This window comes from Teleopsis dalmanni, chromosome X (genome assembly GCF_002237135.1).
Source record: "Teleopsis dalmanni isolate 2A chromosome X, ASM223713v2, whole genome shotgun sequence".
Classification (NCBI taxonomy): domain Eukaryota; kingdom Metazoa; phylum Arthropoda; class Insecta; order Diptera; family Diopsidae; genus Teleopsis; species Teleopsis dalmanni.
The window spans coordinates 18,985,158-19,263,443 of NC_051848.1; the positions used below are offsets into that span (position 1 = coordinate 18,985,158).

Sequence of the window (278,286 nt, forward strand, 5' to 3'; positions counted from 1 at the left end):
AAATTTTATTATAAATGAAAATTATTTAATAATTATATATTTGTTCACTTAGGTGGAATCTTAAGACTTATTATAACTTTGGTTAATATTTATTTTACAAAGCATTTATTTATTGTTGTATCAAAAAATCTTTATTTTACAAGATATTGGTCATCAACTTTAACTTCGGTTAAAGATATCTTAAGACTAAATTCTAAATACAAAATCAATATCTTATATACTACTTACAAATCATAATTGGCGAAAGTGGATTAGAGGTAACAATAAAAATTTGGTAACCTGTTGACAAATGAGGATCATTACATTGTTTATGTGAAATGCTGATGCAGTTTGAGAAATGCTCAAATGCAATAGATTTTGTAATGGAAATTACTATGAATTCAAATATTGTTTTAATATTGTTTTAATATTTTAATGATTTAGAAATTTGAATTTGGAGCACTGAAATTAGGAAATTTTGTTTTGCTTATTAAGAGGAAGTTAAAGTATCGTGGGATAAAATATTATTTCGATACTTTAATTGTTCTGTAACTAGAATAGTTACAAAGAATTACGTTTTGTAATTAATGTTTGGAAAGTGTCGATTGAAGCCACAAATCAAACAAAAAACAAATTTGGTAATATGGGAAGTGTACCGTGGGATAGATAATTATTTGCGACACTTATGAGAGATGTACTGTCGAATTTTGCAATTTATTAATAACGATACAAATTTGATCACATAGACCAATTAATTGGAATACTGTGAAGTGTTGGCGGAGCCAATGACGTAACCCCCGTCCAGAGCTTCGATGCAATCCACAAGGCAGAGGTGGTCGTCTCGTGGCGCATCAGCATTAAAAGTCATCAATTTGAGAAATTTTTCCACACGCTTGGTCAAACATTTATAGCTGCTGGAGATTTTAATGCAAAGTATACTCACTGGGGCTCAACGCTAATCACACCAAGAGAACACAAATTGTTTAAAACTATGCAGGCTAACAATTTGCTTCACGCATCAACTGGAGAATCAAATTACTGGCCATCAGACTACAATAAAGTTCCACACGTGATCGATGTTTACATATTTAAAGGCATTCCTAGCTAACTCTTATCCATACATTCCAGCTCAGACGTTGCCTCAGACCACTCTCTCCTTATTATGGAGATTATACAACAAAAGTACAGACTAGAGTATTTATAGAAGCATCATAAATGAAAATTTAACAACTAACATCTAACCCAAAATCGGTAACGATGTCGAATTTGCGGTCGAGCAATTCAATACAACCATACAGAATGCCGCGTGGAACTCAAACACGCATAAACAAACAGTTACTTCAAAAACGTAGAACGCTGCCAGACAAAAGAAGTTTAAATGAAGCTAAAAAAAGCTTAAAGAAACTCTCACTGAAAACAAAAACGAGAACATTGAAACATTCCTCTCTGGATTGTCTCCCAGTGAAGCAACCGATTATTTATTATGACGTGCCATTCGCAATCTCAATGGACCAATGCCACACATTCCACCACTCAAAACGTATAATGAACAGTTGGCTAGATCCAGAATCGACAAGGCACAAACCTTCGCATAGCATCTCCAAGGTGTGTTCCAAGCACACCTGTCCAGAAATGACCAAAACGACGCTGAAACTGAGGCTCTCCTGCAAATACTGCATCAAAAGGATTTTCCAGTCACAAAAACCCCAATACAAAAATTAAATGGACAATTAAGACCAAAATTAAAGTCAAAAAGGCTCCTAGGTACGCTACCAAACATTTGTCTTGTATTCATCAACCCAGTTTTTAATGCCATTATTAGTCAAGAATACTATCAAAGTCAATGGAAAGTAGCCCAAGTTATTGTGATACCAAAACTAGGTTACATCATTAGAGTTAGTAACATCTTATAGCTTCAACTCCCTACACACTGTTCACAGCTGACCACTTAATCCATCAACGTATACCGCAATCTTTGCTAATGACACAGTGATCATAGCTAAAAGAAACGATCCAACAACTAGTAAAGTTACAAACAAATCTAGACACCATCCAAGTGTGGCTAAACAAATGGCGCATTAAAGTTTACGAATTCAAATCTGTACAAACCACATTCACTCTTCGCAATGATTACTACCCACCAGTCACACTAAATAATAACGTACTACCACAATCCGATCAGGTGAATCTGGGAGTTAATCTTAATCGGTGTCTCACATGGAAACACTACATATTTACAAAACCCAAGCCACTGGGTCTGAAAATGCGCTCCATGTACTGGCTCCTTTGTCAAAATTCAAAGCTATCACTGAGCGCTAAAGTACTCATATACAAAGCTATTTCGATCTGGGAACAATTGCAAAATCTAATATACCAATATTACAGAGATTTAAATCGAAAATATGGTACTTCGTTTATATGCGGCTTTTCCATGGTATATCCCAAATAGCACTTTACAGCGCGATCTCCACGTCCCATTAGTGTTTGAAACCATACAAACAGTCAGCAAAATTATTGAACAAGGCTATCAAATCACCCGAACTCACTAGCACACGAACTGTTATCAGATATCAATCATTCGCGTGAACTAAGAAAATTTTCTACGTCGGATTTGCCAAATAGAACCCAAAATACATCGTATTAGTTGAGTGTTTAACTTGTTTTTGAATAAATTCGTTATATAGAGATTTTTTTATATGCAAAAATTTGTTTATGTACCTGAAAAAACTTGGTTATAGAGAGGAATTCGCTATAGAGACGTTCGTTATAGAGAGATTCGCTATAGAAAGGTTCAAATATATGAAAATCGCTGTGTCTTCAACAAAACTTCGTTATAGAGAGGAATTCGTTATAGGAAGGTTCGCTATAGAGAGGTTTGACTGTATATACTTATTCATCATTAGTTGTAATTTAATCTTTAGCGGTATACTCGTATACTACTGAGTTGCCCGTAGATATCTACATATCATTTTTTTCTATATTATATCCATAAGAATTACTGAATGATCTTTTACAGGTTGTATTTTGTTGGAAATGTATAATCATAATTGAATAGTAGGCTATTCTTATTTGATTAACTGTATTTAACATTTTGTAAAAATATAGAAATAGATTAACTTTTGACTTCCGATAAGAATAAAGTTAAATTGTAAAAACACAAATTAACAGTTGGCGACGAGGATGGGATTGTAAGTGGTTTCATGAATACCGCAAGCTTCCATACCCAAGAATGATGGTTGGAATAGGGCTTCTGGGCAACGGAAACGTTCATTACCAATGGTGATGACTTGTCCATCGGGTAATTCATAGGACTTCTCCAATGATGAGCTGGAGGCAGCTGTTGCCATTTCTTGTTCGAAATCGAGTGCAACATAGCACAATTTTTCTTTAATGTCACGTACAATTTCACGTTCGGCTGTGGTTGTGAATGAATAACCACAGCCGAACGTGAAATTGTACGTGACATTAAAGAAAAATTGTGCTATGTTGCACTCGATTTCGAACAAGAAATGGCAACAGCTGCCTCCAGCTCATCATTGGAGAAGTCCTATGAATTACCCGATGGACAAGTCATCACCATTGGTAATGAACGTTTCCGTTGCCCAGAAGCCCTATTCCAACCATCATTCTTGGGTATGGAAGCTTGCGGTATTCATGAAACCACTTACAATCCCATCCTCGTCGCCAACTGTTAATTTGTGTTTTTACAATTTAACTTTATTCTTATCGGAAGTCAAAAGTTAATCTATTTCTATATTTTTACAAAATGTTAAATACAGTTAATCAAATAAGAATAGCCTACTATTCAATTATGATTATACATTTCCAACAAAATACAACCTGTAAAAGATCATTCAGTAATTCTTATGGATATAATATAGAAAAAAATGATATGTAGATATCTACGGGCAACTCAGTAGTATACGAGTATACCGCTAAAGATTAAATTACAACTAATGATGAATAAGTATATACAGTCAAACCTCTCTATAGCGAACCTTCCTATAACGAATTCCTCTCTATAACGAAGTTTTGTTGAAGACACAGCGATTTTCATATATTTGAACCTTTCTATAGCGAATCTCTCTATAACGAACGTCTCTATAGCGAATTCCTCTCTATAACCAAGTTTTTTCAGGTACATAAACAAATTTTTGCATATAAAAAAATCTCTATATAACGAATTTATTCAAAAACAAGTTAAACACTCAACTAATACGATGTATTTTGGGTTCTATTTGGCAAATCCGACGTAGAAAATTTTCTTAGTTCACGCGAATGATTGATATCTGATAACAGTTCGTGTGCTAGTGAGTTCGGGTGATTTGATAGCCTTGTTCAATAATTTTGCTGACTGTTTGTATGGTTTCAAACACTAATGGGACGTGGAGATCGCGCTGTAAAGTGCTATTTGGGATATACCATGGAAAAGCCGCATATAAACGAAGTACCATATTTTCGATTTAAATCTCTGTAATATTGGTATATTAGATTTTGCAATTGTTCCCAGATCGAAATAGCTTTGTATATGAGTACTTTAGCGCTCAGTGATAGCTTTGAATTTTGACAAAGGAGCCAGTACATGGAGCGCATTTTCAGACCCAGTGGCTTGGGTTTTGTAAATATGTAGTGTTTCCATGTGAGACACCGATTAAGATTAACTCCCAGATTCACCTGATCGGATTGTGGTAGTACGTTATTATTTAGTGTGACTGGTGGGTAGTAATCATTGCGAAGAGTGAATGTGGTTTGTACAGATTTGAATTCGTAAACTTTAATGCGCCATTTGTTTAGCCACACTTGGATGGTGTCTAGATTTGTTTGTAACTTTACTAGTTGTTGGATCGTTTCTTTTAGCTATGATCACTGTGTCATTAGCAAAGATTGCGGTATACGTTGATGGATTAAGTGGTCAGCTGTGAACAGTGTGTAGGGAGTTGAAGCTATAAGATGTTACTAACTCTAATGATGTAACCTAGTTTTGGTATCACAATAACTTGGGCTACTTTCCATTGACTTTGATAGTATTCTTGACTAATAATGGCATTAAAAACTGGGTTGATGAATACAAGACAAATGTTTGGTAGCGTACCTAGGAGCCTTTTTGACTTTAATTTTGGTCTTAATTGTCCATTTAATTTTTGTATTGGGGTTTTTGTGACTGGAAAATCCTTTTGATGCAGTATTTGCAGGAGAGCCTCAGTTTCAGCGTCGTTTTGGTCATTTCTGGACAGGTGTGCTTGGAACACACCTTGGAGATGCTATGCGAAGGTTTGTGCCTTGTCGATTCTGGATCTAGCCAACTGTTCATTATACGTTTTGAGTGGTGGAATGTGTGGCATTGGTCCATTGAGATTGCGAATGGCACGTCATAATAAATAATCGGTTGCTTCACTGGGAGACAATCCAGAGAGGAATGTTTCAATGTTCTCGTTTTTGTTTTCAGTGAGAGTTTCTTTAAGCTTTTTTTAGCTTCATTTAAACTTCTTTTGTCTGGCAGCGTTCTACGTTTTTGAAGTAACTGTTTGTTTATGCGTGTTTGAGTTCCACGCGGCATTCTGTATGATTGTATTGAATTGCTCGACCGCAAATTCGACATCGTTACCGATTTTGGGTTAGATGTTAGTTGTTAAATTTTCATTTATGATGCTTCTATAAATACTCTAGTCTGTACTTTTGTTGTATAATCTCCATAATAAGGAGAGAGTGGTCTGAGGCAACGTCTGAGCTGGAATGTATGGATAAGAGTTAGCTAGGAATGCCTTTAAATATGTAAACATCGATCACGTGTGGAACTTTATTGTAGTCTGATGGCCAGTAATTTGATTCTCCAGTTGATGCGTGAAGCAAATTGTTAGCCTGCATAGTTTTAAACAATTTGTGTTCTCTTGGTGTGATTAGCGTTGAGCCCCAGTGAGTATACTTTGCATTAAAATCTCCAGCAGCTATAAATGTTTGACCAAGCGTGTGGAAAAATTTCTCAAATTGATGACTTTTAATGCTGATGCGCCACGAGACGACCACCTCTGCCTTGTGGATTGCATCGAAGCTCTGGACGGGGGTTACGTCATTGGCTCCGCCAACACTTCACAGTATTCCAATTAATTGGTCTATGTGATCAAATTTGTATCGTTATTAATAAATTGCAAAATTCGACAGTACATCTCTCATAAGTGTCGCAAATAATTATCTATCCCACGGTACACTTCCCATATTACCAAATTTGTTTTTTGTTTGATTTGTGGCTTCAATCGACACTTTCCAAACATTAATTACAAAACGTAATTCTTTGTAACTATTCTAGTTACAGAACAATTAAAGTATCGAAATAATATTTTATCCCACGATACTTTAACTTCCTCTTAATAAGCAAAACAAAATTTCCTAATTTCAGTGCTCCAAATTCAAATTTCTAAATCATTAAAATATTAAAACAATATTAAAACAATATTTGAATTCATAGTAATTTCCATTACAAAATCTATTGCATTTGAGCATTTCTCAAACTGCATCAGCATTTCACATAAACAATGTAATGATCCTCATTTGTCAACAGGTTACCAAATTTTTATTGTTACCTCTAATCCACTTTCGCCAATTATGATTTGTAAGTAGTATATAAGATATTGATTTTCATTTCTTGTTCGAAATCGAGTGCAACATAGCACAATTTTTCTTTAATGTCACGTACAATTTCACGTTCGGCTGTGGTTGTGAATGAATAACCACGTTCAGTCAAGATTTTCATTAAGTAATCAGTTAAATCGCGACCAGCCAAATCCAAACGCAAAATGGCGTGTGGCAGGGCATAACCTTCATAGATTGGTGATATGGGTCCACACACACTGATCAGTTGCCAGTTCAATTAAGACGGTCGGTTAGAAGGAGAAGACAACCTGTTCGTTTTAATCTTGAATAAACAAAATTCAATGTCATGTTAAACATTACTTTAGTGGTTTCAAAAATTAGGTCCAAGATATTTATAAATAATAAATACAAAAAAAATATATATACATACATTATAAATTAGAAAACTATGGTTACTTAAAACAGGATCCAACTCTTTTCAAATGTTTGGATTTGTATACAATGTGATACATTAATGATCGTAATAAGACGAATCGTGACAGATTAAATTCCTTTATTCGGGGACAAACTTTTTATTGAACGTATATATTTAGATTGACTTAAGTAAGTGATAAAATTGTGCATATTTAAGTTGCTATATGCAGCACACTTTAACCGGTTAATAATAGATGTTGTAAAATAGTTTATTTACAAAAACCTTGAGAAGATATGACAAACGGTTAGTAGATAGAATTTGCCATTTTCACCTCAAGAGCAAACATAGTCCCATTAAGAGGTTGCTTAGTGTATGACGAGACGTCGAAGAATTAACACTTTATAAGCCTTATAAGCCTAAAGTCAAACAAACAAGTCGGTTGAAAAAGAATAACATTAATTTATACAACGTAGACTACATCCTGCTTCTGCAATTTGTTGTCAGAAAATTGAAAAAAGTTTTATAGTCTCACTTCCTGAAATGACAGAATGGTTTATTAGATCTAGTATATTGGTTAATTGTTTTTTTGAGTACGTCCTGTAATAAAGTTGTTCTTATAAATGAATCAGGAATTACCAGTTGCCTTTAAGGTCAAAATTTTTTAATAATTATTATTATAATTATTATTTAAAGTTATCCTATAGAATTTGTGACAAACGAAAATTTTAATATAAAGACAGACTTTATATTTCCACTTTAAAATTTGTTGAAGTGCACAGGTCCAAGGAAATTTTAAAATAATAACAGTTAAGTAATTGTCAGAAAAGGATATTTTAAAGCTTTTTGGGACGCACTGCAAAAGTATAATTTTCAAAATATAAACATATCTTCTAACATAAGGAGAAGATATGTATTTTCGTTTTAACATAGGAGCAGTTTAACATTGGAGTAAAGCACTCAACAGCTTTTTAGAGGAATGTTAAATATGCACAAAATTTTACAGAAAGATAAATTATTTACTGTTAAAATAATATTATAGATAACGCAGATAAATGAGCAGAAATGCTCAATACAGCGGTGAGCTGTTAAAACTAACGGAACTTTACACAAAAACTAAAGGAGAATAAATAATATAGAGGAATTGGGACAGTTCTTGTCTTTTATGACAAATAATATAGTGCCTTTTTAATATATAAACGTATAGTATATATGTGTAGTATATACGTAAAAATAAACATCACCATTATTACAAATTGATGAAAATTATTTAAAAATAATTCAAAATAATTAAAATTTAGTTTAAATTTACATAGAGCTAAAAGCCCAGATGTTATTCTCATCGTAATTTATTTCTAGCATATTATTAAAATATATTCTCCAATTTATATTGAACTGTTTTTGTTTTTTACATAAAATCTCTTTAATAGAGCGGCTAATTAAAGAAATCTTTCGGTTTTCCTTTTTTAATTTTACAATCATTGGCAATGGCCAACTCTTATTTAGAACTAAAGCATTTTATTTTTCCCAATTTGATGTGACAGCTTCCTAATAATAGCACATTCTGTTATGGTCGCCTTCCATATTATAGAGCTATCTCTTCCTCAGCATACTTTACCTCTTCCGCCAATTGCTGCTATTGTGTTTATTTTTCTACTTACTTGGACTCCATTTCTTGTATATTCCAGAAACTTCATTTCATTTGTTGTAGATTTAAATACCTTAAACCCTATTATTTAATATCTATTAGACTTGGGAAGACGCCTCGTTCGGTAGCACTTGACCACCTATATTCCGAAGTATATAAAAGAACGCTTCTATCATATATCAAAACGTAATTTGTTTCATATTATTTAAAGTCTGCATCCCCGTATAAAACCACTGGGTGAAATTTTAATATCCATAATATTAATAATAATATGTATAAAACAACAATTTATAATATTTATAGTAAATTTATGTAACCGTAATTTATATCGTTGTTCTAATTATGGCACAGTGCAGCAAGGGTAAACAACAAAATATAACGAAACTCTATAATTAAATAAAGCAAATAAAGTGTACGCTATTCAAAATTCTCACTGAGATAGCCCGTATCAGCCTTTTGGTAGGTTTACTTAAAGGCATTGTAAACTAGTGAACCGTGCTAGAAGATTAGGTCTCCCTTTTAATCAAATCTGTCGCAGCTGTGGGGAAGACGATGAGAGTGCCTCTTATCTACTATATTTTTGCCCAGCTCATGCACGGCAGCTACTTAATACTTTAGGAGTCCCCTTTGTTGAGGACCTTAACCTATTACAGGAGGCTTCGCCAAAGGATCTTGGTGGTTTTAAGACCTTGGTTTTTTTTATATATAGGTAACACAATGGGCCAATAGACCTAAGTGGATTCACTAGGGATCGCCGGTTTAACCTAACCTATGTGTATGGTAGTTTTGTGTGTTAACATGGTTCTAATTAATGTTCTAATTATGGTTCTAATTAGAGCAGGTGCAGTTCTAACACTTGCAATTTAAAAATTATATTCGGACTATTAAACTTGCAAATATTACAAACACCACTGATGATGAGTAATTATTATTCGAAACTGCTGGATGGTCAGCCCAAGAACTCATTTCATAAAAATAAACTACTGTAATTGAAAAACTTGCCTTCACTGTAAACGATTTCTTTATATAAAAATAAATAACATAATATAGAAATTAAAGTCTTTAATGCCTTAACTTTAATGATTTATCTCTTTAACACTTTTGTTTTAAGAAATTTCTTGACATAACAGAAAGAATCTGATAGTAATATTGTATTCAAATCAATGAAGCCATATTAGAACATATACATTATTACAGTCTATTGAAAAGTGAAAGAAAGTATTACATTTTTAATACTTATAATAATTTTGTACATATTTTACAATAAAACAATATTTATATTATTATGTCAAGAGATCATTCCAGCATATTTGAAAACTAACTGAAGAAGCGCTTTACTAATTTTTGCTTAATACTTACATTTTTATAGAATCAGAAAATAGTGAAGAGTGATAGGTCTGAGATGGGTATTGTCATTTTTTCTTCGATCACTTAAGACCTTTTTTCTTTTGAAAACGAGAATGTTTTTGAAGAGTCTGCTTACAAAATTATTGAAGCAATAGTTATACTGTTTAATATATTTTGTGGAAATCGGAATAAATAATAATCAAAAGATACCAGATCTGGAGAATATGGTGAGTGTCACATGGTTTCGGTGCAACACCACACTTTTTCGAATAATCTTATTGAACTGAAGTGAAGTTATTGAAGTGAAACGTTAAAAATTTCTTTAGTTCATAACGGTATACTTCACAATTGACCATAGTGTTGTCCGGTAGAAACTAAACAATAAACGATTTTCTTGAAATCTCACCAAACATAGCATAAATAAATTTTAATGAATATCAGCTTTCAATGTGTTTAAAAACGGTTCATCATGTTTACTCCATGATTTCGATCATTATACAATCCATTTTTTGCGTTTCAAAAATGAAAATTTTTTTTTTTATGTTTGAAAGCCAAACATGAGGAATACATACACCAAACTTTACGATCAAACCTAGGCGTTTTAGATCACGGATAGTCGAATTCGATAAACTCAATCTCTCCGTATGCGAAGTTGTTATCTGTCTGTTTGCATCAATAAATGCCTTTATTGCATCTTCATCAGCTTTAACTGGTCTTTCAGAAAGGGGTGTTTCTTCAACATCAAACTTGCTGAATCGATTTTTTGCATATATTTTGTTTGGTCGTGACTCTAAGTTTTTTAAGTCTGCACAAATAGTTTATCTTGTTTTCTTTAATCCGTTGTAGCAGAAACATACACGAATACACAGAAAGCTTTCATACACTAAAATCTTTAACCAACAACTAATGTGAGCAAGCTCTCAGATTCTTATTCGATCAACATTTCATATCATTTGATGTAGTTTCATCATATCATTTGATGTAGTTTGATAAGTTTCATCATTACTTCTAATTACTAGGAAGCACCAAGAAATAAAATCTTCCTAAATCGATTTGCAGGACAAAATGCACGAAGATATATGAATATAAATATTGTGAGCTAACCAGCGGTGGTGGGTAATTTAAGAAATCTTATATATATACAGCGGCACGGTTAAGTGTTCAAGGTAAGCAGGATTCAGGAGTTTAACAGTGACTGAATCCAGATTGCACAGGCTATAACACGTGGCTTCAATAAAAACTTGTGTCTATATTAAAACGTCGGGAATAGAAGGTGGCTCTTGAACAGTAACCTAACATCTCCGCTTTATCAGTGAGTGGGAAAGGTAGTTTGTCAGTGGTTCAGTTTTATCTGTAATTCAGTTTTATATTTGGTTCAATTTATCTCCAGTTCAGGCATCAGGGTAAAATTGAAGTGGTAGGGTCTCAATAAATAAATTTTCTTGTGAAAACCATGGACAACGCTGAGTTTATCCCAGCCTTAAACGAACTTTTTACTGTTGCATATGATACCAATGAGTCCCCTATATCTTTTTAGTGAAATCGAATTTATTATGAACTGCGTTTTTAGTTTTTAAATATAGGAAATCAACTACTGTGCGATATTATTGCTATGATTGTCTGTTTTTGCACATATAATAAAGCCACTAAGTAGTTGATAAATAGTTTGGTTAAAAATTTATCAAATATATTTTTAGATTAGTGAATAAAAAATTTAAATAGTTTACTGTTTAGTAGTAGTAATTTATATTGTCTCAAACCAAAAAATAGAAATAAATTATGTGTTTTTTGCTTTTATTACTCCATTCGGAGTCACTCTAAGTCTTCTTTGCCTATATTGCAATATTTGCAATACTTTTCCTGCGATAAAGATGAGTTCATCAGTTTACTGATTTCGATGGATCCCAGTATGTGAAGAAAACCAATTGAAGCAGACTCATCACTCATTGCTCCAAACACTTCTGTCCCATCACCTCATTGCCCCATTTGGCCTTAGAACCATCAGGAAAAGGTTACCTAACTCCACTGATGAGCGTTTTCATAGATAAGTCATAGATCTTGCTGGTCATATCCTATTGGTAGTTTAATCAAGACAACAACTCTTTATTCTTTATTAGAGTTCCCTAACTTGCATTGGGAGGGAGTTCCATAGGGAGTTCCAGACTTTATTTTATTTCTTCAAATATTAATTGCAATTGCTAGACTTGTGGAGTCGTTCTGTCTACAGTTGGCGTTGGCATTGAATATTTGCACCTGTAAGTAAAAGTTTAATTTTTATATTTTTGATGCCATTTAGGTGGCCAACTTAAAATATATATCCCATCCATTTGCTCCAAAAACAATGGTAAATCTAAATTCCTAAATGCGATCAATATTTTGGTATTGAATTTGAATTGAATTTGAAGTGAGTTCCTCTACAAACACAAGTTGCTCCATCACAAATAATGAAATAAAAATGAAACTGTGAAACTTAATAATTCATTGCAGCTTTGTATATGCAATCCAGTCAGACTTCCGTATTTGAATCTGCTTAAAGTGTGGATTTGCTTGTGATGACGAAGAAAGTAAAAATCCTTCCAGTGTTGCACTGCGAGCGAATGACAAAAATGCGCAAAGGCTGATGCAGGGTGAGGGATGTGAGTGAAAATGTAATTGTACGACAGGGGGGGGGGGTGTTGGGGGTGGCTAAATATTGAAAAAAACTAAGTAAGAAATCTTCTTTTCATTTGTGTATTTTTTTTTTGTTTTCTTTTTTAACTTTTTTTTTTGATTTGTTTTTCGTAGATACAAAGTAAACCCTAGTTTTTTTTTTATTGTTTTTTTTTTCAGTTCTTTTGCTGTTAGTTTTTATTGTTGTGGTAGTTTGTTTAAGGCATTTTCTGGTTTCTTTTGCTCAATTCATTTCCTTTTGGTTTCCATAGTTTCTATTTTCCGTTTCTGCACTCATACAATCCTTTACGGTGAGAGAAAAATGATTTAAAAAATAAAAACAAATTACATATGTAAATTTCGAATATATCCACCGACGTCGGAATACACAAACAAACACCGAAGCATATGCTAAGAAATATATTACAAAGAATATAATTTGTGACAAATCTAGAAATATGAGCATTTCCCTTACTTTCAGTTCCTTCCATTTGTGCTTGCCTCCTCCACAAATGTGCCGAAAAAGATACATGCATATCCATGTATGCAGGATATGTTGGTAGGCATGTTTGTAGCGTTTTAGTCCATTTCGTAATTGTGAGTATATGTTTGCACTTTTTCATAAGCATTAAGCTCGACTGCACATAACACCCAGTAGTGAAATAGTGACAGACCTTACTGATGGACATGGAATAATTAAATTTGTCTTCGCATTTTATTGGATAGGATGTGGAATAGGAGAATTCATATGTTTAATATGAATGCAGATATTTTTTACCTCAATCAAAATATTTAGAGATTAAAAATTGGATTGGATTAGATTGAGTTTAGAAATAAGTTACTAACTCAAAAAATTCTATCCGGTCGGTAACAGAGTTTACCCTGACATACAACTTTTCTAAAGGAATATTAACACTATGCGGACCTTCGTCAGTCTATTACATTAAATGCATTTAGTACTCCCTCAGCTTAACCGCTTCACCGAAAACAGGATTAAGCAGGGTTTTACTGCTCTTAAAACGGAACAAAAAATATTGCAATATAAGTCTATTAAAATTGCATAAGAAAAGTTGTCGTTAGAAAGCTATTCAATAAAATTATAAGATCTATTTTCACAGAATAGTGAAAATAAGAATAGAAAACTAGAAATATCATATTTCTATTTACATGGTGAATAATCATAAAAATGTAAATCTAAAATGAAAAGTAACGATGGACTTGGAAAAGACAAAATATCAGGTACGTTTACAAAACAAGCATTAGTAAGTAATACACCTTAACATAAAGTCAGCAACCGTAATGGTTAAAGATCCATAATTTTACTAACTTGTACTTAACTGTATTAGACAGAAAGAAATAAACATTTATTATATCAATCCGTGTAAAAGGAATACTAATGTGAGTCATTAGAAAAACAAACAGATTCGAAGGAATCTATTGCCTTTATTTATTAAATATTTACTAGTATTATTATCGTTGATAAAATCACCAATTGGTGTCTTTGGCTGATGGAGTTTCTGTGTTCAGTTAGCAGATTTTCTTGCTTATGTTCTCTAACATACTATTCTAAGCTCTTCTACTTTCCGATCATATATAGACATAGGTGATAAAATTCTACAAAATTTGAGAACCATTTGAAAATATACAGTAAATTTTAATTGCATTTCTTTATGTTACGTTTAGATTTCGCCATTGCAGGATATTCCACAAAACAAAAGTAACCAAATGTATAATGGAAGGTGTTTTATTTTGATATTTTTAAATGCATAAACTAAAACATATAAGCGCTTTAAAACTGCACTAATCGTTGCAGCATATCAAAAGTAAAGCTATGTACGGTTTATTTATTATGCAATGTGATTGTAATTATAGGTTATTGAGCAATTTTAATATAAATTTTTTATCTTACTTGTCGTATGATACACGAGCATAAGATATTTTCAAAATTTCTATTTCGAAATTTTGAATATACTGACTTATGACAAAGAGTATATAATATATTCGCAAAAATTTTATATCGTGTGTTCGTTGCCGTTTGGGGTATACTTATGAAAAAAATCGTCTTTAAATGTTAACAAACAGATGATAAGTATATGCTGAAACTGGATTTGTTATGGAAGTTAGTTCTATCCGTATTTACCTATAACTTTTTTAAAAATATATTCTTTGGCAAAATTAAACAGAAGGGTCGACATTTTATGCCATTTACAAGGTTTTATATCAGTTATGGACTTCTACGAAGAAACGATTCTGTATTTCAGTTTTTTTTAGGTTAGTTACCATCTTTATATAATAAATCCCTTGTAAGTTCTTATTATGAAAAACAAGAATGTGATTTCATTATTTGGTGTAGTTTTTTTAAGATTTCGTGAAAAATAAATGTTCGACTGGATATGGATGACATTGCTTTCTGAATAGCGGTTTGATATCTTTCAGTAAGATAAATGATAACAGAATTGAACTAGAAAAAATTTAATAGACAGAGGACAGTATTGTATGAACCTAGTGTGTAACATCCCAGCAGTTTATAACAGCATCGTTGCCAAAGTAATCACAATGGCATCTGGAATGTATCTGAAAAAGCGGATAGAATTTCAGAAAGAAGCAATTTAACGTAAGGTTTATTATTTTGCTTTTATATTCATATTGCTCTTTCATATAATTATTATTTATTATTTATTTTGGAACAATTTTATAAAATTTGTTATTACTTTTATTTTTCTATTACTTATTTTTTTTTTCTTTTACTTTTATTACAGACTGTTGCAGTATCGATGATGCATCGATACTTTCGCCCGCTGAGATGGCATCGATGGTTGATTCTAAAGTATTGATGCAGTATAGCTGATGTATCGATACTTTCGCCTGCTGGAATATTATGTTATGTAAATATAACATAGTGATTTTAGATTTTTCAAGAATTAAAACCTTTTACAAGTACCATCTATTATTATATCATAATTAAGTTCACCTATTGGACTAAGTGGCTAGAATAAACTAGAACTAGAATAAATACAATAGATATATATTGACACATCTATAATTCGTATTACAACAGAAATTAATATAAACAAACGTCTACCAAACCGATATGATATAATATGAATCTTAACTACTGGGTCATTTTCTTTTGGACGCATTTACACCAACAGCTGTAGGCGAATGCTTATATGTAAAAATAAGTACAATGCAAAGTGTTTTAATGCCCCATAAGTAATGCCAAATAAAAAAGGAAAACTGGGTTTTCATAAGGTTCATTTTTACATTTACGAGTTGATGTAAAAGTGAAACTACTGCAATGCAAGCTGAAGGAATAACAATTTTTGTTTACCTTCCTTGTTTTGCCCCCGCAAAATTTGTATGTACCTCTGGTTGTATGTTGTTCTGGTTGTTCTTATTTTTACTCGCAATATTAAAGTGGCAACTTTGCCATACCATGGTGCCATGGGTAATTGCATTAATCAAGTTCGCTACCATTTATGGGTTAGATGATTAAATCAAATTAAAAACACTTCTATACACGCTAACAATTTTATGAGACAATTTTTACGAAACAATTAAGAAGTGTATATATTAGGGGATCAAGATATAAATCGTTGTTGCTTTTTAATTAATAAAAGTAATCTTAAACTCTTGATTATCTGTTAATGAAAGGAATCATACCAATAGCATTGCCTTTATTGTTTTATTAAATAACACAATAACCTTTAGTCCGTAATTTGTTAGTCCATAATTTGTTGGCTAGTTCTTAACTAAGGAAGTTACATCTCCAATAATACTTATTACTTATCACTGCACAACCTACTTTATATATCTTCAATTCGTCAATTTTCATTAAGATGTTATTGCTCTTCCCAATCGTTTCTGCTACAATACATTGCAATACTAACAATTATATATCACTACTTCGCTAGTAATGAACTAAATATTGACTTGTTCCAAGTGTCAATTGCAGCCACATTATATACCTCAGTAATATTAAACTGAGTTGTTATTACTGATGTTAATTGCCACTACATTAATCATCTTAGTATTATTTTTTTTTTACTAGACCATCATATCAGAATTTGATACTGGTTTCACTTTATTACTAGCACCGCCAACTTGGATATAACTCTAAAAAATAGCATCATATACTATAAGCTAATACCACATATAACATATGTATAATTATATATAAATTTTTACTTCTAATTTAAATCGGTTTGATTTAAAAAAAAAAAAAATAGTGTGGAAGACACACACTATAAAAATATAAGGGGTATTTACGATCTCACATAACCAGCTCGTAACTGAGTTATGTCATATCCGTGCAAAACGGTGGTAACAAAATACATTTCTAGTGCATGTTCTATTATTTGCAGTTGACAGTGTTACAATGTTACTCTATTGACAAGCTAGTTATTTTAAAGTGTCCTCTCTGCTAAGTGGATAGGAGATTTGCGACTTGAAAATTCTACTTAAAGTAGTTTTTACAACTAAAGTAATATTATTAAATATTTTTAATTGTTAATTTATCTGGTGGAACTTGAGTTGGACTCTGAAAACAAAAATTCTATGTTAGTATACCTCAGCCCCAACTTCTGTCTTTTGAGTTAATCTTACAATTTTTAATCTGAACACAGCGGTATTAAAGCGAGGAATCGATACAATAATAAATGGGCGTCAAAATTCTTAAATTTTGTTGTATGTGTACAACTTAAGTCGTGATAAATTCGATTTATAATATTATTTATGTTACAACAGATTAAGATATTAAGTATTGAAGATACGAAACATATTACAAATTCTTTTATATTCTATAATTCAAGATTACAACATTTGTCTTAATAATTAAACCAAAGAACTCTAGAAGATACGATTGAGAATAAAAATTTAGGTTTTTACTACTTCCACACTAACAACGTTGCCCGTTCCGCCAATGACTTAAAGAAAGGAGAAATTCAAATTTCAGCTACAGCACATCCAATTCAAAATTTTAGTAGCATACGCGAACCTAGTCTACCAATTTTAGAGAATGTTAAATACCTTATACTTAAGTATCACATGTTAAAGTAATAGATCGGTCGCTGTCACGTCACTGGACTTTCGCAGATCAAACAAAGGCAAAAGCTAAATCCAACCCTTCAAATATAGATAATTAAATAGATCTTTTCTTCCTACACAGTCGCTTCTATAATGAAGTTTGACAGAATTTGAATACAAACTGAAATGTGGAAAACAAGTCTTGCCATGGGTTGGAAGGGTTGGTATTGATGGTAAACTGGAACAATTTTTAAATGATTTTAATAAACCCATTTACTGCATTGTTGGAGACATAAATGCCCATGTAGCAGATAATCAAGTAGTTGACGGTAATTTATTATCTGATTCCCGACTTATTGCGGTAAGAAGAGTATTAAAGGATGTGAAACTTGACACCAAGGGAAGAAAACATCCCTGTTTTCTGGAGGACATTGGTGGTGTTATAATTAACGGCAGTTGTCAAAGTGATGAATTTGGGGAATTTACATATGTGGGACCAAATGGGTCAACTGTTGTTTATTTCTGTATCTTTTTATTTCAGTTACTTAGATTCAAAAGCTCCTTACATGTTGTTTGCAAATCATACTCTGATCATATGCCGCTGGATATTGAGTTTCATTCATCAAGTTTCGAAGTAATTTCGAATGACGTACAAGTTCCAAAAAAATGCGTTGGAAAGAATCTTGTGCAGGTAGATATAGAGAACATCTAGAAATGAGAACTTGTTCTGATTATATAAGTACTAATATGCAGATTGACATTAAATTGGATGTAATTCTGGTAAAAGTTCGTGATGCGTGGAGTAACCAGATCTTAAATAAGGATTTTGAACCCAAAAATGAATGGTTTGACAACCAGATTCAAGAACTTCGGAAAAATGTTTCATTTCCTTAATTTAGTTCGAAAATACGAGCTAGAAACCCATCGTGCGTTTCACTTTATACTGAGATCTCGATATGCAAACCTTTGCCGTTATAAAAAACTTTAATGACACTTAAAAAAATATTAAAGCAATAATTACTATTAAAAACGCTTCTGACTCGTGGAATCCAGCCAAAAATTTAAAAACAGTTCCACAAAGTAGCTACAATGTGAAGACTTTCATATTTACAATGAATCCCTACTTACATGCAGTTCCAACCTCCCAGCTATCTCTTGGTGTCTTCCGCCTTTTGTCAATTCCTTCCTTGACTCTCCTTTTGAACTCCGTGAAGTCCACCTTGTGCTTTCAAACACCAATTCCAATAAAGCACCGGGCAACGACCGCATTCCTTATGAGTTCTATGAAGGATACGGCATCTGTAATTTGTGTACATTAATTTAATTATCTGTAACATTTTTATTGGCATATCTCTCTTTCGTAACAGGTTTGACACAAGTTTGATTCGATAGTATCACATATACGGTCAAAAGCTTTTTTAAAGTCAATAATTGCAGCGTACGTAGACGATCTAAATTCATTACACTGCTCGAAAATTATAGGCACTGTGTTAATGAAATCAACACATGACCGGGAAGTTCTAAAGTCAAATTGATTTTCACACAGGTTTGATTCGATAGTATCATATATACGTTTCAGAACAATAGTTGTGAAGATTTTACTTGGGTTAAGTAAAAGCATAATACCTCTGTAGTTATCGCATTAACTTAAGTCACCTTTTTGGTATTTTGACTAGTATACCCTCATTCTAGTGATTTGGAAAAAGTTCATTTTCCCACATATGGTGAAAGACGGGCAGCCACATATCCGAGGTCGTTTTTGAGAAATTCCGAACAAATGTTATCAAAACCGAATAGTTTATTGTTTTTCAGATCCTAAATTGCCGCAATAACCTCAGTTCTGGATGGCAGTGACATATCGATACTGTTGACATGTAGGCATATATCAGCAAAGCGCATTTCATCCTCATCACTAGAGTTTGTCGGATTATTCAGCAAGTAGAAGGAAGACTGTCTTGGGACACCATTGGGTTGGTGATGACTTGGCAGGCCCTCAATCTAAATGGGCTGCTGGCATTAACAAGAGATGTAGTTATGCAAACGGAAACCATTACAGCTTTAATTCAATAATGACATCTGAAAAGGACTCAAGTAATTTCGTGGTCTACTTCGGCTAATCTTTGACTTCAGTGGGGCCACTTGTTGGACGGTGCGTTGTCCCAACGTCCCACAATATAATCTCATACAGTTTTATTGTGTCGTTTATAGCTGCAGCATGTTCTGCTTTTTGGGCGAACTCGTTCTTGCTGTGTCGTCTTCGATAAGGTTTCTCGCAATAACTGAGCTTTTTTCTTTTTTCTCTGCTGGACTAAGTTCCAAGTGTCCTGTGACCATAATTTCATCACAGCATAATTCTGTGAGTCTTCGGCCGTTATCGTTTTACTTATCCAGTCCATATTTTCCCACAAATTTTTCTACACCTATGTTGTTTGTCCCAACTTTTGTGTTCATATCGCCAAGAACAATAACTATATCTCCTCTTTGGCTATGGGCATTTATTAGTTCCATTAATGTTGATCATAAAACTCGTCTTTGACGTCGTCGGATTGAATTTCAGTAGTTCATAGCAGTTTGCAACAACCATTTTACGCGCTTTTATTTGTTCCTTTAATACTATCAATCTTTCATTTATAGGTTTTCATTCAAACATGCCCTTTGATATCTTAGTTGTCTGGAAAAAATTAATTCCTCTACTTCGTTCCGAATCAGTAGGTTTAACAGAATATATGAAAACTTTTTCTCGATTTCTAATTTCTCCACTGTCGCTCCAACGGCATTATTGTATTGTCATTATATCAATTTTGCAATTATTCATTTCTCGACGTATTTACTCTAATTTCCTTGCTTCATTTAATGTCCCACATTCCAAGTTGAAAGATACATTGAGAGTTTTGATTTAGATAAATTGTTTCAGTGTCGTTCCTCTACGGAATATTTTGACTTGAATTTAGCACCTCTAAATCCGATGTGCTTTCTGCTAGTAAAGCAGGAGGATTAACCGGTTGGTTCCCTTTGGAGATTAAATTCCATGTCGGTTTGAATCAATCAGTGAATGATGAGTTCATAGATTGATGGTTGGAGGCCTGAGGGCAGACGGTCACCTAGTGGCAGTTCGGCTCCCAAAAAGCACTAGGGTTGTTTAGATCTTACCAGCATGAGTGGCCTTATCGGTAGCTACGCTACCACTGGCATTGCTCTTGGGTTCCCGACACGTACTGAGATAATAGGATAAAAAAAGGTTAATGTGACTATAAACGAGTAGAGTTTTAGAAACTATGTAAACATTGATTGATAAGTGCAGTTCAAGCTTTTATTTAAATCAGATCACTCATTTATCCTGTAATCTTTTTTACTATAATAATTTAAAAAAGAAAGTTATTTAAATCTGCTTTATATGGATCAATTTTCAGGCCAATCTATTAGATGTAATTATCGAAATTAAAAAATTCAAGTACCCGTAAAACTACTTAATATTCAAGTTAGTTCTTAAGACAGCAATTGTTCTGCTTTTTCAGATTCACTAAAAATCTAAAGAACAAGAAGAACTTGTATCTATACACTATATTTGAAGGAGTATATGTAATTGAGATCTGAATGGGATGTGATTTAAAAGAACTTTCACCCCTGTGCTCCAATGGAAGCTAAAAAAAATAAAATACAAGAGTTTCTTATCTACCAAGTATCTTCATGTTTTTGCAGTGTCATCGTGCATATAGAAATCTTACATAGACATAAACATTATGGAATTGTTTCTAATTCTTTCTGAAAAATCTTCGAAATCTCAAGATAATCCAATCATAATTTCTCCTGAATGTGTTCACCAAAACATATACATATGTACTTTAAAATTCTAGCCAACTATTGCTCTCCGAAACTTAAAACTCTCTGTGGTTTCCTGCAGCGGTGTCTATTATGACGCATATCCAGTATAACGTTCTCGTTGTTCATTCTAATAAGAAGTCAACAAGCGTGACAAAAATCTATAAAAACCTTTCACCTTACAAATTGCAATTAAGTCACATTTTTTCCTGCTACACTTTGTGCATGACAAGTGCAGTTTTGCAACTAAACATTGTGAGCGGGTGGTACGCATGTACGTGCTTTCAAATGCAACCGTGCATGCAGGTGCAGGTTTTTGATTTTTAATTGCAACACTTAACACATGCATTCAATTTTCAGTTAAGTTTGCAAAAACTTGAAAAAGGCACTAATTTAGATATACTGAATAAGATGATGGCTAAACAGTCAAGCCAGACTACAAGTACCGACACTACGCGGAATAATAAAAAAACAAATACTTTAGTTGCAATAATATTTTAAAGCTGGAAAATTCTAAAATTTTAGAAAAACTACTGGAAAGATTTAGTAGACATTAAAGGTCAAGTGATAAACGGGTTTTATGGAGTTATGTAAATTTTGGTATTTCAAGTAATATAAAAATATTGATTAAATAAAAGCCGGTTATTAAGTTAGAGCTTCCTAGGTTTTTGTACCAAATACAATATATTATTAAAACCTTTCAAATAGTTAAAAGTGATATGATCTAAAGTTCATAAGGTTAGTGCTTCTCGTATAAAAACTAGATTAGTCCAGATTAATCGAAGATTAGTTTCTTGCTTGTTGATAAATTGAATGCTCTTAAAACACAAATATCTGACCTTCTGCAAAACTACAACAAGGTATTCAACGATTAGCGCGTAGTGGCCGAGCTAGTCGGAAAACGGGGATTAAATTTTTGCTTTAGAGATTTGTCTATTTTTAAATTATAATAATTTGAAAAGAAGTACACTTCCTCTAGAAATATATATCCCATTCCCTGAATATACAGAAAATATTAACCTACACAAACTTTTCATTTTACAATTTTGAAAAATATACGCGAAATTACTTTCAGAAATATATTATCAAAATTAATAATAAATAATATTCTTTTCTTGGCTAACATTTCTTAATACTCACATCGGTTCTCCCTTGAATAAAAATAATTTTGACATAATATAATTTATGACAGCTCATTAAACCTCTTTGAGACTTCAACGTCCACAGCCTTTTCTGTCTCCATGTCTCAATATTATTATAGCTTCTGGAGTAGTCTATTCTAATTGTGTTATTCTGGTTTTGTGACTTCCTATACCTACATACATTGATAGACATTGTTAGGGATACACACTTCTGCTTAAAAAGTGAACTTGAAATATATTGTTTAATATAATTCCAAGTCCTTTTCATTATAGTATTTGTTACTTACTTAATTGAATATGAAATGTTGTTACATGATACATGATACTTGTGAAGTAAATTTGCGATTACAATTAAAAGAATGTGTTCTGGAACTTGAACTAAATAGACGTTCTACAATAATAACAGGTTGAGGATTAATGGCATCTGGTTTTAAACAAAGACTTTAAGCTTTTTATAAATTTTATTTAATTTCGTCATTCATTTAATTTTAATTCCATTTCTTATTTATTATACAAGAAGAGAAATAAGTTTTCTATAAATTATTAACTAAATGTGTAACCATTTTATCATATGTTAACTACTGAGCCGATGTTATTTCTCCACTTATACTATATTATGCTTATATACATATATTGTATAGAAGTACAATATTTGCAGCCTGAATATGTAATGTAATTTTCTGATAACATTGATATACCTCTTAAACTGACCTTACACTGTTCGTAAAAGACCGTACGCAACAGTAATCGTTTGGAAAGAATTTTGTTATAATGTAACTATCTCCGATGGTGTATTTACCGTGGCTGATATAAATATCATGTTATTATTACATTATTACATGTGTCAAATTACTCGCATTGCACTATTCCCTGATAGTTTATCAGTCTCTTCACGGTTTCTTTCATTTTATTGATCTCTAACTACCGCTGTTCCTAATATTAGAATTTTAACTTTTCGATCAGTAATTATATCTCAGACACAAACCCAGTGAAGAATTTTCATAAAATTTTTAATTTTGGAGCTATCATTTATCTTTCATTTGAATAATGTATATTTCAATTCCTTCAAAAAAAATAATAAGTGATAAGTAAAAATATATTTTAAATTAATATACAAAATTTTCTTAAGGAATTAAAACAAAAACAATAACCACGTAAATAATAATAAATTAAAATAAAATCAATATTAAACTGCAGTTTTTAATGAAAATGCAGATCACACACAGTACACATGTACCGCAAAAAATCCTTTAAACTTTCTTCCTTTCTTAATCCTTTAAAGCCCATTCTTTGGGTTATTATCTTCTTTGAAAACATTAAAGCGCTTGAAATCACAATAACTCAGCGTAGAAGGACATCCTTTATTACTGTTTATAGCATGTAATTTTATGCACATTCGAGCACAATTTATGGTGCTGATGATGTCCGCGATTATCCTTGCATTTGCTGTGACTCTAAAAAACTATAAAAAAATATAATAAATTCGTACAAGATTTCGCCAAAGCCTCAATACCCTTTACACATATCTATTTGAAAACTGTGGTTTTAAACTAATAATAGAAATATATTCTTTTGAACTAGCAGTTTCAACCAATATTATATATTTGTTTATTTGTTGTGATTAAGCAATTCATTTGTGGATATTTGTGGATCTTACCAGAGAATAACACTTTTATATATATAAAATAGAGTTATTTTTTTTTGTTTGTTAGAGAATTGTGTGTAGATACATAAAGAATAATTATATAGTAGTTATATGCATATGTAAGATTGGTTGAAACAGTGGCACCGTTGTATTATCTTCGATTAATTGATGGTTTTGTATTTTATTTAATAACTCAAAATGTTTTTTGCATAGAATATATATATATTCATGTAAGTAGCATGAGTTACAAATGATATTTCCCCTATTTTGTTATTCGTCTGTATATATAATACATCAGTCAATAAGTCGTACGACTGACACACAGATGGCGCTGTCATTGTCAAATCTATATGACTTTTATGAAGTACCAACCTTCAAAAGACCATTGTAAAATTTCATGACATTTCGATTAGTCAGGAAAAAGTGACAGCCGTTTAAGTGAAGCTACTTTTGTTATTTTCAAAACAATGGGTTCAAAACAATTTCGTGTGTTCATTTATCATTGCTTCTTGATGAAAAAAAAATACTGTACAAGCTCAGCAATGGCTTTAAAAGAGTTATCCGGACTCTGCTTCATCGAAAAGAACCATTTGTTATTGGTTTGCTGAATTTAAACGTAGTCGTCCAGACACCGATGATAGTGAACGTTCTAGTCGTCCAAAAGAGGTGGTTACTCCAGAAAACATCAAAAAATTCCAGAAATTGGCTATATCTGATCGTAGATCGTAAATTGAAATTGTATGAGCTAGCTGAGACCGTAAAGATATTAAAAGGCAGTGTGTTTACAATTATGCATAAAGATTTGACCATGAGAAAGCTCTTTTCAAAGTGGATTCCGCGTTTACTCACAGTCGATAAAAAACAACAACGTGTTGATGATTCAGAGCAGTGTTTGACCATGTTAACACGTAATAAATCATATTTTTTGCGTCGATGTGTGACAATGGATGAAACATGGATCCATCACTTCACTCCGGAATCAAAACGATTATCATCTGAGTGGACTGCAGCCGATGAACCACGTTCGAAGCGTCCAAAGGCACAACAGTCAGCTGGGAAGGTCATGGCTTCAGAATTTTGGGTTGCACATGGTATAATCTTCATTGACTATCTCGAGAAGAGAAAAATCATCAATAGTAACTACTGAATCGTTTGAAAGCAGAAATTGTGAAAAAACGACCGCATATGGCAAAGAAAAAAATTTTGTTTCATCAAGACAATGCACAATGTCACAATGCACAATAACACTTCAAATTGTTTCCTCATCCACCGTATAGTCTAGATCTGGCCCCCAGATCGCTGATCTCAAAAAATGCTTGCCGGTAAGAAATTCATCTCAAATAAAGAAGTAGTTGTTGCAACTGAAGCCTATTTTGAGGTAAAAGACAAATTCTTCCAGAAGCACGGCATCGAGAAGTTAGAGAAGCGTTGGAATAATTGTATTGCCCTTGAACTAGATTATATTGATGAGTAAAGTCGATTTTTGACACGTCTTATTGACTGATGCGTTATATATATACAATACAGATGAACGTATTTAATATCACTTGTAACTCATACTTTGGAAAATCGAATATTTATAGATCACTTGAATACTTTTAGGCGCATATCAACTTTGTTTTGAAAACTATTTTCGCAATGCTTGCAACACATTTGGATAGAAGTATAGTTGCATATATGCTTCGAATAGAATGGAGCATGTATTTCTTTGAAAAAAGAAATAAGAAGAGTTTGTTATATCGCCTTACACTTACTTAAGTTTCGATAATTCAGCAATGTGTAGATCAATGAGAAATGTCAGTGAAGAGTCAGATGTTGATAAATACTCAACAGAATAAAGTCTTACCCCTATTAAAAACTATCAATTTTTTTATATTTACTTAGTTGAAATCAATTTGGCTCAGGTTTGAAATCGTGGTCGGGCAATTGAATAAATTAATCAAGTCATAAGTTTGTCTAATTGTGGCTCACTTCAGACACAGACGAGTTTATACTTGGTAATTAAGTACTAAAAATGTTGCTATATCTGAAATTTAGTTATATTACCAGTTTTCTTCCTTTTCTAAGATGTGATAAAATTAACGTGCCTATTAACCAAATTGCTATTTAGGTTCAAGTTGCTAAAGATGATCCTTCGTAAACACGTAATAAAAGTCGCTGTGTTCAGACAATAAAAAAATGGGTTGACGAAGGCAATGGAATGTGGCGACTATATAGGCTTAAAAAATGCTTTTAATGCCCATCTGTCTGACACACAGGAGCACATTGCTGTTAAAGCAATCAATTTTGTCCACTTTGTAGTATAAATCTTTCGTATGGAATGGAAAAGATTTTTTTTTTGAATACTTATACATTTATTGTATCTTCTGCTAGACTACTGAGCCTAATAACAAGTTTTAAAATCTTATCTCTAATTACATATTATTATAATTTTTGTTTTAACTATACCTTGTATGTTATAATATGAAATAAAACAAGTAAACCTTATATCGTGGACCTCACTTAAATCAATGGGTTAAATTTCATTTGGGTGAATGTTAGGTGGTTTATTTAGAAAGCAGTTAAACTTTATCAGATTACAATGAAGAAGAGTGCGGTTTTTATTTGAAGCTATTGAATTTTATTTAATGGCTGGACGGTCAGCTTTTTTTAGGCGGGAGGTAATGGATGGAAGTACGAAATTCTTTGCTAAAGGGTTCACATGTTCTAGCAGCCTTTTATTGTATTTATTTCTTATGTTGTCAAATTTAACTTTAAATAAGTGAATTTGAAGATCTCGGTGGGTACTTTCACTCCTAATATACCATGGGGCACCAGTGCTTGTTCTCAGTATTTTTGACTGAGCTCTTTAAATAATTTTAATATTTGAAGCATTAGCATTACCAAATAGCTGGATACCATAAGTCCATATTGCTTTCATGGTAGTGTTATACAAGAGTACTTTATACTCTAGGCACAGTTAGAGGCTTAGAGGTTAGTCGCCTGTTTAGGTGAATATCTAAGCGTATTACATTATCTGCTTGTGGTATGGGAATGTTATTTAATAAAATTGTTAGAGATATACTCCAATTTAAGGTAAAAATGACGTGTCGTTATGCAGATAACTAGTGCATTATTTTCCTGAGCTTAGATTGCTACCATATTTATTTCTAAAACAAATAAATTAATTTTTCATCCTATTTATTGATAAAACCTTAATAAATTACATCCAAATTTTGTAAATATAAATATATAAGCTATAGTATATAAAATAACAACTTTGTATAATAATACCTAAACCCATTGATTAAATTTTAAAGGAATCTAATAAATGTACCTGTAAACAGACTTGTAGCCAGAAATTTGCTTCAGTGGACTTTAATATAATTTCACTAATTTAAAAAATGTTCATTTTATAAAACAGTAACGATCCATTATAAATGAATATATGCATTATATATGTATGATGTAGTCTTTCAATTCAGCTATCCGTTTGGCTATCCGTTTGACTGTAACTATCATGAACCATTGTTAATTTTTTTTTTGAAAGAAGTGCTAGCATCTGAACGATATAATTCGATATCACCTTAAGCGAAAAATGTGCAACATTTTATTCTCAGAACACTTAACCGCTCTCATATATCAATTAAATCAAATGATGGTTTTGTGCAAAAATAATTAAGTTAGTAAAGAAATGCATAAAAACATTCGTTACTTCACAAACATAATGATAAACTTAATATGCTTTGTTCCGCCTTTGTGTAGAGGGTGTAAAAAATTGCTAATAAAAAATAACTAAGAACGAAATAAGATGCAGGGAGCATAGAAGGTAGGTAATCCAGGGGTTAGAATGGAAGGAGTATAGGGGTCAATGTGGTGGTGCTAAAGTAAACTGTTTGAAATGCCAAAAGTGTTCCATGTATTGGACCATAAACACTATCAGTGGCCAATGAATTAACAAGGACGCTATTTACATACGCTAAAGCCATTAAAACAGATAAAAACACAGTGAATGATGTTAAAATAAGTTGGCTTCAAATTTTTAATGGTAACATAAGAAAAACTATTATTTTCTGTGGAAAGGTACATATTAGATACATATCAGAGAAACATAAGAATGCAACAAGTTTAATTTGGAACACTTTAAAAAAAGGTTGTCGCTATCGACAAAAAAAGTATTACATATTTGCTTTTTGAATTATTGGGCTGACCGTACAACTGTTTTAGATACTGCCAAAAATTCATTGTCAATGATCCTGGTAAACATCTATCTATTGGTTAGTTGTTCGCATATAATTTTTAGGACAACAACTGTTAGAAATTGAACTCTGTCAAATTTAAACAGTGGATTAACTAAGTTCATGCTACAGCCAATTTCTAAATAGTTACTTCCATGATCTGTGTCGTATGATAATGTCTACCAATTCAATTGCTCTGTGATTCTATTCCAATGAGATGATAAGATAAGTATAGAGATTCCCCATTTTGCTATGATATCTTCCTACGCTGAATACTGTGGGCCTTTTGTGAGTTCGAGTATTTTCAAATGATAACGAGATTTTTTGCAACTTAAAAAGTTTTATCCTAACTGTATTTTAATTTTCAGTAAGATATTGATGGTTGCCTCTGTTCCTTTATACACTTCAATACATAATCAGTGCGTAAATATATCATAATATAAAAAATCTAAATTTTACAGAAATTGTGGGCTAAAGCAAATAGTAAAAAACAATTTTTTTATATTTTTGACATATCCAAAATAAACTGTGATCCAGTTAGCGTTGACATCAAGAGTTATTTTAATTGAGAAGTAGTTTTTATTTCACTTTATATAAAATATGTACACATTTTTCAATTTACAAAATAGTCATTGCAGATAGACAACTTTTGGAATTTTTGAAAATAAAATTAAAAATGTTGTCCACTTCAAGGCAGGCTCTCAAAATTTTTCTTACTCGTACCCTTAGAGTTCAGGGCAGTAAGTTAACGAGTCAGCCCCAAACTCAACAAACAGAGAACTTTACTGCATCATCATCCGATATCAAACAAACACTTAAAGAAGTACCAGAAGTTAGCGTGAAAGGTGAAATCCGAAAGGAAGGTCAAGTGGAGGAACACTTTTCTAAAGTTGTCTTATTTAATGGTTTGCGTCCAGCAACCATAACTGGTATCTTTCTTGAAAATCAAAGACCTTCATGGCTATTTCGTGTCTGGAAAGTTGAGAGTAAGGAAAAATATAAACAAATATAAATAGTAATTCCATAATTATTTTTACAATTTTTTCGAACTGAAGAAATTTGGCGTTATCTACCTCTGAACCCTATCAATTCTGATCCTAAAAAGTAAACCAATATACGTATACAAAAACTCGGTAAGAAAATTATATTACCACAGCTTCAATACAACCACACTTTCTGAATTTTTTTTAAACCTAATTATATTCTGTTTCGTAACTCTTGCATGTTTGGTGGTGTAGTGCATTAAACGAAATGAATGGACCTATCGACGACATATTAATCAAAATTAGTGCGGCAACATTTCAAATTTGCAAAATTCAACAGTATATTTTAGTTGCAAAATTTTAATAAAAGTTATTCTTTATTTTTTTGTTTCAATTTTTATTATTATTTGAGATATGAGATAGTAACTCATTTGTAGATAAAAAATTATAACTATACTCTCATATATATTCACTAATATATTGTTTCGTTGTTGTTGTCAGTATTCGACAATTCCCGACTTAATGACATTACTAGACCTTAACTCCATTATATATTATAGTAAGTATGACATACTATATATACCATAGTCATACTTAATTTAATTAATTCTTAATATTTATTGTTTGTTAAAATTTTTTGTAACAGTAGTTTGGTCTTCACAGCACACACAAAATTACTACAATAGTTGTAAACAACAAATAAAAAATAGATCAATCACTTCATAGATTATATACCGACATTTTGAATGTAGTATCCAGATGAAGTCAGGCGAGATATAATATCCATTTTGGCTTTTCCATAGAATTATACCCGAATACCCGAATATACACCCGATTTTTACAATGCTCTCATTTTCATATATAAAGTTTAATGAACAAATAGCAAGAAAATTAGTTTGGTTACATAGCCATTCTAGATATGTTTCAGTGACCCGTTGGTTGACTTTCTTTACGTATCGGATGCTTATTTCTTTATGTATGAAATTGTTAGCAACAAACAAAACAAATCACACCTGTGTGAGTGTGACAAATAAACAATGCTATTGAATATAACTTTACTAATTACTCTTAATTTAACTTTGGTAATAATTGAGGATGTATCAACTGTTCACAACGCCACCTCAACTTCCTTTGTATCTCACATTTCTAAAATGAATATTGTAAATAGTTCAAGCCACAATATGTTACTAAATATTAGATATTCAATTCACTGTTTGGAATTTACTTTTTTATTACATATAACAGTTTATAATAGCAAACTGAAAATTCAATTCAATAGCCTCATTGAAATGAATGCCCGAAGCAAGTATAACTGTTGTACATTGTAATTATATATTTTTAGGTTGACATGTAGCAGAGGTACTACAGAAAACAAGTACATGATCAGAATGATTACAGTTTATGTCTACATTATGTTATTTTCAAATAATTTTAATGTTCATCAGAATATACTATAAAAATCAAGATCTAGTGTTATTCAAAAATTTACTAAATTGATGCGGTTATTTTTTGTTTTTTAAAAATATACTAACTTTTATTTCGAAAGTTTTTTTGTGTATCTCTACACATGTTTCGGCAAATTCGCTTTTGCCTTCATCAGGAGAATTCCTAATATTAGGAATTCCTAATATAGAGATACACAAAAAAACTTTCGAAATAAAAGTTAGTATATTTTTAAAAAACAAAAAATAACCGTATTTAAACATTTTCGAAGTAACGACTCAAAAATTAAAACAAAAAATAAATACTAAATTGATGTTTATGTTACCACCAACTATAAATGTTTGTACAAGTTGGCTAAAAAACCATTTAAATATATCAGAACTTAAGTTAAAATTGGTGTAAAAGTAGTAAGTACAGATTGAAATACTTCATGAATTGTTTATGACTTAAAAATAAGCCTCTTGAAAAAGGGGGTTCTCTGGATTCCTTATATATATAATAAAACAGTTTAGAATTCTTTAAAATAATAGATTTACCTTATTTTACCGACAGTTTATATAAAATCTGTCTGGAATATAATATTCGCCTTATGCTCTTACTAAGAGCGGTGTCTTTACCCAATGTATTGTAGATAAATACATTGTAAATACACTCAGGAAATAATAATAGTAATAGAATCTAATAAATACTTTCGATAAAAAAAATTAAATATCTCATTAAGAGCATGGACCAACTGGTCCATGTGGATTATAATTGTTGATGTACAAAAAATTGGTAACGATTAGCCTGACTTCTCAAGTCAGGTTTCCCAGAGCCCAAGTTTCACCAACCTAATTTTCTGCTTTGGCAGTAGTAAAAGTGCTTGAATTCTTCTGACACTTGTTAACTTAAAATTTGATTCTAGAAAAAATATAGCAGTCCCATAGTAGTCAATGAAATCAGTACGATGAATACCACACACGTAAGACCTCAAGCGACCATATGAACATGCTGACATTGCTAAACTGAAACGTTCGATGTAGTGGACCTCGCTACTCATCTACAGGTTGATATACACTCAACGCTACTTAACTTTATATTTTGATTCATACTCTCTACTATATCAAAATATGTTCAGCTGAATTTTTAAAATGAAATTGCGGCCGCACATTACGTTAACAATAATATTTACCGTTAAATTCTTAAACTAAAATTTACAAAAGTTTTATAAAAAACAAACCAATGTTATATTTGGAAATTCTTTGTCTATTATAAAAATTACAAGAATTTAGTTTGAATTCTTAGTATATCAGTTACGAGATTTTTTATTTTCACTTAAAGATTTTTCACTGTCCTTCATTCTACGCTTAGCTGTGCTTTTCTTTTCTTCCTTTTCAAACTTTCCTGTGCACACTTCTCGGTTAACCTTATAAGCTGCGGTCATGCGTTGCACATTTATTTTATACACTGCTTCGTGCACAACAATGCGATGTGGATAGTCTTCACCTAACACGCAACCATATTCCTTTTGTGCAGAAAGTGATGCTTTCCATGGTTCATAGATAAAATTATTTGGATATTTAGCTAATTCAGGCACATATTTTCTAATATAATTACCAGTGGGATCGGTCTTCTTACCAAAAGCTACAGGACTATATACTCTGAAATAGCTATGAAAGAAAGCTGAGGCTGAAAGCCACAGCCAATTACCAGCATTTAATGCCCAATCGTGATCTAGAAGAAGTTCTTCAAATACTCTTAGTCCAGACTGCCACGATATCCACAAATCTCCGCGTGTTAGAAAACAAGCAACAGCATGTCTTGCCAGATGATGTATCCAACCTTCTTGTCTTAGTTGACGCATTATAGCATCAATAAATGGATAGCCTGTTCGTGCATGCGTCCAAGCATCCAAATATACATCATTCATTTCCCACGGTATTTGAATACAATATTTGTTGCCAAACATACGATCGAAATCTGGTTCATCTGTAGCTGCTGTGTAGAAAAATTCGCGCCACATTAATTGACCTTTTAATGAAACTGGCGGTTTTGAGTGGTTTGGGTGTTTTTTCAAAATATCTGTTAGACGTTGATAAAATAATCGTGAGCTCAAGCAGCCAAATTTTAAATATGGACTAAGTACTGTAGTACTAGGTTCTAATGAGTTTGGTGCTGTATTTGGTTTCTCAAAATTTATTACCCATGTTTCATTACTTAAGGACTGCTCTAAACGTCTCAAACCTTCAGTTTCCCCTACAAAGCAAATTATCATTAAATATATAAAATCAACCAAAAACAGTCACTTAACTTGCCTCCCAGAAATTTATTTTCGCCTAATTCCTCTGGATGTTTAACAAGCTCTTCCATGCTTGGGTAATCATAACATTTTTCATCTTTCTGCTCCCACTTATCTTGCTGTGGTATTACTAGTTCCGTTAATGCTACCGGCGTGGGTAGTGGCATTGGTGTTTTCAGTTTCTCAACAATACTTAAAAACTTTTGATATGTTAAAGGCGCAGTACCTAAATTTTTTTTAATTACAGTTTCTGGATTGTAAATGGTATGTGAGCAATGTGTATCGACTTGTACACCTAATTGATGAGCTAATTTTACAACTTCTGCATCGCGTTTTACAGAGTAAGGTTCAATGTCAGTTTCAAAAGTTAGCAATTCAGTTTGCCATTCCTTAAAGATTCGTTCAAATACTTCATTGGGCTTACCACGCACTACATAAAGGCGTGATTTTAATGCCACTAATTGATTATGTAAATCAGCCAGTGATTGTTGTAAAAATCTCCAACGATTTGCACCCACTTTTAACCACTGGACAATACCAGGATCAAGTATAAAAATGGGCCGCACTTCATATTTGTTTACATCTGAATTTGCTTGTTCAAATACTCGAGTAAGGCCTGGATTATCATGTACACGTAAACCTTTTCGAAACCAATGAATTAAAGTTTTTCTATTTTCCATATTTTTTTAAAAAACATAAAACAACGGTTCGAACTAGTGTGTTTTCAAAAATCTAGCGGCACTTCTCAATATAAAAAATGGTAAAAACAAAAATTTTGGCAGCTGACGTTTATATAATGAGAGAGCAATAAGAAAACTGTGCATCGCAAGAACAGAGTTGCTATAACATTTTTGCAAGTTTAAATAATCAATGACCTTCAGAATAGTTATGCATAGAACTTCATATTAGCCATAATATTGTTTTTCAGAATTATAAGAAAACAGCATTAAGTCTGTTTAAAAGAAATTAGCAACACTTCTAACACTTCATATATTTTTTGTTGTGCTGTGTACATACAATACGAAATATAAAAATTGTAAACACTAAAAATTAATTAATTTAAATACAAGAAAACAAAATGAATATTAGAATGGTAAGCATTTATCTTATGCTTATGTTATGTTTTAGCAAATAGCAAATCTTGCATATGTGCAAATAATGCAAGCAAATTACATTTTGTACAAAAATAAATAATAAAGCTAAAACTAAAAAATTAAAATATGTAATGACCTAAAAGTAATGTAGAATGCATGAAATTTTGAAATTTTTCTTTTACAACAAAATTAATAATAGTTCAGAATATTTATTGCCTTAATAAATATATAGTTGTTACCAACTCCAAAAAATTTTTGTATTCATAGTTTTAAAATCACAATTTTGCATATTTTTTAAAATATTTATTTTTCACAATTTTCAAATTTGTGAAACTATTTAGTTTTGTTTGGCCTATATTCTGGCCTATATTCGCTAAGCGAGACATTAGCATCACTATAGCAATCTGTTATGTATTATGTTTTGGCAAATAGCTAATCTTGCATATGTGCACATAAATTTTATTTTGTACAAAAATAAATAAGAAATATAAATTGAAAATTAAAATGAATACAGAATTAAAAGGAATAACGAAAATGTTGGAAATTTTAAAATAAAACACGGAAATTTTTATTTTACAAAAATGAGTAATAATTGTTTGTAATTATTGGTGAGAATATTTTTTTTACTTGATTGTGAATAAAGTATAATTTTTCTAAATAATAAGTAGAAAAAATTACATATTTGTTACGAACAATGACGACACGAACCACGAACAATTAACGAAATTATTCTTTGACAGTTAACTGGAAACTTCATATGTACTTCCAAAAATTGTTCACAATAGACGAATTTTTAGTCTAGGCAACCATTCGATCTAAACTGCTTATTAGTTAAGTTTCAAAAAGGTTGGACTAAATGAACCAGCAGTGTTGTTGTTTTATATGTTATTTTTAAAATAAGCAGTTGTTCTTTTTGTATACATAGTTTTAAAATCAAATCTTTTCTTTAAATTCTTTTCTTTAAAAAAATAAGGCCTACTGTGGTAATTTATTAATTATTATGTTTTCACAAAAACAAGTCTTACAAATGTTTATTGTAAATGAGCTCATTTATATAAAAGATTTTTGTATGGTAAATCGTCCTCATTAATGGTTATTTGTTTGTTAGATTAAAAGGGTAGTGTTATTGTTTTATAAATTAAAGACTAGCCAGAGACACATTGTTTTTTGCCGCACTTCACAAATTTTATAAAAAATTGTTTCGTGTTCAGGTGTGGATTTATCTCTAACATTATGCTAAAAAAATTGGTATATGTAAAAACATTAATTATAACCCCTATGGTGAAAAGATTTTAAAAGATCAGTTTCAAAATACAAACTATGATCTAACTTTCACCTAATATGATATTATTTTATTTCAAAACTGCAACAGAAGTTACTTTAACTACAAAACCAAAACTCTATTATTATCAGAAAAGAATCATTAATTCATTTAACTTATAATTGTGATTATATTGTTTACATGTCATTAAACACAATATATATTTTTTGCGACTATTCAAGATAAGTTTTTAAATAAAACGTCTTTTCATTAAAACTATTTTAAGAATATGAGAGCATGGTGAATAAATTGTTCGCATTATAATTTAGTTGAACACATCTCTGGTTTTCATCTTTAAAGCAAAGCACACGTCAGAAAACTGTTCTCTTTAAAATTATCGCTCACTCTTAGTTTATTTTGACATATGAAGCTTGAGAATATTAATTTTTTTGTATTAACAAACATATATTAGATTTTCCAGCGCTCAATCGGTTTGTACATAATTAAAGGAGTTAGTTTAAATTCTGTTGAGAAGCATAAATTCGTTTTTGTTTATATAAAAAATATGCGTAAAAATTTGCGCTTTAGGTATTTAGATCTAGTCTTAATAATTTTAATATCAAGGTAAGTAGTAAACTGAAATTTATGAAAAAACACGGAAATGAATTCTTGTTTTGTTGTTTTTTTTTTGCAGTTTTTTCTTAATTTACGTTGTTGCATTCGAAAATGCAAAAAATGTTGATGTGTATGTAGCTGCGGCTTCAAAATCGAATACCACACGCTGGACACCTGAAATTATTTTATATTTAAGCAAAGATAGCAAAAGTAAAAATAAAAAGTATAAAGAAAAAATATTGCCAAATTACAAAAAAGTGAAAAAATCATTAAGCGCATTGGACGAAAAGGATAAAGTGCATTCTCCTGTAGAGTACGCATTTGTAAAAAAGCCTCAAAAGGACGTGGACGTCCGTGGGACCATCGCACATCGCGTTAATGAAAGGCAAATAATAAAAAATGATTTTCATGAAGTGGTGAATGTTGATTCTGTGGCTACGTTGAGTAGTGCTTCGCGAGTTATTAGTCTAAGAGATGCCATTATTGAATCAAATAATGGCCAACATGATAATGGTGTGATAAATGAAGTGCCTAAAGTTGTGGAAAGTGTTGTGATACAAAAAGAAAATTTTGCTACCAACCAACCTTATGAGAATGACTATAGTTCTAAAATTGATCATAGGTAAGTCAGCTGTTAATACAATCAGTACGTGTTTATGAAATTAATAAAATCAATATTAAGGTAGCTTTGCTGTTTAAGTCAATTGTAAACTAGCTAAATATCCTTTGATTTCTTATATTCCATTAATTGTAGTACTACACTTTGAAAACTATTGTGAAATATCTATTAGTTCAGCTTATCATTTCTGTGTAATTATACCACAGAGAATAATCCCAATAACCAAGTACAATGCTAAAAGTTCTTGAATCAACATTAATTCTGCTTATCAGAACAGAATTGTACAGGCAAAAAATTTTGAAAAGCAGATAACCTTGACGATATTAATGGTGTTAATTACTGTAAAGTACACGTCACGCCCATATTTTAGTTATTTAATACATAATTACTGTAGTAGCCGCCTACAACTACAATCCGTAAAAAATCTTATGGAATGTGATTAAGGCGCATTAATTATTTAAATCTAGCCCTACTTGTCAATCCTCATATATGTATATCTATTTGCCATAAAAACTTTTGTCAATAGTTTGTGCACATAAAATGCATATGTTTATCGATGTATATATGTATTTCAATAGTATTTGTCAACTATATAGATATTTGTAATATAAAAGCAATATTTGCAATGAACCGCTTATCAACTATCAACAATAAAGAGTATCGTTGCTTACGTATATTTTAAATAAACTTCCCATGTGCATTTGCGCAGAAGTTTTTCAATTTTATTGTGTAAATGAATTCAATTATCGATAGAAAATGCTAATTAAATAAATCACTTTTGCATTATGAATTTCAAATTTTTTTTATTTGCATAAGAAAAATATATGGTATATTATTTGTGTAATATAGTAAATTTGCCACAATTCACTTGTTCCAGATACATGGCATTATTATTACACTAGAACTTAGAATTATAAAATAATTTAAATAGAAATCTTAAAAAACTATATTTCGTAATATTTTCCTGATACCCGTATTATGTGTACTCATGACAATTAAAAATTTTACTATGAAGTCAATGCTATTCATTATGCTTATCACTTTAGTAAATACTAGAATTAACGCGCCGCTTAACAGTTCACTTCGGCTTGAATTCTTAATTAACTTCGAAATTCGTTCCTAATAAAATCAACACAAATATTTGAAATGCTTTTAGTTATCAAAAACAGTAAAAATTTAAAATAAACAAAAACTACGCAAAATGTGCGAATTTTAATAACACGAATTCTCAATGGTAAATCATATGGACTTGAGAAGTGCGCTACACTTTTAAGTGTAGCATAAGTAAATTAACACGGTTCTACAAGCTTATTTACTGCAACCGAAATTAACTTGTCTAGCATTAAGTGTGCTATGATAGCATGAGTCATCTACATTTTCAATATGTCTTGAAAAGTTTATAAAATAGATTATGTAATAATAACAAAATAATTATTAATGTTAATTTAAATAATGAGTGTAGTCACCCATATTATTCTTGTTTAAAATCAAATTTAAATGAGATCGTTGTTAAATAAATTATTATTTGAAATGTTATTCTTGTACCATTTTATTCTTCTTGAAATCAAATTTATTTCAGAAGTTTTCTGTATATTAAATCTCTCAATATAATTTGTTTTTTTTACAAGAAGAGCGCAACCGTAATAGTATTCAGTTTTACGAAATATTCGAAGAATCTGATTAATCGGATAATAAACAAAGTCTCTAGAGTTGAAAAAGAAATCGGATTTTTTGTGAATCAGATTTCATATATGTGTAAAAAATAATTTTAAGAAATAATTTTTGTTGTAATATTTATTATGATGTTAGTAATTTTTAAACACATTTTCTTTATATGTATTTCGCATATATATAATATTGTTTTATTTTCATATTGATTTAGATTTAATTTTTATATTATATAATTCTATGCCATAATTCAATGCTATCCTTAGTGCGTTTAAATAAGTTATAAACTTTTATGCGTCACTCATTAATTAACCTGTTAAATTTTGTTTTTGCATATGAAACAAAGGTTCTTAACAACTAATATGACCTCCAGTGCTTGTAGTTTGCCAATTGAAAATTTGTAAGAATTTTTTTTTTAAGTTTTAATTTTTCGCGCGCTTTGTTGTTTTTGTTTATTTATTATTAAATTTTTTTATACGCAATAAACTTATTTAGCAAAATTATTTTCTCAATTTGTTTTTGATTGGGTTCCTCATGAGCTGCCACAAAGGCACGTGTAACGCTGATAACGATAAATGTGTTTACCACAACAAATAAAAAATAAAAACAAACTCTAGTAAAAGTGGGCCAATATCGACTCAAACCACCAGCAGAGCTAAATTTCACAGTCTCTGTCTTTCCGCTGCTCTACCATGCATCAAACAAAAGCAGCCACTCATTGCTTTTGTTTAATGAAAGCTATAAAATTCTATTATCTTTCCCTTATCACTTCTACAGAGTCTTCACTTTATGTTTATTATGTGTTAATAATAAATAAACGAGAGCGACTACAGCTCATGAAAGAAAAATATTGCCATATATTGTATTAGGGTATAAGAGACTCTTAAGATCTATGGGAAACTTATTAAGCTATAACAGCTATAATAATATGTATTTATGTCTGCATATATAATATACATATATATATATATATATATAGAATGTTTAACCATCCATATTTTTGGTTCGACGTTCTTGATAAATTAATCTATTCAATAGATTAATAAGAATATTCCTATTCTTTTGGATAATATATAAAAATAGATTAGAAGGTTTTATTTAAACTACCTTGATCTTCCAACCATAACTACCATAACTAAGTAATGTTTTTCTAGTAATCGACTTTTTATTTTACCATTTCCAAGCCTTATTGATTTATCTTTAGCTTGAAAATTGTTGTTTGCATTCCTTTGAAAGATTTAAACAGGCAACAAAATTTAGATCTGATATAAGTGGTAGATTTGCATTTAGTCAAATGATGCCAAGTGTTTTTATCTTTTACCTTTTTTGTATTTGATACAAAGCTCTACGTTATGTGCTACATTCCCGTATCTTCAGCCTACAATGTGCGGTAAACAGCACCCATTGTAGGGTTAAGAACATTTTTAATCTGTTCTTGGATAGGTCAGTACAGATTTTGATTTTTTTTTGCATTATATAGGTTTATTCACTTCATTGTCCTGATTTGAGACCACTGTTTTAGTGGCGAAACAGTCATCCAAAGTATCAAACATTGTGAAATGAAAATTTAAAACGTACTATAAAAACTGTGATTCTGTTTTAGGAACATTTCGCATTGAATTCTGAAAGACTGACTAATTTGAGTTAAAACATGCAAAAAGCAGACATACAGACATCTATACGATGTGTTTATTTTATAGGATCTCCGATGTCTATTTTTTGTGACACACTATATGTATATGAAGAGCATAAAAAATGTATTTTAAAAGCAAGGCAATATAATTATTGATATATTTTCATAGTTGAGAAGAGTTTTACTATTTTTTTTTTGTTTTTGTAAATATATTTACACGTATCTAATGTTTGAAGATCAAGTTCTTTCTAAAATTTAATTTGCTTTAAACATCTCCACTTACTATAAGTACATTTATTCGCATGTATTTTTGATTTGGAGGACAAATATTATTTTTGGAGCACACCTATAGAGCTCATGAAATGTTGCGGTTTCTATTTTCTGGTAATTTAATCTGTTTTCACGTTCAATATTTTTACGTAAATATAAATATTTTAAGCAAATTTTCTTATATAAAATTTTATTCAAATTCCACTTGTATTTGCACACATTTCTTTTTTTTTTTTTGATAAAATAAATAATTCGTTAAAAAAACATTTGAAATACGTATCAATAACTTTTGGTATCAATAATTTATAAAGCGATTGATACTTACATTTAAATTGCTATAACTTGATTAATATAGTTTATATGTAGAAATATCATATGTAGTATATTTACACTCAATCTCGTGATCTCAATATACGAGGGCTGCTATATATATTTCTGGCCTAATAATGAAAATGCGAATATTTATCATCAAAAATTGTTTTATTGTTTTTCAAAGTATTCTCCAGCCTAATTTATATACTTTTGCATGCGCTCAAACCAATTGTCGAAGCACTTTTTCCACTCCGATTGAGACACCTCCAAAACATGGTTTTTGAACGCTTCAACAGCATCTTCTGGCGACGAAAATCGTTGACCACGCATCTTTTTCTTGATGTGCGGGAATAAAAAGAAGTCATTGGTGCCAAGTCAGGGCTGTACGGCGGATGACCCATCGATTCGACGTTTTGGCCGGTCAAAAAGGCGTTGGTTAGAACCGATGTGTGAGACATCGCGATGTCATGGTAAACAATTATTCGTCTTCTCTTATTCGTTTTTCGAACTTCTCCTAAGACCACATGACCAGTTTTGCCGAAGAAACAGGCGAGCATTTGCTTCGAAGTGCTTTTTCCACGAACAACTTTTGTTGGATTTGGCTCGAAATGCTCAAGGATGCCTCTATCTCACGGTATGTCACATGACGATCTTGCATTATAAGTTTACGCACGGCATTAATGTTCTCTGGCACAACGGCCGTTTTTGGACGACGTTGACGGGATTCGTCGTTGAGCGAGCGTCGGCCATGATTGAATTCATTAAACCAGTTTTTCACAGTGCTATAGGATGGTGCTTCATCGCCATACATCGTCGAAAGTTGTGAAAAATTATCTCACGAAAATGTTCACGTGTTAATATATATTTTCTTCATCTCATTATCTGCCGCCATATCCTACCTGTTATTCCTTTCGCTTTGGATCCAAAAGTTAGTTGCGATAAATTTTTTTTATAATCGTATTTATAACCTCTTGTAAAAATACTGTGATCAAAAAATAAGATGAAGTTGTTAAAAATTATTAAAGAAATATTGATGTGTTCTTCTAAATATATTTCATCACTTTTAAATTACTTCCCTCCTGGTACAATACATGCGTTCCAACGTTTTTCACCAAACCTGAAATCTATTATTAAAATGACCTTCAAGGCTTGTTCCGATTCGGTTTTTACTTTCATAATCTTATCGAAACAATGGCTTTAGAGCACTGTATTGAGATTAAGAAATTGCCAGAAATCACTCGGCTCTAAATCAGGCAAATACGATAGTTGGGAAATGATATGAGTTTTTACCGAAACGGTCTCGAAGAACGCAGTTTGAGATGGTGCATTGTCGTGCTACAAAAATCCATTTGATAGTTCTTTCTTGTTTAGGTCTCTCCTGTCCGCATCAACGTTACGTCACGCATTAACGTTCAAATAATATTCCTCGTAACCACGTTGGTTATGACGGTTACGGTATTGTTTTAACATGTACTTAAAAATTGCATAAATGCAAATATTGACATGAAATTTTAAACAGATGTCAGTGACATCTAAACCTGACAAAAAAAAAGTTGCCAGAATCGAAAACTCCACTTATTTAAATTAAAAACTTAACCTCATTTTTTGATCAGCCTAATATATCTTTAAATTATAGCACACGTTAAGAGTCATGTAACGTAGACAGGTGCCTGACCATTGGTCACGGCAATTTTAGTCTCTTTTTGGTCATGACCAAAAGGCATGTTATACAGGGAATCATATCAGCATTGTAAATTGCGAACTTTTACAATTACTTTAATAATTTTTAGTTGTGACAAATTTAAAAGGAAACTGTGAAACTGTTGTTTTATTATTATATCATTTTATAATAATTGTTAACAATACTTAACAATACTATAAAAATTCTATTATTAGCGAAACATAAGCTTAGCTGTGTTGCTTCCTGTGTTGCGTTTTTTCTCCAAAATGTATTAAAATTGTAGCAATTTGATCCTAGAAGATGCCAATTTTGACATTTCTGACTGAGTAACACTGTTTCGGTCAACGTTGAAATAATTTTAATTTTAATTTTGACGTGCCCAATACTTTCTGCATAACATGACACTAAACCTTGATATAATGGATAATTATTTTCCATTTTACCTAACTAAGTGTTAAACGAGAATTCACTTCACATTTAATAATTTAATAGACGATAATTTGTTTTACGTTTAATAATTCAATACACGGTAATTAATCTTACATTTAATAATCAGGTATACGATAACTAACTAATTTAAAATGTGATGACTTTAGCACTCGTTTAGCAACCCGCTGCCATTATACTATTCAGTCGCTGTTTTGACAGCCCCAAAGAGATTATATACATATAAATTCATTTAATTCCTGGTAGGAGCATAGTACCTCCAAAAAGGAGGTTGTCAACTAGTAAGTTTTATTTTAGTTTACACAAGTTTCTGTATAATATATAATTTTAACCACTATTTTGATTTTAGTCTTGTTGATTGTCAATATCTCTGTACGAAATCATCATTTAATTACAGTGAAAACTCAAACAAGTTTTGGTATAATACGACTATTTCAGTCGACAAAGGATTTGTTCAAAAAAAGTATTATAATGACATCTTAAAAAGTTGATCACTGTTGAAGAAAAGAGTATTACAAAGAGCTATTGAACATTTCGTCATTATCGAACAAAATAGTTCAATAATAATACCATTAGAAATTAACTTATCATTTAAAATACTTCTACATAAAATACAGCTAACGACTTACTGACTATAGTTGATAGTTTTAAAAACAATAACCGTGGTTAGCCCAAAACTGCAATTACCTGCAAATTATTGTCTATTTCACCAATTATAATTTAGTGCTTATTAAAATTTGTGCTTGTCGTTACTTGGTTCTTAACTTCTTTTTATATAAGAAGTCTATATATATATATATATATATATTATATGTAGAAAGTAACTACCTTATATTCAAAAAAGAACGAGAATTTAAAAAAAACGCAAAATTTTAATTTTTAATAATTTTCTTTATTATCGCCTTCAAAGTACTCTCCTCCTGCGGCAATACATGCATGCCAACGCTTGATCCAATTTTCCATACAAGTTTTATAGGCCGCCGAAGGTATGGCCTTTAGTTCACGCAGCGAATTCTCTTTTATGGTCTCAAAACGTGTCTATGGTCCTCGCAATGGCAATTTGAAGAGAAAAAAAGTCACACGGGGCCATATCTGGAGAGTATGGTGCTTGGTTGATGATATTGGTGGAGATTTTGGCCAACAACTGCGACACAACCAACACTGTGTGAGCCGGTGCGTTGTCGTGGTGTAAAATCCATAAGTTTTTCTTCCATAAATCTGGCCTCTTTTTGCGAATGGCCTCACGCAAACGACGCATAACGGTCAAATAATACTTCTTATTGATCGTTTGACCATTTGACCGTCCGGAAGAAATTCATAGTGCACCACACCACGCATATCGAAGAAAACAGTTAACATAACCTTGGTTTTGGACCGACTTTGGCGTTCTCTTTTCGGTTTCGGCTTACCTTCGAAGCACCATTCGGTCGATTGTTGTTTGGTGGGCATGTCAAATTCATAGAGCCATGTCTCATCACCAGTTATGATGCGTTCGATAAATGTGGGGTCACTATCTACGTTGGAAATCATCTATTTGGCCACACCATAACGACGCTTTTTTTACAAATACTTTTTTCTAATTCTAGCAATATAAATAATTAGAAAACCATGCGTTGCTCGGAAAATATCACCCGTTGAACATCACCCGACGTTCTTGCAAAAGGTATCAACATGAACCGAAGTGGCGACTGGAAATTGATCGTTCAACACGAATTATTCCGAAATTTGAATCTCACCTCATGGGATAGTATTTTGTGTGTATTGTAAAACATACTGTACAAATGATAATTTCTCCATTTTAGTTTATATATCCTTATAAAAAATATCTAATTCCATTTAGCTTAAACACTTTCCACATTTGAAATAAGTTAGTTTATGAGCACACATTGTAACGTCGAGGTGTTTTACTTTTGATCGTGATGGGTAGATACAAATGATATAGTTATGTTATGTGTACGCTATATGTTACTATTCCAAATATCTTATGTAATGCAAAACAATATCTCAAAGGGAATTTTAATAATTTTTTTTATTTAAATGTAATTATATATATTATCACAGTTTTATTATTTTAACCGTCTGGCTGTCCAAACGGCTGGGGGTTTGATGTAAATTATATTACAACTAATAACATACATAAATGCTTTGATATATTTTGAATGAGAAAGATATTAGTACAATTACTATTAACTATTAACAATTATTTAAATATTATTAAAGTAATCGATATTTTGCACTATTTGCGGTTAAAAGTGACAATGCATGCCATACTAAAAACTCACAAAATTTATATTTCTGCCATCTTACAGAGGCAAAATATTTTAGAAAATTTTATATAAAGTATTTTCCAATGACGAATTGGTGAAATCACGGTTACATGTTTAAACCTTATGCTAATGTAAGGCATTCAAAATGCAAACCAAAATAGTCAAGCAACCTATAAATATAGACAAAAAAAAAGAGAAAATCCTTTTGAACTTCAGCAAACCTGCAGTTCGTGTACTTACTGGAGTACTAACGGGACACTGTGCCATAGCGCCTATGCTCCAACGGTGGCGATTTCCAACAAGTGGATTTTGCAGAAGTTGCTAAGATAAAGAGGAGGTAGAATCCATCAACCACTTCCTGTGTCTCTGTCCAGGACTGCAGACGCGACTTCAATGCCTTAGGGATCGCTTTTTCACTGGCCTAATAGTGATAACGAAAGCAAACTTATTGGACCTTCTCAACTTCACCTGAAAACTAAATTTAAACCATTTAGGAAAGATAATGTCTTTTTAATTAATTTTTTATTTTTTGGTATCCATATACATTTATATTAGAAATTTAAAATTTATCCATGCTTACTTTGATTTGTTTAAAAAGTTTAAAATCTCTAAAATGAATCGTAAAATTACCGTTGCATAGCTTAAGTGGATTTAAATTCCGCAGTATAATTATAGGTGAGCAAATTTTTAATCTTAAGTTATGTGTTGGTTTTCCTGGTATTCCAGCGAATTCAAAAATTCAACAGGATAGCTGAACGATTCATTTTAGAGTTTAAACTTTTTAAACAAATCAAAGTAAGCATGAATAACTTTTAAAGGTCTAATATAAATGTATATGGATACCAAAAAACTGTATAATAATTAAAAAAACGGTATCCAGTGGACCAAATTGTGAATCTAAACCATCCTTGAATTGACTTGAACACACACAAAAAAGAAGAATTATATATATAAAGATATAAATAACGTACAAAAAACAATGCCACGTCTTCGTAGACGAGGAGGAAATATTGGTCGACGCATTCGGAATTCACAATTACTCCAGAACCGTCGGTTAAATAGATCGGCAGAAAACAATGAAAATGTAAGAAACCAGGATACAATCACACGTGCTAATGAAAGTCAAGAGCAACACAACGAACGCCTTCGAGCTAATGCATTGAGACAAGGACTGGCCCGTCAACGAGTCACCGACACATTCAGAACACGTGAAAAACAGCATTTGCAAGTGTGTCGCGCATTGACACGTGCATCATTTCATCGCCTTGCGTTTGAATATGAGGCGGATATCGACTATTCGTCACATTCACGAATTGTAATCGGTGCTATGAACAAACAGTGCCAACACTGTCATGCACTCAAATACAAAGGTGAATCGGCCGGTTACTGCTGCGCATCTGGAAAAGTTGTATTGCCACCATTGAATTCGCCGCTAGAACCATTGACTATGCACTATCCAGCACTATTGGCTGGAGCTACATCTCAATCTAAATTGTTTTTTCGTAAAATTCGCACATTCAATTCGTGCTTTCAAATGACATCATTTGGAACAACAAAAATCGTTCAGAATGAGATTGGTCGCAATTTTCAATCAACACTTAAGATTCAGGGCCAAGTGTATCACCAAATTGGTTCTTTAATGCTGATGCCCAATAATGATCCCGAATTTCTGCAAATCTACTTCATGGGTGATGAGAAGCAGCAAATAAACGCACGTTGCCAGTACAGCCATATCGAGCAGATGGAGGAGCAAGAAATTGTGGGTATTTTAGAACCGTTTTTAAAAAATCACAACCAGTTGGTCCAGTTGTTCACTACCGTTTCAAACAGACTGCTAAACGACAACTATACAAACCAGGAATGCTACCATATAACTTAAGATTAAAAATTGGCTCACCTATAATCATACTGCGGTGAAATTGTTTATGAAATCTGACAGACTTACCAACACCGCGTTATCAAATCTCTGAATGGTTACAAGCTCCTCGGGGAGGTATGCAGATCTGAGGTCAATTATTACTTAGTCTGATGAAGTGATAAACAATAATCTTTTTTCATTTAAAATGTAGTGCTTATAAGGATTTGAAGTAACATGAAAATATTTGTAACATAAGTAATGCATGTGGACTTTTTGTAGTTCAAAAGAAAAAATCAATTTAAAATAATTTTCGCATTAAAATGCTAAAGGTTAAGTTGAATAACAACAAATATTATAACTCAGCTGAGCTAGGAAAATTAATTGCAAGGGGAAACAACGTTCGCCGGGTCAGCTAGTATTAATATAAATTTATGTATTTACAGTGTTGTTTATATTTTTGGCAAAAACTTTGAACTACTATTAATATTTTTGATTTATTTGTAAATCATTCACAAACTGTTGAAAAGCCACCATATTTTTTACAGTCTGCTATCATCATTATTTACCACCAAATTCGATAAATTATAGGAATCGAAATTAAATTTAAATATTGTGTTCTTTGAATATTATTCTCAAGTTCTGATATAAATGTAGTTTTTTTTATAGCAACAATTTATATGCTAATAAACTCCCACAGAATTTAAACAATAAAACTTATATGTAAAACAACTTCAACAAAAAAAATTTTTCTAGTAAATCTCTCCTTGGTACAACTTGGCTTGCCATTGCTGAAGAACTAATGGAGACTAATGTTTTCTAGGTTCTTGGGTTTAAAGGTGTTAAAGATATTAAAGTTGCTAACGAACTTGTTGAGATAATGCCTGGGAATATCTGAACAAGAACCATAGATATTTTCTTTCAAAAATCTTGTACACATATAACGATCTACAGTAGTTGTAAATAAAAAATATGAGAGATGATAATAATATCTTAATACTTGTAGGTGTGCCAAACTTATCTGTCACTTGTCCGACAGGAAATTGGTTAATTAATTTATTTGTTAAATACCAGTTTATAAGAATTAATTTCCAAAAAAAAAAACAATATTTGGAAATTAGTTAATTTTGTGTTCTCTGTTCGAAGAAGGGTTTGCAAAATAATGATATTATATTGTCCACAGAAGACACATGATCGGAAGATAAGTTTGGTCGACGACTACAATTTGGACTAATGAAATTTAAATGGAATAAAGAAAACTATATATACACGTGATATGTTTCTATAAACATAAAGCATGTTCTTTAAATCCGTGTTAGTAACGCGATTTAAATATTAATCAGAAAAACCAAATCGTAATGTCGTACGGGCGGAAAATATTGAATTAATAATGTAAAACCAACTGCAGCTGTTAAATTGTTGACACTTGCGTGTTATGTAAATTCGCTAAAAATATTAAATGTAACTTTGTCTTCGAAAAATAATTAAAAATTTTAATTTATATATTTAAATATATTTTATCGTCCTCAAAGTATTATCTTCCCGATACGCTACCCTTATTGCAACGTTTTTTCCAATTCTGGATTTAGAAGCGCGCGCAGTTCCTCGGTTTTTATCTCCTCAATCGTGTCGAAGAGGTGTCCCGAGAGAGGTATTACACGAAGCTATATCAAAAAAAACGGCTATTCAAAACATTTTTGTGAGAAAGCCATTTTTTTACGCTTCGGAAATATAAATAGACACTAAAAGAAGCTAAGAAGTTGATGAGAAAGAATGCTTACAATCGATAAAAATATCTTGCAAAAGATGTTTGCTTCAATGGAGTGAATCGACTATACGAGTGAAGATATGACGAAATGCAGTAACTAAACATTGAAACATTGTTTAATTTCTTACTTCCTACTTCTTACTTATTTGATCACGGTAGATCAAATAACTATAACTAAACTAAAGCTATAACTAAACAAATTCTTCAAAAACTCAATCGATATTATGAGCATACATTCACATAACACAATAAAAAAAGAAAAATCAGAACTAAGACGATTTTAAAGGCCGTATTCGAGTGTTGTTCTCAATCTGATTCATTCGCCTCCCATATGGAGCCAAATATATTTGATGTATATCCATTCTGATACAAGTTGTATGTTAAAATATTTTGAAGGATGTTTGATATTTTCTTCTTTGATCAAAGATATATAGTCCATAGTGTTGAGTTTTATCTCTTACGTGACATACTGGGTAATTTTATCTATGATTTGACGGAAATTGTTAAATATTATTGAGTTGTTAATATTTTATGAGACAACAATTTCCTCTGTGCAATTAGTCTGTAATTACTTTCTTCACCCTTTCTAATCAAAACTAGTATGCAACTGGATAAGCTTTTAATGCCAATATGTCCAATTATCATTTTAAAATTTTTTCACTTTTTTTTTAAGAAAAGCAAATAAATTTGTGTGATTTTTCAGCCGCTGTTGTTGCAATACTTATCATTTAAAATTCAGTATTTACTTTTATTTACAAACTGTGACTGAAATGTGAAATATGGCTTTCTGCCACTTTTCCCTCATTTAATGTAAACTAAAACCGCTGCAAAATTTTGCATGTCAAAACTGCATTAACTGTCGTGTGTAAACAATTAAATTAAATCAATTTAATCCATTTAAAATGTACATTTGTCATGACATTGAGATCAAAAGTCCTTTTTTCTAATGCACAAACACAATAGTCATTCGACCAACAGTAAAACGTCCAAATCAGCAACGATTAGACCGGGCCAGGCCAGGCCGTATCAGACAAATCCAACTTCTATCCATACCTCAACATACCCAGCTAGACTAGTCAAGTCAGGAGATTTTCACATCCATCTGCAAACTGCAAACAACAAACAACAAACAACAAACTACGGCAGCTTAGCATTTCTACCTGGAGGGTAAATGTAAATGTTAATGTAAAATTTAAAAAATTTAAATCGTAAATAATTTCATTATATCAAAAAAGCCAACTTTTATGAGACAGCTTGGCAACCCACGTCGTTGCTCAAACTCAAACTCAAGCTCCCAGCGTACATGCTAACTAAGCCGTCTCAGTTTGCCTTCTCCCGTTTCGTCCCGTCTGGGCGAGTTGCGTTTAGTCTCGATTTTTCTCATACGTTAGTTCAGTATTAGCTTTGATGTAGTCTTTAGTCTAAGTCTTTTTTCAATTTTGTTTATTTTCTTGGCCATTTCATCTTTTCTTCAGCAATAAACGCTTGTATAAATTTCTACTGCAGTAGTTTTTACTTTCTAATTTGTAATAATTTTTTTCGCCAACAATTCGTCCGGTGTATCACAATATAGTCGTATTAGCAAATGCCGCAACAATATTGGCCCCCACACCAACGCATTTAAACATCCTTAAAAGACTTTTTACATACATAAAAAATGCCGCTCGCCATCATGGCTAATAAAAAATGTCAACGCCTACACCTCAAACTCCGTAAAAAAATGTAAATAAATTAAAAAATTAAAGTTATTGCAAACATGTTTAAAATCGACATTTTTGGCTCAAAGAAAAATTAAATTAACCATTTGCCAGAAAAAGAAAATTTCTTCTATGCGATGTTAGTGAGTTATGGCAGTTCAACATATCCAACGTCCTTCAGCATTTTGATAATTATGTTATTCTAAAATATTAAAATTAACAATACGCTTATAGTCCTTTAGTACTCGTATTATGAAAACAATAAGTAAATAAACTACAAGTCGATATAGGTTACCTTATATAACGAAGTAGAAAAAAGAGTATTGAGGGTTTTGCCTTAGCATTTAAACAAACTTTTAAAATATTTTAAATAATTATGAATTATATACTTTAATCTTGTTATAAACCAAGAACACTATAGATAGAACAAAAGAATATATATATTTTATCAGATGAATATAAGGTACACGGTTTCTTATATAATAAAACTATTTCTTTAATTGGGTACATCAAAAACAACAATACATACAGTTTCTTTTGATTTTGTGGAACCTTCAAAAATAACTGTAGCTGATAAAATAGCAATTTCCGTGAGAATACAAGAAAAACAAAATTTATTGAAGAACTTGTATATTTCCAGAAGAAATAGGTTTTCGGGAAGATACTTTTTTGGCAGTTTATCAGACTGTTCATCGGTGAAGACAAGAGATCTATTAAATTGTCTTAATTCGACGGAATGGATTTGGATTTGGTCTCTACTCTTCTATACTCGGGTTCTTGCGAAGAGTGTGTAGCAAAAAGACGAAAAATAACTAATTGAGGTACATGGAAGTTATTTAATGGTCTGCCACTGCAACCAACCAACCATACATTATTATTGTTATTAACTAGCACTAACAATCTGATGCCAAATTTTAGTCTATTATTGTACTCCTCTCTAGATGGCTGTACCAGAGATACATCTAAATCTCGGTCCCTACTCTATGCGCGCTCTTTTCGAATGCGTTGAGTAATAAACTCAATGCTACACTCCCCAAAGTATCGCAGCAGCCACTACTTACAAGTTAAGTAAGTCACCTACTAATAGGTGAAAAAATGCATTCTTTTTTTCAAGATATTTATAAACAGTATATTTCGAGTGAAATGTTCCAATTCTAAGAGCTGACAGTGAAAGGTTTATGACACACAGGGACAAAAACATTTTCGAGAAAGTCAAGCACTTTTGTTTGTTCTTTGATTCCTGAATTTAAAGCAATCCCTTCTCGTTTGCACTCGCGTCACATGTTAGTGATTCTAATACTTTTCTAATATATAAAATTTTGTTATTCATGTATATTTTTGACAATAACCATTGCCTGCTGGAACCCTCTAACTCTGCTTACAAGTTTACTTTATACAAGCACTTTATAGCAACGTAGGTTGCTTGTTTATATTTTTGTAATTATAATTTGTTTGTTATCAAATGTTTCCTTTAGTGTGTATTCGTTTCGCATGAATTATATATTTAATGTTCAATAAATCCAACAGCTTTTGAAATATTTTCGAAGCGGCACAATTTACAAATTATTTACATTGTAGCACCGCAATATCTTTTGTTTTACACTCTATCTATCCATAAATTCATAAATCAATACGATCCTATTAATTACTTAAGCTTTTAACGGCATTGCAGTGAAAGATAGAAACGCAAATGGAACCCCTTAAATGCTTTCAGTCGTGTCAATTAAGAAAGAAAATACAAATTGTTAAAGTAATAAAAATTGAAATTTGGGATCCTTGCAAAAAGCCGATTACCCCATCAATGTTTGCTATGTCTTCAATTTTCGTATATGAGCACCACTTTCACTCTTTTTTCTTACTTCAAAATTTGTATGATTTCAACGTAGTTAAACAATCTTTACACATAAAAAGTAAACAAAAAACAGAAAATAAATCTCAAAAACTCTTTAAATTTAACCATATATGAAGTTGATGTTGTTAGTGTTATTTGTTATTGTATTTCGCAGCATTTGTCATTATAAAATATCATAAACACATAAATCTGTCTAAGTATCCATCTGTATCTACAGGTATCTGGCAATGATGCGTGATCATCTTAGGCATTTCAAAGTGTAATCACTTAAAATGCAATTATTTGAATTGATCTCGGTTTGGTTGTGCTCAATTTGGAATTCACAAATTTACGCCTGATATAAATGTATAATCATTCACATTTTTGTTGACGATCATTGCGATCAGCGCGATCAGCGCGATCAGTGTATAAAACAATATAAAACAATAAAAAGTGATTATAAATGCATTTTGGCAATCGCATTGGTAAATTGCATTTATTATGTGCGCTGCCAGTTGTATTTGCAATCTTTTAAAGATTTAATCAACTCAACCAATAACATAGAGCCGATCTTATCAGTGCTTATATCCATGCGCCTACTTTCCTGCCTCACTTACTAAATAACAGCCTGCTTCATGGTTTAGTCATACTTACTCTTAGATAAACGGAGATTGTAGTTCATTTTAAATCACATTTGAACGATTTTCGTTTCTTTCCATTCCACTTACGTGGTACGCTGTCATGTGAGTGCTGTGCCTTATAAATTTCAGAGTAAGTTAAAAATATTGAAAAGTAAAAGTTTATGACAATTCGTTAGGAGAGTAATAATCACTGTACAAGGTGCAATCAGTTGCAAGGAATAACCAATAAATCAATATCGAAAGTATTTTAAAATCTGCTGCCAATATTACAACTGTACACACATTGATTTTACCATAATGCTTCATACACTTCTCCTGTCTCGATATTCTTAGATAAGCTTAAGTTAAGTTTTTTTTAATTCACAAAGATTACAGTATTTTGTTGTTCGTTAATTAAATCGAAAACTCCATTGCTATAATGAGAGTTACTGTTAAAGAGCCTAACGAACTACTACAAAAGCTACAATCCCTAAAACAAATATAGTATATTAGTCTGCATGCATATGGTATGTAAGCGACTTTAAGTTGATTAAACTTCTAAAGCCAATGAATTAAGTATAAGGTGACAATTGGTGACACTAACAATTCATTCGGTTTGAGTTAAGAATCTTCTTCCTTTATTATAGTCTTACACAAGTGTAAATCATAGTCTAGTAGACAAGATTATAGAACTGTATGTGTGTATGTACATATGATGTGTGATAATAATGCGCGGATTTTGTTAAGAGTGAAAACGTTGAACTAAAAATGGATTCTCAAGTCTTCTATTTAAATATTATTATAAATAATGAAACTTTCTTATACTGAAATTCTTTTTTTAACATTGTAAAATAATTAATGTAAATTAGAGTCTCAGAGCCTATTACTCGTAAAGTTGAAAGACCAATTCAAAAATCTGCACCAACAATAGGAAGTATCACTGTCACTCTATCCGTACCCTGTATTCAACTGTATCCAATTTGTTTAAATTAATCATTTTTTAATAAATGGAAAATTTTGATTGATGTTAACTGACATTTTCGATTACTTCATCTCACTGAAGTTTTTGCCAAAGAAAAAGGAAAATTGTTTTATATTGCAATGTAGAATCGTCGTAATATGTACCATTCATGCGTATTTCAGCTAATTCATGCACACTTGCCCGATTCAAGCAATTGCCCGATTTTATTCATGCAACCATTTCATCAATTCAATTCAGAAAATTCATTTTGAATATCAACAAATTTCTTTGTTACCCAAAACTGAATGAACGATTGATATTTTGTTAAAAGCCGGTTTATCTGCACATTGCCGGCGAACTTTATTTTGTTTTGTTGTCCACAACCGGCAACTGATTAAGCATTTGCCGCAGACAAAATCAGTGAAAAATGGGTGCTCTGTAGGAGTGATTAAAAATAAAAAAAAAAATCAATTTTATAACTTTGTTATGCTGCAGCTGCTTATACTGATGCTGATGTTGCTGCGGATGCTGTTGCTGTTGTTGTTGTTGTTGTTGCTATTGGTATTGGTGTTCAAGTTGCTGCAGCTAATGCTGCCCACTTGAAAACAAACCGAGCTTACAAACCGATCCACCGAGTGTGTGCTGGCGACGACTCGCCAATCTATGTGGATGGTTTGCGGGTATACGCTGTGTGTCACGCTTGCTCAGAGAATCAATGGGAATATTTAGGGTTACGTTTTAATTTAAGACCTATATGTAAAATGTTACTCGATAGTTGAGTATATTAAAATATAATAGCATTTATATTTAAATAATAAAAAAATTTCTTTCTTTAATTCAATCATATTAATCATTTTATTTTTCTCATTAAATTACAGATTTCATTTCACATAAAGGTGTACAAATAAAGATACAAATCGATCCAGTGCTATTACCTCTTATTCAGTTTTTCAGTTTTTTAATTAAGTTTTATGTTGCAGTCGGAGATCCAGTATCTCCGAACGTTTATATGTCGGTCATAAGTGCATTTTGCCTTATTTATGCGAATAGAAAAAGTTTGTTATTGTACTGCTCAGGTGTTCGTACGACTGTACAACATATATCTATTTTCTCCGCATTTAAACAATTGGTTTACCTACCTACTGAACAATATATTAGGTTTTGGAATATTAATTAAATCCAGTTTTGCTGTGCGACTGTAGAACATATATCTATCTTCCCCCCATTTAAACAATTGGTTTACCTACCTTTTACATATTATATTAGGTTTCGGAATATTAATTAAATCCAGTTTTACCTACATGTCAAATTAAACGATTAATTTTTTTTTTGTTCAAAATCTCTATAGTTGTAACTCATTCAAAACACGTTATTCAGGTAGTATCTTTTTTTCTGTGTTCTAATGTTAAAAATATTGAAACAGCTAGTTTATTTAAGCTAAGTTGATCATTAGCTGCAATTGCAAGTAAAATGAAGAAGTTTACTAATAGATATGAATTTGCAATTGAAACTTTTTAACCTGTTTTTGTTATGGGTGGAAATGAAACCCTATTCTGCATTTTTGGTTTATAAAGTGTAGTTGTTATGACTATAATCGCAATTATACTTATACTATTGGTAACCTTTCCCCAAGCAATTAAAAGAGTCAACTTGAATGCGTTACAATGCGTTGTGTGATTCAAGATTATCGCAACGTTTATTTGCTTAAACATTGCCGATTTTCATTAATAAAAATTTCACTTTCATTGCAACATGTTGCATCGCTCCTTGAAAAAAAAAAAAGCAAACAATCTTTTTCAATGCTCAATGACACTTAGAAACCTTGGGAAAAACGATATACATGTAGCAATTGGTGGGTAAGCAATGTTCAAAATTACTTAAGCAACCATCAAATCGGCAAGCTAACCGGCAAACAGATGCAGTTTTGCAGGCATTCCCTCCAAATTTGTTATGTAAATTTTTATTAAAAATCATAAGTGAGGCTGTTGAAGTTGCAGTATGACATAAGTACATTAAATTAAAAAGGTCAGGAAATGAGCCCTACATGTAATGCAATGTAATCGTTAAGGCACAATGTTATCATACCAATATGATATGAATACCGAAATGCTGTTACATATGTGATGCAATTGTTGTATCACACACACACTTTGTTAAATAATAATATGTTATCAATTCCATTATTATTTATGGTATATTTATTAGACGAGAGTCACTATTCATATTTTCAGCCCTGGCAGTAGTTATTGTTGTTAGGTATCATTTGAAGTTTCCATAGATTTACCTTAGATTTTTTGTAGAAAGAACGTTGTTTGTGTTATTTACAGTGATTTGTACATTAAGTGTTTGCGAAAAAATTAAATTAACTCATAAAAAATTTTTGTTCGATGATTTATTACGACTTTCGACGTGGACTATCAACACAAGAGTGCTTCAGTCAATTTACTTCCACATTTGGCTTCATCCGATGAAGCTCCATCCTTTGCCACTGTGAAACGTTGGTACAATGATTTTAGTTAGTGCCCACAGTTCGCTCACTGACCTCACTGAAATTCGTAAAGGTCGTCCAAAATCAGTTGTAGTGCCAGAAAAAATTGATGCTGTGCAAAAACTGATAATGCAAGATCGTCTTGCGACATACTGTGAGATTGAGGGAATCCTAGGCATTAGTTCCATCTGCATAAATAAAATATTGCCCCATCATTTAGCCGTGAGAAAGGTTTCTTCTCGTTGGATCCCCATCATTTGACGAAATCTCGAAAAAATGCTCATGTCGATTGGTGCACACAAATGCTCTAGAACTACAATTGCTGTGATTCAAAAGACGCATATAAGATTGTAGCAGGTAATGAAGCATGGATATATGCGTATGAGGCGGAACGTAAACAGCAGTCGACTGTATGGATATATTTCGTTTCAAGATGAACCAAATCCAACAAAAGTTGTTCGTGCTTGAAGCATTTCGAAACAAATGGTCGCTTGTTTGTGGCAACTACGAGTAAACCATTACAGGAACGTAAAACGGTCAATTCCAATTGGTATACAACCATTTATTTATCGGAAGTCTTCAGTGAAATACGGAAAACAATCAAACGTAGTCGAATCATTCTCTTCATTACGACAATGCGAGTGCTCATTTATCTCGTCTAACAACCGACTATTTGCACATTTAAAAATCGAATTGATGGGTCATCCGACGTTCAGTCCTGATTTGGCACCCAATGGATTTTTGTTCCTGAACGTCGAGAATAAATTGCGTGGACAACAATTTTTGTCGGCGAAAAAAACCATTGTAGAATTTTACACCAAATGGTTCGAACGCATGCAAATGTGTATTAATTATATTATATTATTATAGAGAATACTTCAAGAAACAATAAAGCAATTTTCAAGGACAAGTTAGTATTTTTTCATTATTAGGCTCAAAATATAACCCTTCGACATTGCTAGATCTGGCACATAGAGTATTAATTCTACAGATGTCAGCACTTCTCAATAACATTTTCATATGGTTTCTGATTGAAAAGTATGTAAGAGATTATTCAAGTTCATATCTTAAATTGGTTCAAAAAAAAAAACTATTAGGAAATCTGTTTGTTTAGTCTATATTTATCTTTTATACCAGTAAATCTGGTAAGTTTTATAATAAATGAAAAAAAAATTCATTGGGATAAAATGATTGCCGGTCTTATTTCACGGACTATGTCAATTTATTAATTTAAAAAATTATAAATAGAATGATAAATATCAATGGCTTGTTGTGATAATTGTTGTTTTTTCTTTATTGATTTAAAAGTAATAGAATCTTTTTATATTACATACTAAATACCTATAAAATTAATTAAGTAAAAAGATTTGGTTAATACAATAAAAATCATTTATTGTAATTGCATTATTTCACCTAATGCAATTATTTTGGCAATTTCGTTTGTGTTTTCCATTCTTTAATTCTTTTTGCAAAATCTTGTTTCAAAATCCCTGTAAAACTCGTCTGTCAGTTTGATATTTTGTTTCAAAATCCCTGTAAAATTCGTCTGTCAGTTTGATATTTTATTTTGGTCAAATTTTGTATTTGCTCTTTTTAAGCACTGCTTTAAGTGGCTGATCGACAAATACCCTTCGCCCTAAATAATTAGCGATTATTTGCAGTTTTCATACCATATTTGTCGCAAGAAACATCGCTTAAAACATCCCCATGAAACAACGCGGTATTCCTCTTTTTATTGAAGCCTACGAAACTGCAAAATTTTTGTCGAAATTGCTTTTTAATAGCAAAACATTCCCTTTTCCTTAAAGTTTACCAGATTTAAGCAAACAATAAAAGGGAAATAAATACAATTGTATTTAGGTTGTAGGCGTAGCTACCAAAATATCTGAGATTATTTCCAAATGTTTAGTAGTTTCGTGTTTTTTAAAACCTATTTCTGAATGTAATCATTATTTTCTTTATCCTTGAGTCATAAATACTTATTTCGACAGTGAGGAAATGCGATTAAGTGTACTTAATCATAGACAGTGTACTTCTATAGAAAATGGCAGAGTAAGTGATCGTAATAACTCTTTATAAGATCTGTACCAGCATATTTGAAATGCTTTCTATATTGAAATGCTTTTAAATATATTTTTTTCTTTATATAAATACTCAGTATTGTACGTAGTATTTACTCCGCTTTATCGATTTCAGTTAAACTTCAGTTAAACAGCTCGTTAAATTTTTAGAAATTCTCTCTTGAATAATAAGAAAACGATTACTTCATTTATGCACTTAGATGCACGGTTGCCACTTGAAAATTTTTTTCTGTACCAAAATTGGTTTAAAAAGGTACCATTTCTGTAAAAAAAGGTCCAAAATTTTTTTGGACCTTTTTATTTTTTTCGTTCTGTGTTTTTCATAGTGTTATAAATGAACAAAATATAAAATAGTGCAAAGTTGCATTTATAAAAAAAATTAATTGGAAATATCCACAATAAAGTTGGGTCGTCAAAAATGTACCATTTTTTGAAAGTGAGTACCAAACGAAAAAAAAAAAAGTACCAATTTTGGTACTAAAGTACCATAAGTGGCAACCGTGCTTAGATGTGCAGTACCACTGGATTTTATTACAATACGAGTACTAGCGCAAAAGTGTAAATGCGTTAAATTTGAGCATGAAAAAAAATGGTGTCTCTTAATTAATATTCTCTTAAAGTCTCTTAGTTAAAGTCTCATATTTAGAACAAAAACGGCCGTTATCAATAATGGAACAGTGATCGCCTAACTCAATCCATTTAAAATATTCGGTTTGAGGCTTATAATATTTATTATAATGCACGTTCAAGACTCGTACAATAAACTTCTTACTATGTTACTTTTTTTTTATGAATGGAAAACGAAGTTAGTTATCTATTTTAAATTATACTGTCATACCCCCCACCCTATTGTAAATAAAAAAAAAAGTTAAGTTGTTTATTATTATATTGCAGCTTGTTTACTCTAACCATTATTCTAAAGTATCTATTATAATTATTTATTCCACTATTATTACAATTTTTTATTTAAGAAGACAGTTAGAAGTTCAATATAGAAAAATAATAAAAAATAGTTTTTTTAGATATTTGTAACGCAGTGAAACAGAAGTCAGAAACCATGCAATTTAAATACATTCTGCGTTGATTAAGTTAATTGAGAATTATTAGGGATTTTTGTGGATCCAGGTAGATCAAGTCGATAAAGGAATGAAATTGCTGAACTTAACACATCATGTAGCACTCATAATATTATATTATTAAATATGTAGCCTATAATTACTAGATGTCGCACAATTAACATAGATAAAAAAGAATAAATATTATTATTAATACCGATTTCATAATTGATATGTATGTATTACAAATTTATAAACCTTAATGTATACGAGTAAATATTTGAATATTCAAATTTTCTCTAAGTCGTCTGCTATTGATAAAAAAATCTATATATTTTGGTTAAACTGTTTTCCAAAAATTGTTATTATTTTTAGTTTTATATGAACACCAGTTATAGAACATGCAGTTATAATTATTGAACTATTTCAAAATAATTGGCTAAGTATTCGTATACATAATATCTTTTAGTATAACTAGCTAGGTAATCATCCAGCTTTTTTAACTTTTTTTCTGTATATATACATAGGAACATTATTAATATTCTAAAGGAAATGAATAAATCAAATAACATTAGCCAATAAGCAGAAATAGTTGAAAGGAATCTTTAATTAATTACCATTCCAGCCTATAAAACAGTCTCCATTTGCTCGACTGTAATACACAGTAAGGGGCGTTACTTCGATACAGTCGAAGCTAATTTATATTTTATTTTTATATAACGGAAATTAAATACGTATATTATTAAATTTAGATTAACAACTATTATTAATTATATGCTGAGGTATTAACGCCTGCAAATAACTTTAAGTAGTCACATAATAATATAATTCTTTCTCTTCACGTTCTTATTAGAAGTGGAAATGCTAGCGAATACCTGCTTATTTCCAATATTTTATTCGAATTTTTTAATAAATTTATTCATTTGGAAATATTATGATCATAGTATGCATGATCAGTGAACGTTAGCATTTACTATTATTATCATATCACTTTAAGCCAAGTCGAGCCACTGTTTTAAAAAATAGCATTTATCCTTTCTTTAATATTAAGGCTGAGTTCTCAGCCCGAGTGATATCGGCGATTGCAAGACAGACGACCTAGCCAGACGGGGTGCTTCAGATAATCACTCAAATGTGATCTGTGCATATCTTTGCAAACTTTTTTGAATATTTTTCGTACTGAACTTTTTAATAAAAAATGGGAAGATTCAACGATATGTACGCATCCAATGCTTTCATTTAGATGCCCCGTAGAGATATCAGTCGTGTAGCAGGTTTGCTTAAAGGTCATATGGTAGATGATTGAATGCTAGACCAACCTAGTAGATTGAATATCCTTTTTAAATATTCCTGTCACTGTCATCTATGTTGCAGATGACGATGAAATTGCGTCACATTTGCTTTGTTGTTGCTCAGTAGATGCGCAGTGTTGCATGTATTTTAATGGCTGCATTTTTTGAAGATATTAGTTAAATCCAAGATCTCCAATGTGGTCTTTTAAAAGCATAGTTTTATTTATGCGGTAATACAATGGATCCACAATGGTCGGCATAACTTAACCTAACATTAAGGCTTTCCCCAAACTTCAATGTCATGAGCTCTTTAAAGCCCTAATAAACTCACTTTTAAATAATCTTTACGACTTCTTAATATTTCTCATTATGTGTGCGCATAGACTTTTTGGTATAATTAAATAATTAAATTAAATTGGTTATTGAGAGATGTTTGGTGCGCTACTCGCAGTAACACAAATTATATACCTACATAATTAATATTACTTTAACGATTGTTTTTATATTATATCTAATTTGTTCTTATTATATTTGCTTTTACTTTGTTTTTAATATATGTTTTTTTGTATTTCTTTATACATTTTATTTTTTATTTTGTTATGGTACCAATTTTGTATATTACACATTGTATTGCGTTAAGTATATTAGTATATTGTCGCTCTATCAAGTGCTCACCTCACATACGAACATTGTGGCAGTGTGTCGGTAGATGTCGTCATTATTGTCGCCAACAACAACCAATATGCAATGAGACTGCATTGACAAGCAACAACAACAAGGTTAAGAAATCTGCAACAACTTTGGTATAATTTGTTGCTGTTGCATTTCACAGCTCCTTCTCTGCATAAATCTGTAAGTAGTTGGCTGTGCGATTGCTGTTGTTACTAATAGAGCTGTTGTTATTGCTGTTATTGCTGTTATTGTTGTTATTGTTGTTATTGTTACTGATAGTAGTGTTGCTGTTGCTGTTGCTATTGCTATTGCTATTGTTGCTGTTGTTGCTGTTGTTGCTCTTTAAAGTGCATTTTGCACACTTGGTCCACAATCGCTTTATTTGAAAACATTCAGTTCTCATTCAGATTTCCGTCCGTACGTTGGTGCGTTCCGTAACGGGTGCACGACGTTCCGCGCGTTCCGTCCTTTAAAAACGTGTGCGACCAAAATCCTTCAAAATAAATTAAAAATTAAAATGAATTAAAAAATAAAGTTTAACAAAATATAAAAAACAAATATTAATAATTAAACAAATATGAAAAATGTTGCATTAATTTAGTTTTGAAGGATTCCAATAAACACATTTATTCTATATAAAACTACAGAGTGCTTAGCTTTAAGGATCAAGCCGATCAGCACATATTTTATGACCTTAAATGCATTATAAATGCTTTTAAAGATTTATTTATTTTTTATTGTGTAAATGGTGTAACAAGTGCCAGCAGTGCACACTTGCTCCTGTCGGAAAAAAGTTGAATGCAAAGGCAATAGAAAATCGTTTAAACAGATATTACACTATCCTTTTAATACAAAAAACAAAAAAAAAAAAAAAAATTTAATCCATTGAGATTTAAATATGCGGAAGTTATTCAAACACACCGGCGTTTTATGTTTTTATTACATTGGAAAATTAACATAAATTTTAAATTTGATTTATTATCATATTTGTTCGATTTAGGAAAAGAAACAGCATTTTTGCATTTGTATATTTGTTGCTGTTGTTCAGTAGTTGCAACAATGGCAACAGCTTGCTGTTGCTGCATTTGCCACTTGTTGCAGTGATGCAGTGATGCAATGTTGCAGTGTTGCAGTGTTGCAGTTCACATTTTGCGGTTATCTTTGTCGTTAGTTTACTGCGTGCTTATGTGTTTTTGTTGTAGTTGCAGCAACGTCTACCAATGTTCGCCGCTTGTTGCCTGTATACGAAGCTGCTATTGCTATTAGTTAGTGCTCCTCTCCGTTCCGTTTTCTCAGCTGTTGTAATGATTAACCAGCGTTCGACACTTATCTTTAACAATTTATAGCTTTTAAGACGCCTTACTACTTGCTTACCATTCCTACGAGCTCGTTTTCGTTACTATTATTTGTATATTATTTATTTTTCTTCTTTTGACACTAAAGCCTCGTCAATTTGTGTGCGGTTTGATAAGTTTGCCCAGCAGCAGTGATCCCACATTCAATTCAATTACTTTCAATTTACCTCCATTCAATTTATTTCAATTCAATTCCTCTTCAATTGCATGTAGCATTGTCAAATAGTCAAATTTTTCTTATAGTTATTCATCGTTGTTGGAAGTGGTTTTACGTGTTTTCCTTCGTTATATCAGTGACAAATTATATACATAATTTGTTAATATTTAATATTAATGCGAATGCTTTTTAAATAAATATTTTTTCTTTCTTATAAAAATATATTTTACTACTTACGGAATTTATGCTAAAAAATTTTACCGGATAATGCCCTCTTTTTCGAATGGTTTTTTTGTTACTTCAACAGATACTAAACGCCTGTATTGTTACTCGTATTCGTATAGTTGGAAAAATATTTTCTTTATTATAGGTAGTCTTTAATAGTAACTTAAATGCCGTAAAGTTATTTTTACTATGAGGGTGGATTCCATCTTTAGGAAGTAAAATTCAAAGCCCGTACAGTTTTACTTTGAGAGTGGTTTCTTTCTTTAAAAAGTAAAATCACTAAGCAAATATTAAAACGTTTGTTTTCTTCTTCAAGAAATAGAAATCCTCAACAGATACTCGAAGCCTGTACTGTTATGTATATTCTTAAAAGATTATTTATTTCTCTCTATGAAACAAAAGTTAAGAACAGACACTCGAAGATTGTTCTGTGATTTAGCATTTTTTTTTCCATTTACGAAAAACAATCTCATAATAACAAATAATAAATAATTTAGTAATCTAAATTATATATTTATTAATTAATTATATATACTTATTTTATTTTAGATAACAAAATCTCGTATAGTTATTTTTACCTGGAGAGTAGTTTTCTTCTTTAAAACTAAAAGATTTTACTTTTTATCTACATATCGCCTTAGCTAGTAAAATAAATGTATACCTCATATATTCACGTTTTATCTTAGTATCTGTACAGCAGCTATTATTAGTTGTTTTTTAGTTTATAGTTTTATAGTTTTGCACAAAGTTAGTGATTATACATCACCACAACGATCTTTATTATTTTATGTAAAGTGAATATGTGAATATCTGAACGTACACTGCGATTATTTAAGAAGAAAGGATCCAGTACATTCATACCTTTGAACTAGTATTTAATTAATTAAGCTTTAATTAGATATATGAGATTTATAGCATTCTGCGATGTCGAAAGCTGTGCCAACAATTCATAGTCGACATGTACGTGAAGATATAGAGGGAACGACGGCGATTCCTTTGTTACAATCAATAGAAGCTGCGTGTGGAGGATACATTCACTTGCGACACGCTATCATGAGCGACACCGAAACATGCGAAATTGGCAACTCATTCTACCATCATCGTACGTAGGCGGTCCACGTCATTTGCCAAAATACACATAGGATCAATTTCTCTTTCTATTATAGAACCCATCCCCACACACCTACAAATTATTCGTTATCATTTATTTAAAAAAAAAAATAATAATCACTAGAAATAATTTATACGGCAAAACAACGTTTGCCGAATTATCTACGATTACGACTATACCAGAAATTTACTACCTTTGAATTGTTTTAATGTCTAATATTTGATCTTCTACGTAAAATATCTTTATATAATATATATTGTAATACATATATTTTACTTTTAATTACAATAATATTTTAATAATTATATTGTATTAAATAACGTTCAGTAGTATGTTAGATTGGCTTAGATAATACGCTTAGTGACATATTCACTTTAGTTTACTTATTTCATGCAGAACTATTTAATATATAAAATTAATTTATTCAGATTATATGTAATAAATGTGTCACTTAATATTTGTTTACTTTCTATAACAAATGATACTATAGTTTTTCTGATCTATCAAAAACTTGGATTTGGGTGAAGAAAATGTTCAACGCTTCCTTATTCTTTTATTTAGCCACAGTTTGAACAAAATTCATAATACTCAGGTTCTGGCATACTTAATTAAATAGCATCCTATTAAGATTGCAATAGATGCAGATATGTCTCCACTACACTCATTAGTAGGGAATAATAATAATCGTTGTCACCTTACCAATTGCAATGATTTATAGCATCCTTTTTTCATATGTTACTGTTTGAAAAAAAAATGTGTTGTGATTAAAGAATTAAATGCTTATTAAATATATTATAGCTCAATGTTCAGCACAACACTAGTTAGCTATATCTCATTCCTTTGAAAATACTTGTTAATTATTAAGGCTCGTTTGTGTGAAAAATATAAATAGGTATATAAAAATGTACCGTTATTCTATCTGAAAAGGACCTATTGCTAGAAATAATTAGAAAATATTGATTACATTTTATTTTTGGTTCTTACGTTATTCTTTAATTAACAAGATATGTGCGAGTAAGTTTACTGACATAAAATGGTTGATATACATGATTTAAAGATTTAACGTATAGTTTATTTATATACATTAAACGCACTACAAATTATATTTATGTTAAGCACTTTTATAAATATTATTTTCGATGTAAACTATAACTGAATATAACTTAATATATGACCAACCTATAATTGAACTTTTTGCCGATAGACAAAATTAATTTTCATTCACAATTTCTAGTTATGAGATTCAAAGAAAAATTATTAATTATTATATATCATTAGATAGATTTTTACCACTATCATTTACCATAATTCAATATCTTTATAATCTTATCATAATTTTTGATCAAAATCCAAAAAGTATTTAGTCAGTTTATTCATTTTTGAACATCATTTTTAAACATTAAAAAAAAGCCATTTTGACAGTTTATAACATATTTCTAAATTCTAGGTTTTCCCGGTTTTCTTAATGTCATTTTATAGGAAAAGTCTGTCATCAGGACTAAACACCAACTCATTGTCTGCTCAGAGTTTGCTATATGAACGTTTTAATCCGGTTATGTGTTAGTCTCACATTATATAAAGAAATTTATTTCTATATTCTTTAGTACTATTGCAGCAACATAACCCTACAATCATAAGGACATATAAGGACATAATGCTTTCTAATAAAAAAATAATTAAATTTTAAACAAACAAATGAAATAAAAGAAAATAGAAATTATTGAACTAGAAATAGGAGCTTCAACATGAGCTTTAGGTAACCATAAATGAACTAAAAATATAGGTATCTTAACCAAAAGTTGAAAGTTGAAGTTGAAAGATTTCTAATTTCGTAACATATGTTTTGAAATTCAAATAAGGATAAACAATATTGAAATTACTATGGATCTCATATTTTTATAGAATTTTTAATACATCTATCTACACTCGTATTACATATATGAAGTGTAAAATAGTCTTTCTACGGCTATTTTAAAATAATTTAAATAATCTTTACGACTCCTTGAATAGTGTTACTTTCAATTTTTTTGTGGGGCGTATATTATTTTTAACAAAATATTTAATTAGCAGCACTGAAAGTAGCTTAAATGGAAAAGCGAAACTTTTTAGCAAATGTATCTATAGATAAAGTGAGTGTGTGTGATGTATATAAATTTAAGATATTATTTTATTTTTGTTACATTTTTATTATTTTATTTAAATATTTGGTCGTTATTTTTAAAGATATGTGAACTGTTGTGCTTTTACTACTTTTACAGCAGTTTTATGCGCCTACACAACATACACAACATACACAACATACAAGACTTACCAAAGCACTTGGTACGCATGCGCAGTGCTATTTATATACATCTAAATATATATTTGACAAGATAAAAATTTATATATGTACCTGTATCTAAATTTTCCTTTTTCTGCGGTTAACATAAATCAAAATGATCATAATGTAGACAAAATATATTTTCAGGCTTTTGTTATTAAAAATAAATTACTTTACTTTTCCTTTGTAACAGGACAAAATACAAATAATACCAGAAATAATATAGGGTGTTATGTATGGATCTGAAGAGTGTTAATTTGAAATCATTAGATTGCAGTCTAAACGATAAGCCTTATTTAATTACATTGGAATCATATTTACAACTCTATTTAGTATTAATAGGCTTTAATATATATACAAAGTCAACGGCCTGACTTGTGATACTTGTGATACTATGACATTTCTGGAAAGACCAGCGACCTCCAGACATAATAAGAATAAACGGGGTACTAGCTCCCATTTAAGGAGAGCACTGCGACCATGATTGATCGTTTGTGCTAAGATTATTAGACATATGACCATATAAATTTGAAGGTGTAAATTAAAATTTTATTTCCTATGCCTTAGATAAATCATAAAAAATATGAAAAAGAATGTTAGAATATGTGAATTACCGGAAAGATCACATTTATTTTTTTATATTATTTCATAACTTAAAGGTATGCACGTAGAGTTGAAGCACTCTGTAAGCAACCAAAATTGTTTAATTTGCACTTCTTTTTCTATGAATTATGAATGTATTTGCTTTGCGCAAATATAAATTACTTACAAAATTTATCATTCATCATTGATTTTATCTTCTTTTTTATTAAAAGCCTGTGTTATTAAATTTGATTATGTGTATTTATATATTCCCACATTGATATGATTGGCTTTCTGACATGCAGTTATGAGATTAATGACATATATTTACTTATAAATGTTCATGAAAAGTGTAATCTGTACATTTTGTGGAAAATCCACTCATGTTATTGTTGAATAACAGAGCAGTTAGCCAGTTTTTATGCTACATTAACAGATGATTAGACCTCTTTAATTAGATAAGGAAAAGTTTTAAACCAATTTTATTTTTTTTATGCATATGTATATTTGTTTGGAAAATACTTTAAGGCAATGCTTTAAGGTTCTTAAGTACATGCACCAGAAATTATCACATAACATATACATAATTGTGCTCATATGAGCTGTGTTTTTGATAACGTAATTTATTATAAATATCGTTAACTATATATTGGAAAAATAGTTTTATTATATATGTTACTATCAAAGAAGGTTTTCAGACATTCGCACTAATATAGAATTCTCTTCGTGATCTACCAATAAACTTTTACTTATTTCTTGAGAAGCAAGGCAACTGTTTACTTCAGCAAAAACAGTTTTTCCCTCCCGTTATACAGCATTTTTTGTTTGTGTTAAGAACATTAAGAAATATTATTGAAAACAGCCAGTTTAACATTCTTCCAGTGTAGATTAGTGTAACTTTTCTATAAAATGATATTCCAGATTTGTGATTTTTGTACAGTTATACACATCAATTAGCGCCATTGATTTGTAAGTTTTACCCCAGTGAAGTGGCAACGATCCTAAATATTCCATGGGATTTAATGCAAGTTCTTCATCTTTTTCTATATTAATAATTTTATTGCACTCAATGCTTAGTCCCATTATTCATCCTCATTTCCCACTATTAATCCACAATAACAAAGATAATTTCAATTTGTTTTCTATTTGCTAGGTCTTTAATAACTTGTGCAGGTCTATAATATAGTGTACATGAAACTTAGTTCACTGTTGTTTTTTTTTTTTTTTGTAATACGTATATAATAAGTCTGGTAGTTTCAGATTATTACAACTTGTTCTCATTCTATACTGCTTAAAAATAATATTCTTTACGAAAATCAACAAATATGCAGTAAATATCAATATTGTACTTATTTCTTAGTTTAAGAATGCTATTATATTATAAACATATTTTTTTAGTCACTGATTTTATTACAAAACTCATATTAGTATTAGTCTACCCAATGAAATCATTACTAATATTATTGTTGAAAGTGTGTTATGTATGGGTTATCGGCTTGTAGTAAAAGGTTTAACTACAAGCCATATTAATATAAAAAACATATTACACTTAATTAGAATATATCATTTAAGACAGGATTGTCCAGACCAGATGTGACCGAGGGCCAATACAAATCATTATACAGATTGGAAGGCCGCAGAAGCATATACATACGTTCATAGTTGTTTTGGAGAAAAGTAAAAATATAGTTATAATGTTAAATTTAGTTTTATAAATTTATTAATTTAAATTGATTTATTTAGTATATCATAAAAATAAAATAATGTAATTTTATCAAAGTACACCAAAACAAAATTTACGTAATTGAGGTAGATTAGAAATATGTCGCGGCCCGCACAAATATTAGCCGTGGGCCGTGCTTTGGACAGCCCTGATCTAAGGTATAGAATATGTTACTTTTCCAATGTCCTGAAAAACTTTTATATTCGTTAGTATATCGGAAAAATTCTGAAAATCTGAATAATATTGCAATCTTTTATTGGAGTCCTATTGTTTTCACGTTTACCATGTCCATCATTGATCTGATATAATGAAAATGTGAACAATTATTGATGATGTGCTACTGCTTAAAAGTATTAGGGAATATCCTAAGTCTTATAATAAACATATGTTTTTAAACTGTTAGACTGCCTACAGTCATTTTTTTTTTACAATTGCCTCATGAAAATATTTCTCCTCTCTAATGTATACGAATGTAAATTTTTTGGTACCCGTATATATTGTTTTTGTGCATATATTCATCTCCGTTTTTAATTCAAATGTTTATTGGTTTATGGTAGTTTTTATTTTCTTATATATACTAGAGAACAATCTGAAAATTGGAAAGTTTATATAATTTTAATTTAGCAGTAAAAAGTTAAGTAACTGACTAACTCACCTATGGGTCCATTGTGATATCACTGCTTAATACAATATGTATTTAATCTACCGATGAACAGCTCCATGGGAGAGCAGAAAGCATAATTTCCAAAGAAACTCACTTTGATTCTAACTCGAGATGCAGAACTCTGGAAAACAGAGTTCCATTGTTTCTTTTTCTTCTTTTCTAGAACTTAAGTATTTTTTTAATAATACCTTTTTTTGCTGTTGATATATTTAACCAAGTATATACATATACTATATTTATATATATTATACCTCAATTCTTAACTTATAGTAATAGTATGCGATAATAGCAATGATAGTATATCAAATAGCATGCGAAAGAGAGACTACCTAATATACCAAGATATGTATATATTATTAAAAAAGAGAATAAAGATTGAAAATTTAAAATATATGGAAGTATATTATTTAAATTCTTTAAAAAAAGTGTTCTCAAAATTCTATATATTAGAGAATTTATTATATATATATAGATAAGGTTTAAACAGTTTTTTCATTGTTCAATGTTCCAAAAAATATCTATTTTGTATTCGTTAAGTTTGTCGAACAAAAAAATTGATGAAAAACAAAATTTTATGATTTTATGGTGATTAGTTAGAATGTGTAAAACTTTAAATTAGTTTGTAATATAAATTTATGCGTGTTGATAAACTATATGAAACGTAAAGACAATATCGACTTGATTTGAGATATGTTTAAAATTTCATTAACTTACTTTGAACTTAGTACCCATAAATTATTTTATTTATCATCATTTACCCGTAATTTTGGTCACCATAAAATATTTTTCTTCAATTTAAGTGAAACAAGTTCATAGTCTTTACCTCTATTCCGGTCGCCTGACCCAATTTGAAAGTGTGCCTGCATTCGCTTTAAAAACAAATTTGAGGAGTCTTTTAAAGTTTGTGGTCTTCAGGTCTCTCCCCGCATATTAAATCATGCGTATGACACATCACGTGAAGTACATATAAATTTAACAACTTTTTTACTCGTTAATCTACAAACTTTAAGATACAAACCGCTCCAACTCTAGTCGCATCTGGTTTAGATGAACGTGCATATTTTCACTTTTGCTCATATGCAGATTTTTCATAAATATTTATTTTGTTTCTTTAGTTTTTTTAACTACGAAACGAATTTGCAAATTTTATTCGGAAAAGAAGTGGTAACAAATTCCTTAGAATTGTTAGGTGTACAAAATTCCTATGCGGGTTGTGGGCTTGGAATTTTTTGTTAAAAATTTATTATTATGGCTTTTCTGTTTCGATATTATTTTCGCCAACTCCATGCATCGAGGTTTACGCTCTGCTCTATTTACCGGAAAACCATTTTCCGAAGTGTGTTGGCGTTGCGATATTGTTTTATGATTGTTACAAATTGTGTTTTATTGTTAAACTTATTTTGCAATACAACTTCTGTTGATTAATAAATAAGCAAAGTTTAATTTAAATTTTTTTCACCATTAACGTAAATTTCTAGACAAGAAAGAAAAACTTAGAGTTATGTGTTGAACATGGTGCCATTCGTGCTCTTATGGGTCTCTAAACATTAAATAGAACTGCTAATAAAATGTGTAAAAAATTTCCATTTAAGTAAAGAGCACGGTTTGAATTTGTTCCAGGTCAATTAGACAATATGTACCATATTACATCGAACAAGTAATACATTAACTAAAAAATTTAATTTCAGATCTCTGTGAGGATAAAAACTAAAAAATGTGTAATTTAAATATGAGTTAACCTACTTGTTATGGTTTTTAAATTAAATAAGAGCTATTAGGAAAAATCACTTTTCGAAAGGCTTGCTTGCAAACTGTGCCACAAAGTGCGTCAATGAGAATAATATAATAATATGAGATAGAGCCAAACCGAATTAGAGTACCTATATACATTTTTATGTATATAAGATTGCAACAAATTTTTATTATTTGCTGTTTTAAAATTTTCTTAAATATAATAAATATATGTAATCTTTTAATTTCACATCAAGCAATTACAATTATAGGATATAAGTTATAAATGCAGGTCCATGGTATTACAACGGACCTGTATGGCCTAATAGCCACTCGTATGTGAAAATTATAAGCTGAAGTTAAACCTAAGTCCATATAAGATTTTTTTTAACTTCTATATAATCTGACGATAAAGATCACAATATTAGTATATTTACTTATAAATTCACATTTGCAAAATGATGTTGGAATTTGATTATCATACTGTCTTTAAAGATAGCGCATTGGATTTTATACATAGATCGCTGTGACCGCTCGTTGCCTGGGCAAATAATAATAACAATCCAATGTGCTTATTATTTTCATTTTTTATTCTTGTACAGATGTGCAATATCTTATAACAAAAACTTACTGCTTGGCTTTCCGCTGAACTCATCAAATTCTGATCCATAATTCAACCAACGTCATCAACCATCATTGACTCATAGATGTCGCTGCGCTAAGCATTTTTATAGTATAGACTGAAATTATATATTTCTATAACAATATAGTATTCTTGTGCTATTGAATGTATATTTTTAATAAATTACGTCTTGTTATTTACTCGTGTTTAATACTAAAATATTTCAAAACGTAATTTCAATACATGTTATTTCAAAAAATATTTTGGAGAAGTACGCCTATCTATTTCAAGTAATAATATAAGTAAAACAAAAGCAATTTAAATATAAAATATAAATATCATTATGTTAATATGCGTACGCAAAGAGTTTCTATTTCTACAAGATACGGTTAAAACTTGTAGTATTTATAAGTACTTAAAGCTGCACTTGTTGCATAATATTCAAGCAATATTAATATAATAATAACAATAAACGTATCGTGTATGTATATGTATAGATATATGCTCAGATACACTTCACTCATAAAAGCGTATATTTACGTAAGTTGCTAAGTCTTTTCTTTAACTACTGGTACTATTGCTGTTATCATTATTGTATGACAAGTGTTTTTTTTTCTTGAGATTTACTTCATTTTTTGTGGCTTTATTTGCTCTGCACTCGTTAACACAGATCAGATTTCAATAAATATTAAAAAACTCCTATTTTTGCATTATTTTTTTTTTTTTTCATATATGAAACAAAATAAAAAATGTGGTAATGTGTGGTGGAAAATATTTCCTAAAGCGACACAGTGATTCCCAAACAAGTTAAGTTCGCTGTAAAGTTGCTTAAGTAAATTATATTTAGCACATAATTATTAAAATTATATAACATATAGCAGATAATGTTAGAGATGTAGAGGACATTATTTTAAAAGTTGATGTAAATTTTTTAAATTCCTTTGACTTTCCACAGTCAAAGCTAACATGTATTGTACGATACTTAATAATATGACGTATTCATAAATTCAAGTTCAACTTTTCTAATTGAATAAAATCTTAATATTCATATACTACTTAGTATTTTCTTGTCTTGTCATAAAGTACGATGGTGAATGAAAAATTTTACAAAACGTTTTTAGAATAGTTAATAAATTAAGTTGTGTACATATATTAATGTATATAATTATCGCCTGATAATAAGAACAGATCTGTTAAGAATTTAACTTGATTGTTTATTAAACAAATCAGAAATTTTTTTTTATTTGACTGGTTTTCTTAATGTGCACCTCAACAAAACTTATTTTTAATTAAGAATTATTTGTCACATACTGACAGTTTTTAGCCACTTTAATCTAAGTATCTGATACAAGTGTATGTTAAAGATGATTTCAAATCTCTGTGTAGCTGCTGTCATTAATAACCTTTTATAACAACCTTATTGTTTTGATTTAAACATATTTTAAAGTCGGTTTTGTTTTTTCAGAATTTTAGCTTTTATTTCGATCCTTATTTTCAGTATTTTTCTATGCGTATTTCAAGCAAATTCGCTTTTGTCTTCATCAGGAGAATTCCTAATATTAAAATAATAATTAAAAAACAAGATTAAACATATTGTAAATCATGTGGTTATTATATTCCGATATATCCTTCTTTGAAAAACTATACTATTATATCTCATTTATATTATAAAATCAATCCGAAGTTTCATTGTAGAAGTAAAAGTGTTTTTAAGTTACGTATTTGGCAAATTTATTTTTTAAGTATAATTTTTTTTAGAAGAATATATGAAAAGCCTTACCGAATTTCGGTCTAACGTATCAAGTCTCCCCAGGCGCCTCTGCTGCGTGCGTTACTTCTCCTGTCTTCTACACGGTCTACCTCTACGTTTTCCAGCATCTTCATCCATTCTCACGACATGACCAAACCAGCGAAGCCGCTGGATGTTAATTCGCTGAATTATATCAACGTCGTGATAAAGCTCGCACAAATCGTGGTTCATTCGTATGCGGTAGTCGTCGCCAACTCATAGAGGACAAAGTTTCGTTTGTCGAGAGAGAGAGAGAAAGCTCTACTGAGCCCATAGAAGCACATATTAGCAATGGTGATTCTTCGTCTGATCTTCAGGTTGATATCATTGGTGTTCGTTATGGTGGTGCCAAGGTAGATGAAATCTTTGACAGATTTGAAAATATAGTCGCCAGCCACTAGCTTGGCGTTCGAGCGACGCACATTTCTACTAGTAGCCGACATATATTTCGTTTTGGTCTCATTCACCGCCAATGATGTCAATCTCGTCGGCATCAGCAAGGAGCTGCACACATTTGTAAAATATTGTTTCATTACGATGAACACCTGCCCTGGGCATGATCACTTCCATGATAAAATTGAAAAGATCACATGATAAGGAATCACCTTGTCTGAAGCCTCGCATACCTTTATGTTATTATTATTAAAATATGAAACCCCCCTATTCTGTGGATTTGATAACTTCACTATCTTGCCTATTTCTCAAGGTTGACAAGTTGGTATTTTGTGCTATAGATAAAAAGCTTTTTTTTTGTATTGATAAATTTTTAAGTTCACAAATACTCTTGTATTATTTGTACAAAATTATTATTTGTATGCATAAATAAATTATAATATATTTTAAAAAAATAGTAATAAAGACGTTTTTTCGAACAGTAGTGAATTACAACAACAAAAATTTTATTTTTTATATTTTAATTGATTGAATTTTTGGCTGGCTATACAGCTGTTACAAAATAGTAATGGCTGACCATACAAAATGGTAATGAAATTCTAAATGGCCTTTTTAATAATCTAATAATTATTTATTAAAGTATTGCTATATGCATAATAAAATATCTGTATGCATAATAAAATTCTAAATAGCGAATAACTAATTAAAAAAAAGAAAAGTAATAAGGTATGATATGAATATAATAACTAGTCTATATGTAACACTTATCACCACAGTGTGATGAAATGACCTAAACACTTAAGCACTTGGTGAAAATCTTGATTAATTGTCAATAGTTGATCAATTTGTTAAGTCCACAGAATTGGGAGGTAAGTGTCGCCTTGTTCTTTAAAAAGTCAAATATTATCGTACTGTTGGATATCGTACCGTGAAAGGGATTTAGAGCTCCTGTTTTTATTATCATGTTGTAATAATAATTTCGGTTTTTGTTTGTAATTATGCTAGCGACTTAAATATTAAACGATAAAATTCTAAAAAAGAAAAATCTCGTATTTAATGTGCTTTTAACAAAATTTAATATATGTAAATTTTTAGGTAAATCTATTACCTTTTGCTTTACTTAAAATTTGAAAGTTAAGCTTATTTTATATATTACACGCAAAAATGCATAATATTTAATTAGAAAAATTTGGTAACAAAGATGGTATTGATTTCTGTCACTCATACGCACAGTGGAGCTTGAAACGAAAACATTAATAACTTACGTTCAATTTGTCTGAAATACAATATTTAAAAAAACTTTAAATTTAATAGTGAAGAAAGTTTTCAACTACACAATTTTTTTATAATTTATAATTTATAAATTTTATTTTTATTGCAATCTTAATTGGATTATAATTAAATTTTTGGGCTGGCTATATTTATTTTTAATTTAATTAATACATTAAAATTATTACATACGATATTTTATAAGCGGAATGCTTAAAGAAAAAAATAATTCTGTACAATGAGAAAGTAGATAAAGAAAAAAACAAAGAATAAGGAATTATTTATAATAATTTATTAACAATCTTCTTAAATGCCAGTTTCTTTGTTTGCACCTGTGAGTGTTTGGGAGTCACTGAGTGCGAACAATATGTCATGGCTTCATAATTTGGCATGAAATGCGTCAGCATGAATTGTTCATATATATTTCTTTTTATATAAGTGTTTGGTATTAAGCATCTTAACGTGCTCAAAACCTATCTTAGAGAATTGTTTTCCTGATCAGACTAATATATTAAATTTCACCTTTATGCATACTTAATTGGTTAGTTTTAATTGATTTATAAAGCAATTTAAGTAAGTAACTCATTGCTTAAAATATAGTGACCATTAAAAATGATATGGGCTGCATTTATACAATAAAAATTTAAAATGAACTATAAATATAATGTAAACATTAATTAAAATAATAGACAAATATTTACAATCAATTTATTTATTACCTTTCGGGTTTTCAAATTGAATAACGCCCACATTAGTATTAATTGCATAATTCTGAAATTAATCATTTTTAAATTTAGATAACAAAAACATAAAAATATTGAAAAGAAAAGAATTCTTTCAAATATGCAAATATAAATATGTTTCAATTTTATTTATTTTATATCTATTTAAAAAATTTTCTTAATATGTTAATGATCGAAACTTACCAAATTACTACTGTAAGTACGAGTAATAAAGAGGAGTTAATAATTTATTCATGAGTTTAACCTGAAAAAAAAAAATGGTTTACGAAACAAATCTTTTAATAAACAAATATTCTAAAAATTCTTGTCTATGCATCTAATTTTGTTGATATCATGATAAGCAACATTTGTCATATTCTTATATTTTTTTAAATAAATATATTTAAAAAAAAATTTGTTCTAATAATGCTCCTTTTTTCTTCCACCTTTCGTATTCTTCGAGTAGAATCAATATTTTTTTATTGTAAAATTTCAGGTTTTAAAAAAAGTGTCACTATTTCTGTGTTACCACCACCTTTCTTCTTCATCAAATCACACCCTACTTTTTGATTTCTTGCTTCAACCGTAGTAATTGTAGACAGTGAAAATTTAAATTAATTGTTTTAGCAGATGGTAATAGATACTAATGTATTAACCTATTGCAATTATACCGAACACATAGTGTCATCTCAGCCTTGTCATCTTCTAGAACCGCATCCATAACCTTGTCTACATTTACCGTAATTAGCATTGATATTTCTAGAACGAAAGCGAAAGAACTATTGCCTGACAGTTGGTTGCAAATTTTTTATATTTCGATGCAGTATTCCTCTGTTTATCCTAAAAAATTGTAATATAGCGAAAGAAATTGTAATATAGCCACAGTCACTATAGGTCAACTGTCCAATAAAAAAAACCTTGCTATATACAGGTATCTGTTTCTAAATTATAGCACTTTAAAGTTAAAAACAGAATAATGGTAAAGAGTTTTTCTCAACCTTAACATTAGGTTTGTCTTACCGATATCTGTATTATTTATATGACATTAATTAAATAAGCGAAATACCAACTGAGAGATCATTATTATTGAAGAAATAGAAAATGTATGCGTTTTTGAATTTTGTCTCATGGGGCAAGTTTTAATCCACTTCTATCTACAACAACGTCGATAAGTGCAATGGTTTAATAACACTTATCTGAGTATCAGATAATCAGTAGTCCAAATTCCTTTAAATAAATAAATGAAAACTAATTGTAGACATTTGATCTAATCCTATACTCAACAACCAAATGAAATATTTAAAATGGCGTTCAATAAATCCATTATAGATTCCTCTTTTACTATAATATAAACATAACATTGGACTTTTATTCATAAAACATATTTATTTTGTTAGATATCTTCCTTGACACATCTTATGACAATTTGTTTTTTATTTTTATGTGATGTTTACAAAAAGCGAGATTTATTTTTATCTCCAAGTAAATTTTAAATTATTTTCATTCACATATGAAATGTCTCACAAATCTGTGCACAACACAATTTTCATTTGTATTTGTTTTTGTTTTTGTTTATTTCACATTTATTAATAATTAAAGAATAGTTATATCAATTGTATCTAAATAATAATATTTATGTTAATGAATAGCTCAAAGTGAAATAAATCTGACATTATGCTATTTCATTTACTCTAACATTAATTTTACCAACTTTATTTTAATGATTTAGATAATACCATACATATTTCAAAAGTGAATAGTAAAATAGATATATATATATATATATATATATATATATATATATATGGGGAAGTGAAATGTAATTAAATATAAAGTTCGTTACAAACTAAATTTATAATTTTTGATAATCTTTTTAGAATTAAAAAATGGTAATAATAATAAACAAGTAAGACTACTCTGTAGTGGTGTAGTGAAAAGTTTGACCAGTAAGAAACTACTGTCCTTCAGCTACCGGGGACACTTCTAACCTCAATTGTGCGTTTCATGATGAAAACATTCCCGTCACACTTGTTGGCACCGAATAACTTCTTCTTGTTCTCAAGCATTAAGAAAAAAATGCGTGACAAGCGTTTTTCTACGCCCGAACAGACAGTTGAGACATTCAAAACCCTAGTTTTGGAAATATCAACTGCATAGTGGCAAACTGCATAGTGTTTCGAAAATTGGTTTAATCGAATGCAAATATATATTGATCATAATGTAGAATATTTCGAGTAAGGCGCAAGACATAAAAAGCAGCCCTCGTATATGATTTAAATTTAATAAGTTAATGGATTTCGTGATCATAATATTTGCTGTGTTTTCGTTTCTATTTCTATTCTATATATATTTAAAATTATATTGAATTCTATGCATTGAATTAATGATATTTAATTTCAATTCAGTGGTGATTGTTACTTTGATTCTATGATTCGATGACATTTCGTTAAATTTTTAACTTATTTACACTATTTTTGCATCCGTTACCATACGGGCAGGCCTTATATGTTATTATTTATTTACATTCAAAGTGGTTTTATAGTTCCAACTATTTTCTATTGTTATCTTAATTTTTTTTTATTATGCTTAAATATTTTACGGTTGAGAATAGATTGAATTAAAATTGAATTTAAATGAAAAATAAATGAAAAATTGTAACGTTTAAAAAACTGCAATTATTTTAATAGTGCCAAAAATTGGAATAAAACAGCTGTGAAAGACTATTTTTAAATTTGTGTTGATATGTTTCTCCTATTTCACATATGCTTTTTTTTCATAGCGTTGTTTTTATCTTTAATTCAATTTGTTTTAATCAATAAGCTGTAACAGATGTCCTACACATAATACGTACAATTACCTCAATATTCATTTCAGGCTGTCGCTGGTACTGTCAATATTGTTTTACTATATTCACTGTCGCTACTTTAGTGTTGTACATTTTGTATCTATAAAATTGTTACTATTGTTTGTCGTTTGTTCTTATCATTAACTGACGTGGTAAAAATATTTCGCGTGTGAGACCTAAAATTGCTCATAAAGTAATAAAAATATATTAATATATTGACGCATACGAGGGTTGTGTCCTAATCATTTTTTAAAATAATTTAAACATATTATTTTTATAGAAAACATATCTCATTTTAGTTTAAAAATTATTTCACTTAGATAAAATTGTTATTCGCACATGCGAATTTTGAAACAAGAAATTGTTGAAAGCCTATACTACCATATGTAAAGTATATCTTGAATCTTGAACTCTGTTTCGCAGTGTGTCTTGAACTCTAATAACAATAATAATATGATTTCATTAATTAATTTGTATTTTCCAATATGCATATGTATATTGTAGTTTATATAATTTAATTAGTAAATATTGACTAATAATGCTGCGGTTACATTGCATGCGAATTTTGTCTTGCGTGTTCGTACGAACAAATCAAATGTATGTTATCATATGTAAGTGGTTACAGTTGCTGAGAACTATTCGCGCAACGTCTTGTCTTTCTCATGCGAATATTTGATTAAACAAAATATTTTGTTTAAAATTCATGCGTTCGTGTTAAATCGAAGATCTTAAGAATAGTAAAATTGAAAGGTCTGTGTTATATTTACGTTATTTTAAGTTTATAAATGGAAATAAATTTAAAAACATATACTACTTTTAGGAAATTAATTGTGATTTGTTAATTTCTTTGTTTGTGGAACTCTCCATTTTTATACCTTGAAGAATAAAAATCGTACACCCAAATACATCTTTTGTTATATAAATTTAATAAATAAATAACTTGATAACGAATTAAATCTGTTAAATATATTTCATCTCCGCTATACATTTCGCTAAAAACTTGTTCACAATTTTTATTGGTTTCGTTTTGCAAAAAGTTTCTTTTGTTTTCAAGAATAAATCGCAATAAAGCTATGCAATTCTACATTTGTGAATAAGGATCCTAATTTCGACCTGATTTTGTGCAAATTAAGATCCAATTGTCATTTTTTTTTATCGAATTGTTATATGCAATCGTATTCCAACAATTTAAATAAGAAATATCAAGAATACAATTAAGAACCTAAACGTCGTGTGAACAGGTCTTTTTTAATCGCTGCTTTAAATTTCGATCAAAGGACTCTTCCGAAGCAGTTTCTCATTATGAGTAACATTTTTATTTTAACAAACTGACTGAAATTTCAATTGATCGAGGAATAAGATCAAAGCAATTTTTGAATTTAAATAACTTATGATACGTACCGCGTATATCCATTTTGTTAATATATGTAAATATATAGTATGTTTTTTTTTAATATTATTTACCATGCAATTTTATTTCTTTTTGCACTTATTTAAATTTAAAAATTTATCTTAACAATATTTATTTTGTGTTGTATATATTTCAGACATTCGACTCTTATACGTATTATTGTTTTGTCTGTCCTTTTGTTGTTGTTAGTACCGTTTTTGTACAGTGATTTTTAATTATAGTTAAATCGTTTTCCAAAATTTATCTTCACAGGAGAATTGCAACTAATTCGCATTATTTAACGAATATTCGTCTCCATTTGGTGCTTTAGGCGGTTCAGGCGGTTCAGGCGGTTCAGGCGTTTTAGGCGCTTTAGGCGGTTTAGGGGTTTTGGTGTTATAAATTAAATTTATTTAAGTCAAATGTATCTCGTTTTTGGAACTAACAAATAAATTATCGATTGGTCAGACGATAGCGGGCGTGTGTGTTTGAATAAAGACGCGTGTATCTTCCTACTTTAAATTCTACTTAATAAAAATTTAATTATTTTTTGAACTTAATTTTACGCTTACATATGTATATGTTTATTTATTGTGCGTGTTTTTACAGAATCAAATATTTTTATAAAATTAAAAACAAAACAATTCTACAAATGTTGCTGCAGATTTTTATGAATTTCATTTACAGCGAATTCAAGAAACTCAAAAAAAACCTGACTATGTTTCTGATATTCTTTTGGATAATTTGGTTTTCCCAAATAATTGCGATTTCCACAATGTTTATGAGGTAATTTTGTATTATTTTTAAAATCTGCATATATGTTTCAGCAATGAAATTGACAACACAAAATTTTTTTGTTGCAAAAATTTCATGCCAAAATTATCATGAAATTTGTGTATTTCTATTTAATAATTGTTATAATAATTATTATTCTTACTATAAATACAAATAACAAAAATGAAATTTTAATATGTAAGTTTAATATGTAAGTTCACACTTTTTGTGACTTAATCAGTCCAACACCCCTTTTAATATCATGATTATAGTACATAGTGTGTCAAACATATGAAAATATATATTTGCAAATAATAATATGGGGTTGTCAAAAATGTCGTGACGTATTTCTTCTACGTCACTTATTAATATAAAAAAAAAACAAACATCAATTAATGATATATTGCCCGCTTTAATGTATTTCATAATACCTCACTCATCTTTCACTCAGAATCCCTCTTATTGGCGGAAAATGAATAAGGAACGTATTGATTTACAATCTTGACTAAATCACGGTAACTACAGTATTACAGACTTGACTGTTATACCACGAAAGAAAGTGAAATAAATGGAATCCTGATTGTAATAGATGTGACAACACATCTCATCCAAGATCTAAACATTTTTAACAAGTGATAAAACTTGAGTATTAAAATAATTTTTTAAGTTTTAAATGCAACTTAACCACGTTTAGGGTACACGTTGAGATGAAGTTCTAAATAGCTCATTATAGTGGAAATATACTATGTACTATGTAAATACTATGTTATATATTGTTAAAAACATTCATAAGTAAATAACTAAGTGAAGACATTCTGATTCATAAGATTAGAAGTTAAGCAGACATTCAGCAAATGTGTCTTCCCTTCTTCGTTCTCAATAGCACAAGTGTTGTATAATTGAGTAAGCTAAAAATATTATTTCAAGTTGTAAATTCAAAGTCTTATAACGAGATACTTATTAATAAAGTTTTACATTTTTAAGCTTTTACGAGGTTAACTGCATTAATATATGTTCATAAGTTATACATTTATTAAAAAAATTTATAGAGTTTTATTTTATTATATATTTCATGATTACTGTAAATATATATATATTTGTTAATCAAACTAATCTTAATTTTCCTTGACATTTTTACTTTTAGCTTGCCGGATATCACGGAAATTCCTGCAGTTACAGTGACTGAATTGCCACTGGAAGTTCTCGAGCCAACGCGTGCAAACGTAGAAGCCATAATTTTAGATACCTCAAATGATATAACACAGGCTCAGGAAAATCAAACGGCCGATACCGTTGAAAAAAAAAATTTACTGCATGCAGGTATGTTATAGCTGAAGAAAATTCTTCCAAATTCAAAATAACATAAATTTTTCAGATGAGCAAATAATAAAAATTAACGATTCTGGTGGAGGTTCAGATTCCTTGCCGCCAACAAATGAAATTCCATTAACAATCGATAAAAACATTCCAAGTGAAAATGAGTTTGAAGGCGCAGATGAAATGGGTGATATTATTAATGGTGAAGAAGAATTTGAAGATTTCGAGTTAGAAGAAACCACGAACAATGGTAGTGGATACAATATAAATTTAACATCTTCAGTAAATGTGACAGTAGAAGAAGTACCTATACCTGTATTTTCTGAATGGGCACAGAAAAAAATAGAACAAGAAGTCAACATAACAACTGATCAAAAAAAAAACAAAACAAAAAGTAGCAAAAAATTACCTCAACTTAAATTACGTTCCAAGAACTATGCTTCACCGGATTGTGGTGCTAAGATTCTTGCGGCAAATATTGAAGCAAGTCATACCGGTGCTGTTCTTAGCTCATCTAAGGATGAGTATATGTTAAGTCCTTGCGGTAGTCGAATATGGTTTGTTGTGGAATTATGCGAAGCAGTACAAGCACAAAAAATTGAAATGGCAAATTTTGAGCTATTCTCTTCATCACCAAAAAACTTTTCAGTTGCGGTATCAACTCGATTTCCAACACGAGGTTGGTCAAATGTTGGACGTTTTGCTGCGCAGGATAAACGTACGCTTCAAAGCTTTGATTTGCATCCGTATCTTTTTGGTAAATTTGTGCGAGTTGATATTCATTCACATTATTCGAATGAACACTTTTGTCCCGTCTCTCTTTTTCGTCTTTATGGTACGTCAGAATTTGAAGCATTTGAAACAGAAAATTCGCCAGGTGATGATGATTTTGATGATGATGTAATAACTGATCATGGTGGGGGAGTGTTAAATGAAATTGTAAATGATAGTGCAAATGATAGGAAAGATGAAAGAAAAATTGAGGGAAGCGGCTATGGTGATTTAAGTATATTTAAATCTGCATCTGATGCAGTAATATCAATAGTAAAAAGAGCTGCTGAAGTACTAGTAAAACCTGTAAGTAACCACTATCGATCCAGAAGGGTAAAGCGACTTTGCGAAACCGACGTACAAAAGCTATTCAGCTGTGCTGAATGTAATTCCACACTCGTTGAACGAATTAATATTGCTTTGTCCTGTGAACCGATGCAATTAAGTGGTTTGCTCAATAAACGAAAACTGCGAAATGATTTAATAAATTCGAAAGTGTGCGCCAAACAGTACGGTTTCCAAACAAGTACTCCCGCTCATAGCTGCGTACTCAATCCATATAAAGAAATTACAGAAATTGATATAAAACAAAGTTATTATTTAACATTATTGCCCACTGATTATATAGGTGCATTGTGTTTTCTTTATATGCAACAGTATATACAAACGAAATCAGAAAATTCTTCAATGGAGGGTTTGGATCATGACGATGATAACACGGACTTACCACTTAATTTAACCATAGAGAAAGAGTTACGAGAAAGAGATTTTGAATATATTGAAAAGCCGGAGAAAAATATATTAAACAATAAAGACAAATTTACAAGCAATTACGATAAGGAAGATTTACAGGAGAATTTATCAAATCAGCAACCTTCAATCAGTACTCCAAGCACTTCTACGGAAAGTGGACAATTACAAAAACCACCAAAATCAGTAAACGATGAAGAAACTACAACAGCTGCTCCGAGTGCGACCAATAATTCTGCAGAAGATGTAAATATATTTAACACACAATCCACAGAAAAAGTAACTACTGAAGAAGAAAAGGATAACACGGTACCTAGCTTTAATAACCACACAGAGGAATTAATAACCAAGGTAACAACAACTGAACCTACTTTAACAGAAACAGTAACTTCATCACCTGTACAGCAGACCACAACAAATGCTGCGCAAACTAAAGATTCAGTTCCAGTGCACACAAGTGAAATACAGCAGACTACACCAACAAATTTAAATATAGACACCGCAACAACTTCTTCTATTGGAACCAATAATAATACTGGTACAAATAAAAATGAAGAAGTTGTGAGTAATGACTGTGAGAATATCGAAAACATATTAACATCAACTGTTGCACCAAATATTCAAGGCAATGTTCATACACAAAATGGAAATAAGAACAGCGTAAACAATGCAAACAGCGCTAATCAAAAACTATCCAGTTCTGCGCAATCAGAGAGTATTTTTAGCAGACTTTCAAATCGTATTAAGGTAAAATAAACCAAACATATTAATTATAACTGCATTTATTACTAGGATTAAATAATTCTTGTGTCTTTGTGTTCCCACACAGCGGTTTAACAATTCAAATAATGAGCAAATGTAACTAATGCCGCACTTTTTCTTACCAAAGATTTCAATAGCCAGTTGACCTTTACATTTTTCATACCTTAAACAGTTTGTATGCGAAACTGTTGTTTATAATGTATTGTAACTTGAAAGAACAATATGTAATATGAAAGTAATTATAGTTATGAGATTCAATCAGTGTAATCTAACTCCTATAACCACAACCTAAATAAATATTGTTCAATATACACTAAATACATTAAAATACACTACACCTTCGTGAAAAGATCACTAACGAGATCATTAAACATTTTTTGAAGTGTTTCGGTCATAAGAAGTACACTACGATAGTTCCTTTTTAATTTTATTCACTGTCTAAAAGTACTCTACTCATTTAAATATCGCTATTTACCTGTTTAATTGTTACATACAATTAGTCTTGCTACGCAGGTTAGATTTCTTTTCCTTGACTCTTCAATCTAAATATACAACTTTTATATTACAATTTCTTCTACTTAACTGCTGAGTATTTGCTGTTTATTGCAACAACAATTTGTGGTGAAACATACGCTATTAGTTTTACATATATATGTTTACAGAAAGAAATTCAAAAAGATTTTCAATTTAGTAAATTATGTAATAAAAACTAAGGGATTATCTTAGTTTATAATTATCTGGTAAAAACTAAGCATTTAATTATCTACAAAGCGTCTCAGGCATTGTTACAAATTTATTCTGTAAGAATTAGATAGTGTTTTTAGGTATGTTGCAAATAAATCTAAAATTCAAATAACCAGACTATATGAACTACAATAGATCTTTAGAATAGAATAGAAATAAACAGGGTACCGTCTCCTAACGGAGCGGAGCACTGCGACCATAGTTGATCTTTTGCGCTGTTGTAGTCGCTAACCGTGACCTCTTCCGGATTCCAGATCAAGGCTGAATAGTCACTGAGAATGTGACTGGAAGTCTCGTCTGCTTCTAAATAGAGTCGACAATCTATCTCTTTGGACAGACCGCCAGCAATCTAAACTCTGTTCTGCTGAAGAAGGACACCTTACCGTAACTGTAAGGACAAATCAGTTCTTTAGCCTGACGGCTACCTGAAATGTCGCGCCAGTAGCGTCTTCTTTCGGTTGAAAACCATTTTTCAATGAAAGACCTAGTGTGGACCAACTTAATTCGCAATATGGTGCCGATCCACAGAGTTGAATGGCTGATCCTGCCCACGCAAGTTTGTCCGCAGACTCATTACCATTGATTCCTGTGTGACCATGCACCCAGCAAAAGATCTCTAAATCAAAATGAAAAATTCTACAACATAATATGTTTGCTCATTTTTTCAAATTTTACTGCAAATAGTATTAATTGTTAGAAAACAAGTCTGTTTGCTTGGACTAAACTCATCTTTATCCATCCATTCATCTGTTACATCAAAAACAAAATCGTTATAAAAATTGGGTAGTCATTGGGTAGTCAAACTATTACAAATAAATGGGTAAAAATTATATGGAATCTACTGTTAAGGTCATCTAGAAAATACTCTTTCCTCTTTCTAGAGCTTGCAGATACTAGCTCCAATATTCATAACTCCCAATCAATAATTTACATGTACATAAGAATATACATGTAGATTTAATGATGATGATGATGATTTGAGTTTGTGAATACCGATCTCAATCTCGACACCCATCAAAACCTGATATATATTTGATCATATATTTTTATTACATCTGATTATGGTGCGCATTCATATAGTGGATATATCTGAATTTTGAAGTACTTCAACCCATTTAGTCTACAATTACAATTCAAAAATTAATTATTTTGTTTTTTCTTTTTGCGTACTTAAAACGTCATTTTTATTATAAACTTCTCTAGAATCTTCGTTTATTACTTGACATACTTTTCATGGTTATAATGGTTATACTGTAACCAAACCCTCATGTTATTCTCCACATTTGCATTGCATTAGGCAGAGTAGACAAATATCTAATGTTATTCATTTTAAATGGGTATGCTATGCTAGTTACTTTACTTACTTACACCCCCAACACTGCCTTTGTACGTTCGTGCAAAGTTGAAGTTTACCTTCCACATTTAAGGTGAGTTTTAATAGCAAATTTGCGTGTTTTTACTCATTTCAATTCCGTCCTTCCTTCCGCGACATTGAAACAGTTTTGATTTTGCAACTAAATTTTCAGCTGTTCCATGTTTGATGTTTAACGCGAATATTTTTGCTTTTTAATAAAACTGTTTGAAAGAAATAAGGTCCTTTTGAACGGTGGATCAAAACTGTAATTATGTAGGTAAAAATAAAAAGTTGATTTTACAAAATATATATTTCAGTCGTAATATTTTAAAATTTTAACTTCCATTTTTTTATTACTAAATAACCATCTTTCCTTATCTTCAAAATGGTTTTAGAAATCGAATGATTTAAAATGAGAGCTTGAATTTCATTTTAAATAAACATTGAATTATTAGAATATTTGATTGCATACCTGTCCTTAGCATTATCTAGCTTCACAAATTTTCTAGATAAAACTATATGTTAGAGAAGTTACTATTTAGATAATAACACAGAGCTTTAAAAACAACTTATAAATCTTGTGTCTGAATTTTTAATATTTTAATGACAATATCAAAAATTAACTGCCCATTAGTAAACAAATAGTAAGATCAGCCCTATTCTCCGGCTGCATAGCATTTGGTAAAGCCTTACAAACTACATACGCATGTAGTATAATTAATATAACTTCAATTCCTTTGAATTGGCTTAGGTCGTTAAAATTGGGCCATGATTTTGTAGTTTATATTTATTACTTACTGTAAATACTATATTTACTTATTGATACTAGTAGTTAAGCGCGTTATAAGTACCGATGCACTCTAGCAAGTGTATTCCACAGAAATTCTCCTGACTTTGGCACTTCTTTTTTTCAGATGTTTTAAGCCTAATATATTTTTTCCACTGATTTAAATATTATTTTATAAATTAAATGTGCCAAATATCGGTTTAGTTCTTTACCTCTTCAATTGGTTCGGTGGTTTTTCGTACCAAATTGTGTCACTGTACATTGATTTCAGTGTTTTAGTTTCACAAAATACACCTCCGTACCACTAGACGGAAAGAGTTGGCTGACATAAACAAAACTACAAGTGTTTAGTAATTATTTCATTCGCTTTCCAAACACACATATTGTATTTCTATCCTACTACGTTTGATATAGTGCAATAATAAGCTTTTTTTGTTATAATACACAGGTCTTAGAACGTAATATGTCACTTTCAGCATTATATTTGGAAGAGCTGTCACGCGTCTATAATAAGCAAGTTGAAGAACTGCAGTTAATGGTAACACAAACTACACAGACAGTTCGCTTGCTAGAAGAACATACTCGTCGTCATCGGCAAGTGGAAGAAAAGTTTGCAGAAAAAATTGAACAATTAAGTGTCGATTTAGATAATGTAACGCTAGAACTTCATATTTATAGAATGATCACTACGTGTTTAGGTGCATTAGTGCTGGTGCTGCTTCTGGTGGGTATAATGAATCTTCGAACGGTACAAAGAAGCATCTTTAAAAATTTCATTATCGACAGCAACAAGAATAACAAAAACAATGTATCTAATGAAAGCCTAAAATTGCCTAAACGACGAAAGTCATTTGAAGTATCCACTCAAGCACAAAGCCAATGTGCCGAAAAGTTGCGTCGACCCAGTGAAGAATGTGCGCTTATCTTAAATCATTATTCAGCTAGCGCCAGTGATTCCACTGAACTTATTAACGATTTTTATAAAGGAAATAAAATAAACTTAAATGAGAATATGAATAAAAATAATTCCCGCCAACGTAAGTTCTCGGTTTGTTATGATTCCGCAAAGAGTACACACATCATAACAAATAGGTGCAGTACTGAAAAAGCACCACATCTAAATATGCTGCAGCATGTAGAAGATTTAGGTTTCATTGACACTGATATAGAATGTTATGATAAATTCGTAACTGAAGGTAAATATTTTTATTAAGTATTACGGTTTCAATTATTTTAATTTCAAAATGACATATTTTTTAGATAAGCATGTACGACAGCGCATAAATGGACAAGCAAAATCAAAGTATCAAAACTTTGTCCAATTAGATGGACCAAAATCGAAATCAAAAAAACGCGCACAACAGCTAAAACGACAAGAATCTGCACCATCCGAACTCATAACTTTTACTGAGCCATACTTAAATCGCAGTGTACCCAATAAACGGTTATTAGAAACATCTGATTATAATGAAAGCTTATTGCTTGACGATGATGGTCTAGACAACTTTATACCGAATTCAGACATGGTCTATAACGAATTTATGCCAGAAGGCCCATCAGGTTGTCAAATAATAACAAATGAAAACATAAAGACTGATCCCACTTCTAAAACTGCTGGTGCAGGAATGATAACCGCTGTTACTGGAGCAAATACTAAAAAGGCAAAACGTATTACATCACCTGCGTTCTTTAAATCAGCTTTCAGTAAAAATGGTAAAATAAAAGTCACCAAACAAAATCCACCACACGAGTCTACATCCTGGGAATGGCATCGTTTACGAAAATCCGAACAACATAAAATACCAAAGCAACACATGTCAACTTCAACTTCAAATAATAGCTTAAAGCATGAAACTCAAATCGTAGGTAACGATAAAGCTGCAAGTGTTGATTCGACCTCATTATCCGAAATCAATTTTCCAACAAATTTCACAACGAACTCTTTTCGCATCTTAGAGGAAGCTATTTTAACATCAGGTGAATGTAATGCTGTAGTAACAAATGGTAATGGCCATAGTGGCAGTAGTGGTGATAGCAATCGTAGTTCATCATCATCATCTTCGAAAAAGAAAAGTCGTAGCTTTAACAAAATATTCCGTAAAGTTTTTTAAAAAGGGCTTCTACCTTTTCAGAGAAACGAATTATGAACAATGTAGACATAATAGAATAGTAAAAGTAACGAACTTAAAAATAAGTAGAAATAGGAGAAAAGTTTGGAAAAAGAATATTTCGCATAGTGTGTGTGTGTGTGTGTGTGTGTGTGTAGTTGAAGAAATAAGTTTTTTTATATATTATATACAATATTATAATGAAATTAAGTGAAGTGAATTGTGTGTGTGAAATGAAAGTGAGAAAAATTGTGTGAGTGAAATAAATAAATTAGAATACTCACTTGGCAAATTTCACAATTCGATATTGCAAATTTTGTTTCATGGATTAATTATTTCTGTGTTTTCTTCTTTATTTTTATATTTAGACAGAAAGATAGAAGAATAATTATCAAATTAACTTCAGTTTATATTAGTTCTATATAATTAATAAAAATTAATGTTTAATTATTTTGCCAAGTTAGTATTGTAACTTATAGTTATTGTAACTTATTCACAATATTTACGTTTTCAAATTTTATTTTCGAGCCGTAAACGTTTTGAAAAAAACATTTTTTCATAAAAATGGAATGAAAGCATTTCAGATTGTGTATATGTGGAATACCGTCTCAATCATGATTTATTACTGTTTATAGCAAAAGCGTTTGTTTTTAAAATAATATAAATTAATAACAAGAAATAGCAGTGTGAACACGTGTTTCAAAAACAATACACAAGACCACTGAAAACATGAACAGTGTGAATACCAGAAAGCTGCAATGAGTACTCATCACTTGAATTATACTCGAATCATTGACTTTGTTTCATTTTTATGCATTCTGACTATCTTTTTCGTATATTCAACTTCATCTGATTCATACATACAGCTGACAGCACTTATAATAATTTATACTCTGCTCATATGATACACATGAACACCGATAATCGACACAAAAGTGATGCAAATGATTTATTTGCGTCACAGTCGCAAAAAAATTTGCTTGTTGTTGTTTACTGTGGCTATCATTTGCTACTAAAACACCGCCCAATTTTAAACACATAAAATAATCAAGAATACAAACGAAACATATGCATTTACATCGCGAACAACAAGAACACAAATCAAAATTATTAAACTAGACAAATATTTTTTGCTTAGCAAACAGCGCTCAAACAGAGTTCTTACGAATGCTACAAGTGATCGAGTCATTCATACTCATCTGAGTATATGGTATGATTCATGAGTTATCCGTATTCTTGTGAAGCTGATTCATTAGCATCGGCATTCATTAACGAACATAATTATGAATCATTTCTGTGGTGAATATGAATACATATAAATAGTGTGTGAGAAAAACATTTATACGCATTTAGATTTGGTTTTTTATGAACGCACACTGAGTGTTAAAATTATGAGTCATTACAGTTCTCTGATGAATACCGCTTTACTTACTATGATAAGGAATTTTCATTAATATTTATATATTATTTAATGTATTTAACTGTATGTAAGTAGTAAATGGTTATGAAAGAATTATGATAGTTATGATGAATCAGTTATGGTACAATTATAAAAATGTAAGTACTTAAGAAAACAATAGAATTAATCCCATTAATGAAAAGCCCAGGTAGATAACCCTCCCTAAAAGAACAGGAAAAAGAACTTAAGAACATATAAAGTAACAACGAACTGATAGAGAAGGAACATAGAGAAAGTGAATACATATTATATTAGGTCTTATCAAGTAATCTTTAAATAAAATATAGTTTTATTAAAACTAAGACTGAAATCACCATATTGTCTCTGAAAAAAGCAGATTACACACAAATTACGTGCTTTCAAGTAAAGAAGAGTGAAGTAAGTTAAGTTTTTTCATATTAATGTTTGAGGAGAAATATTTAACCTTAAAAGTTAAACCCAAATTCTCAAATGCTAAAAGCACAAAAAAATAATAGCAGCAATAAAAGTAGCATCAATTGTAAATGGACTTACTTAGTATAAACTTAAATTTGGCTCAGTGTTTCATTTTTAAAAGATTATTTAGGTTTTTCTTTTAATATATTTTCATTATAAAATAGACATAATATAATATGACTTAATAGATTTTTATTTTTGTAGATTCCACTAACCTTCTAGCGGGACTAATGCGAATCACAAAGAACTTTTTCAAGTATTTTAAATTATAAACGGAACAGGTAATTTATAACGCTTGAGAAATCTTCTACAGTGCAAATAATTTCAAGAATACATCGCTGAAATATATATATATATATATATATTTGCGTATCCGAACACTTTCAATAATATTCATAATGGGAAGTTATATTTAGTACAATAGAATCTAGTTTTAGAATGAAAAAACTATTTAGAAATTATTTTTGCGTTACTTAATTATATTTGTTATCAAAGATAAACTAGGTATGCTTCTATAATATTCCATCTTGTTGTTGTTATTATTGATTAGCTGCAGCAATTTTTCAATTCAAATATAATGCTGTAAATTTATAAATATTTTACCATACTTATTTAATGTTGACTAGGTTAAGCTTGTCAACAGTATTTCGACACTCATTATTTTTTAAAAATAATTTATTTATTTTATATATCGTGAATGAAAAGTACTACATATTCTTTCAATTATACTTTTTTTATTAGGCTCAGGAAATAGTTAGTGAGTTGTGAGTACAACTTTATTCAACTCGATAAGAAGCTGAGTGTTTCCTATTTGCACCTTATCCCTTGTGGAACTTGTCTGATGCTGGTATTCACGCAACTATTTTTATTGTTTTTCATTTAAAAGAATATTTGATTTAATTTTTATAAAAAAAAATTATCACATTTTGCATTCTTTTCTGAAGCAGCAGCATGTATCTTCTTTTCATTAACCAGTAACTTATACATGCAAGAATATATTTTAAAGATTTTATGTTGTGACTATTTTTTCTTAGAACCTCACAAACGCTTTTCCTCATTAAATGTGTAGTTGTAAATAAGTACAGCTGTTGTTGCCTTAATAACAAATATATATATATGTGTGTATGTCTATCTGTCTATATAATGTATTAAGTTAAATTCAGTTAAATACGTTGTTTTTATATGTAATTTTAAAACTTAACGTTACATCTCTAACAATTTGAGTAAACATTTAAAATACTTGTTAATCTATATTTATTTGATCTAATTAATTATCAATAAATATGTTTGATATCTCCTCTTACGGGTGACCAAGAACTACACATCATTATCAAATTGGAAACCTCTTAAATCTTAACAAGTTTCTTAGTCTAAATAAATAAAAACTTTGATAAAATACTAATTTTTTAATTAGACATACTTATATTTAAGATCATTTTTTTTAATGATGGAATTAATGAATGACAGACACTGCCAATTTTGTGAAATGTAAAGTGAAACGTCTATGCAACTCCGCTGCTGTTGTTGATGTTTTAGTAACCCTAGAATCCAGAAAGTAAGTACAGATAAGAATATCAAAACTTGCATAAATCACCTCCCGAAAAAGGGATAAGGGATGTTAAGAAAGGGAAGTGATAAGCGGTGGTTAGGTGGGATAAGGATGGAGGTAAGAATTGTTGAATATAACTTTGGTCCAGGTGGAGAAACTTTGGTATTTTCTTTTTTCCTGTGGCTCGTTTATGTAACTTTCTCACTTCGTTTTCTCGAACGATTTTCTCACTTTTGACAATTACTCACTAGAAGTGATTATGTAACTGTGGTGAATTGTTTTCTCACTTTTTTTCGTTCGAGTTTTTGTCACCTGTCAAATTGCTTGTGAGAAGTTTTGAATTTTGAATATTGAATTTAAAGTTATACAAAGTGATAGTGAGAACATTTGATTTCTTTAAATAAAATATTTATTGATATAATCATAATGAGTAATGTAAGTACTCATATATTTACACATATGTATATATAATATTAAATATATTATTATTATTAATATTGATAAGTAAATTTCATTTGTGATTTATTCATGATTTTCAAATAATATTGAATATCTTACCGCAAACACTAAGCAACCTTTTAAAATTGTTTCATTTTCGTTCCATTTTTTCAAAAAATGTTCCATGTTTAGTTTCTCTCATCACACCATAACGTTCTCGTGTGGTGAATTTTTCATGTTATATAAACAGAAAACTCGAAAGAAGTGACAAAAAGCAAGTGAGAACTTTTCGAAAGAAATCGTTCGAGTTTAACTCGAACATAAACGAGCCACTGATCGTGTTCTGCAATTGTCAACTATTTTGGCAAATTAAAGCTAAATAATCTTTGAAGTTTAATAACGTCCAAGATTAAAGGATTTGAGAGCGTAAAACATTGATTTTGCTTTTCCTTACTTCTAATTATACTACTGATTATACAAATATTTTAACCAATCACTAACCTGCAGTTTTGACTGATGTTCTGGTAGCGAATTAGTTTCGTAGCAAAATTATTATAAAACAGTACTCATACTGTGTCAATTTATTGTTAAATTTAAAAAAGAAAATTCATATAATTGTCTTTCAGAGGTACGCCAGTAGAACCAAACTCAATCAATAGATACTAGAAAACTTGAAATGCTGTAAGCTGTGGAATAAAGTCAATTGTTTATAAATGACAAAAGAAAAAATAATCCAATTAAGATCAGTAATGGAACCAAACAAAACAAAACAAGAAAAATTATTAATATTAAAGGTTACAGTTAGAAATAACAAGTACCAAGGAAAGAGACAGTAATAATCTCTTTAAGGTAAACAATAAGATTGTTAACAGTTTTTTATTTTATTAATAATATTGTTCATTAGAGAATTCAAAAAGTTTGAATTGCTATTGATAATTTTCCCCTCTAATTAGATATTAGAAAACTTGTATGTTTGAATCATTTGTGTATCTTTTAAAATATTTTAGTATCATATTTATTTATAGTTAATAATAATCTACTATCAGACTCATCTTTAGTAAATACCATACAATAAAATGTGACTATATTGAAACGCATTCGTATTTGTTATTTGTTTGAAAAACAATTTATCACATAAATTTAATATGAGTCTATGAACTAATTTATTTAGGCTATAAAAACGAAAATAAAAATAAATACAAATTTATTGATTTGATTTATTTTTATATAATCATTTAAATTGCTTGTTGTCTGTCTTGTCTTCTACTTTTATATTATCGTAGATTTAGTTAAATACTAAATAAATGAATATTAATGCTATTTGTATATAATTTTGCATACATTTTTTAAACATTTCATATTGTAAACTTGTTATTGTTTTGCATTTACTATTATATAATTTATATATGTATATTTAATGAAATCATTTGTTTATTGGTACGTTACCTTTTTCATATATTCAAACATTTGGCATATATAATAAAGACAAATATTTAACTATTTATTAATTAACTTAAAAAAAGTTTAAAAACATTTTAATTAGAACACATATTTTATATTTTTTTCCACTTTTAAATATATTTTTAATAAAATTTTAATATTATACAATATATAATTAGTGATTAAATGAAACTTAATATTAAATATTATTTATTTCTTATTTCAATGTATTTTAAACTTATTTAATTATTTAAAAAAAAAAATGAGATGAAATTGACTGCATTTCTCTAGCAAAAAATTGTTTTTTTTAATTATATATATAAAAATAATTAATATATATATATCGTATTTTTAAAATATAATATATACTATATATATATATATATATATGTTCTGAAGCGGAATAAATAAGTGTATGCTTCATTCAGTGAATTCTATATATCGATACACCAAACTTATTTGTTTTTATTCTAAGACACCTTATAAGACTAAGTGAAGTACGAATTGTAAAAATCGTTGTTATTGTTGCAAAGCAAAGTAAAAATGTTGAAATTATTTATAATTATGTATACCAGTACGTTTTGAAAATGATATTTATGATATGTATAATGTTTTAAGTGAACAAAAAAATGTATCAACTATTTTCTAGCTATTCATATTATGAACGAAATGTTAACAAATAAATTGTTATTTACGTAAAAAAATTTATTAGAATATTTAAATAGGCGCTAAAAAAGTATATTAAATAAATAAAAGAAAATATATTACACAATTTTTCATTCGTTATTATTTTTCATTCTATATATTGAACCACCAATAATCGCATCAACCAAGACATTCATTGAATCCTACTTTATTGTGAAATAAGGTGGTCAGCAACTAATTAAAAAAATTAATCTTAACTGAAAAAATGTATTACTGGCGACAAAATCTGGGTAACTGCTAAGCTAAAGAACTCGATTGAATTCTATTAAGCTATTGAGTTATTGAGTTATATTGAGTTGTAGACAAGTTCTATGACGTATATCACCATGATCTGCGTAATAATCAAAACATGATGGGCGTGTCTACGGAAAAAGCTACCTCTACTTAGTTAGAGGCAAATGTATCTTCTAACTAATGATATTAAGGGTAATATCCCTCTTTGAAGTATTGAGTGTCTGCTGCTCGGTTAGGGTCGATTATTTCACAAAAGATCTGTCATTGTCGCAGTTTTGTTGCTTCAGAAATGCTAAAGAAGTTAGTGTACAGTACAGTTACCGTATCAATGAAAATAATGGCAATATTCACCATAAAGTAGTGAATATTTTTGTCCCTACATGAATATATTTTAATTTTAGGTTACCACCGTTAGGATTAATGGTATTTGTTAGTGTGCTAAGTATCTCATTTGCAGATACCTTTGCTTTACAATCTCTTGTTAAAAAAAAAAAATACGTGGATAAAACTCATAGTGCGTATATGTGAAAATTTGTTAGGAATATTTTCCATCCGAACAATATTGCAGAATTTTGTCTGCAAGGTTTTATATAGGCAGTTTTACCATGTAATATTAATAATGTAAAAAAAAGGCAAAGATGTTCGAAAACTTTAAAATCAGTTTAAGGGTGCTGTCGGAATCGATATAAAAAGGCGGTTATTCACTATGAAAGTGCAGAGATACTTAAGTCAAGTTATTGACGTACCTATTATGTTTATATACGTTAAGTGACATTTAACACTGATTAAAAGTTTACAAGGATATTTAACACTTTTGTCTTTAATATATCATTCTGTGGAGAAATAATTTGATTCTTTCAAATGCATATTTTCATTGTATTTTAAGAGATTTACTTCATAGTAGTCCAACGTTAACTTTGTCGACTTTATTACTATTAAATTTTTTGACCACAACAGGCATGAGTTGGCCACTCATTGCTACTCCAGATCTTTTTTAATAATTAACACTTTTATATATTAGATTGCTCACCGCAACTTACAATCTATATTCTGGAAAGAATTCAAATAATTATTATTTGCTGATCTGGTCTGATCTTTGTATATTTTCAAAAAACCAAGGAGTTTCTTATATTTTTTATATAACTCTAAATTTTATTATATAGTTTATGTAATAATAAAACTTTGTTTGATTTAAATATTCGAATAAAACGTTTCGTTGTATATAATATTGAATTGTTTCTTTTATTAAGCTTGATATTGATATAATTTAAACACATATTTAGGAATATGTGTATTGAATTACAATGGATTTGTAAGTTAAAGCGGATGAAAACTAAAAAAAGCTCCAAACTGCTGAATCTTATGTGAATTTTTGTTCAAACTATGGAACTAGTACAATAATTATCAGGAACAGATTATATTAAATCATTTCATTTGCTTGTTATTATTAACTACTTCATACTTTAACATTTCTACAATTTTATTTATGTTATTAAATTTTCATTAAATTTGGTAAATCGATTTGAGACCATATTTACATCCATAACTATCGAACCACATTTTTGCATGGAATTTGAATGAAGGGGGTGCAGTTTTTGGGCAAACACAATTAGCAGGTTACTTATAGACTCAGTAACTAAGATCGCAAAAGCCGCGCTGGTGTATGGCTTTAGTTTTATTGCAGTAGGTGGAAAGCATCGAAAGCCACAGTGTGAGACTTGAACCCACTAAAACCACACTTTGGGAATGAATGGAGAAGATTTCCACAGCAATGTGGAAACTTCATTTAATTAATAAGTCCATTTAAATAAAATAATTGTTTTTTGAATGAAATTTTTCATAAAATTTAAAAATCATGCATTTTTTGTAGACTAATTTTCCGTTGTTCTTGACGGATTTCTTCTTCTTAATCAATATTTCGGTTTTTGTCGTACCAGCCCTTCAAAAATGCATCTAAAACTTGTTTTCGTGATCGCAACATACAAAGTGTTACATATAAAATGAAAACTGTAAGTAATACGAATATTTGGAGGTACATAATGTCGTGTTGGCTTAAATACTTTATCTGATAACTTATAAAATATGCGGATAAAAAATTTTTTTGCATGTTTTTAAAATTTTTTTGATTTTTAAAGTAATGGCCCGCCAACAAAAACATTAAAAAACTGTATAATGCATTCAAATATAGTTTTGGGATCCTTTGACATGTACCCATAGCTGCAATTTGATATTATAGGTACATAGCTTTTATTACGAAAACACTCTACACATATCGAGCGTATTTTTTTTAAATGTAGATGCGGTCTTTTTAAACTGAATGGTAGAGAATTTAATATATCTGAACGTGATTGTTTTTTGTGTAATCGTCATAAAATTGATGAATTGTCATCAATTTTATCAATTCGAGAGAATTTTTTTAGATAGTCTTCTTATTTTCCGAAGAAGAAGTTAAAGTCTTGTTAAACGGTAACAATATTTATAACCTGTACAAATTTATGAAAAGTGTTTTAAGTTACAGAATTACAGATTAATTATTGAAGAATTTAATTTGTTTAGCACAAGTCATAAGCGATTTTATTCAATATCTCCATGAATCTCCCTAATTCAACCTTGACGCGATGCTAATGTTTATGTTCCCAGATTCAATTCAATAGTTCCAAAAAAAATTAGTTCTCGTGAAAGTCTCAGCAACATTTTTTGTATTTGAATAATCAAGCATTTATAAAATCTATATAATCTCTCATTATTATTTATTATTTCAAATGAATAAAAATACAAGTGTCAGATTTTCTAGACATGTTATTAAAGACAAATCATGAGCATCAACAAAAATGGTGAGAAGTTCTATAGTCTACATAGATATGAAATCAGATGAACTTAGGAGATATTCACTAAACACTTAATTCCGTTATATGGGTGATAACATATTACTAACAACTGTGGACTGTAATAAGCATCTCACTCAGTACAAGTGGTACTATAATCAGCGGACAAGTCCTAAATCTGCTAGTTATATGCAATCTAAATAGGTCCCGAAACTTAAAGCGAAGGACGCTGTTATATTTATCAAATACTTTGATCAATTAATTAATTAAATTAATTATTAGATATTTATTTTTAGTTGTAGACTTTTTTCGGGTATGTGATTATAGATCTCATAGATAACAATGTGTCGTTGTCATTTTTAATAGTAATGATTGCATATAATATAAGAACCTTTTTTTATTAAGTCAAACCATGGAAAATATATACGTGTACCTATTTTGTACGTCCGTCTGTCCGTCCAAGATTTTTCATTTGTGATTCTTTACTAATAAAAGTTACTAAATAAATATTGTAAATTTTATTAAGTTAAAGTAGTCACACGACAAGGAGTCACCCTGTCTGAAATCGACGGAGCTTCTGATGGAGCTGGTAGTATTGTTCAACGTAATTTTATATAGCCGTATAAATTTTGCTAGGATACCAAATTCAGACATAGTGGCATAGAGAGTACTTATACTCGTACTGTCAAAAGCAGCTCTGAAATCGACAAATAGGTGATGTCGAATTGTTTTTCTTGGGTCTTCTCCAGGATTTGACGCACTGTGAACATCTGGTCTAGGGTGGATTTGGTAGGTCTGAAGCCACACTAATAAAGTCCAATCTGTTGGTTGACGATTGGCTTCAATCTTTCACATAGTACGTTTCACAGAACCTTATATGCGGTTTGCAGGATCACCTTTTTTGTAACTACTAGCCACCATGTTTTTAGCCGCGGCGAAATCAATCAGCTTTCTTCCATTATCAGAAGTTTTTGTACTGAACTTTCCGACAGTAGCACCACCTTTGTGGTGAACTCTCCTACAACGACTTTGATATCATCATGGGGACAGTGTTCTTATTCGTGTTCAAGCTGTTCATAAAAAGTTTCCTTGGTGTCGACATCTTTATCCTCCGTCAAGTATTTTTGTATTTACATATATTTATCCACCACAAAATTGTTTAAATTTTTTACTTGTCGTATGTTTACTGATTTAGACATTGCTGCGAAGTTATTTTCAAGCAACCAGAAGTTGTCAAAAGAACACACCTAATGTAACTAAGTTGAACGGAAGTGCAGGTCTGGAGTTAAATTCCAGTATAACAGAACTAGTTCCCTATACTATTGTAATAAATACAATTGACCAAATAATAAAATATCTATCCAAAACAGTAACAGTAGTAAATTACAAATAAGAAGCAGTACGAAATATATAAATTGCATTCCTGACATAAATAAGCTCAGAAGTCTATAATCTATCTTTCTATATGTGGTATGAGCAGTAATGTTGTGATGGTCATCTTTGAAATAATAAGTATAGAGGACTCAGACTCTGCAAAGATATTTGCAAAATCTCTGCATTTGGCAACTCTTTTAATGGAAGTTATTACAGATAGTACATTTAAAAATTTTATTAAGTTTCCAAATTTGTAAAAAATTATGATATTTTTTATATTTATTAATTGGTATAAAATAAAATAATATTTTAATATAAAATAATTTATAGTATTTAACCGAATGCAATTGGTTCTCTAAGCTTTTAAGTCTTTTACGAATATATGGAGGAGAGCGATATATATATAGTCAAATGCAGTGTAGCATGAAACCTGTTGCCGGTTCTATACTTCAGATCATAAGTTATCTGAATCGGTATATATGTTTCCTTTTGAATAATGACCTTTTGTGACATTACTTAACAAATCATAGCTCTGGCTATAAATATATACAGTGGAAACTAATTATAACGACATTGAAGACATAAACTGAAAACTTAAATTGGTCGTTATAAGCGGTAATATAAAATAAAAATTAAATCATTTATATTTACATAATATTATATTAAAGTTTATTTATTTATTTTAAAAAGTATATATGTACATATGCAGATATATTCTGCAGACAAATCATATTCACACTAGAAATATAGGTAATCCGTAATTTTTGATTGGTGATTACAAATTGAATACATTATGATAAACTTTATCTTCAACTATATATAAGCTTTTGTAAGGTATGCTTGCTTCGGCTTCGACTACAGAAGATTACTTAAACATCATATATGATCATTATCAATGCATCATTTACATGTACATTGGACATTGGACAATGATAATAAAAACAGCATTTCCAATAACTGAAGCAAAAAAATGATGGCATTTTTTGAGCAACGCTGCTTTATAGATTTCGTGTCAGATTTTTACATGTGTAATCAAAATGCATTTGACACATAATTCAGTTAATTCGATTATATATAGTATTTATAATAACTTAGTGAATACTAGACATTAGGTATGCTAACTATAATGTAGAGCATACACATGATAGTGAATATAACATACTGTTACACTATACTATATATAGTGAATTCCAGCAGAAAACAACATTGACTCAACAAAATTTTCATTATTAAACGGGTATTATCAAGTCTTCTTTTTTATGAAACGGAGTATATCAATATAGCTGTAATAAGGATATTATTTCCTCTAAAATAATCTTAAATACCCATTTTAAACTGTTTGCTTTGTTTCCTCTTTATTAATTGTGTTAAGAATATATAAATTGTATATATAGTAGAGACTTGTAAAATAAGAATTAGATTTAAGTTCAAACTCAACCAGAACATTTCTATACATCTCAAAGTTCTGGATCTCTCTTAATAGACAGTTATTCTTTGCGTTAAAGTCTTTCATATGCCAAATAAGAAAACAATCAATCTAATTTATATATTTCGATTGGGGATTTTTTTTAAAAGGAAACCATGTCTTTAAAACAAATAATCCAACATTTATTTTATGTCGATCCTACCATACCTTACTACAGTCTAATAACATTTACGATGACCATCATCATGAATTTCATTCTAATATGATACACTGATAAAAATTTTAAGAAAAATGTAATTAATAATGTAATGTAATTCAATCATCCAATAAAAATAAATCCAATATGCACTATAAAAGTACTATAAACTATATAAATCCAGCACTATATATTTTAAATGAACATATGTACCTAATGTTTTAAATGAACATATATACAATTCTTGTTTTATTTGAATTGAAATTTTTATAAGTAGGAATTATGTGTAGGTGAAATTATTGACATATTAATATAAAAATGTAATATGTGAAGTTTGTATGTTTCTTCACTTCCTACGAAACGGGTTTCAAAAAATATTCAACTCAATTACAAGAGAGTGATTTGCTTAGTAATATTGAGATTGACGATAATATTATATGTAATTAAAAATCAAAGATCAATAAAAAGTCTTGTCGCACTATGAATAATTATCGTGAATGTGTAAAAATTGTTGATTTAATTTATATAAATAAAACTAATCTTAACACTTCCTGATGCAAGGCCAAAGTAAAGGTGATAAGTTGCACCGCTGTTTTATGTATTATATTTAGTTGGGTACCAACGCTGATCTGCAAAATAAACACAGAAAAGGATGACAAACCTTTCACAGTGTAATGGGATGGAAAAAGCTATTGGTTGTTAGGTAGAAGTAAGAGGGACATAGGAAGAAAGGTTAAACTTATCTCCTTATCTTCCTATCTTAACAGGAGATCTTTCTATCTTAAGCATATATTTGCATATATATAAATTCTTTCTAAATTATTCAGATAAATAAATAAATAAAAAGGAAATAATCCTTTTTGCTTCAGGAAACAAACAAAATTATATTCCCAGTATCAACCGAAATAAAGGGTGTCAACGGAAAATCTAACTTGAAAAGTGTTCAGTAAATAAAGCAGGACGGAGTTCGTTTCAAAAAATAATGCACGAAATCGATGCATCGTAGAATGAAACTTCCTTAAAAAATAAAAAGTTATTTCAATATAAGTTATTCATTCAAAGAGACTGTTTAAGTATTATGTACATTATACCATATATAAATTTGTGGTTATTGTTTAAATATTTTCTAATAGAAGACATAGTTTTTTTTTAGATATAATAGAATCTTGCATTGCTCTTTTTAGTTTTAAACTGAATCGCATTAAATTTTATCTTTTTCAATTAAACTTATTCGTATTAAATAACTAAATCTAGTTCGTGTAATTTGCAAACATTTTTACTTGCACGAGTAAATTAAAGATAAAAAAAAGATCGAATTAAAACATTAAATATAATGTAATATCCTTTTATTGTTATATAAATTTTGATAAATGTATTTTTAGTTTACCAATTAAACTTTAATTTTTATTGCTTAAAATTATTTTAAACATTTTTTTTGTTTTATTGTTAAGTCATATATATGTATATCATATTTTTTTATTTGCAATTTATTGTATTATTTTTTATGCTAAAGTTAACAATTGCTTTTTAGAATATTAATTAATTGCATACCTAAACAAAGGGGAGTTTTTGTAAAGTAAAAGAAAAACTGAAAAAATATTTGTCACAACTCATTGGCATTTTTTGTAATATCAAAAGGATAATATTTTTTATTTAAAAATATTGTATATATAAATAATATTAATTTTAACAAAAGTTTTTATTTAACAAAAAAAAAACAAATATTTCTTTTTACATAATGTATTGTTTGACTTTGTCAAAATTAATTTTTGTTATAAAGATTTATAAATAATATAAAAAATGCTATAGTTTAAAAATTAACTAGTGCTTGGTTTTTTTTATGTTTTTCTATTTTAACGTTTATACTAATAGTTTGTATATTTAGAATACAAAATTTATAAATATTTTATTATATACAAGCACGAACTACTAATATATCAAATTATACTAAGAAATAAATAAACTGAGCAAAGTTATGCACACAACGTTAGCTAATACGAAATTTTCAAAATAATTGAAAATGTACCTTTTGTATTATACAAAACAACAAAAACAACGAAAGTAATTATATATATATATGTATATATATATCCACATATATATTTATACATTTTAGCTGAATGGACAATATGCATATATATAAAAAAAGTAAGCCTTAAAAAATTGACGTAAATGATCTGTGCTGGTTCTCTGAAGTTTATTGCGGCAGCAATTATATCAACTAAACAAAAATCGTTTTATATACATATATGAATTTCTATATATATAATTTATTCATTGTTGCTTTATGACTGTCACTTCAATGGGTGGTATAAACTTCCATACATGTTCCTGCTGTTCATGATAGCTGGTTGCACCGGTTATATCTTGTAGAAGTAATTGCGCTGCGTCTGCTTTAGCTTGTGATGAATTCATCTCAGGCACCGGACATGAACGAGACAACAGTGGGTTTGTAATACTTACTGATTTCTTTTGTTTTGGTTTGGTATAACATTGTATACTGGTTTTAAACCGTCCCGGTGTAAAGAAAATAATGGAGCACTGATGTTCAGCTTGCTCATTCTTTTGAAGCAGTGGTATTAAAACTCTGGAAATAGTTTCAAAATACAATATTATTATAAAGAATAACATTTTAATATACACATATTACTTCAAATATGTAACAACACTTTGAAGATGCTTAAATATTAATTAAATGAAAGTTTTCCTTATTACATTCACATTATTTTGTATTAAAGAAACTAACACAAATTATTATAGGTCACTCGTAATGTCTTGTTTTTTATTTTACAAGTTTTAGAAGTATAGCAGTAGATGACGTTGGAACGTAACCCATTAAAATTTACAAATTTGAAAATAGCGAGATTAAGGTGGTATAGAAAGAAAGATACACTTGGTTATTGAACGTAACTTGAAGAAGAATGGAGCCACCTCGACTGAATAAAACTATCTATGTGGCATATGTGGCAGCTGATTATGTGCTATTACAAAGAGCATCATAAAGTTGATTGATATGCAACATGCAATAGCAGCCGGTTAGACTGCATAGTGCTAAGTTTTGACAAAACTATTTCGCATAGATCTGCGGTTATTTATTAAGAATTATGCATATATCCATGCATAATTAAAACACTTACCTATTTGGTCCAGAGAGAGCTACACGGGTTTCTAAATTTTTATTTTCAATTCCATTTAAATAATCCTGATAGAACTTAATAGTTAGTACTAAATTCTTGAGAGGTTGTACCGATTGATTGTAAACAACTACTTTTAATATTGCACTCTGCCCAGCTATACAAACAATTCCAGATTGCGGTTGTACAGGTGTATCTTGGAATAAAACAGCTGTAAAATAATAAATAAACTAACTAAGGATGTGAATGATTAAATTATATTGTTTAGTACATACTCCAATGTAGTGGTGACACTGTGGTCAAATCGATCATTGCTGCAGTTAGCACAATACCGCGCAATGAAGCAATACCCTGTATATCCGTTCCACTTAGTAACCAATTTATTTTAACACGCTCGGCAATATGTTCAGAGCAGAGTTTACTTATTGAATCAGTAAAAGAGAGCATTTGAGTGCGAAAACAGAGCTCTATAAATTTTTGAAAATTATTATTAAATTTTAAAGTCAAATTAATCAATCATTTTTAAATACCTTTTTCCATATTTTCAGCATATTCAGCTTCACGCGCAGCACACACCTGCTCCAATGAGCAACGATCCACTGGTATTGGTACACGACAACTTTCTTTCGCCTCAATAAGAATATTTTTATTATTTGTATAATTGAGCGTCATTTCTTGAGCAGTTAAATTAGATACGTCTAATACTAAATAAAATTGAGAAGGGCTGAAAAAAAGATGAAGATAAAAGAAAACTATATTACAATCAACAATCAAATAAATTTTTATACATTCATACTTTCTAAAAAGCTAAAAAAAATTTTAAATAAACATACATAATCAAATTTGGAGTATATTTTAAATGATTCTATCAATAAAACGCCGGATACAAAAAACAAATCTTATCATATTTTAGTTTATCTTTTTTATACCACAATATTGCCATATTAAAGTATTTATATATATATATATATATATATATATGTATATAGTATGTTAGTATCTAGGAGACATAAATAAATGTCACTTTAACCTAAACTAAGCCGGATTGATATTTAATACAGTAATGGTAACCTTTTTTTAAACATAAATTTATTTGTGAACTAATTTACTTACACTTCTGCGGGCAGCACATCCCAATTTGTTATCTGCGCACTAGGCAAAAGTTCCAAATTAAAAGAAATTGCACATTGCCGACAATAGCCTTCTAATAAACCTTCACCTCCAGAATATTTAATTCGAAATTGCGCCTCGATGTGTTGTGCGTATTGGTTAATATTAGCACCAGATTGAGGTAAACTTAATGTTGCTAATGAATGTCCTCCACCAGTAACAGTTGTAGTACCAGATGCTGAAGAACGGAAACTTGAGTTCGTAGTATCATTTCGTCTATTGTATGTTTGCTGACTAGGTGACCCAAACCGTGCTGGTAGACTTGCATATTGCAAAGATTGAGTGCCAGTTCCACCAGCGTTACTGCTAGTAGCACCAGCACTCATAGCGGTTAAACCATAGTCATTTGTTAAAACATTTATAGTACTATTGGAATGTATAGATGCAGCTCTTTGGCTAACCGTTGGACAGATAAAATCGGCTTCTCCAAATATAAACACAGTAAAATCCATAGAACTATTTGCTTGTATAGGTAATTTTGACTAAAACAAAATATTTAATTGTAAACAATCTTATTATATTGACGAAATCATATATTTACTTGAAGTTCCTTTTCATCAATTTGAAATATTTTCTTCTGAATATCGAGTTCTACATTCGAATTGATAACAACTTCTAAATTTTCAACGGGTAAGGTACTTTCATTCGTTATGGTTATAACGCAACTAGACGATTCGCCATTGTACATAGTTAAACTGGCTGAAGTAATCACTAAGTCTGAACTTGCTAAATTACTGAACGTAGCTGTTTGTGGTAAAGAAGTAGTTACAGAAATTTTTGGCAGCGCAGGTATCACATCTATAAGATAATTGGATGGAAATTTTCGTCCGTGCATATGCTTCATACGACAATTAGACTTCACTCCCAACGTATGCGTACTATATCCTTGAATAACAAGCTGTCCTACCTCTATTGGTGTACCATGTAGTGTGACATATGTTGGTACATGTGGTTGGAGTGTAACGGTTTGAGGTAATGACTCAAAAACAATGCCATTTGTTAATAAACGCATATCACAAACAATCAATTCGAATGGAAGAGGATTACGCAACCGTACAGTGACTTCGCTAAGATTATTCTGAACCCATAAAAATGCTAAAATATTTATAAATTATTTTTATTTTTTTACTGCATATTTTGCATCTGTCTACATAAATATAACTTCTCTCTACTCACATATTTTATTTTTATCTTTTTTCTTCTCACGCCTATCAATTGAACTAAAATGAATCGGCGTGAATAAAAATGGTCCACTGTCGGCTTTGTCAACTTTGATGCGTAATGGTCGCATATGAGCAGGTAAATCTTTAACTATCAAATCTATACAAAACGGCAGATCAGTTAAATTTGCTGGTGGTATCACTTTACCACTTTCGAGCACTAAAGGTACAGGAGAACCTTCACATTGAGCACTTAAATTCTGAAAATCCATATTTATATTCAAAAATAAACAATTAATGCATATAAAACTATAAAAATAATTTCTCTTACATTTTGACGAGATTAATAAAAAATATTGGTTAGTGTTATTCTTATTTACCTGTAGTTGAACAGCCATTTCACTCTGCTCTTTTGAGGACATATTTTCCCATTGCGTCTGCAATAAAAACGTCATATGCCTTGTAGCCAAAGCAGATTGGCCTAAACGTCGTGCAGCTGTTATTAAACTCTGTAGCACTACAATTTGCAAAGCTGGCCAACCAGAGGCATTTTCAATTACTTCCAATGGATCCAATTGCAACGTATAGCCCGAAAAACTGTCTAAAATTAATCGATACGTTTGCGACCAATCTGGATTGGGATTTCCTTGCTGTACATGCTTTGAAGCAGCTAAGCGTTGAAAAAATGCCGCCTTACGATTATATCCTATTTGTTGATATAAATCGGTAATTACTTCAAACCGCTTTACGTATTCTGCTTCGCTTAAATTTAAAGTAATATACAGTATATTTTGTAAGAACATCGCAACATCGAGAGGCTTATTTTGTTCAATGCATATGCGAGCTGCCTTCAGTGCAGCTTCTGTTTCTACAATGGCTGCATTACGAAATCTACTATAATTATATATGGCTTTCCGAAAAGTTGATGGTATCTGGTCAGGTTTTAATATGTTGGCAGGCAATTCATTGCCTCGTTGTCCATAAATAGCTGCTGATAATGTTGATGTTGAAGGGGACGATGAAGATGTCGATGTACCAGATGCTGAAGAATTTGTAAGAATAGACGACACTGATGAACACGATGATGAAGCTGATGTCATATGTGGTGCTGTTGTAGTTTGTGTTTCGTACATAATTTGATCGGGAGTGGTAACTTTTTTTGTCAAATCACTTGCACGCCATTTTTCAGGTGTATTACGTAGCGGTGATGACCCTGATAAAAAAGTATTTAATAGGTAAAATTGTCATAAAAGCATTAAAATTTTGTTACAACCTTCTTGCAATGATGCATTGCGATACAAAGTCGTTTCAACATCCCGTAAATGTGAATACAATAAAACTGCAGAAGCTGCACATAAACCCTCCTCAGCTGCGCCTAACCATAAGATATCATTAATCGATCGCAATGTATCCCAAGCATTGTGATAAAGTCCAAGTGAACCTTCGACTAAACCAGCTTGCAGCGATAAATCTGCCAAATTTTTCATATTTCGTCCGGCACTACGTTTACGCATACTACGCGACTCCATGTCCATTCCAACAAAGTCTCGTTTTTCAAAAGGTACTGTCAAAAGCGTCATCCTTTCCACTTTTTCACGCGATCGCTCTAGACGTTTTGATTCTAACACCCAAAATATTGAATTGACAAATTCTGCTATATAAGACTCGAGGTCAGAACATAAATCATGTTCACGATAAAAAAAAGCTTGAGCTTTAAAATTAGAGGGCGTCGTGTATTCATCTTGTAAACGTTTCAGCCTAGGTGCGTTTAATGTATCACCAGTGTTTTCTTTTATTGTTTCTAAAGATGCAATTGGAGTGGCATTTGATAATGAACTTCCTAAACTATTTTTATCATTGCAATTTGTAATATTCGAAATTGTAGGACCAAAAAATATGGCTCTTGAATCGTATAAGGTACTGCTATAGCGCACTTTTAAAGATTCATGTTGACGACACAGTTCATTTAACTCAGTTTGAGTATCAAATTTACCAATAGTCACTAAGCCCAATAAACGTCGATGTGTTTGAAAATCACCCCAATCATTATTCTCAACTGGATGGTCATGCACGTAGCGCACCCAAATATCACGTGTTAAACCAGAAGAGTCTGTAACAGAAAAATCATCAAATTATCTTACTACGAAAAGAAAATGAAAAATGCTTACCATTAACTTTAATGTTATTCACACGACGTACTTTATCGAAAGCTTTTTGCAACGAACGTGGCTTTGATGGCCCGACGCCACGCAGCAACACCAATAAACAACTATGATGCAGAGCACTTTGTTCATAATCTGGACGTGACATACTTGGATCCCCAACACCGTGGGACGCCATCAAACTCACTGTGGCGCGCATTTACAAAAAGCTTTTCTAAATAGCTAATCAAGTACTTAAAACCATTTGTGCTGAAGATATTTTTTTTGCGATGGATTGTTTGTTGCTTGCACGTCAGACAACAAATTTGGGTTTTTAGCTTTTCTGTTGTTATCCACTGCGAAGCGGTTACTCCTCTTTTCACACAATAACAGCTTACCTAACTTTGAAGTTAGATTTTCATCAAAACAATTGCATTCTCACATCAAATTCCTATCCAATAATCACGCCTCTTTTCCTCCGACTAACTGCTTTAACTAAGCTCTTCAGTCGATCTCTTATAATTATAATCGCTATGATTTTATTTTATATTCTTTTTTAAGATTTGCTTTAGCAATACTATATTTTTTTTGTTTATATTACGTTAAATTTATTTTTTTATTATACTTATACATATTTATCCACCTATTTTGCTTAGAAAGCATGAAATTTCTAATTTTTTTAATTAGAAATTTTTTTGTGATGTTCGCATTTTATGTAAGAATATTTCAAGCAGCTGTTAGTGCGTAGATGCCAGCCATACAATTTTTAATTATATGTTATTTTCAACATTGTTAAAATTTAATATAAAATTTTATTTGGGTCGTTTAACGTATATTACGTACACTGTGTGATTAAGAGAACTAATTTAAGTTAATTTATACATTTAATCTACCCGGACCCGACATCAATTATACATTGGAGATTAAGTTTAAGTTTTCTTTATATTAGGTCTGTTCCACGAGCTACTCGCAGTTAAGCTCAAGTAAAACGCAAGTAAAGTACAAACTAAGAGCGTAACACAAATAAATTACCAAATTACGCTCTTTACACAGATTTTCATGGAACAGGTTTGTATAAGGTCTCGTGAGAACATCAGTGCCGCGCAAATAAACAATACAAAAATTTAAATTCTAACCAAAATAGCTGATTCATACATCAACACAAATTTTATTTGAAATAAAATGTACGCGTAAAGTCTATGTATCATTTTCAAATTTCGACAGGGATTTTACGCTCTCTCAGCTGCTCTCATTTACTCGAAAATTTGCTAATGAAACGCACTTGTGTATACACAGTGTAAGTCAAAGTTACTAAGAGTAAGTCGTGGAACAGACCTTTTACTTACTTCATGTTTTTAAATATACCATATATTAAAGAATTTATAATTTAATATCCAGGACATAGCATTTCAGATAAAAATAAGTCAATTAACACATTCACACATTTACACTATCATTACACACACTATAATGAGAATTATTTACCGTACAATAATCTTTCATATATATGTTCTTATTAAAATTGGCTCATTTAAGGCCAAAAATATTAAATGCAACCCTTAAAAATAAATTTCGCAAAAAAAATTTTCAAACAGTGTTATTCCGTAATAAATGTCAGAATTTTTACCTTTCTGATTTATTGTTAATGAGCTCATTTATATGAAAGCTGTCTGTATCGTAAATCATCTTCATTAGTGGTTATAATTAGCAAAACCGCCTAAATGAGACACTGTAAATATTCTATAAATGAGACAATGTGAATGCTGTGTAAATAGGCTATTACATTTATGTAAGTCTGTAAATGTGTAATTTTGAAATAATTCTCTCGAACATTTTCGGTTGCAAAGTGCAAATCATTATTTTGAAATAATATAGATATATACATGGATAATTATTAATAAAATGATATAATGTACTAGTGTACACTAGTGTACATGATATATGGTGCAGTAAAAGAGTTCTTAAAACTATTTACAGAACTTATCGTATAATTAATATATGTTTATACCCACTGTCATAATCGAAAAAGACAAAGAAAAGTAACTGAGAGGAAATTTTGAATAATTGTGCCTCTTTGTGTATTATCCTTAAAAAAATCTCTCTTATATATTCACCATACTTTAATTGTCAAATATTAAATCGGTGTGATTTATAAACTTTATTTGTGGTTTCATTAGCATGTAATCGTTGAAGAAATAGTATAAATTATTATTATTAGAAAATCCATTGTGTATATGATCATAAAAATGTATATATTCACTATACCTAAAACAATAATAATAATTCCAAATTGTTTAAATATGTTTTCAAAGCAAATAACTTCTCATTGCCAGGTTTCGCACCATTCAAACGCCATTCGCAGGTAATGGTACTTGCAAAAGTTCGTTCGTTGATAAGCGTTCGCTTTGGTGTGGATGTACCTTAATAGAGCAGTTAGTTAAATATTATTAGAATAATCCAGAAAATTTTATACCATATCTTTTGAATAACTCTCAGTGTCTTTTCTTTATCTTCTTTGATCGTAATGATAGTTTCCTCATGTTTTGGCATCACTGCTAGCACTCTTTTGACAGCACAATAACATTTGCTTTCTTGACGCTTTAAAGCGTGTTGGTTTTAAAAAGTTCGATTGATGTAAATGTTTGTTATATATAAATTCGTAAAACTATGAATTTATTACCTAAAAAGTCGGAGGAATTCGCAAAAACTGACTATTGGAATTCATTTTTCAAAAAACGTGGCGAGAAGGCGTTTGAATGGTACGAAACCTGGCAATGAGAAGTTATTTGCTTTGAAAATATATTTATACAATTTGGAATTATTATTATTTATTTAGGTACGGTGAATATATACAACTTTGTGATCATATACACAAATATGTTAAATTATCAGATAAAATACTTATGCTTGGCTGTGGTAATTCAAAGCTAAGTATGGACATGTATGACAATGGATTTTGGTAACTATTTTCTTATTTTTGTCGTTGATATGCTAAAAATACAATTGTTTTAATAATGTAGGGATATTACAAATATAGATATATCACCAATAGCTATCAAAAGAATGATTGATATTAACGCAAATAAACGTCCTGGTATGCAATTTCTTGAAATGGACGCAACGAAAATGACATTTGAAGATGAAAAATTTACAGTTGCTTTGGACAAAGGTACTTTAGACGCTTTATTTATTGATAATTCACCGGAAACAAAAGCGGTAATTGAACGTTATTTGAAAGAAATCATGCGTACAATGCGGTAAGAATATTTTTTGAAAACTATGTGTATTGCTTAGAATAACTTGTTTAATATTTACAGCAATGGAGGTCGGTATTTATGCGTTTCACTTCTGCAGGAACATATTTTAAAATATTTATTAGAATTTCTACCTACAAATTCATTCATGATCCGAATAGTATATTGTTTGGATGCTGCAAATTCAACTGCAGAAGATAATAATTTAAATTTAGTATCTATGCCTGTTTTTATAGTGGTAGCAACAAAGTTTACACTGTTGCCTTCACCAGTAAGTCTCCAACTTTTTAGTTTAATTCTGCAAATAATTATTTAATTATTTTAATATTGATTATTTATTTAGATTTTTGAGTTTAGTTTAGATAATGTAGCCATGAAACGTGTTAAAACTGCTTGTGATTTGGATGATGCTGTATCGTCACTACAAAAAGCTGCAATTATTTGTAATGGATTAGTTCGTGGAAATATTGCTGGTAAGCATCATAGCATCGTTGTATTGATTTGCAACAATATTGAGTTACTGTATTGTTTATATATTGTTTATATCTATCGCATTATAAAACGGTAATATTATATTTGTAGACTTGAAAAATTAAAAAAAGTTAATTAGCGAATAATATAAATTATTCTTTCTCGATCTATAAGTATACAATAAATCAAATATAATTATATATATTTTGTTATATGGGATTCATATATTATAAGGGATAAATATTTTTATTTTTATTCTTGATGCTGTATTTCAGGTTATAATGAAGTCTCGATGGAATTGTTTAAACCAGGCGACAACAATCCACGTTATACAGTGTATATATTAGATCAACCACCAAAGTCAACATTGAAGCGATATGCAGCATTTTTGGTGCCACAGGGAAGGTATTCATCAAAAAAACACAAGCGCTTTTTACATATTATATTATCCTCTCTTTAGTGAATAAGATTTTATTTACCAATTAAATTTTTTTTCTCTTATCTTAGAGAAAATGAATATCTGTTCTCAACTCCAGAGGGACGAAAGCATTTACAAGAAAGTTCAGAATTTCAACGTCTACTTATTATAACTCTTCATAGAGATCAGGTATACAACTCACTTGCTGAAGTTAAAGAGGAATTAATTGATAGCATAAAATCGGTAGCGCCACAGGGATTCAAGGAAATGGTAAAGACATTAATTTAAATATTTCTAATTTATGTAATTTAATGTGAAGTTATAAAATATTTTTAGCTTTATTATTATTGCTAGTATGTGTTGTAAAAATCATTTTAATTCACTCAAATACCAACTTAACTGTAATGTGATTTTAATATACGTATTTAATATTAACCTGTCAACTTCAATGAAATTAAGTAGGTCTTTACAAATATTCGTTGGAAATATTATATACATCTGGTAAAAGCGAACAGTTCTAATCCACACATATTTTATTAAACTCTAGCTTCACAAGTTGTCCATTATTAGGTCCGTACAATTACCAATTAAATGCAACTTTCTGTTGCGGTATTATTGAAACAATTACACGGTATCAGTAATAAATTGTCGCTATCATACAATAATAATAAGTATATTATAACTTTTAAAATATAAAATTAACTATTATTTAAAATATATTTTCAGATACCTATTTTATCACTTGGAAATGAGATTGGCAAACGTGAAACTTTGGTCACCGGTTTTTCACAAATATCAGGAGAATTTCGCATCGAAGAAGTTGAAGGAGAGAATGGGCAAGTTATGCGTCGCTTAATTTTCTTAAGTAATGAAATGCTAGTACAATCAGAGGCTTTAGTTAAGATAAGTAAGTATAGCGTATTTAGTCAAAAAAGATGTTAATAAAAAAAGCTCCAACAATTTATTTAGTTAAACCAAAGGGCAAGAAGGAGCGCAAGAAAATCGATATTGGCTATTTAGCTTGTCAACATCATGTCTACATGTCAACTGGCATACAAATGGCAACAAATACTTGTAACAATAAAAACAAGGGCAACGTATTAGTAATTGGTTTGGGAGGCGGTAGCCTATGTACTTTTTTGCACGAAGCTTTACCGTAATTATAACACAATTGCATTCATTCTCAGACTAAAAAGTTCCGAAACATCTTTAAATCTCGTGAAATACTACTACAATCTATAAATAGTAAGTGAAATTCGGAGTTTATTAGTGTGATACCCAAAGTAGCAGTGCGCGACTACTATATTACTATCAAGAACTCTCGTGAATAGATACCTCTGGTATAGTTTTTTTTTTTGTATTCTGGAACTATTTAGTCAAAGACTTTATGTGGTTATGCACATATTTTATCATGTTCTCTCATTTTAGTTACGTACGTGTAACTGCAGTTGAAATTGATCCAATTATGTTGGAAATTGCCGAACAATTCTTTGAACTAAAACAGGACGACCGCTTACATGTTGTAATCGATGATGGTTTAGATTTTATAAGCAAGTGTAAAGAAGAAGGTTAAAATTATATACAAAATTGAATAAACGAATTATAATTGTAAAAGAACTATGATTACTTGCAGGTATAAATTTTGATGTGGTGCTCTTTGATGTGGATAGTAAAGACAGTTCTATTGGTATGAGCTGTCCACCCAAGAGCTTTGTAAATCCAGCTGTGTTGAAAAATATAAAATATATCATTGGTCCCAAAGGGATATTTTTACTAAATCTAGCTTGTCGTAATAAAACAATGCGTGATGACGTTATAAAAGTTCTGAAAGAAATATTTCCTTATATTTGTTCATATAAAATTGAAGATGAAATTAACGAAGTCGTCTATTGCACAACAAATGAAAAATTTCAAGATTTAACAAATTGGAAACGTATGCTTGGAAATGCTGCACGCAATTTTAATACAGCAGTGAAAGATAAACATCTTACACAGCAGGATATGTTAAATATTTCAAAGTTTTTAAATAAATTATCACTATAACCTTTGGTTTTGATCGTTATAATAATATTTAAAAAAATTTTATATTTGAATGTTATGATTGAAATTTTATAATGCATTTTTGCAACTTTTGTACAAAACTAGAAAATTATCGGAGAACACTATCAGTGTGTTCATTTTTATAATTTTAGATTAAATTGAAATTTGTAAACAATATTAAAATAAATATAATATAATATATAATTAAAGCTGATAAAAAATTATAAATACTCCTTTTAGCATTTATTGTATAGGTTGGACTATATTATAATTTTTGTTTGTATTTAGATTCCTACCAGCTTCCAGACCCGAACAATGAAACGCATTTATTTATTTATTTTAAATAAAAATAAATTTAAACAGACGATAAACTACAATATATCTATATTATAATTGGCATTTCTTCCTTTTAGTAATATATTTTAGATACTTTAAATTATATTTTTATACATAACAATGAGTGCAAAACTGTTATTGTCTTGTTTCTAAATAAATATTTATATATGAATTATTGAAATTCAATACAAGTTAGTCTCTTCCTTAAAAAGTAGTTAATTTGTATTTCTGCTGTCATTAAAATCACAAAGACTTCACTGAAATCCAATATTAAAATAGTTTTGTTAGAGACATTACCAGTGAAATGTTATAATATACAAATCCATATTAAGTTTTTTTCATAATTACCAAATTTTATATTTCGTATTATATATGAAGTTAAGTTTATATGAAATGAGAATTATAATTTTATATATGTAAAATGAATGATGATAAATGATACATGCATTCAAATAAAATGAAATAATATGCTAATAGTTGATATCGCAATATACATCTTACTATCACTTTGCTGAAAATTAATACCAAAAAAAGCGTAGTACTTTTACTTTTAATACTTTTAAGTGTTATTCTCTTACTTCGTTTTTGTTATTAAAGGTTTCTTTGCCATGTTCAAGAATTATAATAAAAATTAATAATAATAAAAATTTACTAAGAAAAAGAATGGTCCTTCCCGCAACAAATTATATTAGATAGCTATAAATTATGGATTCTATAATATTAACCACTAAGTAAGTTTCCTTATTGAAAAATATTTGAACAGTTAAGAGATAATGTATGAAAACATTTTGTTATAACATAAATTTTTTTAAATGATTATACTTTATTTTTGTTTTTTTTTCTTTGTTGATGTTTTTGATATTTAAATTTAATAATAATAAGTCATTAATTTAAACAAAAAATGTATCATTTTTATTCATAAAATTTTTAAAATATTTTATAATCGCTATTTATTTTTACAATTATAAAATATACTTTAAATTATTATATATATTATTTATATTATTATATGTATTATTTATATTTGTATATATAGATATACACCCATATATACGTATACATATATCTGTATATATTATAATAATATAATGCGCGGCTTCATTTTGCTCACGTGTTCTACAATTTTTTTTAGTAATTTTTTTTGTGATTTTTTTTATATATTGTATTTTAATTTCTAAGTAAATATTTTGAGAAAATGAGCAATTTTATTTTTACTCAAAGAAAGGGTTATTTAATATTTTTATTTTTGTATGCATTTGTATATAATTATAGGTATGTATGTATTAGTGTTAATAATATATGCAAATATCATTCAATCATTCATACAATAATTAGTTTCATCTATGTATATATTCATATGCATATACATATGTATATGTTTATCATTTGCTATTTCTATTTGCAAATATTTTTTTATGTTATATATATAATTATGTATGTATCTTTAAAATTTTCTTTTGTTTTTATATATCATTAATTTATTAAATGTTTTTTTTGAGTTTAAAAAATTGAAAAAAATAAATTTAATAAACAATTTTCGAATTTTTGCTTAACACAAATTTGTTGGTTTTTTTCCAAAATATGGCAGTGGATGTTAACAAATAATTTATTCAAAAAAATATTTTATATAGTTCAGTGTATCAAAAACTAATTAAAATAAGATGCCGCCAGCAGCTTAAACTAATACCACGCGAAGTAATAGCGAAATAGAGAAGCTGAAATTAATAGAACCAGCTATTTATAATGTCAGCTTCTTAAATAAAATTTTCCAGTATAAAATGTATATTCTTTTAAATCGGTCTAAATATTATTGGTTTCTATTATACTGTTTAATAACATACACCCAATTGAAAGTTTGGAACTAGGAGTAAGATTAGAGGTTGTCACAACGAGTTACATTTTATTGCTTATATCTAATCAGAGTTTTCGGGATTATTATTAAACGAAAATATCAAAAATTGATATCCAAATTATCCTTTGTATATAATTACGTAAATGACAATATGTTGACGTAGCAAAGCAAATTGGTATCAAATCGATAACAAATACCAATTTGACTTTCCTTCTATGAACAGATTGGTTTTTAATGTAGAACAAAATCTCTATGCTTAGAATATAAATCTATAGAAGCTTGGTGAAACAAAAGTCATAGCTCTGTAAAAAAGATTATATTTAAAAGATTTGTATTTTTCTTTTCTTTCCAGATAATATAAAATTTGATAATATCCGGCAACTTTAAATTTATTCGTCTGTTCATAGATTCAAATATTAAATAATCTGTTTATGGAATTTTCATAGATTGCGAGTATAAAAATTCAAAATGAAAATAAGCCAATATTAATGAGTGTGTTATTGAGTGTATGTTTATATGATTTAAGCCATTGCTTAAAATAAAATATTAACTATCAAAATAAAGTGCAATGAGCAACGCTCAACTGTTTTAGTGTTTTTTTTTGTTAAAATAAAAATAATGTTATAAGTAAATAGTATGCTTCACTTACTGCCAATGAATATTATTAGTAAACAAATGGCAGCTTCATCTGCTGTAAGACTCAAAGCCACCTCACAATGTAGAGCCAGTAATATGGACACGCCTCCGTTCTTAATCCTTTCAATTTTACTCCTAAAAATGTTGACTACATCTCTCCCATTCTCAATTTCGACAGAAAATTTAATGTTGAATTTTATTCTAGAGACATGGCCATCAGGTGGTCCTTCCTTAGGTGAGGGCTTAACCATTTTCACTGACAGATCCAAAACAAGTAATGGTGTACGCAATGGATTTTTCTCAAAGGAATTGAATAAATTTTTCTACTTTAGGTTTCCGGATCATTGTAGTGACTTTCAGACGTAAATGATCGTCATTAGGGAAGCTATAGCTTGTTTGATGTGGATGATATATTTGGTAGGAAAATATATAATATTATACACTTCAGTCCAATTTAGATATTGGACGGTTTCTGACGTAGTTTAATATTTCTCTAATCTAGGTTCTCGGTCATAGTGATATTTTCGGTAATTGCAGACCAGACGAGCTACCCAAAAAGGTTGTTTCAGGACCTTACTCGGAACACCTAAATAATCTGAGCATATCACTAACATCATGCAAATTGTTACTGAATTCCTTCTGTACTGAAATTTTTAATAAAAGCTGGCAAAACTCAATGAATGTAGGCATCTGTATGCGATCTGGTCACGTTCCGATAAAAGAAATCAAAAATTTTCATTGAGACACCTCGTAGAGATATCAGTCCTTTGGTAGGTTTAGTTATAGGTCACTGTAAATTAGGGAACCACGCTAGAAGACTAGGTCTCCCTTTCAATCAAACCTGTCGCAGCTGTGGGCAAGACGATGAGAGTGCCTCTAATCTACTTTATTTTGCCCACCTCATGCACGGCGGCGACTTAATACTTTAGGAGCCCCGTTTCTTGGGGATCGTGAACAATTACAAGACCTGACACTAAATACCATTTTAGGCTTCGCCATAGGTTCTAAGTGTTTCCTATATATACCATAACACAATGGGCCAACAGGCCTAAGTGGATCCACTAGGGATTGCCGGGATAACCTAACCTAAGTAAATAGTGTACAAAATTACGGTTAACCTTGGTAAATAAATCATGTTTAGTCCTATTTTTATATAAGTTGCCTCGCATGACTAACACATCTGCTTGTAATTTGTGTATAACCTATTTTAGCAGACTATTGCTAATACAGACTAATGCGTTGTGATCTAATATTTAATTCACAATCCCAGCATTGTATTTTTTTTTAATTCAATATTCGATTCCATAGAAACGAAATTATTCAATATTTTTATAATGTCTTCTCAGACTATAAATGACGTTTTAAAAGCAACATTCAGGCTATATGCATGCTTTTCACTTTCCAACATAGTACTGGTTACACGTGAAAAATAATTTGCACAAAATAGATTCAAATACAGTTTTTAGAAGCTAACATAAAACTTACAATTAATATTAAACACTTTTATGCAGAGGCTTTTTTCAAACATTTTCAAACACAGCGGAATTTTTGTCCACTGCTATAATTAATATTGCTATATCATACGTGCCACGTACAAGTTGTGGGCGACAGCCCAAATCTGATGTTGTGTCATATACTAGAGTAGTTTGTTTATGTTAAAAAAAAATTATTTGAATGGAGTGGAATGAGTGAAAAAGTAATATAACATATCTATTGTAAGTGAATTATAAAAATCAAAAAGATACTAAGTTTACTTAGATAACATTTTCAATATATAACTTGATTACCTAAGTGAAAGTTGTAATGAGATTCGTGTTATAAAATTACTTATATATATTTGCCTACAGTAAGATTTATTTCTCACAACAAAAACTATTCCACACTAAACATTCCTTATGCTTTATGCTTTATGCTTTATGCTTTATGCTTCATGCTTTATGCTTCATCTGCAATTGTGCAGAGTTAATATGAAAAATTGAACAACAAAATTGATTATTAAAAACTAATTGTCCACGCTCTTAATAGTAGTACACAGTACACAATAGCATACGTTGACAAACTATATATATATATACAAATAATATATAATACATTTTTTATTAACTTATCAACGAATCAGAACATCATATGCAATGAGTTTGTTCACAATTTATTGAGTAAGTGCTGTCGGATGATTATTTATTGTTATTAAACAAACTTCTTACGTGAATGGATTAAAGAGCTTTTCACTTATGCATATATAAAATTATGAAAAAATTATTACTTAATTATTACTTGAAAAATCAAAATATTATTTACATTAAATATTTTTAATGCATTTTAAAAATGTTTAATTAATTTTATATTTTTGCGTATTTTTTTATTAAGTGTATGTTATTGTTATTGTATATTATAATATTTATAAATAATAGCATTTATTATAAATTAAAAAATTGAAAGAAAATTTATATATGGTATTGGAATATGCATATGAAATTTGAGCTCTTAATTTTAATTAATTTTTCAATTCGATATTTTAATTTTTTATATTGAATTTTTTTGACCTTATATGTATATATTATTTTATTGATATTTATATTCCTTCTTGTTTAAAGTAATAATTGTTTTAGCTAGTTTAGCAAGTGGTGTATAAGTTTTTAATTTTAAATGTTTTTAAAAACATTATTTCTTTAATTTGTATATTATAAATATATAAATAATTGATTTTTTATAACATTTTAATCTCTTAATTCATGTATATAAAATACGAAGTTACTTATATCATTTGTAAGTGAAAGACATAATGTTACTATTATTGAAAATGCAATATTTTACTATTATTAATGTAATTTATTTTTAACCACGAAAAAGAAATTTTTTTATTTTAATAAATTTGTTACAATTACATTTTATTTAGTATTTTTTTTTTATTATATATTATAATTATTAGTTAGACCATATTATTATAATATTGTACTATTTAGAATACAGCATTCTTTTTTATTATTTTTATACATTGTCGTTTTAATATTATTTTCATAATATTCTTATATATTTGAGATGTTAATTTTTTTGATTTTTTTTTATTAATTAAAAACTTCAGTTTTTTTTGTATACATCGCATTACATAATCTTTTTTATATTTAATATAAATAATTAATCCATTTTATTGACAACTATTTTTAACACATTTTTAATATTTTCATATATGAATATAAAGTAATTTTTTATTGCTCACTTTTAGAATAAACATTTGTATTAAATATTCGTACGTCGCTTTAGATTTCTTATGCATATTATTTAACATTTTTTATTATTATTATAATATAATTATATAATTATAATAATAATTCATTAGCAGGCTAATTGGTCATTTAAATCAAAATAAAAATAAAAAAACCATTATTTATTATTTATATTTAAAAACAATTTATATTTTATTAAAATATTTTTCCGATATTTCGACTATAGTCGAATATTCAGGGAAACTAACAAAATATGCAATGTTCAATTTTATAGCGGAAAATTACAAAAAAAAATCATACAATAATGTCTGCATTTGGTCAAGAATTTTATATCCGACACTATAATTGCATTTTTCTTTTTAAGTCCACTATATTTTTTACACATAATGTTGGTATTTTCCTTAAATTTTTTATATTTTCAATGCATTGTAAGACGTTATTTTTGATTAAATTTTGATTAAAAAGTTTATTATTTTAAATAAACTTTTGTTTTTTTTTGGCCACAAATAAAAAAGTAAAATAATCAATAATAATCATAAATAATTTATTATTAAAAAATAATTATTATTTTATATATATATATATATTATTATAATAACAATATAATATATAATAACATTATTTCTTTCTTTTCTATTATAATTCGAGATACTTTGTGCAAAAATAGGACAATCTCTATTGATGAATGCAATATAATAGTTTTCAAATTCTTCAAATATCTACAAAAGAATAGCTAAGAAGAAAAGAATAATTCCAAACAATATACTATTCGTCACGGTTTGAGTATCTATGGAAGATCACAATTGCATTGGATAGGAGAAGTTTTATGATATTAAGATCTCTCAATATTTTAATCGCAGAAGCCTTAATTAGGCCTAATGGTATATATTCCATAGGTTGGCAGATGATTTCAAAGCAGATCAAACGTCATAAGTATATAAACAGTGTTATTTTTCAATGTTTATAATTTTTTTTTTGTTTAAAATAAATATTGTTAAGCATCATTGTTAAGCACTTATACATTTTGTAGTTAAATTTTATCATTCATTTAATATTAATAAATGGTGAATGAAACAAATAATTTATTCGTTTTATAAAATTATTGCATTATAGTGATCTTAAATTAAAAAAGCCTTTTTTTTATTTATTGGTAATATATTTTTAAACTAAATATTTCATTATTTAGTTTATTTATACGCCTTTAAGTAAAAACTCTTAGCATATTTTTCTTTTTTAAAAATATTATAAATATTTTCATTAAAATTATATTTTGTATCATATTTAATTTATTTTACTCTATTAACTTATTTTATCTTATTGATAAATTATTAAATATATACTTTGATTCCCGTGATACTATTTAGAATCATAGAGCCCCTATTGCGTTACACCCTATTTTATTTTTTAATGTTTTATTATTATGTTTCTAAAAAATCACCCATTTGGAGTTTTTTTATTTATATATATTATTGTGTTATTACATTTTATTTAATTAATTAATACTATTTATTATTTTAATATTATATTTATTTATTAAAGTGTTTATTAATATTAAGTGTTACTATTTTTCGCATTAACGTCTACATTATTAAGTTAAATACAGTTTTCTAAATTTTTTGTTTGTTCTTATTTTTTATTTTACCTAGATTACAATATATTTATTAAAGTTTACAATTTATTTATATTATAATTACAATTAAATATAGACTAACGTTATTATAGGTTATCTAAGTTTTTGTCTTAGTACTATATCTAATATATATTTATTTTTTTTTATTGATATTATTACTTATTCTTAATATTATATGTCTTTTTTATTACTGTGTTTTTTTATTATTATTTAACACTACTATTATTATAATATATTGTTATTAAGAAACTATGAAATTGATATTATGATTTATTATTTTTAAATTTAATTAAATTTAATTTTATCATTTACACTTTTTATAATTATTCTTTTATACATGTTTATGTGAATTTGATTTTATTGTAATAGTTTTTCAAGAAAAGCATCAAACGTTCTACTCTTAATCTTAGATAATGTTGTAAACTTAGAGTTTTATTATTTTTTTGATTTTTAGTAATTTTGTTTTAATATTAAGTATATCCAAATTAAAAATTTACAATTATTTATATATTTTCTTATTTATGAAATTGAATATTTTAGAAAAATTTTTTAAATATGTATGTAAATAACAGTAATATATATGAAATATAATACTGAATATAAAAAATTAATTAATTTAACATATATATAAAAACAATGTGTCTCTTTAATTGAGTACAATATAGAACGCAAGCTAGAATGAATTTTGATCAATTATAAGAAGAAAGTAATTTAAAGATAATCCTCTAAAAAATATGTATAAATTTTATAATATATTTTTATGTAACATAGCTACCTAAAATACCTCAAAGATGAAAATATCTAAAGTAACTCACGAAAAAAATATTATAATGTATTTTTATTAATGTTGAATAAATAAAATTGAATAAATAAAATAGTGAAAATTTATTGAATAAAAATAAATTAAATAAAGAAGTGGATGGTAAAAAAAAATCAGGAAAGTATGGTAAATTATTTAGTTCCAGAATATGTAACAAAATTTAATATTTAAAGTTTGGCAATGATTTTTAAAAAGACAGCTATTTTGAACAACTCTTTTCAAGATATATCGGAGATATTGGAAAATTTTCTGTTTTTTAAACTTACCAAAGCGCTAATAGCTCACCTAAAATTGTGAAATATTAGGCCCGTTCACATAATAGCAAAAAGTTGTATAAATAGTACAATATGTTGACATACTCAAAATTCTTTAGGAAATAGACCTGGTGAAAATGAAATATTTTTCTCTAATATTGTGAATTTGTTTTTATTACATTACCAAAAATTTTATCAAAAAAACCGAGAAAAATATAACTGCATACTCTTCCCCCTTTTCGTAGATCTTATTACCACGTAGGAAGTTAGTTTATTACATTTAAATTTCGCCCATAAAAATATACAATTAAATAATTAATAAAAATTAACTTAAATTTAAGTTATGCTTAAAAATATGCAAAATTTAATATTTTAATAGACAGGAACTGTAATATAATACCAGAAAAAGGCTAAGAGGAGGAGACACTTTTTATATTAAAAGCTATGGTTTGGAAACGAAACAACGGCAGAATCTGCGGTAATATAAAAAATAATAATATTGCTCTATTTTTTTCTAATCCAAACTAAATCCTCATAATCGTATGTATATGCTATTGCGAGTCATAGTAAGTTAAGTTATGCGGGAAAATTTATTTTAAAAAAAAAAAATAAACTGGTACACATACATACATATATATAAAAATGATTATTTATATTATTTTGTTCATTGCCTTTGTACTAGGAAGTTAATTTTTTATTGGTTCCAATTGGTTTTATTGGTTATAGGTAGTCAATTATTGGTTAAGTGCGGAAAATTCAGGCTATTTTTAAACCTGATATGAAAAATCAGATTGGTGGTCAGAATGGAATAGTATTTTTACCAATATTTTCACTAAAATTCAAAATATTTTTTTAAATTTGATTTTTAAACAAATATTCTTATATACCTAACTACCTGTTAGTTATCAAATAAAAAAAATTAAGTACTCTTTATTAAAACTGTTAAGATTTTGTTTTTAAATAAATAAGCCTGTTACCAAAAAAAGCATACCATGGAAGGGCGTACTAGAAAAAAAGTAGTGAAAAACGATACAAGGAAAAGCATTACATAAAATACAACTGATGAACAACGTAATGAACAGTTAAAAACAAAAAGTGCTTAGAAAGGCACATGGAAAATGCAACACTAGAAAAAAGTGCAGTGTGTTTCTAATATAATATAAAATGATATATATAAATCTGGAAGAATCTTCTTCTTAGTTTGAAATGATAACTTGTAATTATTGCTGCTATAATATTTCTTCATTTTAATTAACCATTTTAAAGATATAGGAAAATTTATAATAATATAATAAAACCTATTAACAGATGCATTCCTCATATTCAGTAGGCACGCACGTCTAACTACTGCTGAATATATAAATATATGATAAGTTCTGATTTCAAAATGTGATTGATGGTCGCTCAACAATGGAGTTATGTTTAAAATTACGTCCTTTATAAAAAATACAGCCCTATACGCTATGTTTGTTTGCTCATATGATTGAAGCTCTTCGTGGTTCCATTTCTACGTTCTGCATGAAAATATATTACATATATATAATTCATAAAATTCATTGTATTTCATATATATATAATATGTAATTCACAATATATACAATTACTTTAGATTTTTATTTTATATACTGTTATCGCATCTATAGTGAGAGCTTAAGATAAAATTTAAATATTGATTCTAGATATTAAGATAATAACACAGTGTGAAAAGTAAAATATATAAGCACCTATCCTAACTAATAAAAACAGTTAAATATTAAAATTTTTTTTTTATATACATTATTATAAAATTATAACAACCAAAGTAAACATTTTTTTATGTCTTTAATATAAAAACTTTATTTTAAAATCATACGTTTTTAAAAAGTATTATTTAATATTAAAAATACATTTAAGCTGTTTAAGATGTGAAAACAAAAATGTAAAAGAAAATTGAATTTTAAAAATATCGCGCAAAAATTTTAAATTAAATACATATATAAGATATATATATTATATTATTCATATTAAGAACATAATTATAAATATAATTAGGCAGCTCTAAACTTGCAACTATTTGTAATATATTCTGTATATAAAATTATTTTATTTGAAAAAAAAAACAAATTTTAATTTAGTATGAGAAAATTATTTGTATATTTATAAATTTTTTATTTATAGTTTATTTGTTTGTTTATAGTTCATTTTACTTTTTTACAACTTTAATAATTCCATACAATATCATAATTTATTTGTTTTTAATTTATCTGAATTTTTTTTTCAGTTTTTTGAATAAACTATTTTTTTTTTTTTGAATTTTATTATTCTACTTATTATTTTGTCACTAATTTTACTTGTTTTCTAAATAATATATTTTATTTTATTTGTATATTTCTTTTTTAATACCTTGCTTATGTAATAATTATTGAGTTTGTTTTTAATGATTTTTGCGTTTTATTTATTTATATACATATATATATATATATATATATATATATATATATATATAATATATATATATATAAATGTTATAAATATAACTATATTTTAACATGTCTAAGCGAACGACTATATTTTTAAAATAAAAATTTAATGTTTAGTTCTTAACTTTTATCTGTTTAAATATGCATTTATAATGCATAAATAAATAATGCATAAAAATTCTGATTGCATTAATTATATATATATATTAAATTTACTTAAACATTAAACATTTTATTGACAAAACCATAAAGTGTATATATATATAAATATATGATATATGAAACTATAAGAGATTTTGTTGTATGGAGAAAAATTGATTTATGAATAAAATAATTAAATTAATTAATAATACAAAGAGCATTGAATAATATTTCATTAAAAGCATATTATATAAGTAATATTAGAGACCTCGTGCTCCGAAAAGAACATAACAAAGTAAGAAGGTAGTGTTCAAACATAAATTTGAAGGGTTCTTGAAACATTTTTTAATCAAAGAAATTATATAAATTTAACAAAAACTTAGAGCAGCGATGAAATGTACATCTATGTTTTTCAACACATCCGGCAGGCAGTATTTTTCCATAATATGTCGAAATTAGAATTCTTTATGATCTCAACGAATAATCGAATAAACCTTTTAAACTTAAGACGGTTGGATATGTCGACCAATATGTGAAACCAATTTCAAGTCAACTGTAAATTTTATTAAATGAGACTTATTTTACTTGACATACAAAAATATTTAATTGAAAGAGAAATTTAATAAGTCTTCATAATTTAGATTTAATCTGAAAGATTTGACATTGATGATGGATTGTATAAAAATGTTACCGCAACAGGCTAAAGAATATTTAAGATTTATCCTATTTTGAATTTTAATTGTTTTAATTTCAATGTTTAAAAATTGTAAACCTCAATAAGTTGAAATTTTTATTTTAAAGATCTCTTTTTATAAACGCTTTAGAAAAAAACGAAATTTCTTTAAAGCGGAAGGGACTATCACTGATTTCCAATGTAAAACGTATAGCTTCTAATAAATGGTCTAACAAACGAAAACCTCTCTCATGAAGTGTTAGAAAATCTTTGCAATGAAATATTTTATTTTTTTACATCTAATATGTTTGAAACCAATTTGAAATTTAATCCTTTCTATAAATTATTTATAAGCTCATTGTATTCGAAAATCTAGTTATAGGAACGAATTGGAAGTTCCGTTTTTTTAAATGATCTTAAATTAAATCTGAAACCACACTAAATAGTGATTTTTTTGAATGAGGAGAGATCGGTCTAGTTTTTATTTTATTTTCATGGAATTATGACTGTGATGATATAACAATAAATAACATATAAGACAAACTTTGTTATAAAATGGGATATTATTATTTTATGAAAGTCTTATAACAAATATGAAAAATTATATAAAATTCAACAATTTAATACAATACTACATGTATGTGTAAAATGTTCTCAATTATAAAGTATGTAAGATAAAATAATTAATGTACCTTTTCTCTATTATAACTACAAAAATTTTTCAGCACAAGTTTATTGAAGCCTTGCAAGGTATTGAAGCCGACCACACCACCTATCTGTCGATTTCAGAGGTGCTTTTAACAGTACGAGTAGAAGTACTCTCTGTTCCGCTCTGTTCCGAATTTGGTATCCTAGCAAAATTTATACGGCTATGTTAAATTACGTTGAGCAACACCACCAGCTCCATCAGAAGTTTCGTCGGTTTCAGACAGGGTGACTCCTTGTCGTGTGAGCACTTTAACCTGATGTTGGAAACGATAATTCGAACAGCACATTTAAACCGCACTGAAACAATATTCTACAAAAGTGTAATGCTGCTTGCGTGTGCCGATAATATTGATATTATTGACCTGAACACCCGCGCCGTCCATGCGGCATTTTCCAATTTAAAAAAACCAATAAAGCAAATGGGTCCTGTGGTAAATGAGGATAAAGAGCCTAGAGATTCAACGAAAAATCACTGTTGCCAACAGATGTTACTTTACAAATCTCTTATCATTACTGTCTTGCTGTGTGGTGTACCTTGTGAGTGATGATTATCAACAGTTATGAGAAGGCGTTAGGAGCATTCGAGAGAAAAATTTTTCGGAAGATCTATGGTCCCTTACGCGTTGGGGACGAGTATCGAATTAGATGGAACGATGAACTGTATGTGCTATACCGTGACTTTGACATAGTTAAGCGCAAAAAAATTCATCGGCTTCGCTGGTTTGGTCATGTCATGCGCATGGAAGAAAGTGCTCCGGCTAGAAAGGTGTTTGATTCGGTACCCATAGGTAGGGAACGTCTGCATCTTCAGTGCAAGGACCAAGTGGCCAACGATTTGAGGCCGCATGATACTACCAACTGGCGTCAGCAAGCAACTAATCGGACTAGCTGGCGGAGGCTACTTGACGCGACCAACGACCACTTACGTCTGTAATTGCCAACTAAGTAAATAAGTATACAGAGTAGACATCTACGAAGTCCAATTATTATTTACGTTACCTCTTATTACTAATACAATATGCAATATTGCAAGGCGGCTATTGCTTAACACATATGTGAAAACTAGTATATAAAAAAAATTTAGGATATATCAAAAAATTATTTAAATAAAAACAAAATTCTTTATAAAATAAAATAAAAGAAAATTAAGTTCATACATTATTTATGTTTATATTTAAAAAAAAATATTTGTATTAAAAAATACATATTAAAAAATTTATATCAAATAAAAATTATAATAATTTGTTGTAGTATTATAATTGTCACATTAGCAAAATCTATACAAGTTTTCTTTTTTATATGCAATTAAAAAAGGTAACTCAACTCAAATTATATATATACATATACATATATATAATAAATAAACTAAAAAAAAGTAAATCGTATTGAATTTGCTTTAAATTAAATTGTGTCGATCTCATAGTATTAACACACTAAAACAGCTTATTTTTATATAAATATATATATTAATATAGATGTATATTTATATACATATATATTCATAAGCTATTACTATTTAGTTACGGAGAGCCTTACCTTATATATACATATGCATATAAATTTGAATAGGCAGACGGGCAAAGGCTACAGTGTGATATTAATCCTTAGTTGTTATTTTTAAGCATTGTTTTTTCTTTTTCTTGAATTAATTATAGTTTTGAATATGGTATTAATAATAATATACAATTCTTATTATTTATAATCATATGTATATAAATAAAGTGTATTATATATAATTTAATTTTATTTATATAATGTAAATGTTTTTCTATGCAATTTAATGTTTAGCTTTAAGATGCATTTAAGACTTTAGCACAGTTTTCTTTTTTATATATAAAAACGGATTTTGTAAAAATAAAATTTATAAATACAGATAATTGTTCTCATTTATAAGATATATTTGCTTACAAATATATTATATATACATATATATATATATATATACTATATATCAGAGGCGAGGCGTCGAATGGTTCAGAGTGTTCACTGAACACCTTAACAAAGCTTCCTTTTTAGATTTTTTTGTATTAGGTAAATAATCTCGCTATATTGCTACTTAACATTTTTTATAATAGCTTTTCCAAACAGATTAACATAAGCACAAAACGTAGAATACAAACAAAATCACACATATGTTAGATACACCCAACATTGCTTATAATTAATAAAAGAGAAATAACATTCCTCTTGAAATATACTAAGGTTCAGAATAAAAACTGCACTGCGTCGCTTAAAAAGCATGCAAATGAAATAACATTCACATTGGGACTATGTTCAATATTGAATACACAACACAAAACATACAAAGAAATATAAAAATAAAAGAGAAAACAAAAACAAAATAATCATAACTCTTAAATTAATGCGTGCAAGCAGTTCAATAAAAAAAGTGCACTTCCAATGTTATGCAAAGTAAATACAAAAGAGAAAAGAAATGACTGAGCGAAAATCGCTTTACATTTGACGAGAGGATCATTCCACTAAACTGAACCAAAAGTTTATACAAAGCGTGCAAATACAATCAAAGTCACGGTTGCTGTTTTATATGGGGAAATGGTTCAGTATAAAAACTGAACCGGGCATTGTAAATACAAAGTAAAAGAGTAAATGAAGAGTAAATGAGAGTTTCTTACTCTTATATAGAGGGTGGAAATAAATCAAAACAAAGTCATTATTGCAATTTTATACTAGAAAATGGTAAAAGTAAAGAAAGAGATTAAAGAAAAATAAGTGAAAAATAATATTTAGAAATGGATAAATGTGTGATTAAAGATTTGATTCAATGTCTTTTTTTAAACGATCTTCTGAAAAAAAGATTTTAATTCATAAAATGAATAAACCAACTCCAGATATGAAGAATTTGATACCTGTTGTAAAAATGTCGAAATCTATGGTAAGTCGTCGTTTTCCTACAGCTACAGCTTTATGGTAAATTAAAACCAGTGGATCACAGGCTGCGAACATTTAAATAAATTGTTTTGTTGGTCTTGTACGCTATTTGCTTGTGGAAAGGACAAAACTTAAAAGTAGGGGGAATACGTTATAGTTGGAATTCTGTTTTGATTAAATTGTGAACACCTTGTCAAAAAGCTGACGCCTCGCTACTGCTATATATATATATATATAGATATATATGTATACATATTACGATAAAATTGTATATTATTTATATATATATAAAAAATATATAGATACATATACGATCAAATTGTATATTATATATATATATATATGAAATATATATATATACATATACGATTTTATATTATATATATATATGTTTATAAAATATATATGTATATACATATACGATAAAATTGTATATATATAAGGGTTTTAGTAATAAAAGGTATAGTCGTTATAATATAATTCTTTCATTAATATTATATTTTCATATCGTTTTTATTTTCTTGGTTTTATTGCATTTTGCTTTTAAACATATTTTGCAGTTTTGTTTTTTGCATTTTCATAATTTTTTAACTTATTAAAAAAGCTACGAGTATATAAACAAATTAATGTTAAATTATTTTGAGTTCAATTAAATTAAAATTAAAAAATATCTCATATTATTTATGTTAAAATTGCTTACATATTTTTTGTTTTTTATATTTGTAATGTCTCATATAAACTTTCATATTAATGTCAACATTTTGTAGTATAAATAATGAAATAAAAATTTAAAAAATGATATATTCAGAATATTTTTACTGTATATAATATTTGGATAAATCGAGTATTAAAAAATATGCACATAAACATGCAAATAGTGTATATAATTATTACATTAAAGGTTTTCATCATTAAAGACTTTATTTGCAGTTTCCTGTTCTTTGCAGACAGAATAGCTAATGAAATTTAATATAAAAAGCAACTATTACTATAATGGACACCAAAACCGAAGTGAGACCTATTTTGTAGTTATAGAAGTCGTAATCAATGTTAGATTTATTTATTACTTATGTTACTATTATATGTATTTATACCCAACGTCAGAATTGTTTGCATAAAAATGAAATTTATGGTTTAATAAGAAAGTTAAAAGTGGTATCAATGGTTACCAATTTTCGTCCCAATAAGCTGAGATAAACCTATAGTATTTGAAAACTACTATTCCGTCCTGAAGTGTTAATTCGCTTTTAAATCGTACACAACTTATTTATCTGTGGAAATGCTTTTTCAGTTATTGTCAATATCATATCCTCCATAGCTACCATTTATTACAGAAGATTTCGGTTGTTGCTTTTTGCAATTATGCAAATGCAAAAACTATGCACAAAAAGTGATGTTACCTTTGTACTAGAGTAAAGAGTACACTGTATAGTAAACTATATTCCGTTTAAGTGAATTAATAAAAATTGAAATTTTATAAATTTATAATTATGATTTAAAAGAAAATTTTTTGTGTGAAGGGTATGTCAATAAGATAATAAGTCCACTTATAAGTAATGAGAACGTTTTCAATATTTGATAAAATTACTTTAGTAAATGGAGTTGTGGACAATTTTTTTATATACTGTTGTTGAAATGTATGTGCGCTTGTATATGTAGGCATGAATGTAAGTAAATGTAAAAAAAAATATTCCTGATACTGTGGCCCACAAGTAAAATATATCACTACAACTGATACTAATGGTAGTACGTAATGTATGCATTGAAATTTATTTTCATTTATTATAAATTTAAATAAAAATAAAAATAAAAATGTGCAATTTGTATTGCCAAATTTCAATCTTAATTAATTAAATATTTTAAATTCAATTTTTGATAAATTTGAACTTGCGGTTATTCACAATATCTAATAATTTAATTTCTTTAGTAGACGACATTGAGGGTTTTAAAGACGCATTTCTAAAGAACTTATCTATCTTGTCTATAAAAACGGCTTGGGTATTTGCACAACAATTAGTAAATAAGTTTTAGAAATAAAAGAAAATATTATTGGATACGTTAACTGCCGAGACAAAAATAAATTAAACAGCAAAATTAATAACAAAATAATAAATAATTAAAAAATAATACATATCAAAACACAAGTTTGCAGAAACAAAAAAAAACATAATAATTAAAATAATTATTGCATAAAAATGTTAATAATTATTAATATCACAACAAAACATGTGAATTGTATTAGTTAAGTAAAACAAAACCAGAATTATACAGATAAGCCTGAAATTGTTTATTTAACTCTATATAGACAGTAAAATTTGTTACTAAAAGTTACTAAATATAACAACAGAAAAAAATTGAATTTCAATATGGGAATATTCAAAAAAATATATTTTAAACGTGATAATATTTTATTTAACATATTAGTATGAAAAATTCATACTAATTGAAAAATTATTTACATATTCAAATAGAATTTCAAAATTTCAAAACTAAAAACTTATTTTAAATATTGAATATATCATTTTCTAAACATTTGACATGTACTTTTTTCTGAATTGTCTGAATATGATTTTATAAATACTCTAATTTTCTTATAATATATATATTCTTTTTTAATATATGCGTTACTATTAAATTTACTATATTGAATGAATTTAATTTTTAAATTAAATATTTTTAAAATTGTTTTGTTGGTGTATTTGCGTTTGTGGTCTTACATTTTTCAGTAATGTTTCCTTTGTATTTTAGATGAATACAATTTTATTTAATGTTTCATTTCTTTTTAATGTACGTTTTGTTTATAATTATATAATAATATTAATTAATATTCTGTCGTTTTTAGTTGTTGTTGTTTTATTTAATAATATTTATTTATATATATTTGTAATTTTATTAAATATTAATAATTAATTATTATGTTTCTACCACTTGTCTATGCTGTTTTATTTTGTTTTATTTTGTTTTGTTCACACTACTATATTTCGGTATTTATACTTCATCCTATGTAACAATCTACTACGTCGTCCATTATCGTTGCTTTCGCAATGAAATTATTGAAATATAATTAATAATATTAAGAATAGAAAATATCAGTTTTAAACGAATACTTTTGCCAAGCCATCCGCACCAGCGCTGGCGATATATGGTTTTGTGGCATGGAAGGCCACATCGAATATACTTTCATCGAACTTCTTACGATGCGCTGTAATCTCCTGTACACATGTTTTATTGTCCAGATTCCATAGTCTTATCGAGCAATCATGTGAGCCCGACAATAAATATAATCCATGCGCATCAACAGCCAAAGACGTTACAGGCTCTAAATGAGCCACCATTGAATGCACCAATGTCCCTGAGGTATTATCCCAAAATCGTATGTGCCTATCTTCGTGTGCTGTTATTGTTATTGGTAGAGTCGGATGAGAAACTACTTTGTTGATGAATTTCCCCGTATTACCAGACATTTCTTGCGCTGCCTCAAGTTTTATAATTTGCTTGCCTGTTTCTGTATCGTAAATAATACAATGGGCGCTATTATATGCCACAACGATATGATCGACTTCATTGCGCACAAAATCAACTGATGAAGGTATACCTTCAGTTTCTGCAGCTGTATAAGTACGTAATAGCTGCTCCTTGGCATAGGGTGACCAAAGTTTGACAGTACCATCGGCAGAACAGGATGCTATATTACTGTGTCTAGTCGCTAGGCCCCAGACACTATCAGTGTGACCTTCAAGTGTACCTGAATGTACGCTGGGATCGTAACAGTCATAAGGATCGATGTTAGGCGATGGCAGTTGCCAGCATTCGATATTACCGTCCAAACCGCCTGAATAGCAGGTATCACCGTTAGTTGACATACCCAGACAGAGAACAGGACCAGTATGCGCACGGAAAGTATATAATGGTTCAACGTCGAGACTAGCTGATTTTTTGGCTTGCACCGTTTTCTGCAGATTCCACAGTTTTAATGTATGATCTTCGGATGCAGTGATCAGTACTGGCTCTTCAGGATGAAAAATCAATGCACGAACACCATCAAAATGTGAACGTAATGTGTACTTGGCATTCCAAGTCTTACGATAACCAGCACCGCCAGTACCACTGCCTGTCCCATCTTTTGTATTGGCATCATATGAATTTTCGGCTTCATTATTAACCGTCAGCTGAGCTAATTCGCCAAGACCCAACGAGGCATCTACTTCTTCATCACCTCCAGCTGTAACAGCAGTAATTAAATTTCTACGGGCAGCAGCTGAGGCAGCTGTATTTGTATTATTGTTGGTTTGTTCAGTATTTGATGATGAGTATCCTTAGGAATGAGGTTATAAGGTTAAGTGTATCATTGTTAACATGTGGTGTGGTGTGGTGTGGTGTGGTATGGTGTAGTATATGTACGGTAATGTCGATGTTAAATGATTTAAGTTTTTTATAAACGCCAACCGCCAAACGTCAAACGAAATTAAAGCAATCGAAAAGCAATTGTTTTATGTATAAAATCCATCCAAAATCCAAGAAACACGTAAAAATTGTTGTTTTTGCAACACATTCAGTAATTTGTAGATTTTGTAGATTTGTTTAGGACACATTGAAGAAAAAGAAAACAGAAAAAATAGTTAGTGCATATAATTTTTGTAATGAATAAATAATGAAGCTGTATATAAAATATTTCTTATAAACCAATACAAAATAAGTAATTTAATAATTAGGTATGCAATAATTTATAACGTGCACCGAAATAAATAAAATTAAAATAAATTTATTTAAATAGTACAAATATTTTAAAGATTTTCAGTGATAATACACCTATACACTAGATGGTTATACTAATGCATTTAAATAATATGTTCCAATATATATAACTTTTATAACTATAACTATATATATAAATTCAAAATACTGCAATTTTGTGAGTATAATAATAAAATTGAAGGATGTAAAAAATTTAAAATACTAATAAGTAGTGAGTAGATTTGAATGAAATATTTGCAATGTATAAGTGAAAATACGATATCAAAGATCATATTTATCTTAGGTTAATTAAGTATGTTGATAAAACTTTGAATTAAATCAAAAGTAAACATAGAGGTACAAATATGTATCTATTTATAAAATTCAGTACGCAAATGGTGTGATTTTATAATATCACAGACACATCATTACACCGTAATATTTATGTATTTATAAAGAAATGTTTTTTTATATTATTAATTGTAGATTAGTGAATTGATCATTTTTCATGCGTTTATGAATATGTGCAAATTCATACATTTTGAAAGAAATTGGATTTAAATTATAATTGTATATATAATCGTATTGTATATTGTATCTACAATGTACATATATATATATATATATATACATTTATATATATAAACATTTATAGAGAATTAATTTAAAACAATAAAATTAGTCATATATTTAGTCAAAATATTTAAAAATGTTTTAGTTATAAATAAAATTCTAATGATAACAATAATAAGCACCTTCAGTAATTAGATTTATATCATTGAGAAGCTGCTCCCCAACCTCGGCATCGAGATCTTTGGAAAAAGAAAAACACAAAAACACAAAATAATTTACCAAACGGAAATCACAACAAATAAAAATTTAAAATAAATACTTATAGTACAATACATTTTAGACAAATTTTTATAAATTCATTTCTGATAAAGGTTTGGTTATTATAGAATACATAGGCATACATTATTAATGATATGGTAATAATAAAATTATGGACTATTATCAATTAGCTAATTGAACGATAGATTTCTTACCCGGCTAATTCGTTAAACAAAGAAATAAAATTTTAAGTAGTTACTATTTCTTGATGTTCTCTGTTGAGTTGATTTACTCTTCTAGAACGTTTCCTCTTCTAGGTGTTGTGAAATTATTACTTTATTTAATTCACTGTACAGAACTAATTACTTGTTACCTATATCAGCGAAAGGTTTTCTTTTATATGAGGTTTGTTCTTACAGTATTCCTTAATTCATTGTCTACTTTATGTTACGAATGTCACGATTAATTCGTTATGTAAAATGTTGTGGACAGAATTTTATAGTTCGTTAGGTTGTACATTCGCGAAATGAGGTATTCGGACGATTACTGTTCTTATGAATCTAAATACTTGTTGTTGAGTACCACATTGAAGTATTACTAATCTAAAAAAAAATTACATTTCCTGTAGTTTGTACAGTATATTTTTATGGATTTTTTTTAGGCATATCATGTGGCATTTTAATTTATTTACGAGTATACTAAAAATATATGACTACCATGGCCAACAAGGGTTTGGACCACACAATTAATAGAAGTAAAAAAACTTGATAAGTATGTATTAAATATGTCCATATTGTTGCGTCTAAAAAAATTTTCTATTGAATATTAATATATTTAAATCAGTTGTTGGTACAAGCTGTATCAATGTAGTACTGATTTCTTTATCTAAACATCTTTAATGTTTATATCATTATAAACTAGAACGCAAAAAAACTTGAATACCGAATATAAATAATCCATTTTTGATCAACTTTTCGACTATCTTGTTGCACCTTCCCGCACATATCTCTACACCCAATTTTTATGTTCCCCTATATCATTTAAACTTATTTGTCTATTTTTCAGTTTTGTTTCCCTTTTTCCCGTCTTGCGAAAAAATGTGTATATCTTTTTAGAGGTATGAATATATTTTAACATATTGTGAATTTTGTTAAAATATTTGATTTGCTAATTGTGACTTATTAATGTACATTATGATCTTTACATCTTTATTCGTAACATTTAGTTAAGCAGATTTCCATTAAAAAATATATCAGAAAAGAATTATAAATCAAGTTAGAATATACGAAATTCTAACTACTCGATACATCTAACATATATAAGGATTTATTCATTAAAAACCATTAGAAATTGTATTTTTATAACTTTTTTATAAATACAATTTGAATTATAAAATTAACGCAATAATTATTGTAAAACTTATATTTAAACTGCACATGAAAATTAAACACAAAATTGTAAGTTCCATATTCAAATCGAAGATCCACAAAGTAAACAATGAATTTAATCTTATTCATGGCAATATATAATATTTAATATGGAATTCACATTAAATTTTTATTTGTTAGTATGGTCCAATAAAATTAACAATAACAATAACAATAACATATATGTTAGTACTTAACATATAAATATGTATGACATATATTATTACATGCATAGCACTGCATATTGTTATCAGTAATAAAGCAATTTATAATAAATTTATTTAATAAATATATCTACGAAAGTGACTAAGAGTTAAATAGCTCTACCATTTGAGATATTTTAAGTATAAAAATTACAACTTATAAAGAGTAGTAACTGATTAATTATGTGAACATAATTTGTTATAAAAACAAAATATTACACATTTTTCAGAATGATATATCAAAAATTAAATGACTATTTTATTCATATCTGTTTCCTGTTTGAAGTTTCTATATAAATTGATTTCCATAAGCTTGATAAGTCATTGAATAGAATGACAAGACTATAAGTTAATTATCAATCAAACGTTAGTTTTGACTTTATCACATCCTAAGTACGCTGTAATTAAAAACTTATTAGGAATTTCAAAAGATATTTCGTAGAATATATCTAAATGAATTCTTTCAATAATTTGATAGTGACCTTGACTTAAGTTTTATATGATGACATGTTACAAAGCGGAAAACTTTTATTTATAAGCATATACATACCATATGATTCCATAACAACTTTATCAAATCTGAACTGATCAACTCCATTATAAGAAATAATATATAAGATATATATAAATATATTAATACGAATTTTGTGGAGAATATATTGTTAAATACATTTCCAATTCAAGTACCTACATCTGACCACTTAGTTTATACGACAGTTATAACCAAATAGAAAGGACAGCAATAAGTATAGTCAAATGTTTACGTTATAATATTAATTTAAATAATCTAAATGTATAAAAGATTATACTATTAATTTTTGGTAAGCAAATTTTAATATCCTTTTACCTTAAATGGTTCTATATGATATAGAAGATATCGATAACACGTAAAAGTCGATGCTAGAACTATTCAAGGCATTTTGCTTACTTGTTGGTTTACTAGCAGATTTTAAAATAGATAACCACTTTAACAAGATTAAATGTCTTAAGTAACACCTGTTATAGTTTAAAAGAGTTCAAAAAGTGTACATATGAACTGGTACGTCCATATGTCACTTTGTCATATCCAACACTATAGATTGTGTTGCATTTACCTATGTGAACTTAGAAAGTTACATATGACCACACTTTTAAGATGAATTAAATGCTTGAAAAGTTTTCTAAATCTACATTACATGGATGATTTATCGTTTTGACAAAGAATTACGGCAGAGAGAACACATTCCCAATTTTTTATACAAATATCCATGATATATAATATAATCACTCTTAAATATTACTACGTTTTGTTTATTACTTTATATAATAATTACATTGATACTTTTAATTGGCAGAATAATGGACGACAAAATGTAAGCAATGGAAAAGATTTTTATACCATAATAGTAATGGAATATAATTTTTTCATTTACAGTAATTTTAATTAGGATCTCATTAAGTTATAAAGTATCAATCAAAATAAAGTGAAGTCTTCTTTAAATATTGTGATATCTCTTTTGATTTGAATATAAATTTTTAATATAATAATTTAAAAAATGCCTTTAACAAAAGCAAGTAACTTTAAATTTTTATAAGCCTTTAATTTCTGGTTTTTATATAAATAATTTTGGACTACAAATCCAACGAATAGTTTTAAATTAACAATTAACAGTAGTTAATTAATAAACGAGTATTTTAAGGTAATATTGAATTTCATTTCGTAAATGCACGATATTTTTCTAATGCTATTCTTTGCAACAAAAAATAAATTTAAATGTTTCTAAGATACTATATAATACGATATAAGATTAGTAGTTGAGCAAGTGAGACGCTGTTGCTAAAAATCGAGTATTCTTAAGGCAAACAAGTTAGTATGATTCAATTTATGAGGGATATTTACAATCGAGAACATACCATGAGAGAGATTTTATATGCATGTTTATTTATAAACAGTTCTTGAATACTTTATATAATAAGCAAGAATAAATAAATTAAATATTTATAAGTAAAAGCAGCGAACATTTAATTTTAGTAATAAAAGAAAAAATAGCGATAAATCGAATTTCGTACATAATGGAATTTATAATTTCAACATAACATGGAAAATATTTATATGAAAAATAAGGATATAAAAAAGTTATTGTATCAATAAGAGATTAGTATGGATATAAAGTTAGTTATAAATAGAAAAAAATATAGTTATATAAATAAATATATTTTAAATGCATACATTACATATCTATTTATTTATAAGTTTTATGGTTTACCTTCGGTAATGAGATCTTTGCTACTTTTGTTACGTTTTGCTGTTTTAATATCAGCATCATCATTATCTCCAGCAACCATTTCCAAATCATCTGATATTTCATCATCGTCCGACATTTCGGATGGTCCCAAGAACTCGAAATTCGCCATCACCGCGGCTTCAGTATCTAAGATTATGGCATCGTTTTGTTGTGATTTCTTAGCTGGTGTGCGTCGGCCTAAAAGTTATTTTATTAGTTATTTCAGTATATTGAAAACAATTTAATATTAATTTCTTTTTTTATATATTACTTACCTTCTGATTCTGAAGCTCGTTTATTGCTTTCATTACCATTAACATTCGGATTTACATTTTCTTCTTGTTCGGAATTATTATTTAGTCCTAATATAGAGCGCACCCGATTGGAACGCACATCAATTATATTATCTGAATAACCAATCTCGGCTAGATATTGTCGCAACATTTGTCTGCCTTGTCGCCATGTTGTAGTCGATACTGAACTATATGGTACTTCTGAATCGGGCGCCACTTCGCTACCCAGCGCAGTGTCATCGATTGGCGGTTTTGTTTCTGTTAAATGTGGTGGATCCGTACCATATTTTAAACGATAAAATTTTGCGCGCTCTTGTCGCAGAGCGTATTCAAGCATTTTAATGCGTCGTGTTAAATCCGATTTAAGGCTTTCCAGGCATTTTCGTTCGCCTAATAACATTGCGATACGTGCCTAAAACACACAAAAATTTAATATTTTTATTAGTTAATTTTCTAAAATCAAAGCATGTATTTAAAATATAAATTCCATATAAAGATGATATCGTTATATAGATGAATACACAAAAATAATGGGTTCCGGACGTACACCCGACCGTTCTTTGAACATTAAATTGGTCGCCCGTATAACTGCAATGTTAGGTTGAGAGAGCGAGTGTAAATACAAACTAGCATTAATAAGTGTTACTATATTCATATTATATTTTATATTTGTGTAACAATCTTCAAGACATTACAATAATACGATACAATTTCTTCAACGGAAATGAAAATCTATTGAATTAGCGACTTTAAGAGCATGACCATATATATATATTTGAGGAACATTAGTGGAATTGGAATTATATAAAAATTTTAAATTCCATTCATAAAAATGGTAAAAATTCCAATAATTGTACTATCTACTTACTAATTGTAAGTAGATATTAGGTTTTACATTGAATATACACTATTATTGAGATACACTATTATTAAAAACTTTATTGTCTTTTCTACTAACAACATGTTTTAAATTTAAACTGAATTTTGTTTTTAAATAAACATTTAAGACGAAACTTATCAACGAAATCGATGAGCGAATACATATACACTAGCCAGCTTAAGTATTTTGACAAAACCCCTAAATAACGATGCAAAAATGAAGTCCAAACCAAAGGATCTATTTTTATCTCTATGTCTGCCAAATTTTATATTGTTTACTGTTAGCATTTTCTTTGTTCTGATAAGAATGCATGCAGACAACGAATTTTTGCATGGCATAGTATACTAGTGTATATAGTGTATATCTCACTTTCTAGTGAATTGTCGCCGAAGTGCCACTCCTATATTAGCTGCCAATCTCAGATCGAATTTCAACTGATAATTACTTGGTTTTCATCATTTTCTAAATAATTTCTGAAATTTTGAAATCTCTAAATTTGTGTAGTTTGTGACAAAAGCTAACAACTGCACTTACTTAAAGGAAATCCTAGAATAAATGGTAATTAATGTTTTGTGTAAATAGTTTTGACGCGAAAAACTTGTTGGACTTACGTCCAACAACAACAACAAAAATGTGTTTTAGTGCAATATGCACAAAAATTTTCGTTGTTTAAATACTTTTGACTATGGCTGTATATGTATGGATGCAACTACTGATAAGAAGAACCTTAAGCAAACCACCTATTTTGTAATTTATTTTTTACTAAATAGCAAAGTCAAGTACATTTTAAAAATGAGCCATATCAACTGAAGTAGTGAAGCACTTTTCAACAATAAATACTAAGTATCATCTAAAATGACTCGCATAAAAGTTATATAGCTTTTAACTTGAATAAATATAAAATAATATATTTTTAAAATGAAGAATAAATAGATTGTTAAATTAGAGAGCAAAGTTTGAATTTTCATTTTTCCTTTATGCAGTAGAAAGAGTTGAAAGCAAACAGAAGAGGAATTTATTTAGCTATTTAACGCTTAATAAATTTTAAAACAATAACGTTATTGTTATTTTAATTGCTCTTAATTACAACAATTTCTGTAGCAGGCCGCCGGACACTAATGTTTTGCCAACAATTAATAAGTCAATTAACAATTAAGCAATTAGAATGGTTTGACGCTCAGCTCAGCAAGTAAGAAAATAGAGTGGCACAGCGAACAATATAGACAGAATAGTTGCTCTGGCACCAACATTAGTCAAGCCACTAGCAATCAGAACTCGGCACCCAGTTTCTAGCACTCAATTTGTTACGCTTTTTAGGTGCCCCAACAGCAACATTAAACATTTCTAAATTAATTAATTAATTATGTATGATTAATGAGGAAGCTGGAAGCAGGAACAGTAAGAAAATGAAATTGATTGAAAGGCACATTAACAACAATAAACAGTAAACAGTAAACAGTAAACAGTAAACAATTTCACGTTAGTGTAAGGAAATTGAATGGATAATTATTATTTAGACATTCAATAATAATGATTACCGATAAAAATTGAGTTCTCAATATAGCGTATTTTAATAGTAAATGGTTCTACTTTCATTCCCTCTTATAATATTTATGATGTTGAAAATGTACTTTTAAAGACGTGAACTAATTAAACACAGCCATTTTCCTACTTTTAATAGAAAACATAAGTTTTTAATAAAGAAAAGAGTTTATGAGCACAATGGGATATAAAGGTATAATTTCTCAAGTTTTAAGATATATACAATGGATGAATATTACATATCATATTTATTAAACTATAAAATCAGTGGTTTGACATTTACTCCAGTTTAAGCAAGATTAATAAAAAAAAATAGTTTAGCAAGATTAATAAAAAAAAAAATAGTTTAGACCTGAATTGATTTATAGATAATCCATAAATTAATGCTAACATTCAACGATGCAAAGTATACAATACAATACGTCTTTATTGCTTTTTTTTATTGTGAATTAACAACTTATAAAATTTTAATTAAATAACATATAACAAATATTCATGCCCGTCAATTTGGTATGGATTTCTGATATTAATACTTATGCATGTGAGTATATGCATTCCAACAACAGCAATGGAAAAACATTCAAAACAAATTCTTGCAGAGAAAAGAAGACAATTGATTGAAATTAAAATGGTGTAAAAATAAAAAATATTTTTGGTAGAAGTTTTATCAAAAAATATATTTAATGTTAAAAATAATTTTGAAAAATAAAAGCCAAAAAAAAAAAAAAAATAAAAAAATAAACTAAAATAAATAATAAAATAAAAAAGCCTAAAAATAACAAATAAAATAAACTAAAAAATAAAATAAAGAAAAACTCAAAAATAAAAAGTAATAATCGCTACTTTTTATTAAAAAAAAATCACAAAAAGCAATCATTATTTTTAATTGAAAGATTATCGATAAAAAATAATTAATATTTATAAAGAATATAATTTAAGATATCCATATTATTTAGTAAGTTTATACGTAACGATATCTGTGAAAATTAGCTGCCGAACTACGGTATGAGTTATAGTTTGCTCCACAACACATGAAAGCAGTGTATGAGCAATACGAATTTCTCTGAAATCGTGAAACGAAGATTATATCTAAGATTTTGAGTAAGCAAACACAAAATTTGAAAGAAAAAATCTACAAAATGTACGAATATTTAAATTAATATAAACTATATTGATCGCCGGACGGTGGCGCGGCAGTACACATCCAAAGCCGAATTAACAAGGCATGCACCGCCTTTTCATTACTAAATAAAGTTTGGAGCTCTTCAATACTTTTCCAGTACATCAAGCTGCGGTTATTAAACAGTAATGTTAAGAGTGTTCTGCTCTACGGCTGCAAAACCTGGCTTACCACCAACCTTAGGAGAATTCTGAAAATTTGGTGGCCCCGCACTATTAGAAATTCCGAACTATGCTCAAGATGCCGCTAACTTCCTATAGCAAACGAAATCAAAAAGCGTAAATGGCTATAGATCGGACACACTTTGAGGAAGGCACCAAATGAAATCTGCAAACAAGCATTAACATGGAATCCTCAAGAAAGCAGAAGACCTGGTAGGTCCAAGCAAACGTGGAAGCGAACACTAGAGAAAGAAATCCAAGCAAGCGGAAAAACCTTTGGAAAAATTTAAATCCTGGCAAAAAATCGTGACAGTTGAAAAAAGTTCGTTATGGCCCAATGTTTCCCTGTGAACGTACTGGATTGATTGATTGATTGATTGATCTATTCAAAAGTGTATTGTTATATGGATCTAAATCGTGATTTTTTACAGCCGCGATTTCACAAAAACTGCAGACATGCGTTAAAAGATCCCTTTGCCAGATTCTAAACATTTGGTGGCCGAGAACCATAAGTAATGGTTCTATGGGAAATTACAAATCAGCAGCCGATTGAAAAGCAGATAATGAAGCGGAAATATGGCTGGCTGGGACATACCCTGCGTAAACCATTAGAATGAAACCCACAAGGTAGAAGGAATCGTGGACGGCCAAAAAGCACATGGATAAGATCGATAAACAGGGAAACTAACAAATCATTCTGCGATCTTAGAGCATTAGCACGTAATAGGGGTGTCTAGAAAGTATATGTAAATAGACTAAGTTCATGTCATAGACCATGTCATAAATAATAATAATAACAATAATATTGATCTATTGGTAAAGATTTATTTGGTATATTTGATTTTTCACTGAATTTCATCTACTTAAGGAAAATACAAAACATATGATTGACCACAATTAGCTCAATACAAAACAATAGTAACCATGACCATGCAAGAATAACTAAACCATCATAGTTAAGTCATAGCACTCGATATTATATTGTCTTAGTTCATTATGCAAAATAGCGTTGCCACATTTTCTTTTTAATGCTAATTGAACATCACTATTTGCAAATTTTAAATAAAATATAATGTTGTTTATGCTTACTGGACACACTTTCTTTTAATTTGACATTTATTGCCTAAAACAGATACTATCATACTATCATACTACTAAATGTTGAAGTCATGAAGTCTGTTAAACCACTAAGTACATTTTTAAATAATTCACTCATATTAATTATTTAATATTGTATTAGCAACTATTTTTATATTAATATATGCATAAAGCATTTATTGTGTATTTTTAATTTTTTTTATATGGACTACATATTTTTTATTGAAGATAATTCCACAATTGAGTGCTTTAAATTAAGCTTGTATTGCTTTTGTCTTTCAAAAGAGTTCAAAGAAAGCTATGGCATTCGGAGAACAAAGTTTACCATAAGCAGTGTGTTTCTTTTTATTTCGATAGTTTTGAACGATTTTTTTTAAACCGATTTTTAACAAGCCTTGGGGATCCACAAGGCAAACAAAAACACATTTTTTGTGAACAAAATGATTTCAGGTTAAAGTGAAGATGATGCTCTATTTGAAAGCCTGTACAAGTTTGTCGTATTGAATTTAAGTAAAAGATAAATTCAAAGTTTTTATCTGAAAATACTACATATATGACAGACGTCCAAACCTTTTAATTTTAATAATAATATCATTAAACGTAATTAAATTTTTCTTTATAAATATTTACTAAAATTAAATGAAATAATAACAATAAATTTATGTTCTTTATATATATAAATAAATATATATGTTCTTTAAATTCATTTACAAGACGTTTACTTTAACTGAACTGAGGTGATTTTGTTATTACTAAACTTAACCCAATTTTTTAAACATCATACTTTCTCCGCCTTCTTGTTATTGTTTGCCACACATAGGCATTTACTGCTTGTACATTATGTTGAAACTATCTATTAACTGCGAGCTGTCTTCAAAACCCCTCTTAACGACTTGACTGGATTATTGTTTATCACTTCATCAAACTAAGCAATAATTGACCGCGAAGAGTTTGTAACCATTCTGAGATTCGATAACGCGGTGTTAGTAAGTCTGTCAGTTTTCGTAAATAATATATTATATAATATATACTAACTTGAAAAACTCGATAAAACCCGAAATCTCCGGTGTTATTCTGCCGATGAAAAGAATGGCACTTCGTTAGTGTGTCTCTGAACGGAGACCTCCAGATAACTGGTGCCATACCGTTGAAAAATAACTTTGTCCGGGTATGATGAATCTCTGCCCAGATCGACTCTTCTTTCTTCGCAACTCGTGGGTTTAAAATTATGAACCAAGAAAAAATAATTAAAAACACAAAAACAAGCTTAGCCAAGTCGAGACCTTCGGGAACTACAGGTCACAACAAGATACTTACCGCAACTTCTGACGGTAATAAGAGGGTGCCATCTAATAGTGGTACAATCTCCAGTCCTTCTGGTCTCTACTTCTAGGAGAATTTGTAAAGAACTATGTGCGGCGACTAGACTGCTCAAGGGATACAATTATATTTCGATTACATCCGAATCACTAAAGGCTAGACTAACCTGGACAAAACAGGTTCTCAATACTCCCAAGTTCATTACAGTGCTCATTAGATGAGTCAGTTTCGAAGGCAACATTTCGTGGCAATGCCACCACTGCTAAGTCCTTTAGCTACACGCTGAAAGGCTTCATCATGATGGCGGTCATTGATGAGAATGACCCTGATGGCACTATTACCCCTGGAAAGTGGAGTCAAATCGAGCTTAAGCTCCTAAATTTGTACGTTGAAGTCCTAAAGGAGTTCCCAGGCACAACTCCCAAATGTCGTGACAGTGAATGAAGGTCGTTGCTAGGGAGCAAATTCCTAGCCGACCTAGAATGCGTTCCTGGATTCCTGGAACCGACCCATCCTCAGCGGACTCTGGAATTTATTCAGTCTGGAGCTTATTGTAGCTGATATTAATACGACTACATAGAAGGTCACTAAACTAGAAGACGGAAAAGGCAAATATAGTTTGGCCAGTTTTGTGATCGACAAAGCGTCCCTGGTCTTTTTGGTGCGATCTGGTGCCGTATTAAATGATGGTTTCTTTCACATAAATATGAGGGCATATAAAAAAGATGAGGAGCAATCCTAATAATCTTCATCTAACGTAAGGGACTCAGCGACAACTTCTAAAAATACTGCTGATCCCCAATCGGAAGTAGGCAACATTAAACCTGTTTCCATGTAGTAAATCCAGTCGTTACACCATCGGAAGACTCACCTATATGCATGGACATCTCGATGTCTGCTCCCTCAATTACATCAGAGTATGGGAACACGTTATCTTTTCGACGAAGAGGAACTTTTGAAATCGGGTAATGACTCTGAAGGATAGCGCTCTAGATGTTACAGAGGTGGAGAGAGTTGGATCCACACTAAATGATGATGCGGGTAGAACAAATTAACCTTCATCATAGCAAGGCTGCATTCGCCATCCTGCAGCAACGCCTCAGCAATAACGAGGTGGATATGGTCCTGATACAAGAACCAAAAAAATATGACTTATTATATGCGGTAAATAAGGATATGCCTAGGTCCCGCATATTGAGAACAGAAAATTTAATGCTCTCTTACTTTCACATTACAGTAAATGTGATCAAACCGCAGTAAGTATTAAGGGTCCTGCGGCCAAATATGGGCAGTATTTGCAAATCTGGCACTCCACCACGATACAATACCATAAGATATCCTGATATAGCTGCTTGTTAGCTGTAAACTTGGAGTAGAGTATATAATATGCTGCGATGCCAATGCTCACCATGAGGTGTAGGGCATCTCTTATACAAACGAAAGAGATGAGTTACTTTTTGATTTTATTTTTAGTAGCAATTTTATCTGTAATAATGGCAATAGGCCAACTTTTATTATTAAAAACAGGCAAGAAGTGTTACATGTTACTTTCGTTATTGCCAAGCTTCAGGAATCGGTCAAGAAGTGGAAAGTGTCCACTCAACAATCCTTCTCGGACCACATAATTCTAGAATTTACCCTAACCCTTGATGAATCGAGCATCTACAACCAAAAAACGTTCAGAAATGTTAACAATACTAACTGGACGAAATACAAAACAGCGGTAAGTGAGGTGTTATCAAGCATTTCCTCCGATCCCCCAGGGAATACTGTTGCTCTGGACAACCGAATCCAAGATTTCACTTCAGTGCTCAATGAAGCTTTTAATTATGCCTTTCCCCTACTCGACCTAGTAGGATTAAACATATGTGTCAATGTTTAAAGTGCATAAAAATATAAATAATAGAATTAGGAAAAAATTAAAAATTAATTTATTTTTATAATACAACATAATTAAAGCACAAATACAAAAACTGAATTTAAACTTAAATAAAATTAAATCTTAAATTGGCAATATAAAAAATAATAAGAAGTTATACAATTGAGAAAATAAACAGTATTTGAGATTGCTTATAACGTAAATTATCATACACAATGCATGATAACTTCGTAGTTTTTCAACCCATGTGCTTGAATTTCGATACATGCTATGATATAATAATTGTCGTTATATTATTACTTATTGAATTTTTTGTTAAAATATATAAGGTTTATTGAAGGTCATATTTTGCACAATTTTTGAGTGATTTATGGGACCTGAAAAAGATATAAATCAAGAGTTATTGTTTTTTTTATTGTATATCTTAAACATTTTGCTATTTTTTTTATATTTTAAAAATATAAAAAACGATTATAACGATTATAATTATTATAAGTATTTGTCAGGGTTTAAAATCCAAAAAATTCTTGCGAAATCTTAAATTCACTAAAATTTCAGAAAATTGCAAATAACATACAATTATTTACAAAATACACAGTACTGCTGACTTTTATACAAATATGATGAAGTTGAACTTGAGCTTGAAAATAGAAATTTGGGTTTAACAGAAAATTCTAAAACGAATAAAATAAAATGGATTGAGAACAAAAAATCAGTTGTTTGATATTTCGATAGTTTGGTATTATTGTTTTGATATTCTCATAAGTTTCTATCTTGTTAAATGCTCCTTTGTACATAAAATACCAACAATTGTAGTTTAGAACGTACAAAATGACTCTAAAACAATGCAACTTTTTTTCAACTCATTAACCAACCAACCAACCCCTCCCGCATCGTGAAGCTGGAAAATTTAAAATTAAGTCATAACGCGTCTATGTATTGAATAATTTTTGGCTATATTCTTGAAAGAACTATAAACGCGTAAAATAGTTTTTGTAATTGTACGTGGTACTGAAAATGATCTTCTTTAAAACCTACAGATGATCTTAAATCCTTCGAATTTTGTGGTATAATGTAATGGGTCAATAGATTTAACTGTATCTCTCGGATCGCCGTTGTCATCTAATCTTACCTACTTAGCCATGAGTTTGCAATATTTTTGAATTTTTATTAATATTTCCTAAATACTTTTCTAAATTTCTTTTCTAAATATATATACATTTATACATAATTTAATTTCAAGTAAAGTAAAGTAAACTAACAGCACAATCTTTAATCAGATTTCCAAAATGAATGCATGTGTGAACTTATACTATAAATTTTGAACTTTAGATAATATTGAAAATTCTGTTATTCATTACGATTATAGCAGCGTCAAATACCTGATACACATTCGTTGAATTTCTCATTGATGAAAGTTTTATGGCTGCACTTAAAGAAAGCATATGTATAAAGAATTAAGGAGGGAACTGTAATTTATTACAACAAAATCACATTTTATGTTTTTTTTTTTATTAATGTAAATGATTTCAATGAAAATTACGATGAAAACAAAAAACAGCAAATTTTCGCTCGAAGGATGATTAGATTTTGTTTAAAGAAGAGTCCTCAGTCATATCAACATCACATAAAGTAACATTTATTACACTCAACTCAAAATATTATATTAATCTTTTGTCATCCTCGAGTAGTTTAAGTGCACTGCTAAAATAGGGAAACATTGTTCGGTTGATGAGAAAAACAATAACATTTGTTGCATTTGCTACAAATTTCACTTCAAATTAGTATGCATTTTTCCCCAATGGTACAAAATGAAATTATATTGCCGCAAATTCGCAAACATACACATAAATATAAGAATTTATGGTTGCTAATATATTCTAGTAGTAATTTAACATTTTAACTTACAGTCAACAAAATAAGGTGGATCCTTCAAACTTGCTGTTACTGGTATTATCGTTTTAAAAGCATACAGAGAGAACAAGACCGGCCACAGGCACAGGCACAGGACAGGCATAGACACAACACAAAACAGCCAGTAATGGAGTACAAAGTCAATTTGGTCCCTTAATGAAAATGTAAATATTTTTATATATTTTTGATTTAATAGAAGCATTGACGTTAGCACTTCAAAAATGTGTGTATTTGGATTGTTGTGATAGCACTTCATCAACACCAAAAGCAACACCAACACCGACCAACACTCACCACACACTACCCACGAGTCCCAGACAACAGCGCTAAGTTATGTGCCAATATGGACGATGAACAATTACTGTTGGTAGAAACAAACAACAACACCATTACGTTAAAAATTTGAATTTGTTTTGTTTAACGTTTAACACATAAATAAGCCGTATGTAGCATATACTTTTTTTAACGCTTCTTTTAAGTTTATTGCCACAACCTCACTTTTTGTGTTTATTTAACTAGGTTAGTTCTCAGCAGCCAGCAGCCAGCAGCCAACAGCCAACAGTCAGCAGCCAGTAGCTTGGCTAAAAAGTTTAATTTCGATATGCCATGAGCGCAGCATATTCCACATAAACATGACGAAAATCCTGTATCCTGTATTCTGAACTTTGTGCTACGTCACATCCAGAACTACAATACAAAAACTACAGTACAACAACATATATAAAATACAAAAAATAAATATAAATTGTAGGAGCAGCAAATATTTCTGTCCTGTTACCTTAGTTTGCAACGACTCCAAAGACATAATCTTGAGAACCGTTCAACATTTGTTTCCTGCTGTGCTGTTTTGTGTACGACAGTGTATAGAACTATAGTCGATTTGTTACTTTAGCGAGACAAGTCTCCCTAAATGTATACTTTGTTGTACAATTCGAACACAAAGAAATTGCTACTGGTAGTTGTGGCTGTTGGATAACGATTGGATGCTGGGTGGGGTTAGTAGGTGGGTTTTAGTATAGTCAGCTTTGGTTCGTATGTAGATATGTTAAACTGATTGAAATCATTGACAAAGCTGTAGCGGAACACAATGGTTATAATAATGATAAAAGGACGTTGCTGATGATGATGCATGCCTCCTTACATGCTAGAATACATTATACATCATTTACGTGTACGAGTATGTGTATTTTTACATATTTTACACCCGAAAAATGATTTTATTTATTTACCTAAATTTTTAGCTAAATATTTTATTGCTTTTTAGATAAATTCTTTAGCTTTACATGAGCGTAACGTAGCGTTTTTCTGCTGCTAAAGCATACCGATTTTCTTATTTGTACCAGTATCTTCCGATTCGAACTGTTTTTTTTTTGTTTCTTGTTAAAGAATATTTTATAATCTTTACTTTGTGCCTCCATTGTTAAGAACATTTATTTCATTTGTTTCATTATTAGTTTAGTAAGAACAATTTCAGTTTAAATTTTCAGCGAATTTAAAACAAAGATCAAAAAGAAATCTACACATAATATTAATATAATTATTTTTTTAGTTATACTCAATGAAAGAATCAATTTCATACGGAAAAAAAAATAATGAAATTGTCTTTCTTTCACACAGATATAATTATATAAATAAATATAAATATATAAGGTATAAATATAATATATAATATAAATATATAAATTTATAAGACATAAATATAAAAGCAATTTTATTAAATGTTGTAATTCTAATAAAGTTTATATACTACGAACTAAAACTACTTAGCACAACTGCAAAAGTCTATTATAAAATTTTATATATTGTATGATAATTATCATATAATTAATTATAGTGTACTTTAATTAATTATGAAGTGTATTGTACTTTACGATGACGATGACGATGACGATGAACGTAGTAAAGTATTTTAAGCAACCACTGTACTAAATGTGATGTATCATTATAGTCCAACTATAATGATTGTCAAAGCAGAGGGATTACATAAAAGAAAGGTGAACTAAATTCTTGAGGATCTGCAATATGCAGAAGATATTGCATTATTGCCTTACATTAAGTAGCAGAAACAGTCAAAGCTTAACCAGTTACTATCAGAGTCTGAAAGTTTCACCTTAAAATGAGCATAATTAACACTGAGTTTTTACATTCGAAATCATCAAACAATGGAAGTGGTGCTCTCATCATATTTAGGTAGTAACTATAGATTTGTGAAATATGCCAAAAGTCAAAATAATCAGAAAACTTTTGTAGAAACTTTGGAGATGTTTATAAGAGTATAGGTTAAATAATCATTATTAACTCAAAAACTGCATAAGATTTAATTGTTAAAAAACGCATAAAAAATATTGAAATGATAAGAAGCAATTTTTTAAATTACAGAAAAACATTCCGCAAAACAGAAATAAAAATGAATCTCAAACAAAGACTTAAAGCTTAATGCCTATGTTCGATTAAACCATTTTTTATGAAAGATAATTTTGGACTCTGAAAATGTGGGTTATAAAAAAGCTGGCAGCATTAGAATTCTATTTTATACATATAGAAGAATGTGGAAAAGATCATAAGCAGATTTTTCACGTAAAAAAAGAGTGATTTAAGAGAATCACTCCTATCATAATAGGAAGAGAAAAGCGTTTAATCAAATTATACTTAAAATCACATTTATGCAAACATTAGAATCAAACACTTCAAATGTACGAAAATTTTCAAGCTGCTTTATAAATATCAGACCACTCGAACACCTTATCTACTTAATGTATTCTTTTATTTTCTTTTCGTTTTGTAAAAATATATAGTGGTCAAAGAGAATACTATAGTCGTAAATCTGTGATTTGATTTGCTCGAGCATTTGGCATACTCGCATATCTAAATGTTGCAGTGTTAGATTACTTAGTTAAAAAAGTCAGTAATTGATTGACTAAAATTTAAATCCGTATACATATTAATCCTTGTTATCATTTAAAGGGATATGGACAATAAGTTAATTACTTCTGATTCAAGTCGTATTAATTTTTTGTAATTATAATCATAAGTAAAATTAAATTAGAGCTATAAAAAAACGGGAACGAAAATGAAGATGGAGCTGGAAAGGACACACTTTAAGAAAACCAAATAGTAATATATCTCAACAAGAAATATTAGGAAGGAACCTGTGAGATTCTAAGTGGCCCAGTGCGCCGGGCATAACTTGGAAAAACACAGCAAAGGACAAATTAAAAATTGGAATGAAACCGTTGCGTAGTTCACCTATGTTCCACCTAGGAGTTCAGACATATATACTCACGATTGTGTATAATTTTAAGAGCACAGCTATGAAACAATCAACTAATTTTTGTATGGATTAAAATGACGTTACACGTTATCTCCCGCTAATATTCTTTTCTTGCATATGTTCAATATTCTATTTTTCCTTTTAATTCGTACAATAATTAAATTAAATTTGAATAAAAGATAAATACATCCGTTCTTCTAGAATTTACTTGAAATACAATTCTTATAGTAGAAAATTGATTGTTATATATACTTTACGAACGCTTAGCAAACAATCTATGTTGCTAATCTATTAACACTTCAAAAAAAAAACATGAGTAGGTTTTTAACTGCGGTTAAGAAAGAAAAGCAAATTGTTCATAGCTGAAAGCAAACTACAATCTATCTTAACTGTATTTTTATACCCGTAATATGAGTCAACGTTTAAGATGCGTGAATTTCTTCGTAAATACTTTGTTCTACGCACGTACGCTGTTGGTAAAATTAAAAGCATCAGACGTTTTCGAAAAATCAATTTTACTCTTTTTCTGCTCGGTATTCCTATAAAATTTACTGGCAGTGTAGAGTAGGTGGTGATGCTTCATGCGTAAAGTGTATCTGCAAAACATAAATTTTTATATTTTATCTATTTAAATTTTACAACTGAAACGTTTTATATAAGTACATGCACTACTTCACAGAACGCCTTAAGTGTTTGATTTAATGGAAGAGTATCTGCAGGTGCATGTTGCAATAAGAGTTTCATCGCACTTTTACTGAATGAAATAGCATGATTTACGCTCTAAGTATGAAAAATGCAAAGTGCAGAATTTTATTGAATGCCGGAATCAGACTGTATAGCAAGCTAACGGCAAGACAACTTTTATTAAGGGAAATTAAATAATCCAAGTGTGTCAAATAAAATATTTCATTAAATAATTTTAATTTAGCAGTAATATAATAATGGATGATGTTTTCCCGAACAATACGCAATATTCAGAGCACTAATATCCTGTTACTTGATTCACAGTCAGGACATTTATTTAATTTTCTAATGCATTTAAGCTTTATATACCGTCCGTCTGTGCAAAAGGCTGGTGTAGCGCCTGAATAATAAATTTAAAATGCATTTCTGAATAGTAGAGATGCACATGGCTAGCATCAGAACTGCTTCATATAATATAAAAAAAACATGGGTGCTCACCGAAGTGAAATCAATTTAGCAGAAAAAAAAATACTAAAATGAAAAAGGCAGTCACAAAGAAAGGAATTGCACAAAAACAACAAAATTAATCAAATATAAACCTTTCTCAATACTTTTGTATCTTTGAACTTTAAATAGATTATTAGAAAATTGATTAAGTTTATGAACAAAACGAAAAATATTCTTGATAGCGTAGATGATGAGTTATAAAATTAAAATTAGTCAAATTTTTTAAACGAAGCATAAACCAAATATTTATATAAATAAATTTTACTTTATGAGCGTTACTTAATTTAGAATAATTTATTTAATTTTAGATAAAAATTCAAAATTAAAAGTTCTCTATTTGAACTCTATCTGAAAAATTAATATGATAAGTAGACTTCAGTTGATAAGTAATTAAGTTCTAACAAAAAAATTTATTGAAATCGTAGCATTCGATGTTGAAACAATTTTGAAGTAGATATTGCAAGAATACAACGAATCCAAACACATTATTTTTATGGATCACCTCTATATAATCACAATCTCGTATCTGAGTTAAAGAACACCGATAAAAAGTTTTTTTTTTTGTTTTATTTTTGGAAGTGGGAGCAAAAGGTTTGCGATGAGTGTGGAAGAGTCTGCAAATTCAAAATCAAAATCAAGTATCAGAATATTTTTAAGAAGTTTTTAGTCGTTACACTGTATTACCAATGGTAAATATTTAGCAATCTCAAAGATTTATTTATTTCAACTATAGAATTTATATTTATTTATATTTATATTTATATTTATATTTATATTTATATTTATATTTATATTTATATTTATATTTATATTTATATTTATATTTATATTTATATTTATATTTATATTTATATTTATATTTATATTTATATTTATATTTATATTTATATACCTCTTTTCAATAAAAAAAATATTTAAGGTTAATAATACTTTTAGATCTTCGATGGTAAGCGAGAACCCCAATAATAATTAGTTGCAGGCAACTGATCCATTCTGTACTCTGCCAAACGGGCAAATTAAAAATAGTTAGTTAGTTAGATATTGGCAGGCATCCCATTTTGAGGACAAACTTGTTAGCCCATACAGCATATGGAAGAATACAAAACCAAAAATACAAAATACGCTTTACTGTTTTGCCATGATATAGACCGAACAAAATAGAACATCTGATCACCTGACATTTGTGGTCGGTGACGACTTGTTTCGGGACGTAAATTTCAATTTATAAAATGAAGAGCAGATAAAAAAATATAATAGCACTCATATATTAATAGTATAAAACTGTTTAAGCTAGAAGGCCTGGAGCATCATAATAATAAATAAATTATAATAATAAATAAATAATAATAATAAATAAATAATAATAATAAATAATAATAATAATAAATAATAATTAATAATAATAATAAATAAATAATAATAAACAAATAATAATAATAAATACATAATAATAATAAATTAATAATAATACTTAATAAATAAATAATAATAATAATAATAAATAAATAATAATAATAAATAAATAATAATAATAAATAAATAATAATAATAAATAAATAATAATAATAAATAAATAATAATAATAAATAAATAATAATAATGAATAAATAATAGTTATCGACTAAAAAAATGATGACAAAAACACGGACAAAACACAAATGAGTACACCAAATTAGTTGAGTGTGCCACATGCAATTTTAATGACGTCTTTCATACTTTTGTTGTGCAATTAAGAATTAAGGATGCAGCAAGGCAAAAAACATAAATAAATAATAAAAATAATAATAAAATTTTTTCTTAGCACTTATAACAATTGTTCTATTGTATCATCGTTGATAAAAAGAAATCTTTTTTGCAAATGTCAAGTAAAAAGTTATATAAACTGCAATCGTATATAAAACAAATTTTCTTTTTTTATTTCAATTTATTTCGAAAGAAACTTTAAAGAAATTTGTTCAATTCCATTGAGGAAAATTTCAAAAGTTGTCTTAACAGGTGTCATTCAATAGAAAAATATAGAAAAGGATAGAAAATGTCTTATTGGTTTTCAATAATTTCAAGATTCAAGATTCATATTTTTATCTTTACCTTCTTTAGTTTTACCAGTGACAGTTGGTTTCGAAATGGAAGATTTTATATGATTAAGATACTTCAATTATAATAATAAACGGTTTATCTAATACACTTAGATACAAATATTAAAGTTAATCATTAATGTCGATACGTCATCCTATTTAGTACAGGCCAATTGAGATACTTAGGATACTTTGTATACTTTGGTGTGTGAATGACGATACATGCAAATGTGAAAAAGATTAATATTATTAATAATATTCGTTATTCCTAAAATAATAACGATTAGTAAATAGCGATTTCAACGATATTTACTTGTAATAATAATGAGTTTTTCATTATTTTTGTCGTGACAAGAGTGTATGTATGGTGCGTTCTATTGGAATCTATCTATGATACTAATTTGCGATATTTTTCATGTGTCATATTTTAAGTAGCTGTACAGAAACGAAGTATACTAACATAGATAGACACTTCAATTTGGTAAATGATTATGTTAAGCTCGTAGACTACAAAATTAATATCGGCTTTTCATTTCAAGAATAATTGGAGTGTTTGTAAACCTTTTTATGATTTCATAGCAAGTTATATAATATTTCAAAGGAACATAAAAAATGCAGACTCGCTGGTACTATGTTTTGATGAGAAGAAGAGAATAGAAGAGAAGGTTGGTGTCCAGATCCTCATAAAACCTAATAAGTTTACTCATAGACTAATACCGTTTCTGCATATTGCTAGGCATTTAATGATTCTTAATAATATTTACAAGTTAATTTTAATTTGGCGGTGCTAGGTGCTAGGGACTCAACCCAATAGGGTTTACTTGCAGACCCTATCAGTTGAATTGTTATATTCACCTATCGATCGGACCCTACAGGAAAATTTTATATTCAACTAAATATATTACAAAATTAAAAACTGGCATATATAATATGTATAATATGTGTATGTTTATATTCAATTAAAAACTTAAGCAGACAAATGAGTTAGATTTGGAGAACATCTTACTCATTCAAACGTTAAGTCAATACTTCAAAAGAACTTCAATAAGTGAATTTCTCACTTTTAGAATAACATTTCAATGTCTAGTATTTCGACTAGTATAAAATTAAAATGATACTAATAAGCAATTTGGTTGGAATTACATAATTATGTTAAGAGAAAAAGCATTAAATATTTAAGATACAGGCTCAAAGAAGCATACATGAAAAATAAAGTATATGCTAATTTATTTCCATAAGTTCGGCTACAGTTTTCCGCTTTAACCGTCTTCGAAGAGGATTCGCCTGGAGAAGACTAGATGGTGCAACGTTAACGTGACATTGCAGGCGCCTTTTGTATGCCATTGCAGATTTTGTTAACTCTTCAGATATTGTTGGCATACGAAGAACACGATGTAGATCGCTATTTCTTACGTAAAGTGGCGCATTTACAATGTTTCGGAGTACCTTGTTTTGCAAGCGTTGAATAGTAGCGATATGCTTTTTGATGGCGCACTCCCAGAACTGTAAGCCGTAAGTCCAGATTGGCTTTAGGGTATGTTTGTATAAGAGGAGTTTGTTGTGTATAGTTAGTTTTGAGCGTCTGCCAATGAGGTTGTATAATTTGCTTAGCTTTAGATCAAGTTCCAAGGTATTTGGCTTCATCGGCGTATGGGGTTTAGAGCGGTGTCAATGTATACTGGTTTGTAGGTAGTCTTTTTTAAACAAAAAACCACTGATTTGTTTTTATTTAACTTTATTCTCCATTTCTTGGCCCATGAATCAATGTGGTTGACGGCCTCCTGTAGTTTGACCGTTGCGGTTTCAATAGTGCTATCGATTGCCAATATTGCAGTATCATCGGCGAAAATAGGCGGTCTGCGTGCTGATCTGCTGATGGAAGATCGTGTGTGTACAGGAGGTATAATAGTGGCCCCAGAATACTTCCTTCTGGTACTTAAGCGGTTATCTTTTTTAAAACCGAAAAAGAGTTTTCATATTTGACGTTAAAATATCGGTCATCAAGGTATGAGAAAAGCAAAAAAAAAAAAAAAATTTTTGAACCAAACCTGCATGCCATACCTTGTCGAAAGCTTGTGACACATCGACGAATACAGCAGAACATAGTTTTTTCTCTTCCATCGCGTTTTCTATGGTGCTAACAACTCTATGCAGTTGGTCAATTGTTTAGAAGTAAATGAATAAGTCAAATTGCAACTTTACGAATATGTAACTTTGAATGACTAATTTACCGAATAAAAGTATTTCAATTTTGTAGGAATATGATATCCAATTGTAAATATTTGTCCATCTCCTCACTAACTTTGAAAAGAAATTGCAAAATTCGTTCTATGAATCAATTATTGAACAAATTCTAATAGGAACATAAGGGGAGAATTTTTTAGAAAGCTAGTCATTAGCATAAATGAACTGTTTTTCACTGTAAGTAACAATGAGTCACATACTCTATTTCTTCCTTCCATTGGCGTCACATTTACTTACTTGAATTTCATATTTTAATTTTTCTCTACATAATTTTTTTACATTTTCTATAAAATTTTTTAATTATATATTAAGAAGCATCGCATCGCAGCAAGTCATGGACGACAGCTGTTTTAATTTTATGCAGAAAAGTTTGTTTCACGGCAATTTCTATCGCTACACTTCCGCACATCCGGTAAACGCGTCCTCATCATTCACTCAACGTTGACCTTTTCCCTTATTTCTTTGACAGCAGGAATTTTTAACGTTTGCAGGGTAAAAAGTATTTTAAAGGTAATTTCATTCACTCCTTCCTAACAAACCAGAACAAAGCATATCTACACTAAAGAAGACAAGTGACGATAGCAACTTAATGCGTGGAGTCGATCGCAAGGCCGATTGGGTGTGAGTGATTGAATGGAAGTATGGCATAGATAGTCTATCTATGGAACTGAATTTCTGATGCCACATATAACGTATGTACGCTTTTAACAAGCGAATACAAGCGGAGAAAGGCACAGTCTAATAGACAGGTACCCAATAAAAAAGCAGCAGGTATTAGTAATGTAATGTAATGTAATGTAATGTAAGGTTAGGTACGGCAAATTGCGTTTAGCATTCATTACGTTATAATGACGTTATCAGCAGCTTTACATGACATTTAACTGTGTGGTATTCTATTATATTATTACATTGCAGCAAGATTGTAATTAGGTTTTACGTTGCTGTGCTAGTTCAATCATAGATTCTACTACTGTTTTAGTAGAAGTGAATTTGTATTAAGGTTTCTTGCAATTCCATTGATATTTCGGTAAGCTATAGCACTGAGTTTCTGTTAACAAATTTGAACAATAAATTAAATTTAACATATGCACAGGTAGAAGTTAGCACAAATTAAATCCAATTTAAACTTGCTATGAAATATCTTTTAATCAATTCGATTTAATCAGTTCGATTTGTGTTCGTTACTTATGTAAATTAAATGTAATGAACTGATTACACAAAGCACTTTCTTTTAAGTTCTTTTAAGTTTTGTTAAGTTTTGTTGTTATGTGATATGTGTTTAAGTGTTTTTAATGCATTCAATGATGTTCATACAATTAATTGTTGTCATTTAAGTCATGCAATTTATTTGAATAAAATAAATGTTAATTTTTAATATAGTTTAACAAGCACCGTTATTTGGTTCATTAAGTCTTCTTAGTTAAAATGATTACAATTTAAAAATTCTTATTTTAAATGCTATCAGTTGTTCAACCTGTCCATGATCAGTGGCCACAATACTAGACTATTACTCAAATAATGGAATTGAGGTTAATAGTACAGAAATACAAAATAAAAAAACAACCATTTTAAAATGTTTTTAAAGACCTAAATAGACATAAAGACATAAATTTGGAACCCCACTCAATATTCTTGAATCAAATACATAAGCACTGCACTGCAAGCACATCGTTATATTTTTCGCAGTCAGTCTGAGGTTGTTACTGTGTTTTCCGACAACCAAGTCAGAACTATTTGAATAGTAGCTTGAGTCACAAACTAGGTACTCAGAATAAAGTATCTATAATATAGATAGTAGGACACATAGTATAATCACATAGAAAATGGCATTCGAAACTGTTCTAGAATATATGTTTGCTCATATAATTGAGTACGTAAAAAAAATTATATAATGTTACACTGTAACAGTTAATCATATTTCAAGACAATATAAAATTCTTACCAAACATTACAAGCGTCGTATAACTGAACAATAAAAAAAATTTCATTAAACAGAATATTCACATTTATTAAGAAAATGAATCTGGATTAAAGTGAAAAATAGCATTTTAAAGAGTTATCTCAGATTATTGTTAAATTTTATCAATTTTCATAATATTATATAAAAGTTTATCCTTATTGTGGTCCTACTTTTCAGATCTGATTAAACAACTTATAAACTGAACTATCATCTAAGGCAGACTGTCAATAATAAACAGAATGTTCATATTCTCTTCCATTAAACTTTCCTTAGTGATAAGGCTAATTTTTCACTTAACGGATATGTCAACAAACGAAATTGTCACATCTGGGAAAGTAATTGTTGAATAATCATTGTTTGATTGTATTATATATTACAATACATCACAATACACGCAAACATTCATCAGTTTTTTCTGATGTGAAGAAAATTTATTAGTTAATCGATTTTATTTAAATTACGACATAATTTTGTTTTATGCAAAGGCAATTTTATGTTACTTTTAAAGACAAGTGAGAACACAGTCTCATTTAACGACATTTCAATGCCTTATAGATATAATACTAATTATTTAATTAATTTGCTAAACATTTACTGCCCATTACCTAAATTTGCAATTGGATTGCATAAATAGGAATTCAAAGAATACAAAGCGGTAAATATGGAAGAAGAAATCATGAGCTCACATTATTGGCCGAACACCTAATAATTTAAAAGGAGGACAACCAATTATTATTTTGGAATAAAAATTAAATTCAAATGTTTTCAAAAGATATCGAAGGTTTGATATCGTGATGTTTATATCTCTCACAAATCTATTAACTAGATTTTGATTATTTTAGTTATTTAGATATACCTACGCACGTATCGATCAAATATAACTGAAGATTTTTTAAAAACAGTACTAGCCTTAGTCATCTCTTTAGACAGTAAAGACAGTTCGAGGAAAGACAGTTAGTCTAGAAAGTTAATTAGCCGTATTAATTACATATATAAACCATACATAAAGTAATAGATATTGAAAATTATATGAAAATTTCTTATTTTTTTAAGAATTCGCAAAATTATTTTTTTATCACCTATCATAAATTAATATGATAGGTGGAAATAGGTGTTTAAGTGATTAATATAAAAGATATTTAGACAATTTTGCCTAATTTTAAAACCATTTTAAAACAATGTTATTTTAAATAAATTTACTTTTTCTATCATTATTATATAGATTATTTAGTTAAATAATTATTGATTGATATCGATTTCCTTATTTCTTGCCAATGCGAATGTAAGCTAAATTTTGTTAACTGCTAATTAAAAATCTGTTGACCATAGCTCCAAAAACATCAGACATCCTCAGCATATGCATCCTTAATGAATAACATTGGATAGCAACAGCAACTTTAGTCGAAGTTTGGAAGCGCACAATTAACATAAAAACCATAATGCCAATTTTACTGGCTTTTGCACTCATATCGCCAGTAATGCACCCGTGACAAGGACGTCTGATTATTTGACACTTGCGCACAACTAACTTGAAGCCTATAAAAAGTTTTACCCATAAATATTTTATATGACACAATTTTTTTTCTCAGTCATTCAGTGAAGAAGCATAAAATAATGTTTGTTAACTCTGATTTAAGCCATATTGACTTTTCATCTATTTGCAGCAGAGGGGACAGTCAAACTGGTTAAGTTGCTTTACGTGAAATTTTGGTGGATGTAACTACGAGCTACGAGCTTAGTAGCATGCAAGTGCACACGAGCGAGCATACGCCGCGCTTTTGTGCTATGGCGGCAAACTTGTACTTTTTCATTTTTATCTCAGCGCAAGGTGAAGATCACAGTCGCAAACGCGACCGCGACCGCGACCACGACCACGACCACAACCACAACCACCTCTTTGACGCAACGCAACGGCAAGTAGAGTGATGAATTTTATTAGCGTTTAGTATGGTACGTGAGCTCGTTAAAATGTTTCTCCTTATAACGTTCGTAAAACTCTGGTTATAAAACCAGCTAATGTTCGAGTTTATATCACTCTTATCGGAGCGGAGCTTCCAAGCAAACTAAAAAAGAAAAAAAGCCAAAAATTGCGCATAGAAAATATAAAATTGTAACACAATTGTAACACCTTACTAAAATAAGTTAGAGAGATATCGAAATAATAGGTCTCCGCGAAAACAAACTTAGCTTAACAGGAAATTTGAAAATATGAAAATGTATATAATGTATTTATTATAATTAATTAAAATTGATTTTTAAGTCAAATTTATTAAAAGCTGAACTACCGCAACTAAAAACAGTCAATTAATTCAGGATTAGATTTGGCACTATAAAATGCACTTACCATTTGATATTTTTTTCATTTCGTATTAAATAAAATTTGATTAAAAATATTAATAAATTAATACTCAGGCATACGCGCATATATACATTACATCATCTACAACTGCTGCAGTGAGAAAGCAAAGAGTGGAGGAGAAAGTGAAAAATGAGAAAAAAAGCAGAGCGAAAATGATATTACTATCCTTACTATTAAGAATAGTAATATCTTTTAACTGCGAGGTTTCTTTATAACCCCTCTCTACGCCTTGACTGGATTATTGTTTATCACTTTATCAGACTAAGCAATAACTGACCTCAGATCTGCAATCCTTCCCGAGGAGCCTGTAGCCATTCTGAGATGCGATTTCGATAACACGGTGTTAGTAAACCTGTCAGCTTTCGTAAATAATTTCAGGGCTCTATCGTTTGTGTATTTTTTGATCGGATCAATCTTGAGTTCCCTGAGGATGTCATTCATCCTAATGTACCATGGTACCTTGAGAAGAGCCTGGCCTTTTGCAATTTCTAGCTGGCGAATAGTAGGGTTTAAGGTCTTGCTGAAAGCTACACATTCATATAGCAGTGACGGTCGAAATATTTGGTTATATAACAGCTTCCTGTTCTTAGCATTGTTTTATGTTTTCAATGATATATTTAATTTATTTCATTATTATTTCTTAAACAATAATAATAGGCTGTATTTTAAGAAAAGGTTTTTAAATTCAGTTGCACAACAATTTATGCGAAGTAACTTTGCATTTAAACATATCAATAAACATTTATATAGGCAAATAGTTTATATAGCATTTTATCTAAATTTATACATAAAAATGCAATAAAAGTCGGCAAACTATTTATTTGCTTATGCCTTGTAAAGTCGAAATGATGAAAAACAAATATTTGCTGAAATATCACATAGAAAAAAATATTGAGAGTACAAAATGAGAGAAATTGGAAGGCAGTTTCTTATAAATTTGTTTGTTTATTTAAGGCTTATCATTCAGTTTCTCAGTTCATATGAACATAAAATATCATAAGTTTTATTTCACATTCATATGTTATAAACAAACAAATGAAATATTGTAACTTATCACAAGTATCAAACCGGAAACCGCAGATATTTAATATCTGACCACTAATAGTTGCAGCAAAATTAGAAAGCCTAATTAAAACACGAATGAAAAGCTCTAAACGTTAAATTTATTTTTATAGTAAAAATAAGTAAGTTATAATAAATAAGTCCTTTAGGGGGACGTGTTCCAATTCTCAAAGCTTCTTACCTAGTGAAAGAAAGCAGAAGAACTAGCCAATTTAAACAAATGAAAGAATGTTTCTCTTATTTGGTTTCTGGGACATCGATATGTTAAGGGAATTCAAATTTCTGGTGAAGAAACTCTTTGAAAATGGATTCTTACGCGATTGAATGTGGTATTAAAATCAAGTACTTTCATATAATGAATTGAAGATGGAAAACTCATGCGACGTGTAAAACTAGTAAAAGTTTGCAGTCTGTATTCAATCTTATTACGGATAATCACAAATAGTAGACACGTTTCTAGATTGACGACAGTTATTACCGACTTCTGACCTTTAAAGTGCAGGTAACTAAAATGAAAATCCCTGATAATATTTATTGTCACAGCCGCAACAATCTAGAAAAAATGTAATTACAGGGTGGCTAACGAGAATTGCAACAAACTTCGCACCGATCTAGCTGTCAAACCAATAATGACAGAAAGCTCACAATTCATTCATTTGACAATTCATTGTCTTTGTAAACAAGAGTACGAAGACATTTTGAGTTTTGTGTAGTAGAAAAGAAGTTGTGTGTGATGGAGTTCAAACGCGATAGTGCGATTGTTTAATATTTGGCTGAAAAAACGCAAGTGGCTATAGTTTAAGTCCTCCAACACCTAAATGTGAACAAATCATTTGTGTCTCGTACCATAACTTGATACCATGATACTGGTAACGTTGCCCGACGCCCGGGAAGTGAAACAAAGAAAACAGTAACAACACTAGAAATGTTTCGTAAAATAAAGCTGCAATCAAATGACAAAGGAACTGAACGTATCGCAAGAAAGAATGCAACACATTTTGAAAAATGAACTCGGACTAAAGCCATTGAAGTTGAACAAAGTGTATGATCTCACCGATGTACAATAAAAAAGTTAGAGTCGAAAGAGCCAAAGTAATGGTTCGTTTGGCTGAAAGAGGTGAGTTGCCGAATTTGGTTTTTTCCGATAAGTCACCATTTTAAATTGAGCAGTATGTAAACAAGCAAAATGATCGAGTTTACTAGTCAGAGAGGTCAGCTAATAATTTAAATATACAAATGGCGACTAGAAAGCAGGTGCCATCGATGGTGATGATGTGGGCCGCCGTAACGCCGATGGTCACTCTCCGTTCGTGTTCATCGACTGTGGGGTAAAAATAAACACCCAAATCTATCGGTACATTTTTTTAGAGAAAGCACTAAATCGCACACAGCAAGCGACAAGCGTCACAGTGGCCACCGTGTTCACCTGATATAATACCTTTAGATTTTTCTGCCTGTGGTATTTTAAAAAGAAAGGTTGGCAATAAAGAATACTAAAATATCGATCGTAAAATACGGCAAAGCTACTTGCTACCAGCTCGCGATAGCTTTATTGGCCGTTGATAATTCATGCTAAAGTTAGCCATATTGCACCAAAATAAATTAATTTAAAAATTTAGTTTTTTTCGTGTATTTTCATTTATCTTTCATTAAATTTAACAAAAATAAACAAAATAGAGCATTTTACTTTATTGCAATTTTCGTCAATCACCCTGTATTATACATTTTCTCTGTATATGCCTAGCTCTTTGGAAGACAATAGGCTCCTTAGATAAACCCATCTACAATAATCTCAGGAAATAGCGAAGGTAACATTAACGAACTCTAGATGTCAGCTGACTACAGAAAGCAGACCTGGCGTGGTTTGGTAATTTAACAATGAATTACATAAACTGTCAATTTACATATCTATTTAAAATAATTAGGAAAATAATGTATATTATTAATATGTAGTTTTTTTTTTATTAAAATTGAAAAAAAATCAAAAGAGAAATTTTTTGTTTTAGAAGTAAAAAATTGTAAAAAATATATAATTGAAATTCGATCTTTAGACTTCATGCTCTAGAGCAGGGCTGTCCAAATCATGACCCACCGGCCTCATGCGGCACGCGGCTAATATTTGTGCGGGTCGCGACTTATTTCTAATCTACCACAATTAGGCAAATTTTTATTTGTTCTATTTTCGTAACATCACATTATTTTATTTTTATGGTATACAATATAAATGAATTAAAATGTTTTAAATACTTTATGACACTTCACGTTAATTTACATAATTGACTAAGACTTTAGTATACATTTCTTTGTACAACATTATTTTAACATTACATTAAAAATAAAATATTTTTCGTTGGAAATAACTAATGTTAATAATGTTGATAATGATAGAATTGTAAAAGATTAATTAATGAAGGATTAATAAAACTTAATTTGTCATTATCGCCGTATTTTTATTTTTATCAAGATAAATTATGAACGTATGTATTTATTTCTGCGGCCCTCCAATCTAATTAGTAACTTCTATTGGCCCGCGATCTTATATGGCCGGAACAGCCGTGCTGCAGAGTATAGCTTGCAGTCCATTCAGCTATTGTTATCGTTCGATTATCTCGTCTTAATTTTTATACAATATTACGTCGAAAAGTTGACAACATATTATTTCTTGCTTATAATATATTATATTATAAATAAAATTTGATTAAATAAAAAATACAGATTCTTATAGAAATTTGAAAGTGGCTCATGTACGTCAATAATCACAACGTCAATGCAATTGGATATGCTACATTTCAGGGTTTTTCCAGCGATGAAGAAATAAAATCAAATATACAGGATATTTCATTGTAGGTACTTTAACTGCTGGTATATATTAAACAAGCAATTTGATTGAACCATTTTCAAGATTTTGACAGTTTTCAGTGTTTTGACTGAAGATATTTTTCGCCCTTTTTCGCTCTTTTTCGCTTCTTGGACTAAAAAACCTTCTGCTGAAGTTAAAGTATATCGAATTGAAACGCCCTGTATTCATATTTTATAATTCCATAACTATTATTATATTACAAGTGTTAAATACAAATATGCAAATATGTAGATATTATTCTACAATTATAATTCTTTTATATTAATTTTTATTATTTAAGATTTAATTCTTTTATATTTCATGATAAAAACAAATTGAATCCAATTTTAAGTATTTATTCGTGAAGTATCTGATACGAACAAATTCAATATTTACAAGTAAAAATCTCTGCACTTATGCAAAAATGTTATAATTTGCATAGAATTTAATTATATATAAAAATCATATATATAAACATATAAGAATTATAATACAATCTTTGCTTGACCAAAAATGAAAAATAAAAAATAAAAAAATATATGCAATTGTAGCATGAAAATTCAAAACACAAAAATGAATATTATTTTAACATTTAACATTTAAGTAATTAAAAAATATTTCATATATATTTATGATTGCCAAAGCCAAAATACTTTATTTTAAATAGAGTCCAATAAAACACACACAAGCAACGTACCATCCTTCCTTCCTACTACTTGTCCACCTGAGGTCTATATCCTGCCGTTGCGATATTTTCTTTGTGAATATAAAATGAAGTGTATATTCCAGATATGAAATTTGGTTTCAAAATTTTATATGCATTTCAATTAAACATCAAAAGTATAAATTAATCTACCTGCAGGTTCCTATTTGCATTCATGTTGACAATTTGATTTTTAAATGCGAAAGATATTTGGGCGCACGTTCCAAAGAGGAAAATTCTATTAAAAAGAAAAAACTCTACATTGTTTTGAAGTGCTGAAAATATTTAATATTGAATATTATTTTCATGTTTACATTATTAAAATAATTACAATATCTTAACTTCACTTTTTTAAATTTTATCTAATAAACATCGCAAACTACGAGAGAAACAGAACAGCACATTTGTGGAATGAATTATTTTGTATTATTACTTCGAAATAAATATTAATGATAATTCATCCATAAATTAATATTATTATTATATGTTAAGTAAGTAAAATTAGTCAAAATGTACCCCAGATCTCTTTTACAAGCTCCCAAACATTTGACATATTGGACACAGTATTGTTAATGTTGATTTCATTGTTAATGTTCATAACCCAAGTTTTTCATTTACTATTGTGCGGATATTCGAATATCTGCCAATAATGATCAAGCTTGTATTTAGCAAAAAGTTTTATGTCTTCTAGCGAGTGCACATAGCAGCATTATCGAGGATACGGAGCTCTCTATGTAAGTCTGATGACCTGACGTACCAAGACGCTTTTACGATCGTTCTATGAACACATAAAATAAAGATAACTTGAGGTGTTTGAGTTTCTTGAGTTTTAGGAGTCTATTCCGACTTTTCAACACAATATTCTAACAAAATAACTGTCTTTAAAGATAGTCAAACAATTCAAATTCCAGACATAACAATGTAAGTTGTCTCATAAGGAAGATCTATATCAAAATATCAAAATATTGTATAGTGTAATTAGCAAATAAGCAAGTATTATGAAATAACATATATTATTACAACAACCAGAATCTAATTAATCCTATAAAGAACTTTCACAGTCTAATAATGGAAAAAGATGCTCAGAGTAACGAAATTTACTAATATCCGTTTTTGAGTCGCGGCGCACTGTTAATCGGAATCGTACTAAACTCATTTATTGCAGAATGAGAAATGTTTTAATAATATCTATTACACTGAGATATCTGTAAGAAAAACAGATTTTTATTCATATTTTTAATTAGGTATTTAGTCGAATATTCTTATAAAAAAGCATAAATATCATATGGCATATACATAAAATTTTACAGTATCTTACAGCACAAAAGGTTATATTAATGTGAGATATTATTTTCTTAATACCTAATAATATGACTACTTAAAAAATAAATTAAACTAGATTACATTAGAAGAGAATACGTAAAATCATGGTTAAAGAAAGAAGTCAACCGTATTTAAGCGGCACTATTAAATGTGTGGTGTACTAATATTCTAATATTTAACTTCATTAAGCAGTTTTAAAACTAAAGCAAACGAAGTATGGGTTTTTAAAATGCCAAAGGCTTCCCACTATAATTACATGTTGTTGTTGGTACGATACTGCCATTACAATTTTTATTTTGGCAAATTTTATGCAAAATGTGTGCCTATATTAATATTTTTTTTTACCTCCCATTTAATGGTAGTAGCAGGTTGAATACTCGAACGTTACGGCAAGGTTGAGTTAAGGAGTTAAGAGCAGTTCGTTTCGAATCTAAAGCGATTCACATTTGAACTTTAACCACCAAAAGTCAATAATATATTACATAGCAGAAATGTGAAGAAAAAGTGCATTATTAAATGAGCCTAACAGAAGTAAGTAGCTCAATTTTTGTTCCCTTCCTTATTCGCCAATGCAAACCCATCGCGTGACTTTGGCCCTTTTAGATACAGTGGACTGACTGACTGAATATAATGGGGCCAGAGCGGGTCAATCGCTAGAGGTCGATCAGTTTGCAGTAAATTTGTACAAAATAAATTAAATAATTATTTTATTTGTAATAAATACAATATTAGAGTAATATTGTATTAATCATAACATAATATATATATATATATATATATATATATATCTACATTTTTTGTTTATTAATTTTTGAAATTTCCGCATAGCATTCGCATTCGTATTCGCATTTACTTACTTTACTTAGCAGGATTTCCGTTTATAGCAATTAAATTTGGCACAGGCTGATAATGTTGTAATGTTGTAATGTTGTAATGTTGTAAATTTGTTATTTTGGGCAATACATTTTTAATATTTATCTGCTTTGAAATCTTTCTTAAACATTTCGCAGAAGCCCTGGTAAGGGCTCAACTTAAGCTGACTTTTTACCCAAATTCATTATCTGTTCAGCGAGGTAAGAGCAGAACATATTTAACATAACATATGTATGAATAAAGGTAACAAAAACGAAACCCTGAAAATGAAACCATTGCTTTTCCTAAGGGAAGTAAAATTTAAACAATATAAAAGAGAAGGATACATACTTGAGTACACTTTTATACATTCGTACAAATAAACAGATAAACAGACAGACAGCATAAATATTTGCGTATTGTGGCAAAATACACAAAACAAAGTCAAGTGATAAAGTTCGTTCGCTTAATAAAATAGACATAAAATGATTCGGTACGTGAATGAGTTGCGTCGTTTGAGTTTTGGAATCGAGTGCCGTTCAGTGAAGACTTCCATTCATATTTTCATGAGCCCACTAAATAATGATACTTCAGCAAGCAGAAGGGGAAAAATGGCACACAGCAAGTCAGTTAAGTCAGTCAAGTCAGTCAAGTCAGCAGAAATAAGAAACTCATCAAATGGCATTTCATGTGTTATATCATTAATGGGTTTGGGTACTTTAATTATGCCGTTGATACACAAATTCCCTTTCTCACTTGGGTTTTGTTATGTATGAAGTAACATAAACAAAAACAATTCACAGAAAAATAAGAATTAAAATGTTGCAAAATAAGGGAAAACTAACACGTAAACAAAGGAAAAATGCGCATGATGATTATCGAATTACCACGCCTACTATAAATACGTATTTGGGTTTAATACAAAAAAAAAAAATACAGAAAAGCTGAACTCATTATTTTTTTATAAATATTAGCTTAAAGTGCAATTGACAACTACAACTACTACACAGACTACTACACAGGTGAAAAAACCAAAATTTGTCTTATGGAATGTCCATCCAAGGTTATTTAAAGTGACTTGATGATAATACAAATATTTCCAGTTTTTTAAAATGAAAATTTCTCAATAAACTAAATCCAATTAGTAGCCATTCAACTCTTTGGACCGGAGTCATATTGTGGATTAAGTTGGTCTACAACTAGGTTTCTGATTGATAAATGGTTTTCAGCCGAGAGAAGTTGCTACTGGCGCAACATTCCAGACAACCGTCAGGCTTAAGAGCTGATTCGTTCCTAGTATCCAAGGTATGGGAAGGTGTCCTTCTTCAGCAGAAAGAGTTGAGGTTGCTGATGGGATATTTGACGGGTCACCATGGACTGCGTTATCACCTTAACAAAATGGGTCTGTCCGAAGAGATAGAATTTCAACTCTGCTTAAAAGCAGACGAGACTTCCAGTCACATTCTCTGTGACTGCTCAGCCTTGATCTGGGCCAGGAGGAAGTCACTATGTCGAGAATTACTCTCACATTCTGACATTAGGAGGTCCTCAACGGCAGACTTTCTGGCTTACATTCGGAACGCGGAATGTCTTCTGTTCGGTTAGAGTATGTTGCAGCATAAAAGATCACTCATGGTTGCAGTGCTTCGCTCTGTTGGGAGCTTGTACTCTGTTTATTTCTATTCTAATAGCTTCGCTTTTCAGCGAACACATATGTATGATATTTTTTTTCGTTTATTTTTATTAAAAGATAAACTACAGCTCAAAAAAAAATCTATTGCGCTATCGCTGGAGAGAATCTACTAAGCTAAATTAAAGCGATTGATAAACTGAATAATATATTTTTGCTTAAGATTTTAGACCACATTCGGTTCAATGAAAGCTGTATGGAGGTAATGGACTAGTTTTCTAGCAATGTTAGGAGAGGAACAAATGAGATGTTTGCACTGCATTTCGTTGAATCTATTCGCGTGGGTTAAAAGGTCATAGTTAACATAAGCATCTCCAGTGCACAAACCAATTCTTAGATTGCCGCCTTATGTCTTTGACATTGATTCAAGCACTCGCAAACATTTTAGCTTTGATGTTTCGTAGTAGTATTAAAGACTGAGAAGTGAATAAACTTGAAAAAAGATTTTAGTTCTATTGAGCCAATGAGGTACCCTCATTCGTAAACTTTTTAGCTTTTTCGTTATGTTCGAATCCTTTATATTCAATTATCTAAACTTTATGATACTTTGTTCATAATTAACCAGAGTTCGTATTTGAGTACTCATGAGCAGTTCTTTTCGGCTCATTTTGCTCACGGCTCATGAACAGGCAAGAAACTCTTTTCATACGATGGCTCACGATTACGAACGAGTCCAATTGCAGACTTACACTCGTGAGCAAGAGTCGCCTTTAAGTTATAAATTTGCTCACGCTCGTGACCAAGAGTGCGAGCTGAGGTTCATGAGACCTAATGTGCTGCTTACAAGAAGGATGGAATATTAAAAATATATGGCATTGTTGTTGTTTTCATTAAAAAATTTGGCACGTGTCACTATTTATTTGAATTTTGCGATTTTACTTAATTAATCGTTTTATATTAATTCAAGAGTTTTAAACTATATTATATATGTTTCGGAAAACTTGCTTACAATGCGAAAAACAATGTGTTATTAAAGGCAGTTTTTGTTTTTTTTAATATTTTAAACTTTTATTTCAAACGTTATGTTTGTGTATCTCTACACGTATTATTCTTTCATTACATTATTATATATTTTCACATAGCAAGTAACGTATATAAAAATAAATAAAGCAAATAAACTAATAAATCGCTTTTTATTGAACAGTTGAGCTCGTGAGCTTTCGGCTCGTGAGACCTCATGAGCAGCTTTTCAATATAAGCAAATTGAAGGCTCACGCTGGTGAGCAGCTCTTTAATATGAGCCAATTTTGGCTCACGCTCATTAGACAATTTTGGGCTCACTTAATAATTGGCTCTTGGTCATGTATGAGTGAGCAAATACGAACCTTTTAATTAACCTGGATATAAAACTCTAATACCTTCGAACCAACTTAGCTTTAATGGCTCAAGATTGGAGAGATTTTATAACTGTATGACTATAAGAATATATAACAATGCCGACACTTTAATACTAACTTTTTAGGCATTCAGGTATAGAAATCATATCTATCTTACTTTAACAATAGTTTTAGTTTGCTAATATGAAATATGTTTATTTAGAAAGGCTTTAATGTAATTATAATCCATGGTAGAACATTAGTAAATACTAACCACTTGAAATTGCTGTTTAATAATCTAATCCAAATTCACTGACTTGTTAATTTGCTACGTCAATTAAACGCCCAACTTATTAGTAATGACTGTTAAATACTAATAGACTAAAATAATAACAGCATACAATATTACGAGACACGCCTATTTTTTAAGACACGACTGACTCATTTGAAAGATTCTGCAAGCAGAATTTTAAATTTAGATATGTCATTAAATTGAGGGTATGTTATGCAGAAAGTTCAAGCATTAATTAAGTAAATATCTGGGGGAAAATATCTGAGGTCAACAGGATACATCAAGCCCACTGATGATGAATAGTTAAAAATTCTTGAAACAGCGTTGTATGGTCAGCCAAAATTCAATAAATTAACTACATTTTTGTGTTTATTCTTTCTTTCTTTGCTATTCGAAACCCTCGAAATTATCTTGTTATAAAAAATAAAATTTCTTATAATATATTTACGAACAGAAACAAAATTTCAATTATTTAGTATTAAAAATGACGAAAAAAACTTATTACTTATTATTATTAAAATTACTTATTAGAAATTATTAATTAAAATTAAATTGATATAAAAAAACATACTAAACATGTTGCATTTACTAGTCACACCTATTTTTAGATACATATAGGTATGTAATCTTGCTTTGTAATGATAAGCTACTTTATAATGATACGTAATCTAACGATAAATCTTTTAACTTTTGTTTTTGATTTATTTTTAAAGTGTCAGATGGTCTTTTAGTTATGTACGAAAAATATTAATGTAATTGTCAATGGTAAATATATAACATATGACCATACATAAGAAAAAGATATATGTATATATATATATCATAACAAAACTTTTTGATTGTCATAACTACTATTAAAAACCTGTTACCATACTTTTTATAGTTGAACAGATTATATTGGAAGTATCATGAATAATTTGAAGCAATTCTGAAACATCTGTACAACTGTTGTCTCATAAAGACACAACAAATACGCTGGGCAGGCTATATAAACGAAATGACTGTTAACTGATATTTCAAAATTGTATGTCACGTTCGTCACGATCTAAAAATGAAAATAATCTATACCTATTGATAATCTGTGGGCTTATGCTCCACTGAAATATGAGGATAAGAAAGGGTTTATAATCTCAAGAGCAAAACAAAAGACATTTTTAAGCATAACATATACTCTTTTTGTCTTCTACACTAATAGAAACAAAAATTCTTGGGGTTCCAAAATTGTTCCCACAAAATGAAGAGTAGTTTCTAGAAATATGTATTTGCTGTAAAGCCAACCATCTATTGCTAATTACATACGTTAGTAACGTAGATCTTTTATTAAGGAAATATCAAAATAACATAACATTTGAACAAAAAAAAGTGAGTTTTTGGAATTTAGGTTCCCATTTGGAATAGAACACTGCGACTATCAGTTATTTTATACTTCAGTTAACTTAAGCAATGAATCAATTAAACTTGAACAAATAATTCGGTTTGAAAGAAAGTAATTGTACAATGATCTCATTATATTTACATCTAATAATTAAATACAAATAAATACAAAAAAAGTCCACACAACACACAATCTACACAATCATATTTAATAATTTTAAATGCAAAATTCAAAATAATAGATATTGTATTATAAAATAAATTCAGTATTTAGAAAACGTTGCAATATTTTATTTTACATTTTATATAAAATCCATAAATATATATTATTTTACATTTAATGAAAATCACAATTATGCAATTTATCCAACTATAACGACTCTATAAAAACCAAATGTCCTTTATGATGAATGTCAATTTTATTTTCAAACAATCTATTCTATAGTATGTCATATGCATTAAATATGAGCACAAATAGTACATCATTTGTATTATCTGCACTCATTTTAATTAGAGCAGAACAACTGTTGCATATCAAGAAATAAAATGTTGCTGCATGTAAATTAATTTTAAAGGAATTGCAAAAAAATAATTGCTATTCTATGGAAATTACAATCCACAAATTGTTTGTTTATATTGCAATTATCAAATAAACATGCACATAACACATTAATTACACAAACGGATCTATGAAATTCTTTACATAAAATATGCAATATCTTTATAGCTAAAACGCTTCGCTCATAGTTTATTTGTAATCTTTAGAAATGTAAAAATTGCTCAAGCAGAAAGGATGCATTTTATAGAAATTCTTTTGATCTGAATATTGCAAATTCCTCCAAAACAATTACACATTTTATTAGTTTGTTTGGGAAATGCAATAATTTGCAGTGTTTATAAATATAAAATTATTTCTTTCAAATTTTTTAGTTACTTTTTTATTAATAGGTTGGTTAGAGTGGAAAAAGTCTGATACTAGTCGCCAATTTAGATATAAATTTAAGTTAAGTTGAAAAGATATCAATTTTTTTCTACTCACAGTATCATTAACCAGATCATTCATATACTCAAGTGAATAGAAACAAGAAATAAACAGAAGAACATTAAATTGTATCTCATGATAATTAAACCTAAGTTTCAGAAGTTTATTCAGGTCTACGGCCCGAAGCCACAGGTCTATTCCAACGACGACGTATATTCACGTTCTAATGCACATACCAATTTCAGTCCAATTGAACTTTAAGTCCGTCCCATTGAAGTAGCTAAATCCACACATTCTTAATCCACTCTTGATCCCAAAAAATAACTTTCTATTTTACACTAACTTCACCCAACCATATTCTAACCTACCATATGTATACATATTTGTTATTTCTTTCATTTTATCTGGCATATGGATCTCCACAGGTTATCATAACAATTACCAATCATCAGCCGCTCACACTCTCAAGTGAACCACAACATAATCGAAATTATATTTTAAAGCACCTGCTGGTATTGCATTGAAGAAAGGCTTTAAATGCGAAATAGTATCACCAAACTGTAATGAGAAAATTAATATAGAATACTCGTACAATTGAATGTCTAATATAATTTTATAAGAATAAAAGATAAAATTTTATTCTAAAGTACCGTTGAGTGTCTCAATTCGCAGTGAATTCCCAGTGAATTCGCAGAATCATAGGTAAATAGATAGATGTGATTGACTACGATTGACAATATATAGGCAAGGCCTTAAGTGACTCTTTTCATCGTACAATCATAGAATAAGCATAAGTAGATAGATGCAGTGAAATAATTAATTAATTAATTATTAATAATTAATTAGTGATTAATACTATTGGTTATTCTATAACAACTCGACCTTATAGTTATTAATAGACCAGTAAATTCCGTCACTTTTAAATCTCAGTAATACTATAACATTTTATTGTTTATTTTTTATTTGTTTATGAAACTAATCACGGCACATTTAATCAGATTTAACACATGTAATAATCTAATAATCTAAATTATAAAGTAATAAAAAGTTTTAAAAAAGTGTATGAAAATCTCTAAAATTGTACAATATAGACCAGTCTCTCTGGACAATTAAAATATTCAATGTGCTTTGCGAAGATCGACAATATCTTCTCAAAAAATAAAATCGTCTTAGGCGAAAATACAATATATAACCAGCAGCTATCCGCAGGTCACCAATTTAGAAACCCTGATATAGGCCATACTATAATATCTCTCGTTATATATGAGACGACTATTTTATATATAACAAAACTTATCACTTAGCGAACTTTAAAATAGAAATTTACAAGAGGGCAATATTTTTTTGCAACGATTTATTATAGCTTATTACAGTATACAATGATAAAAATATTACAAAAATACATTTGTTTGAATAAAAATCAACAAAGAAAATTATGATTAGCAACCTTTTAAAGAAAAAATTTCAATACTTTCACTGTTTGCAATGAAAAAAAAAATATATATTATGAACGCAGTAAAACGTGCTCAGAAAGCTGCAATAAAACTTTTTAACAAAATGAACAAAAGTAAAAAATATTTGTGTATATAACTTGATATATTCGTACGTAATATATATTGCAAATATTTACATAATAGTAAACATCGTAAAACTGTTGAGGTTTGGGGAGTAATATTCAGCTGATTTAAGTTGAAAGCAACACAAATGAAAATACTAAAATTAGTTATCTTCATGAATTTGCTCTATTCAATATTTAAATAATGCAATAAACTGATTCTATCTATAAAAACAAAATAAGTTGAAGCCTATACAGGGAACAACAACGTACAGTAAGGATTCATTTATGATCTCGCTGCAAATCGATCGTGATAGGAATCTATAAGACCTTCTGGCCCCCACACTATTATTTGAAAAATGTAACATATATATGTTATAAGTACAATAGTACACTGTCACCAACTAAATCTGTTCTGTTAATGTCCGACTATATAATATATTTATATATAGAAAACTTGAACTTTGAATTGAATTTATTTATAAGAGGTTTTCATCCTGAAGTGTCATTTTCATCTGTACTTCTTTTTAAACTAAATGACTACTCACAACAAATGAAGTTATCCTTCTTATTTTATTTTAAAACAAACGCAAATATAGTAGTTTATCGAGTCATTCTTAAAATGAGCAAGTTGATGACCTATTACCTATTCAGAGTAACTTTTATTGGTATGTATGATTTAAAGAGCTGCGAACGAAGACATCTAAGAATAAGATGACCAATAAAAATATAGTTTGAGCTTATAATTTATTCAGGATATATTTTTAAGAGTGAAATTAGTGTTTTATAAATGTTTAAATTCTTGATAAATTCTTATTGTTAAGCAAAAACGTTCGTTAAATAAATCGAAACCAAGGAAGAGTACCAATAAAATGTAAGGCAATTAAATACACATAAAAATGTTAAAAATTTGATAAAATTATTTTATTGATATTTAGAATTCATGTTAACTAGTGTTATTTTAGAATTCTAAACTCAATAAACGCATCTTAGAAACAACCAATACTAGCATAAGAATAAAAATTCTATTTGAATTAAACTGAAATCATCTCTCCAGACTGACAACTCTAACATAGGAGAAATTTAGTTTCATTGGAAAATCACTTCTCTGAATTAATTTCAAATTTAAATTTTAGGTTGTGTAAGGCAACTCCGAGTGCCTTTTATTAAAAACAGTAATAAATAACTACAACTTCTATATACATAATATGAAATAAATAATAAGAAACCAACTCTTTTATTTGAGAAGTTCATATTTTTGCGTTACAGTAATAAACTACTCACCTGTAATTCCGCTCTATCTACATCCCACTGTGATCTTTCCAATTCAAATCTTGACCACTCATGTTGAATGAAATGCAAAATTCCTGGAATTGTATATTGTGGTGTAGTCTGTTGATTGTTTGGTCCACCGGGTCCACCGTTACCATCATCAGCTCCATTACTTCCAGTTCCAACGCCCCCAACACCTGTAGCGTTATTGGCACCACCACCTAAGCCACCAACACCAACGACACCGACACCGCTGCCAGTACCGCCTACTGGCTTATTATTAATGCCAGTGGTGGCTCCTGAATTAGTGCCCATTTGTTAAAATTTTGATATAATTACGTTGGTTGTAATAATGTTGCAGTGTATATATTAACGTGTCGTTTTTTTAGTTTCCAATTCGATTTAAAAATTTTTTGTTTTTTGTTTTGTATTTTATATAATAACGTTATATTTTCTAAATAAACTCTTATAAAAATATCAATCGACTAAATTACACAAACACGATCGAAATGGTAAACACTTAGTAAACTTAGTATTATTGCTTATGTTGTGAGGTTAAAATTGTTATTCCTGCCGTTAAAAATATTTTGATAATTATATTTATTATTTATCTAGTTGTATTCCTATAATTAAAATTATATGATTTTGTTTGTTATTTACTGTGTATGCGTGATTAAGTAAATAAAACTTTTTCTTAAGTACCTTTGTGACCACCGCAATTTTTAGTCAAGTTGCGCAAGTAATTAAAATTACGTTTATTTCTTATACAAAAAGACATTGACCGGCTTGAAAGCGCCTTGGAAATATTTTACTCCTTGTTTCGCACGTTCACTCAACTCAACAAAAAAAATTAGGCTTAGGAGTGTTCCAAATAGGACGCAAAGCAACCACACCGAACTATACAGTTTAGCACAATTTGAAAATGATTTAATTTATTTTACTGTTTCTTTTTCATTATAATTTAAATAGATAAAACCAATTTATGATTTCAATTTATTTTATATATTAGTTTACATATTTCCAATTGTCTCAGTGACCACAAAATGTGACAGTTCAGTCGTCGAAAAATTCTTTGACTCTGAAGTGTACAATTCAGTTTTTGCACGACGTGTGTAGTAAAGAAAAAAACGAATTGTGAATGAAAGCAGAATGGACAAAATAAAAAATACGCAAAAATTTAAGAGTTGCCAATTAAACATACCACAATATTCTGATCCAAAATGTCCAAAAAGGCTATAACTTCACATAAATTTATGTAACTTAAATTTTTTCAATCAACTTCCTTTCAATAAAAAATATAATTAAGATATGAATTATTTGAATTTTTTGATATTATTATAAGATATTAAAGTATTTTTAAAAATAAACAGCATCCTTGTGAAATTTCAGTTTATTTAACCTTAAGCTATGTTACTATTTGAACATAGCAAATTTAGAATTATATTATACTATTATCTATCATTAAAATGTATATTTATATTTAGATAACATATGGTTATTATCACCATCATCGTATTAGATCTTTGCAGAATCACTAAATTCACAATTTTGATTTGAAAATAAAAAAGTATTATAAAACATGTTTCCATTAACATAAGAAATCAGTAAATACAATCCTTATAAGAAGCTTTTTTTGGTAGAAACGTCTGTACTTTTAACATTAAACATTATAATATTTTATATTACTATATAACTTTCCGGATGCAAAACTCCTCACACTGTCACTGGAAGAAGTTTATTCATACGTAAATCAAAACCACTATATCACTAATAAAGATAGAAGTAATAAAACAATAATAATCTATCATCGTTGCTATTTCTGAAAATAATAAAAATTTCTTTACACTACAGATATTGTAGGAAAATTAACATATTACACACCTTATATATAAAACAATGGTAACTCTAATTAAAGTGCATGTTACAATACAAACACAAAGTATACTATACTTTTGCACTCTCACTTGAGCAAAGCAGACAGCTAAAATAAATAAAATAAACTGCACTGATGTCAGCTCTTCCCCATGTATTACAACCTGAGTTTGTGAATGAGCAAATTTGACGAATGTGTTAGGTAGTATGCATAAATATAGCATTATACAAGTGTTGCCAATTTAACAAAATTTGTTGATTTTGCAAATGGGACGGTCATAAGAAAATGGAAAACTTTAACTATTTAAATGTATACAAAAACAAACAGAATAAAAAAACACGGCCAAATGTAATTTGAAGTTCGTTGAGCTTTCAACTGCACGTTGCTTTAGTTGACGTTTATTGTTAGGCGATGTAGCTTAGTAGCTGTTGATAAATCAAAGAAATCAATTTCACTTCGTTAACATATCGTTTATTTCTTGTACGTCTTTTTTTCTTTCTTTCAACAATTTCGACAAATAAATGTACAAAAGCAAACAGCATGAAATAGGTTCTCACATTGGTTGCAATAAGTATTAGTCTATTTTTTTTATTATTATTATTGGATTAAATGCACAATTTTAACTGAATTTTTATTTACGTGCACATCTTGACATTTGAATTGCAGTTTTACACATTTCGTAATATTTCGTTTAAACTATTTGCACAACAGAGTGCAATACAACAAATATAAATTTTCAATCAAAAACTTCATTTCATTATCATGTAAATTTTGTTTCTTTTTGTATTCTTTTCTCTTTTTCACCATATTCGATTTAATTAATTTTTTTTCTTGTTCGGAAGTAAAATTCCAATTCCCTTTCTAACTTTTCCTTTATATTATCCCGTCTTATTTTTTACTCGCTCTTTTTTTAACATTTTTGTATAAGCGCTATAATTTTTATTTAAATAAATAAAAATAATTTAAGCATTTTATTTTATATACAACACTATACGTCTTTACAGTTGTTTTGTTTATTTACTTTTTAATAAAAAATAAGCATCGCTTAACCTTTCAATGTAGAAAATCTTACACTTCCATCACGAATCTTTTCGTTAAAGCGAACAATAAAAAAGCATTTTAGTCTATTTTTGCTTTAGTTTTCTATTAGCTAAACAGAGAAAAAAATATTTTCAGCATTTCGTTGTATTGCGAGGGTGTGTGTGAAATGCTGTGTGCAACTGAAAAAATGGCGTAAATTGAACGAATATACACAGGGTTAGTTTTAGTACTAATTTGAATAAAAAGTAGTAGATTTCGTAAAACATTGGTGCAGGCTTTTTTTAATTTATTTTTGCTATTTTCAGTAAACGATATTTAATATTACGTCCTTATAGATTAATAAAAAAAGTAGAAAAAAGTGGTCTACTAATTTTTCGTTTGAATAAATTTCAGTTTGTCATTTATATTAATATATTAGTATTGTGATTAGCATAAGTTATTAAAATTGTTTTAAATTTCAATATTAATTAGGTAATGTTGGGATGGCAATCTTAAAAACTTACAATCTACTGATTTTAATATCAAAATTATAGAACATACATGTATAAAATCGCAAAACTCTATGTTTTTATTCAATGAACTCTTGTTTACAAAGTTTTCTTTAACAACTTTTTAATTATATACCTAATAACATAATACATTTTTACCTATATAAAATGCACGATAACTTTATATTAAAATCTTAATATATTTAATTTTATGCCAATAGCTATATTTACAGTAATAAATATAATCATTTCTAATACTGGATTCACACTAAAGTTTTATTTGTAATTTTATCTGTAAAAAAGGTTCATTTTGCATTGAATGTATCAACAATGGACAGCTAAAATTACAAACAAAACTTCTGTAAACCCAGTATAATACTTGCTTAACACGGCTTATATGAATGTAAAAATGTGCAATTTGCAAAAGCGAGCTATTAGAATAAATTATTATTTCAAAATATCTGATCTATATAGTTTTATAATTATTAATTGCATAGTAATCATATGTATAATATTTGAATCAATTTGCACTTATTGCTACACATTTATCGAGTTAATTATAAAAGTGTAAACGTTCGAAATATTGTATATTGTTAATTCAAATTATTTACATATCATATGTATGATGTGCATTGCAGAGTACTAGGGATCCAGCCATGTATTCAGACAGACGGACATGTGAATTAAGTGTTGAAAGAGTTGCCCACTAATAAATATTAATTTGTTAATTCTCGGATATGATGATAGTTTTTTTGAGGGTATTCAGATGTAGCTCGGTAACTGTATTACTCACTGAAGTAATAAAATAACAGAAGTCTGAAATAAAAAACCCCTTTCTACATATTTCTCGGCAGTGTTGTAAAATTAAAGTGGCAAGGAAAATTTTGTTTTTGCTCTATTTGTTTCACACAAACGTATGAAAATAGGAAGAAAAGCGGTGAAAAGTAAAATTTAAATTCACATAAATATTTTTAATGCAAAGGGTTTTTAATAGTATTTTTTGTAGTTATTTTTAATATTCATCTCTATTAATATTTTTATGTATTTATATTTCACACACTTCAAACTTCAAATTTTGATGTCAATTATGTGCAACAACTTATAATCAGCTAAATAATCAGCTGATTTTTCATCGAAGATCGAACAGTTTATTAGACGTGGTGGCTCTGTAAATCGTTGACTCGGTAATGTTGGAATTTTAGCTTTATAATAAGTGTTACTAAGACTTTAAAGCTTTACTGAGTTACCGAGTACGTCTGAATACTCCAATTACGTATTGTCAAATAATATTAATGATACACAGATTAAACTGAAACTAATTTTCCAAAAATCTAGAGTTTAAAAACGTGAACTTTCATTTATTTGTTATTCAAAGACAAAAAAGGGAATTTTAATCAAGTCAAACCCAAAAATAACTAATTCATGTAGACGTTTAAATCAATTTAAAGTTTTTAATTTTTTATGCCTGCAACAATTAAATTTTAAGATAACACCATTTAACAATGCCTTTGTAAAAGAGAATACTCTACTGTTGTTGTTTTTCTGCAACAAGAAGTAAAGTTTCATCGTTGCATTAGTTTCAGCTGTCGAAATAAAAAAAATGAATAAACTAAATCTTACTTAAGCTCCCAGTTGATATGTTTGGGAGAAAGTTATTTTTTGAAAAAAAAAAAGCTTTTAAAAAGTACTGTATAAATTTTATTTATACATTTTATTGTACCAACAAGTTATAACATCTCTGGTCTTGTTATATTTCACATTTATTCTTAATGCTCTTAGTCAGGTGTGTCAGCGTATAAGAGTCAATTATAGGAATGAAAGAACGCTCCAACCAAATTTGTATTCCAAGTACTATCTGACCAGTAGATCATGCTATCCGACTAAATATACGTTCTCTGATTTTATTAAAATTACATTGCTCCACCCCAACAATAAAAAATTTGAAATATTACCAGAGCCTATTAGGTTTTTCTAAAATTTTAATTAGTAAATTTTAAATTAGTAAATTCCGTTTCGAAGCTTCTTATAAGGAGTTATAATAATAAAGAGCGTTGTTGTTAGTGTGCCGAAAATATAACTTTCCTACCTTAAGAAATTTCTCTTTGTATAGCAACAGGTTTATACGGCAACGTTTAATTGGCACAATATATATTGTTTTCATCCAATAAAAATCGTCAAGATCTAACATGAATACCGAGCTTGAGTTTCGAGGGGTTGCACATAGAACACGCGTTCTTGCGGATATATTTCTAAAATCGTAAATAAAATTTGAAGTGGCGGTTTTTTTGTACATGTGGGAATTCAATTTTTGTTATAGTTAATGATTAACAATTTTTAGGAGTTGCTATTTTAACTTTTCAGTACACGTAACCGAAAATTGCATTTGTGTAACAAAATAGTGCTTAAAACCTTTTACACCCACAGCTGTTACGTTCTTAATTTTTTACTATAACTGACTATAATTATCATATTTATAAAATAATATACATTTCACACATTATTATTATATTATTTTTTATTGTTACTAAATATATTGATATAAAATAAATTTATCGGTATGCAATTAAATATACAAAATCAATTCATATCAACAAATTATTATAGCATGACGTCACATATAAAATTACACAAATACGCGAATTTATTCAATACAAAGATGTTATTTTTAACTTAAAGTTAACAAAAGTTTTTTCATATTTTGCAAATTTTATTTACAAGTAATTCGTCGAAGCAAAAGTACAAACTAAATACTATTAAAATTGTTATATTTGTTCTTATATTTATTTAAGACAAAAACGAAGAAAGATATTTAAAAAAATCATAAATTGCTACATTAACTTCCCTACCCATATTTGTGTCATAACTAAAAATATACGATTATGGAAATTTTAAATACAGACTCTTTAAATTATAAAAGTATGAAAAATAGAAAAATAATGAAATGTTAACCAGCAAAATAATAGTAAAATATGTCAAGTTCTTCGCTTTGTCTATTGTGCATTGTTTCTAGGATATTTATAAGAATTCTTCGCACCAATCGTTGAGACAGCTGTAACAATCTTTAGCCTGCTTAGAGCTGGCATTGCATGTCTCTTTCATCCATTCCTTGAATAGCTCCTCATCCTTCTTTAATACCAAGTATTGCCCAAGAACAACGTAAGCCTGAAATTATATACATTTTAGATTTTGCAGTTTGCTACTGTAACATAAAAAAAAGCGTTTTCATTGCAGTTTTCACTTAGCGAACATCAAATTTAATGTTATAACTTCGTTGTAAATATATTTTGAGATTAATTTGTTTTGAAATCCGCAATCATACTGTACCTTGTCAAATCCTGCATCCGTAAGGCGTTTACCAAGGGTTTCACCAATGCCCGCCAATTCAGTTACAGCCTTTTCACCCATTGGTTCAGCAACAAAATTGCGATATTTCTGCGTAGTTCCTGGCATATTATTGTGCTCTTTTGTTTAAAAACTTTTACAAATAAATTGAATTTCACAAAAACGAACAGAATATCAAAACAGCACTTATGCTTTAGCACGCAAATTAACAAATAAAATGACGCACATTTACTTCAAATTATTTAGGGCTACCACCATTTCAAAATTATAATTTTATTTATAACACACATGGATGTATTTTCCACAAGCAATTATTAGAATTTCATCGATTTTAAACATTATACGGCGTTTGCATTGTGAGATTATAAGCAGATTAAAGAAATAATCGAGTTTAAAGTACTAGTTTCGTTGCTTAGTCTCAAATTTCCCATATAAAAGTTAATCTCTTCTTGGTCGAGGTTAATTTTAAATCTCCATTGAAATGGTGATTATTTTTCTGTGCAACTCTGAAAATAGCTTAATATCGTAATTTTTTTCACGATTTTAAAGACTTAGAAAAGAAATGTCAAAATTTGTTCAAAACAAACATTGAAAATTTGAAAATGCCGAAGTGAGTAAACTTTTAATAAATTTCTTTAATATTAGTTTTGTGTATAATTATAAGTAAAGTTTATTAAGTTCTTGTTATAAAACTATTTATTAAATTTATAATACAATTTTTTTGTGCAAAATTGTAATTAAATGCTTTATTTACAGAAATTTGTCAAACACACGAAACAAAACACAACAAGAGAAATGTCAAAATTAATCTCCAATGCATAGAGATTAAAAATGTAGATTAACTTAATCTGGTTTTTCTTGATCTCACAATGTAAACGTATATTATTCAACATGATATGATGTTTACAATAAAATAAGGTTATAATGAATACATATACATCTAAACTTCAATAATTATTTAAAATATGCTGCAGCATTTCACGTGATTAAAAACATCAATTTTAAGCATTGTGTAAAAAGTTAAAAGCAGTTTTAAGGGTTGATTGTCATGAGTTACATCTAAACTTCAATGTATAAATATCTAACAATGTATAAATATCCAACAATGTATAAGTTTCAATATTGGCAACAAAGTATAAATATCTATAATGGACAATAATTAATAAGTATCAATAATGTAAACATAAACATTCTGTGCCGCTGAATTCAAAGTGTCATTTGACTCACCGCGCCACAGTGAAAAGCAAACATAAACACAAATGTAATAATTGCATTCCATAACTTATCGCACTCTAAGCATAAATATAAGAATTGTATCATTTCACAATTGTATGAAATATAAACACAAGATCTAATGCTCTAAAGTTCTTTTTAGAAGATTTAGAAGTCAGTCTTGATCCAACTCACATTTGTAACACACTTAATAATTTTACCAATAAAATATAAATTTAAAAGTCTTCATTCGTGTAGTTTTATTACAAACAAGTTTTTTTTATGTTTTTTAATATATAAAAACAAAATTCATGTATTAACTTAGCACAACCTTCAAAGTACTTTTAATTTTTGTGCGCATGCATTCTTAAAAGTGATTTAGAATTGAATGACTCACTTTAATATATCATAGGTTGAATATGTAATCATACATTCATGGAAGAAGAATTTTCATATCCCATTAATGCTATAATGTTAGAACCTGATATTTCAGAACATTATATCAATTTTAATTTCTAAAAAATGATCATTTTTATATACAGCTGTTAGCTGCGTGAATAAAGTAAGTCAACACCACAGCTAAAATGGTGAATTTCAATAGCTAACAAACCAAATGTGAAAGCTTAATATCATTAAACTAAATTGGACAGTGGTTGTGGGTATATATCCTCTGACCAGGTCAAACTAAGCAGATTTTAGCAACTTTACTTTATTTTTAAATATATGAATGTCGATGTGTAGCATTAGTATATGTGCAAACGCATGGAGGTAGTATATTACTACAAATTATTAAAAAACAATATATAAATTTTGCTTAAATGCTTTACAGTTTGTCAACCTTCACTGTCGGCGAGGATATCCCAGCAAAAGAATAATGGAAAATCCGTGTCATTACACGCTTTATACGCGTTTAAGTCACTTTTGATATTACGTTATTTAGACCACATGAACTATATCAACTAATTTCAGAAAGAAATATTAAAAGAAAATTTAAACTTAAGAAAATGCGACAGTTAGCGGCATTGTGGGTAAAATGTGTGTTAGGGAATCATCACATTTACATTATACATATACGTTGTTAATGCTGGAGAATAGGAACGAATGTGTTTGAATAGTTGATAATTGTGCCTTTTTACAAAAAGATGCACAAATATCGTGTGGGGTGGGGGGTATGCGATATACAAAGAACGACATACCCGACAAAATGCAGAGACACGCTCACAATACTATGTAGACTAACACCCATGGTTGTAGGTTTCGAGCAGGTGAATTCAGTGACTAAATGGGCAGAATTGAGAATACCTCTTTAGTCCAAAATGAAAAGGTGGAGGGTATAAAGTTTTTGTTTCATAATACTGTAAGATGATTTGCGCTTGTGTACATAGCATACTTTATGTCTCTTAAGTTTCTTTGAGAACCTGAGAAATAATAACTGAAGAGATTCTGCCTTCGTTCTGCTTATATTGAAGGTGTAAGTTCATCATTTGGTCGAGTCGTCGATGAATATGAGAGTTTTTGACTTCATTTATGTGTAATTTGATTCAATGCTTTGCAGAAGGCATATGTTTTACATAAGACTTGATAAGTTCGAATGAATACTTAAACTGTTATATAGTAAAACAAGATCATCGCATAATAACGCTTTTGCAAGATTGATGAAATAATTTAACTTAAATAGCATGAATATATCAAATATAACTTAAATAAACTTGAGGAAATAATACGTTATCTTATTTTACAATTCTTTAGATTTTATATTTGCAAAATTGACAAATGGTGTCACTTGCATTCCGAAACAGAGTAGATCTTTACAAACACCCATGAATGAATTGAAATTCTTAATAACCAATTGTGTGTTGCCTCACAGATGTTGACATTCGTACGAATGTCGTAGTACTTGCTCTAAGTAATTTATGCTTCAAAGCCTTTATCTGACATTTAAAACTTGATGCTGATCTAGAATATTTCTATTCACATTTTACTATATATAAATACGGATGAATGTTAGAGATCAAACTTAGTAAATGCTTAGCTACATTTAATATGTATTAATTGGTATTTGAAGGAAACACTAATTGAAGGGAAGAAATTTGGAACTAGTCTCATGAAGTATATTGCTCGATTTCCAATCCTTTTGTGATTTCCAATTTTTTGACCGTCTGTCCGTCTTGTAACAAGTTTTGATTTTATAGACAGTTTTTTAATTCATTCTTTGTAAAAATAATTATATTTATTCCAACTCCAACGTTTTATTTATGGTGATTTAATCACAACACTTGTAGTTCATAACCCAGTTAACTGCGGGGTTCTCTAACTCAGATAAGAATGTCTCTAACACAGTGTGATTTGCGACCCCCTTTGAAACTGCGATAAAATTTTTATAAATTTAACAATTTTTCAGTTTTGCACTTGGCAGCGGGTCTTTATGTTAGAAAACATACATTTGAAGAATTTGATTGACGTTCGCAGTTGAGAGCCAGAGTTTGTTAATCATATCTGACTTAGAGTGGCTTCGGATTGAGTTATTAAGGACACAAAGCGTCAACTTATTTTAAATTAATTTTATCAATCCAATATATTTGTGTAATTAGTTTTAGAAGAAGAAATTTAGTATAAATCGAGTTGCCAAACCTTAAAGTTGGTTTTAGTTGAATTTTTATCGTTTTTGGTGTTAGGTAGTGATACTTAAAAAATTTTTTGAAGCATATTTAAAATAGAACGAATAGAACTGAGGATATCTGAAAAAATGAATTGGATATTAAAAAAATTCTGTTTACTTAATCTCTTCTATGGTAAGTTCCTATTTTCATATATTGAAATAACTTGATCTGTGATCTAAGTATAAAATATTTTATTAGAAAGTGTTAAATTAATAAATGATTAATTTCATTAATTAAATTCCAAAAAGAATAAAATACTTAAAAATTAAAAGCACCCAAACATATAAAAAAACGCAGCAAACTTAAAATATTGCGAAATAGAAGAAACTGAAAATTTGTGTTTAAGGTACAATAATTGAAAAAATTATTAAAATGATGAAATAAAACATAAATATATAAATTAACTGCAAACTAACATTAAATACAGTCAAACTTCCATAACTCGAATAAAAACATTGTTTCGTGCCAACAGGAATATGGGAAAGTGCATTCTATAAGTCGAATTTCTGTTAAAAGTATGAATTCATTTCGGTATTTGGGGAAGTCCCTTTTTCCAAAACAAGTGTTTAACAAGTGTTTTTCTTTCGTATGTTGCTTCTGGTTTTTTGTGTAAATGCATAGAATTGATATTTTTTCCGCCGAGTATGACCTCTAAATTGCAACCGCTTTAAAGTGTAACTATCGTAAATCAAAACAGAATCGTGAAGGAAGCACTAAAGCGTATAGAAGCAAACAAAAAGCAGGATATGACACTTATGGATTGCATAAATCATGTAGCAGAAGCTTGAGATATTGATGTAAGTAGTGAAACGATAGCGCACTGCTGAAGAAAAGCTGAATTTGGCCAATTTTCGACATGGAATCAACAGGACGACATTCCTTTAATTTTCTTGAATATCATTGATAAAGACCATGAATTGATTCAAAAATAAAGTAAAAATAAAGCAGATAAAATAACTTCCAATGCTACTCCTAACGATTATATTAAGCTTGACAATGAAATATTATTGAACATTATAGCTCTGAAATAGTGAATCCGATTCTTAGCGCAACGGAAAGTGATGATGAAGGTTCGGTGGATACAATTGTTGATCAGCCTTCCAAGAATAAATTAGAAGACTCATTCAAAATTCTAAATTTATATTTGGAAACGAATGATACTACAACTGATGATCACTATAAGGTTTTGAATAAATTGTAATTGGAATTTTCAGTAAAAGAAAATAAGAAAAAAAATTGAAATCCGAAACCCTGATTTCTGAATATTTTACTTTACTATAACTTCAGTGTTATATTTGATTTCAAATAAATAAATAAGCTTATGGAGACTTCTCTAACTCGAAGTCTCCATAAGTCGAAGCTTTTCTATGCAAAATGGTACTTCGAGTTATAGAAGTTTGACTGTATATATAGTTATAGTAACATATGTAGTAACTTCTTTATAATTCAAAACTTGTTTTGCAACGTAAAAAAAAAAACAAGAACTTATGTTGAATTTATATCGTATTGCTGTTACATAATTATAATATAGTTTTATATATATTATAAAATTTATATAATAGTTTTATTAATATAGTTTTATTATAGTTTTAGTAAGACCATTTCATCCGCTCATGCCTTGATATTAACGCATGAATACACTCGTGCAATGTTTTGTTAAGGGACAGTTTTCTCTTTGCCAGATTCTCACTTTATTAGAAGTTATATTTTATATATAAGATTATTGACTGGCATTTCAACGGTTGAAAGAGATAGTTTACTACGTATATACTGGCATTATCGTCAACTGTTTCTGTTTCTGAATGTGCATTACTATAATTTACATAATAAGGTTGTCATGAACTTTAAATATAAAGGACATTTATCTTGACAGAATTATGAATATAGTTATTAGCGTACTTAGAAAACTAATTAGTTGGAAGTGAAAATTATTTTTATTCGAAAATCATTCGTTTTTTCGGCATTACAAGAACTGCATTTCAGATATTGACGAAAAAATAATGATTTCAGCTTAGAATGAAATCTGCTTGTATCTGCTTCAAGTAACGTATGACATTATAAATTATATCCATAATTGGGACAAACGGAGAAAGTGATTCAGGAAACTACTAGGGCTGATGACCTGACCTAATTTTATTGTAAAGTTTAATATAATTTTTTTTGTTTTGCTATATACGACGTGTTTATATACCTCATACCTACATTTGCTTTCCTTTCATATTTTTTGCTCACCGACGAGCGACTGGACTCCAAAAATTTTTGTTAAAATCTAAAGAAGGTAATTAAATGTGAGTTTTTAATTGTGATTGTTGTTGTTGTAAAATGTAGAGCATGAAAAAATAATTAATTAGTCATCACTAACGATTAAAATGCAGTCCAAAAGGGAATTGTGTTGATGGCTGAAACCAGTTCCAGAACGACGCACAGAATCACTCAATCTTAAACTTTATTAAAGGATGTCAGCGACTACCGCGTAGAGACTTCAGCAGAAACCTCAAGCTGAGATGATACAAAAGAAATGCCCTCAAATGAAATGTGAAACGTGTTTTAAATGTTTTTTTTTATAAAATTGATGAAAATATTTACTTAACTTTTACACAAGAACAATTATAAAACAATAATAACACTATAACATCGTATGTCAGATACTACGAATCTCTTCACCTGAGGTGTGTGCGCGGCTACGAGCTTGATTCATTATCGACGGAGTTATCAGTTTGTTTTGAACTTCAGAATCGTGATGGTGTGGAATATCAAACAAATTTTGAAAAATATTCAATATATCAAAGTTTAAAATTTCTTAAATTGTTGTATTTTTTTAACATATATAAGACTTAAATTCATCACGTCACCATTATTCACATTAATAATGTCGAACTCATTGGCTTGTATTTGTAATATCATAAGTCCATGTCGCAATGAAATCGCTACCAGCTTTGTTGTAGTACAATGGTTTTTAGCTAGCTTCGCAGCCATTGCGCAAGTCGTGCGTCCAGTTTTGTTTTTCTGTGTGGTTTATATACCTATTTGTCCATAGAATTATACAGTATAATGTTTTGAATTTATTCTTTTCAGTTGGTTTACGTGCTCAAGTTGAGCTTACTGAAGAGGACTATGCGAAAACATGGATGTACATGCCTGATGGTGACGGCCACCCAGAAGTTGCGTATTTGGTGGAACCACCACCAGATGGACATAGAACTGATATACCACAATTGATAGAGTTCGAGTATTATAATAGGTAAGTCATTTGATAAAAAATGATTTATGTATATACTATATATATATATATATATATATATATATATATATATATATATATATATATACGAAGCGTATAAATATGTTCTTAAAATGGTACACGTTTCTTAACGATGCTTAATCTTCTTTAATTTTTTCACTGAGGGTTGTTAACTAATTTTTCAATTAATTAACAATCCACGGAGGTACCGTGAATTATGATTATACTCCACGGCTCTCACTCACGTTAATTCACAATAATATTGTTAGAATGTATTCGATTTTTGTTTTTCTATATTACCTCCAAAATGTTAATCAGTTTCAAAAGACAATTTCTGAAAAATAAATTACTATAAAAAAAAATGCATGCGAAATACGAAAGAGTATAAAAGATGCAGCCATAGATGCATCACAGATGTACCGCACCGCATACCGGCTTAGTTTTGCTCTTTACATTAATAACAAGATCCCTCCTATCGAAATGTTCGTCCATCTACATCTGCTTGTTATGCTATGAAAATATAAAAGTGGAATTGTCACAACTTTGGCTATTGACAAGGAGTTTCAGCTCTATACATTGATGGCATATCTTTTTTAAAACACCGAACCTATAACAGTTCGGTTTTTATTAAGCTTTAGTCAAATATATCAGATTCCGTATTACCATAACATCTGTTTTGACTAAACTTAGGTCATTGTATAGGCTATGCTGTTATATATGACTCCAATAAATTAGTTGTGCCTATACACTGAGGTGGAACGTATTTAAATGTTGTTGCGGATTAGTTCCAATTCCTCTATATTTTTCTATTTAACTTTATCCATCCCCAATGTTTTATTTCGGTATATTGTTGGTTTATACTAACAAAAATGACTTCTAGCCTATGTATAGTATTTAATGTATTCGGGAAAGTACTATCAGAATTCTTTTCAAGTCAGCTTCAACAGTACGGAGTAAAATTTTTGTTGTACTACATCGTATACTACATCGTATTCGTTTTTCTTTTAAAGATACTGGCGCGCTCTGAATATCACCGATGCCAAATTATTGTAAGGAAATAAAAGAGAACTTCTTTGCATTAATCAAGTTCGCTTTAAAGAATCTACCATTTAGATCTAATTCTTATTTTCAAATAATCTTGCGTTCGAATTTTAGTTGGAATACATTTTTTTCAGAATATAAGTTTAGTCTTTTTGTAAAAGTTAATCCACGATATCTTGTCACAATTTTTGGGAACTAATACATTATATTGTCAATTTTTATTCAAGTAGTAACTGAAAGATTCTACCATCACTACGAGTATGACTGCTTTCATATAATATATATATATATATATGCTTTCCAATAATTATATGATATGCTATATAATATTATAGTTATGTATTTACTTTTGTTATTTGTATTTAATTGTTTCATACTATAATGGCAATTTTCTATAATATTTCAGTGACAATACCAGTAAGCCGACCTCAGCTGGTTTCTGGGTAAGTGAAAATGATATTACATTTAGAAGAAGAAAACGCGACACTTGGGAAGAAATGGCAGAAAAATTTAATCCCGAATTGGATACAAAAATTTTAGTGCATGGCTGGAAATCTAGCACGCAAAGTAATTCGATACAATCTATACGTGGAGCTTATACAATGCGTGGAAAGGTTAATGTCTTTGGTAAGCTTAGAATAGAATTATACACTTTGTCATTTAAGTTCATTCTTCCATATTTGAAACAGCAATAAACTGGAGAGATCAAGCAGATAATATATACTACTTGAGGCCAGCGCGGTATACGGTTCAAGTAGGCAGAGCCGTTGCGAAATTAATTGATTTATTAGTTGAAGAGAAGGGTGCCGATTCAAAACGCATACATTTAATTGGTCACAGTTTGGGTGCGCATATAATGGGCTACGCTGGTTCTTATACTAAATATAGAGTGGGTCGCATAACAGGTAAAAAAATTATAAAAATTTTTATTTATTGTTTATGTAAAAATTGTATTATATACAACTTTATACATAAGTTAACATGTAGTACATACCAACATTTTGATAAATATAAATATGTTCAATTATATGAAAATAGGTTTAGATCCAGCACGCCCAGCATTTGAAGACTGCATTGGACCAGAGAATCATTTAGATCCAACTGATGCAGATTTTGTTGATGTTATTCATAGTTGTGCAGGCGTACTCGGTTTCAGAAAACCCATAGGCTTTGTTGATTTTTATCCAAATGGTGGTGGAGCTCCACAACCTGGTTGCTCTGAACTAAGCCAAATTTTTAGTAAGCATTTCTAAAAGTAACTTTCAATATCAAACTTTTTCCTGATATTATTTGAATTATTTAACTATAAATGAAAAAATTTTTCTTGCAGCTGGGTGCAGTCATGGACGTTCCTATGAATACTTTGCTGAGTCTGTAAATAGTGACAAAGGATTTCATGCAAACCAATGCACTGTTTTTGAGGATCTTGTTCATAAAAATTGTACCGGTGGTAAAATTTTGATGGGTGATCCGGTGCCAAAAGACGCATCAGGCATTTTTTATGTTAAAACCTCAAATAAACCTAGTTTTGCATTAGGCATGGAGTTGTAAATATTTTTTTATTATCAATTTTTAATCACTTCTCTCTTTATTAATTGTACTTTAATTTATGTATCAAAATAAAAACACGTAATAATATCACAAAATGTCTACTATTGTTGACAAAATGTGCACTATGACCTTAAAGAGCTAATGTGGTCATCGTCGATAATATAAATAATATATAAAAATGAATATAATACTAAAATATAAACAATTTTTAAACTTAATCTTATATAAATATTTAATAGCTAATTTAGTTGATAACTAATTCGTGAATATGTGCGCAAAATTCGATCTGAAACCTATCTACAAGTTACTTAAGCTGTAACATCTATTGTTTCATGCAGGATAGTAGTTGTGTTGTCATTACTGGCTCCATTGCTAATAATATCCTCTGATCTCGGTGCAACTTCATAATGTATATAGCCATCCACATCATCTAGTTCCTTTGAAGAAAATTTTGCTAAAAGTGTGCCGCGACCGGCGTAGGGTGGTACATATTTAAAAGTTGAAGCTGCTATTCCACTGACTGGAATTTCAGCAATCTACGAAGAAATAAATAATGTCACATATAAGTATTGTGAAGTATTCTACAAATTTCACCTTAAACCGTAAAGGTTTCTCAATACCAGGTCCTTCCACATAGAAAATACCTTTTTTTAGTGGTATGGGTAGAGGATTTGTTAAACGTATAATAACGTCAACAGATTTATGTGACACTATTTTTCCCTGAAAAACGAATTTTATGTCTGGCTTACGTACACGAAAATCGTCTTGCGCATAATATTCGAATTCGGTACCCTTGACACGTGCTGCGCATGATATATTAAAGGCACTCTAAATATCAAAAAAAATTAGTTGTATACTTTATATGTATATATGTTGTAGATAATTTAATGCAACAGTATTTACTTGTGACAATAGTTTATTGAAGTATTCTTCGAAAATTACTTCCATGCGTACATATTCTTCGGATTCCGGTTTAAGTTCCAGTTCGAAACCCATTGTCTTAACTTCGCCCGCATTAAGACCAGTATAAAGTACCGTATCACAATTTAACTGTCCACTAGCAAAATGTGTCTTCTCTTTGGATTTATTACTGACTTTAAGCACAACAGTGAAACTTTCTCCAATTTTTATATCATCCTTTAATTGCATATCAAATTCAACCTCATTAAAGCTATCGTTCAAATAGTAACGACTAAATGCATGTCGGGCTTGTTTAAGTGCCTTCAACATTATATTTCTTTCCTCGTCAGATTTTTCTTCATACTTATAAGTATCGGTGATATCTACACGGTCCCATTTTAACACAGATTTGGTACTTATTAAATGACCAATGGCTAAAGTATCTTTGCGCAACATTTTTATTGGCTGATAAGGTCCATTATAACGCCAATAAACTTTATCTGCATTTACCTCAGAAAACACAAAGCCGCAATCATATTGCCTTAGTATTTCACCATTTTTAACAGCCGTTACAGCTGCTGGTCCCACACGATACATATTATCGGATTGTTCCTGTGGCGTAGCATCTACAGCTTGCCAACCATCATAGCTACCATGCTCACCAATACCTAAATCCGGTCGTTTCATCCAAACTTCATTCCAGACATGATAATTCCAAATAGAATCAGAAGTTTCTGCATCCATTTTTTTGTTATTGCTATCAATAAAAATATCTACAGTCAGTGATGCCTGCGTGTCATGTGCCGCTGAGTAACAGGTTACAATTCGCGATGGTATACCAAGAGCACGAGCAATTGTTGTCAATACACCAGAAAAGTTCCAGCATTGCGCAAATTTAACTGGTTTTTGTGTTTTATAAAATTGTTGTAGAATTTCAGTAGAACCAATCCATTTTGTTGGTGCCGTACCACCAGAAAAATCTTCTGACCAATTTCCCAATAACACACCATCATCATCAACAGAATTAACAGCAGCCGATAATGCACGCGCAACACGCACAGGATCACCACGATAGGCAGCTGGTATACGACCGACTGTACCAAGTAAGGCAATTGAGCACTCTAAAATATTACGCTCAAATTGGCCCAGTTTCCATATAGATGGACGCAAGCGATTGTAAGAACCACGCCAAATTAAAGTTGTATCATGCATTACATATTCCTTTCGTTCATCATAATTTTCTAAATAAACTTGATCATCCATATTCCAAGGATTAAAAAGTATATACAGAGAAGCAGGCAGTTTACAAGTTTTTGAACCGTTACCTAAAAGTTTTGTATCAATATCAAGTCGCCATTCTGTAACAGGGCAAGTAACTGCGGGTTTTATTAGTACGGTCAATGTGTTGCCCTCATGGGCTTCTATACCAGCACCCCACTCTAATGGATCACCCAATAAATCAATGCCGTCTCTTGGCACTATGCCTATCAAAGTGCCATGTCCGGGACTAGGCTTCTTTTCATCGGCTACAGTGAATATAAAACTGATAGCATCACGGTTGGGATTAAAGGGGCGATTGAAATGAATACGCAAGCGAAAAGGATCTCCCCGACGTACAATCAAAGAGTCTTTAGCCGCATGGAAATGATCAGTGTGATGTTCATCGTTATTCTGTGCTAAATACAAGTCAATAAAAACTACACCCAAAACATCATTTAGGGTGGCATCTGAAAATAAATAATTAAAAAATTAATATGCTATGAAATATAATAAGTAAAGCAAATTTTATAAACCAATCAATAAAAAATAATAATGAAAACAACTAATAAATATAATTATAATAATAATAATAAAATAAGTAAAAAGATATTATCAGAAATGATAGATCACTTTGCTTTTAAGCTGCTCTTTAGATACTTTTTCAACAGATATAATGACATCAACAGTTAAAAATGTTTTTACCCAAAAATGTATGTTATTTGTTAATATGGGCTCCATTAAGAGAGATAATAATTGCAATGCTTCGCTAATATATCTATGTGGTTCCTGTGAACGACTTATCTATATCCGAAGCGTTAAATTCGGAAATGATTTTATTGTTGGAGTTAAATCTTTTCTTAGAAAGTTGGAAGGAAGAGCAAATAAAACTATTTTTGAAGCCTACCATAAGAACCAAATAAACATTCTTCTTGCCTTTGTGTTGTAATGCTCCAACATTTGATGTAGCGACCGCAATTGAAATGTACGTTTCTTCAACACAAACTGGAATAGCGAATAGACCAATAATTCACCGTGCCTATTCACTTACAAAATCAATGCAATATGTAATGATATCTTTGAAATAGTTTCAATTGTAAATCAGTTATTCATTATTAAATGAAGCCATTATTGACCTGGGGTCTGGGTCTTTTGAAATCAATTTTTAAATTTTAATTTGATTGGGTAGAAGTGACCCTGTCTATTCGTACTTGGTGATCTGAGAGCATGTGTTTGTGTAATATATGAATTTTGTAAGGTAATCTAGTTTTTGAAACAAAATTATAAAAATTCCGGTATGATTAATTTAATTTTAAAATTATTAATATTAAGACAATATGCCAAAAAAAATTAAAAGAAAATATAAAATTTAATAAAACTTTTTTAAATAATATTTTTCACTACAACCTTTTAACAGTCGATGTCTTAAGTGTATACCTGTTTTGCTTCTTTGAGTACTAATCGTAATATTGTTTAACAATGCTTTGCACTGTTCTCATAGATGCGTGAAAGGGGCGTAAATATCAGGTCATTTATCCCGTGAATTGTTTGAAAAGGCAAACTAACTGAAATAAAAGCAGGTGTAAATAATAGGTATGTTTCACGAGCTACTCGTAGTAACTTTGAGTAGCACTGTGTATACACAAGTGCGTTTTTCCAGCAAATTATCGAGTAAATGAGAGCATCTGAGGGAGCGTAACATCCCTGTTGAAACATCCTGAATTTATACGACTTCACTCGTATATATTGTTTCAAGTAAAATATGTGTTGATGTATGAATCAGCTATTTTGGTTAGAATTTAAATTTTTGTATTGTTTATTTGCGCGGCACTGATGTTCTCACGAGACCTTAAACAAACCTGTTCCATGAAAATCTGTGTAAAGAGCGTAATTTGGCAATTTATTTGTGTTACGCTCTCAGTTTGTACTTTACTTGTGTTTTACTCGAGTTTTACTATGAGTAGCTGGTGGAGCAGACCTTATATAACAGTAAGGTGTTCGGGTGGGTTATATTATTCATATAATATATGTCATTAGCGTTCTAAGATACCTAAGAATAAATTGAGCATGGAATAAGCATGTGATATAAGTGGCCAGTAATCGCTCAATTAATATTTTCCGCGAGAAAAAAAAGATTGTAATATACTGAACAATTCTTTCCACTACGCTAAACGTCGAGTTAGCTTAGTTGTAAAGTTTTTATATAAATTATACTAAAAAACTACACCAACTGGCGGCAAACTAATATATGTGATATTGTCTGAAATTAATTACCAGCATGAAGATGACTTCAAGAGAGTCCTTCAGAAAAAAAGTAAGAAAATTTTTTGAAAATGTATCTCTGTGCTCTATACCGTATAGGTTCTTAGAGAAATACTAAAAATTACTTATTAATTTATAACTACTTATCTTAAAAACTCTAATATTACATCAAAAATAAATTATTAATTATATTAAACTTTTATATTAAGTGTCAGTTATAAATAATAATAAAAGAAGTGTTAGGGAAGTATTTAATTTGTATTTTATTTTTACTCTTTATTCTTTATGACATCTGTCCCGCATAGTATGTCTTCAATTTAGCATAACATTGGCGTCATTTGCTCTTGATGTATTAATATTATTGAATTAAAAATTTTCCATGTATTCCAAATCGTTCTCTGGTTTTACTTGGACTATTTTGAACTGGTTTTTTTTCGAAAATATTGGCCCATATTATACCGCAAACTGCAGTTGTTCATGATCGACTAAAACCGTTTGAAACTATTTTTAAAAAAATGACGTACTAGTTAATAGTATTTTTTTCTCTTTAAATATAGAGAACAAATGTAGGAATGCAATTAATTTAAATAAATTCTAAAAATGATTGGCAATACAAAATGTAGGCATAAATTTGAAATGAGTGACGCAGCGTGCAAAACTGGCGCCCGAGGCACCATAGCTTTAAGACGTTCCCCGGAAAACATACATATATTGCTTAAATGTATGGATATGCTTTCTACTAAGAGAAATTAATTAGTTTTAGTACTGAACTTTTTGCGTAGAAAACAAATGTGATTGGAATAGAATTGAGTCATGGAAAAGACAATAAATAAGAATGCCGCTAAGAAATTTTTTCAAATTGGAGCAATATTAAAGACACCCTATAATATATATTATATAAATATTATATAAATACAATATACTATATAAATATAAAATATATTTAGAAAATCAAAGACTTTCGTTTCTCTTTGTAATTGCAATAAATCTTATAGTTTTACTATTTATTCGCAGTTATTTAGAAACGCTTTGATTGTTCATAAATCCATTTTTAATTATTAAAAACGTGAAAATTGCAATTAATTAAGCAAAAATAAAAATTTAATATTCATTCCAATCTAAGTTTCAAGTAAATTACGAAACGTTATGTATTGATTGTATTCGTAAGGTAAACAAGATAGGCTTATTGCCAAAGTGGTTCTGGTGATTATGGTAACTAAACTAATACAGACTATCTACGGAATGTAATGATTATTGTTATTATTGCACTACGTTGGCATCACTCTAGGCATTTGTTATAACAATCAGACAACTTTTGGAAACTCGTAAACTTATTAGAAGTGCTGTCTCGGGTATTGAGATTAGATTTATATTCACATTTATACCAATTTATATATTGCTATACGTATAAACTAAGTATTAAGAAAACATACATACAGTATTAATAACATACATAATATAGAGAGCTTTTATAGAGAGCTTTATAGCCCTGTAGAGACAGGGCTTCGAAATGAAACTGAACCGAACACAAAAAAAAAAAACATTTTTATCTGAATAATAACTGATATCAAGCTTTTTTTAGATTCCACCAGAATATAAAACAGGGAAAGAAAAAATTCCCAATTCAAAACCCTGAACGATGACTATTACATATGTATTTTTTGAATTGAACCAGAATGAAAACAAGAACGAAAACATTCCCAGTTCAAAGACTTCAGTAAAGGTTCTTGTTTTCCATTTAGAATTTAAATATTGAGTATTTAACAATATATAAACCAGGTATAAGGTTAGCTCAAAAAATGGTTACAGGCTCCTCATCTAAGATCAATTATTACTTAGTCTGATGTAGTGATAAACAATAATCCAGTCAAGGCGTAGAAAGGAGTTATGAAGAAACCTTGCAGTTAACACAGAGTAATAGTGCTCAAGTACACTGACTCAACTAGCCTCAACATAATAATAATATAAGTTTAATTTTAGAGTAATATTTTTTATTGGTACTTATTTTTTATTTGAAACAGATTCTTCATTATTCTTCATTACTATTAATATTCATTATTATATGTCAGTAAAATAGTGGCATAATTAATTTACAAAAATTTATTCTTTATCTTTTATTTTATGATAAAATTTATTTCAACACATATAAGCGCTTCCAATAACCTTTAAGTCCCGGGCTGTCTACATATTAATTCGCTATTGCCAACATTTTTTGACAACATAGACTAGTTATGTTTCAAATCAAAGATAATAAGTTTGGTAATATTTTCGATATGTAGGCTGCAGTTTTTTATTTTTTTATTTAAATAATGTGAGGTAATCTTTATAGCAATATATATTTTTTTTATTGCCATTTATTCAAAAATAACATTTTTATTTTATGAGTTGCTTAAAAAGCACAGAAGAAGATTATCTATGCATAACAAGATTAGAGTGCCATTTTCTACGACATATGAGAAACAGACTTGAAACCGAAATCAAGGTAAGTGGCTCACGCATCAACAGGCAAATAACTTCAGAAAAGAAATCGAAAGAAATAAGTTTTTGTAAGAACTAAAGCGCCGTTACGTTTGCGTAAATAACATGAGAAAAATCTTATAATTCCAAAGAATTTATTCATATTCACAGTTTGATGATGAACACCTATTAATCAGCAAAGGTCCATAGCCCACGGGTGAGATGCGGTTGACAGCATCAACAAAAACAACAAAAACAACAAAAACAAGACCCACTAAGTACACAAAGCATCAGAGACGCTTTGAGAAACATGGATTTTTTGCTGGGGCGAGCAGGAATACTCGTATTGACCGCTATGTCACAGAAGAGGTTAAATATTCTATAAAAAAAGTTGCTTGCATAAAGTTATTATATGTTTGAAGTGTTATTTTATTTATAAGAAACAACAGACATAATGTTTGTATTGTATTTATTTATACATTCTTTAGTATGATAAGCCATAGAAAAAACTAGTAAAACGTGTGCGCAGAAATGCTTCGAAAATATTTAAATACCAGAAAATATTGAAATGAAATGAAGTCATACACACGCAATATTTACTCGTCCATATTCACAGTATCTAACAGATTGTCTATGCTGTGCAGTATCAAAAGATAAATATTAATAATTCACATAAAATAGAATTTTAATTTTCGTGAAATGACCGGAACAAACAATGGAGTATAACAAATTTAGGAGTGTTTGGTTAAATAATGCGAAAAATTTGGACAGCTTAATAGCGAGGTGAGAAGTAGTTAGAGAGTTCCAACTTCTGGTAATGACTCATAGTTTACCCCTACTCTCTTTTTGTAGTATTGGTAATAAATATTTCATATTGGAGATACCCTAGTTTGCTAGTTTGCGATACCCATACCCATACACAAATATTAATATTTTCAATTGGAGACAACAATTACCTATTGTGATGCTAGCAAGTTGCCAGAAGAAGAGGGGAGTTAGATACATTAAACGTTGTTTTTATTATAACTCCGTGTGGTTTTTCAGATTGACCATTCCCCATTATAATTTTAATGGTTTTAAATGTATGTTGGATTGATACAATTAGAAAAGAATTCCAGTATCTATCCGGGGTAATATTTTAGATAGATGAATACTCGCACTGTAATCAAATTTTAAGCAAAGAAAGATAGAATCGAAGTTATTGGAGTGAATAAATATAACACCCAGTACAAAGAACAAGCTTTTTAATTATTGCTCATCGAGATAAATTAAATTTAAAGAATTTTAAAATTATTGGCCTTTAAATATTTTGTAGCCAAATTATTCCAAAATAATTTTAGTTGCTTGTTTTCTAATATTAAAATATTATTTGAGTTAATAAAACACAAAATGTTTAAGACTATAAAATTGTAAATATTCTTATAATATATTATTTTTTATTTTATGAAATGGTGCGTCTAAATTTTGAAAATGATAAGACTGAATAGAGAAAAGTAACATAATCAAAAAATGAACTTCATTTATACAGATCATTTATGCCACACATCCTATACGTACTGTAGATAACAAATAAATAGTCGTTCTGAAAACTATATTAGAGATGATCTAATATAAAAATAATTTAAAAATTATCGTTACTATCGTTAGATAAAATGACAGAAACATATGTTATCTTGATTAAGGAGGAATTCATTGTTTGTGGAAGTAATATAAGTAACAGAAATGATAACTAGAAGATTTAAAAAAAAATGTTTATTCGACGAATGTTAAATTGGAGTCAGTAGAAGACTAGAATATTTAACAAATATTTTTCACAAGGAATTTATTTCGATTTAATAGGTAATTGATTAATTAAATTATTTTTCAAGAATATCATGTACTTGAATAACTCGAATTTTTACAAAAGATTTAGTATATAAGAGGAGTTTATGGCATATCTAAGCGTATACAATTTTTTTAGCTATTTAAAAATCAGACAATTTCAGTGTGACACTGAATAACTCAGTTTTCATTTATTTAATTTACCAATATAACGAAATTAGTTACCATATAAGAACCATAAGCAACACACGGGTATATTGTATAGGACGATCTAACGCATCGTACAAAAATACTTAATACTTACGGCTATCTTTTACGTAGAACTGTAAAGGAAACAATTAAATAGAAATCATTAGATGGTATAATAGAGTCAATTTTGTGATAAGACAATAATTATACTATTCAATTTACATTTCGAGAGGCTGTAAATGAGTCTAAGATCACAGTATACTAAGTATCGAGTATACTAAGATCCAAGTATACAGACGAACTTATAAAAGTAATTATAACAATAAATATATTGTACATCTTTTTCGTTTATAATTACAAAATTAGAAAAAATTAATTAATAAGCAACCGACTAATAAAATAAACTGGCGCCAATAAAATATATTCCCTTTCTTGATGATAGATTTTCTAACTACAGAGAATCTTCACATATCATTCTTAAATATATAGATGGTAACTTATATAGTGATATTCAGCTAAGTCCGTAGTGTATATGCAAACATAAATAAACAATTAACAAGTGATTTATATCAGCCAAGCAGGTCTAATAGGCGTACTACATGTGATATCCTAGTTCATTTGCTTGTTTTCAATATAATAATAATTAGCTAGACAATCAGGTTTGGATGTTTGTCCGCTGTAGCTTCTGCCACACTTCTTATTACAGTATTGTATTTTAAATTTTTTCAGTGACATTAAGCCCTTTCTGTGGTATTATCAAGGGGTTTTGACCTCTTGCGTACTGCTTCAATAACAGGGAATATCATTACCGCTTGACACTATTCTACCTAGATCAAAAAATTATATGGAGTTTCGAGGATTTGTTGTTTTTAATTTGTCTTGCTTTTTATCCCGGTTTTGTTCGATTTAACACCTCGATATTAAAATTTTTTTCGAGTTGATTTGCGTGATTAGTATGCGATCGATTAAATATGTATATTAATAAACTATGCAAATTGCGAGACTATAAGGTTCCATATAGGAATATAAAGAAATAATTACAATTGAATTTCTAACAAATTTTCAAATGTAAAATACAAATAGATTGTTATATGTGTTAATAAATTCTGAGATTTCACCGTTTGAGAAATTTCTCAGTACATAAATGTATGATAAAATTTATATATAATACAATTATGTAACAAGGTTTACGAACATTTTTAACTAACAAGTACTGAAGAATAAACACAATATTTCGACTTAATCGAGAAGCGTACCATGAATGTCCAATGCTTAGAAATCATGAATCACTTGTGCTTAACGGTTGCATTAATATATAAAATCACAACGGTTAAGAAGGACATACATCTACGAAAAGTATGAATTTTCAAAAAATAATCCCAAAATATTTACTACTTAGAATGTTCAAGACGCATGGACTAAGGTGTACAAAATAGAGACAACTAAAATTGCTGACATATCGTTCTGAACGTAGATTGATATCTGATTAGATAAAAACATTCGAAGAAGGTATAAGTTTAAGTCTCAGGGTTACATTGATTATTATTATCTCATGAGTTGTTATATAGTATAAGATCTGTTTATATTATAATGATTTAAATTATTGTAAAATAAACAAAATTATTATAATTCAATATGGAATTTTTAATAAGTTACTAAAAGGAATAGTTTTTCATTATATGGAGTATAACTATTATTATAAAATTAGTTGTAGAAAGAGAACAGCTATTGCAGGATTTTTTACTTCAATAATTTCAATAATTTATTTAGAAAACAGTCATACATAAAGAATAAAAGAAATATTTTGAATTAAATTCTAAATAAAATGTGAAATCATAAATAAGATTAAAAATAAATTATTATATTATTTAATTATTAATATTTCATGAAGAGGTTTTTCTAAAAGTAGTGAACTACAACAACAAACATTCTTTTTTATATTAGTTTAATTAATTGGATTTTTGGTTGTTCATACAGCTATTTCGAGTATTGCCAAATACCCATCTATCAGTGGTCTTGGAAATAATTCTTGTATTTAATTAATCGTATGTTAAATAATTTTTTGAGACTGCAAATACTAGTAATTGAACTTGTGCCCTGCCAAATTTGAAGCTTAGAGTAAGCGTATTTTTTATTGGTATTTTATTGCTATTGGTATTTTTATATTGGTTTAAAATTAAATTGATGATACTGTTTTTAAGGCTTGTATGTAAAATAGTGAAGTTTCTGCACAGTTTCACAAAAAAAATTAATATTAATATCGACATTTTTACTGTAAAAGTAAAGAAAAGTAAAGAAAATGGAATCACTTTGAAATCCTAAATATAATAATATTGTTAATTAGACAATTAAAAGCTTCCATCGGTTCGTAGCTGCGTTTAATAAAATTATTTTTACCTAATATGACTATTTTCACGTAGAAGGGTGAAAGGGTGAAAGGGTAAAAAGGGTAATTATAAAATAGTGACTTATGAAAAAGTTTTTACGATTAAATTTGACACATATTTTTATTTGAGTATGAATATGATTATTTCGTTATAATACATAATTACTTGTTGCAGCTGGCTGTATGCTGCGATAAGGATTTACAGGACGTCTTGGACTCCACCAACGATGTACCCAATGAGGTACATAGCTTTCGTACCAAGTCGTCATGCTTATTAAACTTTTATTTGATTATTTTTTTTAAACAAAAATAATTTGAAAAAAAAAACACTTGAAACTTTATTTAAATACTCAATTAATGTGATGGTTCTACACTTATACTTATTTCAATATTTGTTATTTAACAACACAAATTTTTTTTTAAAATTCTTTTAACCGTTTTGAAAGTTCCATACGAACCCGCGCATTTACATCAACAAACTGAATGGTTCTATTCAAGCGCGCCCTCACAGCCTCACAGCCAGCGAATATCGTTTCCATCATTTTCAGCTGCTATTCGCTATTTTGTTCTTGCTTGCGCAGTGCGAGAAGGTAAGAGTATTTATTGTTTGTGTTGTTTTTGTATTGCTAAAGCTAACTAACACGTTTATAATAGATTCGCTCCTATACCAGTAACAACAACAACAACAACAACAACAACAACACTACCAACAAGAACGATTGTTAACATAATAATTATATTATATTCATATTCTACAAAAGCAACAAATCATTTATTAATATTATTAAAAATAGTTTAGTTTTTTGTTCTCTGTTTTGCTTCCATATATTTTTTATTTTTTTATGGACATCTCTGCATTAAGGGGAATTAATGCTTATGATTTAACAATTAAAATTTACATTTAAAGATGTCGTCATCGACACCCGATCAAGAAGCAGCATTGCGAGTAGTAGGCAGACAGCTGACATTTACTACGAATGAATTCTGCAGGTCTTTCATTCATGTAAATCCGCCTAAGTTCGGAATTCATGTCATTGATATGCTATGGTCGGTATAGGGAGCATGTGTGCTTAGAGCTAACTGAGCCTAATAATTTTAAAAGTCATATATATGGACATGACTTACCACTGTTTCCTGTTTTGTTAACAATAAAATGAAACTCTATATTGAAAGATTTCACAAAGGACTTTAGGTATCAACCACACCTAGCACGGTGATACATGCAAAACCAACCCAAATGTCTAAGGCAACAAAATATTGTGGGCATTCCGATTCTGCACTACTAGACTAGCATTAGATTTACTCAGTTACTACTAATTGTATTTCAAAATAGGACGATGTGACTTCCAATGGAGTTTAATTGCCTCTTACGATACATTGCCTCAGGAATATTCTAACATTAAAACTCACATATGCACATAGTTAGATTGATTTATCTCATCGAGTTGTAATAGAATACATAAATTTTATAAGATATTAAATATACCTTTTATTGCACTACCATATAAACAGTTTTGCAAACCTACATACTATTTTCACAATATATTATATTAGTGAACTGAATAAAAAGATTTTAATGGCTTAAAAGTGTTTGTTAGTAGATTGGTTTACTTATTATATTTTTTTAATATATTATCCATTAATAATTAATATATCAAACATAAATATTGATTACGTTTTTTTTATTAACATAAAAAGGCTTAAGATATTTACAATTTCTTATTATAAATTAAAATTATATTTTAATTTAGGTAATTATAATTTAGGTTACACTAACCTAAAAAACATGCAAAATATTTTATTAGCGATTAGTATATAAATTTAATATCATCTGAATTAAATCAATATCGATTCTTTAGGTTTTTTTTTTTCCAAATATAGTTAGGTAAAAATATGGTAATATATTAAAATCATTAAATAAAAACAGGAGTATATAGAGTTATATTGCAAAATAAGTTTAAACAAAAAATCAAAGATTCATTGTAAATCAAAATGGCAAATCGAAAGCTTAATAGAACCCTTAGAGAATATTGTGATGTAATATGTCATGGATTTGAACTGTTTTATATTATAATTATTATTATTAGAGGTACAATGCTGGTTGTATACTGCAGCTGTTGAGTTCTATTGTAATATTCCTAAACAAAGTCTTTTTATTTAATCTGGACAGATTAACAGTGCAATTCTGGCAACGATCTTTCAGCTCAGCATACTCAAGCGAAAGATCGTGCGAAAGATCTTTCGTATTCTGGCAACTGTCTTTTGCCAGACGGAATGCTCTTTTCGGTCTTTCTAAAGACCAAATGAAAGGTCTGCTATTGATCACATCCTTCGATTATCAGCTAAGATTTTGTTTGTGTGAAATTTTTTTTTTATTTTTAAATTAAAATATATAAATATTATAACAAAAATTAATAATTAATTAATTAATTTATTAAAATATATGAAAATAAAACAATTATTTCTAACTTCATTTTTAATAAGACGCAAACGTAAATGCATTGGTATATTATACTGTCTTTATTAAAATTTTAAAATATGTATTTTTTATATATTTATTTATAATATATCTATCCTCTAAATATATATGTTTATTACAATATATAATATATGTATCACAATATCCTTTAGTAATGTTTCTAGACATTTTTCGACTTCTAGAGAACAATGAAGTCATAATAATGTATTCGGCTCAATTCCTTATAAGCACAGAACACAAGCGGGGTCAATGAGTAGATGCAACATTCTGTATTTTACAAAATCCATAGATGTCAACATCTATTCTTTTTAGATCTATTTAGATTATGAAACTAATTAATAAAAATGTTGTTGACCTGGATAGGCATCATTTCGTCTTAATGAAAACACCGACAATAGCGTACGAAATTACAACAAATACTTTTGTTGTTGTTTTTCTTTATTTTGACTCATAAAATGACGTTAATATGCTGAGTGATTCTTTTAAATTATTAAAAAGTAAAAGTGATTTTTATATGGTTTTCTTGCGCCGCTAGTAGATGATTTGGATATATGAAAAGACTACATTGTGTGTATGGTATATGCCTATGTAGATTAAACTCTAATTTATTTCAATGCGTCAAGGGAGTAAGGGGTCAATGTGTAAAATCTAATTGAAGTATATCTATGATATAAATATTATGGGTATATACTGGAATATATTTAAATAATTTTTAATAAATTTTGAAGAAAATGTAATATTAAAATTTTAATGATTTTATAATTATTTATTTATGTATATACATTTATAATTTTCTTTTTCTTACTCCAGATTTCGAGAAAAAGAACAATTGCTGATGTGAGTAATTATAAGAATTTTTTTTGATAATTTTAAGCTTTACTTTGAGATCTCTTACAACACGACTTGCGATCACTTCCGATTTCTCTATGTGTAAGAAATTTATTTATAGATTTTTTTTCTTTGAATAGAGACTGTATGTGTCAAGAAAAACAGGGATTTTCCCAATGTAATTTTTGTGAAATTGTATTGCATATAAAATTGGATCATGAGTGATGTGGTAATCGGAATCGTGTAAAGGTCAATAGATATTATATGTATATATTTAAACAAGCTTTATAATAATATTTGCTTTTTAATATATAATTTTGTTAAAGTAGTAATATATGTTCTTAGGTTGGTTACCAGGAGTATTCCACTTTATTTAACCATTTCTAAATACTTTTATTGCAACTACAGTCAAACTTCCATAACTCGAAGTACCATTTTGCAAAGAAAAGCTTCGACTTATGGAGACGTCTCCATAAGCTTATTTATTTATTTGAAATCAAATATAACACTGAAGTTATAGTAAATTGAAATATTCAGAAATTAGGGTTTCAGATTTCAATTTTTTTTCTTATTTTCTTTTACTGAAAATTCCAATCACAATTTATTCAAAACCTTATAGTGATCATCAGTTGTAGTATCATTCGTTTCCAAATATAAATTCAGAATTTTGAATGAGTCTTCTAATTTATTCTTGGAAGGCTGATGAACAATTGTATCCACCGAACCTTCATCATCACTTTCCGTTGCGCTAAGAATCGGATCCACTATTTCAGAGCTATAGTGTTCAATAATATCGTCATTTGTAGGAAAGCTTGATGTACACATTTCATTGTGAAGCTTAATATAATCGTTAGGAGTAGCATTAGAAGTTATTTTATCTGCCTTATTTTTACTTTATTTTTGAATCAATTCATGGTCTTCATCAATGATATTCAAGAAAACTAAAGGAATGTCGTCCTGTTCGTCCAATGTCGAAAATTGGCCCTTTTCAGCTTTTTTCCGGCAGTGCGCTATCGTTTCACTACTTACATCAATATCTCAAGCTTCTGATACATGATTTATGGAATCCATAAGTGTCATATCCTGCTTTTTGTTTGCTTCTATACGCTTTAGGTCTTCCTTCACGATTCTGTTGTGATTTACGATAGTTACACTTTAAAGCGGTTGCAATTTAGAGGTCATACTCGGCGGAAAAAATATCAATTCTATGCATTTACACAAAAAACAAGAAGCAACATAAGAAAGAAAAAATTAAACACTTGTTTTGGAAAAAGAGACTTCCCCAAATACCGAAATGAATTCATACTTATAACAGGAATTCGACTTATAGAATGCATTTTCCCATATTCCTGTTGGCACGGAACAATGTTTTTATTAGAGTTATGGAGAAATTCGAGTTATGGAAGTTGACTGTATACTCATAGAAACAAAATTTGTCAGATTATATACATATGTATGTTATGTAGTTATAAGATATAGTTCATTATAAGCTTTATAGGACGCATTTCACAAATGAAAAGTTTGGTGAAAAGAAAGAGTTTCAGAAATTTTAAGAAGCAAGCAACGTATCAACAAATACGTAATCATCCAAGATCAGCAAAGAATAACTCTTGCCAATAGATTTGTGTCAATAATGTGGGTATACAGAGTTTGTTTCTATATAGAGATTTTTTAATACTTAAGATACAGTATGCAACTAGTTTAAAAGTCTGCTCTCTGAGTTCATCCATAGACCAAAATTGTGAAAGTTCGCACGGTGAATTAACAGCGTTTCATGCCAAGTACGTGACGATTTTCACTTGGAATTTTTCTTAATCGAAAATAAGCGAAAAATTCTAAAGTGAAACATTTTGACTTGCATTATTGCTTAATTGTGTTTAATTTATTTTATTAATTATTTATATTGTTTATTAAAATGTTCGTTAGTAGCAATTGTTGCATGCTTTTTCACACTCAAATTATTATTGTTCATTAATTTTTTGTTTAAAGAATGATTAATGCAAAAATCACGAGTTTTGTTTAGATTTTCGCCGTTCGACCCAACAAATTGTTCGCATATTTTAACAATTCATTTTCATTTAAACAAAATTAAGAGGAGGCAATCTTAATGTAAACATTAAATTAGATTTTTTGCATACTAATATAATTAAATAAATGATTTGTTAATTATATTAAAATACATATGAAATTATTGAAAATGGCGCAAATCGGTATGTAGCCGGAACAATTGGGCGGACTTCAGTTGATTCATTCCAATCGCTTTTCGTAAATAATGTGCTCTTTGCAAAGGGGAATATCTTGGAAGATATATGATCATAAATAAATTTACATAATGATTGACTTAAGGGCTATTATTACGCTCGCAACCAATGCAATTTGTTGCGCATATTGGTATAAAGTAATTGCTATGATGACATATTTAATCATATGTGGTATTTATGTTAATATTTTTCGGTGAGTAACAGACCATACATTGATTCATTACAATACGTATGTCTTATTACATACCACATTTTATTAAAATGTATTTAAAAATCAAAAACGGTAGACGCAAACGAATAGTGGAATAAGGGCACCAACAGCAACATAGGTTTAAAAATATAATGAAATAGTGTCGATTTATAACATTCGCGTCCCATCAAATCCCATTCGAAACCTGATGGCAAAAATTAAACGAAAGCATATTAAACAGCAAGGTTTTTAACTGAAACTGAACCGAAGACTGAAAAATGAAAAAAATCAAATTTTTAAAGGATCTGAAACCTAGTACCGTACCGAGAAATTCGGTTCCGTTCACGTGCATTCGTTTACAATTGCAAAAACCTAGTAGTAGAATTGACAAAAACCTTAAATGTTTATATCTTACTTACTTACTTATTTGACTATAACAAACCGTTACCGAGTTTCGGCCTGACACAGCATGTCTACCCAGGCGTTTCTGTGGCGTGCGCGGCTTCTCTAGTCTCGTACATCAAGTCCTGTTAGTGCTCCCTCAATTTGATTACTCCACCGGAGACACGGTCTACCTCTACGTCTTCTTCTTCATATCCGTATTTATAGAAGATATCAAAAAAAAAATCAAAAAGTTATCCTTTTAATCTATACAAGATAGAATGTCGGTTCTACTTGAAGTCAGATCAGAAGTCTAGTCATATATTTTGTGACTATCCCTTGACTAGCCTAGCAGAAAAATACTGGCCAAAATTCTGTGCTGATATTAAAAAATCGTTGGTGGTTTCTTAGTTTCTAGTACTGTGTGCTTTTTATTCGTTTCATAGTTGCAGTCCTTCTATTCTATTCTATTCGTTAGTTTTAATTCTATTTTTTCTACTTTTAAGGAAAGTAGAAAAAGACTTTTTTATTAAAAGTCGACTAACTTTTAATAAACTAATTTCTACATTAAAAATTTTAAGTATGTATGTTTTCCAAAAACTATGATGTTTAAAGCAATAAGTATACCATAGATCAGAAATCTATAAAATTTTTGCGTTTTTTGATTTCCGATTCATTTCAAGTTTTGCACGTATACGAAAAGAATCGACAAAATCTCTATTAAAATTTATGGCATGTCCCTTAGTTGATATGAATATTTTTTGTCAATGTTGAATATATTTGTTTTTTAACTGTGATTTATGTGGTAAACAAATGTTTCCGAAAACTACTGGAGTGATTAAGCGAGTAAATTCCAGTAATTCACAACGTCTTTAATGCCAGTCATTTCGTTGCAATTTCAAAACGTGTCTAAAATTCTTGTTTTTTTTTTTTTGAAATGACTAAATGAATGTAAATAAATTCATTAAATATATAAATTGAAAATAAACTCAAGTATGCACAAAAGTATTTGATTATCGATAGATGTGACTCAATATGTGTATATATTAGAGATATCTTACAGTCTCATAGATTTAACAGCTCAAAGAAGAAATAACAATGGACATACTTCAACAAACGGAATGGAAAAAAATTTTGAAGATGTAAACATATTTCGTTCGAATCAGTCAAAAAAATTGGATAATTATGGTTATGAGGATCCCGTTTGTTTTATTACACGGCGTCTAAAAAAAATTTTTTCTCGCGAAACATAAAAATAAATAATTTCAATACGATATATACCATTTGATCAAAAAAGAACGAGAAGTTAAAAAACACGCACAATTTTAATTTTTAATAATGTTCTTTATTTATTATTCAAGGTGCTTTCCTCCTGCGGCAATACATGCACGCCAACGCTTGATCCAATTTTCCATACAAATTTTATAGGCCGCCGAAGATATGACCTTTAGTTCACGCAGCGAATTCTCTTTTATGGCCTTTATGGTCTCAAAACGCGTCTATGGTCCTCGCAATTGCAATTTGAGTCGGGGGCGGGGGAAGAGGAAAAGGTCACACGGGGCCTTATCTGGAGAGTATGGTGCTTGGTTGATGATATTGGTAGAGTTTTTGAACAACAACTGCGACACAATCAACGCTGTGTGAGCCGGTGCGTTATCGTGGTGTAAAATCCATGAGTTTTCCTTCCATAAATCTGGCCTCTCTTTGCGAATGACCTCACGCAAACGACGCATAACGGTCAAATAATACTCCTTATTGACCGTTTGACCATTTGACCGTCCGAAGGAATTCATAGTGCACCACACCACGAATATCGAAGAAAACAGTTAACATAACCTTGGTTTTGGACCGACTTTGGCGTTCTCTTTTCGGTTTCAGCCCACCTTCGAAGCACCATTCGGTCGATTGTTGTTTGGTGGGCATATCAAATTCATAGACCCATGTCTCACCACCCGTAATGATGCGTTCGATGAATGTGGGGTCACTATCTATGTTGGAAATCATCTCTTTGGTTACATCACAACGACGCTTTTTTTTCGCCACACGAAAATTTTTCGACTTCTTTGTATAGACGCCAAACAAACACTAATCGTACGATATGCGTTAAACTTTGACAGAATGTGTATAATAGTGCTGCCAGCGTGAAAATAAAAAAAATTTACCGATTGGATAAGCGCTGGAATTCAAAAAAAGAACGAATAAGTTCTTTTTTGATTACAAGATACAGTCCTCCGTTTATTTATTTTTAATCTATGGACATTTACCATCCAACCAGACATTTACATTGCGTGGTTGGAACATATGTCTATAAATTAAATGATTGCAACTTTCAGTTTCTGTTTGGTTCTCTAGTAAATTTTAACAAAATTCTTTGAAGGTGTCAGTTTAAACGGAGTGAATTATATCTCTGACGTTGGACTAAACTTTCTTCTAAAATTCGCAAGTGCCTTTAAGTACTGTATTCTGATATCGCTACGAACCTACCAGGTATGTACGTGGTTTCGGTCCGTCAACACAACCTACTCATCTAACTATAAACAGCTACAAGTAACGTGGATATATACTTGGTACTCGGAACAATTTCTTGCTATGCATTAAGCCACTTCCTACAAAAGATATAGATACTTGTAGAATATGTATCATTTGTTTCTTGAAGTTCAATCTTAGCGATAATGAAGGGAAAAAATCACTTTTTCTGTAGTAGAGAACATGTTCTCTGAGTATTTGAGTGCGATACTTTTTGACAAAGAAATGCGAATTTAAATGCAAGAACTATGAGATATAAGAGATACTTTTTTCTATTTTTTTTGTGAAGTTTTGTTACTCAGTACATATATAATGGAATCGCAAAGCTCATCTCCTTATACCTTTACTTCCTTATTATTTTGGGAATACTTCCAATACTATTTCTCATTTTAATGTGGAGCTACTTTTCGCTTTCTCCAGAATATTTTATTATATTTTATATACACAGATATGTGTATATACATTTATCTATGTGTACAAATATATAATAAAATTATTATTTCATAGAGTGTGTTACAAAATTGTATTTCAGACTCATTTATGGAAATTAATTGTTGCGTATTTTCATTTGTAGACTGCAATATACAAAGCGAAATAGTAAGGTAGTTCAACTCCCATATCGGGTAAATACAAATAAATCCAGCCACTTAAAACAGTCTTCTAATAGAAGGCGTAGGTGGTATAATTCACTATATCGTATTTGGTCGGTTCAACTAATGAGCATAATTAATTACTTATTCGTTGTTTTCATCTTATAACGAAATTATTAACTAAATTGTAATCGCCAGCCGTAAGAATGGCGATTATTACCAAAATCTTTCTTTCGAATCTATATCAATACTTGTATCTATGTTTGTATTTGAATTAAATCTAATAATCAAGTTAGCCCTATAATATGCAAGTTATAATTATTATTGTTATAAGAGCTTATTGCAGAAAATATTCGGTAATCAATTGTTAAATATAACTGATGCGATTAGGTGAATAATGCCTCGTCAATGAGGTTTTGAGTTATTCTAATTAATCAACACTCTTTATATATTTATTATGTATATCTGAAACATATACTTGTGCTAATTTAAATTTGATACCGAAAAAAATAAAGTTCCATCTGCACCAAAATTTTCCTCAAAATAGTCAATGCCCGCATCTGCCAACTACCTGGAGATGGCAACCAGACGAGACCGTTAATACTACTGCTTAAAATACTGCAAACATATATCTGCAAAAACCATAAGTTTAAACCGTCAGCTTGCTGTTAGGATCAGAATGTCTAAAGTTACTATAATTATAAAGAAGGCAATTGTTTCTCTACCTACAACAATATATAAATGGTTGATTAGCTGCAATCACGGTTGCCACTTATGGTACTTTAGTACCAAAATTGGTACTTTTTTTTTCGTTTTTTCGTTTTTGGTACTCATGTTTAAAAAATGGTACATTTTTGACGACCCAACTTTATTGTGGATATTTCCAAATAATTTTTTTTATAAATCAACTTGCACTATTTTATATTTTGTTCATTTATAACACTATGAAAAACACAGAACGAAAAAATAAAGAGGTCTAAAAAAATTTTGGACCTTTTTTTACAGAAATGGTGCCTTTTTAAACCAATTTTGGTACAGGAAAAAATTTTCAAGTGGCAACCGTGGCTGCAATGGCAAATTAACAAATATTCTTCTACTTACAATAATTAACGATTATCCGCCATTTTACGACTAAATTCGTTGCAAGAAACCTAATGAAATAAAAGCTTAACCTATCTCATGTGTAAAAACACGAAAAATTAAAATACGAAAATGCAACCATGAGTGTGCAAAAATAGCAAATCGAGCGTTTGACGTTTAAAGAGGAGTATGGCGAAATACGACGCGTAGAGTGGAGGTTTTTTTGGTTGCTTTGGAGCGAATGAAATAATATATATATTAAAAACTGCTACTATCAATATAATAAATAAACAAGGTTAAAATCTTAAAAGCTTTGCAAACTGTTTTAGTTTACAATAACTTAACAAAAATCAGAAGTGGGATAAACAGCGCCTAGCCGAAACGTGTGAGTGTGTCCTTGGGAGCGCTAGCGCTTCAACACATTAACATGCGCGAAAGCGAAGTTAAGGTATAAAGAAAAACAAAACGAAACGGGAACGAAATTTGTTGTTTATAAATTAACGGCGGTAATAAAATGAGAATGGTGAAGTTGAAGGATATGCGTTTAAGCGAGCTGAAGGAGGCGTTGGAGGAAGAAGGTTTAGATACGACGGGCAACAAAGCGCAGTTAGTATTGCGTCTGACAGACCACCTGAAAGCAGACGAAATCCGCGAGCCGGTAGATGTGATCAATTCACGATTAGATAATATGGAACGAATGATTCAACAACTTGTAATGGGCATAGAAAACGTGACACGAAGTAAACCTACGGAAAACGTGAGCGAAAAAAATGAAAATCAGAAGACGGAAATTACATCTACAGTGGTTAACGATTTACCACAACATGGGTCGGTAAAAGATATCAGCGAAACGATACCCGTGTTCGATCCAACAGATAAAAATGGTCTTACGGTTGGACAATTTATCAATCGCGTCGAAAGATCTCTTAATGCATTCCAATGGAATGAAAAACAACTATTGCTAGCCGTTTATGAAAAGTTAAAAGGAGTAGCGCGGTTGTGGCTGGATTCACTACAAGAATTTGATAGCGAGTGGAGCAGTTTTTCGAATAAGTTGCGTGCAGAATTTGATGTAAAATGTGACGAAGCTGACATTATTTTTGAATTGAGTCAAGCGGTACGTAATGTTAATGAAGGCATCATTGACTATTGTTTTCGAATTGCGGCACTTGGCCGACGATACAAGATAAGTGATAGTGCCATTATAAAATATACTCGCAATGGACTAAACGACACTAAATTGCAAGCGGCGATCGCACCGCTACGGTTTAATAATTTAAAAGATTTTCGCGAAGGTGTTGAGGACTTTTTACGCAATATGCAACATGGAACGAACAAAATAGCTTTGGCAAATTCATCGTCAAATCCGATAATAAATTCGAGCGTAAGTGGAGACGCAAATGAAAACTCCGGACAGAAACAGTTTAGAACGGAACCGAAGGTTAGAGCTTGCTTCAATTGCGGTGAAGCGGGACATTTTTCGCGCGAATGTTCAAAGCCACAACGTAGACAACGGTGTAACAATTGCGGAAGAGTTCACCCAAAAGGTCAGAGTACGCACTGTGGGGAGTCAAGTGTGCGTCGAATTGAACGCACCAACGAATCGATCAGAGAAGTATACATAAATGGTAGACAATGTACAGCACTACTTGATACAGGTAGCCAGTGCAGTCTTATACGGAAAACAGTATCGAGAAATATTAATGGTCAAATTCAGTTATGTTCCATGAACATTTCGGTGTTCGGCGGTGGAAAGGTACGACTAACTGAAGGGGTTAGGGCCCAACTTGCCGTCGACAGTGTACGCCAACTAATATATTTTTATGTAGTAGACGATAAAATGTTGACAACCGATATATTGCTAGGCCATGATGTTGTGTACAAATTCAGCGCGATACGTTTACCTTAGAGAAAACGCCAAGACACTTAAGAGTAAGAATAACTACGCGGGACCCTATATCAACGAACGAAATCAATTGTGGAAGCGATAACGATGCAATTCGACGAGACTTGTGCAATCTCATTAATAGTAATAGAGACGTATTCGCCACAAGCTTGAGCGAAATAGGCAAAACGGGTTTAACGAAAATGAAAATTACATTAACAACCGATCAACCAATCGTACAAAAGCCGTATCGGGTACCAGCACCAAAACGGTCGGTGGTGGCAACAATGGTAAATGACCTTTTGGAAAACGGTATCATCCAGAAGTCAGAATCTACGTATGCCAGCCCTATTGTTTTAGTCAAGAAAAAGAATGGCGAAGATCGCTTATGCGTTGATTATCGGCGTATCAACAACAACACGATCAAAGAAATATTTCCCACCCCAAGTATCGAAGAACGGCTGCAAGAAGCGAAACAATATACTTATTTCACAACCCTTGATCTTAACTCAGGGTATTATCAAATACCAATAGCGGAAGAAAGCAGAAAATATACTGCATTTATAACGACAGACGGGTTGTATGAATTCAAACGTATGCCTTTCGGACTCAAGAATGCTCCGGCGGTATTCCTGCGTACGATGGCCAAGGTCAAAGAAATGACTCATCCTGGCGATATGGTGGATTTTATGGACGACATTGGCGTAGGCGGAAATACGGCAGACGAAATGTTTAGTAAATTACAACGAGTATTCAATGCATTACGTGAGGCGAAATTGATACTAAATATAAAAAAATGCATATTCCTAAATCGAGAGATCGAGTTTCTGGGTCATAAATTAACTTCAGACGGCATTAGCCCTGGTACAGCAAAAACTTTAGCAGTCGAAAACTTCGCAAGGCCCCGAAACCAAACGGAAGTACGACAATTTTTGGGTTTAAGCGGTTACTTTAGGAAATTTGTTCCAGGTTATGCGATCGTGAGTAAACCATTGCGACAGCTTTTGCATAAAGGCGTAAATTTTGAGTGGGGTAACGAGCAAGAGGGGTCATTCAATGAACTGAAATCGACATTAACGAGGAAGCCAGTTATGACTGCTTATCGATCGGATGCTGAGCATCAAGTACATACTGACGCAAGCTCAATTGGGTTAGCAGGCGTGCTGTTACAAAATGAGATGGGCGAATGGAAACCGGTTGTGTACTACAGCAGATCTACAACGGTAGATGAACAAAAGTTCCACAGCTACGAGCTGGAAACATTAGCCGTTGTCGAAACTCTGGAGAGATTGCGTTATTACGTATACGGTAAACCGATCACGGTGGTGACAGACTGCAGTGCATTAAAAACAACGATGCAAAAACGCGAGCTAATTCCAAGAATAGCCAGGTGGTGGTTACGTATACAAGATTTTGATATAAATATAGAACATAAAAGTGCGAAACGAATGGAACACGTGGACGCACTAAGTCGAAATCCGTTACTAAATGTTTATGAAGGTGACACAGCGGACATGCGTACGTTCAAGGTTGGATTAAACGAATACGACTGGTTGTTTGCGATGCAATTACAAGACGTAAACCTTCAGAAAATCGTGGCGGACGTGCAACGCGAAAATGGACTTGAAAGCGATGGTTATAAAATACATAACGGTCGGCTGTATCGTATGGTTGATGATAAGCTTTTATGGGTCGTGCCGAAACGGTTAAGACATCGAGTTCTTCGGGACTGTCATGATAGCGCAGGACACATGAGCGTTGAAAAGACGATAAAACGAATTAAAACCCATCTATGGTTTCCACGAATGCGAAACTTCACAAAGAATTATATTAAATCTTGTGTTGAATGTGCGTATAATAAACAGCCAGGGGGGAAAAGGGAAGGAATTTACCATTTCGATAAAATAGAACCTGTACCATTCAAGACCATACATATGGATCACTTAGGACCATTTCCTAAAAGTGTGAAACGAAATGAATATCTACTCGTTATAGTAGATGCTTTTACGAAATTTACCGTACTAAAGCCAGTTAAAAGTACCGCGACAAAGCACGTACTCAGCGCATTAAATGAAGTTATAAGTTACTGTGGAATGCCAACGAAAATAATTACTGATCGAGGGACTGCGTTCACAGCGAAAGATTTCGAGAGGTTTTGTACTCGGAACCATATTCGACATATTAAAAATGCAGTAAGAACTCCACGAGCAAATGCTCATGCCGAACGGACTAATCGAACAATATTATCCATGCTGTTACCAACAAATACGGTTGACAAACGACGGGACGAAAATATGGTAAGATTGCAATGGTGCCTAAATACGATGGAGAATGCGACAACGAAATGCACACCGTACGAGTTGCTGTATGGTTATCAACCTCGTGATATACTTCAGAACGCATTAATTCTAACTCTACATAACGACGACACTCTGACTACTGATCAATTAACGGATTTACGCAGAACGATTGCAGAACGAATTACTGATGAGCGAGCTAAAGCTAAAAGCCGATACGACAAGCGGTACTTACAGCCAACGAAATTTCAAGAGGGTGATCTAGTATTAGTCCAAAACGAGCCGTATAGCACGGGTGAGTCGAGGAAACTAGAGCCGCGTTATAAAGGGCCCTTCATTATTACTAAAGTACTCGATAAAGACCGATATGTAGTCAACGATTTACCCAACTCCAAACGAACACAGCGGCAGTACACCTCGGTGTATTCGTTCGATAAGATCAAGCGATGGTGTCAGTTGCCTTACGATGACAGTAGCAGCGAGGCTGATAACGACGATGATGACGACAATGATAACGTTGCCGAATCGACGGACAAAGCGGGGTCGCTTTGAGATGTCAGGAGGCCGACTGTAAAAACACGAAAAATTAAAATACGAAAATGCAACCATGAGTGTGCAAAAATAGCAAATCGAGCGTTTGACGTTTAAAGAGGAGTATGGCGAAATACGACGCGTAGAGTGGAGGTTTTTTTGGTTGCTTTGGAGCGAATGAAATAATATATATATTAAAAACTGCTACTATCAATATAATAAATAAACTAGGTTAAAATCTTGAAAGCTTTGCAAACTGTTTTAGTTTACAATAACTTAACACATGGTATTACCAAAGTTTAATATGTCGTTCGTTTTTACTGATGGGCAGTCTAACAAACTATCACAGTATTTTTTCTTTAAAAACTTGTTTCTTCTAGAACTTATAATTAGTCACATCCTCTGACTTTTAGCACCTCTGAATGCTTGGTTCCTTCTCTGTCTCTCGTATATTTCATAACTTCTACAATGAGTTTCTAAAAGAAACGCGCAGTTTCTCTAAGTAAGTTCCCATACACTAGTGATCAGTAAGCCTTGAAGTATTCAAACGGATACTGTTAATGAGGATCCAAGATCTAGTTTCATTATAGGTCTATTCAACGAGCTACTCGTAGCAAACTTTAAACCAAAAAAAATTTCTCTGGTTAACACATATGGCTATGTACGTCAGCGCTCATTTAAAACTTAAGAACATATTATTATTATTGTATTATTTCTATTGTATTTTCTATTGTTATTATCGTATTTTCTAATATTTTATTTTCATATAACCTTCAAGAAAGATTGTGGACATCAATTTTTAAACTTTGACCGCTTATTTATCGTTGTCTGTCGAATACAACATAAATTAAACAATAAAAAATTTTCTACTACATCCGAAATCATTGCGAATTATTATACCTATGAAAAGTAGCGCAATTAACAAACTGTTATATTAAAATCTGGTTAATACACTAGTTGAAAATTTCGCATTTCAACATATAAGCAATTTCGATTAAATTAAATGAGAATTGTAATTAGAATTTTTGTTTTAAAAAGTTTATATGAAATAGATAAAAGCACAATTTTTTCAGGTTGCTTTTATAACTAATATAATAATATGAAGGGTAACAAAAAACTAAAATAAATATAAATAAACAGAAATATATTTATTTATATTTACGGACCTATTCTGTGCACTTTATAAACTCGTCAAACATTGACACTTGTCAAAATTGACTGCTGTAAAGGTTTTGGTATTCTGTGACATAAATAAAATACTACAAATGCTGTTGACAACTTTAAAAATATGGTCTTTTTAAGCATTTTTTATTTTTTGCATGCATGACAAATATTCTTAACTAAAATATACGCTCTTTACAAGCATATTTTTTATTGTTATTTGAATGCATGAAAAATCCTTTTGGCAACTTAAAATATGTGCTCTTTACAAGCATTTTTTACGAACAGTTACGAACAGTTACGAACAGTTACGAACAATTACGAACAGTTTTCTATACAAAACACTTTACACCATAGTGTGGTGAGAAGCACTAGGTACTTGAGCTTTGATATTTGCCAAGATGTGTCCAGAATACCAAAAAGCTTTCTGCTTTATAAAAATCAAAAATTTTATTAAATCTGTCAAATCTGTCAAGTGCACAGAATAGGTCCGTTATTTATATTTGTTCATTTGATTTTAAGAAATCACTAGTTCAATGGTTTCAATTGCAAAGAATTTAGGCTCATCGAAATATCAATTAATCGAATATTGAGTTTTATATAAATTTCTTAATCGAGCTATAGGTCCCTTTTTGTTAAATAATTCAACGTTTAATTTTTTTTTATTATACTCTATATTTCGACTCTCCTTGGGAGTCATCCGCAGGGTCACGATCTAACATAAATTAATATTACTAAAACTATATCTACGTCATCAACAATAAGTTTGCAATACAAGATTTAAATATATTTTTTATAATATAATATAATATTATATTTATATTATATTCTTCTTATATAGACTTTTTATAGTCTTCATCTTGTAAAACAAGGTTGACCATTTTGTAGTTTCTAAAACTACAAAACTAAAACTAAAACACGCTTGTAATAGAGATTTTTATCAAATTTTTATTTTTTAAATCGCTTTGACTTTGCCTACATTCAAATATCTTCCACGGCACTTATTACTCTCGATGACTTTTCACCACATGCCACAATAGCTCGAGAGTATAAGGATTGTCCACATAAACGTGATCATTTCTGGAAACGCACAAAACAGTGGTAATAAATTACATGAATTTGATATACCGTCCCGTTAAAAGCACATATTTTCCACATTCATATCATCCGTTTCAAAGCAATCAAAATTAAATAATCATAAATGACGGTATGTTACACACCATCATTATTTTCAAGAAAGTGTGTGGATCTATTACGTTCCCAAAATAAATACCATATCACACATAGCATTTTTTTTGGATGCGATTATTCGCCAATCGCTTTTGGAGTTTTTCTGCACTACATTAAAAACGCATCTCCACTTAGAGAAAAATAAGTTTCAGCATTAAACAAAATTCTTGAGATACGTACCTACTATAGAATCGCTTTTTTTAAAGTATTTTTATAATTTTAAAAAGTGTAGCGGTTGCTAAACGATTTATTTTGTAAAAAAGCAAACTATAAGGTAAACATGTGTACACTATGATACTTAAGATCACAGTTCTGGTTGACCGAAACAGGACCATAACACGAATTAATCCTAACTATTTCTTTTTGATAATACTACTATTTTGTACTTGTCTTATAAATGACATCTAAGCAACACATGAACTGAAAACAAAAACTTTCTATATTATTAGTCAAATTAAAAGTTTAATATTTTGTTGAATATTTTTGAGCTAAGTTGTTTTAAGAAACTTATCGGAACTAAAATTTTTTTAACTTCTGTCACTAAATTCCAACTTTTTTCTTCATCAGTTTGAATTCAATTATGCTTTCGTATATTTCGAAGGTGATTACAAAATTTGGAATTCTAAAAAAAACTTTAAAACCCTTCAAATATGAAAGCATACACGAGGATGCAACCACAAAAATGGTAAACGCCTGGAATAGAAATATAGACAATAAGAACTCTCGGCGACACCAGGAAGGTATTAAAAAGGACTACAGCCTAGCTAAGCAAAAGGTACGTTAAAACTGTTGACAATTTATTTATGTTTTGAAATATTTTTTCCTTAAAGGAGTGCTTTAAGCATATGACCAATCAAATCGGCCAAAAGGATGGTTCTTATATATTCCAGTCAACCCACCCCAACGCATATGGTAATTCTGCTAGAGATTCGATTTTCTTCTTAATTTGCAGAAAAGAATTTATTCTCAATCTGTTAAAAATTTATTGTAGGAAACAACAAACAAACAAAGGTTGCTGGGGGCGGGTTGAGGCCATCGATACACGTGGTTAATATTTATTTATTTTTTTTAACTGCACACAATAAAATATATAATATTTATATTATTTTTCTCAATAGGAAAATGTCAGGGATAATATGAAAGCACGTAACATCGATCGTCGAATGGCATTTGGTAACGAATTTCAATCATATATGTATACATTATACTTATTTCACAAACTTAATTTTTTTTCTATCTTCTACATTAAATACATTAAATTTAGAAGAAGAAACTGCACGTATGAAAGGTGTCGATGAGGTTCGTTAAAAGTTTACATATAAATTGACCTTATATTTTTCACTAAATTCTCATTTATTAATAAACTGATTCTTCAATTAGGTACTGACAGATAGAACGTATAACTCACGTAAGAAGATTTTTAATTAATTATTTGGATATTAAAAGTTTTTTAATCAAACTCCTTATTTATTTAACTAGATCCAATAAAATTCACGGACAAAGGTTATCATCCTAAAATAGGTGCTTCGATTTGTGGTAAATATTTAAGTTTAAATGTTTCTTCATCAGATTCTTATTTATTAATTTTTTTCATTATCTTCCATTTCCAATATATAAATTATTTGAAAAGCTCCAAAGTACAATTCTGTGCAGGTAGGCCAAAAAATTTACTTTTACTTTTGTTGAGCAATTTTTTATTAAACTTTTCTCATAGCAGAGGGTCAACGTTCCATGGCGAATGCGTGGTAGTGGTAATACCCCTATACTTTCAATATGGTGATTTGATAATTTTTATTATTCTTATAATTTCATATTTTAGTGCAGGATGACGGTAGCGCACCATTGAGAATGGATGATGTAATCAAGGATGCGATGATGGTAGGTTAAAACTTTAAATTTTGTTTTACGTTTATTTACGTTTATAGATGCATCATTTTATAATAATTATAATTTTTCTATTTTCACTACTAAAAAGAATGAAGAACAATTTCTAAGAAATGAAGGTAATATCAAAATTATTTATGAGTTTGCGGAATTTGATTATATAAAAAATTTTTGAATTATATCTTTGTAGAAAAAAGTTATAACAGTCAAAAAATATCGGTTGATATCAATAAGAAAGAGCAATCTATAGGTAGAAAACGTTTTTGAATAAGTTTCATATATCCCATTTACTTTTAAATATTTTATTTCCAATCAAGCTAAAGAAGATACTGTAAAATATAAACCAAAATTTTCCATTCCATTTTTAAATTGGTAAAAATTCAGTCCTACGAGTATACGCAAAAATATAAATGAAATGAACATTAAATGTGAAATCAAATATTTGGATTCAAATCGTTTTACAATCTTAAATCTTAAAAGGAAAACATACAATCATGGGTGTTCAGGAAAAATAATCTTAAACTTATTTAAAACTTATTAAAAAATATAAATTTGAAAACAAAACATACAATCATGGGTGTTCAGGAAAAATAATCTTAAACTTATTTAAAACTTATTGAAAAGTATAAATTTGAAAACAAAACATACAATCATGGGTGTTCAGGAAAAATAATCTTAACTTATTTAAAACAAAATCTTCAATCATTTATTAAATTGTATTAATTGAATATGTATACAGAAAATATTACTCAAATCAACATTATAGAAAAATAAATTAATTATACAGCAATTTAAGATGTACTTTGGCTTTAATACTCATCACGTATATATTATATGTAGTGTAATAAAAATAAATTGTAGGGTTTGTTTGTGTTATTGGAGGCAAGAAGAACGAACTAGAGATCCTCAGCAAACCACTTGCCTAACAAACTACTTGAGTTTGAATTTATTTGTTTTATCTTTATTTTATTTTCTTTAGATTTTTTATGTATTCTAAGCACTCGCTTTAAGGCGCAAGCATTCACTCACACACTCTATACATAAGCACAATGTGAATAAAAACTGCTTGTATATGGTGGGGTCTTGTAAAATTTTATATCTTTCAAAATAATAGAAAAACTCGTATCGCAATACTGGACTGTAAGAGATAGAAAATTAGCCAGCATATTTTCAAATTTGGTTACAGACGTTTTGTTACCATTTCAAAAAAATTTATTTCCATTCATTGCTTTAAATTGGAATAGCGAAAAATGCAAACGTTTATGAAAAATTATATTCAATAGTAAAGAAAAAAGTGTATTTCACAGATGTATTCTTTAATACTGTAAATTTCACTAAAGTATTGAACTAAACGAGTTCGCGCCAAATACAATTGGTTGTTCACCTTAGCATATCAAAAGTAAGAATGACACGATTGCTAGAATTAAGAACTAGAATTAATTTCAAAAAAAACAAGTTTACACTAACATGTAAAAACAATCAGGCTCATAGATAACTCGGTTGCTGTTTTGGTCCTTCATAATAGAGAGGGAATTTGAAAATTTGACATTTTATTGGTTATAAATATAAGTATTGTAGTTTCAAAACTTACCAAGAGAATTGCGGGATGAATTCATATAATGGTCTAGTTTGGAGTTATTACCGATATCATCTAACTCAAATTGACGAAGACGTACTGTTCCGGTTATTTCGTCTCCCATATTAATTGAGCTACGATCGTGTTTTTTAACAAATGAGCAACATTTTCCACAAATGTTTCCCATTGTAACAAAACTATTATAATTATAATTTCAAAAAATATATAATTGTTCACTAACAATTCATACAATAGACCCCTGGATCACTTTTAACAAATTCTTCAATACTGTTATAATCACACTTAATTACTTTAGCTGATTTTTTATTCTTACATCTTATAGAACTAAACTACAGATTTTTGAGTAAATCTTTAGTGATGCTTAACACTACGTAATCATTTGTGAACTAATCAAAGTGGATTTGTTAAGTTAAATTGTTTACAATTAATACAGAACTTCATTATTAATTCAATCGAATATTAATAAATCAAATTGTAGTAAAGCGGTTTTGAAGAAGTGAGAAGCGCAACTGTATTCTTCAGAGACAACGCAGACACAAAGCTGAGTGTCAATCAAAACAGGCACGAAGGTGATTTGAGCTCATCGTGACTTAAATAAACTAATTAAAAAGGTTTAAACAATAAAAAAATATCATAATAAGTAACAGTTGTTTCAACAGAAAATAGGTAAATATATTTTAATTACTTAAAGTCCAATGGAATGTGTGACGAGAAACGGACTGAAATTTCAATCCCTAAAAATTTCAATGTCGTTTAAGTACAATTTAATCAAAGAAAAATTGAAATATTTTTGTAATAAATCATCGTACCCTTAACATTTAATATGAAAAGAATGTGTTAAGTTTCTTATAATGTTCGATCAAAAGTCGAATTAATTTGACAATTGATATCCAATAATTAAATGCTCAAAATTCAATACTTTGTGGTTTTGAAATTTGTATAAATTAAGTCGATTGTCAAGTGTGATTGTCGTTTTCCTTTATTTGAAATCGATAGATTTTGAAAATAGACACATTGAATGAGTCCTGAAATATTGTATAAAATAGTTTACTTTATGGATGGAAGATGAAACTCTACATTGAATTACTTAAGTTCCATTTTCACGTTAGGAAGTCTGTATGTGAGTCTGTCTTTTCACGATTGCACAGAATTTTGATATAAAAACTTAAAAAATGTGTAATGTATTATAAACATTACAAATTTATAACGCAGCACCAATCTATTCTCCTTCTGGAATATATTCAGTAAATGTACTATTTCTAGGCAGCTTTATGTCGCAGATGAAGTATGATATATTTGGAGTATTCAATAACTCTACGATGGAACAGATAATATATAATATTCATCGTTAAATAATTAATGGCGGACCATTAATAATATACATAATACACATTTTTATTTTTATTATACGACGTAACACATTTCTCATTATCATTACATTCCTCTAACATGAGGAATGTGCTACTATCCTGACAAAACTGATGAAATATCATAGGTAAAATCAAAAAAAATTATACTACATCGTAAAATAAATTTATCTTCAGTCTTCATTCAAAATTGTGAGCAGAATTTTCGAATTGGACAGAATTAATTGACCTTCAGATCGAATTTAAATAATGTTTGTTTAATACACACTTATCTGTGGCCGCTGAGTAATTACGCTGCTTATTTCTAAAACTTTATTTTTACGTTCATTTGATTAATCCATAAGTGTATATGTTAGATCAATTTAATGGTGTTTTATTGAATTTTATCAAGTTATCTTAACGCTCTTGCTCTTTAGGCATTGCATTTGGGCATAAAATTGCAAAGCCATGAGTACGCGTGACCGAGTGTTAAAAATTACGCCAGTACATTCTTCCATATTTCCAACATTGTTTAGCAACTGCATAATACTTTTTAATACTAATAATAATAATAATAATAATACTTTTATAATTATACAATATTTTAAAATATGCTCAATTTTCTATTATATTTTCAGTTATTTATTTAAAATTGTCCTTTAAGGTATTTTGCAGTAACTTCAAGATAGTATGTATTCATTTAAAATGGCTCTTGATATAATATAGTTAATTAAGCTTCGAGCTTCGATAAATATTAAGCATAATTTTAAAAGTGCTTTATAGATCTACGTGGTAATTACTAGCCTAATCGACTTCTTCTTAAGTAAGCATTTCAGCTCAATTTCGTCTAGTAATATTAGACCAGGTATACTTAGCCAGACCAGGTATACTGGCCAAACATATCGTCCAGTAAAGAAAAAGGTGTTCCCAACGCAATAAGCGAACCTTCATTGGAAATTCCAACGAATATTGCAATCATATGTCAAAAATCATATGTAAACAAATATTCAAACATAATTCAAGAATTTCATAAATTTCAAAATTGGGAATAAGAAAAAATTTCAGTGATGTATTTTGAAATTTTCACCATTTTTACCATTCCTTTTAATTCTATACTCATTTTAATATTCCATTTATATTAATTATTTATTTTAATACAAAATATTATGTGCACATACGCAAGATTTGCTATATGCCAAAACGTAACACTTGACAGATTGGAACAGTGATGCCAATATCTCGCTTAGCGAATAGAAGTCTCATGCATTTTTTCCCATATTAGCGAGCCACCGAAAAGGCCTAATATATAATCATTTGATGGTTATATATATATATATTATATTTTTAATTTTTATAAATTATTTTCTGCACAGTAGTCATACTATTTTTAAAATATGATATTCAATGTAGTAATTAAACACAATATATTTAATAAAAAAATTTCTTTAACATTAATTAAACTGTTAAAATCGTTAAGTAGTAAGAATTGAAGCATGTTAGAATAATAGTATGAAAATAGCTCTACATTTACGAACACATCAAGTTTGACATTAAAATGACAGGCGATGCCAAAAACAGATGTGACATATCTATTGTTGTAAATAATCTTTTTTTTTAATTTAAACAAATAAGACTTCTGATTTATCTTTTAATGATTTAAGTCATATTTTTAAAAATTTTCGTTATATAAAGAAAATAAACATTAACCAAGAGTTAATAAACGAATTCGCAAATGTCAGAGCAATTGGAACAACAAGCGGAAGAACGCGAAGCGTTGCAGTCCATTTACGAAGGCGATAATGCTTTTAAAGAATTGGATAAAGCCACTTACCAATACAAAGTATAACAACAAACTTATTAAACATTACAAATGTTAATTTAACTAACACTTCTTATAGTATGGTGAGGACAATGATTATAAATCTTTTTTGGTTGAAATAAAATGGGGTGAGAACTATCCGAATGAACTACCTGAAATTAATATGGATACATTTTATAACAGAACTTTGTAAGTATTTTGATTTATTTATTTGATGGCAGTAACAGTTAATGATTAATAAATAATTTATTTATGCACATATCAGAGTTTCTACCGTTAAGGAGAAAATTAAAGCTGCATTGCTTCAGGAAGGTGAGTTATGGATAGGCTGTGGTATGACATATACGCTGTTTGAATGCCTTAAAGAACGTATCGAAGAATTAACTGCTGACCAACCTGAAAGTTCTACCGCGCAAGCTGTGGATTTTGAAAGCGTTGGTGTCAGTTCAATTAAGATATCGGATAATGCGGATACTAAGAAAAAGGAACCAAAAAAAGAGCAATTAACTAAGGCGCAGAAACGTCGTCAGTGGGAACGAACTGACCATCGTGGTGATCGTCCACGAGGCTGGGATTGGGTAGATATAGTTAAGCATTTATCACAAACTGGTAACAAACAAGATGATTCAGCGACAACTCAGAATGTGGTTTTGCAGTCACTCAACAGTTAATCGCAGAATATATTTTTCAATGGTAACCTGAATTATAATTCATAAACAAAGACAACAAATGCATATTTTACATTTAATTACTCAACTTGTAAATACTGATGATATTTAATAAAAATTGCAATATATACAAATAGAAATCTGCATGACTTCGTATTTTTATATTATTTCTCATATATGTATGTATATACATAAATTTACATGTATAAATAATTTTGTTGATATGTGCAAATGCCGAAAATAATTAGTTGCATAATTGTTTATAAACAATTCAAAATCTCTATTTATTATAGCATGTGGCGCCAATTTATGGAGAGATATATATGATTTTCATATATAAAATCGTTGTCAATTTGACACCAATTCGCATGTGTACTATAAAGTACTATAAAGTTGATGCCGCTTTTAATTTGTTTGCGGCGTTAAATTTCAGTACAGCTAATTAAATACTCGAGAGCTAGAGTTTTTTAATTTGAGTAATTTTATTTAATTAAAATCAGAAAAATGGGCTAATAGAATACATGGGATGTAAAAATTGTATATATTACATAAATTCTGCTTTACTAATTTGGAAGGTATTATAAAATGATTAGTGAATGCATGAAAAAGTGTTGTAAGTGTTTGAAAACTCTGTGCAAAATTTTTGACGCCGTCACATTTTGTTAGTGGCTACGACTTTTGTCAGGTTTGTTTCATTTGTTTTCATTTGTAACAGATTTGCTTTGTTTATGTCGTACAAACACGTTTATGATTTAAAACGTGCTTTACATGCTTGTTAATTTGGTTCGTAAAACAAAATAAAACTAAATTAAGGATGGAAACTATTAATGATGACGATTTGAAAGTAGGGAATCCTAAAAGCGCAAATGAAATGGTAGGACTAAATGAAAATGTTGTCAATGGACAGCGACTTGAAACAAATACTCAAATGCAAAAAAGTCAGCAAATAAAGGCAGACAAAAACTCCAAGAATTTTGATGCTATAACTAGTACCGCTTTGAGTGCAATGAGTCAACAAATACAAACAATAGTGGAATGCAAGGAAGATAATGCTATAACTGATATGGAAACGGTGGGAAATCAGCTAACTCTAGTCGTATCAGAAAGTTGTGAAAAATCTGTTGCAATTGCTAGGACTGATTTGGAGGCACAGACTGAAGAAGACAAAGCTAAGATATTGAATACAGTTGAGATATCAGATAAAGTTTGTTATACTAAATTGCAAGAGGATCTAAATTTAAAAGGGATTGATAGTGCCGTCAATATAAAAGGAAGTAGAGAAGCAATAGTGGTGAATAAAGCGAATGAAATAATAGGGGACTTTAACGTAGAGCTTGATACGAACATGGAAGTAGATACACAAACTGTAGCAGAGAAGAATATTGAAGCGAGCATTAATGTGTTTGAAAATACTGCATTGGAGGCAGGAAAAGAAGTAACAGCTGTAGCTGATGTGAGCGTTACAGAAGAGATTATGAGTGAGAACTTGATTGTGGATAGTATTGTGGAACATGAGGTAAAACAAAATGAATGCACTTTAGCTACCATTGCTGATATTACAGATTATATAAAAACGACAGCTGTAACTGTAACTGTAGCCACTGATACAAAAATCATCCCAACAGTTCTAGCAGACAGCGTTACAGAAAGTTCTATGCAAACAAATATTGTATCAGAAAAAGCAAATTCAGTTACCGTAGATCCAACTTATAATTTAACTGCAAATAGGAGTGATATCGGTGAGTATTCTGTCTGTTTAGTTTTACCATTCCTAATAACGATTATATATTTATATAGTAAAAAATAGCCTCAGTCTGTTGGCTGATTACATATCTGATGATAGTGAGCAAGACGATATAAAAGTTGAAAATCAATGTACAGAATCAGATGGTGATTCTATTATTGAAGTACCTGTGACTTCAAATAAAACTTATCGCTCACAAGTTGTCACGGTAAATTCAGAAAGCGATAGTTCATCATCTTCTGAAACGGATGATGAAGGGGATTACTTATCTGATATACGTAAAAATATTGATAAAGCTATTCAAATTGACAGTGATGATGGTGATGTTGATGGTTCTGATAACGTTCCACCCAAACATGCAAAACCACTTAAAACAAAAGGTGAACTTTCACTGGAAGATTTACCACCAATTGAAGATTTGCATATAACAGTACCAGAAGAAGAGTGCGTTGAGTTGGGTGTCATACACTCAATTATTGATCAACTGGTTTTGGTTAGTGTTTTACCAAACTCAGTGTTACTTGACCTCGATACTGTATTATTTCTTGATAAAGGTAATAAAGTTTTGGGTCAAGTTTTTGATGTTTTGGGTCAAGTAGCAGATCCTATGTATTGCATACGCTTTAATTCCAATAAACAAATAAAAGAAAAAGGCATAAAAATTAATGACAAAGTTTATGCAGCACCGAAAACGGAATATACACAATTTGTTGTACTTGCAAACTTAATGAAAATACGTGGTTCTGATGCATCTTGGGAGCATGATTTGGAGCCACCACCAAAGTTTTTAGATTATTCAGATGATGAGGAGGAACGAGCATCGAAATATCTTTTGCGTAACAAAGATAGACCGATGGAAAGTAAAATTTTCAACAAACGCTCTCGTACTGGTGAAGAATCTCAACCAACAACTAATGAGGATGGTCTTTCAAATAATAATGTTCAAGAACGTGGCCGTTATCACGCAAATAGAAGACAAGGTAATTACGGTGCAAATAATCGACCACATCAGTCCCCTTCACCATCTCCGCAACGTTATAACTCTGGTAGTTGGCATTCAAACTATTATCCATATGCACATCCAAGTGCAGCACCAGGACAACATTATTATGCACCGCAAAACTATTATCGCTACGAGAGTAACATGCATGCGCGACTCCCACCACCATCTTCACAAGGCTACAATTATTATCCACCACCACCAATGGCTTATCAAATGACACCACCTATGGTTCAATCGATGATGTCTCCCACACATCCTCATGTGCCACAACCCACGCCACAAAATGTCTCACCAATGTCCCCACCAATGACTCAACAAGTTCTCCCAACACCATTTCAATCTTTGCAACAACCTGCAACTCAATATGTAGTAAATCCATATGCGGTTAGACCATCTGTTTTAGAAGGCAAAAAGTCGTCTAATTCTACTGACAATCAACAATAAATAAACGTAGATCTGTAAGGGAACCAAATGCGTGAGATGTTGCGGAGATATTGAAAAGTACAAATAAATATATTTTTCAACTTTATAGTTAAGTATATTTAAAAAATATATTTTTTTTTTTAAGATGTTTTTTTTTATATTTTTTTGCTTTATTTAGTAAAACACATGTTTCAAAAACAGTAAATTTTGGTTTGTTTTCTGATTATTATTTATCATTGTAATTTAATTTTTTATATTTATTTTATGTAGCAAACATTAATTTACTTCTGAAATTGACGATGTTACTGTCGCCAATATTATTACATCTTAGTGACTCACATTCAGGACATATAATTTGTATTCAGAATTGGAAATATCGTCGTCTGCTCTCTGGCTGGCTGGTGATTTGGTATTTAGAAGATTTAGTTAACTAATTAAGAAAAACTTAATTTAGGCTAGTACATTTAGGCTTTAATTTCCGGTAACCTCTAACAAATAAATAGGCCCTTGGTATAGGCAAGACATTTTGTGTACTCCGTAAAATAAAGGAATTTTGGACCCTAACAAGACTATACTAACTAGTTTTTAAAACCACATGTTTTTAGCGGTTTGTTGCCCTAGTTCTGATCATATACTTAAAATGCATTTCATAGTACCGATTGGTAAACATTGGCAATATTTAGGCAAAATTTATTTACTTAAAGACATGTTCTTATGGAGAGACTTGTTTGGAAATGGTTGTGAAGCTGACTGGGCAACAACAAAACAGTTTCGTGTGGTATATAGTCTTACTGCATACTAGACCAAACCATACAAAATATATACAATTGCCTATAACGGTTTCGGATTTTGTTAATATTAAAAACATTATAACATGCCATTAAGGAGTATATCAGATTTCGAGAAACAAATTTTAATCTCTAAAAAGTTGTGATTAAAATGATAGCAATGAATTATGGTTTATATTTCATAGAGCACAGGAGTATAAAACGAAAAGTTTACATTGATGAGCTTCAAATTTAATAAATTTGAATTATTTTACTTATTCTTATAATGCTCCCATTCTTTTAATTTTGGATAAAATACTAAGATTAATATTAGCTAAATGCTTATGAACTAAATTTAAAACTATATCATTGCGGATATAACGAACTTTAGGGAATATTTAATGATATCAACATTTGCATAGTTCCATGATCATATGTTAAGAAATTGAAAACATATTAGCTTTGGGTTCGTTAATTTGCAAATAAATAGTTTTATTATTATATAGTCAATCGATTATCTTTCAAATTATAAGACATTATTTAAGGATAATCACCCACCATTTCTAAATCATAGATGAACACGATTAGCAATTATATGTTATGAGCAGTTATGATGTTATAAGAGTGATGAATAGGACTAAATTTGTAACGTATTTTCCTGTCTATTATAAATGTATTTTCCTGTCTTTATAAGAAAATTATTCTGTGCTTCCAATCGTTAGGTCATGTGCAATCAAGCAATTTAAATTTATTAAACTCTACCTTGTGATGTCTTGTACTCATTGTTTCGGAAAATATTCATTAGGTTCAGAGCATATTAGAAGAAGTAATAGGTAGAAGTAATTCTACAATCGGATGAAGTAAAAATGTCTTAATAAAGAAGACTTTTTAATTGGTTTTTGTTCTCATAAGTTACAACAGTTATTCCTGTTTTGAGCGTTTTTTCAACGTGTAAATAACAAGAAAAACAGATATAAATAGTTGTGTTGCGTTTAAACATATAATAAAATAAACTTGTGTAATTTATAATTTAATGGGAAAGTTGCCCAATTTGTGAGATTATTCATTCATAACAAAGCCAGCTTTACGTATGAAGTACGTGTTTCCATAACTTATCTTCAACATAATAGTTTATATTACAATTTTTATTTCTGAAGTGAAAAATGCTTTTCATTTTTTGTGCGAAGTTTCCAAAAAAATATTATTAGATTTATATACCAAATTAATCTTAAAGCTTCTTTGATAAATTTTTAAATATACATACACACGTATGTATTTAAGTCGAGAGTCAGATGCGAATAATATAAATAAACTGATATTATATTTGTTTATTTATACAGAACCTTTACTAATTATCTAATTGCCATTTTATTGTTGTAAAGCTTAGATCAGCAATTTATTGATGATTAATACCAAATTGTCTTCATTCAAAACATGCAATATTAGTCATAAAATTTTTATAGGGTTTTAACACTGTTCAACAAGTATCTTGCGTATCTGTTATGAGTAAAAATAATAATATTCGAATACTTCATATACATGATATATGGTTGCATTAAATATACGTATTTTTTTTACAATATAAAAATTTTTCAATCTGCATTTTGTGTTTTCCCATAAATTCAATAGAAAAATTATTTAAGTCTGCTTTGTTATCCATCAATATAAGAAACTTAAAAGCTTGACATTGAAATTGCTATTGTTGCGTTAGTGTTTATCATATATGATATTTCGATTTGTCTAATAAAATTTGTAAATTTGCATATGACATCATCGTATTTAACAATTTTTGCAATTATTGAGTATAGTGACAAAAAAATGTTTTCAATTCTTTTTCATATTTTCCATGCGACCGAATTTTTCATAATTTCCTTGTAGACTAGTGTGGAATGTCAGAAACAGCTGAGTATGTTGCGCAAAGAGGGAGATTATGTGACGTTGCGTTAAGTTATTTCCTCCGCGTTTTTTCTTTTCTTTTATTTTTCCTTGAAACAAAATTAAATAAAACAAACAGTAAACGAAAAATAAACAAACCGATTAATAGCAACATCAGAAAATTACTAAAATTTAAAACAAATAGAATTAAAAAGTGTATTGAGAATTAATGAACAAAACAAATTCAAATAAAAATGTATTTATAAATCACTTTAATTAGAAAACAAAAAAACTTCTGCGCGTCCTTTCCCTCCTTTTGTTTTGGTTACATCGCTGGTATTTTTATCGGCAACGGAATGTCAAGCAAGATAACACATGTAACGGAATGTGGACGACCGACAGAATTCCGTAAGTTCTTACGTGACCTTAACAATGACGGAGGTTGTAGTGGTACCGGCGTTGGTGTCGAAATGAGAAATTGTGTGGCACGCAGCAACAATGATACATACCCAGTTTCGGCGGATGAATACGAAGCTGAGGTTATTATGGCTACTTGGAATCATATACAAGCGATACGTTGCCCACGTCCCTTTCAAATACAACTCTTACGTGCTGGCATAGCGGAAGTTGAGAAAGAGTGCCGTAGTGCGAAAGAATGTGATTTCACATATGCAGGTAACAAACAGCTTGAAGAACCTGTGGAGGAATTTCATTATGATTTGGTAAAGTTACAAAAATTTGTTGTTAATAATTTGGAAAAATTAATCACACGTTTAGATGTTGATGCGGAAGAGGATAATCCAAAACATTATGATGAGTATAATCTCCTGTGCAATAATGAAAAATGTCATTGCTTCACATCAGCAATAATAGAAACGACAACTATGAACAGCACAATGACGACGTTAACAAATATAACAAAACCGTTACATGTGTCGGCGATTATAAAAAATAAACCACGTAAAATGGAGGATCGTCATGTGTGTCTGGAACGTTTCAGTGAGATGTATCAGTTAAAACAATCTTATAGTTTTTATGGAGTCTTTGATGGTCATTCGGGCACTTTAGCTGCCAGTTATGCTGTGAATCAGTTGCCTTATTTGCTAGCGAAACAATTAAAGGTAACTCAGACGAACGAAATCGATATCCGAGAGGCTTTTGAGTCCAGCTTTCTGCAGACGGATCGTATGTTTGCGCGCAAACGCATTTCTAGCGGCACAACTGCGGTATGCGCACTTTTAACGCACACAAATCCTAACCATTTGTACATAGCTTGGGTAGGTGATTCAAAAGCATTGCTTGTTGGTATTAAGGCCAGTCTACAATTGGTAAAGCCACACAAACCTGATCTAATGGATGAACGTAAACGTATTGAGTGCAATGAAACCGGTGGTGCTGTGATGTTTGTGCAGGGACAATGGCGTGTTAATGGCATACTTAATGTCTCGCGTTCTATTGGCGATTTCTCGGTAAGTGCTGTTATAGCAGAACCTGATATTGTTGATGTCGAAATAACTGCCGAACATGATTTCCTTGTTTTGGCCACAGATGGTCTTTGGGACCACGTGGCTGAACAGCAAGTTATTGATGCTATATACACTGCTTTGGCTATTGCTGAACAGAAAGTCGAAGACATTCCAAAAATTTTAATCGATTTAGCGAAAAAAGGTGATTCACAGGATAATATAACTGTGGTTATTGTTTTTCTAAAAGAACGCCAAAAAATAGTGGAGTGTTATAAAAAAAATTGAATAATTTTACTTTTACTTTTCTTGAATGCTTCAACAGTTGCATTGACAATAGAGGTTGGCAATCTATGAACTCGATAAAATAAGTAAGAGATGTATAATGTAAATGATATATTCCGTACAATTCCTGAGGTTTTTTGTTGTGTGCATACGTGAAGTAAATGCCTTTCGTGGCTTATAAGTGCTTTAGTAAACTATGTAATAGCAATGTCTGTTAAAACTTTATTGAAATACCCAATTCGATATATGTAGCTTTCCTAAAATATAATCGTAGGTTTCTAATTGCAAGTACTTGCCTGCATTATCAGATTTAAACATACAACTGCTAAAAACCCAGATCAAGTGATAATCACCCATTAGCAGGCAAAGAAGCTGTTACAGACTTATTCCTTTACAGTGAGGCTTTTGAGTGTAGAAGGTCGTAGAAATGAATAAATTTCAAGTCTGAACAAGTCAAGTACCTCTCATACCATAGACGAGTAGTTATTGTTTATGTCAACTTACGGATGTTGCAAATGAGATGTTAATTTCAAGCGAATGATGGTGTTATGTATCAGTGTATAATCGTCAGTAAAAAGCGGTCTGAATGGTGTAATGAAGACAGAAGGGGGTGTCGTTTTTCTTATACGTTTTTTCCCTTGTTATTTTATTTATCATGTCACCTATAAGCGGATGTTGTTTACGTTACATGCATAGTTTGAGAATATCAAACATATATAACTGCCTGCAGCTTAAAACAGATATAAGCGAGTCCATAATATTAAATCTGGAGCAAATGCAATTGATTTTTAAGCTATTTTTCAAAATTTATACAGGTATATATGAATATTGCAGAGAATATAAGTAAAATATAATATTTGCCAATGTATATTATATTATATGATATTATATCTATATTTCATCATGAAGCCGGGGTGAAGAAGGTTCATATCACTGAGATATGTTTTTCTCTGAGGAAATTAATCATTCTCAATGTCTATCCTAACTGCCGCTCTATTCCAGATAACATAACATCGTTCAATTGTTTTTACACTCTAATGCACACAGAAATTTGTACCCTATTGATTTATGGTTTGACTCCGTTGAGATGGGAAGATTTTTTTCAGCAAGACCTTGGTTCAATATCCATACGTATTTCAAATATATGCAACATAACTATTTTGTTACAACACGTCTAAACTAAATACTAAGATTCGTTATAATACCATTGGAGAAAATAGTAGAATTATACAAGCTTGACGACTACTTGTCTATTTTGGATAATATTTTATGAAACTGTGAGGGCTGGAGCATGATTGTGAGAAAGCTAATGATTATATATAAATCATCTACAGCGTCTATTAAGTTAAAGTGTAATAAATGGCTTGAGTTATATTGTTTTTTGCCATTTAAGAGAAGAGTAGTTGTGTTAACTATTCAGGTTATGACGTTGTTGTCAGCGATAGATAATATTGAAACATCGATTAAGTTTCGAATTTTGTTAGTTAAAAAACATTTGTAAGTCTATAAGTGTATATTATGTTTCAACTTTTTTCATATATAGATCTAAGTAGTAATTGTGGTGTTGAAATTTAGACAACTCTAGTGTATGGAATATATTTTAAATTTCTTAAACACCTGAACTTTATAAAATATGTATGATTTGCATTTGTACATAAATACAAAAATTTTTTATATAAAAATTAATTCGAAATAATACAGAATAGCGTATTCAGAAATTATTGGAGCCTGTTTAAGTAGAAGTTGTAAATTTAGATTATTAATTTTTATAAAATAAACCATTTTAGGGACACTAACAGCGAATATTTTATTCAATAAATATGAACACTTTATATAAAATATATATAAATAAATATTTGTATATATATTGTTTTTAAATTTGCAGAAATGATTGCCTTTTTAAGCTTTGAAGTTATTTTTGAATTGTTATTTAAATGCTATGATCTTAGCCAATATAGGCTAATGTTGTTGGATTGTAAATTTTGTGCCTAAGCGCTACAGAAATTTTAAATTGATATAATATTTTAATTGGTTTTTATTTTATACGAAATAACAAACAAAAAAAAAACAAAAAAATTATAAATAAAAAAAAAATAAAAAAAAAAATCTTAAAGTGCTCATTAAAAATTTTTTTAACAAAAGTTCAAATTTTTAAACACAATATTTTATATCAAATACACACAAAATATAAGTTTTAATTTGTATATACACATTTCTATATTCATATATAAAAATATATTTATATATAATATATGTAGTCTGAAACTAGAGCCCAAAACTAAATAATAAAACTTTATATTTCATTTTGCAGAAAGTAAATAAATATATAAATAAATATATTAAATGAAATAATTATTTATAAAAATAAATTGGAGTTTTCAATATATGACAATGACTTCCAATAGCATAAGATCTGTATATTTATCGGTATCTGCATTTAAAACTAATATAAATTTATCATAAAAAATTAAAAAATTATTTTATGTACATATATATATTAGCTTTCAATAGGAATATAAGACTCATGTAAAGATACCGAATTAGAGCTATATTCTGGATCAATGTTAATTATAAATCCCGATCAAAATAGTGCAAAATATATATGTTTGAAATAGAACAAAAAAATTTTATCCTCCAATGCAATAGTTCGAGATATATATTTCTTTGATATGTTTAATATGTCTTGTACAATAATACAATGTCCAATATGAAATATAATTTTTAAGATAAAAAATATTAGCTTTATTTTAAAGTTAACAATACTTTGTTATATTATTTTCTATAATATTATTTTTTTTTCAATTATTTTTTTTTTACATGCAATTTAATAAGGCTTAATATTAACATTTTAATTAGTTGAATTTTGAATATATAAAAATTTTTATTTATAATTGATTTTACAAAAACTATAATTTTTAATGTGTTAATAATAACCAATATGTATATAGAATTAAGTTATATATAAATATAAAATATATGTGTATATATAACTCTATTATATTTATTAACAAAAAAAGTTGATGGAATAAAACTTAAACCCCACTTTAAATTATGTACCTATTTACAATTATATACATATAAATACATTATACAAAATGTATAAATCACGAACAACAGTTTAATATAATGATATTTGAATATTATATTATACTATAATTTTTTTAAACAAATAAAATATTTAAAATTATTCAAAAGGCGTTTCTATTATATAACCATATATAACATTTACTTTATTTAAGATGTTTAATTAACTTTAGCGTAAATATATTACACTTAAAATATCTACGAATGTCGGAACAATTAATGAAATACAAATAAATAATTTTTTACAAGCTTGCAAAGCATTCATTAGTAAGAATTTGTCAAATATTGTGGCACATTTATTTTTTTTTACTTTCTTCTTTTTTTTAAAGAAGCATTCATGCTTTTACATGAATAAGCATGAATGTAACTAAATGTTATTTTACTTCGATGAGAAGTAAAATAAATAACTCCTGTCATCTTTTTTTTTCATTTTTGTTATACACAAAGGCAAATTATACAAAATCGAACAAACGATTATGAATAATACACAGGTAAGCTAAGATTGGAGTGTCATATTTGTGCACCAAACCTTCCTTAAGATTATCAGTTCGCTAATCCTGAAGAAGGGAGAAGTTCTAAAGATTTACTGCACGTATAGCGTCATTTTGAGAAGGTGTGACTCCCCCATTCCATCAACTTGACAAGTCTTTAAACTCGATATCTACTCAACTTATCAGCCAAATAAGCACAAACCAAACTGGATTTATTCCGAAAAGGTTTTGCATAAATCATATCAACCCCGTCCGTATTATCACAGAACAATCTAGTTCCTGTTTATTGATTGAAAAAGCCTTTGACGCCATTAAACGAACATTGAAATGGTTCGCGTTAGAAGTCCTAGGCATACCCGAAAAAATGATTAAACTTATTAAAAACAGCTATGAAAACGGTACGTTCAAAGTACCTTATGAAGGAATGCTGAACGGAGAAGTGGTGTCAAGCAAGGTTGCGGCCTCTCGCCTCCTCTGTTTATTACCACTCTAGACGTTGTTTTCGAGTAGATCAACGAGCGTCGAATCGGTATTAACTGCCGCCTGAACAGCAAACTCGGCGAGCCATCATACGCTGATGACGTAGTTCTACTTATACAAGCAAAGGTTAACATTACATCTGAGTCTTTCCGTTAAGTTTGGTTAAAAATAAACATAGCGAAAACAAAGTGCGTGCGCATTAACACGAACAGAAAATAGAATTCAGAAGGCACGGACAGCTTTTAGAGCATTTAATAATGTTTGGAGGTCAAACGTAGTGCAGCAGAAAACCAAATTTTTTATTTTCAAGTTGTGTATTAAGTCAGTGCTGCTATATGGCTGCGAAATTTGGAGTGCGTCGCAGGCTGTTATGTCAAAAACGTAGACCTTTTTAAATAGATGTTTACGCACCATTTTAAGAATATGGTACCTCAGGATTATAACGAACGATCGTTTCTGACAAGTGACAACGCAGAAACCCATATAACCCAAAGGATATCAGGCTGCGCAAGTATGGATGGGTAGGACATACATTACGTAAACCATCCGAAAAAATAACGTACACCATGCTCAGTTGGAATCCCCAAGGACACAGAAAAAGACGTGAGCAACATGGCGCAAGGCAGTTGCTAGCGAAACAACAAAAATATTACTGAATTAAGATGTATAGCGAGGAATCGTTAAATATGGAAAAACTTTCCTGCAAATATTTGTGAATAGGCTAAGTTTTATGCATATAAATTGTATAGAACAATTATTATTATTAATAATAATAATATAATGCTAAAAAAGGGGCTCTAAAAGTTAAAAATCTGATACTTATGTCGTAGTAAAGTTTCCTTCCCATCGACAGAGTCATCACTTTGACAAAAATCGTTAGAGGGTACACCAAGTTTCACAGTATGACAGTAGCCTGTCAACGCCGGAAAAGTAGTACTAAGTTTTACTTTAGTTAAAGCAGCTGACGAAAATCTTCATCTACTCAGACTTTACTTGCTAGCCATAATTAGTCACCTTTGTTTGTCATTTTAATTATTGCAAGAAAGATACCTATATCTCAGCAGTAAATACTGGTGCGCTGCATACTTATTTTGGCAAATTAGTCGGCTTTATAGTTGCTTGAGAGCGTCTCGTGTCCAGGTACCCATATTAGTACCTTGGGCACTAATAAGCTCAGATAACGTATTGAGAGAGGCTTGACACTCTTGAATCAGAAGAGAAATAGGTGTAACGCTTGTTAGAGACTTTATTGTAGTTTAGTTGTTTGGGAAAATTGCGACATAAATGTCAGAAACTTTTTTCTCTGTCTAAAAGGCACTGCAATTTATTAGAAACGAGTGCACAACCGACTTTTTTGTTTAATTAGAAGCAGTAAGTGTTGGCAAATACTGCTCTATATTGAGTTGAATAATTTATGCTGTGTGTGTGTTAGAGCCGAAACTTTGATTGAGTATAAACCAGCATAGTCAATAGGATTAACGAACGGCAAATCTTCATTCAATGTACTTGCGTGCCCAAATTCAAATCTTGATTACCGGTTTATACCGTTAAGTCTAGTTACTACTAACTTTACTTAATGGTTTATCCTTATCTTGGACGGCAAACAATGATGTAACGTGAATACAACTTTTGTGGGGTGACTTATAGAGCTCTAGAAACTTGCTATGCTCGTATCTTTCTTACTAATTACACACAGAGTGTGCTCTGTTTTGGTTTGCGTTGGATGTAGATTACATTATACGCAGTGGTATTAGTTTATATTTAAGACTCAAATTATTAATTGTAAATATTTGTAATTTTGATTTTTAATTTAATCTATTTATAATTGTATTTCACAAAAGTTTCGAAATCCACTAACAAGTACAAATTGCATTTGTACTTTCATAGCTTTTAGATATGAATAGTATTGATCATGAAGAAATTAAGAGGACAATACAATGTAAGTACGCTAATATATAAAGTTCGTGTGAAGAGTTTTGTAATTTAGATTGACATTTCTTGTTGATTTATCTAAGCACTCAAGGATTTGGTTTAAATGATTTTAAATTATATATGAAGAGAAATTTTTTTCATATAAATTTTGAAAAGTTGTTGAAAGTAACATGCATGAATATAGACAAATAAAATCATCAATAAAATAAAATGTTAAAACAAAAAATTTAAAATTAAGTGATTAAAAAAATAAAATTTGCTAATGGTTGTCTCCGATTTAAGGAAAGATGTTTATTTTTTAATATATGCAATTCAGCACTATTAATAATAATATAGAAATTACTTTGGTTTTATTTCGTTTTTTATTAATTTTTATTGGTTATTTTTCGTTGATAAAAATTTATAAAAATATTTATTTTCCATGAATTCAATGTGTACTTATGTAGACATTTTAATTTTAAATAAAAAATTTTTCGTTCAATTCACACACATAATTTATGCAACCCTGTTAAGTTAAGTTTCGTTAAGTTTGGTGTTGTTATTTTGTTTTGGAATGCAGAAAGAATTTTCGCACCTGAGTGTTGGCTGCCAAAAAGTGAATTTTGTAAATAAACGAATGAAGAGTGAGCGACAAGTCAATTATTTAAGGAAATTTTGAAAATGATATGTGATTTTTAGTTAGTCTAAGCGATAAATACAGTATAAAAGTTAAATTAAAAATGAAAAAGTATGCAGACGTCCAAGTCTATGTCTTTTGTGTAGAATGAGGAGGCAAGCGAAACTCGGCGACGTCAGCAGTGAATTGAGCAGCGACGTGTTAGAGCAATTAAAGTAAACAAATACTTAATTGGTCAGGTGTGATAACTGTAACCTTACCGTCATTTAACAAAACAAACAAAATATAATAATACTTAGTTATTTTGGTTGTGAGTGAAATTATTTTAAACTGTTTAAGTGCTGACGTACGCAGTTGCAGCTACTACCACACATTCAAAGCCATCAACGATTAATCCATAACAAAAACAAACAACATTCGAATACAATGAAGGTACATTTTAGGGAACATTACGGCACCAAAGGCGAGGAAATATTATATGTAACTCCAGCTGGTAAGATAAATATATCTATATAATGTTTAAACAAATGAACCAAAGTAATTATAATAATCAATAAAAAATAAATTCCAGATCAAAGTAGAATAGTGCGTGTGCCGTTGCGCGGCGACAAAATAGTGATACAAGAGAAATTTTTTTTATTTCGTATATTACAAAGTGTTTTCCTGCCCAAAGGCTATCCAGATAGTGTTAGCTGCGATTATGCTGCGTATCAGGTGTGGGATACTGTACAGGCATTTTGCAGTACAATATGTGGTAAAATTACGCACAACGTTTAGTGTTTTTCATTTTCGTTTTTTCGTTTTTCGTTTTTCGTTTTTCCGTTTTTCAGTTTTTCAGTTTTTCCATTTGTTGGTAAATAAAGAGAATAATTAATTATTTATATAACTTCTAGGCACGCTTTGTACGCATGCTATACTAAAAGGCATTGGAGTGGGTAATGATAACGTAAATGCGTATTCGGCTACTGCTACATGGATCTTAAAAGAAGGCAGCGGCCATTTGGGTCGCATATTTTTCTCTTGGTGGAAAGGCTCGCAATTGGATGTGGATTCAAAAAAGTGGCGCTTACGAGCTGACTTCTTGAATGATATGGCAATGGGCATTGAAATTTATGTGCTTCCCAAATATCCACATCTAAGCACGCAAATACTTTGTTGCTCGACGGTTTTAAAAGCAATTGTTGGTGTCGCTGGTAACATAATATATTTATTTGTATAATATATATATAAAACCATGAATTGATTTGTTTTATAATAAAGGCGGTGCCACGCGAGCTGCACTCACACAGCATCATGCTATACGTGGAAATCTGGCTGATGTAGCTGCCAAAGATAGCTCTCAAGAAACGTGTGTCAATTTAGTTGCTTCTTTTATTGGACTATATATGCTAACGTTAATAAAAAGTCAACCGTAAGTGTAAAAATATGGTTTCACATTAAATTTTAAAAAACGTAAGTTCTGAAAAAAATGCGGGTAGTAGTAAAAGGAGTTCTTTAATTCATTATCCTTATAGATATGTGACAGCATGAAAGAAAAGGTTCTACTGATAATTTAGTAATATTATTTTTTATTTTGTCTGCATTACATATGTTTTGAAATCAACATATTAGTGTAACTCTTAATACTATATTATTCCTTTGATTCTTAACCAATATTAACATAATTTTATGATATAAAAGTAAATAATCTTTGCACAATTCCTAAACGAAATCTTGAGGATAAACATCGAGTGTGATAGTGTCAGTTCATAATTATTAAGTTCATGAGTTTGGTCCGAATGTTTACATATTATGGTAACAAAGGCGTTTATAACATTTAAGTCTTAAGAGAGTTTCTTTTATATGAAATTTTGTTTAACTTCAACGGTACTGTTAAATATTGCTCATAATATTATAATGTGTACGTATTTAGTATAAATATCACAGCATCGAACCGGAACCGAACCGAAAACCACATAGTTTGATATCTGTGCATCTGTTTCTTCAGTTGTTGATTATTTATTTATTTTTTTGAAAAATACTTTAAATTGATTAAAAGTTATTATCATTAATGGGTGTTCCTTTGAAATGATGGAGTATTCGGGATGCAAACGAAGGTAGTAATATTTCAGTTAATGCCAAAAACATTAAATTGTAATGCCTGAGACAGCCTCTGAAATTATAACTAAAATACATACAGTCTTTGATAAAAATAATTTCTTTAAAAGTTGTCATTGCTACTCGATACCCTGATAAATATACATTAAGGACGTAACAATATGCGTTATATATTGTTAATTTGTTTATATATTTTAGGGTGTTGTACGGCGTCTTTGCTGTTGTTATCCTCATACATTTATATGCAAATCTAAAAGCTGTCAAAGCAGTTTGCTTGCGTACTTTTAACGAATCTCGATATCTGATAGCATTGGAAGAGTTCTTCAGATCAGGACGCATGCTTTCGCCTGCACAGGTAATACAAATATTTAATATAACAAAATCAAACATAAATATTTTCATTGCTTTAGGTAAACAAATTGGAACGTGTTACCATAGGACAAACTGTATCAGTGTCATTGAACTTGAACTTGGGTTTATCGATTAAAAACTTGATTGATGAGTATCAAAGTAGTCATGTGATAGAAAACATTGTTTCTTCATTTGATCCACGTGAACACTTTATCATAGCTGAAAACAAAAAGTTTTTAGGAGTTTATTTGCATTTTGATGCGAGACCACAAGACGTGCTTAAAGCATATTTTTTTGCTGTATCATATTTGCAAGATCGTAACCAGATCAAAGAAAAATATTGGGAAGTGCAAGCTAAATGGCAGGAATTCCAAAATTTGGCTCAACAAGAGGGTATGTGTTATTAAATGAAATATGTTGTGGAAATTATTTAAATAAATTATATGTATTTTTAAGGTTGGCTGGTAAATCATCATTTACTTATGGTAGATGAGTATCGCTTAGATTGGAAGATTTAAAATATGCAGTAAACAAATTAAGTAATTTTGTTTTTAGAAACATAAACGTTTGGACCAAAATGAAAATGCATTAACTTAATAGGCTCCTAATTGTTTGGCAGGGAATCTCTACGTAACAGTAAAATCCGATAAGTACTAAATACAACTAATAACTATATAGATATTATTTATATACTCCTTCATGTTAACCTTACCTTGTGTTTGATTTAGCCGTTAGCCAATTTTTGCGTTTTTTAGTCGAATTTTAGAATCTCAAATTTTTTAATCTTAAATTCAACCAAATTTCCTTAACGGGTTGTAAATCATGAATTTATTCTAAAAATCTCGAAATTTATTTTATGTTATATAACTTGATACTGATCAGTTATTGTGTTGAGTAGTTCTAAGGTATATTTATCTGTTTTTTATTTTTTTATGTGAAAATAATTGATATTAAATACATTTTTTTATATATATTTGTTGCCATGTCGTTCCGCCGTCTTCGCGAACGCTAAAACTCCTTTATATATATTTATTATTGTCTTACCTTATCCATTGTTTCATTTTTTATTTAGTTATTGTGAGAGTAACGCCTAATAGTCTAATGAAACACTGAAAGATTTTGTTGGTATAGACTTATTAATAACGTTTTCTTGAGACTTGTAGCGCTGGTTCTTGTCAACTCTGAACATCCGCACAATAGGTGTGAGATTCACAGTTCCTTTTTTCTTCTTAGCAAAGTTTCTTTAATTCTTTTTATGCAAACTTACATAGTTGATAATTTTATATAAAATTCTTAAAAATGTTAAAGGAAACATTTTATTGATATTATGTCTGACAAATATTATATCAAGTTTTTATAGACATTTTAATTTTTTAATTTTTTAGTTTTAATTAAAATTATAACTTTTATTAATAAAATTTATTCTAAAATGAGAAATTAACAAAAAGTTAAAACTTTTTTCACATTCCAATTTTATTGGTTATGTGAATTTGATATTAATAACATATCTTTGCAACAACAATTATTATTATACAATATTACTATACAATTCCATAAATAATTAAAATGTATAAAATTAATTAGCAAATCAAAGAGTAGAAATTTTAGCTTAAAAGCTGCAGTTGTACGTGTCACTTAAGTCTAATTAAGAATCAATTTAAACTAGATTTAGACGTTAGTACGTTAATTTAATATTATATTATTTTTTACTAGGTTTATAGCAATTTTAAATAAGTATCTTTAAGTTATAAAGATTTCATTAAAAAAATCAACAAAAATATATATATATATTCTTCCATATATAAGCAACTTTCCTGCCTTAGCACCTTTTAAAGAAAAAAGTGTACATTTATATTAAATTAATATAATTCTTAAATTCTATATTTAAGCATAGTACGTTAAGTAATTGCAGTTTTATAAGTGTGTCGTATTGTGTTTATGTAGATGCTGATATGTACGAAAAGATATAATTTCTATTATTGATTTTTCTTAAACTAAATATAATTAATTATAGGAAAAAGTTGAAAATTACGTTGCTTAGTAACGATTTTGTGAGAAATTTAAAGCAATAGTGAGCTTAGCAGAATTAATTATATTAAATAATTTAAACACTTTCATAGTTATAGCTGTGTTCACATTAGTAGTGTATATTTACTATAAGAATCTTAAAAATTCAAAAGTAGTTGTCGAAATTGTGTTCTGTGCTCTGTGTTCTGTTTTCTTTTTATATATAAGTAGAAAAATGAAAAAATTTACAAAAAATACCTTTTTAAATATATAAAATTGTGTATTTTAATTGCAGTTTAATAAAAATACATGTGGTTGTTAACTCATCTATTTACCATTTAGTCATTAGTGCAGGTCAATTAAATGTAATATAAACATTATTAAACAAATCCATTCTAAAACGGGAAATTTACCTGGAATGTGTTTGCAGTTTGGACTACACTATACTAGTACACTAGTAAATTTATTTACCTTTTGGTGGTTTGGAATTTCATTGTATTTCAGTTCAATAGTCTTCTAAGAATCTACACTAACTTAGGTCGGTTTTCTCGATTGACGACAAGTATCTATTGCATTCAGTTTTATTAGTTTACACAGCTTAGAGATATAAATATGTGCAAAAAAGAAATCGTAAATTTATATTTCTAATACAATCCATACTTTTCCGTACATAAGTTTGGAGACATTTTCCCATATGTTTTGAAAAACCCCAAACCCTCTCCCACACAAACATATGATTTGCCTCACATGGAAAATCAAATAATGCATTTATTTTGTATTTTAAATTGTATTATTAGAGATGTTTATGAAGAGTATTCATTTCAGTTCACTGTTATCCACTTATCATGTTATGAATTTATTATGTTTTAATAGTAATGGGTCGCGTCGAGTATTGTGCTGGTTTCGAAAGGAATTAGATGAGATAAATGATACCAGAATAGTTTTATTTGGCAGTTAAGGTCGTAGATTACTGTCAAGTATGGTAGAGCCAAAACAAACGTGTAGGGCTTTTTCTCATAGCAGATCACTAATTCGATATATTCAATCAAAAGTAATATGAAAACGAAAACGTGAAAATGAAAAAGAAAATGACCTTTAAAATACCAACCGTTTGAGAAGATCCTTTATTTAACAAAATCAGATCGATGTTATGATGTGGCCAGCACAAACTTATCTAATTTAAATCCTATTGAAAAGACGTTATGGACGGAGCTTCTGAGGCGAAACCAAAAACTGTCAACGAGTTGTACCAAGTACTACATTTACTAATTTTATTTAAACGCATTTTTAACAGACGTGTGAAAGATGTTTTCTTATGCTATTCGTATTCGTGTTTTCTTTTAATTTTCTTTTCCTTTTTAATGTTATTAGAATACTATGTTGGTTATAAAATTTTATGCGTCTTTCTTGCATAAAATACGATATTCGAATATGTTTGTGTTTGAACGTTTGGCTCAAATATAGCTAGCTTTTCGAAAATGTTAGAACCTGTGATGCTTAAGCATTCAATGTTATATGTTTTTGTATAAAACGGAAGCAAACAAATTAAAATGGAAATGGACTACCAGTTCTTGCAGTTCCCATTCTCACAGCTAACGAATATGGACAAATACGTAAAGTTTATTAATAATAAGAAAAAGGTCTTTTCTAATCTTTCAAAAGTATAACCGACTCTTGTTTATGAAATATTCAATATAAATGTCGGAAAATTATGATTTCCTGTTGATCAAAATAACTGAAATTTTTTACGAGAGAGAGAGAAGAAAGAGAGAGAGAGAAGAAAGAGAGAGAGAGAAGAAAGAGAGAGAGAGAAGAAAGAGAGAGAGAGAAGAAAGAGAAAGAGAGAAGAAAGAGAGAAGAAAGAGAGAAGAAAGAGAGAAAGAGAAGAAAGATAGAGAGAGAGAGAAGAAAGAGAGAAAGAGAAGAAAGATAGAGAGAGAGAGAAGAAAGAGAGAAAGATAGAGAAAGAAGATAGAGAAGAAAGAGAGAGAGAGAAGAAATAGAGAGAGAGAGAGAGAGAAGAAGAGAGAGAGAGAAGAAGAGAGAGAGAGAGAGAAGAAAGAGAGAGAGAGAAGAAAGAGAGAGAGAGAAGAAAGAGAGAGAGAAGAAAGAGAGAGAGAGAAGAAAGAGAGAGAGAGAAGAAAGAGAGAGAGAGAGAGAGAGAAGAAAGATAGAGATAGAAGAAAGAGAGAGAGAGAGAACAAAGAGAGAGAGAGAGAACAAAGAGAGAGAGAGAACAAAGAGAGAGAGAGAACAAAGAGAGAGAGAGAAAACAAAGAGAGAGAGAGAGAAGAAAGATAGAGAGATAGAGAGAGAAGAAAGAGATAGAGAGAAAATAGAGACAGAGAAACGAGAGAGAGAGAGAGTTTCTATTAAAACTTTCATACATACATATATGAACACAGCATATTTATTACTAAAAAATATAAAGCATACCTAACGTATTCCAAAATAAATAGTTATTGATGGGGAAAATAATAAAAAATAAATAAAATCGTAATTAAAAAATATTATAAAACATATACACTTGTAATAAAAATATTTTGAATTGAATATATACGTTTCAGAACGCATGGAAAAGAAGTTAGGAAACCTATATTTTACTATTCACTTTATAAAAACACAAATCTTGAATATTTTATAATAAAAAAAACTAAATATATATAGTATAATTTAAATTTTCATAAAATGTATATTTGTATACTTTTAAAGCAATTGTATATTTAAATAATTTTTAAAAGTAATTTATACAATTTAAAAAAAAATATGCTATATTTTTGAAATGTTTCATGGGTTAATTATTATAATATGTATAAATTCTGAATTTTTATTATATAATTAAATAAATATAAGAAACAATTACTTACACATCCTCACACCAAATCCATTCACAAAATGCAACGAATATATATTATGAAATGAAATGTCAATATTATTTTATTAATAATGTTTTTGAAATAAAATTAGCAGTTATTGTTGCTTTTTGTAGCTTATATTTGTACGCATGCTAAATGGAATATTAGTTAAAATAATAGTTGCTTTTTGAAACTTATATATATATATATATAAGCACAATTGAATTTATAAATCATTTGCAGATAAAAAAAATATTAAGAAGCGTTTCTTAACAAAAAAAAATAACATAGTAACATAGTATATAAATCATTATGCACACATAGTGAAAAAATAAATTTGTTCTCTCTATAGACGGATGTGACGATTTGAGCTGACAAACATTATTATTAGATTAGAGGTCATTAGATGCTTATTTTAAACCACGCGCATCAGAAATATTCGGCTGAGATGCATTTAACATTTAATAGGAAATTTCTTGAAACTTGCCATCAATATTCTATAAATATCATATACACGCACCACTTCCAAATTCCCAAAATCCCAAAATCGAACTTTAACGATCTATAGTCTTCGTAGCACTCACCGAGCTTTCTTTAATCGTCTCATATCGTCACACGTAATCAGTTACTGTAGATATATAAGCTTATATACAAATATTTTTGTATGGTTTGTCAATTCCCTTAGAGTATTTTATCAGATTTGTAATTAGTTAATTATTTCTCAACACTAGTTTTGTTTGTAATCAAATTTAAGTTATTCCTGAAGTTTTTGAAATGAAATGTTATGGAGAGAAGCGCTTCCATTTGTTAAGAAATCTCAATATATTTATAAAATAGTTAATTAGTTTTAATTACTTATTTAAATATGGTTTTTGTTTTTATATTTAACGCATTATTTTATTAAATAATTTTGACAATATTATAATTAGTAACATTGATATTGATTAGAGTCTCCGAATATTTGTTATAAACATGTAATCAGTTAATAATTAAATCAGTATATCAATTAATAATTTAATTAGTCCATATTAGTTAATATTAGTTAATTAGTCAATAAATGCATTAGTTAAGTAATTACAAATTTAATGATTTGATTTATTTTGTTAAAGCTTTCAGCAAATTTCATATGCCAATAGTGAAAAAAAAAATTGATTGTAAAAGAATTTTCTAAAATTGTTGATATGATATATATACTAAAAAAAATTATATATATTCATTAAATAAGTGAAAAAAATCATGGTGATGTATAAAAAAGGGAATTATAAAGCAATTTTACATACAAACTCTAAAAAGGTCTTTTATTTTTATTAAATATTTTAGATATAGTAAGTTCTCGGACATGCAAATTTGGTTAATATGAGTATCCAGCTAGTTCGCCAATACAGATGTAGTCTACACCAATGTTTCTCAAGTGAAAACGTACTATGAATAGGAAAAATATTCAATGTGTTTTATAAGGACCGGTAAAATATTCGATGTTTTCCGCAAATATTGGTACTAATATCATTTTAAACAATAATAAAGTGAAACGCGAATATTTAATATTTTATGGACCTATAGTGCTCATGGCGACGACCAACAGTTGAGGAAACTTTTGTAGGTATACTTTTATAAATTCGTTTAATTTGGAGTAGAAGCCTTATGCATTAAAGCACAACTTAAACCACACTTATATCAATGTATAAGCCACTCTTCATATGCCAAACCTAACGGAAAAAAGAAGTGTGATGCATCTATTGCACGAACAGTGTCTTTTCAAAAAGTAGAGGTTTCTCTATTTAAGTAGAAGGAAACTAATTTGGCTTGTCTATAAACTTAGCTATGTCCATAATTTTAAAGAATGAGAGCTTTGTTACGTCAGCAAGAAAAGGCATTCTAAAGCATTTGGAAATTCTCCTAGGCAATAATAGGTGTATATCCTAACTGACACATGAGGTGGCATAGAGTTAACTTCTAATTAGAGGATATAGCCCGTTTAACTGGACCTGTCAGCTCCAATACCGTAATATTAAGTCAGTTTTGCTTTAGTTAAAGCAGCTGAATAGTTGGAATTTAAACCAGATTGTATTAAACCCACAAGAGTTGGACACTGACAAATCCAACGAACTTGTTGAGATAAGTCCGATATTCTCGAACTATAAGAAAAGCAGCTACATCGTTTATTAGAAATTTAATTGTAGCTTGGGTGTCCGTAAAAATTGCAATATTTCCAACAAAATTGTCAGTGTACATTTCAACCATTTAACAGATACTTCTCTTACTAATCTATGCTGGGTATGAGAGAGTAAAACCTCTGAGTAAGGTTTAAGTATGAACACTAATAGTTGACACTACTAGGGGATGACAAATTATGATTTTGTAACATATTGTAGTTGCTACGTTGCCAATCACATTTTTTATTTTTCATTAAAAATAGTTTTTTTAACTTTTGTGATATATTGCGATGTCGATGTGGTAATTCTTCTAACCTTGTCATTTTTTTTGCAGTTGTTGGAACACTTATAAAGAACTTCGCATAATGTTAAATAAAAATTCCATTACGTAGTTAAAAGCTTCCTTCTCTAGTGTAATGTACATTCTTGTTTTATTAAGTAGGGATAAGTGTTTTGAACGACTTTACGTTACAGAGTTCAAAGTTATTTGACGTACTTAATTGCGGCGGAAGATTAACACACGGTGCTCTTAATACACATATCGGTATAATGCGCTGATAAATGCCCAAACTGAAATTCCAAGGAAATCCGTCGAAATATATTGAGGCCAATACACATTTGAATATACTACAGTCTCCTCCTTGATGGGTAACGAGCGCTATCTAACACCTCTGCTATTCTTTGCGTTACAGCGCCTGGTTGGAAAATGTAACTCCACATTGGATGGCACTAAATCAAAACAGTTATTCTACCCATGTAAATTTGGGCTTTAACCACCACGGCACTCCCTTTCAGAACTTAACCTCTAGGATAGCCGATTAGGACAGCCGAAGCTGCTAGCCCTAACCCCCATGACACCAGATTAACACATTTAATCGGGTGCCTCAAATAAAATTTACTCACTATCAGTCATACTTCACACAGTAACAGTTGGTGCTTATTAAATTTTAATCGCTTCTAACGACTAGTATGCAATACTTTGGGGGTGTTCCAACCCCTATACAAAAGGGGGAATTTCACGTTACAGATATCAGTTTGTGATTATCCTCTATAGTGATGATGTTCACTTTTGTGTTCAATGCACGGCTTTTTCACTGGTCCTTATTTGGGCGCCAATTCCAAAGTCGAACTCTGGTTCGGCGAATTCGGTTATTTTATAATGCAAGGTATCTCTCGTAAAGTTGCTGAAAATTATTTACATACAAAACTGAGCCATAATAAATAAAGCCTTTCGAATTAGTAAAATTAAATTAATTCAATTTATTTCAACAAACTAAATTTTAGAAAATTAAAAAAAAAATATAAAAGTGGACAGTGAAGTGAAGTATCAAAGGATATCTATTTAAAGAGGCAAGCAAAAGTGCTCTATTGGCTCATATCGCACATTGTCCTCTCTATGCAATATGTGCTTGTTGCTGGAAGGTGCATTGTTATTGTTGCAACAGAAAGAAAGGGAAGGTGACCTACAGGTAGTCGTAACAAAAACATTACAAACTATTAAAGCTTAAAAGGGTTAAACAAGCATAAAAAAATGTGCTTCCTAGAGGACATGTAGAAAGGTTACCTGTGCTTGATAATATACGGGTTGTCAGCTCACATATGTATGAGTCTATAGGTGTGAGTGTGCATGCAAACATATTCCATAAAAGGACATGGACGTTATATATAAAAAAATATTTTATGGACTTGCAATCATGTGCGACAATATAAAAGTAAGGAAAATGGAATGAAAAATGTTTTGCGATAGTGAAAGGACAATGAGCATGAAATTGAATTTATTAGATTTTATTTCAATTTCAACTATTGTGAAAGCCAGCAATATTAAATAGAAGGCCACAGGAGAGCCATTGATACCAACAATTGTGGGTTAGAAATTGTGTCATCTTTTATGTGTTCGACACATAATTTTAATGTAGTTTTTGTATTGAAAGGGGTTGTAAAATTAAGCAATATTAGATGGTAGATTAAAATTGAGACACATTTTGATTGAAATAATTGCGATGTCCATATACATTATGAATTTTATTTGTGTGTTATCTTGATACGTGTGTTCAGAGCACCATGCCGTTAAACCCACCCGGCAGGTAACCATATAAGACAACTAATACTCGTATGTAGTGAATTACTTTGTCAAACTGACATTTTAATTGAATTAAAATTTTATTTAGAGATGCTTCGAAATGTAAACTACAACAATAAAAATTCTTTCTTATATATGTTTTTTTTTTGGAACAGTAGTGAACTACAATAACCAAAATTCATTTTATATAATTTTAATTAACATCAGTGGTCTTGGAAATAATTCCTGTATTTAATTATTCGTAAATAATTTTTGAAGACTGCAAGTACCGGGAATTGGACTCGTGCCCTGCCAAATTTGAAGCTCAAAATCAGCGCAGCTCAACCAACTGACACAATGCCGTACTTGACTTTTATGTTCACACATTTTTCTGGAGTTTTGTTAATTTGCTAAGAAAGTCTTATTAACAAATTTACTTACTGTGTTTATATTAGAACGAAGTCATAAACCAGCTGTAGAATAATTGAATTAATTAATTACATTTTTATTTTTTAATTGTTAAATTTCAATACTATTCTGTTCTATTCTGTTATTTAATTTATTGAATTTTTAGCTGACCATACAGCACCAACAGTGGTTTTGGAATCATTTTTTATATTTAATTATTCGTAAATAAATTTTTGAGACTGCAAGTACCAAGCGTTGAAATTTTGGATTAATTAAATCGCTAATTAAATTAATTAAGGTTTGAATGCTCCAAAAGCAAGCTAAGTTAAACATTTTCTTGCAATAAAAAAACAAAATGTAAAAGCTAAAAAAAATCTTATAGTATCATTTGAGCATGAAAACTATATAACCACTAAGACTGATAATTGTTATCTAACGCTGCATCATCTAAAGCGTTGAATATTGAATATGCACTCATGAAAATTTTATCGCTTTAAAAATTTAAGACGCTAATTTAATATTTAATTAACGATATAAGAATTACCATATATTACAAATATAGCATTTCTTTTAGCTATTGAAAATCGAAATTGAAATATAATATTAGCGTAGTATAGCATAATCGTAGCATATCTGAAAATTGAATCATATCAATTAGCTTTTAAAATAATTGCTTACATTTCTTCTAAGTCGAGCAACACTTCGGGCTATAGTAACACAAAATAATCAAAACAAAAGGTCTATTTAATTGAAGAATTTCAAAACTGACTATCTACCACTTGGGTTAAATGGCTTGTTTCAATATAAACTGTTCCAATTTTTTTTAAACCCAAGAACTAGTACATCGGTCTATTTTCGGATCTATCATTTTTGCGGCTCCTACATTGTGATGAAAATTATAGATACTAGACTTGTATCTTAATTGTAAGAGACGAAAGCAACTTCTTCTTCTTTAACGATGTTCTTATAATGTTTTTTTTTGTCAAACGTCACGTTAAATCTAATAACGAAAAGAAACTAGAAAGATTCGAACAGTAAAGAAAAAGCAACAATAAACATTTGATTAATTTATTCAATTCTGGCTGACCATACAACGCTGTTTCGAGTATTGTCAAGAATTTATCATCAGTGATTTTAGGAAATATCTATTCTAATTTTTATTTAATTGGTTTATAGCCTGTATATAATTTGTTGGACTGCAAGTGCCAGGCTTACAACTCGTGCTTGTCTAAATTAATAACGATGACTAATCGTCTTTTTGTTCTTTCTAAGAATTTTTGTTTTTGTAGAACTGAACTGTTTGTGTTCTAATTCGTTTCAATCGGTACAATAAATACTAATGCGAAGTTGGGACCCTGCAGTATAGTTTGGGTCTTGTGAATTAAATATAGATGTTACTTCATTCATATTAGTTAGGTACCAATGAGAACTGAACGCATAAAATAACATGGTCTGTATGAAGAATTCAAACTGGGTACTAGCGACTGACTTCGCACGATTAAGAGAGATATCAGTTTTAAGAGCAAGTATGTAACAGAGATTTTATAGTATTTTTAATCTCTACTGTACTTTTTTTTTGAAATAGTATAGTATATATAAAAATATTCTTTATAAAACTCATAAAATACTTATAAAATATTATAAAATTATATAAAATATTATTATGGTAATCATAATTACAAACATTGCGAAGAGAAGGCAATGACTGTGAATTATTTTTTATTCCATATAACTTTTCCAAATATTTCATTCTTCAATTGCCTGGAATATAAACTATTTCTATATTTACAATTTGCATTACAAACGGTGTTTGAACTTCGCTTTTTTCCATAAGTTTCGAAATACCTAGGCTTTGAGGGTTTTGATCTATGCGATTTATGAATCGCAAACGTGGTCTGCCGCTCGACTAGATGTTCGTGTTGCAAATAATGTCATTACGAACTTCGTCTTTAATTCGCTAATATACATCTCCATACCTTGTGTTGCCTGATATATCTAGGCAAAGGATTCCTATACAACTGACCCTGATTATCATATGGTACAAGTGTCACTTGAGTAAGATAGTGCGTTTAGTTCACACACAATTACCAAATTGCTTTCTCCAATCTGAAGTTTAAAGTATACAGGTCAGACAATTTTGTCGTCGGAGTCATTTAAATGTGATGATTGATTTGAATGGTTATTCGGCAAATTTTATTTGGCTTGGTAAACTTTTTATAGCTGACCTGCAAAGTCTTGTCAGTTTATTACGGATGCCGAATTAAATTATGGCTTTGTATTGTTGTGGTTTGACTATGCTGTTAGTCAAACCCATTGATATTGATCTTTTTAGCATATTAATCTATCTATTTTGGGAGGATTAAGAAGAATATTTTATAAGATATTGTCAACAACTTTATATTCCTTCAGTTTTTACGCCATGTAATGTCTCCCTTCTTATGTATGTGCGACCTTTTTCATGGTATGATTTTGACTATTTGTGTTAAGTCGTATCCGCTAGTTTATCATTGATCACCGGATTTTGTTAGCTGAACGGCAGTGCTAATTACGTTATCATCGTCATATGATTAGCTCACATAAGAAGCTTGCTTGCTTTGTAGTAATTGTATTTATTATGGATGTTATTAACCACCTCTTAATCTTGTTTAGATGAGACTAGCCTGATTAAATTCACTAAACCTGTAAAATAGTTTGTTTCAGCGGCTATCGCAAGGATACTTCTAACGAAATAACTATCATCACTTTGTATCTCCTTGATTATTCTCTCGTATTGATGGCGTATGCTCGTTCATTTTGTTTATGTTTTAATATTTATTTTTAATATTTGGTTGGTTGGTTGCAGTGGCAGGCCATTAGATAACTTCTATGTACCTCAATTAGAGATTTTTCGCTGTTTTGCTACCATATTCTTCGCAAGAACCCCTAATGTAGAAGAGTAGAGACTGAATCCATCCCGTCAAATTTAGACGATTTAATAGATCTCTTTCCTTCGCTGATAAACAGTTTAATAAACTGCCAAAGAAGTATCTTCCCGCAAATCTATTTCTTCTGGATGCCAAAGCCGGGCATTCCCAGAGAAAATGCATTATTGTTTATATTTCCTGTGGGTTTCCACAACTTCTACAGTTAGGATTATGAGGAATGCGCTGTTTCTTTGAATGGGTTCCTAACACCAATAACCAGAAAGAACTGCGGCAAGCCATGTAGTGTTCACGCGGTCTCTTTTGATGAGTTTCGAGGATCTAATTTATTATAGGTGGGCCATGTTAACCTGGAAGTTGCAATTGACTTAAGTGTTTTCATCTGTTATTGGCAAGTTAAAGAAGGCAGAAGTAGATATTTCTCTTAATGGTCTCAAAGGTAATATAAACCAGTATCGCCAGGGACACATCCAGAGAAGCACTAGAGCGAGCTAAACTGTCAGCTTTTTCGTTCGCTTCGATTTTCTTATATCCATTTCTTAATTATTATTTTCATTATTTCTTTATTGAAAATAGAGACGAAAAAGAGTGACGAAACAAAAACAAAGAAAAGTGACGATTAAAGTGATGAAGACATAAAGAAAGAAAAAGAAACGACTGAAGAAAAATAAGAAGAAAGAAAAGAGGAAAGCAACAGTAATGAGGAAAAGTCCAAAGAGGAGTTTGAAGAGGAGGGCTTGACAGGTTTTTGTAAAAATTTAGATATCAAGTATCAAAACTATAAAAAAAGCTTTGCTTGTCAGCAAGCCAGTAAAAAGGAATGTCAAATACAAGAAAATATATAAAAAGAAACGTTATCCTGTAAAACTGCGGAGAAGAAAAAGCCTTAAAAATAAGTTCAAATCTTTATTATTGCGTATCTTTAAAAGTGTGATACGAAGTTAGTAATTACAACATTTAGTAATCAACTTCACGTCTACTCCACAATAACTTTCGGCATGGATATAGGACTATGTATCGTAAAGCTAAAGCTATTATCAATAACAATTTATTATCCTTTATGAAATGCACAATTTATTTTTATGTTTTCAGTTGTAGTAATACAGTAATACGCCAAATACGCCAACACTGTAGAACTGTATCCTTTACAGTAAAGGAAAAAAATTTAATGTCTATACTATAAATATATGTGTATACATTCACATATGTGTATATCTATTATATATCTATATATACAAATAATAATAATCATGCATTGATTACACGCTCTGAGCCATTTGAACAGAGTGCGAGTCGAGTATGAATTCTTAAAGGAAATCCAGAACCGAACCAAAAAACTAAGCGTAGGCAAAGGAAGAAAGGACATGCAAGCAAGCAGCACTTTTACTACTAGAAGGAAAATGAAGTGCGGACAAAACGATTTTTGTGTTAAGCTTTTATAATTTTTTTATTATTTCCATTATATTATTTTTTACATTTACCATACGAGTAGCGTACTTGTATTTATAGCATTTTTGTATTAGTCCCCAAGGCATAAGGAAATATACTCGTACGTAAAAATAAAAATTAAAAATAATCACAAAAATAATATAAAAAAATGTCGGCCGGAATCAAAATGTCTGCTGAAATGATTACAAAGGATCAAATCAAAAGCGTTCTGTTGCAGACTGAAAACGATTTTTCCTTTAATATTGAAGCCATTTACCCATATTTGCAATTTACTCGTAAAGGTCCTTAATCAGAATTATTGCTGTTTGTGTCTCTGAAGAGTGAAGAGTGAAGAGTTTGTGTCCTTTTAAGTTTTCCTTAACTTTTCTATAATGAACTGCATATACTCGGATTCAATGCAATTAAGGTGATTGTAGTGAAAGGACTTTAAATTACTGATGCAGAAAAGTCCGAGCGGTAAGTATTCAGCGTTATTCCGAGTAAGTAATTAAAGTTCATAGCACAAGTGTTATTGGATGGGTGTCTAGTAACATTAGTGACCTGGATATTTATAATTTAGTATCCAGACTCGCATAGATTTAAAAGCATTTTAAGCATGATACTGAGAATGCGGGGCATAAACATAAGCATGGTCCAAAGTCTTCTATTTGATCAAATTTCTTGTTAAGGCAGTGTTGTTGTCTGGACAACCAATTACAAGAAAACAGGCAGAAAGCGGGAGAAATTTATTTATTTCATTGATTACTTTAATAAAAAATTATTGGTTAGGAACTTTCTTCTATTCTTGTTTTTGTTTCTATTATTAAATGGGTTGGTGTGATTCATAAACTGGTAAACGTGACTGCATCTCTGTAAGCAAGATTGACAACAACTAGCCACCTGAGCCGAGAATAATTGGAATATTATATAACCCTGAATGACTTAATGGATGGGTCAACATTGTAACGATCTTCTCTGGCTCTATCTATAGCTGTGGTATGACTCAGCAAGTATACCAGGGGTCGTTATAAGAATTAAAAATGAATAAACGAGACACTTCTGCGTTGTTTATTACTGTATTATTAGTGTTCATTTTTTCCTTATAGTTGAATATTAAAAAAACAACAAAATTACATATAGTGTAAGCGGTGTAAGTGTTGAGTAGTCGTACATTCGAAACTGTGCAAGTGTTGAAATGTCTGCAACCACCGTTGAGAATAGTGTTCGCGTAGAACCTTCAATGGCGAGTACTTTCAAAAAGTGTAAGTAAATAATTATTAAAGGTTTAATGCATAACTTTGTCAGCTATAGCCAGGCAAACATCCCTTCCCTGATCCTACGCCTGGCAAAGCTCGTCAGCAATCGCCAAGCGCTCGGAAAACCGAAGCGTCTTCCAACAGTGTTGGTGACTCGTCATCCATTCCTCCATCAGCTTTAGCCAAATGGCAGTCCGGATGACTGGTTAAGTTACCCTATGCCAGCATAAGCCAAGTAGACCAACTACTCCGAGCTCCCACGGACTAGGTCCCTAGCAAACTCCTAACTGCTAACTCCATTTACCATTCATTTTTCCATCAGCAATGGCCAGATGGAAATCCGATTGGCTGATCAAGTTAACCTTGGTCAGCATAGGCCAGACGAAAGGTAGCTTAATCAATATCACCTCGTTCATATAACCTCAACTGTTCACATAATGAACGTCAGCAAAGGCCAAACGAACCATCATGTGTCCAGATCACCTAGACTGAGCTTCCACTGTTGCCCCTAGCATACAACACCTACATTCAATGGTGCTAAATTTCAAATCAAATGAAAAGGCAATTTCATTGCCTTTTATTTAAAATTCCTTCCACTGCAAGCAACAACAAATATCTCTTCGAGGTAAACAAAGTACAAATCTCATACAAAATAAATCTCATACTGCGTTCAAATTTAACAAACATATCCGCATAAATGCGGACAGTTACGAAATAATTAAAATTCGCCGAATTTTGCTAGCAGCCAAATCGTGGGGCTACCACGGTTTCACAAATGTAATTAAATTCTGATAGATAAATTGGATTTTTAACATATACAGGGTGATATAGTTCGTGTGTGGGATTACATTTTTCGTAAAATTCGGTCCTTACAACATTCATAAGGTGAGATAGATCGTAGGTGATAACCTTATGTATTAAACCGAAATGCCCGAACCCATATGCAATCCAACTTTTTAGTTCAGACATCTTTCTTAAGGACTTGTCAGCAATTATGAACTCCAAATCTGTTTCGTTTGCAGAAGTAAAGCTTTGGCTCAAACTTACAGCCTTATACTACACGAATTCGGGAAAGTCTTTAATCAGGATATACGCAGTAGTGAGGAGTGAGGTAGTGAGGATCCATATATTTAAAGGCATATATGTTAAACTTACTATTTGCTAGTTTTGTTTTAAACTTCAAATGAATTATTACGGTTATTATTTTACATTCGCATATTTTTTGCGATAGTTTTTGTTTAAAAGCTAAGAACCTAATTGAGGGAAAATGCTGAGCATCTTGGCGTGCAGCCATTAATAGGTTTTTTGTGGTATTTTAATGTCACAGGATACAATCCTTACTTGCAGATCTTTGAAGCAGATATTTAAGCATTTTGGAAAAGTAGTGCAAGTATTTCTGAAATCATTAACCTGAAAATGTATACAAAGCATAGAAATACCTCACATTGCAGTAACAAGAACAAAATGCTTGAAAAGGCTTAAAAAAAATAAATTTTTATAAAAAGGAGAAAGCCTTTCATTTACATAATTTTTCATAGCGCTTTGTTATACTTATAATTTTGCAATGACCCGTCATAGAAAACAACTTGAATGAATGGTAGTAGCCAACTTCTTGTGCAGGAAATGTATGTGCAGATATGCATTCAATTGCTACGTTTATGATTGGGCACTTTTGGCCGCTTTTAATATAGTACATATAATAATTACAATTGTCATCATATACAATATATAAAAATTATATAGAATACTTTATATATGTATACATTGTGTCTTCACATATCTGTATAAATATAGGTATATTCAGCCAGAACGCACTGACTATTTCGTCTGTCACTTGATTGTATTCATCCTACTCACACTCGTATATAGAGAGAAGCATTCAATCTGTTTGAAATCGGTTAGCTGTACTAATACTTGGGTGGATCTATGTACTCTACAGTAGTTAAGAGGCACAGCAAATTATTCAAATATTAAATTATCAATCCAAAACTTTAAGACTCAAACCTTATGGTGGATTAGGAACAGGAATATAGAAATACATCAAGATATCAAGGACTTGACTGTGTTCTAGGAAATAATAATGTAGTTCACAAAATACTATCAAGGACTGTACTCTACGAAACTAATAAGACAAGAATACTAGAAAGGCATCATCTTTTAGATACAACTTATATGAATTAAAGTTAAACTCTAATGATCTAATAAAACCTTCAGTTCAATGAAATTTAAAACGTTCTGTCAAATACTATAATTCTAAACAAATTCACGTATTATATCTATAAGATTAGGTATCTGTGGTAAAACATTGGTTGACTATATTATGGGACTATCGGTGTTTCATGACTTTTGAATAAATAACAATTAATTAGTATACCATTGACATATGTTTTGACAGTGTTGGAATATTATTCAACATCAAAATAAAGAAATAAGTTTAATTATTCCTGTATATCCTGCACGCCACCTTTATCTAAATATCCTTGTAGCGTGTTTTAGAAGCCGCAAGACCGAATCCATGAGATACTTTAAGCCTCTCGTTGCGTAGCTGCTGTTATGGTTACAAATATTATTGCAAATATATTGTTGACATTAGCCTCGGCAATCATCTGGTAAGCAGTTATTTGCTACAATTTAAGTAGAAAGCTGTTTTCAATATTTATGGGAAATATATTTGTATTGCCAACTTTCACGTTGGCGTAACCTAAAGGCTGACAAATATGAATAGGTTGATGTATCATAAAGTAGTAGCCGCAGACAGGTAAGTCATCCCATTCAGTTCTAAATTAGTTGTCAAGTGTGAAAGTTTGGACAAAACGGAAACTCATTAGCTAAGAGTTTGCTTGTATAACTCTTCAACTAAGAAACAAAAAAAGTAAAGTATAAAGTAAAAGTAGAAGAAACTGTTATTTACATGAACTGGTATTAAAAAATATGAATGAATTAAAACTAAGTGTTGAAAAATCTTCAATGGAGCAGACCAGTGGCATAGCCCGACGTCAGTCCACAATAATAGCTCATCAGTTGTCAGTTATTGAGCCTAGTTTAGTATTACCATCGATGGATCCACAAGAGGTAAGTATTTCAAAATCATTAATAATTCCACGATGATTACAGATACTTGCAGATATTTGAGTTGTAACAGCAATAATGAAAAAATATATATAAAAAAGAAACTAACTACAATGGAGTTAAATTATATTTGGTTCTATTTATATATACACCTTAATCCTGCACTGTCAGCACGATGAGTAAATGCTAGAACTACGGCACACAGAGTCTAGGTGCAAGTCCCACTAAAAGACGGTTTGAAAATATGCTTAAAAAGCTTATCTGTCTCACAAACAAAAAGTTTCAGGTATTTCTTTAATTTCAAAAATATACAATATCTATATTGAGGCTTAATTGAATTTGGTATCGTTATTTTTAATTGAACATCTACTTGGATCTCAGTTTTTCTTTCTCATAACTTTGTTGAATCTTAAAAATTCTTTATACAGTGTTATTGAAAATCAATCCACTACAGTTTTACATATTCTTAAAAAAATATTTCTAACAGTGACACTTGGTTTAATGCTCAATGTCCAAAACTAGTGGAATATTGTTAAGAAACTGTCAATCGAAACTTCGTTATCGATGGTATCAATAGAACAAAGAGTTCATAGTTTTAAATAATGGCATACATAAGAAGTTACTGATAAAAGGAATTGCCTTCAAGAAACAAATAGTTCTAATATATGCTGAACTGACTGACCCTTTTGGAATTATATCCAAAGTCATGGGTACACTTGCCTAATACCGAAAAAACGTGTTTTCAATAATAGCTTAGAGCTTCGCTCCGGAGATGAAACAGTTTACTTTGCTTTACTTTGCTCATTTAAAACTTTTTTAGTGCAAAATCATGTCGAGCGATCGAAAACTGCAAATAGTCATCTGGTCATATAAGTGTATGAACTTCATATTTTAAGAAAAAGATATAGCCCTTCACAAAGAGGTCGATACACCAATTTAAATTCGGTAAATCGCTGAATCGGGCGTACTTCCAGGAGTAATTTGCAGATTCCTAATTGCAAATTAATACAATCTATTGTATTGATCTTTTCCATGTTCTTGCTGGTGCGCCGACACGTCGACCTCTGCCTTGAGGAAGTCCTTGACGGGCGATATTTTTGTTTGGTCTGCGGAGCATATGCACAATCCAACGCCATTTTCGTTTGCAGACTTAAACAGGCGTGGAGGTCTGATTGGTAGCATTCCACAGATCAGCATTACTGATACGATTAGGACACCATACGTTTAAAATCTGACGCAGCCCTTATTGCAGAAGGCTTGTAGACGCGAATCAATTGTATTTGTGTGCTTTCATGTCTCACAACCATAGAACAGAATCGACTTAACGTTCGATTTATGAATGCGAATTTTTGTTTGAGTGGTTATTTATTGGGATTTCCAGATAGATGGAAATCCATTTATTACGATAGAATAATCGTATAATGACAAAATGATATCAAAACCAACAGCCTTTGGACGAATTATAAACTTCAATTCAAAACCCCCTTACCATGTAATAAGGAACACTACCGAAAATATGGCCATAAAAGCATTAGAGTTAAGTGACACAATTTTCCACGAGGAGGTAAGAAACAGCATCAAAAGGGTTTTAAACAGAAATGATTTCCCTAATCCAGTAATTCATAAAATCTTGGAAGGAAAAAATAAATCGAAATACCCAAATTTATAAAAGTTTTGTATATGTCCCAAAACTCTGCAATCAAATTACAACATCCACAATATATGACAAACAAAAATATAAAATTACATGTAAGACGCAAAATACGATGAATACACTGTTCTCTAACACCAAATAAAAAATATATACTTTGGAGAAACAAAGTATTTAATTTGATTTATCAAATTAAATTTTGTTGGTACAACAAAAACCAAGTTAAAGACGCGTGTAGTCGGACATAAACACAATGTATTATTATTATTATTATTGTTAGGGGATGTGGCACTGCGACCACCGCATCTTTTGTGCCCTCTTCTACTCTAAGCCCTTTTGCGTTAAAAAAAAAGTACAGAGTTTTATTGCCTCTTCCATAAAAATATATATCCCTAGGAGCCTATTTCGTATGTGAACACAGTGAAAAAAATAAAAATAATATTGAATCAAAAACGGCCCTGGCATTATACTGTATTACATCAAAGCACGAGGCGGACCTTGATAATGTAAAGGTGTTACACCAGAAAATAACCAATAAAAACGCTTTTTCTTGGAAATGTTATACATTCTCCAAACTCCTAATGACACCAGACTCAACTTTAAAACTGACATACAACACTTTGCTCAGGTGTATAGAAACACCTTAAACAAATCCGGAAGAGGATAAATATATCTTTCCTAACATATATGCCTATGTTGTTTTTATATCTATTGTCAGAGTATTGTAAAAATATTTTTTATATATGCTTATATGCATACTATATATATGTACTATATATATATGTACTCAAATATTGTTACATTGTATTTAAATTTTATAATTCTCTGATGATGACTATAGTTTATAGTCGAAATATCGGTAAAAATAAAATCTTTTAAAAACAAATAAATATTTTTTAAAAAGTTTGTTATTTAACTTAACTATTGATCAATTAGCCCGTAAAAAAACAAAATTATTTTTGCAAAAACATTTTTTAGTTATTAAAACAATAAATTATTAAAATATTTTTATATAATAAGTTATAACTATTACCTCGGCTTCTTTTGCAACTATCGTTAAATTACTACCGAACTATATCGGTTATAATAGCTATATAGAATATAATAGAAGTTCTAACATTTAATATCTATTATATATAAAAATATATATCCAAAGTGACACTTGTATGTCAGCTGCATCCAATCTGAATCGATCCAAATGATGGTTCATATACGAGTATATATATTACATTTTAGCCACATTAACTTCGTAACAAATTTAATTGTAACATTGTTCTTTTATTAATAATAAAGAAATGTTTACTCCGTTTGTTCAGTTACATAGTACAGTCTTTCTTTTTAAATCATTTCAACATTTGCGAAGGATCCATCATTAAATTCGCAAAATCCCTATTACCTTATTAAAGAAGATGGGCGACTAAAGAGTTGCCCTGATGCTACAATAATGTTAGTTTGTAAGCGAAATACACTAAATAGATAGTAGCAGTCTGAATTCTAATTATAGGATTTTCATTGGTTTTTGTGAGAAAAAATCTTTAGAAATTTTCGTATTACATTATCTAAATCTGCAAAGGTATCATTTTTTCTGTGGTTGAAAACTTTCGACTTAATTTCATCCAGTCAGATCCAGTGTGTCTAAGTTTTCCTCTTAAACTTTATTTTTGGATCTTAAACTTTCAATCCAGAACAATTCAAAATTTGTGCAATGAGTTGAAAAGCATAGCAGAAAGTGCTTTTATCGATGACTAAAAAAAATAAGAGTATATATGTTGCGTAAAACGCAAATACAAGAAGATATATGTTTCCTTCCACAATTCTCGATATATTTATCTATAGATAGATAATATATCTATCTATATTTAGTCATAACAACCCGAATGATCAAGTTATTGTTATATAACATATACAGATTGGATTAAGTGTTACTTGTAGGAGACTCACTATTGTAGTTAGTAACAAGTGTAGCAAAAATGATTTTGGACTACTAAAACTAAATTTTATTGGACATCATTTTATTTCTTTGATTTTAGATTCTAATCTCAACATATTTAATTCTCAGTTATAATTTAAGGTTTTTATGTAGTAAAACGTTATACTGACGGATGAGTATTTATATTCAATAAGTATAGAATATATATTATGTACTATATACTGTATGTACTCAAAAAAGTATGCAGCCATTTATCCGTGAACTGTAAGATCAATGGCGCTAGTCATACATTGCAAGTTATGTTGTGTGTACCACATTTGATTTTAATTTAATTTTTCCAAACATATTGAATAAAGCATATTAAAGTCTTAAAACAGCACTAATCTTAGTGGAATATCAAAAAAAGTAGTCTAATGTTGTTGTGGTGTTCAGTTGCAGAACAATAAGGGTACTTATCTAAACTGATAAATACCGTATAAATCTTATAAGCATATATATTTATCTAAACGAAGTGCCAAATCATGTATGAGAAATCATTTACACAGACTTGATAAATTTACACGATAATCTTACCGAAGAAATTTATCGCATAAATTTATCTGTTATCCTGTTTTTTGTGAATACTTTTTAGTTTGGACTTTTCGCTCTATTTCAGCATTTTATTTAATAATTTATAATTATTTATAATTTATTAATATCACATAAATATTTCATATTTGTGTGATTAAACGTTTGGTTGATAAAATTGTCATAAAATTGTCGACAAATTTACACAAATATATCACTAAGAGCGTTCAAGTGACAGTGTATGTAAACGTATATAAAAATATATCTGGGAATAAAAATGCAATTAGGTCGTATTTGAAGGCATCAGGAACGTTTCCTGACATACCAAAAGTCAATGTTTACTTTCAAAGCATTAAGTGTCTAGTATTTTTTTTTTGGTGTTATCTCACAATTGCGCACTCTACGACCACATTAATTTAGTGTTTGTTTCTATAGAAATAGTTAAAAATATATAGACTAATATATATGCATATGGAGTGATTTGATTCTTGTCCCATCAACCATTTCATTTTTGATAACTGAAGATGTAATTCTGTTCCAGGGTAATACCATAGTATTGAATTGTAATAGTAAATACAACGTGTAACCTTGTTTTTAGCTCTTGAGATTATCTGAGTATTATCTGTGGAGGTCACTATCTTGCTGTTTATATGAGGAATGTTGTTGATATTGATCCTAGAAAACTTACTTGTGACATTTCTGCTGTTATGTATTACAAATTTGAGAGCTATTTTTTTTTGCATTCCTAAGGCGCATACAATTTTAATTTATACTCACTACTCGTGTGCCATTTCCTGATATATGTTAGACTTATATGACGTTTGTGGAGATTGTAAAACTTATTTTTTCTACCTTAGTACTTCATCCATTTTTATTGACATTTTCTGGTCCATTTCTATCGTCAAGGGTGTATTTTAAGAACGTATTCTTCATCAAGATTAGAATTTTGGAAAAAATGAATGGAAAAAAATCTTTTTTGAAATATCTTTAAGATGATAACAATTACTTTATGATAATAATGAGATAAAACGATATAAGGAAGCGATTGAAATGTCATTTTCTCGCTCAGGAATCAAAATCATTTGGTCAATAATCATAGACTTATTTTGTATAACAGTTAAAATGATTATTGAAAAGGATAATCTATTTCTATCAAGTTTTTGTTTGATATATTAGTTGTTTTTGATAGAGCAGTAAATTTTTTGTTTTTATCTATCAAATTTTTTTCAGTCAATTAGTTCGCAGTTATTTCCGAAAATTTTGTAAATAATAACAAATATATTTAATGGAGCGTATACTAGAACGACACTTTTTAAAGCTATCATTTTTAACCCCAATACCGTTATAAGAGGAAGTAGGCATATTGGTGTTAATTATAATATGAGATTTATTCAATTCTCATATATGGAAACGACATTTTATTTATCAGCTAAAATATCAGTAAGATAGCGTCGCAAAGACTTATTCATAATTAACATAAGTGTTCTGTGTTTATGAATTGCTTTTTTCATTTCAGTTTTGTCAAGTGATGCTCAAATTTGTTGGCGTAGTTCCAATCAATTTATTCAAAAAGGTATTCAGTTCTAACATCATTTTATGACTTGTTACAATTGGTATACGAGAGCCTATACTAGCCCCATTTTTCAACAGATTTTGGGTGTGTATTAATGTCGAGTTTGGTTCCATTTTCATAATAAATTCAATGGTTAGGAATAAATACGCATTCTACAAATTGATTTTTATTTATTATTATTAAATATTTGTTATAATCAGTGTACTGCACTTAATCAGTATACTGGATTCATCTGATAATTATTGGTATCGGGCATTAGGTCCATGCACATCTCTGTAGATAATTGGGTATACCTACATATCTGACTTAATAAATCTTATAATGTAAAAGAGGAACGACTTTTCATTTGATACTTGCTGATTAGAAATAGTTACTTCAGATTTAGAATGCATTTATCTGCGTACAAGTATTACTAAACGCATTTGACTAATTACGGAAACTACTCAAATGGCGTTGAGTTTGTGATGACGTTTATCTGTGAACACTTGACACATGCGAGTAGAATTTTTAGCTCCTTATATTCGCGTTATTCAATGAGTTTGCTTAGTGGTTGTGCATCTGCTTTGACCAAATAACTACAATCGCACAAGATGTATGGTGCAGTCACATGTGAGGATTCGATGCAACGAAATTGAGTGTCAAAATTTTATGAATGAAAATCTACATAGTCTCCCCTATGAGTGCATGCATGCCTTACTCAAAATTGAGTACTGCCTAGTGAAAATGAACTCAAGCATTTTGAAAGCTTTCATGCGCTTGTGCAAGGTAAATGCGATGAATTTGAGTGAGCCCTAATTATAAACAACTGACTTTTAGTACAAATCAGCTGATAAATAAAATATTTTTATATTTCTTTATATATATATATGTAGGAAAGTAGGTATGACAGCGGCGCAAAAGTAATTAAAAGTAGTAGAGTTACGTCGCTGTCATAAGAAAAGAGCGCAGGGCAACTCCGTTGCTTTGAGGTGTGAGTGGAAGTAAAAAGAAGCAGTGAGAGTGAGCAGCTCGTAGAGGAAAGAAGCATATTCGTGCGTGCGTGTTAAAATTAGTTTGGAATTAACTATTAAAATTAGATTAAAATTTAAATTTATAAAATAACTATTAAAATTAGTTTAAAATTAACTATTAAAATTAGTTTAAAATTAACTATTAAAATTAGTTTAAAATTAACTATTAAAATAAACTTAAGGTCTAGAACCTACAAACTTTGGGGGCTCAACCTAAGAGTCAAATAAAAAAAAAATGGTGTTTATGTAATGCATATGTGTAAATTTAATATATGAACGAGTTTATAAAAAAATGCAAAAGGTGTGATTTAAGAAACATCGAAATTTTTAAACTTTGAATGATTGAAAATTGTTATTTACACTGAAGTTATTAAAAACAAATATGTGACATAAATTAATAAATAAAAAATTTGAATAAAGTTAAACTAAAAGCGACAAACATAACAATTAAAAACTAACTAAAATAACTGTGGAGTTAAACAAAATTATGTTTGATCCGTTCTAAGCGAGCTGCATATTGTGAAATACACAAATTAAAAGGAAAAGAAAAAAAAGAAGAATTGCTGTTATTAGTTGGCGTCGGCGTGGTGATCGAAGTTGTTAGCAAGCTGTGTGTGTGAGTACATGTGCTTTGTTAAACGTAGTAGTAAACGCAGTGCATACAGAGGTGAATGTAGTCACTGAGGTGGTAAAACAAACAACGCAAAAGCTGTTCTGACGAAGTTGGCGAGCGACGAAGGTGATGCGTAGCGGGTGCTGGCGGTGCAGTGGAGACTGGCAGAAATTTTTATATTTTGTTTAAGTACACATTTTGTTTTATTTGATTGCGTATTGAAATTGATACGTTTTAATTTTTTTAGCTTGTAATTTATATATTATTTTTTTAAACTTATTTACTTTTTAGTCATAATTTTAATTTTTTTTTGAAAAGATTGTAATAACGCTGGCACCATGAATATTAACAGTATCATTGCGCTGAGTATAGAAGGGTTAAGAGGGGAGCTTAGAAGATTAAATTTAAATACAGAAGGCAAAAAGCAAGAATTGAGAGAAAGATTAATTGATCATTATCAATTAGAAACGCGCGAAAATGTAGAAGACAAAGAAATACAGTTTGACAAAATGGCAACTGTTAAAACGATACAAGAACGTTCACTGTTTACGCTTCGTGATGTGGAAGACTCTCTCACTACATTTGCAGGGGTGGGTCAACCAAGTGTTAAGATTTGGGTAGAACAATTAGAAGAAATGGCTATTAGCGTAAACTGGAACGATCAACAAAAATTTATCTATGCTAAGCAGCTACTCAAGGGCGCAGCCAAATTGTTTGTCAGAAGCCAGTTAGAGGTAAAGGATTGGGTGTCGCTCAAAAACGCATTAATTGCAGAATTCACAGTAAATTTAACAATGAACGAGGTTCATGCCATGTTAAAGGGACGAAAGAAAAAACCAACTGAATCATTAAGAGAATATTTGTATAGTATTATTGAAATAGCAAATCAAATTCAGTTAGATGAAATGAGCATAATAGACTATTTTATAGAAGGAATTCCAGACAGTAGAGCAAACAAAACCATATTATACCAGGCAACGAGCATGAATGATTTAAAGAGTAAGCTAAGTATTTACGAAAAGATCAGGAGAAACACATACTCGTCATTAAACACTACAGGAGGGAAACTTCAAACAGAACATACTGGGTACAAGACATAAAAATAGAAAGAGAGGATAGAAAAGATGGAAAGCGTTGTTATAGGTGTGGAGGTAAGGATCATATTGCTAATAGTTGCAAAATCAAAGATTATAAATGCTTTAAATGTCAAGAGGTAGGGCACAAAGCATTCGAATGTAAACGTCCAGAAAAGGTAGTAGGAAATAGAAACAAAAACAATTCTCTCGTTATAGAAACTATTAATGATGTGCGTCGAAATGGAACTAATAGAGTTTTGAAAAATTTAGGAATAAATGGGAAGAAGGTACGTGCTCTAATCGATACGGGTAGCGATGTCTGCATCATCAGACACTCCACTTGTTTGCGGTTAGGAAACATTGTGTTGGAAGCTAGGAGAAAAACATTGACGGGTATAGGAGGAAAAGAGATTAAAACATTAGGTAGCTTCATAACATTAGTCGATTTAGATGGTATCCAAACCAGTTTGAATCTTCATGTGTTAAACGATGATGATGTCCAATATGATGCCATAATAGGAAGCGATATCCTAGAAATAGTTGACATTTTGATCTCCTCAGATGATGTAAAGTTTTTGCGAAAGTCTCAGGAAAAACATATCGACTTTAATAAGGAAAATGTAAGAGAATGTGAAAATGAAGTTAGGAATCTGTATAACATTTGTGTGACAATGGAGCGGGATGAACCGGAGGTAGTGGTTCAAAGCCAGTTGAATCATTTACCAAAGGAAAGAAAAGAGGAGGTAATAAATGTTATAAAGCATTACAAGCCGAACAAGAAGATTAATAACTCCCCAGTAACAATGAAATTGATTTTAACTGATGAAGTGCCGGTATTTCATAGGCCAAGAAGGTTACCACTAGCGGATCAGCAGACTGTAGAATCTCAGATACGTGAATGGCTAGAGGAGGGTATTATTAAAGAAAGCATGTCAGAATATGCCTCGCCGGTGGTTCTAGTAGCGAAAAAAGATGGCTCCAAGAGGTTGTGCTGTGACTATAGAAAGCTAAATTCGAAAATAATTAGAGATAACTTTCCTATGCCACTAATAGATGATATTCTGCAAAAGTTGCAGTCGGCTGTTGTATATAGCACATTGGATTTACGAAATGGATTTTTTCATGTGCCTATTGAAGAAGATAGTCGAAAATTTACGGCATTTGTGACGCATGGCGGACAGTATGAATTTTTATTTGCTCCATTTGGAATTAAAAACTCTCCAGCGGTGTTCACACGATACGTTTATGCGGTGTTGAGAGAATTAATAAAGAAAGGTGTAGCAATGGTGTACATGGACGACATCATAATACCATCCCAAAGTGAAGAAGAAGGAATGAGACGATTAGTAGAAGTGTTGGAGGTTGCTCAAAATTTCGGGTTAAACATTAAGTGGGAGAAGTGTCAGATTTTAAAGAAGAAGGTTAACTTTTTAGGTTTTATCATTGAAAACTCGAGCATAAAACCAAACGAGGAAAAGCTAAAAGCTGTTAGAAATTTCCCAATGCCAAGAGATAACAAAGAAATTCAACGATTTTTGGGATTAACATCATATTTTAGAAAATTTGTGTATAATTATGCTGTAATTGCCAAACCATTAAGTGATTTGTTACGAAAAAACGTAAAATTCGAGATAAAAGACGAGCAAAAATTGGCTGCTCAGCAATTGAAAACAGCTTTAATTTCCGCTCCGATACTTAAGTTATTTGATCCAAAAGCAAAAACAGAAGTACATACGGACGCATGTAGCGATGGATATGGGGCTATTTTGCTGCAGTGGGGTGAAAATGCCCAGTTACATCCTGTTGAATTTCTAAGTCGGAAAACCTCATCAACGGAACGAAGATATCATTCATATGAACTGGAGGTATTAGCAATTATAGAAAGTTTAAAAAAGTGGAGATACTTTCTGCTTGGCATCAAATTTAAAATCGTTACCGATTGTAAGGCCTTCGCGTGTACATTGAAAAAAGATGATGTACCTACTAGAGTAGCAAGATGGGCTCTATTCTTGCAAGATTTTGATTACGAAATAGAGCATAGAATGGGCACTAACATGAAACATGTCGATGCACTAAGCCGTGTTTATTGTCTGTTGCTGGAAGATTCGTTGTGCCACAGAATAAAGAATGCGCAATTAAGCGATGACTGGACGAAAGCTGTGCGAAAAATTTTGGAAACTCAAAATTATGGCGATTTTTACTTAAAACACGATATATTATTCAAAGATAATGTTAAAGAACGGATGGTTATTCCTTCCTCTATGGAAAACGAAATAATTGAGATCGCTCATCGTCAGGGCCACTTTGGGTCAAAGAAAACTCAAGACATTGTTGAAAAAAATTATTACATATCAAATATAAGTCCAAAAGTAGACAAAGTAGTAAGAGGGTGTATCGAATGTTTAGTAGTGAACAGTAAATCAGGAAAAAAAGAGGGATTTCTTAATCCTATAGATAAAGGTAATAGACCATTGGAAACGTATCATATCGATCATGTAGGACCGTTGGATCAGACTAAAAAGAAATACAACTATATTTTGACAGTAGTAGACTCATTTTCCAAGTTTGTGTGGTTATACCCCACTAAAAGTGTAGGAGTAGAAGAGGTAATCGAAAGATTAAATAAACAATCGATGGTTTTCGGAAATCCTGCTGTGATTATCAGTGACCGAGGCACTGAGTTTACAGCAAGCAGGTTCAAAGAGTATTGTACGAACGAAGGGATCAAACACCTATTAATAGCCACAGGCGTTCCGCGGGGATACGGCCAGGTAGAAAGAATACATAGAACAGTTATTACAATGCTCAGTAAATTATGTGTGAACTCGCCAGAAAGTTGGTACAAACACGTAGAAAGGGTACAACAAGCTATCAATAGCACTCCAGCTCGGAGTACTCAGTATTCTCCATTTAAAATTTTGACAGGGGTGGAGATGCGCATAAAAACTAATGTTGCATTAGGGTCGTTAATCACAGAATATGTAATGGAAGAGTTATTTGAGGGAAGAAATGAAATGCGTGAACAAGCAAAAGAAAATTTACAGAAAATAGCTGAAGAAAACAGGAATACATATAACAAGGGTAGGAAAGAAGAAGTTAATTATGAAATAGACGATTTAGTTGTCATCAAACGTACCCAATACGGAACAGGACTCAAATTAAAACAGAAATATTTAGGACCGTATCGAATAGTAGAAAAGAAAAGACGAGGTAGATATGTAGTTGAGAGAGTCGGAAATGGCGAAGGATCAAAGAAATGTGAAACAGTAGCAGAACATATGAAAGCGTTTAAGGGGTCATCCGGGACGGATGACATGTCAGGATAGCCGAATGTAGGAAAGTAGGTATGACAGCGGCGCAAAAGTAATTAAAAGTAGTAGAGTTACGTCGCTGTCATAAGAAAAGAGCGCAGGGCAACTCC

General features: G+C 29.8%; 15 protein-coding genes across 35 annotated transcripts; 9 read left to right on the forward strand and 6 right to left on the reverse strand.

Moving 5' to 3' along the window:
* Positions 1 to 3,125: 3,125 nt before the first annotated feature.
* LOC119689091 (actin-like) lies at positions 3,126 to 6,833 on the reverse strand. The gene is made up of 2 exons (XM_038103828.1): positions 6,706 to 6,833; positions 3,126 to 3,415 (listed from the first exon to the last, which is right to left on the reverse strand). The coding sequence occupies exons 1-2, from the start codon at positions 6,725 to 6,727 to the stop codon at positions 3,141 to 3,143; spliced, it is 297 nt and encodes a 98-aa protein (XP_037959756.1). The 5' UTR covers positions 6,728 to 6,833; the 3' UTR covers positions 3,126 to 3,140.
* Positions 3,409 to 3,689, forward strand: LOC119689090 (actin, cytoskeletal 3-like). Its single transcript, XM_038103827.1, has one exon. It carries the CDS (start codon positions 3,489 to 3,491, stop codon positions 3,672 to 3,674), a length of 186 nt encoding a protein of 61 aa, XP_037959755.1. The 5' UTR covers positions 3,409 to 3,488; the 3' UTR covers positions 3,675 to 3,689.
* Positions 6,834 to 29,072: 22,239 nt separating the features above from the next.
* LOC119661817 lies at positions 29,073 to 29,798 on the forward strand. The gene is made up of 3 exons (XM_038071314.1): positions 29,073 to 29,457; positions 29,527 to 29,604; positions 29,710 to 29,798. Exons 1-2 carry the CDS (start codon positions 29,148 to 29,150, stop codon positions 29,577 to 29,579), a joined length of 363 nt encoding a protein of 120 aa, XP_037927242.1. The 5' UTR covers positions 29,073 to 29,147; the 3' UTR covers positions 29,580 to 29,604; positions 29,710 to 29,798.
* A 2,375-nt stretch (positions 29,799 to 32,173) lies between these two features.
* LOC119689437 (cryptochrome-2) lies at positions 32,174 to 33,951 on the reverse strand. 2 transcript variants are annotated; one of them, XM_038104268.1, is made up of 3 exons: positions 33,192 to 33,951; positions 32,494 to 33,132; positions 32,174 to 32,421 (listed from the first exon to the last, which is right to left on the reverse strand). In XM_038104268.1, exons 1-3 carry the CDS (start codon positions 33,853 to 33,855, stop codon positions 32,186 to 32,188), a joined length of 1,539 nt encoding a protein of 512 aa, XP_037960196.1. In that variant the 5' UTR covers positions 33,856 to 33,951; the 3' UTR covers positions 32,174 to 32,185. The 2 variants fall into 2 exon arrangements, with proteins under 2 accessions (XP_037960196.1, XP_037960195.1); XM_038104267.1 differs by having other exon boundaries at positions 32,174 to 33,132; positions 33,192 to 33,950.
* A 2,055-nt stretch (positions 33,952 to 36,006) lies between these two features.
* LOC119662676 (SUN domain-containing ossification factor) lies at positions 36,007 to 94,575 on the forward strand. 10 transcript variants are annotated; one of them, XR_005250865.1, is made up of 11 exons: positions 36,007 to 36,154; positions 36,225 to 36,767; positions 80,948 to 81,046; positions 82,179 to 82,354; positions 82,410 to 84,619; positions 87,968 to 88,715; positions 88,780 to 89,496; positions 91,726 to 91,802; positions 92,953 to 93,076; positions 94,135 to 94,357; positions 94,413 to 94,575. XR_005250865.1 is itself a non-coding variant. In XM_038072358.1 (9 exons), the coding sequence occupies exons 1-8, from the start codon at positions 36,096 to 36,098 to the stop codon at positions 91,791 to 91,793; spliced, it is 4,620 nt and encodes a 1,539-aa protein (XP_037928286.1). In that variant the 5' UTR covers positions 36,007 to 36,095; the 3' UTR covers positions 91,794 to 91,802; positions 94,135 to 94,575. The 10 variants fall into 10 exon arrangements, 8 of the variants coding, with proteins under 8 accessions (XP_037928286.1, XP_037928285.1, XP_037928290.1 ...); XR_005250864.1 differs by having other exon boundaries at positions 94,135 to 94,575; XM_038072358.1 differs by lacking the exon at positions 92,953 to 93,076 and having other exon boundaries at positions 94,135 to 94,575.
* A 9,234-nt stretch (positions 94,576 to 103,809) lies between these two features.
* LOC119687531 (protein brunelleschi) lies at positions 103,810 to 109,913 on the reverse strand. The gene is made up of 10 exons (XM_038101871.1): positions 109,341 to 109,913; positions 108,446 to 109,282; positions 107,553 to 108,385; positions 107,189 to 107,432; positions 106,554 to 107,107; positions 105,956 to 106,494; positions 105,373 to 105,566; positions 105,118 to 105,309; positions 104,846 to 105,053; positions 103,810 to 104,295 (listed from the first exon to the last, which is right to left on the reverse strand). Exons 1-10 carry the CDS (start codon positions 109,531 to 109,533, stop codon positions 103,983 to 103,985), a joined length of 4,107 nt encoding a protein of 1,368 aa, XP_037957799.1. The 5' UTR covers positions 109,534 to 109,913; the 3' UTR covers positions 103,810 to 103,982.
* A 2,067-nt stretch (positions 109,914 to 111,980) lies between these two features.
* On the forward strand, positions 111,981 to 115,608 carry LOC119689741 (eEF1A lysine and N-terminal methyltransferase homolog). Its single transcript, XM_038104638.1, has 11 exons — positions 111,981 to 112,072; positions 112,150 to 112,272; positions 112,334 to 112,570; positions 112,631 to 112,838; positions 112,911 to 113,040; positions 113,314 to 113,443; positions 113,546 to 113,726; positions 114,183 to 114,363; positions 114,426 to 114,612; positions 114,885 to 115,024; positions 115,090 to 115,608. Exons 1-11 carry the CDS (start codon positions 111,981 to 111,983, stop codon positions 115,497 to 115,499), a joined length of 2,019 nt encoding a protein of 672 aa, XP_037960566.1. The 3' UTR covers positions 115,500 to 115,608.
* Positions 115,609 to 134,028: 18,420 nt separating this feature from the next.
* LOC119687172 (striatin-3) lies at positions 134,029 to 180,495 on the reverse strand. Of its 8 annotated transcripts, XM_038101391.1 has the most exons (8): positions 180,406 to 180,495; positions 180,219 to 180,282; positions 179,907 to 180,101; positions 179,217 to 179,503; positions 140,853 to 141,282; positions 140,560 to 140,775; positions 136,608 to 136,664; positions 134,029 to 135,433 (listed from the first exon to the last, which is right to left on the reverse strand). In XM_038101391.1, the coding sequence occupies exons 3-8, from the start codon at positions 179,980 to 179,982 to the stop codon at positions 134,214 to 134,216; spliced, it is 2,286 nt and encodes a 761-aa protein (XP_037957319.1). In that variant the 5' UTR covers positions 179,983 to 180,101; positions 180,219 to 180,282; positions 180,406 to 180,495; the 3' UTR covers positions 134,029 to 134,213. The 8 variants fall into 8 exon arrangements, with proteins under 8 accessions (XP_037957319.1, XP_037957320.1, XP_037957321.1 ...); XM_038101392.1 differs by lacking the exon at positions 180,219 to 180,282; XM_038101393.1 differs by having other exon boundaries at positions 134,029 to 135,385; positions 179,907 to 180,282.
* Positions 180,496 to 185,332: 4,837 nt separating this feature from the next.
* Positions 185,333 to 186,171, reverse strand: LOC119689204 (barrier-to-autointegration factor). Its single transcript, XM_038103981.1, has 2 exons — positions 185,931 to 186,171; positions 185,333 to 185,768 (listed from the first exon to the last, which is right to left on the reverse strand). The coding sequence occupies exons 1-2, from the start codon at positions 186,054 to 186,056 to the stop codon at positions 185,622 to 185,624; spliced, it is 273 nt and encodes a 90-aa protein (XP_037959909.1). The 5' UTR covers positions 186,057 to 186,171; the 3' UTR covers positions 185,333 to 185,621.
* Positions 186,172 to 192,659: 6,488 nt separating this feature from the next.
* On the forward strand, positions 192,660 to 195,675 carry LOC119687555 (pancreatic triacylglycerol lipase). Its single transcript, XM_038101902.1, has 6 exons — positions 192,660 to 192,828; positions 192,896 to 193,061; positions 194,509 to 194,729; positions 194,792 to 195,007; positions 195,141 to 195,341; positions 195,433 to 195,675. Exons 1-6 carry the CDS (start codon positions 192,690 to 192,692, stop codon positions 195,651 to 195,653), a joined length of 1,164 nt encoding a protein of 387 aa, XP_037957830.1. The 5' UTR covers positions 192,660 to 192,689; the 3' UTR covers positions 195,654 to 195,675.
* Positions 195,676 to 195,880: 205 nt separating this feature from the next.
* Positions 195,881 to 227,996, reverse strand: LOC119687554 (annulin). 2 transcript variants are annotated; one of them, XM_038101900.1, is made up of 4 exons: positions 227,840 to 227,996; positions 196,557 to 198,280; positions 196,248 to 196,481; positions 195,881 to 196,189 (listed from the first exon to the last, which is right to left on the reverse strand). In XM_038101900.1, exons 1-4 carry the CDS (start codon positions 227,946 to 227,948, stop codon positions 195,962 to 195,964), a joined length of 2,295 nt encoding a protein of 764 aa, XP_037957828.1. In that variant the 5' UTR covers positions 227,949 to 227,996; the 3' UTR covers positions 195,881 to 195,961. The 2 variants fall into 2 exon arrangements, with proteins under 2 accessions (XP_037957828.1, XP_037957829.1); XM_038101901.1 differs by lacking the exon at positions 227,840 to 227,996 and adding an exon at positions 207,092 to 207,366 and having other exon boundaries at positions 195,882 to 196,189.
* A 2,635-nt stretch (positions 227,997 to 230,631) lies between these two features.
* Positions 230,632 to 231,805, forward strand: LOC119688160 (RWD domain-containing protein 4). 3 transcript variants are annotated; one of them, XM_038102824.1, is made up of 4 exons: positions 230,632 to 230,788; positions 230,853 to 231,031; positions 231,090 to 231,199; positions 231,276 to 231,805. In XM_038102824.1, exons 2-4 carry the CDS (start codon positions 230,924 to 230,926, stop codon positions 231,679 to 231,681), a joined length of 624 nt encoding a protein of 207 aa, XP_037958752.1. In that variant the 5' UTR covers positions 230,632 to 230,788; positions 230,853 to 230,923; the 3' UTR covers positions 231,682 to 231,805. The 3 variants fall into 3 exon arrangements, with proteins under 3 accessions (XP_037958752.1, XP_037958753.1, XP_037958751.1); XM_038102825.1 differs by having other exon boundaries at positions 230,884 to 231,031; XM_038102823.1 differs by having other exon boundaries at positions 230,632 to 231,031.
* A 588-nt stretch (positions 231,806 to 232,393) lies between these two features.
* LOC119689092 (H/ACA ribonucleoprotein complex non-core subunit NAF1) lies at positions 232,394 to 234,908 on the forward strand. Its single transcript, XM_038103829.1, has 2 exons — positions 232,394 to 233,417; positions 233,476 to 234,908. The coding sequence occupies exons 1-2, from the start codon at positions 232,493 to 232,495 to the stop codon at positions 234,867 to 234,869; spliced, it is 2,319 nt and encodes a 772-aa protein (XP_037959757.1). The 5' UTR covers positions 232,394 to 232,492; the 3' UTR covers positions 234,870 to 234,908.
* A 2,811-nt stretch (positions 234,909 to 237,719) lies between these two features.
* On the forward strand, positions 237,720 to 241,043 carry LOC119689288 (protein phosphatase 1F). Its single transcript, XM_038104080.1, has one exon. The coding sequence runs from the start codon at positions 237,847 to 237,849 to the stop codon at positions 239,239 to 239,241; it is 1,395 nt and encodes a 464-aa protein (XP_037960008.1). The 5' UTR covers positions 237,720 to 237,846; the 3' UTR covers positions 239,242 to 241,043.
* Positions 241,044 to 245,721: 4,678 nt separating this feature from the next.
* Positions 245,722 to 249,573, forward strand: LOC119690266 (RUS family member 1). The gene is made up of 7 exons (XM_038105287.1): positions 245,722 to 246,334; positions 246,413 to 246,595; positions 246,735 to 247,034; positions 247,102 to 247,252; positions 248,137 to 248,293; positions 248,349 to 248,682; positions 248,746 to 249,573. Exons 1-7 carry the CDS (start codon positions 246,268 to 246,270, stop codon positions 248,805 to 248,807), a joined length of 1,254 nt encoding a protein of 417 aa, XP_037961215.1. The 5' UTR covers positions 245,722 to 246,267; the 3' UTR covers positions 248,808 to 249,573.
* Positions 249,574 to 278,286: the final 28,713 nt, after the last annotated feature.

Excerpts from the sequence above, each read along its gene's own strand:
- LOC119689090 (XM_038103827.1), top strand. The coding sequence starts at position 3,489 with ATGGCAACAGCTGCCTCCAGCTCATCATTGGAGAAGTCCTATGAATTA.
- LOC119662676 (XM_038072355.1), top strand. The coding sequence starts at position 36,096 with ATGCGTAAAAATTTGCGCTTTAGGTATTTAGATCTAGTCTTAATAATT. Across the intron at positions 81,047-82,178 it reads ATTTCCACAATGTTTATGAG|CTTGCCGGATATCACGGAAA; the intron begins GTAATTTTGTAT and ends TTTTACTTTTAG. Across the intron at positions 82,355-82,409 it reads AAAAAATTTACTGCATGCAG|ATGAGCAAATAATAAAAATT; the intron begins GTATGTTATAGC and ends TAAATTTTTCAG.
- LOC119689092 (XM_038103829.1), top strand. The coding sequence starts at position 232,493 with ATGGAAACTATTAATGATGACGATTTGAAAGTAGGGAATCCTAAAAGC. Across the intron at positions 233,418-233,475 it reads TGCAAATAGGAGTGATATCG|TAAAAAATAGCCTCAGTCTG; the intron begins GTGAGTATTCTG and ends ATATTTATATAG.
- LOC119687554 (XM_038101900.1), bottom strand. The coding sequence starts at position 227,948 with ATGGGAGACGAAATAACCGGAACAGTACGTCTTCGTCAATTTGAGTTA. Across the intron at positions 196,482-196,556 it reads TCAATAAACTATTGTCACAA|AGTGCCTTTAATATATCATG; the intron begins GTAAATACTGTT and ends TTTGATATTTAG. Across the intron at positions 196,190-196,247 it reads AGAAACCTTTACGGTTTAAG|ATTGCTGAAATTCCAGTCAG; the intron begins GTGAAATTTGTA and ends ATTTCTTCGTAG.
- LOC119687172 (XM_038101392.1), bottom strand. The coding sequence starts at position 179,982 with ATGTCTTTTTGTATAAGAAATAAACGTAATTTTAATTACTTGCGCAAC. Across the intron at positions 179,504-179,906 it reads AAATTGCGGTGGTCACAAAG|GAGCCACCACTGGCATTAAT; the intron begins GTACTTAAGAAA and ends GCACTAATTCAG. Across the intron at positions 141,283-179,216 it reads TAGATAGAGCGGAATTACAG|GCACGTATCGCAATGTTATT; the intron begins GTGAGTAGTTTA and ends TGTGTGTTTTAG.
- LOC119689204 (XM_038103981.1), bottom strand. The coding sequence starts at position 186,056 with ATGCCAGGAACTACGCAGAAATATCGCAATTTTGTTGCTGAACCAATG. Across the intron at positions 185,769-185,930 it reads CGGATGCAGGATTTGACAAG|GCTTACGTTGTTCTTGGGCA; the intron begins GTACAGTATGAT and ends ATATAATTTCAG.
- LOC119689288 (XM_038104080.1), top strand. The coding sequence starts at position 237,847 with ATGTCAAGCAAGATAACACATGTAACGGAATGTGGACGACCGACAGAA.
- LOC119689091 (XM_038103828.1), bottom strand. The coding sequence starts at position 6,727 with ATGAAAATCTTGACTGAACGTG. Across the intron at positions 3,416-6,705 it reads GAAAATCTTGACTGAACGTG|GTTATTCATTCACAACCACA; the intron begins GTTATTCATTCA and ends CGTTCGGCTGTG.
- LOC119661817 (XM_038071314.1), top strand. The coding sequence starts at position 29,148 with ATGTTGTCCACTTCAAGGCAGGCTCTCAAAATTTTTCTTACTCGTACC. Across the intron at positions 29,458-29,526 it reads TCGTGTCTGGAAAGTTGAGA|AAATTTGGCGTTATCTACCT; the intron begins GTAAGGAAAAAT and ends TTCGAACTGAAG.
- LOC119688160 (XM_038102823.1), top strand. The coding sequence starts at position 230,924 with ATGTCAGAGCAATTGGAACAACAAGCGGAAGAACGCGAAGCGTTGCAG. Across the intron at positions 231,032-231,089 it reads AAGCCACTTACCAATACAAA|TATGGTGAGGACAATGATTA; the intron begins GTATAACAACAA and ends CACTTCTTATAG. Across the intron at positions 231,200-231,275 it reads ACATTTTATAACAGAACTTT|AGTTTCTACCGTTAAGGAGA; the intron begins GTAAGTATTTTG and ends TGCACATATCAG.
- LOC119689437 (XM_038104267.1), bottom strand. The coding sequence starts at position 33,855 with ATGGAAAATAGAAAAACTTTAATTCATTGGTTTCGAAAAGGTTTACGT. Across the intron at positions 33,133-33,191 it reads CGAAAATAAATTTCTGGGAG|GGGAAACTGAAGGTTTGAGA; the intron begins GCAAGTTAAGTG and ends TTTGCTTTGTAG.
- LOC119687555 (XM_038101902.1), top strand. The coding sequence starts at position 192,690 with ATGTCGAACTCATTGGCTTGTATTTGTAATATCATAAGTCCATGTCGC. Across the intron at positions 192,829-192,895 it reads GCGTCCAGTTTTGTTTTTCT|TTGGTTTACGTGCTCAAGTT; the intron begins GTGTGGTTTATA and ends TATTCTTTTCAG. Across the intron at positions 195,342-195,432 it reads TGAACTAAGCCAAATTTTTA|CTGGGTGCAGTCATGGACGT; the intron begins GTAAGCATTTCT and ends TTTTTCTTGCAG.
- LOC119687531 (XM_038101871.1), bottom strand. The coding sequence starts at position 109,533 with ATGCGCGCCACAGTGAGTTTGATGGCGTCCCACGGTGTTGGGGATCCA. Across the intron at positions 107,108-107,188 it reads AAAAGATAAAAATAAAATAT|CATTTTTATGGGTTCAGAAT; the intron begins GTGAGTAGAGAG and ends TAAATATTTTAG. Across the intron at positions 105,310-105,372 it reads TGCTGAAAATATGGAAAAAG|AGCTCTGTTTTCGCACTCAA; the intron begins GTATTTAAAAAT and ends AAAAATTTATAG.
- LOC119690266 (XM_038105287.1), top strand. The coding sequence starts at position 246,268 with ATGAAGGTACATTTTAGGGAACATTACGGCACCAAAGGCGAGGAAATA. Across the intron at positions 246,335-246,412 it reads ATTATATGTAACTCCAGCTG|ATCAAAGTAGAATAGTGCGT; the intron begins GTAAGATAAATA and ends AATAAATTCCAG. Across the intron at positions 246,596-246,734 it reads ATTTTGCAGTACAATATGTG|GCACGCTTTGTACGCATGCT; the intron begins GTAAAATTACGC and ends TATAACTTCTAG.
- LOC119689741 (XM_038104638.1), top strand. The coding sequence starts at position 111,981 with ATGAATTTATTACCTAAAAAGTCGGAGGAATTCGCAAAAACTGACTAT. Across the intron at positions 112,073-112,149 it reads GGCGAGAAGGCGTTTGAATG|GTACGGTGAATATATACAAC; the intron begins GTACGAAACCTG and ends TTATTTATTTAG. Across the intron at positions 115,025-115,089 it reads AAGCAAGTGTAAAGAAGAAG|GTATAAATTTTGATGTGGTG; the intron begins GTTAAAATTATA and ends GATTACTTGCAG.